Here is a 288,358-nt window from a genome sequence, read left to right on the forward strand (position 1 = left end):
AGAAACATGACCCAGGAGAAGAATTAAAAGAATCAAAGACTTAAAAGCATTTAGTTATGGGAATAATTAAAATGGACTAAAATGAAAAAATACCTTTCATCAAAAACCAATGAATTCTATAAGATTAAATGGCTCCCTGCTCCACCTGTATGCACATTTTCACCCTTTATTAAAATAATATGATATTACTTCTGATTCGCTGATATTTACCAGAATTTAGCACAGGTCCTATTTATGCCATGCTGTGGATGGAGCTTTGAAGGAGAAACGATGCCTTGCACTATACACAAAACTTCAACCCTTAAAAAAAAATAATTTAAAAATTCCAGGGGTGGCTCAGTTGGTTGAGCATCCAACTCTTGATTTTGGCTCAGGTCATGAATCCAGGGTCCTGGGATAGAGCCCTGCATCGAGCTCCGTGTCAAGAGTGGAAACTGCTTAAGATTTTCTCTCCTGCTGCCCCTCTTTCCCACTTGCATACTCTCTCTCTCTAAAATAAAATAAAAATAAAAATAAAATTTTTAGCAGATGAGGCAGAGAATCAAGTTAACTCCAGTTTAAGGTGGCCACTCTTCAGAATACTAGTCTACTAGAAATAAATTTCTGCTCCCCTCTTACCCCTAGCCCCCAAGGAAAAATTTTACCCTGCTAGAAAATAAAGCATTTCTTTTACACATTTAATTGTATCCATAGGATTAAAATAGATTAAGAGGCTAACCGAAATAAATTATGTGCAGTATAATTACACCATAATTTTCAGCATTAAGTGTTTATGTCTCTAGAGATAAAATAGTTTTGATTCACCAAATTGGGTAATTAATTTAACCAGATAATTGTTCTGAAGGGCCTGGGAGCCAGGTAATAGCAATTTGAAAAGTTACCAGAATAAATGATCAGTTTGATTAGTCTGCCAAAGATAAAATGTAAGCCTGAAAGGATAAAAATTACCTTTTAGAAAAACCTCAAGGGGCGCCTGGGTGGCTAGGTCGGTGGAGCTTCCAACTTTCGATTTCTGCTCAGGTCATGATCTCACAGTTCATGAGTTCGAGCCCCAAGTCGGGCTCTGGTACTGAGAGCACAGAGCCTGCTTAGAATTCTCTGTCTCCCCCTCTCTCTGCTCCCTTCCCTGCTCTCTCTCTCTCCCTCTCTCAAAATAAATAAATAAACATTTAAAAAAGAAAAAGAAAAACCTCAAGATAACATACCCCAACTATTATTGACTGCAGTAGACATTGTGGGTGCGCCCCTAATTTCCTCGGCCTCCTTTCCCTCCCGCAGAACCCCTGCCACCTGGATGATATTCATACACCCACCCCAGCTAGAGGAGTGGCCCTGCTTGGCCCAAGCCGGTCAGGATAGTCCCATTCCCCTTGTTTCAGCCAGTCCGAAAGTGGGCCCACGACCCAAGTTGGTTAGTTTTATTTACATTTTAACTTTTGGATGACAATCTTATTTCCAAATTTCTCGGGAAAGTTACATGGTAACACCCAATCAGCAATACGGTGCTTCTTGGAATCTGTCGTCATTAGGGCTTGCTCAGTATAACAACTGCAACATATATGGAGGTCAACCACAGTTTCTCCAACGTTTTTTGTTTTTTTTTTTTTTTTTTTTTTTTTTTTATTTTTGGGACAGAGAGAGACAGAGCATGAACAGGGGAGGGGCAGAGAGAGAGGGAGACACAGAATCGGAAACAGGCTCCAGGCTCCGAGCCATCAGCCCAGAGCCTGACGCGGGGCTCGAACTCACGGACCGCGAGATCGTGACCTGGCTGTAGTCGGACGCTCAACCGACTGCGCCACCCAGGCGCCCCGGTCAACCACAGTTTCTTGTATTTATATGCCTTCTAAGTATCTTAAAATTTAGAACAGTTTGGGGTGCCTGAGTGGCTCAGTTGGTTGCGTGTCTGACTCTTGATTTCGGCTCAGGCCGTGATCTCACAATTGGTGGATTGAGTCCCACGTTGGGCTCTGTGCTGACAGTGCAGAGCCTGCTTGGGATTCTCTCTCTCCCTCTCTCTGAGTCCCTCCCCTGCTCATGCTCACTCTGTCTCTTTTTCTCTCTAGATAGATAGATAAAAAAAAAAAAAAATTAAAAAATTAAAATAAAATAAATAAATAAATAAATAAAACAGTTCACCTTCTTTTCATAACATTTTCCTGTTGAATAAAACAGATATTTATGCTGTAAGATTTCCCACATTCTAGATTCGGCTGATTGCTTCCTTGAGTTGTTTCACTTATCCTTCTATTTCCTGTATTTCCTGGAAAGAGATAGTTAGAACCTGGGGCTTGATACAGGAAAAGGTTTGTTTCTTTTTCTTTTCTCTTTTTTTCTTCCTTTCTCTGCCTGCCCACCCCCCCCCCCCCACCCTTGTTTTGTTTGCAAGAAAACTTATTAGGTGGCACTGTGCACTTTCTAATGCATTGAATCAAAGGAGCACAAAATCCAGTTGGCCGTGCTTTTAGAGATGTCAGAGTGACTGGTAGAGCCATGTTTTGTCAGCTTTACCTAGTGGGCATCTCAGAGTTAGTTCCAGATTCCTTTCGATATGGTCCCAGCGGTCTTTGAAAGCTTCCTTGCTTTCTGGCACCACTGATGTCCCAGGTTTATACTCCCTGACCCAGACTTGACATCATTTGTACAAGAAGCTCTTTTCCTTTCAGTGAGGAAAGGATTTTAGCAGGCACACTCTCGGGGTTGCTTGCTATGGTGCCTCGTCCTTGTGTCCAGACTTTCCAGGGAACCAAGCTCAGGAATGAGTGGTTTTTCAGAAAGAGTGAAAGAAATCATGAATTTGTACAGATATTACCAGTTCAAATTTGAAATTATGGGAGGATTTTTTTAAAGTTTTTTTTTTCAAGGTTTTTTGTTTGTTTTTGAGAGAGAGAGGGACAGAGAGAGAGCACAAGCGAGAGAGAGGCTGAGAGAAAGGGAGACAGAGAATCCCAAGCACGCTCTGGGCTGCCAACGCAGAGCCTGAAGTGGGGCTCCAACCCATGAGTTGTGAGACCATGACTTGAGCTGAAACCAAGAGTCAGACGCTTAACCAACTGTGCCACCCAGGCACCTATGGAGGATTTTACTTTTATTTCTTTTCTCTTGAACAAAAAGTCCGAGCTGCAAATGATATTAATGTAATTACTTATTTGCTTTATCCAAAAATATTCCTAGAGCAGTTTCATAATAACCATACTAATAGTGCTACTAGAAATTAAGATGATTGGATACATTTTAAAATTTCTATGTGGGTGTGTATTGTCACTGCCCTTAAGCTGTATCTTACGAATGATGCACTGTCCCAACACTGTGTTTTAAAGTCTCCTAAAATAGTTTCTTTCTGTATTGTTATGCCGGAAATTTGACATATAGTTAAATTCAGTTATTTCAGTTTGTTTTCGGTTGGGAGGGGGATCTTCTTTCCTTTTGTATTTATTTTTATTTTTAAGTAAGCAAGGTATTTACATGATTCCAAAGTCAAAACCATAAATTGTGTATGATCACAGAAGGCCATCTATATCATTTATTATGTTGGGAATGCTTGAAATTTTCTTTGCAGACTATGATATGTCAATGTTGTGAAACTTCCATGTGACTTAGAAAAAGGTTGAGTGTTAGGAGGATTCGGTCCCCTCTTATTTTGATATTGGCTTTCTACTATGAACAATATTGTAATTAGCTAGTCATCTCCTCTTTCTCTTTCCTCCTTTATCCCAAATATCAGTCTAAAGTATTATCTTTTTTTTTAAGTTTATTTATTTATTTTGAGAGAGACAGAGCACGTGTGCACGTGTGCATGCATACAAGTTGAGGAGGGGCAGAGAGAGAGGGAGAGAATCCCAAACAGGCTCCATGCTGTCAGCACAGAGCCCAACATGGGCCTCGATCCCACAGTGAGATCATGACCTGAGCCAAAATCAAAAGTTGGACATTTTACCGACTGAACCATCCAGGCATGCACCCCTGAAGTATTAACCTTTTTATTCCCAGTTTGTAAAAAACAAGCTTTTCTCTTCATTTATTATCTCTGCTTTCTCCCCATTTTTGATATTTGTTTTATATCCATATTATGAAGCCGATAAAAATACATAATATTCTTTTAACCTTATTATCACCGGTTGAACTCGGATTATCCCCAATTCTACTGTAAAATGCTCACCACCAAAACTGAGGCTGAATTTCTCCTATCATTTTCTGAAGCTTATTCTCTAGGAGATTCCTCAAGAAGGCTCTGGGAGCAATATTTCCTGTTCTTATCATGTTCATAAGTGTCTGTGTCTTTAAAACTTTTATACGTGAAAGGCAGTTAAACTACATCCTTAGCTTAAATTTTCCTTCTTTGAGTATCTTAAATAAGTTATTCAATTGCATTCTGGCAAAAATCTTTCTGTCAAAATATCCAGTGCCAGTCTTATTTTCTTTCCTCATGACTTACTGGGTCTTTTTGCCAAAATACTCTGACAGTGTTTTTCTTATATTTAAAGTCCAAGAGTTTTACCAGAGTATGTTTTGGTAGGGACTATTCTGGGCTGATTTTTCTTGAAAAATGATACAGTCCTTTGATACATATACTCAAATTTCTACACATTTTAGGACAATTTTCTTGAATTACTTTTAAAGTAAATTCTTTATTTCGCAATAATTTTAATTTTATGGAAAATTCTGGAAGATAGCACAGAGAGTTTTCATATGTCTATTACCGAGTTTCCATCTTTTGTTATTATTGTACATACCATGGAACATTTGTCAAAAACAAGAACCAGTATTGTGATAGTTGGTGTTTTTCATGGAATCTGTCCATTTCATCTAAATTAGAAAATGTATTGGCATAACTGTTTAGGATGTTTCCTTTATCCATTTGATGTCTGTAGAATCTGTGGTAATACTCCTTTTTCATTTCTGATATTAATATTACTTGTCTTCTCCATTTATTTTCTGATTAGCTTGGATAGAGGGTTATTAACTTTATTGACTTTTGTAAATAATCAGTCAGTAACTTTATTGACTTTTGTAAATAATCAGTCAATAACTTTATTGACTTTTGTAAATAATCAGCTTTTGGTTTTATTGATTTTTTATATTGTGTTTATTTTTGTATTTTATTGATTTCCACACTTTATAATTTTCTTTATTCTGCTTGCTTTGGGTTTAATTTGTTCCTTTTTTTCTAGTTAATGTGGAAGCTTAGATAAATGAGACTTTATATGTTTTCAAATATCAGCACTTAATGCTATAAATTTCCCCCCTTGTACTGGTCCAGCTACACTGCATACATTTTTTTGAATGTTTATTTATTTTTGAGAGAGAGAGACTGAGCATGAGTGGGGAGGGCAGAGAAAGAGGGAGACACAGAATCTGGAGCAGGCGCCAGGACGCGGGCTGGAACTCATGAACTGGATGGAGATCATGACCTGAGCTGAAGTCGGATGCTTAACCGACTGAGCCACTCAGGTGTCCCTACACTGCATACATTTTGATATTTTCTGTGTTTATTTTAGTTCAGCTCAAAATATTTTATAATTTCTTTTCTGTTTTTTGTTTGACTCATGGGTTATTTAAAACTGAATTGTTTAATTTGCAAATATTTGGAGATTTTCCAGATAGGTTTTTGTTATTGTGATCTAGTTTGCTTTTGATAATCAAGATAAGATTTTTAGTTTTGTTGACATCAGAGAACAAACTTTGTATGATTTCAATCTTTATTTTTTAAATTTTTTAAAACATTTTATTTATTTTTTTGTGAGACAGAGAGACAGAGCATGGCAGGGGAGTGGCAGAGAGAGAAGGAGATACAGAATCTGAAGCAGGCTCCAGGCTCCCAGCTGTCAGCACAGAGCCCGACGTGGGGCTTGAACCCATGAACTGGGAGGTCATGACCTGAGCCGAATTAGGATGCTTAACTGACTGAGCCACCCAGGCACCCCTGTATGACTTCAATCTTTTAAATGTTTTGTGACTTGTTTTATGGTCTTGCATATGATCAATCTTATTGATTATTCTGTTGCCATTGAAACAATGTGTATTCTGCTGTTGCAAGGTCCCGTGTTCTGCACGTCAGTTAGGTTAAGCTGGATGATAATTTTGCTCAAGACTTCTTTATACTTACTGGTTTTGTGTATACTTTATTCTACCAACTATTGAGAGAGGAAGGTCAAAATCTCCAACAACAATAATAATATTGTCTATTTCTCCTTTTAGTTCTATTAGATTTTCCTTCTTATACTTCAAAGCTCGGTTATAAGATGCATTCACAATTATTGTGAATCATGATGAATTTATCCCCTCATCATTATGAAATGTCCCTCTTTATCCTTCGTGCATTAGTCTGCTCAGGTTGCTATGACAAAATACCACAATTAAACAAGACAAATTACTTTTCTCACAGTTCTGAAGGCTGGAAAATCCAAGATCAAGGTTCTACCAGGGTTGGTAGCTGATGAGAGCTCTTCCCTTGGGTTGCATAAGGCTGCCTTCTTACCATGCGTTCACAATGTGTGTGTACATGTGGAGAGAGAAAGAGTAGTACTCCGGTGTTTCTTATAAGGGCACTAATCCTATTGGATCAGGGCCCCACACTTACAACCTCATCTAATCATGATTACTTCCTCACAGTCCCCATTTCCAAATATAGCTACACTGGGGGGTTAGGGCTTCAGCCTAAGATTTGGGGAGGACACAAACATTCAGTCTACAGCACTTTGTCTTGAAACCCACTTTGTCTGATAGTAATGTGGCTACTCTGACTTGATTTTTGTTTCATATTTGCATGGTTTATCTTTTCCATCACTTGACCTTTAACCTATGTGTCTTTAGTTAAAGGGAATTTCTTGCTGACAGCATGCAGTAGGGTCTTGTTTAATCCAGTCCAACAATGTTTGCCTTTTAAATCTTAGACTAATTTACATCTAATCTAATTACTGAAATGGGTATAACTTAAGTTTATCATCTTCTCATTGGTTTTCTATTTGTCTCATCTGTTCTTTGCTCCTCTTTTCTTTTATCCTGTTTGGTTTTTTTGTTTTTTTGTTTTGGACTAATTGATTATATCTTACAGCTCAGTTTTTATCTCCACTATTGGCTGATTAGCTAGTCTACTTTTCACTTTTTTTAGGAGTTGCTCTAGTCTTTACAATATAAATCTTTAACTTATCACTATCAATCTTTAAATCCTATTAAAGTACTTCACATAAAGTATAAGATCCTTAATTTTAATGTTTATTATTTATTTATTCATCATTATTATTATTTTTTTAAGTAAACTCTACCCCCGAGGTGGCTCTTGAACTCATGACTCCACGATCAAGAGTCACATGTTCTTTTTTTTTTTTAATTTTTTTTCAACGTTTATTTATTTTTGGGACAGAGAGAGACAGAGCATGAACGGGGGAGGGGCAGAGAGAGAGGGAGACACAGAATCGGAAACAGGCTCCAGGCTCTGAGCCATCAGCCCAGAGCCCGACGCGGGATTGTGACCTGGCTGAAGTCGGACGCTTAACCGACTGCGCTACCCAGGCGCCCAAGAGTCACATGTTCTACCGACTGAGCCAGCCAGGTGCCCCTGAAATAGAAGATCCTTACAACAGATTTACTACCTCCACTTTCTGTGCCATTCTTGTCATATGTATTTTAGTTCTACATTTGTTATAAACCCTATAATATTTTTTAAAAATCTAAACAATGATCTTTTAGAGCTATTCAAGGTGAAAAAAATATGTTTTACATTTATTGTCATATTTTACAAAACGGCTTTTCTGGTTAACAACATCATTTCTAGGAGGGAGACTAAATTCTGCCAGTGCATCTTCTACTCTATCTGGGCTAAATATGAATGTCTTCTGTTTCTTTTTTTTTTTTAATTTTTTTAATGTTTATTTATTCTTGAGAGAGAGAGACAGACAGAGTGTGAGCTGGGGAAGAGACAGAGAAAGGGAGACACAGAATTCAAAGCAAGCTCCAGGCTCTGAGCTGCCAGCACAGAGCCCGACGCGGGGCTCCAACTCACAAGCAGTGAGATCACGACCTGAGTGAAAGTCTGATGCTTAACGGACTGAGTCACCCAGGCGCCCCTGAACGTCTTTATTTCCAAGTTATTGTTACAAAGAGCTCCATTAGTTTTATATAGCATTGTACCTATGGGCTGCTTCTGATCTCAGTCAACAATTCACAACAGAGATTTGAAGACATTTCTAAGGGCTAGAATACGGTTTTACAGGGGTGAACCATCAATCAATGAAACAATTCACAATTATTCATTTGTTCAACTTCTCTCCGTTCATTCACTAAACATGGATTAATCATTAACTATGTGCCTGACTCCAAGTGAGGCACTGGAAATATAAAGAAAGAAAGGTGCTGTCCTTCCCTGAATGATCTCCAGAGTAGATTTTAAATAGAAAGAGAGTGAAGTCAGCTTTTAAACTACATCAATCAGTGTTTTCAGTGCCTGCTGTCATTTCTCCCATAATTTTTTGTGCCCTACATTTTAGAATTTGGTTGTAATATAATGTTAAGTTGTTATTATGATAACAATAAGGGGGAGTTGCTCAACGAACAGTTTCAGCTTTGCAAGATGAAAAATTCTAGAGATCTTGTGCATAAACATGTAAATACAGGTAACACTTCTGAACTGTCCACTTAAATATGGTTAAGATGCTAAATTTTATGTTGCGTATGTGTTTTTTTTAACCACAATATAAAAATAAAAGAACGAGAAGGACAGCCCCATGGTGCGCTGTTGTCCGGATCGTTTGACTAAAATCAACTTTTGCCAGCTGTTTCATCCAGTGATGGGACCTCAGAAGCCCCAACCTTCCTTTTCCCACCACAGAAGTGGCCTCAGGGATCCGCCAGGGGTCGCCCTGGCCGCCGGCTGCCATAACCCCGCCCACCTCCTAGTTTCGTCCAATCGCGGCCTTGGCCCCGCCCCCTGCCCGAGCTTCTTTCCTGCATCCGGGTCTGGGTGGGCTGGCTCTCAAATCTAGCGAGGGGCATGGAGGTACGCGAGGAGTCCCAGTCTGGAGCTTCTCCCTCTTCACCCCGGGACTGCTCGGGGATCTCGGTGTCTAAGGAGCTGCTGACGGCGGGAAGCGGCGGCCGCTCAGGTGACGGGCGGGTGGCGTTGGCATGCAGTGCTCACGTGCGGCGGGGGGCGTGTGAGCCGGGGGGACAGGCTGACGGCCCCCTGCCCGAGCCCGACACCCCCGAAGGGACGCCCAGGGGTGGCCACAGGGCTTCTGCGTGACCGCCACGGCGCGGCTGGGGTTCGGAGGCCTCGGGGCGGCCACGCGGCCATGGGCCCAGCGAGGGTCTTAGGTTCTGCGGAGTAGTGGGCCCCCACCCTGCGGAGCGGCGCAGCAGGACACGTCCCCTAAGGGGGAGGGCTTGAGGAGGGCCTTAGGTCGGCTGTCCCGGGTCCCAGCAGCTGGCTAGTGGGGGGAGCAGGTGACTATTATGGATTAACCCCCGCACCCCCACCCCCTCTGTGTTCTCAGAACCACCCCTTAGTGCCTTGCCTCTGTCTCGTAGAGGGACACTTGGTTCCAGGAAAGCTACATAGGATTGCAGACACCGTAGTGGAGTTTAAAAGCATGGATTCGAATCCCAACTCCACGCGTGATTAGCTGTGAAACTATAGGAAAGTTTACATTCTGAACGCCCTAGTTTTCACATTTGGGAAATGGAGGTATTCTCAGTGAATATTAGCTTGAAGACATTCGGTGAGAACCCAGAGCATCCCAAAGTTATGATAAGAGCCAACGTTTATGTAGTGCTTGCTGTGACCCAGGAATTAATTAACTTATTTAATCCTCACAAAAGCCTTGTGCAGAAGGTTCTGTTATCTCTATTTTATAAACGTGAGAAACTGAGTCACCGTGTATCATACAGATAAGTAACTTGCTGGAGATCTAGTGGCTGGAAAGTGGCAAAATTAGGATTTGAATGCAGTCAGTCTAGCTCCAGACTGATGGGATTCTTTATGCTAATCCCATTGTTAGACCTAAAGTAGCAATCAAAGAATATTTGCTAAGCTCTGCTTTGGGGGTGAACAGGAGTTTTGTACTTAAGTGAAGAGGTTTTCCAGTTGCCGGAAACAGGGGGATCAAAGCCTTGAGTTTTGAAAAACTCAGGCCGTGTCCTCTGAACTCTGATGGGCTGAAGAGTTGTTTGATTTGGCAAGTAGTAGTGAGGGGGCCGAAAAAGTGTATGGGGGTGGTGGGGGGACAACAAAAGGTTTTCAAAGGGCTCATTTGTCTAGGTTGGATATTTTTTCTAAATTTTCTTTTAATGTTTATTTACTTTTGAGAGAGAGAGAGACAGCGCGTGAGTTGGGGAGGGCCAGAGAGAGGGAGACAGAATCCGAAGGAGGCTCCAGGCTGTGAGCTGTCAGCACAGAGCCCAACTCAGGGCTCAAACGCAGGAACCGTGAGGTCATGACCTGAGCTGAAGTCAGATGTTTAACCAATTGAACCACTCAGGCGCCCCTAGGTTGGACATGTTTAATGAAGGTCCACTAACAAGGCAGGTGTGCTTTATAAATAAAGGAATGCTCCAAGAGGTTAAATAATTTGCCCAATATAACCACTTCTGGCTCCAGTTAACTATTATTGTGTCTGTACTGCTTCCTCTGTCCCTTTGTTGCAGAAACTCATTTGTCACTGATGGAGTTCTGATCCGCACAGGTGCAGGTTAGTTTGCACTTAATGCTTAGCATCGGTGACACATACAGATGTATGAGACAGGCCTAAGGAAGGGCAGCTGGGTGTTTGTAAAGAGGTAAAATGTTGCAATGGAACTTGGAGAGCCTCTTTTTCTAAAAATGTCTTGGAGAATGTGGAATGTTCAAGACTTGAGAGTGGTCGTGACAAGTTCGCTGACGGGCTTCTATTTCCTTATGCTCTAGTAAATTCAGTGTTGCTTTCAGGTATATGGGACAGGTTACTCATCAATCCCAAGCCTAATTGCAGAAAAACTTCCACTCTTCAAACAGTTCGGATAGAGAGGAGTCCCTGTAAGTATCTTTCCCTCTCTTTCTTTTACCCCTTTCTCTCTCTAAAACTCTCTGTGATGTTAAATTTTGCCCATGTAAGCAGTAGAGGTCCACAGGGAACCCCAGCTATTGGACCCAAGCTCAAGTCGCCCTGGGACTGCTCAGGGGGTTTGGTGTCTAAACGAGTTGCTCACGGTGTATTCATTCCATCTGTAGACTTGCATTTGAGTCTTTTTTATGTTTTTCATTTCTTTCCTTGTGATTAATTGTGGGGCTTTGTATGTATATGGCCTGATTTCACCCTCTGACAGCCCTATTTTACAATTAAAGGCCATTTCTTTTTTCCCCTTTCTAAAAAAACAATTTTTTAAATGTTTATTTTTGAGAGACAGAGGGAGAGAGAGCATGAGCGGGGGAGGAGTAGAGAGAGAGAGAGGGAGACACAGAATCCAAATCAGGCTCCAGGCTCTGAGCTGTCAGCACAGAGCCCACTGTGGGCTCGAACCCACAAGCTGTGAGATCATGACCTGAGCTGAAGGCGGACACTTAACCGGCTGAGCCAGCCAGGCACTTCAATTCAAGGCCATTTCTTGACCTTTACTACCTTTTTCTTTTCATCTTCTGTACTCCAGACGTTTCAGTCATGTATTGTGTAGCTGTATCAGTGACTTAACAGGTTTTGAGAACTCATTATATGCACAGTTATGTGCTGGGCTTCTTTTGAAAGGTAACAACATTAGACATACCTTGCTTATTGATTCCCCTATACTTAGGATAATACAGTTATTACCCCTGTTTTGCAGATGAGTAAATTGAGGTTTTGTTTATTTATTTATTTTGAGAGAGAGAGAATGCTCGCGTGCATGCGTGGGGAAGGGGCAAAGAGAGAGGGACAGAATATCCTAAGCAGGCTCCACGCTGTCGGAACAGAGGCTGACTCGGGGCTCCATCCCATGAACTGTGAGATCATGACCTGAAATGAAATCAAGAATTGAACATTTAACCAGTTGAGCCACCCAGGCACTCCTAAATTGAGGTATTGAATGGTTCAATTAAAATTTTTTAGGACACTTGTGGCTGCAGATGACTAAACTCCAACTCCTGATTGCCTTAAGCCAAAAAATAAGTTATGTTGACCAATTTTATTGTGGGACAGGGAGCAGTGATTTCAAGTACCTCTGCACCCAGGTGCTCGCTGCCATCCGGGGTCTCCTGCTCTAACTCTTAGCTCTGCTTCCCTAGGTGTTGGCTAACTCTAGAACAGGCCCTTCCTCACCATGTGGCAAGTTGCCCAGTTTATCAGCAGCTCAACCACTCATTTACTGACTCAGAAAGAAGGGCTCTCTTTCTCCACAGTTCAGGCTGAAGTTCTAGGGTGATCTCTTATGGGCCTGGCTAGATCACAGTGTCACCGTCTATGGTATTGCACCAAAGCTTGGTGATTAATGTTGTGGAACATCTAGGCATGTATAGGGTAAGGCACAAGAGTGGCAAGGAATGACAGAGCTTAAAAGGAAGATCAGGATTATGTTATCAGAAACAAGGGGAACATGTTGGGTAGGTGGAGACAACCACTACTTAGTTAACATGCCGAAGGTAGTTCAGGTAGAAGGCGGAACTGGGACGCTGTGAATAACCTCGTCAGCCTGAATGCAAAGCCTCAGAGCCTGGCTCGTTTAACTATTAAGTCATACTTTCTCCTTATTCAGTGACTATTGGTTGAATGCCAGCGTTCTAGAAATGTGCAGTTCTGGGGATATATGAAAACACTAATAAACATTGAAAAATATTCGCTAACTTGTGTAGTCCTGCTGCTTTAAGGATTCAGAAAAAGGTTAGAGGTTTTTAAAATGGAAGAAATTTGAGTTTTTTTTAAGTTATAACTATTGTTGCTGTGATTACTTTAAAAATAAATTTTTTTTTCACATTTTATTTTTGAGAGACAGAGTGAGACAGAGCATGAGCAGGGGAGGGGCAGAGAGAGGGGGGAATCCCAGAATCCAATGCAGGCTCCAGGCTCCGAGCTGTCACCACAGAGCCTGATGCGGGGCTCGAACCCACAGACCAGGAGATCATAACCTGAGCCGAAGTCGGACGCCCAACAGAGCCAACTGAGCCAGCCAGGTGCCCCTGATTACTTTTCAAGTCAGAAGTGTTTTATAGGAAATTCTGGATTTTAAAATTTGAAGTGTGGCCAAAGACTAACATAAATATTGATACACTCTATTTTCTCTCCTTAGTATTGGACCAAGTACAGACCTTTCTCCCACAGATGGCTCAGGCAAATGAAAAGCTAAGAAAAGAAATGGCAGCCGCACCCCCTGGGCATTTCAATATTGAAGATATTGATGGGAGTCTTGGAAAAGTTATACAAATGGTAGCTATGCTTTGTTTTCATTTCATCAAGTATGAAATTTACCAGTATGCCCCGTCATCTACAAAAAAGAGGACTTTTCCATTTTAACTCCAAGTGTTATTTTCCTTCTTGCAAAGTCAGCTCATACTTCCAGCACTGCGTGGGAACTCGGTCATTTTATTATTAGGGATCTTACAGACCAGTAAGCTTCCCTGGGTGGAGCTTAGAAATTTAGTAATAGAGAATCATAAGAGGGCTTTTAAGGTCAAATATTACATTTGTTATCTTGAAGCATTAATTTACTAAGTGTCCTAGTGGATTTTTTTTCCCATCCAAGGCCTGAAAGAAGTAATCATAGCCTGATTGATAGGAAATGCAAAAATGAATGTGTTTAATGCAATAACTGATTACCTAAGCCACATGCAAAATCCTCTCCATTTAGATTCACATCTTATTTCTGCCCCGGAGTTCCCTTTATAACACTTGTGTCTGGACAGAGCCGACACCGTTGTTGATGATAATATCCCATTCGGCAGCAGCTCTGCTCAGCGCTGCTTCCAGAATATTTCCCAGAGCCAGCCACTCTGTGTGACGTCTGCTGCTGCCACCCTCGGTCCACGGAATCGTGGTCTCCACCCTGGACTATTGCAGTGACTTCTCAACAGGCTCCCCTGCTTCTGCCCTTTCTTCCCTAGAATCTGTTCTTCACACTGTCTGTGGCTCACTTTCCCATCACATTTCTGATGAATTCGGAGTCCTTCCAGGGCCCGTGTGAGCGGCCTCCAGCTCTCCATCTGACTTCCCTCCCTCCTGGCCCCCTCTTGCCTGCGCTCCCGTTCACGCTCCTTGCTCCAGGCCTGTTCCCTCTGTGTGGAAGGCTCTTGCCCACATTTCTGCAGCTTAACTCCCTCTACCTCTCATCAGTTGTCCCCTCAACAAGAGGCTTTTCCCGATGGCCCATGAGTACCTTATCCTATCCTACTTTACTTTTGTTCATTTTCACTGCTCCACACTGTGCTTTACATGTAGGTGTTCACTGTCTTTCTTTCCCAACTAGACCAGAGGTCAGCAGATATTTTGTGTAGGGACCAGCTAGTAAATACTTTTGCTTTGTGGACCGTACTGTCTCTTTGTGACTGCTCACTTCTGCCGCTTTAGCATGAAAGCAGCTGTAGACGATTATGTCACGAATAGGCAAATTTTATCAATGTTACTTACGGACACTGAAATTTGAATATCATATAATTTTTGTGTTTTATGAAATATTATTTTTTAATTTTTTTTCCCTACCACTGGGGGAAAAAAAAAACATTCTTAGCCCATGAGCTAAACAAAAACAGTTAGTGGGCTGGGTTTGGCCAACAGGCTATAACTTGCCAATCCCTGCTCAAAAACGTTAAGTTGCACAAAGGCAAGGATTTTGTTGCTGCTCTTGTGGAGTCTCTAGGACCTAGTGTGATGCCTGGCTCATGTTAGTATTTGTTAATATTTGTGGTTTTTTTGTTTTGTTGGGGGTTTATGTTGTTGTTTTCTAGAGGGCACGCATGCGTGTGTGCATGAGCTAGGGAAGGTCGGAAGGAGAGAGAGAGACTCTTAAGTAGGCTCCATGCCCAGTGCAGAGCCCAAGACGGGACTCGAGTCTATGACTGTGAGGTCATGACCCGAGCCAAAATCAAGAGTGAGGCAGGCACTTAACTGACTGAGCCACCCAGGCACCTCTATTAATATTTGTTGAACGCCTATTGTTGAATGTGTTCAGGGTATATAGAATCGGGTTGTGGGAGGATTTTTTAGACTTGTAGTAAATGTAAATCATTATGGTGGACTGTGGCAACTGAAAGAAGAAAAGTGCCATATTGCACTAAAAATATTTCTTGTCCTTTGTGCTTCAGTATTTGGGCCAAAAGTTGGTTCTCCCAGGGTTGTTATCACAACTTTAGGCAACTGCCCTGGAATAAATTTCTCACGTGGTGCTTTTGGCAGGATGTGGCCTTGTTTGAGATGAATCAGTCCGATTCCAAAGAAGAGGACGGTTCAGAAGAGAGTTCGCAAGACAGCTCAGAGGACAGCTCAGACTCTGAGGAAGATGACACCGCCTCTTCTGAAGTCACCACAGACAACTTTAAACTTCCTCATTCAGAAGACGGAAAAGGCAAGATCGAGGTTTTGGACAGCCCTGCCAGTAAAAAAAGGAAAGAGTAAAATAAATGACCTTGGGAGCAGGTGACATATGCCTGCTAATTCTGTGGAAAAAGAATGTGACTTGCTGGTTATTTTGCATTTCGGGTATCTGTGGTGCTTGTATGTGATATTAGATATTTTTTGTTTCTCAGAGAAACAGAAACTATCTTTTAAAGGCTGGAATAGTAGCATTTGGGGAATCTTCTAAGAGCAGACTGCATTTGATCTCATGCTAAAGAGATTCCCTTTAGAAAGCTTAGCTTTATGTATGGTGACAAGTGAATTTGCTGGCATTTTCTTTCTTCAGCAGACTTTGGAAATATCAAACTTATTTTAAAGTAAAAATACAAATCCTTTGTTTTTGTTTGAAATTTATTCTCTTGAATAACCCAATATAGGTTTTTTGGGATATTATAAAATCAGATTTATTTGTTACCATCACAGTGTGGGTTCAATAGGGGAGAATTTTTTTTTTTTTTTAGGAGAAAGACATTTTTTATAAAGATAAGAATTATTTATATTCAGCTGCCCTCAGGCATATCTACTTTCATTAAAAAAACAAAAAAAACAAAAAAAACACAAAAACCACAAAAGTCCTTTGCAGTTTGAGCTGGGAATCTGGTGCTGTGTGGTTTCATCATTGTTGGTGACTCTGCAGCCTGAACTCAGTGCAGGTAGAATGTACTGGTTGGAAAAATTCATGATTTTTTGTTTTTCCTTTTTTTCCATAGGCAAATTTTTTTGTTTGAGCTATTAAAACTATTCTACACAGTTGCCCACAGTTTAAAACCTGTCAGATGTAGAAAATAGGGGCATCACAGAAAAAACAGGGTATGGGTCACAAAGAGCTATAAGCTATATATACAACTAGTTTTCCCCCTTTCAAAGGTCAAAATGATCCTATGCTGGCATCGCCTTTCTGCCTCATCCTTGACCTTATTCAATCTCAGATCTCATGGGACTGGCTTTGCTCAGGATATAGGCCTGAGAATTTAAAGGACTGTCTCCAAGTGGGCTAAGCTGATGGCATTTGTGCCCTAGAGTTTTAGGTCTCTCTTTTAACTTTTAACTATTTGTTCCTACTCCTCACATCATTGTCTTGTAAATATTCTGAAGATGATTCTCAAGGTTCTTCCTGGTATTTCCCATTGGAAATTGGAACCAGCTCTTCTGGGCTGTGTCTCACTAAATGTACGAAGAGACGAACAGATCTGGAAATGAGACTCCTCAGCTAGAAAGGTTATTGTGCTATATTCTGTAGCACCAAACACAACAGTGATGGATTACTGGTGTAAATATTTAAAGATTGTCTCCTGCCGGCTAATATATTATGCTACATCGTGGAAAGAATTGCATTTGTCTGGTTCACTACTTAGCATGGTGCATGGTACAGAATAGGCATGAATAATGTTACCAAATCAGTGGATGGATGGGGGCCTATGGGAAATTACAAGCCATGGAAGGCTGCTCCTGGCAGGGGGATATGAACGTGTAACTTCACAGGAAATACAGCTTCACAACAGAAATATACCGAGTGATCAGTGAGAGACCAGTAAGTCTAGAAATACATGCTAGTGTGTAGAATGTGAATATTCCCTCCTGCCATGGCTGTCTCGTGTATTACAGTGAGCCTCCCTATACGGTAAGGGAAGTCAACTAAACTCAGGTCCTCTGGACATTCTCATGACATAGTAGAAAAAAGAAAACCATGAAAATTTAATTTATGGTAAAGATGTCATTTTAAGTGAGTGTAAACTGGGTGAATTATTTAGTGTACAATGTCAGAACCGGCTGTTTCAAAAAAGGTTAGATCTTAGCCTCACACTGTGTACTAAGATAAATTATATGTGGATTAAAGATTTGAATAGAAATAAAATTATAAGGGTTCCATACTAAAATATGGGTGATTATTTAATAGTGAAATAGTTTTTATTTCTTTTTTCAGGAAGCAGGGGTCAAAACCTTTTTGTTTCTGTTTTGTTTTTTCTTAAGCAGAACGTCAAAGTCTGAAATCACAAAGGAAAAGAGCAGAAAACTCATCCACATAAATACTAAAAACCAGGAGGTAGTAAAGAAATTTTAAAGGCAAGGGGCAAATTGGGGAAAATATTTGCAATATAAGAAAGAGTGAGCATCAATCTATAAAGGGCTCTTACAAAATAGAAAAAGGACTAATACCTTATAACAAAAAGGCCAAAGTACATAAAGAATTCACAGAAAAAAAGAATGTTTCAAGCCACATATCAAAAAACAAACACAGAGAAACCAGGATTGTATTCTTCACTTTCCAAATCAGCGGATGGGACAATAATAGGTAATAATACTTCCCGAGCCCTTTCTGTGTCACCCACCAGCGTGTTTCATACTCCAGTCACCACCACTCGAGTATATACAAAAACGTAATTGAGTTGCACGTTTAACATCTGTGCACTTGGCCGTATGCATGTTATCCCTTAATTAAAAAGCCGTTGTTTGTCAGCAGTTTGCCTTTCAGTCTATTGGAAAGTAAATCACTGTTGGGCTCTGGTTGGTCCGACCTGTGCTCTGTCTGCCAGAGGCTGGTGTGAGATGTGGCAGCCGTTCGGGCAGTGTTTCCATTGCTGCTAAGGCTGGTGAGATGGTCGCCCCGTGCTTGGAATACCATCCCTCTGTGGCTCTGGACAGTTAACAAATGTGAAAATCAGCTGTGATGGCCTTTGAAGCAGAAATTTCACTCTGAACGGATCTCCCACCTACTCTCGCCGTATTTTCATTGTCCATGAAATATGGTACTTCTAAGGAATGCCTGCCTTACAAAGTAGCTCGTATGGTTCCCGTATCCACTACTCTGGTAGGGAAAGACCGGAGAAGTTGGGTCTGATTTTCACTTGTATTTCCCTCAGTGCCTAGCATAGGGCCTTTCACTTGATTGAAATGTACAGTAAATGTTCATTAAACTACCCTTTTTCTCTTTCTGTAAGTAAAGTAATTCATCTATGCTTAAGATGAATAGCATCATGGTTCTCGATCCAGAAGAAACAACACAGGGTAAACAGGACTGGTGGATTTTCCAAAGAGTTTAATGCTGGAATTTTTGTGGTTGGCTCCCCCCACTGCCCGGTCGAGGGAAACCGTTGCCCGCGACTGGTTTGGGAATGAGCACGTGACACGGACCTGCCCAATGAGCAAAGCCGTGTTAGTAAACTTTTGGAAAAGAAAGTATTTCTCCTCCCGAAAAAGGAGGCACATAAAGAAGTGAGCGGATTGGGTATTTTACGACTGGATAGGATTCCTGAGAGTCCTGTCTGGTGTCCACAAACTCTTGAGCCTGTACATCAAGCACTGCAAAGAGAAACAAAGGATGTCACGGACTCACTGCATTAAATAACTGCAGATGGGACTATCGCTAGGTTTTGTTTTGTGACACAATTTCCTAATTGTGAAGAAAAAGAAGACCACCACCACCTTAGGAGCTCATTCTGCTTACGTCCACGTCACAGATGAGGAAAGTGACCCGGAGCTGCTACGTAAATTTCCTAAGGCCTCGTAGTAGGTAACCGTTAGAGCAGGTTGAGTTCAGCCTGTCACACCTGGCTACCGTGGGCCCCGTAGTCATCTGCTACAAGCACAGACTCCAAAGCTATCCGGACCAGACCTCAGCCCGGCCACTTCCCTCACTTTCCCCATCTGCAACATGGGGGTGACTGTCCCCTTATGGGGTTTTGCTAAGAAATGAATGCGTTGATACACAGCACGTGTTTAGAACAGTGCTCAGAAAATGTGAGGTATTATGATGCTATAGGAATAATGCACAGTGGTGGCAAGAATGTGGGGGAAACTGTTAGGAACTTATCCTAACCAACAGATTTGTTCATAAATTTCTGCGTGAGATTTATTGCAAATTTTAAAATAGCAAAAACCAACCATGTGCAACATGTGTCTAAATGTCCACCAATGGAGAACAAGTGAATTAAAGCCACTCAACATGTGAAGAAGCATGTTTATTGACACAGAAAGATGAAAAAAAAAAGGTAACAAAGTTATGTGCCATATTATACTAATTCTGTAAAATATATTTTCATGGAAAAAGTCTGACACAGTCTCAATTATCCGTGGTTATTTCTGTGTGGGAAGTTTATGGTTGAATCTTCCCTTCCTGTTTGATGTAATTTTACATAGTTAGGTATTATTTAATCATTTTAAAAATCCGCTTGGATATCATTTGCATTAACAGTGATGATAATCACCCCCATCCACCACGTCTCATTTAGTCTCCTAATGGTCTCCTTTAGTCCAGGTCGCCCTCGACAGCTTTCACTTCCCTGGAGGGCAGGCATAGGGGATCCAGTCTGGTTTTGCAGCCTGTTTCTAGCCACTTCCACAACAGCTCTTGCGGACGGCGACCAATGTTTGGTGTTTGCTGCCGTTCCCTACGCAGGCCCTGATTCCGGCTTTGGCATGAAGAGCCATCCAGCTTGGTTAAGACCAGCAACTTCATTGCTTCGAGTACCTGTTCTACCAGTGAATAGCTGTGTGATTTGGGCAGGTTACTTAACCTCTTTCACTTGCAGGCAAATATTTGCTGAGCTCCTTCCTTCTATGTATTCAGCATTGTAGATGCAGCATGGAACAAAAGAAGCACCTGTTTGTGAAGCTCACATTCTAAGGGGGAGAGATTGATGGTAAATAAATGCATGCCAGGCTGTGATAACTGCTATGAAAAGAAGGCAGGATAAGAAGAATAGTGACAGGGCAGATGAGGTATGAGTGTGAGGACGGACACATGTGCTAGAAGATCCATCTCTAGTGAGATGGGATTGGAGGTGAGACATGAAGTGAGGCAGTCAGCCAGGAGGTTGTACGTGGGCAAAGAGAGTTGCAGGAAAAGGCAGTCGTGTGCCGGCACTGGCTTCCGCTTGCTCCGATTGCACGCATCTCTGTAGCTTGAAATCAGCTTTGATGAGAGCATTTATACACAGAAGTTAGCCAATGCTCCAAGAATTTCCCCGGAGGACCATTGGGTAAATATGTGCCAGCACACCACCGGGAAGAGGAACAGTAAGTGCAAGGGCCCTGGGGCAAGAGCTTGATTTGCTTCAGGAACGAACGTCAAGGCAGCTGGGGTGACTAGACAGAACAGGAGGAAAATTCATAGGAGATGAAGTCAGATGTGGCAAGGAGCAAGATCGATAGGACTTTGAGTCCAGTGAGTACACTGGACTTGATTCTATTCGAATCGCAAGGTTTGGGCAGAGGAGTGACAGCATCTGATTTAGACTTTGAGCAGAGTTACACAAGGAGGCATGAGGAAGACCAGCTGCGGGACCTGAGCAGTCACCAGCATCCGTGAAGAGGACGGCTCGGTAGCCGTGGAGCCAGTAAGAAGAGAACCTCGACGGACTCATTTTTCTCAGACGTGAAGATTAAATCAGATAGCATTTACAAAGTGCTTAGCGCCGCGTGTGGCCCACAGGAGGCCCTCCATAAATGACAGCTGCAGTTTCCGTGGCCGAAAGTAAAGGCCAATCCTGAGGGTGGGGAAGGGGTGCTCATACCTAGCTAGGGTGGCAGATGGTTTCAGCACCAAGGGTAAGCACTGTGTTCCTCACAAGGGAGAGCACAGCGGAGAGACCCTTAAACCGAGCTGGGGTAGGAAGGCGCAGAGGGTGCGAAAGCAAAGGGGACTGCTTTAGCAAAGGCGTGTGGAAGAGGATTAGAAGGGCCTAGAGTGTCCACACCTCCCCACGCAGGTGACAGATCACAGCTTTATCCTTCAGTTTAGCCAAATCATGATCTGAAAGAATAGTGATCATCTTCTTAAAAAGGTTTTTTGGGGGGCACCTGGGTGGTTCAGTCGGTTGAGCGTCCGACTTCAGCTCAGGTCATGATCTCGCGGTCTGTGACTTTGAGTCCTGCGTCAGGCTCTGTGCTGACAGCTCGGACGGAGCCTGGAGCCTGCTTTGGATTCTGTGTCTCCCTCTCTGCCCCTCCCCCGCTCATGCTCTGTCTCTCTCTCTCTCTCTCTCTGTCAAAAATAAATCAACGTTAAAAAAATTTTTTAAGTTTTTTTTTAAGTAATCTCTATGCCCAACATAGGGCTCGAACTCACAAGACCCTGAGATCAAGAGCCGCACCCTCTACCTACAGAGCCAGCCAGGGGTCCAGAAGAGTGATAATCTAATTATTCCCTGTGTTAATGAAATCGCCTGGTAGGCTGTGGGTCATTCTGTTCCAGTTCGAATTCACTGGAATTCCATGCAGGCTTTGATTCTGATCAGCAGATATCAAAACAAGCCGGTAGGAACTTTAGCACTCGCTGTGGCAGAAGGCTTTGCGCATCTCTCCAAGCAGGGGCTGGAGGAGATCTGCGCATCCCTTGAAGATATTTGCAGGGGTGTGCGTGGGAATTTGGGCGGTAGAAGTAGGACAGAGGGGGTCCACAGCTTCTATCAGATTCTCAAAGAGGTGTGTGGCCCAAAGAAGATTAAAAACACTGCTACTGAGATTAATAGGGAGAAACATCAGTCCAGAAGAAACAGTCCAAAAGTCCAGGATTTTGTTTGCCATTTTTTCTGTTATTAAAATATTTGATAAAGTGATATTTTAGTTCACGTGAAGTCAGTTAAAACACTGCATTTAAAGGTAGTTCCTCTGTGGGCACCTGCGTGGCTCAGCCGGTTAAGTGTCTGACTTCGGCTCAGGTCATGATCTGACAGTTCGTGGGTTTGAGTCCCACGGTGGGCTCTGGGCTGACAGTTCAGAGCCTGGAGCCTGCTTCAGATTCTGTATCTATATCTCCCTGTCTCTTTCTGCCCCTCCCCGACTCTCTCTCTCTCTCTCTCTCTAAAAATAAACCTTAAAAAATTTTTTTAAGTGGTTCCTTTCTAATAGGGTATTATGTTAAGTGAAATAAGTCAGTCAGAGAAAGACAAATATATGATTTCACTCATATGTGGAATTTAAAAAACACAACAGATGAACATAAGGGAAGGAAAAATAAGATAAAAACCGAGAGGGAGGCAAACCATGAGAGACTCTTAAATACAGAGAAGAATCTGAGGGCTCCTGGAGGGGACGTGGGTGGGGGGGGCTAAATGGGTGATGGGCATTAAGGAGGGCACTTTTGGGATGAGCACTGGGTGTCATATGTAAGAGATGAATCACCGGGTTCTACTCCTGAAACCAAGACTACACTGTATGTTAACTAACTTGAATTTAAATAATACTTTTTAAAAAAGTGGTTCCTTTCTAATAAGGCTTTTGTCATTTTATTCAAATATGAGCTGTCAGTTTAGACTCAGAATATTCCTACTGATTTAGAATTTCACCTGTGCCAAGCTCTGATGGTAAATGAGCTATTGTATAATAAAACACGCTTATAGGCAAAATATGCTTGCTCTATTGATCATGGCAGGATCACTCCTGGTATCCTTCCCTTTGGATGTTTTCTGTCTCGGATTTGGTTTGTTGATTGGTTCCCTACATTCCCTTTATGTTAAGCTACTGACTCTCCAAAGTACCAAGGATTAACTAAGGGGTCCTTCGAATCCAGAGACAGGAATGTTCACTGAAATTTTATAAAAGGAGGAGTAATAGAAGTTAATTTCTCCAACCATCTTCCAGCGACACTGTGATTCAGGAACTCACCTTCCAGTCACATGTGGATGGTGATAATTTGCTCACCGAATATTTTTGTCTGACAACGGTCAATCTAGTGAGTCCTACATGGATTATAATAATTCCCATTTCTCAGGCACCGACTATGGTCCAAACACCTTGTCGGGTGCGTTCTGCATCATATCATTCTATTGGCTCCTTCCAGCACCTAATGAGATAAAGACCTTATCCCCATTTTATAGACACCAAGGCTCTGAGATATTAGGTTACGAACTTGCCCGAGATCACACAGTCAGCGATCACACAGAAGATCCGGTAGGTAGAGAAATCGAAAACGAGATGTCCTAGGAAGAACGAATGAGCTGCAGAAAGAAAGACAGTCCTTTTCCTCAGACCATTGCCAGTTTTCATTACAGGGCGTTTTTCCGGTGCTGCTACATCAAGCACTGGGTCAGAACAGTGGCGTACAGGAATCAGTGACTCCTGAAAGGGGTGGTAGGAAAATTAATTCATCTGGTTAGTTTATCTCAATATATTTTTAAAATAGTGATGGGGGGACAAAGTTAACTTCTCTTGAGAACCATGAACAAAGCACAGTGCAAGGTACTTATATTATTGCGTTGACTCCTCAAAATAAGGCTCCTGAGGAAGGCATTACTAGCATTACTATCTATCCCCGTTTGACAGATAAGGAAACTGAGGCTCAGAGAAGTTGTGTAGGTTTCCTCAAGTCACATGGCAGGATGGTATTACATGGACCAAGATCAGTCTCCAAAGGCTACTATATTCTATGTCATGCTGTAAAATTCACTTTTTAAAAGCTATTTATTAGAATTTAAGCTATTTGGAGCCAGAGATAATGTCATTAAATTCTGTCTACTGCTCACAACATTACATAGTACCCCATTCCTAGAAGAACTGTTTGTGGGTTCATTACCCATCACAGTGGGTTGAAAAATAGAACATCAAAAGGCACAAAGATGTATCTTATTTCCAAATATGAAAAAAAAATTCATTTCACATTCCTTATAGGATATACTGTTCCATGAGAGCAAAATTATAGAAAACCCTTTTAACAGCCCCATAGGTATAGTTTGGAGGTTAAAATCTGCACATTATTATGCAAAGTTTCCCCCAAAATGCACCTCGTGTAGTACAACCGGCTGATACTGGCTTTTTTCAAGATGAACAACGGCTAGATTAGTTGGGGAGAAAAAGCAGCTTGGCGGTCTATAAATATATGTGAGATACAACATAGTCAAAACCCAACAACTGCAAATCATTTGAAAGTATAAAAGGTGCAGTAGAAAACACTCAGGCACGGGTGTAAATGCTTAGACATGTGGTCTGACCCCCTTGGTGGTCCACGTGTGGATTTTTCAACTCGCGGCTCCTCCTTCAGCACATCCAGGCTCCTCAAGTGTGTCGAGAGAGTTGAGGAGTGAGGCTGTCTGCAGGGGGTTCCCGACGACAGCTCTCTCTAGTATTCCAGCGTCACAGTCTTGGTTTTGAGGTATTCGTTTAGAGCTTCCTCACCTAGGGAAGAGACAAGCAGTTCCTGGAGCATTGTTCGTTAAGTGGATGTGATGTCATCAGAATTTTGGACACAGGTGTAAGTGTATCGATCACCGAGCAGCTAGAATGTGGCCGAAGCCAGGTCTTATCAAACTGTAAAGTGCATGTGAGTCACCTGGAGACCTTGTGAAACGGCAGTGCAAGCCCTGAGATTATGCATTCCTAACCATCACCTGATGGTGCAGATGCTCGTGTCCACGGACCACACCTTGAGGAGTAGGGGCTTAGCCCACCTATCAGGTCTACTGAGGAACAGTGTTGGCTTGGTCGGTCTCCACCACAGACCTTTCTCCCTTATTTCCCTGCCTGATGACAAACTCTTCATCTCCATCCTTTGCCCATTTAGGCTGAGCAGAAGCGGCCAACATACGTCCTTCGGATTATATTAAACGAAGCAGAACTGAGCGGAAGAAAGGAAGTTTGAGACCCTTTGGTGTAATCTTATTTTAAAGATAAGGATGATGCAGTTTTCCTGGTTTACATTGTACAGAGAAGAGCATATCCAGGCAAACAAACAAACAAACAAATAGGTTTGCTTTCTGTTTCTATCCCATTTTGAGCTAGTACAGTTGTCGATTTCTATGGCAGTGAAAGGGCATGAATACCGCAGTGCAACTAATGAGTTTATGATCCTGGAAGTTGAGCTAAAACAAGGCTTCTTAACCTTACTGTAGAATTACCTTGGCGAGGTTTTAAAACTCCTGATCACAGGTCCCACCCCAGACCAATTAAATCGCATCTTTGTATTTTTTAAAGCTCCCAGGAGGGGCGCCTGGGTGGCGCAGTCGGTTAAGCGTCCGACTTCAGCCAGGTCACGATCTCGCGGTCGGTGAGTTCGAGCCCCGCGTCGGGCTCTGGGCTGACGGCTCGGAGCCTGGAGCCTGTTTCCAATTCTGTGTCTCCCTCTCTCTCTGCCCCTCCCCCGTTCATGCTCTGTCTCTCTCTGTCCCAAAAATAAATAAACGTTGAAAAAAAAAAATTTAAAGCTCCCAGGTGACTCTAATCCAATGTACAGCTAGGGCTGGGAACCCCTGAGCTTAGGGAGTTTAAAACTGGGAGAGAAAGAAACTATTTAGGCAAATTCTATTGTTTTATAGTAAACACTCTTTATCTTCAATTCAATGGGATTTAGAATGAGAGACCCCTTTTTCGCCGCAAATACATTATCAAAAGTCGCCAGGAAAGAGAAGATGTGAAAATACCCCCCAAATTAACCAAACGTATGTTAGGGGACTATAATTTCAGTAAGCCATGAACATTTCAGCTTTTGAAACAACACGCCAGACTGGCTGCGGGGAGTAAGAACATGGGCTCCGCAGGCAGACTGCCTGGCTTGGAATTCTCTTTCCAGCAGTGGCTGGCTACATAACTCTGGGCAAGTTCCCCAACCTCTCTGAGCCCCAGTTTCTCCATTTATAGAATAAAGATAATAATAGCACTTACCTCCCAGGGTTATTGTGAGGCTCGCTTGTGCTACTACAGGCAAAGTAGTCAGCACGAGATCTGGTCCATACGTAGGTAGTGTTCAAAGGAAGCTATTACTTGAAATGTGATAGTGTCATTGCCCACAAAAAATGATCTTTCGGACTTTTTGCAACGCTAAACATAACTTCCCAGACTCCCAGAAAACCCTGCCAATTGCAGTATTGATTCTGAAAGACCGCCAAGCAGCTCACAGACAAGATTTATTCTTGGAGCTAGCTGATTACTGCCCTCCACTCATTTTTCTGTCTTGATTCCACTTCGTCCCACAAAAGCTAAAACAAGTTCATGATGAATGTCAGGTCAAAAGCCAAACATATTTTAGCTAAAAGATAGTTTCTTCTCAACATTAATCTTCTTTTAAAAACACCTTTCCACACATGCGGTTTGTGTGCTTTTGTGTAGGTATGTTAAATAAAAACGTTTCGCATTAAAAAACAAATAGTGCCCATAAAAACCCAGGGACAGCTGCCATATAGGAAATGTCCTTCAAAGCAATACACAAGGGTTGCACGAAACATAAAGCAGACTTCTCTGCGACAGTAGAACATGCAGTAGAAAAGCAGAGCATACCTAAGTCTTTCCCAAAGCCAGATTGTTTAACCCCACCGAAAGGGGCGGCCACGTCCGTCTTGTTGTAGGTGTTAACAAAAACAGTTCCCGCTTCTAGTTTCTCGCTCACGTACATGGCTTTATTTATGTCTCTTGTAAAAACCCCTGAGGCCAAACCGTACTCTGTGTTATTTGCTCGCTGCAACACTCCATCGATGTCCCTGCAAGATGTTTGCAGGAAGACAACATATCACTGAATGCAAAGCAAAACACTCTCATGTCATGTTCTACTCCTCCCCCCCCCCCCGCCATGCTAGAAACGGAAAAACGTTACTGCCAACTGGCTTGAATTTTTATAAATGAAATAGTTCAGGCTTACACCAAAAGAAACTCCCAATGAGATATTAGAACTCTAGCATTATATATTTCATGTATATATCATGCAACACCTTTTAAAATCTAATCTGAAGTCATCTTTTCCATTTTCTTCTTGGTTCTCCTTCACGACCTCTCACTTCCTCCCCTGTCCCTGGAGTCCTACTTCTGGATACATTCTCAGAGCACCCCCTCTGTTTCCCTCCATCTCTCCAGATTTTGCATACAGCTCAAGGCTCATTCTGTGCCTCGCCCTGAAGCCTTCCCAGCTCCCACCAGCGCCACTGTGGAGGCAGTAGGGTGTAGTGGCTCAGCGAGTGGCCTCTTGACCTTGGGCAAATGACTTCATCTCTGCATGCCTTTGTTAATTGCAAAACACTGCAAGAATAATAAAAGGACATTTCTTGTTGTCTCAAGGACGAAATGAGCTAATAGTGCCTGGAACACAGTACATGCTCAATAAAAGCCAGCCATAATCAGGGAACATGTATTCCTCCAAACTCAATATTTTGATTTAACTCTTTCTGTATCTCTGGTTCACCTCCCAGCTACACTTGGCGGCTCCCTGAGGGCAGGAATGACATTTTATTCTTCTTTATACCATGGTGTTAGATCATCAAATGAGAGTGAATTCAATTAATAAAATTCCATTAAAGGAGAGCAAAATTACTCCTTAAATCATGATTCCCCTGCCTTTGGACTCAGTGTGTGTGCACTCCCAAGAGAGTGGAGCCTGACCCTGCTCATCTCTCAGTTGGGTCCAGTTCCAACGTGTCTGTCACAGTATGAGTGTCCCATCCTAATGTTTAAAACTGCATGATTTTCTACAGCACGGCCAGTAAGTGCAACCCAAGGATTTCATCTGGCGCTCTGGCAAAGAAAGAGGATCCGTCCCCAGACTGGAGGAAAAATTAATCGTGCTCAAGATTAAGAGACAGCACGTGCTTCAGTGTGGTGGCTTCTGAAGAGATTTTCAAAGGTAACCTCGGCTACATACAATTTTAAACTCGCACAAGAAATTTGGAGCTGAACTTAGAGTGAACTGAGGCTCTGCTAAAACTCTCAGACTTCTTGATGCATTGCACGTGGTAGGGACCCAAATATTTATTGACCAGCCTAAGGCAGAAAGATGGCTTTATGCCATTATTTGTTGAGGACTATCGAGATGACACGGCTTCATAAGACACCTTGGCCTATTTCTAGGATAATAACAAGCATACCAGTGGCAACAGCACAATAACAAACATATCTTATTTAATTTTTAGAATGACACAAAAGGATAGATGCTATTAATAACATCACAAAGAAACCAAGGCTCAGAGTAAGTAACTGGCCCAAGCCCATAGACGAGGTCAGGTGCAGAGGCAGGCTGCAGACTCCACCCACTGTGGCTGCCTTTGGCCCTCTGTGGTTGATTGCCCACGTCCTTGTCTGTCTCCCTCATCAGCTGGTAAGCATCTCAAGGAACTGTGACCTATCCGGTTTATATCCTGCAAATCTGGCTTCTAAAATCTGCATGTTTAACACAAAGACTATCCTATGGGAGGAACTTATGAGGAAAAGAAGGTTAATAGGGCATTCTTGGCTCCCTGTGTCAAAAGGTTGCTCACTATAGCTTAGCGTCCCCAACTATGTCTTACAATATGTCTATCGAAGATCAAGAGCGGCGGCTGGGTGGCTCCGTCAGTTAAGAGCCTGGCTCTTGATTTTGGCTTAGGTCATGATCTCAGGGTGGTGGGGCTGAGCCCTGCAATCGAGCTCTGCCCTGAGTGAAGAGCCTACTTAAGATTCTCTCTCTTTCCTCCTCTCTCTGCCCCTCCCCCACTCGCTCTCTCTAATAATAATAATAATAATAATAAATAAAATAAATAAAAGAGCAAGGAGTCCTTTGAACTTGGTGTTCTGGGTTTTTTTTTCCTACTTTCTCATTGGTTGAAGGAAAATTCAAGCCAGAATTCTGAAGAATTTTGCACAGCATACCATGAGAACCTACTGTATTAAATATTCTTGTATGCGCCCAGTTACCATATGACCCTCTTTGATATGCTAAACACTTTGGAAAGCTTCCTGTACTGTAACACAACCAGTATATCATTTATAGTTGATTACATGGGGATTGTGGACATTGCTATAAAAAGTTGAGTGTCTGCTTTCAGGTACATCACCCCTATGAAGGCAGCGCTCTTTCCTTGGGAAAATCACAGGCTGCCTTCCCCAGGAATGTGAATGTGAAAACTAGTTTTGTTATTCTCAGTTATTCATCTTGTTCCAGAGACGTTGTGAGTATTGGTTGTACACAAACTAAAATTTAGTCAGCTAAAGTTCCATACCGTCAGCCATTAATTTAAGCTAGGAAGCAAAAATATATAACGACCTACATCGGTTACCCTTCTCTTCTAATTAGTTAAGTCAGTTATTGTCATATAATTGAGAATTACATGTTCACTGATTTTATGGCCTGTATACAGCACAATGGCGGATTAAAAAACACTTATCTACCCAAAACCTGTTAGATCGTGCCTGAAAAACATACCCATTTTGGAACTTAGAAATGACCATAATGGGCCCAAATGATTCCTCTTTGGCAAGATACATGTAGTCTTCCACATCTGTGAACACAGTTGGTTCCATAAAAAAGCCTATTTGAAAAACAGAAAAGATCATCAATTATACGGTAATTAATTTTTAATTAACAGTTTGCCCATTTAATTACCTTATAATTTTTTTCTTCCCTTCGGGGTCAATAAAACCAAGACAACTTTCATTTTCCTACTTGGCATTAGCATTCCTAGATTCTTATTTTTTAATTTGTTTCTTAACAAAAATTTCAAACATATGTCAAAGTAGAGAAAGTAGTAGAGTGAATTGTAAAATAAATATTTTCTCCTATTTTGCTATCTTTGATTCATTTTATTTCCTTGCTGGAATAATTGAAAGCAAATTCCAGAGATCACAACTTTCACCTCCAAGAATTTCAGTACAAATCTGTAAAAAAAATAAGGATTAAAAAAAATTTTTTTAATGTTTTATTTATTTTTGAGAGAGAGAGAGAGAGGGAGAGAGAGAGAGAGTGCGAGCAGGGGAAGGGCAGAGAGAGAGACAGAATCTGAAGCAGGCTCCAGGCTCCGAGCTGACAGCACAGAGCCCAACGCGGGGCTCAAACTCACAAACTGTGAGATCATGACCTGAGCCAAAGTCAATGCTTAACCAACTGAGCCACCCAAATGCCCCGAAAAAATGAAGTATTTTTTTTAACTTCCCACAATACATTATCACATCTAACAAAATTAGTGCTAATTCCTTCTTCATGGTTTCTATTTCAAATGTTTTTTCTCAAAAGTATCTTTCTTACAGTTGATTTGTTTGATTCAGGCTTCAAATAAGTTCTACACATTGCATTCACTTGTTCGATCTCTTAGGTGTCCTTTCATCTAGAACCTTTCACCCCTTATTTTTCATGCCATTGACTTGTTAAACAGATGGAGTCAGTTGTCCTGCAGGAGATGTTGCATTTAGATTTGCCTTTGTTTCCTTGGGATGATATTTAATTTGTTCCTTGATCCAGGCACTTGGGTGGCTCAGTCAGTTAAGTGGCCGACTTGGGCTCAGGTCATGATCTCATGGTGTGTAGGTTGGAGCCCTGCATTGGGCTCTGTGCTGACAGCTCAGAGCCTGGAGCCTGCTTCAGATTCTGTGTCTCTCTCTCTGCCCCTCCCCTACTCATGCTCCGTCTCTGTCTCTCAAAAATAAATAGATGCTAAAAAAAAATTTAAAAGCAATTAATTGTTCCTCGATCCCCTTTATTTCTCGGAAATGGAAAGTTTGACCTAAATTCACAATTAGATTCAGGTTAAACATTTTTGGCAAGAACACTGCAGAGGTGTGCTGTGTGGTACCTGTTGTATCCCATAGGAGACACATCAGACCTGGATGTTCTGCTTTCACTGTTGCTAAGAATGACCAGGGGCTCCCAGCCGGTGACAGCTTGACCTCTCCATCATAAAATTGTATTTTTCTCCTTGAGACTGGCAAGCCATCCTGGGTGAGAAACTGAGACCTTGTATGTACTCAGCTCCCCCCATCAACCTCTCTCCTGATAACTTTAGCCTCCCTTGATGATAACTGCCTCATCAATCATTTCACTCAATTAGGGGTACAAAGTGGTGATTTTTCTATCATTTTTTTTCTACGTTAATTAGCAGGCACTCTTCTGTTAAAAAAAAAAAAAAAAGTCTCCCTTATCAGCTACTCAGTGTACCGAGACCTTTGGTTCATACAGGAAACATAGACAAATGTTACCTTTTCCCCTGCTAATGATCAATTTGCAGAGTAAGGTGTTGGAGCACAATCCCAGTATGCCTCCTGCGGAGGTGGTCTTACCTGGCCTTTGAACTTGTCTTCCCCCGTACACCAAGGTGGCCCCCTCTTTCACTCCAGCTTCACAGTATTGCAGAAGCTTTTCCAGATGGGCCTTATGATTTTGGGGCCCGTGATCGGTAGATCTGTCAAGTGGATCACCAATTTTCATCTTTTTAATTTCTTCCACCTGTTTGTCACCCAGTTCACAAAACACAATTGACTGTTAATAATAATAATGGATACCCTCAGCTCAGCTTCTACCGTGTGGTGGCTGTTGTACTAAGCTGTCAAAAGATGTGTTGTCTTTTAGTCTTCACGGAAGCACTGGAGGTGGGTACTCATTGTTTCCATCTTACAGATGAAGAAACTGAGGCTTAGACAGGGTAAGTGATTTAAGACACACAACCACTAAATATAGTAGAGTTTTCCTGACTTGAAAGCCTAAGCTGTTAACCACTAAGTTCTAACAGACTATAAGCTATGTATGTATGTTACATTCAAATTATCCTGAGTGTTAATCCATTAGAATAGCAGACCTGATGTTCTGGAATTTTTGTTAACACAGCACACTTTTACTCTTCAGGACAGAAGAATTTCTGCAATGGCCACGTTGCTATCTTTTTTTCTCCCCACCAAATGTGGCAGACTGCCCTTGAGACATTTTCATGGTATAGTCATGCCAGAGGAAGTGCTAGAATGTTCTGATAAAAAAGCTATCTTTGTTGTGCAATGTTCATCAGAGGCATGTCTTTGTAATCATTTCCCATGCACCTCACTTACCTTAACCTACTTTTGCATTTTCTTATTTATTTATTTTTAATGTTTATTTATTTTTAAGAGAGAGAGAATGAGGGAGGGGCAGAGAGAGAGGGGGACAGAGGATTCAAAGCAGGCTCCATGCTGACAGCAGAGAGCCCCATGTGGGGCTTGAACTCATGAACTGTGAGATCGTAACCTGAGCTAAAGTCAGACGCTTTACCGACTGAGCCACCCGGGGGCCCCTGCATTTTCCAATGTTAAGTCCATTTCCAGTAAGAAGAAAGAATGAGAGTTACCATGACCCAATAGGGCCCTGAATTTGAATTTAGGCCTGGCAAGAATCTCTCAGTAAGTGCTCAAGAAATAGTTGCTGAATGAGTGAATGAATACAGATTACATGTGTACAAAACATGTTTATTGATGGGCTGATAAGGTAGACTCTTGACATTTCTGGTCTCAGCACTTGAAATGTCAACAAACTAATTGCAAACGTTCTGTAACTTTTATTTTACCGTGGCGCAAAACTGAATTACAGGGGTGCTCAGGAGGGTAGCCACTGCCCTCCATAGGTCTTCTTGTTTTCTTTTCTTTTTTTTTTTTTTAACTATTTATATGTTTATTTATTTATTTTGTGAGTGAGAGAAACAGAGAGCACAAGCAGGGGAGGGACAGAGAGAGGGAGAGAGTGAGAGAGAACCCCAAGCAGGCACAATGATGTCAGCGCAGAGCCTGACATGGGGCTTGATTCCATGACCCTCGGATCATGACCTGAGCCGAAATCAAGAGTCAGATGCTTGACTGACTGAACCACTCAGGCACTCCTGGTCTTCTTGTTTTCCATTCTCATGAAGAAAGAATGTCTTTTCTTCTTGGGAATGGGGAGAGGGAATTGACCCTAAAAAAAAGAAGCTGGGTGCTGGTTTTTCAAATACAAACAAATTCATGATTACTGTTACCATAATAATGACATACTGTATTATAGTTTAGTTTATTTTAGCCACACAATTCGTGTTAATAGTTCTACAAATGGCTTCTTTTGGTCTTATGTTTATAAAATCATGACCAATCTATAAGAGGTGTGTATGTATATATGTATGTATGCATGTATGTATTTATCTATACATTTTAGTTGAGGAAATGATTGGCTGTCTGATTAACAGTGCATTGATGATTTGCAAGGATCCAGTAGTATATCTCTCTTAGTCAACTTAGGAATTTACAAAAATCTAGGAGTATATTTCCCATTAGTCTCAAGGATAGAATTTACTATAAATGTAGAGCAAGGTATAGATAATAAAAACTTTTAAGGTTTTTTTTTTTATAGAGACCTATACCTTTTTACTATGAGAAACTGCAAATATATAAAAAAGTAGACAATAACATGACACCCCACTTACCCATCATCCAGCTTCAACAATTACCAACTCTTGGCCAATTTGTTCCCTTACTCACCTCTTCCCCTCCTGGGTTTTTTTTTTTTTTTTTAATTCTTTTTTAATGTTTATTTCTTTTTGAGAGAGAGAGTGGGAGTGGGAGAGGGGCAGAGAGAGAGGGAGACACAGAATCCAAAGCAGGCTTCAGCCTCCAGCTGTCAGCACAGAGCCCGACATGGGGCTCAAACCCATGAACCACAAGATCATGACCGAGCCAAAGTCAGACACTTAACAGACTGAGCCAGCCAGGTGCCCCTATCCTCCTGGGTTACTTTGAAGCAAAGTCTACACATCATACAATTTCCTCTGTAAATATGTGAGAAAGTAGCTCTAAAAGGTAAGGACTCTGTCATTTAAAATATGGCAAAGTACTAGTATCCCACCTAAAAATTCATCAATATCGCCAGAAGTACTTTTCAGGTAAAAGCAGTTTCTATAAAGCAAATTGGAAGATGTCTTACCACTCTTGTCACAAATTCATCGTGGATGGCTTCTTCCACAAACAAGCGCCCGGCTGCAATACAGTTCTCTCCTTTGTTGAAAAATACTGCCCCCATGCCCTTCAGCAACAGAAGAGAAAATATTAACAATACTTCAGATTGTCATAAGATCACACACACTGAGAATTAGATGTTGTTGGAAGACAGCAGAAAAACAAAAGTCAGAGCCAATGCCTTGGCCTAGCTAATGATGGGAATTGTCTAGAGATACTCAGTTTTGATCTAGCACGATTTTAGGGATTTTGTTTCTCCTTTCCCCCTTTTGGTCCAGGAGCGCTTAAAAAAAAAAAAAGTGTGTGTAACAGTAAGGATACACCACTAAGAACAAATTTTGTGTTGTAAGAAAATCTATATTATTTGATACATTTAAATGTGCTACTGGTATACCAGATTTTGCTTTTAAAATCTTGACATCAGTTTGTATAAATCATGAATGCTTAGAAAAGACTCTCTTATCCCCCAAGTTTTAAATACAGCTTAATGATACAAGTGTAAAGGTACTATTTTTTTTAATTAAGTGATTTAAATAGTCCTAAATCTAAGCATCAAGAGAGTGGCTTCTATTTATCACCAGACAAAACCCAATCTCATTTTGAGATTTCTGATAAAAAAGGAGATGAGACATGTTTTAGAAGTAGGCACCTATTTAGGGAGATTTGTCCCCCTCTTACCATTCTCACAGCCTTGTCAAGTTCACAGTCATTGAATATTATAAGTGGGGATTTGCCACCAAGTTCAAGGGAAACTTTCTTCAGGTTGCTCACAGCACAGCTAGAGGAAAATAAATGGGAAATGAGCATTCTCTCGCGTGGGCCTTTTTAACTCTAATTTACCACTTAGCATGGAAAATATAATTGAGCCTCAGAAATATTAAGAAACTTATTCAAAGACAAAACACAAATGGTTGAAGGGTAGTAGCTGTTGAAGCCCAGTGATGAGCACATGGGAGTTCATTCCATGATTCTGTGTGCTTTGTAAATATTAGAAAGTTTCCATAATAAAAAGCTTTTATAATTCTGTCATTCAATAACTAGAGATCCTCATGGATAAATTTAGATTCCTTAAGAAATCTGGTTACATAAAGCCCTGGCAAGGAATTTAACCTCTAGCCAGATTCCTGAAGCATTACAGAAACAAAATATCAATTTTTAGAAGTACATTATTTATTTCCCCCTATTCGCAAAAGTATTGTTATTTAAAACATTTAAAAATACCCCCAAAAACTCAGAAAGAAGAAAAAAAATCACAAAATTCCATTCCATGGCTTCATATCCATGTTTTCACCATTTTGATATACTTATTTTTGGTCTGTGTCCAACCACAGCCTTTGCCTTATTTAAAATGGTTGTGATGACCCCATATGTACAATTTTATACCTTAGTTTTCTTTTTTCTTTCTACTTACCTTTTAACAATATTTTTCAATATTATTAAAAATTCTCCATGAACATGATTGTGCGGACCTCCATTACACTGACATCCTTTTTTTTTTTTTTTTTTTTTGAGAGAGAGAGAGAGCGCGCGCGCAAGTGGAGGAGAGGGGGGCAGAGGGGGAGAGAAAGAATCCCAAGCAGGCTCCACCTTCAGCTTAGAGCCCAACACGGAGCTTGATAACACAACTCAGGGATCATGACCTGAGCTGAAGTCAAGAGTCCATGCTTAACCGACTGAACCACCCAGGCATCCCTACACTGACATACCTTAACCATGCCTTATTTTGGACATTTAGATTGTCTGCAATTTTTTTAAAAAACAAATGTTACTGCATTTTAGGAATTCATTTTATAAATAATCCATATTTGCCATTTATATGTCTCTTCAGTTTCTTACTTATGCTCTAAGACCAATTTGGGCCACAGCTTTAGTATGCAAAAATTTTTTGTTCTGGATTGTCATAGCTACCAGTAGGGTGTAGAATTCCAATATGGCTCTAGTTTTATGGACTATGGGCTTTATGCTTTGGAGAGTATTTTATTATATGAAAATATCTCAATACCCTGCAGTGATAAGTAGATTTCTCTTCTAAATCTGATGTGGGTTTTCTCCTTGCAAACACATTTTTTTTTAAGCTTATTTATTTACTTTTGAGAGAAAAAGAGAGAGAGAGCACACAAGTGGGAGGGGGCAGAGAGAAGGAGAAACGGAGTCCCAAGCAGGCTCCGCACCATCAGCGCAGAGCCCTATGTGGGGCTTGAACGCACAAACCATGAGATCATGACCTGAGCTGAAATCGAGTCAGATGCTTAACCAACTGTGCCACCCAGGTTACCCCCTCCAAACACATTCTATGTAAAAAAGCAAAAAAGCATAAACAAAAACCTGGTTTACTAGGATCTGCAGCAAATCAACACGCTAAAACCAATACCTCTTCATGATCTGTTTGCCAATAGCAGTGGACCCAGTGAAACCAAGTTTACGGATATCAGGATGTTCAGAAAGGCGTTGCCCAGCTATGCCACCTGTAGAATCAGGGAGGAAAACATGAATTAAAACATTATTCAAGTTCTTACGGTGAGAGTGACTTTGAATTCATTGAAGTAGATTTCTAAGCTTTCTTAGTTTCACATTTTCTATATTAATTACAAATTGAAAAAGTCTAAATAATGTCCTCCATGCAATTATCAGCCCCCCAGAAGACGGGTAAGCCTTGGTTTTTCATCTTCCAAGGTAATTTTTAAAAATTGAAACAGGCCACCTTACGGTAGTTTTACAACGTTGTTCAATTTCTGCTCCTCCCACCCTACTCACCCACCGTTATATTTCTACTCTAAGATTTTTAGCACATGGTAAATATATTTATCCTTAAGTTAATTATTTGGTAAATTGTATTTAACTTTAATATATGGTAGTTACAAGACAAGACTCTAGAGGGAAAATAGTCGCTCAGCTACTCCTGTACCATTCATTACTTACAGCCAAGTGAGTCCTTTGATGGTTTACCTGAGCCTGGGATGATGTTGATTACCCCCTTGGGAAAGCCTGCTTTCACGGAGAGCTCAGCAAACTTCAAAGCGGTCAAGGGCGTGACCTGAGCAGAGGCAGACCACAATTACCTTCTTCAGACCCTGTCTTGTCCTTTAGACTACTATCCTGCTTTTCCTTTCTGGTCGTTTTATTTTTTCTTTTATTTTGACATAACTTCAGACTTACAGCAAAGTTGCAAAAACAGTACAAAGAATTCCTATATATCCATCACCCAGGTTTCTCAAATGTTAACATTTGACTACATTTGCTTTATCCTCTTTTTCTCTTTATTTTTCTCTGAACTGTGTAAGAGTAAGACATAGACATGCCCCTTCACCTGTAAATACTTTTTTTTTTAATTTTTTTTACATTTATTTATTTTTGAGAGACAGAGCACAAGTCAGGGAAGGACAGAGAGAGAAGGAGACACAGAATCTGAAGCAGGCTCCAAGCCATCAGCAGAGAGCCCGACGCAGGGCTTGAACTCACAGACCTGGAGATCATGACCTGAGCCAAAGTCAGACACTCAACCAACTGAGCCACCCAGGCACCCTTCACCTGTAAATACTTTTGTGTGTATTTCCTAAAAACAAAGAGTTCTTTTACATAACCACAGTACAATGATCAAAATCAGAAAATTAACAACTCATTAGAAAACCTTATTTACAGGCCTTATTCTGTTTTCACCAATTGTCCCAGTAATGCGCATTGTAGAAAAAGGAAATCCAAGATCATACGTGGCCTTTCCATGTCTGTAGTCTCCTTTAATCCGGGAGAGTTTCTGAGTTTTCTTTTATGTTTCATTTCCCTAACATTTTTGATAAGCACAGCCTAGTTATTTTTGGACAACGCCCCTTCATCTGGATTTGTCTGCTGTTTCCTCATGATTCAATTCAGGTTGTGCACTTGTTCAAGTGCAAGAACTTTGGCAAGACCACAGGACTGATGCTGAGTCCTCAGAGCACCATCTCAGGAGACACATGCTATCAAATAGCCCCAATATTGGAAATGTTAACTTTGATGATTTGGTAAAGGGGGTCTGCTATGTTTCACCACTGTAAGTTACTCATTTATATTTTGTAATTAATAAATATATTGTAGGAAGAGATTTCAAGACTATTTAAAGCCATGATTAAACAATTGGAACTTTCACCCTGACGTTGGGAAGGTAAGTGGGGTTGGATGTTGAGTTCAATCACCAAGAGAGCTTCTGGGTTGGCAAATGCATCTATGTGATGGGAGGGTGGTGCACCTGAACTCCACAACCTGAGCTCCTGTGCTCATGATCCTTCCAGACCTCAACCTATGTACCTTTTCATCTGACTGTTGCTTTTGATCCTTTATAATAGAGTCATAGTAAATAAAGTGTTTTCCTGAATTCTGTCAGCTATTGTAGCAAATCACACCCGAGGAGGGGGTCATGGAAACCTCTGAATTATAGCCAGTTGGTCGGAAGTACAGGAGGCCCAGGGCTCACATTGGCATCTGAAATGGAGGCAGTCTTGTGAGACTGACCGAGCCCTTCACCTCTCGGGTCTGTGCTAAAGCTCAAGGTAATTAGTGTCAGAATTGGCTTAAATTGTAGAGCACCTAGCTGGTGTTTAGGGAGTTAAAGAATAGGTTGGTATGGGGGGGAAGAAAAAACCCCACACATTTGGTGTCAAAAGGGCTGTGAGTAAAAAAAATTCAGAATTTTAGAAACCAAGATCTGGACACTGTTGTTGCTTCTAGGCCTTCTCAGGAGACAGAGCTGGGGGATAGCTATATGTTTGCCCATACACACATAAGTCTATCTATCTGTGTGTCTGTATCTATCTTCCTATCTATCATCTATCCCCACATACACCAGATCCATTTCTTCACCACGCTATCTAAATATATTAAAACATATGAATTTGTGAATACCTCCATCCAATATCTCAGGGTTCATTCAATCTTTTCCCCTTTTTGCGTGTGTAACTCTCTTCTCCAACACTGAGAAACATGGCTTCCAATAGTTACAAAACATTTACTGATTTGCTCAATCCTTAAATGTATAGAGGACAATTTGAGAATTATTAAGCTATGTCCCTATGAAAAAGAAGCCTACTAACTAGAGTTCAATACTTATTTACAGTGATTTTGCCTTTAGACTCAGGGCACATAGTCCCAATGTCTCTCAAAAGTTACTTGGATTAATGTTTCCTCACTTCCCTCAACGGGATCATGTTACTCTTCTGAAATGTGGCTTAGTGCATTTGTTTTTGTTTGTATTCAATTTTAGGGGTTTTGCCCCATCTGGGTTGATCATATTTCTTTTCTTTTGTGGTTTGTTTGTTGTCATTGTTGAGTATGGGAAATATGCTTCCAAAAGTGAGGAATATACAAAAGGTACAGTCAGAGAAATGTTATTCCCTGCTCCCCTTCCCTCTACCCCTTCCATCTGGTCTCCTCATAGCCTGTAGCTAATCAACCTCATTCGTCTACCGTGTATCCTTCCTATGTTTCTTTTGTTCAAGTGAACAGATACGTATCTTCTTATTTTCCCTCCTTTTTTACACAAAGATGGCATAATAGAATCTCATTTTTAACATCGATTACAGCAGTGCATAACTCAGAAGCAAAATGAAAGTCATAATTTCCACACTTAAAAACCAGTGCTGATTATGTCTTTGTTAGTGTAGTCCCAATGAATGGAATGTGCAAGAAGATCCATGGAGGTGTGAAAAGAGAATAGTAGAGCTTCTATTTAATGGACAAAGATATGCAGTAAGTCATACATAACTAACATTTATTATATGGCGGGATCATGATACTCTCGCTCAGTCTGAATGAAGGCCAGAAGGTCATGGGTCACAAAGGTATGTCCTAGGAAAGAACAGGAGTTCACAAGGGCAAGGGAATGACAGTGATTTCCCTACTTGCTTATTTGCTTTCAGAATATTGCCACATGTTGAAGTTTATTGGCCTGGTTACATGGATTCACAGACTATGTATTGTTATATATTACTTTAACTAACCCAGCCTTCATAAAACGGACAAGTGGCTGAAAAAGAAACTGCATAATAAATAATACTACTACCAAGGCAACAAGCAAACAAGCAAAAGGCAGGGCTAACACTTTCCTTCTAGTAACACATCCACTGCAGTAACCTGGTGAGGTTTAAAAAATGGCCATCTAGTTAAACTCAATGAGAAATTAGTCTTAAACATTTGAAATCATCAAGAAGATATCTGAAACAGTAGATTTACATCTACTCCAGTTAAAGATGGTCCTAGCCCAAAGGGTATATTATTATGACTTTGTATGAAACCACAACTAGAAAGACATTTAAAAACTAAGTACCCTGGATTAATGGTAGTTCTTTTTAAGTAAGAACAAAAAGATTTTATATCATTAATAAATAAAATAAAACAAATGGTTTAATCTTTATCTCTTTCCTTTTCATTTCTATTGGCTTTCTTCCATTTGGCTGCTCAGTTCTCCCAGCAGGACTGTCGGTTTAAATGATGTATAGGAAAGCATCTAGCAGTGTTCTGGGCAAGAGTAGGTCATTGCTAATGCTCTTATTACATTAATAAAGTGGTTGGAATCTGTCAGACCTGTGGCCAGTCCAGGCCACAGGAATCTGTACCTTCCTCTCAGGTTAAAGGGAAAGAGAGACCTCTGATTCAGTCCTCCTGACATTCACACAGGGCCTTAATACTGGAAATGGTTTCATACTATCGTTATGTAATATTATACAATAAAATAAAAAGATATCAGGGCACTTGGGTGGCTCAGTCAGTTCAGTGTGACTCTGGCTTCAGCTTGGGTGGTGATCTTGTAGTGCATGAATTCAAGCCCCACACCAGGCTCTGAGCTGATAGTGTAGAACCTGCTTGGGATTCTCTCTCTCTCTCTCTCTCTCTCTCTCTCTCTCTCTGCCCCTCCCTGTCTCTCTCTCTCTCTTTCTCTTAGAATAAATAAATAAACTTAAAAAATAAAAATAAAAAGATATCTATAACAGAACAGCAACTTTGGGTCTTTCATTTACAAGATTAAAATTATCATCAATCACTAAACTGTCAGGGTTTTTTTTAAGTTTTTTAAAAAAATGTATTTATTTTTGAGAGAGAGAGAGGCAGAGAGAGAGGGGGAGAGAGGAACCCAAGCAGCCTCTGCACTGACAGCACGGAGCCCAGCGCAGGGCTCAATCACAAACCGTGAGATCATGACCTGAGCAGAAATCAGAGGAGTTGGACGCTTAACCGACTGAGCCACTCAGGCACCCGTAAACTCAGTCACAAGTTTTAAGTTGCGTTGGAGTCAGACTGTAATCTCCATGGGAACAGAAACTTTGTGCGTCTTTGTCTTATAGATGCCTGGCAATTAGTATACCCTCAATGCATGTTCATAATTTTTGAACATTATATATAATCATTGGAATTCTTCACTATTTAGCACTCTCATAGGATACCATTTAGTGATTCTCAACCCTGACTGCATCTTAGAAACAAATGTGAAGCTTTCAAGCAATACTAGTTCCTCAGCTCCAAACTAGACCAATTAAATCAGCAACTCTGCCAAGGCGGCCCAGATATCAGTATTTTAAAATGAGAACTCCAGGTGATTCTATGTGCAGCCAGGATTAAGCGCCCCAGGCTAGGTTATCTGTCCCTCTTCACTCTACTAGCTTCCTGCTCCTTAATGAGTAGTGCTACCCGGGGAAATGGCACTCCTATAGCACGCTGGGGAATTGGTCCCGTTTCCATGGAAGCATTTGTCATATCTACCGCACAAATACATGTATCTGTGAGTGATTCGGCTCTCAGAAACATATCCTTTAAACATGCTTCCACACGTGTATAATGCCGTATTTACAAGGGTAATAACTGTAGCACATTTTATAATACCAAAAGAGCAGGGGGGCCTCGGTGGCTCAGTCCGTTAAGGATCTGACTCTTGATTTCAGCTCAGGTCACGATCTCACTCACGGTTTGTGAGATCAAGCCCCGCTTTGGGCTCTACACTGATGGCTCAGAACCTGCTTGGGATTCTCTCTCTCCCTCTCTCTCGGCCCCTCCCCTGCTCATGTTGTCTCTTTCTCAAAATAAATAAATAAAACTTAAAAAAAAAATAATACCAAAAGGGCAGAACAATCTAAATATCCATTAACTCGGGATTGTTAAATAAAATATAGTTTAACTATACAATGGAATATTATGGGAGATGGTTTATTTATACATTGGAAATTGTACCAAAAAAAGGAAGATTTTTCCTTTTGCTAAATATGTATAGAATGCTACCATTGTATTGCATTGTGGTCAGAACACTTAATACAACATCTACCCTCTTAACAATTAAAAAAAAATTTTTTTTTAATGTTTATTTACCTTTGAGACAGAGCGAGCAGGGGAGGGGCAGAGAGAGAGGGAGACACAGAATTGGAAGCAGGCTCCAGGCTCAGAGCTGTCAGCACAGAGCCTGACACAGGGCTTGAACTCACAAGCTGCGAGACCATGACCTGAGCCAAAGTCAGCCGCCCAACCGACTGAGCCACTCAGGTGCCCCTACACTCTTAACAAATTTTAAATGTATCATGCACTATTGTTCACTGTAGACAAAATGATACACAGCAGATCTCTAGGACTTATTCATCTTGCATAACTAAAACTTTGTGCCTGTTGATTAGCAATTTCCCATATTCCCTTCCTAAGGGAATACCTAAGAAACTAATGGAATACCTAAGAAACTAATAAATAACAATTAATGACATTGGTTGCCCCTAAGGAGGTAAATTGGCTGGGGGATTAAGAATAGGAGGGAGACTTTTCATTACCTACCTCTGTATGTTTCTAGTTTGAAATTTTTTTAAATGTATACCTATTTTTTAAAATGAAATTGGGGTGCCTGGGTGGCTCAGACAGTTAAGCATCTGACTCTTGATTCTGGCTCAGGTCATGATCTCACAAGATTGTGAGTTAGAGCCCTGCCATAGACACTGCACTAATAGTCTGCTTGGGATTCTTTCTCTCCTCTCTCTCTGTCCCTTGCTCTTTCTCTCTTTCAAAAATAAATAAATAGGGGTGCCTGAGTGGCTCAGTCAGTTCAGCATCTAACTTTGGCTTGGGTCATAATCTCACAGTTTGTGAGTTCAAGCCCCATACTGGGCTCTCTGCTGTTGGCACAGAGCCTGCTTTGTGAGATCTCAAAAATAAATAAACATTAAAAAATAAACATTTTAAAATATTTTTAATTAAAAAGATTTTTAATGTTTTATTATCCATGTTTGAGAGAGAGAGAGAGAAAGACAGAGTGTGAACAGGGGAGGGGCAGAGAGAGGGGGAGACACAGAATCTGAAGCAGATTGACAGAGCCCAACGCAGGGCTCGAACCCACAAACCACCAGATCATGATGTGAGCCGGAGGCTTAACGGACTGAGCCACCCAGGAGCCTCAATAAATAAACATTTTTAAAAAATGAAATTAGGAGCACCTGGGTGGCTCAGTTGGTTGAGCATCTGACTTCGGCTCAGGTCATGACCTCACGGTTTGTGGGTTCGAGCCCCGCATCGGGCTCTGTGCTGACAGCTCAGAGCCTGGAGCCTGCTTCAGATTCTGTGTCTCCCTCTCTGCCCCTCCCCTGCTTGTGCTCTGTCTCTCTCTCTCTCAAAAATAAATAAACATTAAAAAAAATTAAAAAAATAAAAATGAAATGAAATTGTTCCTAACAAGCAAAACCAGGATGACTGTGGTCACTACGACTAAGTAGTAATGCCAAATGAAACCGTAATTTCTTAAGTCCTAAAAGAAGAAATAAAAGGAGAGGTAATAGGTAATGAACTGTAAATCCTTCTAGAATAGTGACCAAGTTTTCTCCGTGACTTGTGTCCCTCAGAACGTCTCCTACTGGTCACTTTTACACAGGCCATGCTCAGCCAGGGATTAAGTTGACTACCATTTTCTTTTCCCTGAAAAGCTACTCTAGCATTAAAAGATTTTTTCTGAGAACTTCTATCATTTGAATTATTATTTTTCATTATTTGTTATTCAATGTACATATACTTACAGTTGCCACGATTATGTACATTCTTTTGCCTCCTTTTCCTTCATCTTCCATATCTTTATAATATTTTTAGTAATTAAAATTCAAATGCCTATGTAATACTTTTCTTTGGATGTCTTATAGTTACTCTAAATAATTCCCTAATCATTAGGCATTTGGCATTTGGCAAGAATTGGAGTGGCTGGTAGAAATTCAGTGGATTTCACAGAGTAACCCTATGCCTGCTTCCCTTGCCATGGAAATTTTAAATTGTGGGATATCCATGCGTTACATTAGGCAGCCATTAAAAATGAAGATTCGGGGCGTGTGGAAGGCTCAGTCGGTTAAGTGTCCAACTCTTGGTTTTGGGTCAGGTCATGATCTCACGGTTTTGTGGGTTCGAGCCCTGCATCCGGCTCTGCACTGAGGGTGCAGAGCCTGCTTGGGATTCTCTCTCTCTCCCTCTCTGTCCCTCCGCCACTCACGCTGTCTCTGTCTCTCTCAAAGTAAATAAATAAACTTCAAACAAAAATGCAGATTTAACTAATAGGAAAAGATGCCCAGCCATGATGCCTTTGAAGATGTCATAATACACAATCTCATTTTTGTCTAAAGACATAATGTTTATAAATGGGTGTCTCTGTTTTCAAGTAAGTAGGAGAGTAGGAGGTTGTGCCCTGGCTCCTTGCATCTTACCTGCGCTGGCTTGAGCACTAGGGTGTTACCCGCCGCCAGACACGCGGCGCTTTTCCACGCCAGCATCATCAGTGGGTAATTCCAGGGGATGATAATGGCGCAGACCCTGCAGAGGTAGAAGGACGACCATCCTTAGTTGTCTCCAACCAACACAACTCACCCAAGTCACCCTCGGCGCTCTCCTTGTCTCACCCAAGCGGCTCCTTCTTGGTGAAGGTCAGATTGCGATTTGGACGGGCCTGGTTGATTGGAATAGTAGAACCCTAAAGAGTAAAAAAAGAAAAAAAAAAAAAAGGTGATCCTCATTTCACTAATTGAAATGAGTAAGTCTAATCTCAAGGAATCCATTTTCTTAGCTGGTATGAAAAGGCAGTGTTCAATTTGTAAGAATATATGATATATAAGAAATATATTCACACCAAAAAAAAAAAACTGCTATTTCTTTCTGGAAAGAAGTAAGACATGGGAGAATAAACATAATTCTATCTATCTATCTATCTATCTATCTATAAAACATAGTTCTAATTTAGTTACCTCCATTCCCAACTTCTTGGCATGGCAGAGAATATTAATTGTGTAACCAATAGCCATTCTTCCCTGTGTTGTTATATTAATAATGGTGATATGGTTCATGAGTTCAAGCCTGCATTGGGCTCCGCACTGACAGTGCAGAGCCTGCTTGGGATTCTCTCTCTCTCTCTCTCTCTCTCTCTCTTCTCCTACTCCAGTTGTGCCCTCTCTTTCTTTCTCAAAAATAAATAAACTTTATTTTAAAAAAATAATGGTGAGGGGCACCTAGGTGGCTCGGTTAAGGGTCTAACTTCAGCTCAGGTCATGATCTCGCGATTCATAAGTTCGAGCCCTGCATCAGGCTCTGTGCTGACAGCTCAGAGCCTGGAGCCTGCTTTGGATGTGTCTCCCCTGCCGCCCCCCCCCGCCCCTACCCTGCTCACACACTGTCTCTCTCTTTTTCTCAAAAATAAACAAACATTTTAAAAAGTTTTTAAAAAATAAAATAAAATAATGGTGATAGTCATGTGCCCAGATAACATACTGTTTTCCAGTTTCCAGGGCAGACAGGGATGGTCAATGGAAGACATAAGTACAAGGCATTGGAAGGCGAATGTTCTTTACAGTAGGCTGACTCAGCTCTGACACAGGCTCCTTTACCCTACCCCCCACTCATTTCTTCTCCTTGCTCAGAGTGTCACTGAAATGGCTGATACCTCAATGGTTATTGTGACACCATGAGACCGTCTTGAGGGTGCAGGTCACATGGTGCCTTAGTAGCTCTGGTAGAGAGAGAGAAGGAGCCCACATGTCATATACTAGCCCTGACTACTTGCCTGGGTGTTCCTTGAAAATGAGGCAAAAGTGAAGTTCATACTTGAGTATCCATTACATGCAGCCAGACTTAATCCCATCTAATTCACGGCAGTCATTTTCAGCTGAAGCTATTCATTTGTCTGCCGCACACAATTGTATTGCTATTACTAATTACACGTGTTCATCTCTTATCTCAAATCCTTGGGGCCAGTGTGTTTTGGGATTCAGAATTATTTGAACTATAGAGATATAACATAATGCACATCTTATGTTATATTCTCTATGACTCCCAGTAGGGTCTGAAGTAGCCCCCCATAATCAAATAAATACATGAGTATTGAAATATTTATTTAGTGAAACATGAATCTTTCCTCTAAGTGATATAAATACAAATTATAAATAGACTCATGTTGGTTCAGGTCAGCTTTTGGCAACAAATGAGTTCGAACCACTGAAACCAATTGATTTTCAGGTTTTGAAGCTCTCTGGTTTTCATAATTGAGGCAAAAGTGTGGGCGTGAACCACCACTACTAAATACTTACATCTGTATGACTTTGTGACTAAAACTACGTTTATGCACAAACCCTAGTCTACCGCAAACTTGCTCCTCAGCCTCACTACATAACTTGCAGGGTATGTATTATTGTGACCATATTACAGATGAGGAAAGGAAGGCTTAGAGAGAGAAAATAACTTTAACAACATCAGCTGCTAAGTGCCAAATCTCACTCTTGGACCGGTCTCTCTGACTCTATGTTAATAATGGTCACAGCAACTTGCCCAAATAAAATACTGTTTCCCAGTCTTCTCAGCCGATAGAGAAGGCCAGTGGGAGATATAAGCACAAGGGAGGTAGGGAATGCTTTTGAAAGCTCTCTTATATTTCTCTCCCTTGCCCACTTCCTCCTTCTTGCTGCCTGGCCAGTGCTGCAGTGGTTATCGTGAGCCTATGAGCAGTATGCATGTGGCTCTTTGTTATGAGCCTTACCTTTACCTTTCATACCCCGGGTGCTGAGGTCAAGAGCAATAGCCTGCTTCTCCTCATACATGTGCTATTTACTTTCTTATAGTAAAAAAGGAAATGAAATATTTATTGTGCCCATGTCTTAGAAAATTATTTTTCTCATACCCAGCTTACTTAGACAATGTATGTTAGCTCTCTGGCTTCTGTAGGCATTTGAGTTCTCGATCTCTCCATGACACCCTAGATGTCCAGAAGACTACCAGGTGCCCTTAGGAGATACAGTAAAGTACAAAAAACATCATGAGACTTTAGTTCAGAAAATCTTGAGTTCAAATCCTAGCTCTGTGGTTTACTTACTAACGATGTGAGTGTATGCAAGTCATCTGTTGTCCTCAGGCCTCTGTTTCCTTGCCTGCAACAAGGGATAATAGCTATCGACCCACCACAGATGACTGTTATAAGGATAAGAGAAGAAAATCTAAGAGGTGCCCATAAAACATTGTCTTTACAAACTACTAAATGCTCGGCCCTTTTCCTTTTGGAATGATCTCCGTGGAGTCAAATGACATTTGTGCTCACCTGAATTTTGTCACACCAGCCAGCAAAATATCTGAATGTTTGCACAGACATTCCGATGTGAGTCTTCAGAGCCAGGGTGTAGACAGCCCCTGAATCAAGGGCTTCAATGGTTGCCAGCTCCTCCTGGTTCTCTTCCAGTAGGTCTGCAAGTCTGTATGGTCAGTGAAAGGAATTCACTCAACAAATATGGATTGAGCTCCTATTATGTATAAGGCACCATCCTAAGGGCTGAGAATTCAGAGGTGAACACACATGGACCAGGTTTTGTCCTGATGGAGAATACGGTCCAGCAGCGAAGACATTAAACAAATCATTTCATACATAATTTGTTTCAGGAGTTACAAAAAAAAAGAAGCAGAGGGTGTGGGAAGCCTGTACCATTTGCCTCATCAGTGTATAAAAAACAGAAGAGTGACTGAGCCACAATAATCAGAGGAGATCAATGACAGAAGACAGTGGGAATGTGGCTAGTTCATGAATATGCAAGGAGATGTTAGAGAGCACAACCCATGAGAATCCATGAACGCGAGGATCTCTTGTTGGTATAGAAACGCTTCCAACACTAACTGAAGAGACAAGATAGAAATACCTGGGGTGAATTACAGACACTACAACAGGTTTCTGGTAGGGGCCTAGTTTCTATGGGAAGATAAGTACAGGATTGTCTCATGAGTATAAAATAGTCAAAATTCATCCTGTGTTCCCCTCCACCATTTTCCTCCACCCTTCAGTGGTTTTTGCATTGTTCCTTTTGGACCATTCTAAAGTTGGGCTCGAAATCCCCTTCCCCTCAATGTTTCTTCCAGATCCTGCTGTAAGAGATATTTTGACCAAAGTCAGCTGTTTGGCCTTAGGGAAGTAGAAAAATGAATTTATGCTTAAATCTAATTACATACTTGAATCTACCTACTCGGTTACCAATTTATAATTCTTTCTAGGCCTTACTATTTTTCCTCCTCATTCCTAGTCCCTATGGGTCAAGCAGATTTAAAATCTGTCATTGAAAACAACAAAGTGCTGCGTAGTCCCCATTTGCTATTCTATATCCCTTCTCCACACTGCTCTGTGACCTGGGACGATGACCTTTATTTATAGACCACATCACTTGCCTCCCCTGCTCCATTACTGGGCTTGACTAATGAGAGACCAATGAACAGCACCCCCAGGAGAGAAAGCAATCGGGCATTGCACTCCCCAGCTCCCCCACAGATGGTTCAGCAGCTGCTGTGTCCCTCCCCGACAAACCACTGCAGTGTGGTCTTCTACAGCCACAGATCTTGCCACATTCCAGCAATAGCCCCTTCCTCTGTCCTAGATCTTGGAGTAGTCACAACTTTCCCTGTTGCTGTCCCTACCTGGGTACTTCATTATCCCTTGACCTTGCCTACATCTTTGTAAATCGTTTTTTATTAAACTTTTTTTCCTCTGGAACCCTGACTGCTCCAAGCACTAATACAAAAATCAGGAACTCACATCTATGTAACTTTACAGGATGTAAATAACAGAAGACATATTACATAATGGGTGCATGCTAGACTATCTTGGGGAAATTTTTAAAAACTTGGCAATGTTAACCAATACCCAGAGACAGCAGATCTGTGTTTTTAAAAAAACACACCTGTTGGGGCGCCGGGCTGGCTCAGTCGGTTGAGCGTCTGACTTCGGCTCAGGTCACGATCTCACAGTCCGTGAGTTCAAGCCCCGCCTCGGGTTCTGTGTTGACAGCCCGGAGCCTGGAGCCTGCTTCGGATTCTGTGTTTCCCTCTCTCTCTGCCCCTCCCCCGTTCATGCTCTGTCTCTCTCTGTCTCAAAACTAAATAAACATTAAAAAGAAAATTAAAAAACCCACACCTGTACATCAACCTTCCTCTTTCTCTTGCATTCATTCTTCCCCATTCACCGTTTTCAAAGGCATCTTTTGCTGCTGCTACTGCTTTATCAACATCCACCAAAGAAGCATAGGATACTTTGCATATTATCTATTTCAAGATAAGGAAAACTAGGTTATAGGTTATTTATACAGAGATACATAAATATGCTTCTCTTGAAATTAATATTATATTAATAGGAAAAATAGAGTATTACTTATAAAACCCAGAGAATTTATGATGGAAAATCAATACGTTGAGTAATAAAGTAAAGGAAAATTTAAACATGGAAATTGGAAGCCTGAAATTTGGGACTTCTCACATCACATGACACGATTGAAAGACACATTTAGGAAGAATATATCTGCTTCTTCTAGTGCCTTGGGGGAAGCTGAATTTCTTGCCATGAGCTTGCCGAGTTTGAAAGTTCTTTTCTGCATAGAGCATTATGTGAAGCTGTGCCTCTGATACGGATAGGTATAGCTATCTGTCTAAAATAATTATAAATATTCATTCCATAAAATAGATTACTATGGTCAGCAGCCAGTATCAGAACCGAATAGTTGAAAGGAATACATGGAGAACATTTATTTCTAGTAAGTGCTCAGAGGCAAAGTGATAGAATAAAGTAACTTCTTAAGACTTCCAGGTTTACAACTATTAAAATTTCATGACCAGTGGTCACTGCACACGCTAAGCAATTACTCACAGATCCGTCTGTTGGGTTGATAGTATCATAGGTCTTTCCATCATCAGCATCTGTGAACTGTCCATTTATGAAACACTGATATGGCATTTTCACTGTCATTTCATTGACCTCCTTTGAAACCTAAGATAGAAAATTATGTTAATAGAATCAGTGGATTTCTCTGCTTACCCATTTGATACCAAATAGCAGTAAAGGAGTTTATTCACTAATGCAGCAGAGAGAAGTTAGGTCAATAGAATTCCAGTTCCTAGTCTCCAGAAGAGACAAGCATATGTTAGATTTGGACCTCATGATGCTCAGATTGGCCACTCAGCCAGGAGGTTAGCATCTCTGATGACCAGAGTACTCCTGGCTGGGCCTTATAAATATCTCAGATTTTCTTCATACAAATGAAAAAGAAGCAAAAGACCCGCAGATCACGGAAACATCACCATCTAGTGGCAACATCTATGGAGCACAGTCATTGCTTTGCTTTGAGTTCGTGAAATTGCCTTTTACATGGGTGCCATTTTAAGTTTTCTTTCCTTAAGTTCCTCCTCGTTTTTACTTTCTTTCTTACAAATGTATTACCTAAATTGTTCTCTACCATTACCTAGAGAGTGAATTTAGTTTAGTCCATTAACTACTATGAATGTGTTCTTTCAATAATAAAAAGGGAAAAAGTCTCCCTGCTTTATACAGTTATTATGAGGAAAAACTGAGAAAACGTATGAGAAAGAACATCATTAGAATAAAATTTTATATCAATGCAAGGCATAAAAAGTAAATATAATTTTAAAAATAATTTCATATAGAGAAATTGATAATGCTTTAAAAAAACCAAAAAAGTATCAAGAGGGTATCTTGTCTTATCCCACAGATAAGAAATTTTTCTATAAAATATTTCCATTGTGTTTATGTAGGATATAATGAAGGAATCTTCATCTGAATTGATGTGTCTCTGCACATAGTTCACTTTCCTAAACTCATCATTCTGAAAATATGCTAATTATGTATAAATATGTATATGTATAAATACACTAATTATGTATAAATATGTATTATCTAACTTGATTCCCCCAACTATCCTATAATGTACATATTATTATTTCCCCACTTAACATATGAGGAAACCGAGACTTAGAGAAGTTAAGCAACGTGCCAAAGCTCACACAGCTGGTAAGCAATGCTACGTGGGTTCAACTTTAGGTGGGTCTAACACCAAGATTCATGTTCTTAACTAGATGATAACTAAATTGCTTTCAAATTTCCCTGAAGTTTATTAAAAACAAATGGAATGAGAAGCATGCCTCGGATCCCATCTCTCCCTTAAGAGCTCTCCAGTAACTTGAAATCCCACATCCTTAGAACCATAGTGGCTGTGAAAACCAGCAATCTATTAGCCACCAGAAGGGGAAATGACTCCCCAGAAGCTCCCCAGAGGCCTCATCCCCACAGAACTCCCCAATTGGCTCTATTCTTCGTGTTTGTGTTTATTTGGCTTGAGAGCTTGCTCTGCCCAAACTGCCCTCGGCCTTCCATAAAGGCTGAGAGACCTTATTGGTTCAAGAAATGTAAGGAAATCTACATCCACTCATTAGCTGATGACTAAGCTAGCCAAGTAGAGACTTCAGTGGTGGCAAACGACAAAGAATATAGGTTTTACGGGATTAGTCCAAGAAAGTCACCAAACAAAGAAAAGCAACAATAACACTCCCTATGAAGGGTGGGGGTCTTATTTCCAGAGTTGCCACATTCTGTTATTTAAAATGGCTAGTTTTCAACAAAAGATTCCAAGATACATGAAGAAGCATGAAAGCATAAAGAGTGGCCAATACATTGGAAAATAACCAGTCAATAGAAACCTTCCTTGAAGAAACCTAGACATTAGACAAAGATTTTTTTCTAAGATTATTGATTTATTTTGAGAGAGACAGAGAGTGTGTCCACACTCACAGGGTAGGGGGAGAGGGAGAGAGAGAGAGAGAGAGAGAGAGACATCCCAAGCAGGCTCTTCGCTATCAGCACAGAGCCTGATGCAGGACTCGATCTCGTGAACTGGGAGATCATGACCTGAGCTGAGATCAAAAGTTGGACACTTAACTGACTGAGCCACCCAGGCACCCCATAGACAAAGATTTTAAATAAGCTTTTAAAAATGTATCCAAATAGAGGTTCCTGGGTGGCTCAGTTAAGCATCCAACTTTGGCTCAAGACATGATCTCATGGTTTGTGAGGTCAAGGTCTATGTCAGGCTCTGTGCTGACAGCTCAGAGCCTGAAGCCTGCTTCAGATTCTGTCTCCCTCTCTCTCTGCCCCTCCCCCACTCACACTCTGTCTCTCTTTTTTTCTCTCTCTCTCAAAAATAAACATTTAAAAATTTTTAAATAAAAAAAATATTTCCAAATAAGGAAGGAAAGGAAGCTATGTCTAAAAAAATTAAAGAAAAGTAAATGAACAATGTCTCACCAAATAGAGAATATTAAGAAAGAGAGAAGAATTATAAAAAAAGAACCAGTGGTGCCTGGGTGGCTCAGTCAGTTAAGCGGCCAACTCTTGATTTTGGCTCAGGTCATGATCTCACAGTTTCATGAGTTCAAGCCCCACATGGGCCCTGCGCTGACAGTACGGAGCCTGCTTGATATTTTCCCTCTTTCTCTGTCCCTCCCCTGCTCACACTCTCTGTGTGTCTCTCAAAATAAATAAATAAACTTAAAAAAAAAGTATTATAAAAAAGGAACTAAATACAAATTCTGGAGTTGAAAAGTGTAATAACTGAAATTTTAAAAAGTTATCATAGGGGCTCAACAGTAGATTCAAGAAAGCATAACAAAGAATGAACAAACTAGACAATATGTCAGTAGAGATTACCCAGTCTGAAAACAGGAAGGAAAAAGAAGGCCTGTGGGATACCATCAAATGTATCAAAGCATGCATAATGAGAGTCCCAGAAGGAGAAGAGAGGGGAAAAGAGGCAGAAAGAATATGTGAAGAAATAATGAATGAAAGTGTCCCAAATTTGATGAAAAACATTAAACCACCCATCCAAAAAGCTCAACAAACTCCAGGTAAGATAAACTCAAACAGATCCATTTTAGATACATCATAATACAATGGTTAAAAGCCAAAGGTAATGAGGGAATCTTGAAAGCAGCAAGAGAGAAGAATCCCATCACGTCAAATGGATTCTCGATAAAATTAACAGATGACTCATCCTCAGAAACCATGGAGGCCAGATGGCAATAGGATGACATATTTAAAGTGCTGAAAGAAAAAGACTATCAACCAAAAATTCCATATACAGCTAAACACCCTTTAAAAACAAAGGAGAAATTAAGTCATTCCCAAATGAATAAACACTGAGAGAGTTCATCGCTAGCACACTGCCCTTTAAAAAGTTTACTAAAAGATACCTTTCAGGCTGCAATGAAGGGACACTTGACAGTAACTTGAATCTACATGAAGAAATAAGCAAGCTAGATGAACATATTGGTTTCCCAATGCATATAAAAGCTATGTTTATGCTATACTGAAGTTTATTAAGTGTGCAACTACATTATGTCTAAAAAATCAATGTGTATATTTCATTAAAGATACTTTATCAATATCCTTCAATTAAAAAAGAAATACTTTATGTTCCAACATTCTGTCTTAAACCTGAGTTGATGAATGGTGGGAACAACTGGATGTTTAAGATATTTTTGTGATTCTTTGTTTTAATCTCCACCCCCCCTTTTGTGTATGTGATATGAAGCAAATGAGGAAACATCGTTCTAATGGTTTAACAAGGAAGGAGAAAGAAAGACCTTAATTTCTGAGTGGAGATGTCTCCTTCTATGTGGATAAGTCGATTAAGACCGTTGTCAAAAGTTTGTCTGTGTTACTGCACCTGACTTTAGGATCCAAAAAGTTGGGGTTTTTTTTGTTTTTGTTTTTTGTTTTTTGTGGGGTTTTTTTTTTTTTTTTTGCCACATTGTGCCTTTCCTCCTGGAATTGTAAGCTGAACACAATAATAGTACCTGTTTACACTGTGAAGTGGGTATTATTACAGAAAACACACTGGAGGCTTTCTCACTGTTAAGCAAATAATGCCTTGTGAATGTATGATCTACAGAGAAACCCCTGTAGTTTAACGTGCTGATGCTGTCTATCGTTTTAGCAAATAAATTTTGGATGTTTTTTTCTTTCCCTCAAACACACAAATAAATAAATACTTTATTGCAAAACATTGGTAACCACCACCTGAGCTCTCAGTGGGTCATAATCACTGATCACAGATTAACAATGATCACAGACCATAACAAATGAGAAAGTTTGAAATATTGTGAGAATTACCAGAATGTGACACAGAGACATGAAATGAGAAGATGCTGTTGGAAAGATGGTAACAATAGACTTGCTTGATGCAGAGTTGCCACAAACCTTTAATTTGTGAAAAACATAATACCTGTGAAGCACACAGTAAAGCAAAGAAGGCAATAAAATGAGGTATGCCTGCAGAAGCAAAATGGAAAAAGAATAGATAAATTAAACTTAATCAAATTAAAAACTTTTGCATGTCAAAGGACACTGTCAAAAAAGTGAAAAGAAAGCCCACAGAATAGGAGAAAATATTTACAAATCATGTATCTAATTAAGGTCTAGTACCCAAAATATACAAAAGCTCCTTACAACTCAACATTAAAAAGACATATATCCCAATTAAAAAATGGGTAAAGAATCTGAATGGACATTTTTCCCAAAGAAGAGATACAAATGACTAATAAAGACATGAAAAGAGACTCATCATTAGTCATCAGGGAAATGTAAACCAAAGCCACAATGAGATAGTATTTCTTACCCACAGCTAAAATAGAAAAGACAGACAAAGCAAATGTTGGTGAGGATATGGAGAAATCAGAACCTTTCTACATTGCTAGTGGGATTGTGAAATAGTATAGCCACTTTGGAAAACAGCTTGGATGTTCCTCAAAAAATTAACATAGAGTTACCGCATGACTCATCAATTGCACTCCTAGATATATACCCCAGAGAACTGAAAACATACATTCACACAAAAACTTACACATGAATTTTCATTCCAGCATTATTTATAATACTAAAAAGTGAAAACAAAATGTGCATTAACTGAGGAATGGATAAACAAAATGTGGTATATCTATACAACAATATTATCCAGCCACAAAAAGGAATGAAGTGGATAACATCTACTACAACATAGATGGACCTTGAACACATGGGTTCAGTGAAAGAAGCCAGATGCTTAACAGGCCACAAATTGTGTGATTCCACTTATATGAAATATCTAAAGTAGGCAAATCCATGGAGACATAAAGGAGATTAATGGTATCTGGGAGCCAGGGGTGGGGGGAAGAAAGCAGAGAATCATTGTCAATGGATATAGTGTTTCTTTTTGGGGTGATAAAATTGTTCCATAATCAGAGGAGGGGGTTCAAGATGGTAGAGCAGCATGGATGCTCTCAGCTTGTCTTGTCCCTGAAACACAGCCAGATCAGCACCAAACCATTTTGCATACCTAGGAAACTGATCTGAGGATTAACACAACACTATGCATAACTTGAGCCACAGAACTCAGCAGAAAGAGGAAAATTGATTTTTATTTTCTTTTTACTTAATTAAAAAAATTTTTTTAGTTATTTTTAGTATTTAAAAAAATTTTAAATTATTTTAGAATGTTTTTTATTTCATTGTAAATTTTTTATTCTATTTCACTTTCCTTATTTCATTTATTCTATTTTATTATATACATTAAAATTTTTTTTTCTTACCTTTTTTTTTTTTTCTTTCCCCTTTTTCTCTGGTATATCAAGCTTCTTTCTTTTTTTTTTTTTTTTTTAATTTTTTTTTTCAACGTTTATTTATTTTTGGGACAGAGAGAGACAGAGCATGAACGGGGGAGGGGCAGAGAGAGAGGGAGACACAGAATCGGAAACAGGCTCCAGGCTCTGAGCCATCAGCCCAGAGCCCGACGCGGGGCTCGAACCCACGGACCGTGAGATCATGACCTGGCTGAAGTCGGACGCTTAACCGACTGCGCCACCCAGGCGCCCCTCAAGCTTCTTTCAATAAGCAGACCAAAACACAACTAGGATCTAGCTTCCTTTATTTGATTTTTTGTTTTGTTTTAAATTTTTTAGTTTTTAATTTTTATTATTTTTTTTCTTCCTCTAACAAGACAAAATGAAGGAATTCACCCCAAAAGAAAGAATAGGAAGAAATGATGGCAGAGGTTTAATCAACACGGATATAAGCAAGATAACTGAACTAGAATTTAGAACTGCATTATAAGAATACTAGCTGGGGTTGAAAAAGGCATAGAATCCCTTTAGACGGAGATAAAAGAAGTAAAATCTAGTTAGGACAAAATTAAAAATGCTATAACCAAGATGCAATCTTGAATGAATACCACGGTGGCACGGATGGATGAAGCAGAGCAGTGAATCAGCAATACAGAAGACAAAATTATGGAGAATAATGAAGCAGAAAGAGAGGGAAACAAAGTCAAGAGAGCATGATACAAGACTTAGAGAACTCAGTGACCTATTAAAAAGGAATAATATCCAAATCATAGAAGTTCCAGAAGATGAAGAGAGAGAAAAAGTGGCAAAATGTTTATGTGAGAAAATGAAAGTGGAACATGTTCTTAATCTGGGAAAGGATACAGACATCAAAATCCAAGAGACACAGAGAACTCCCATTAGATTCAACAAAAATGACCATCAATAAGGCATATCATAGTTGAATTCACAAGACACACAGAAAGACTTATGAAAGCAGCAAGGGAAAAATGTCCTTAGCCTATAAGGGAAGAAAGATCAGGTTCACAGCAGACCTATCCACAAAACTTGGCAGGCCAGAAAGGAGTGGCAAGATATAGTCAACATGCTGAATTGGAAAAATATGCAGCCAAAAATTCTTTATCCAGCAAGGGTATCATTCAAAATAGAAGGAGAGATAAAGAGTTTCCCAAACAAAAACTAAAGGAGTTCATGACCACTACACCAGCCCTGCAGAAAATTTTAAGGGGGACTCTGAGTGGAGAAAAGATGAAACAAAACAAAAAAGACCAAAAGCAACAAAGACGAGAAAGGACCAGAGAACATCACCAGAAACACCAACTCTACAGGCAACACAATAGCACTAAATTATCTTTCAGTACTGACTCTTTTAGTCAATGGACTAAAAGCTCCAATCAAAAGACATAGGGTATCAGAATGGATAAGAAAACAAGACCCATCTATATGCTGCTTACAAGAGACCCATTTGAGACCTAAGACACCTACAGATTGAAAGGGGATGGAGAACCATGTATCATGCTAATGGTCACCAAAAGAAAGCTGAAGTAGCCATATGTATATCAGACAAACTAGATTTTAAAATAAAAACTGTAACAAGACATGAAGAAGGGTAATATATCATAATTAAGGGGCCTATCCACCAAGAAGACCTAACAATTGTAAACATTCATGCTCCCAACATGAAACACCCAAATATATAAATCAATCACAAACATAAACATAAACAAACATAAACTCGTTGATAATAGTACCACAATAGTAGGGGATTTCAACACCCCACTTACAGCAATGGGCAGATCATGTAAGCAGAAAATCACCAAGGAAACAATGATTTGAATGACACACTGGTCTGGATGGACAAAACATATATTCAGCACATTTCATCCTAAAGCAGCAGAATACACGTTCTTCTCAAGGGCACATGGACTATTCTCCAGAATAGATACTGGGACACAAATCAGCCCTTAACAAGCACAAAAATATAGAGATCATACCTTGCACATTATCAGACCACAACACTATGAAACATGAAATCAACTACAAGAAAAAAATTGGAAAGACCATGAATACTTGGAGATTAAAGAACATCCTCCTAAAGAATGAATGGGCTAGCCAAGAAATTAAAGAGGAAATTAGAAAGTACATGAAAGCCAATGATAATGAAAACACAATAGCCCAAAACCTCTGGGATGCAGCAAAGGTGGTCATAAGAAGGAAATATATAGCAATCCAGGCCTTCCTATAGAAGGAAGAAAGGTCTCAAATACACAACCTAACCCTACACCTAAAAGAGCTGGAAAAAGAATAGCAAATAAAGTCCAAAACCAGCAGAAGATAGGAAATAAGATTAGAGCAGAAATCAATGGTATCAAGATTAAAAAAAAAAAAAAAACAATAGAATGAAACTAGAAGCTGGTAGTTTGAAAGAATTAACAAAATTGATACCCCCCTAGCCAGACTGATCAAAAAGAAAAAGGAAAGGACCCAAATAAATAAAATCATGAATGAAAGAGGAGAGATCACAACTAACACCGCAGAAATACAAGTAATAATAAAAGAATATGAGCAATTATATGCCAACAAATTGGGCAATCTGGAAGAAATGGATAAATTTCTAGAAATATACAAACTACTAAACTGAAACAGGAAGAAATAGAAACTTTGAACAGACCCATAACCATTAAAGAAATTGAATCAGTAATCAAAAATCTCCCAACAAACAAGAGTCCAGGGTGATGGCTTTCCAGGGGAATTCTACCAAACATTTAAAGAAGAGTTAACACCTGTTATTTTGAAGTTTTTCCAAAAAATAGAAATGGAAGGAAAACTGCCAAACTCATTCTACAAGGCCAGCATTACCTTGATTCCAAAACCAGACAGAGACCCCACTAAAAAGGAGAACTATAGACCAATTTCCCTGATGAACATAGATGCAAAAATTCTCAAGAAGATACTAGCAAACCAGATCCAACAATACATTAAAAGAATTATTCACCACGATCAAGTGAGATTTATTCCTGGGATGCAGGGCTGGTTCAATATCCACAAATGAATCAATATGATACATCACATTAATAAAAGAAAGGATAAGAACCACATGATCTTCTCAATAGATGCAGAGAAAGCATTTGACAAAATACAGCATCCTTTCTTGATAAAAACCCTCAAGAAATTAGGAATAGAAGGATCATACCTCAAGATCATAAGAGCCATATGCAAAAGACCCACCGGTAAGATCATCCTCAATGGGGAAAAACTGAGAGCTTTCCCCTAAGGTCAGGAACACGACAAGGATGCCTACTCTTCCCACTGTTATTCAACATAGTGTTGGAAGTCCTAGTCTTAGCGATCAGACAACACAAAGAAATAAAAGGCATCCAAATCTGCAAGGAGGCAGCCAAACTTTCACTCTTTGCAGACAACATGATATTCTATGTGGAAAACCCAAAATATTCCACCAAAAAATGGCTAGAACTGATTCATGAATTCAACAAAGTCACAGGATATAAAATCAGTGTACAGAAATCAGTTGCATTTCTATATAATAATGAAACAGCAGAAAGATAAATCAAGGAATCAATCCCATTTACAATTGCACCAAAAACTATAAAATACCTAGGAATAAATGTAACCAAAGAGGTAGAAAATCTATACACTGAAAACTATAGAAAGTTTATGAAAGAAACTGAAGACACACACAAAAAAATGGAAAAACATTCCGTGCTTATGGATTGGAAGAACAAATATTGTTAAAATGTTGATACTACCCAAAGCAGTCTATGTATTCAATGCAATCCGTATCAAAATAACACCAGCATTCTTCATAGCGCTAGAACAAACAATCCTAATATGGAACCAGAAAAGACCCTGAATAGTCAAAGCAATCCTGAAAAAGAAAACCAAAGCTGGAGGTACCACAATCCCGGACTTCAAGCTGTATTACAAAGCTGTAATCATCAAGACAGTATGGTACTGGCATGAAAACAAACACATAGATCAATGGAACAGAATAGAGAACCCAGAAATGGACCCACAAACGTATGGCCAACTAATCTTTGACAAAACAGGAAATCATATCCAATGGAAAAAAGACAGTCTCTTCAGCAAGTGGTGCTGGGAAAACTGGACAGCGACATGCAGAAGAATGAACCTGGACCAATTCCTTACACCATACACAAAAATAAATTCAAAGTAGATGAAAGACCTAAACATAAGTCAGGAAGCCATCAAAATCCTAGAGGAGAAAACAGGCAACAACCTCTTTGACCTCGACTGCAGCCAACTTCTTGACATGTCTCTGGAAGCATGGGAAACAAAAGCAAAAATGAAGTATTGGGACCTCATCAAAATAAAAAACTCCTGCACAGAGAAGGAAACAATCAGCAAAACTAAAAGGCAACTGATGGAACGGGAGAAGATATTTGCAAATGACATATCAGATAAAGGGTTAGTATCCAAAATCTATAAAGAGCTTATCAAACTCAACACCCAAAAAACAACTAATCCAGTGAAGAAATGGGCAAAAGACATGAATAGACACTCCTCCAAAGAAGACATCCAGATGACTAACAGACACATGAAAAAATGTTCAACATCACTCATCATCAGGGAAATACAAGTCAAAATCACAATAAGATACTACTCACACCTGTCAGAATGGCTAAAATTAAATTAACAACTCAGGCAACCACAGATGTTGGCGAGGATGTGGAGAAAGAGGAATCCTTTTGCACTGCTGGTGGAAATGCAAACTGGTGCAGCCACTCTGGAAAACAGCATGGTGGTTTCTCAAATTAAAAATTGAGCTACCCTACAACGCAGCAATTGCACTATTAGGTATTTATCCAAGGGACACAGGTGTGCTGTTTAGAAGGGGCACATGCACCTCAATGTTTATAGCAGTGGTGTTGACAATAGCCAAAGTATGGAAAAAGCCCAGCTGTCCATCAATGGATGAATGGATAAAGAAGATGTGGCATACATATACAATGGAATATTACTTGGTGGTCAAAAAGAATAAACTCTTGCCATTTGCAACAACATGGATGGAACTAGAGTGTATCATGCTAAGTGAAATCAGTCAGTCAGAGAAAGACAAATATCATATGACATCACTCATATGTGGACTTTAAGAAACAAAACAGATGAACATAGGGGAAGGGAAGCAAAAATAAGATAAAACGTAAGAGACAAACCGTAAGAGACTCTTAAATAAAGAGAACAAACCGAGGGTTGCTGGAGGAGTGTTGGGTGGGGGAATGGGCTAAATGGGTGTGGGGCATGAAGGAGGACACTTGTTGGGATGAGCACTGGGTGTTATACGTAAGTGATGAATCACTAATTTCTATTCCTAAAATCCTTATCACACTATATGTTAACTAACTTGGATTTAAATTAAAAAAAAAAAAAGACTCAGAAGAGAGAACTGGTAGAGAATAGGGGCACTACAACCATTTCAGTTAACACGTGGTTTTCTCTAAAGGCCTAGCCTTACATAGATGAAAACTCTTTGGAACTAAGATATGTAATGTGTTTTCATTCAGTGCATATTGATATTTTGTAGCATGCTAAAATAAAAAAATAAATAAACTTGGGCATAATAAGAAAAAAAAAGTTCCACAATCAGATAGTGGTGATGGTTGCACAACTCTATGAATATACTTAAAACCACTGAACTGGGGGCGTCTGGGTGGCTCAGTGGGTTGAGCAGTGGGGTCTTGACTTTGGCTCAAGTCATGATCCCAGAGTTATGGGATTGAACCTCATATTGGGGAGAGAAGATTCTTCCTCTCTCCCTCTGCCCCTCTCCCCTGCACATGCACCCTCTCTCTCTCTCTAAAAAGCAAAACAACTACTGAACTGTACATTTTAATTTCTTTAAATGTTTATTATTTTAAGAGAGAAGGAGGGCACGCAAGTGGGGGAGGGGCAGAGGCAGAGAGAGAGAAAGAATCCCACGCAGCCTCCATGTGCAATTTGGAGCCCGACTCAGGGCTTGATATGGGGCTCCATCCCATGACCACGAGATCATCATGGGAGATCATGATCAAGAGTCAGACACTTAACTGAGTAAGCCACCCAGGTGTCCCTTAACTGTACATTTTTAAAGGGTGAATGTAATGGTGTCTGAATTATAAGTCACTAAAATACCTGTTTTAAAAGGTATTTAAAATGTGGGGCGCCTGGGTGGCTCAGTCAGTTAAGTGTCTGACCTCGGCTCAGGTCATGATCTCACAGTTTGTGAGTTCAAGTCCCGCATCAGGCTCTGTGCTGACAGCTCAGAGCCTGGAGCCTGCTTCAGATTCTGTGTCTCCCCCTCCCCCCCGTCTCTCTCTCTCTGCCCCTCCCCTACTCACACTCTGTCTCTCTCTCAAAAAATAAATAAATAAACATTAAAAATAAATAAATAAATAAATAAATAAAAGGTCATAAATGTAAAAACAAATGGACAAAAGGAACCACATTCCTTTATAGTGTATGGGTCCTAATGATTTAGATTTCCTGAAGCACAGAAAAGCTTACATAATCCACCACCAGCTCCTCTTCTGATTCTTCTCCTCTCAGTTTCCTCACAACTTTCTGAATGAAGTCTTCAAACTTGGTGGCCAGATACACATCTTCATTCTGTAGTTGAAGCCCACCGCACTTCTGTCTGATCTCTTCAACCAGCCTTCAGGTAAGAACCAGTTCATGTTACTTACATTTTTAAAAGAGTTTAGGGGCACTGTGTCATTACATTTGTCAAGTTGCTTTGAGATAAGACATGTCACATGCCTATTTACCACCTATGAGATCTTCTATGATAACTGAAGAAATTGATAAGACCGGGAGAACAAAATCAAAAAGCTGCATTCTAACAAATTTTTTACTGTTTATTTATTTTGAGAGAGACAGAAAACACACGTGCACATGTGTGTGCATGAGAGGGGGAGTGGCAGAGAGGGACAGAGAGAGAGAGAGAGAGAGAGAGAGAATCTTGAGCAGACTCCATGTTATCAGCACAGACCCCAATGCAGGGCTCAATCTCACAAGCCGCGAGATCATGACCTGAGCTGAAACCTAGAGTTGGAGGCTTAACCAACTGAGCCACCCAGGTGCCCCTAAAAGGTGTCTGGAGGGACAGTGGATATTCTTTTGTCTTTAACTTTGTGCATGGCTATGATAAAAGAAACCAAGGCAAAAACATTTTACTTACTTGCAAGCAAGATAATTAAGGGGCACATAAAATCAGTTCCTATCCTTTCAAAGGTGCTCAAGGAATAAGGAATAAAGAAAAGTCCCTAATGTAAATAAAGATTATGAAACAAAAGACATTGTATAATATTTTCTGTAGATCATATATAAGAATGGAGCAAACATTTGTTTTATTACTTGGTTAGTGTTGGTACTAAGCAGAATCAAAATTATTTTTGAGGGGAACCTTGGTGGCTCAGTCGGTTAAGCGTCCGACTTTAGCTCAGGTCATGATCTTATGGTTCATGGGTTCAAGCCCTGCATTGGGCTCTGTGCTGACAGCTCAGAACCTGGATCCTCTGTGTCTTCCTCTTCTTCTGCTCCTCCCCTGCTTGCACTATGTTTCTCCTCTCTCAAAAATAAATAAACATCAAAAAAAAAATTCTCATTTAGAGCTTCCCAACTCCAGTGTCATATTGGAGGAAAATTAGCTAACAAATGTGAGGACGAATTTTAAAAAGAAACAAACAATTAGAAGCACTGATTTTCTAGGTATACAGGAGATATGAAAACAACTCCTGGCTAGTGACAGAGAAAGGAACAAAGATATGTGTTTGGCCGTGGAAACAAACAATCCAAAAAAGATGAAGAAAAGAGAAATAGAATAATGGTAGAGTGATAACATCCAGAACAAAGGATTGGATTGGATCTTCAAAGTCAAAGTCAAAATCCCCAGTGGAGGGGTGTGAGTCAACAGGGTGATAGTTTTACCTGACAACATCCATTGAGCTTGCTCCAGATTTAAAGAAGTCTGTCGAGTCTTCAATAACAGGGACGTTACTTAAAATTCCAGCCCAGATGACCTATACGGCAAGGATAATTTTTATGAAGGGCGTGCCATGAAAAACACAGTGGCAGAGACTGACCAGTGCCTCACCAAACCTACTTTTTTTTTTTTCATCTTGGATACATGGTCTGACTATATTTTTTAGCAACTCTTCAAGTTAGATGTAGCCGTATGACTGACTTCTAGCCAATGAGCATGAGCGGAGGTGAACTTGACACCCAGTCTTGACCCATGAAGAACCTCCTTCACACAATTCTCTGTGCGCTTTTGCCCTTTTTGGCTGCCTGGACTGTAGGTGACTTTGAAGATAGCATAGCCTGGGTCCCTGAATGACTCCACCCCTAATCCTCACATTCCAGCTTCACCTCTAATCCCCCTGCCAACCTAGAACTGCCTGGGATTATTTTGTGAGTGAGAAATAACTTTGCATATACATTTTGGAGTTGATTCCTACTATGGCTAACACAAAAAAGAGGAGAAATAAAGTTCCATCCTCACTACTCTGAAGACTGATGGTACAGTTGCAAAAATGCTTCAGTTTTGCAAGGTAAGGGTAACATTAAGGACATCACATGTTCACCTTGATGGTCCCTGCCACCTTCACCTCTTCGGCTGTAAGTTCTAGCACTGAGGTCTCACCCGCTGAAAAGTACTGAGAGGCTGGAATCATTCTTCCATCTTCAAACTGCAAATTCCTCACCATCAGCTACAGTGCAGCAACAAGACAAACAGAAGGATTGAAGATTAGGACAATTCAAAAGTGAGGTTGGTAGGGGAAGACGTGTCATAGATTACACAAATACAAGGGGCAGCTTATTTGGCAAATACAAAAATATGGATAGAAAGCACTCACCATTATTTGTAAAAGGACTGAAATGGTATTTTAATAAAGGCAGCAGAAAGGAGAAAGTTAAGTCTAGGGGTAGATACATCTCAAAATGGGTAATAAGCTCCCAAAAAATTGGCATTTGGATATATATGTAGACTAAAACCTACTGTAACTCCTCTTCCTCCTCCTCCCCCTCCTCCTCTCCCTCCTCCTCCTCTTCCTCCTCCTCCCATCATCTGAACACTTACTCTGTAGCAGGCACAGTGCTATGTATTCATGTATGGATGCACGTATCTCATTTTAGTCTCATAAATCCCGATGGAAGCAGGTGCCATTACTATCCCCATTTTACTGATGAGGAAATGGAGACTCAGTGAGGGTAAGTGATTTGCCCAATGCCGCACAGCTGGGGTTACAACCGAGAAGCAGCTGGACCCTGAAGCCTACAATCTTAATAACTGATCTACCCTGCCAGCTACCAGAATATATCTGTAAGCTGCAAATTCCCCTTTGCTTTCTTCAAAGAGCCCACTGGGGCCAAGGGCCCATGCTTCCAAGCACAGCAGTGAGGGTGGCTGCCTGCATGGAAGGCAAAGGCAAGGAGCATCTGAAGAGGGCCACATCCATTGCATTTAGCCTCCTGGGCTCCAGCAGTGGGAAGGCAGACAGATGGGACTACTGTCTGTTTTATAGATGAGGAAACAGAGACTCAGGGGAGAAGCAGCCTCCACAAGACCAGTAAGTAGCAGAGCAGGGATTCACATCCTGTTTCCTGACTAAATTCCAAACTCTTTCTACTGTGCCACCAAGGTGACTGCACAGGTCCTTGAGGCTCATCCTAGGGAGACTTGTTCTCAACTAGGCACACAGAGCCAGCTCATCCCCCGACAGAAATAGGGCATGGGTATCTCGAGCCTCCCATGTCCCACTGCAAAGCTGGATTACCTTGTAAAAGGTATTTCCTTAGTAGCTTGGGTTATAGAAGGAAACCAAAAATGTTACTTTATAGGTGACCATATTGAACACTCACTGCTTTTCCATCATTACCAAAAAGAACAAGTCCATTTTTGGTAACAAGACCAGGCTTCGTGGCACCTTTGATTTCCAGTGGTTCTCCAGAAGGCACGGAGCTTTTCAGCAATGACGAGCCATAAAATGTGACCATCTAATAAAGAGATCAAACCCATGTGAAATGAGGGAGTTACACCTACAAACAGGGGTGTGTGCAAACAGCACTCCCTGCAAAAAAGCTCCAGTTGGAATCATCATCTCTGATAAAATCGGAACACCCCAATGTGGGAGACTGTATCAAGCATCTGTGGAAATGACACCGAGCAAGAGATAGTTTATGAATGTAAGACTGAAGAGTTTCAAGAATGCCTCACAACCAGATGACATTTATCATTTCTTCACATGGATACGAAGGTAAATGAAACAAAAAGGTCTTGCAGACTTCGATTTTCAAAGGGGAGGGGAGGTGGTGATGGTAGAGAGTCAGTGAGGGCAGGCGCAGGTAGCAACCAGATGATTACAGTCCAGTGCGATTACTGATGGGAAGTACAGGGTGCTTTGTGGGTCAGTTCATGGAAACAGGACTGGATCCAGACTGTAACTAAGAAAACGTGATGGTAATTGATTTGTGATTGTAATTCTATGACTATTAGCTATCATCTATTGAAGATTATAATAGTTAACATTTATTGAATACACATGCCCAGAACTCAGTATGTAAATGAATTAACATGTATTAACTCACTTAATTTTCACAATGACCTGTAGCCAATAAAAGAGACACTATTATTATTTTTTAAGTGTATTTATTTTGAGAGAGAGTGTGTGTGTGTGCATGCGCAAGAGAGGGGCGGGGGGGGGGGGGGGAGGGAGAGAGAGAACCCCAAGCAGATTCTATGCTGTTAGTGGAGCCCGATGCAGGGCTTGATCCCTGAACCGTGAGATCATGACCCAAGCCAAAATCAAGAGTCAGATGCTTAACCAACTGAGCCACCCAGGTGCTATTATTAGTCCCATTTGCAATAAGGAACCCAAAGCCCCGCTGGTTAAGTAACCTGCCTGAGATTACTCAGCAAACAGTGGCAGAGCCAGAATTTTATAAATTTTTTTTTTCAACGTTTATTTATTTTTGGGACAGAGAGAGACAGAGCATGAACGGGGGAGGGGCAGAGAGAGAGGGAGACACAGAATCGGAAACAGGCTCCAGGCTCTGAGCCATCAGCCCAGAGCCCGACGCGGGGCTCGAACTCACGGACCGCGAGATCGTGACCTGGCTGAAGTCGGACGCTTAACCGACTGCGCCACCCAGGCACCCCAGAGCCAGAATTTTAACAGAAACATTCTGGCTTCAGTTCCCACTCACTTAACTACTGCACTAAACTCCCTCTCTTGGTCCTTCCTGATCCCACATATTTTTGTTGGCACCTAATACATACTAAGAATCCTACTTAAGTGAGGATATTATCAAGACAATAACATGAAGTCCTTGCCCTATGGAGTACAAAGCCTAGTAGGGGTGGGGGGATTGATAAATAAAGAGACCCTGACAATATATAATACGCTGTGTCAGAGGCAGACAGGGGGTTGTTGGACCAGGAGGAGGGACCCCCAACCTGGCCAGCACGGGCCTGTGAAGTCAGGGAACTCCCAAGGAGAGCTGAAACTTGAGAGCCAAGTTGGGTTGAGATTTCCCAGGGATTATAAGGCCTTTCCTGCTCCTCCCCTGCCTCCCCCCCCCCCGCCCCCGCCCCCCCCACCCCCCCCCACCCCCCGCCCCGGCCACCTCTCCCACCTGCTCCTCACACCTGAGGCTCTTTGGGACTCCTAGACTGGGTAACACTCTCCTATCTCTGGGTCTTTGCTTCTTTGTTTCCTTCTCTACCTGCTGACCTCTTGAAGGGGAAACAAATGGACCAGCTTTTCTAGGAAGCCTTTCCTACTGCACCTGAGTCTGGGCCTCAAGGATAATATTTGTCTTATTGCCTTGTGAGTGCTTATTCACTTCTCTGCTTTCTCCATAAAACTGCAGGCTCCTTGAGAGCAGAGGCTGTGCCTAGCATCTGCTTCACAGCAAATGCTCAGTACGAGTAAAGATGGGGGTGTTTTCATCCAGCTGGTCACATACACCTAGAATCACAGACCCTCTTCATGACCAAGGAAAGAACCAGAGGACTTATGTGTAATACCTTTTACAAAGGTAACACACACACACACACATACACACACACACACACACACAAAATTGGTCCCTGGCACATACCTGTCCATTTATCTCTGTCCAAGCTCCAGGGACTTTATCATGACCTCGGATCCAGTTATGCAAAACTTCGGCAGACTGATCCCAAGAAATCTAGGAAAGCACAAAGCTGAATCTCCTAATGCTATGAGTGTCAAAGGCAATAGAAACATCTCTCTCCATCAGTGGTGGAAGTGGGGTTGGGTAAGCATAGAATAGGCTGGATTGGAGATCTACCCTTTGGCCAGGAAATTGTACGTTGGGAACTACTTAAAGGTAAATGGCCAAGAACTTTGGGGTGTATTATTGAGTGGATATAAATACCTCAGCATTTTCCTTTTTCTGGATGCCTTCATATGTTGCTCCTTCTTCTGGTTGGGGAATGCGAGGAGCTTTTCCATCGGCTATGAGTTGAACAGCTTCCACCTAAAACCAAAAACATTATCTGGGTTATAGCCCAATGGTCAGCAATGGCATCATCTGTTTAATTGAAGCTCTGCAAAACAGAATTGCTACATAGAAATCTGTCCAGAGAGTCAGACTATAATAATAGACAACTACCATTTCTTCAGGTCCATCTATGTGCCAGGCAATGTGATAGCTACTTCATAGAAAATATCCTTTGCAGACATCACACCAATCCTGCCAGGTAGATATTATTATTCTGGTTTTACAGATGAGAAAAACGAGGCCTAAGTGAAGCAACTAGCTCAAGAGCAGAGGTAGCCAATAGGCATCAGAAGCAAGATCTCCATCCAAGTCACCTATTGCCAATATCAAGCCTGTACTCTTAAAAATGACTCCCTAGTTTCAACAAATTTCAACATCCCTTGATGACCCAGTGGGAATTTCAGTAATATAATTGTAAAATAAGTCACTGTGAGTGATTTCTATTTATCATGATGATTCTAGAAAGTGGTACGTTGTTATATTTAAGAAATTCAACTTACTTTCTAGTGTAGGACACCTGAAATTTAAAAATAATTAAAATCTACCCATGAGTTTGATTGCCTTTGGGCTGTGTCCTGAATTCTCTTCTGTGCCAGATTCTCGTTTGCCTTGAGAGTCTCTCTCCTTCATGGGGAGGCCTACCTGAGCTTCAGTTCCCAGACCTCGCTCTCAGCATACACAGCTGCTGACCAACACCCACCCCCCAAAAGTATGCAGATGGAGAGACCTGAGAACAGGGCCAGTTCATAGCTCATTCACTTGCCCACGTGTAGCCATAATATCATTGGATACATGATCTGGGCTTGAGCAAATGCCACTGAACACACCCAACACTATTTTGATTGTAATGATGATTTTTTAGCACCTACTGTGTGCCAGGCACGTTACACAAATGCTACCTAATTTTCATAGCATGCCTGTAAGTCAGGCAGTTATCTACACTTTACAGATAAGGAAACCAAGGCTGGCGAAGCTAAGTGACTTGCCTACTGTCACAACAGGTAAGCAGTAGAATGAGAACTTTGGTGTCTTTCTGACACCAGTGCCCTACTCTCTTAATCATTAAATGATACAAACAAATCACTTCTGTCTTTCCTCCTAAATCCACAGCTGCTGCTTTTTCCTAATGTCCATCTCTATGTGGCTGCTTCTACTATATATATCGAACTCGGAAAAAATTAAATAACACTGAAATTATCTTTCAGTATTTCTACAAGCTAATATATTTTTATGTTGTGGTGCACGTGCTTTGAGCTTTTTACCCAGAGCACATCTGAAAAAATTAAGCAATGCCAAATTTCACCCTGTTACATAGACTGATTTCAAATACTTTTGAAGGAAGTCCAACTTCCATAGCAAAATTTCTTAAGAGTCTGTACACTTCTTTACAATTAGTCATTATAAACAGGGTTGAAGATTCAAGTATTTGGCAAAATAAATGAAGCCATTTCATTGCTACTTCATCCATTTTATCAGTGCTCTCAGAAGAACAAGATAGCTTCACAAACTAAGAAATTTTAACATTCAGATTTCCACCCTAAATATACCATCCTACTGGCAAATATAAAATCTAATTTTGTTTTTCAGCTTTATACTGTGTATAACAATTAATATAGGAAAATTCTCAAAAAAAGAAAAATATTTCTAAAATCTTAAAGGTTTACTAAATTCTTCTCGATGGCATAAATATACTAACCATGGCTTTGATTCCTTCAGGAAAGAGAAACCGATTATAAAGTGCATCCACTGTATCATTGGGTTCAACATCACATGACTTCTGAAGAAGGATGGGTCCTGTGTCTAAACCATCATCAGCCCAGAAAACAGAAAACCCAGCTTTCTTATCTCCCATAATTAGAGTCCTGTGAAAAGAAGAGCTTCAACTTAAAATGTTGGTATAATGTATGACAAAGTGATACGTTAGTGATATTAAAGTACAAGATAGTTATAGTGGAAAGTAGACAGTGAGGGAAGCTACCATGAGAAATTAACAGCAAAGCCAGGAGATGTCAGCATTCATAAAATCACTACTTAATGGTACCACTATTTTGTACATTCCCATATCTATAGTCTTTCTTGTTAATACACACTAATGACTGCTAGTCTATTCAAAAGGGCACTGGAGCCCATCATTACTACCACTCATTTACTGCCAGTTGCCAGCTTTCTACTGTGGCATCAAGCAATTTTGCCCACCTGGGTCCAATTCCTACATCATAGTTGACCCTGTATTAGGCAGAATAAGATAAAGGAAAATAAAGCGGAAGATACTCAGTAAAGGAGAACTGATTATTAATTGAGATGATATAATTTGGACATAAGTGTCAGAGCTAGAATTAGCTCTAGATTGTCCATGTAAATTATAGTAAAAGATGGTTGGTTAATCCAACTCTTTGTATTTTATGCTCTAGGAAGCTTAGCCTAAGAGAAAATGTTGGCCCTGGGGGCTCCTGGGTGGCTCACTTGGTTGGGCATCTGACTCTTGATTTTGGCTCAGGTCATGATCTCACAGTTCATGGGACTGAGCACCATGTGGGGCTCTGCACTGGTAGCACAGAGCCTACTTGGGATTCTCTCTACCTCTCTCTCTGCCCCTCCCCCACTCATGTACACACTCACGCACACACTCTCTTTCTCCCAAAATAAATAAATAAACTTAAAAAACAAAAAAAGAAAAAGAAAATGTTGGCCCTTAAGAGCATATAATACAATCAATAAGCTGAATATGTGAACAAATACATATAAAAGTATATCAGAGAGCAGGCTAATATCGACATCATCCATGTTTATGACCTAAATTTTTTTTTTTTGTGGTATAATTTCTTTTTTTTTTATTTAACTTTATTTTTTATTTTTTAAAATTTATATCCAAATTAGTTAGTATATAGTGAAGCAATGATTTCAGTAGATTCCTTAATGTCCCTTACCCATTTAGCCCATCCCCCCTCCCACAACCCCTCCAGCAACCCTCAGTTTGTTCTCCATATTTATGAGTCCCTTCTGTTTTGTCCCCCTCCCTGTTTTCATATTATTTTTGTTTCCCTTCCCTTATGTTCATCTGTTTTGTCTCTTAAAGTCCTCATATGAGTGAAGTCATATGATTTTTGTCTTTCTCTGACTGACTAATTTCACTTAGCATAATACCCTCCAGTTCCATCCACGTGGTTGCAAATGGCAAGATTTCATTCTTTTTGATTGCTGACTAATACTCCATTGTATTTATATACCACATCTTCTTTATCTATTCATCCATTGGTGGACATTTGGGCCCTTTCCATACTTTGGCTATTGTTGATAGTGCTGCTATAAACATGGGGGTGCATGTGTCCCTTCGAAACAGCACACCTGTGTCCCTTGGATAAATACCTAATAGTGCAATTGCTGGGTCGTAGGGTAGTTCTATTTTTAGTTTTTTGAGGAACCTCCATACTGTTTTCCAGAGTGGCTGCACCAGCTTGCATTCCCACCAACAATGCAAAAGAGATCCTCTTTCTCCGCATCCTCGCCAACATCTGTTGTTGCCTGAGTTGTTAATGTTAGCCATTCTGACAGGTGTAAGGTGGTATCTTATTGTGGTTTTGATTTGTATTTCCCTGATGATGAGTGATGTTGAGCATTTTTTCATGTGTCAGTTGGCCATCTGGATGTCTTCTTTGGAGAAGTGTCTATTCATGTCTTTTGCCCATTTCTTCACTGGATTATTCGTTTTGGGGGTGTTGAATTTGTTAAGTTCTTTGTAGATTTTGGATACTAACCCTTTATCTGATATGTCATTTGCAATATGACCTAAATAATTTTAAATCTCAGAGCTACTAATCGAGCAAGATCTAAGTCAATGAATCAATCAATCACTCTTTTCAGAAATATTGAGGAATTAATTGGCATTATGTTATCAAGAGACTTGCAAACATTCATATACTTTGACCCAGTGATTCTGCATGTAGAAGAAATGTGAAATGAGAAAAACTACAAGTTTAAATGCAAAGATAACCACACAGTACCATTTACAAGAGCAAAAAGAAAAAAAAATCAATTCATGCATATACAATGAAGTGTTATTCACCACATTGAAACTAAGTGTAGTTTTCTGCCTAATTAATAACTTGACACTGAGAGATATCAAGGAGATGCACAGGTAAAGGAGAGAAGGCAGAAAAGTGTACCTACAGCAATAAAAATGTTAGATCATAGCCGCTTCCCTCAAGGAGCTTAAAGTTGAACAGAAGACAGATAACAAAGAAGATAATTTCAGGTAATTCAGCATTTCCTGACATGTGCTTGAGATTCTCTGTGCAAAAAACAGTTCTATGGTCGAATAAGTTTGGGAACATTGTATACTCAGATTCCCTCTTAGAGATTATAATGCTCTCTCACTCAACACATATAATAGGTTCTAAGAAGTCCTGTGATCAAGAAATCCATCATAAACCAAAGTTGTCTGACTATAGAACCTTTGTTTGCTCAGTTACTTAGTTAAGGGTTCTGACTATAGAACCTTTGTTTGCAAACCTTTGTTTGCTCAGTTACTTAGTTAAGCCTAATGAAGCCAGTACGCCATAGACTATTCTTGGGAAATGCTATCTAGCCCATGCTGTACCTCTATGTCTCAGGGGAGTTCATGCAATAGTAGCAATCAATCAGGGCCTCACACCTCCTCAAGCACACCTAGTTCTTTGATCCCCTAGGTAAAAAAATAGAAGATTATAGGCGATGGAAATAGGCCCATCTTCTCTGTAATTTAAAAAAATGCTCACCAGTTGATAGCAGAGGCTCCTCTATGCCTGGGAAGGATGGAGGGGTGATATATGATGGAGCCATACTTTGGGCTGTCAATTACATCCATGGGGATAAACTGTGTGCAGAAGGGAAGCACGTTTAGCTCAGCACCCACAGATTTGTAGGCCTCTGCCACCTCCTTTATGGTCTTGCCCTTGACTCTCCATCTGGGGAACTTGAACACGGGGGTCCCATCTTTCTCTGCAGCTAAAGCTGAGCAGGAAAGAGAAAATGATTTTCATTAAAAAAAAATTTGGCCATAAGTTTATATGTGCAATGTGTGGATTCACACATTGCAGTTTTCCAGCTTCATGAAACATTGACAAATAAAACACGTTGAAGAACAATTTAGATGGTCACCAGAATTTGACCTGTTACAATTTTATCATGATCCATCCATTTTTCTAATGCGATTTTTTACCTATATATTTGAGGCATAATATATTTAAACTCAAAAGTTTGTGACTAGGGGTGCCTGGGTGGTTTAGTCAGTTAAGCATCAGACTCTTGATTTCAGCTCAGGTCATGATCTCACGGTTCACAGGATCAAGTCCCACATCAGGCTCTGAGCTGATAATATGGGGTCTGCTTGGGATTTTCTCTCTCTTTCTCTCTCTCTGCCCCCACTTCCCAAAAATAAATAAATAAAACTTAAAAAAAAGTTTGTGGCTACATAACATTTAAAAAAATTTTAAGTTTATTTATTTATTTTGAGAGAGAGAGAACAGGTGCATGCAAGAGGTGGGAGGGACACAAAGAGAATCCCAACCAAGCTCCACACTTATTGTCAGATGCAGGGCTTGAACTCACAAAACTGTGAGATCATGCCTGAGCCGAAATCAAGAGTCAGATGCTTAACCAACTGAGCCACTCAGGTGCCCCAACATTTTAAAATTTTAACTAAAGCTTTTCTCTTTTACAGATAAAAAAATTATACTTTTATTACTGATATAGCCACTTAAAGAATATTTGTTTGTTTTTTTTTAGATTTGGAGCCAAGTTCTGCTACATCACCACTCAGATTAGACGTACTCAGCCTCTGGCACAGATGGAAAACCATGAGTCCCATCCCATGCCTGTTTCCTGGAGGGAAGTCATTTTTATTACAGAGCAAACTATAATGAGAACACATTTTCTCCACCAAACAGGCAGATCCCAAAAGATGAAGAGAGGACGTTTTTGATCTGAGCTGGGCTTGTCTATTATCTAGTTCCTTCTCCCAAATTCACCAGTCAGATAAATTAGTGGAAGAGAGAGGCCAAGAATGGAGAATACATGCTCCTCGTGAGGGTTCTGCCATACTGGAGAAGATTTGAGGCTCATTCCTGTGGAAAATGTTCTCTCTTCCCAAAAGAACATCTACCATCTTCCATTTACCTCTGTGTGGAAAAGGAGTGGCCCTCCAAAGTGCCGGTAGCACCAGCTCATTTTTTTCCATAATAAAATATCATTTTTACTAACTACATACCTTACATATATTAAGTATATATATTTATTTTCCACCAACAATACAAAGCAACTACATTTTAGGCAATTTTTTAAAGCTTTAAGAAAGGCTTTTTATCTGTATTTTTGGGCTCCTTTTCCTTTCTCCCCCATTTAATCAACCTTCGTTGACTTTGGAGGGGATAATGCCTCCACCAGAAAGCATAGTTACAAATCTTAAGTGAGTCCTGAAGAAATCTGGCCATCAAGCTGATGCCTTGATCAATACACTTGGAAGGATGTGAGAGACCAGTATAATAATGTTCATAAAATGTTCAAAAAACGGTAAATAAATCATTTTCAGATAATAAGAAAATGAATAAATGGTGGTAAAAAATGTGAAATTGGGAGGAAACTGTGCAACGTTAAACTGGGAAAGAAAAATCAAATGAAAAACTTAGAAGTCTTCATTTTTTTTTAAGTTTATTTAGTTTGAGATACAGAGAGAGAGAGAGAGAAAGAGAGAGAGTGAGAGAGAGAGTGTGTGCACAAGCACAAGTGGGGGAGGGACAGAGAAAGAAAGAATCCCAAGCAGGCTCCATGCCGTCAGCACAGAGCCCAATGCAAGGCTCAATCCCATGACTATAGGATCATGACCTGAGCTGAAATTAAGAGTTGGAGGTTTAACTAACTGAGCCACCCAGGCACACCTAGAAGTCTTCATTTTAAAAATCTACTACACTGAGATAGGCTATGATCCTTCCATAGTAATTTGTGGCTGCCCAGGGCTATTTTCCACTGCTCTAGTTGGCTATTCTGATAACAAGAATAGTTTGCCACTGTCATTTTGATCCCTTTTCATGAATTAGGCACAGGGATGAGCACATTATATACATTATGTCATCTAACCCATGTAAGATGGGTGCTGTTGAACTAAGCTTAATGGGTTTTAACAACTTGCCCAACCTCATGCAGCTAGTAAGTGGCAGAGTCAGATTAACTGCATGACTCCAGAACATATACAGTTAACTATATGCTGTACTACATCCCAGGCTACTCTACAAGTCAAGTTGGTAGTTTTTCTTTTCTATGTTTTGCTAGCAGCCCAAATGGCCACAACGAACGGAAAGGAGGTCCCGGCCCCGGGACCAGACACTAGGGAAAGTTAGTTTCCCAGGCCATACTTTTAAAGGAGTTTTAAGAGTCACATGCTTGTAATTCTTCTGAAGTTCATGTACATGGCAGAGACTGCTAGCTGTCCCCCTTCAATCTCTAGCAAAGATTCTTCTACTTTAGCTGAGCACATAGCCACCCTGAATAAAATCTATGTTTCTCTGTCTATCCTACAAATAGATTTGGGCTGTGACTACGTTTTAGCGAGTGGGATACAAATGGGAATAATATGTGCAACTTCGGGATAAAGGCTTGCCTTCTGCTTCCCATCTTTCCCTTCCTGCTTGCTAGAATGCAGACTGGACAGTTGGGGCTAAAGCGGCTATCTTGGGGGAGCCTGGGTGGCTCAGTCAGTTAAGCGTCTGACTTCGGCTCAGGTCATGATCTCATAGCTTGTGAATTCGAGCCCTGCATCGGGCTCTGTGCTGACAGCTCGGAGCCCGGAGCCTGCTTCAGATTCTGTGTCTCCCTCTCTCTCTCTGCCCCTCCCCGGCTCACACTCTGTTTCTCTCTCTCTCAAAAAATAAATAAACATTAAACAAAATTTTTTTTTAAAAGCAGCTATCTTGGACCATGAGATGGAAGCCCAGTGTTGACAATAAGAAAACAACAAACAGCAAGAGTCTGCATTGTGATAAATATAGAGCTGCCACAACAGCTCCAATGGCCAACTCAGACTTGAGAAATGGACTTCCATGTTACTTAAGCTAATATTATTTGGGGCTTCCCTGATTCAACAACCAATCTGATATCCCAAATATGAGTCCTCCCAAATATCCCCCCTGCCACAAAGCTGCTGCAAATAGCTAATAATAGGACAGATAGTCCCAGTAATAGGCATCCGTCCCTTTCTGCCTTGGGAACCAGGTCCAAATTCATGAGGCAGATTCCCTCACAATTCCCCAGGTTGGGGTAGCTTTTTTCTGAAACAAGGATAATTTCTTTCTTTCTTTCTTTCTTTCTTTCTTTCTTTCTTTCTTGCCTTTTGGGGAAAGAGAGAGAGAGCGTGCGCACGCACAGGGGTGGGGGAGAGGGGCAGAGGGAGAGAATCTTAAGCAGGCTCCACACTCAGCATAGAGCCCAACATAGGGCTCTATTCCACGACCCTGGGATCATGACCTGAGCTGAAACCAAGGGTCAGATGGACACTCAACTGAATGAGCCACCCAGGTGTCCCCCCAAGGATAATTTCTAAATCAAGTGATTAAATTCATATATGCATATGTGCTCTTTGACCCAACTTTTTTTAGCATGACTCTTGAAAAAAAAAGTTAAAATATAATATTTTTAAAAGTATAACAAGATAGGATAAGCCCCAGAACTATTTCTTCCAAGAAAAAAGGCTACAATTTTAGGGTTATCACTGATCAGTGTTTATCAGCCAATATGTCTGTCGCATTGTTCCAGTGATTTCTGAAGATCTGATTTATAAGCCAGGATAGCTAGTTGCTCATTCTTATGCCCTATCTGTACAATTTGTAGACCATTTCTATCTCCGTGTCTTGCACCCGTCCTCAACATAACTATAGTTGACTCTTGAACAATCGGGTTTGAACCGTGTGGGTCCACTTATATGTGAATTTTTTAAATAAATATAGTACTGTCAATGTATTTTCTCTTCCTTATGATTTTTTAAATAACATTTTCTTTTCTCTAGCTTACTTTATCATAAGACTACAGTATACGATACATATAACATACAAAATATGTGGTAATAAACTGTTTAACAGTTAAGACTTCCTTCTAGTCAATAGTAGGCTATTTTTTGTTAAGTTTTGGGGGAGTCAAAAGTAATATGTGGAGATTTGACTAGGTAGGGGGTCAGCACCTCAAACCCCTGTGTTGTTCAGGGTCAACTGCATACTTGTAAATCAGAATCTCATTGTACGTTTGCTTTGAGAATGGCTATCTTCTTTACCTTACCTTAATAGCCAAGCAGCCAAGCTATCATTGTTCTGACATAAATATATTCTTTATGACCCCACATCAATTTCTATTATTGGATGTGGTCCTCTCTTCAATTCCATTGGCACCTCTGAATCAGACATTATTCTAGATGCTTCATAACACCTTTGGAAAGTCACAAGTGTAGTTCAGAAAAAACATAAACCTGAAAATTCCTCTGAGGGACCTTGGAGGTAAGTGGAGAAATTCTTAACACAGTGGGGGCCTGCATCTTTGTCTTGGGGCCCACAGACAAGGGAGCATTTTTGAGTCTGCAAATAGACTTAGCTTGAGAAGGCTTTCAAGAGGCAGAGTGCGTGTAGCAGAATCCAGGGGGGAGGCAGGTAGTCTGGGTCTTTGGGAGCTGTGGCAAAGAAATAGAGCTTTAGAAATGCCAACAAGGCATAAGGGGTCTGAGCTGGGGCCTAAGCCGGCTGGGTCAGTGCAGAGTCCTTGATTCAGCTGTTCCAAGATACACTCACCCAGCGGGTCAGTTTTGCCATCCTTGTCTGGAACCGTGAACACGCCCACAACTCGGTGGCCCTCTTTGCGGAGGTGACTGTACACTTCCTGTCCGAAAAGGCTCTGACCAATAAGTGCCAGCTTCAGCTTGTTTTTGAAATGGGCCTGTGAAGCAATTCAATGATGACAGACGTCGGCATGGTTAGAAGACATATGGGTCACCAACACTCTTTTTCCAATCATGCAAATGACTTGAGGAAACAACACAGAGATCTACAAAATAAAATTTTTATTGACACACGCTGAACCTAGGCTACATTACACATAAACAGTAGTGAAAATAATGTGACGCCGACGTATTCCTTTTTTCCCCTTTGCTCTAATCCCCCTGATTATTCATCATAATCATTGGGATTGCGTATATTTTACAAGCCATTCCAACCCCTCGGTGAAATGAAGCCGGATGTTAACAAGTAAGGGTAAGTTTCATAGTTAAAAGGAGTTTAATTCTGAGCAAGATCTGCTTCAATAGGACAATGGCTTTTGTGGCCCTGCAATATAGAAAGAAGAGCCGGACTCATCTCTTAACTTCCAGAAGAGGCCAAGAGCTAACACGCGGCATGACACAGGGGTCCCAGGCAGACCCCAGTGCTAGACTACCCGAAATCAAAATCAAGTGCCACTCCTGTTTAGTCGTGTGTCCTTAAGCAAGCGACGAACTTCTGTTGCCTTTTTTCCTCACCTGTAAAATGGGAATAATAACACCAACCTCACACAAGTTTGATTGAAGCAGATGACTTAATATTAACACGTAAGAGGCTCAATGCAGTATCTGACACAAAGGATTGTTGCGGTAAAAGCTTCAATCATGTCTTAGAGGTTTTGCTACATCCTAGATACAGTTCCATGTTTCTTTATATAGTCCAAAATTCCAAAATCTTTGGCAAGTGGCCCAAATTCCTTAGGCTTCAAAACCTGGATTGCTCCAGTGGAATATTCTTTTTAGTTCTTACAGCTTTCTTGTAAGTTTGTGCACATTCATTTGGTTTCAAACTTGACCTGGGCTGACATACTGCTATTTATAATCTTAATTATAGTATTCGTAAGGACTGTATGAACATTTATATGTTTTGCTGCAGAAAAATCAATATGTTTGGTTACAGATACTGTCCCAGACCCTGCTGTGAATTATATGTAATGTACTATCTATGTACCACATTGACTTTCTAAAATGTAATTCTGAATCTCTAAATATATTTTGTTCCTCGGGTTTAAAAAATTTTTTTTGATGTTAATTTATTTATCTTGAGAGACAGAAAGAGAATGTGAGTGGAGGAGGGACAGAGAGAGACACAGAATCTGAAGCAGGCTCCAGGTACTGAGTTGTCAGCACAATGTCCAACACAGGGCGTGAACCCATGAACCAGTGAATCATGACCTGAGCCAAAGTAGGACGTTCAACCAACTGAGCCACCCAGGTGCCCGTGTCCTTCAGGTTACAGGTAAAGATTTAAGACCTGCACATCATTTCATTTCATTTAATCATTGCAACTATCATGTTTGATTATCTCCCATTTTACACTATTTTATGAATGAAGAAACCACAGCTCAGAAATGTCAATTATATCCTCAAGGTCATGTTGGCAAAAAGGAGGAGAGGTGAGACTTGAATCCAGGTCTGTCTGACTTCAAAGCCTACGTATGCACTTAAAAATAAAATAATAAAAATGAGCTCCCACCACTCATCTCTTTTCTCTTCCTTTTAGAAGATTAACACTGATGTACAAAAGTACATTGATTATCAAGAAATACAGACACCATTTAGACAAGAATAGTGCTAAGGGGTTGTAGTTTTAAAGAATTCTCTTAAGCAATTATACCTCCTGTAAATTCTCCCCAAATGGAATCTTTTGCAAAGCTAAGGTAACAATGGGGCACCTGGGTGGCTCAGTCGGTTAAGCGCTCAACTTCAGCTCAGGTCATGATCTCACTGCTTGCGAGCTCAAGCCCTGCATCAGGCTCTGTGCTGACAGCTCAGAGCCTGGAGCCTGCTTCAGATTCTGTGTCTCCCTCTCTCTCTGCCCTTTCCCCACTAACACTCTGTCTCTGTCTCCCTCAAAAATAAATAAACGTTAAAAAAAAAAAAAAAAAAGAACACAGCTCCACAGGACTTGGATTTAGATATTTTTCCCTTTCACTCTAAATGGGATTCTTTAATGTACTAGAAAGTCATTCTAAATTAGTCAAGCCTCACTGTGAAAATTTGATTATGAGGAAACAATTTTCCCTTATTTCCCAATTTACTGAGGGCATAGACAGCATCCCTTTTTAGGCATGAACTCAAAAGCATATGGGTTCACATGTTCCCTGTAATTGAGCTGATAATGAAAACAATGAAGGTTTTACTTGAAAAAATCTTTTCCAGGGCCAGCCAAAGATTCTATCCCCAAAGAGCCTACAGCTTCAACATGTAACAAATATTTTCAAGCAAACAGATTAACTCTGCAACAACAGCATAGTTTGCCTACAGATAATACATGATTATTTCATTTACTCTTATCAGAAAAATCAAAATGTTCTGTAAGCATTCCATCTCCAAATCCTATCATTTATGCTGTGGCTTGAACTAGAACAGACATGATGGCATATCTTAAAAATCCGGCTTTGCCTCACACCGCTACCAACACCAAATAGTTTAAGCCTTCTAAAATACTACCCTTGGCATACAAAAGAGCTAAGAGGCTGGGATGGTTCAAATGTAAAGCTGTGCTCAGCTGTCACCTGGGTATTTGGAGTTCAATTCCAGATTCCACGCTCCCCTAGAAAGACAGCATTTAAAGAAATGTCAGTATCTCTAGAAATGCTACATTCACTGAAACAGTTTCTGAGCTTCATGCTAAAGCTGAAGCTACAAAAGTGAGTTTCCAACACTGAGACATGTTCGGATTTTAGGATGGTAAGTGCGTTTATAATGAGTTGGCATAATTCCCAAACACCAGACTGGGGTATTCTTATTTCTCCAAGTGTGATCTGAGGACTGACATACGCTGTGATGGCTGTGTTAGAATCAGTGGGGAGGATGTGCTAAAAGTGTGGGTTCCTGGGCCCCACTCCAGATCTCCTGAGTCAGACGCGGGGCACTAGGAAGCTGCATTTTAACAAGCTCCCCATCGACTGAGAGGCACACTAAAGTCAGAGAATCTGTGTTGTATGGAGAGCGTGTGCCTACCTGCTTCGCAAAAAGGTTCTGCCCTGGGAAGCTTGGATCAGGAAGAAGGGGTGGAAATAATAGCAAACTTTTTTTTTTTTAACATTTATTCATTTTTGAGAGAAAGACAGAGACAGAGCGTGAGCAGGGGAGGAGCAGAGGGCGGGGTGGGACACAGAATCCGAAGCAGGCTCCAGGCTCCGAGCTGTCTGCACAGAGCCCGATGTGGGGCTGAAACTCACGAACCTGTGAGATCATGACCTGAGTGAACCACCCAGGCGCCCCTTAGTCAACATTTTAAGGAGACCCTTGTAAGTGCCAGGTATTTCACATATATTACCTCATTTTGATCGCTTGATGACTCCTGGAGAAAGGCATCCCTAAGCCACTTTATAGATGAAGATATTAAAACATCTGGAAGTTAAGATATAGCCTGGAGTCAAACAGCTACTAAGTGGCAGCTCTCAGCTTCTAACTCTGGTTATTAGTTTCCTTTGTTTTTCCATAACACAGGCCATAGGATTTTGAGCTGGGTCTCATCAATTAAAATCTGAATAATAATAGTATCTAGTGGCACCTGGGTGGCCCAGTCAGTTAAGCATCAACCCTTGATCTCAGCTCAGGTCTTGATCCAGATTTTGTCTTCAGATCTTGTCTCCCTCTCTCTGCCCCTCCCCCACTCATATGCGCGCGCTCCCGCGCGCGCTCTCTCTGTCAAAAATAAGTAAACATTAAAAAAAATTTAAAAAACTCTTTAAAAATAAAAAAAATAATAGTACCTATTTCATAAGGTTGTTAAAAGGATTTATCATCTAATGCATTAGTTTATCATCTAATTTATCACCTAATGCATTAGTGCAGTGTATGGCAATAGTGGATGCTCAACAAATGTTAATTATTATTATTATTATTATTGTTATGCCACAAGTAATACTTAGGTAAATAAAAAATGTTGATGATGGAACTTTCCTACTGGAAATGTACCATGAGCCCAACACCACGTTGAGCCCTGTTAATCAATTTAAAACATTTTATCAACTACTTATGCCTTTAGACCTCACAGTAACCCATTTTACAAATGAGAACACACAGGGCTTAGGGAAGTCAAGTAAACTGCCTGCAGACGGGGCTAACCACGGGCAGAAGCAAAACTCAGATCTATCACACTTCAGCAGATAAGCTTCTATTGTTTTCCTATACTGAAGGTCTGCCCCCCATTTTAAAATATCTTATATTATTTTATTTTTTATTTGAGAGAGAGCCTGAGAGCAGGGATGAAGGGCAGAGGGGGAGAGAGAGAGGGAGAGAGAGGGAGAGAGAGAGAGAGAGAGAGAGAGAAAATCTTAAGCAGTATCCACACTCAGCACAGAGCCTGACTGGGATTTCGATCCCATGACCCTGGGATCATGGCCTGAGCTGAAATCAAGAGTCAGATGCTCAACCAACTGAGCCACCCAGGCACTCCTGTCCTCCCTCCCCAAACCCCTTTTTTTAAAAAGAAAAATATGGTAACAGTTTGACAGGTTAATTGTGGGAAATAGTTCCATAAGACTTTCTAAGGAAATACCATGGTGGTCCTGACAGGGGAGAAAGCACCATTCATTTGTAGGCTGGATCTGGTGACCAGAGAACATTCTTTGAGGCACTTATAAGTGCCTGTTATATTGGTGAAAAAGACAGGGAGGCATAAAACCACCCACAGCATTTATAAATCTTGGCGGTAAGTGCCATTATCTTAGGTTTCTCTAATGATGGCATTCTGCCTAGAAGAGCCTTGGGCAGGGAACAGAACTTTTGCCTTCTTTTTTTTTTTTTTTTAAGATTTTATTTTTAAGTAATCTCTACACCCAACATGGGGCTTGAACTCAAAACCCTGAAATCAAGAGTCACATGCTCTACTGACCAAGCCAGCCAGGCACCCCCAGAGCTTCTGCTATTTAAACTATTCAATGTTGCATTCCCAGGCTATCCACATCCTGGTGGACTCCTTCAGGAAGCAAATTAATGAGAATTCTGATTATGCTCCAAGGATTAAAACCAAAAACCAAAACACAATCCTCTATAGAAAGCCTAATGGCGCAGCACTACGAGTCAGCCCTGATCCGAAACGCTTTTGCGAAGCAGACGATACCGTTACAGAACCATTTGAGTGGGGCGTAAAACAAGGCCAAAGCTCTCCACGTCAGGAATTGTGACAGTTTTACCGAAGAATAAGACCAAGTCAATTTTTCAGAGACATCCAGATGCCTAGCACCTTGTGGAACATGCGGCACATGGTGCCCCAAATCATGCCTGACAGTGTGCAAGACGTGCTCAACGAACACGTTCTGAGCATTTACCATGCTCCGGGCCCAGGGCCTGGTAGGCACTGCAAATCAGTTGTCCCACAAGAGTATTTTATTCGGCCCACAGAGCATTTGTAAAAGAACTGTGATAAGATTTTTAGGAGCTTTCACATTAGCAGGCTGAATTTCTGACTTCTTTTTAGAACTCAAGAGGTTTATCAACCATGGTCTACAGTTCGACGTAGCAACAATCAGCTAGAGCTGAGCAGCGGCTGCCCCCGTTCCTCTGGTTGGATATGGCCTTTCGCTCCCTCAGGCTCAAATCCTTCATTTGCTCGCCTGTTTAGCTTCCATGGGCGTTTTTTTTTTGGGGGGGGATCCCTACAGTAAAACCACAAAGAAGACTGGTCTCTGCCCTCAGGAGTTTGCCAGTTAGCAGGGAAGCAGTAAAGACATATCGGCATCATAGAGCTGGACAGGAAAGCACAGTGTGGGTGTGGAAAGGGGAAGACTTTCCAAGAATTCCTTGACTGAATCTTAGAGCGCTCATCCTAAGAGTTGGCCAAGAGAAGGGCGGGGATTACCGGAGGTCCTTGGGAAGTTTCAGGCAGAGGGGGTGGCATTTACAAAGAAGTGAAGGAGTGGGCAAAGTGGGTCCAATACTGGAAGTTGGGGAGTGATGACAAGTGACTCTCTAGGGAGAGTCAGAAGACCTATTAGGGAGAGCCTTGTCTACAGCAAATAATTTGGACCTTATTGTGAAGAGGGAGATCCACCGAATGAATGATTTTAAGCACAAGAGTGATGCTATATTATTTCTCTATTAACACACACTCAGGCGAGGCATGAATTAACTTCGGGTGGGCACCCCTCTTGTGTTTGAGAGTTGAGCAGATACACAGTGAAAATAAAAGCTGACTTAATAAGCCGCCTTCAATACATTCACAGGAGGTAGCTTGGAATAGCGTAAAAGCCCATGGTACTGATTGTAACAAACCCTCATACTAATCATCAGAAGCAACAAGTTCCACATTGCATAGATGTAAACCTGTGTAAGATTCAAACAAGATTCAAGACACCACCATAAATGACAAACTTGTGCAACTTGATTTTTTCCCCATTGTGTAATCATATAAAGTACGTATTAATGAGGACTTTCTTGGATATCTGGCCATTTTTTTTTCTAATTTTTTTAAACATTTATTCACTTTTGAGAGACAGAGACAGAGCATGAGTGGGGGAGGGGCAGAGAGAGAGGGAGACACAGAATCCGAAGCAGGCTCCAGGCTTCAAGCTGTCAGCACAGAGCCCGACGTGGGGCTCGAACTCACTAACTGTCAGATCATGACCTGCGCTGAAGTCAGATGCTTAACGGACTAAGCCACCTAGGCACCCCTTGGCCAACATTTTTTTTTATCATAAAAAGGATAAAAGATTTTTATTTTTATTAAATGTTTATTTATTTATTTTGAGAAAGAGAAAGTTCCATAACTTTGTTAGTTGCACACAAAGAGAGTGTGTGTATAAGCAGGGGAGGGGCAGAGAGAGAATCCCAAGCAGGCTCCATGCTGTCAGCATAGAGCCTGGCTCGGGGCTTGAACTGACGAACCATGAGATCATGACCTGAGCTGAAATCAAGAGTTGGACACTCAACTGAGTGAGGCACCCAGGTACCCTGGTAAGAGGTTTTTAAAACAGAGATGTCAACACAGGGTCTATTAGCATGTGAGGCCAGCTGGGATGCCTTGCACCTAAAGATTGGGTGCAGCTGGTGACCAAAGACCATGTCAAAGATTGGGTAAAAGTAGGGAAAGAGTCCAAAGGACTAGATCCAGGGATGGACTCCAGTCCCTGCTAGAAGGGGAGGACTTCAGTGCACTGCATTTATCTGTAATATTCTCATTGCATAGAATTTTTAAAATTAATTTTTAATTACATATCTGACATATACACACAATCTCCTTGTTAAAAATGCAACAATCACAGGGGCGCCTGGGTGGCTCAGTCAGTTAAGCGTTCGACTTCAGCTCAGGTCAAGATCTCACAGTTCTTGAGTTCGAGCCCTGCATTGGGCTCCCTGCTGCCAGCACATATCCCACTTCAGATTTTCTGTCCCCCTCCCTCTCTCTCTCTTCTCCTCCCCTACTCGCATGTGCTTGCTCTCTCTCAAAAATAAATACACATTAAAAAATTTGGGGGGGCACCTGGGTGGCTCAGTCGGTTAAGCATCCAACTGCAGCTCAGGTCACGACCTCACGGTTCATGAGTTCAAGCCCCACGTCGGGCTCTGTGCTGACAGCTTGGAGCCTGGAGAAGGCTTTGGATTCTGTGTCTCCCTCTCTGAGCCTCTCCCCTGCTTGTGCTTTGTCTCTCACTCTGTCTCTCAAAAATAAATGTAAAGAAAAATTTTTTTTTAAATGAAACAATCACAGATAAGACTGGAGTCTCCCAATCCCAGTTCCCTCTCCCCCTCCACCCCAGAAAAAAACATTTCATGGTTTGTTGTGCATCCTACAGACCTTTTCTGGACATTTACATATATTGAAGTGTATACATAAAATATTTTGTGTTTTAAAAATAACACAAATTGAGTCATATTATGTGTAATGTCCCATAACTTTGTTAGTACATATAATTGATTCTTTAAAATTGGTGCACAGCATTTCAGAGCGTAGCTATGTCTCAGTTTATTTGTTCATTTCCCTACTGAGGAACAGCTTGGCTTCCAGTCTGTCATTATTACAAATACCACGGCAGTGGGTATCCTGGTACATGCTTCCTGGGCCCATGCAGGAGTGCTTTTCTCAGATATCTACAATGAAATTGTAGGATCATTTTTTAAACTTAAATGTTAACGGATGCCATCAAATTGGCTTCTAGAATATTTGAGGAACTATTTTCTCACCCCTGCCAACACACAATATTGTCAACTTCTATGATTTTTGCCAATGTGATGAGTGAAATCTTATATCTTGTTCTAATTTGCATTCCCTTGATTACTGGTTTGGTTGAGTGCCTTTTAATATTGCACTATCCATTTGTATTTCCTTTTTGGCATATTGTCTATTATTATTCTTTAAGCACAAGTTTAATCATCTGTTCCACTAATCTATGGACTCTTTGAAAGCAGGGATAGTTTATTTCTTGTTTATTATTTTATCCTTTTTGGCTGTGAGACTCTAAAAAAGTTATTTAATTTCTCTGAGTTTTAGTTCCGTTATCTGTAAAATGGGTAATAATAGTACCTACCTCACTGAGATAGTAAGCAAATTAAGTGTGCATAAATGTAAAGCATTTATAACAGTGTCTGGTGCATACTAAGTGCTATGTCAATGCTACCTATTATTATTATATTATTATTGTTATTTATTAAATAATTATATCCTCAGGATTTAGAACAAGTGCTCAGTACACAACCAAATATGGTTTGAAGTTGAATTTGAAGGTCCTCAAAACAAACTTGACATGAAAGCAGGGGGTCAGGTAATTCAGAAACAAGGACCTGGTTGCTAGAATTAGGGTATAAACCAGTACTTGGTTCCAAGAAGTAGGGAGGGGTCCAACCTCTTAAATTGGATCATAGAGTAACCTCAAGTTCCAGAACCAGGCTATGAACCCAGAACCACCAGCCAGACTTATCCCAGACACTGGCAGAGGAAGCTAAATTACAAAGTGCCAAATAATATGAAGGCTAAATAATCCCCCCCCATGGGGAGAAATTAAGGAGCAGTGAACCAGGCAAGATAATGGAAGTGCACGACACTAACTATAGACAAAGGGTTTATTGCTATGGATAGTGGCCGTAGTTAAAAAGATCCAGCCACATCATTAAGCCAAAATCATTAAATATTTCTGAGTCCACTTCTTTAAGACCGAAAATGGAAAAAAATCGACTCCAGCAGGAAGTGTTATAAACTAGTTTTCCCATTGGATTTTGCTAGGTTCTAAGAAATTTGTCATTCTTTTTTTTTTTTTTCATTCTGCTTTAACACCAAACTAAAAAAAAAACCGTGTGATTTTTTTCACTTTTAAAGATGAAGGTATACTTTACCTGCAGTAAAATACACCCTTTTCAGTGGATAGTTCTGGGAGTTTTGACAGACACACAGTCACCTAATCACTGCTATAATCAAGATAAAGAATAGTTCCATCTGCCTGGGTGGCTCAGTCGGTTAAGCGGTTAAGCGTCCGACTTCGGCTCAGGTCATGATCTCACAGTCTGTGGGTTCGAGCTCGCATCGGGTTCTGTGCTGACAGCTCAGAGCCTGGAGCCTGCTTCCGATTATGTGTCTCCCTCTCTCTCTGCCCCTCCCCTGCTCATGCTCTGTCTCTCTCTGTCGCAAAAATAAATTTAAAAAAATAAAAATAAAAAAAAGAATAGTTCCATCACCCCCCACCCCCCACCAAAATATTCCTTCCTGTCCTTTGAGAGACAGTCTCTTATAGTCCATGCTTCCCCCATGTCCAGCCCCTAATAACCACTGATCTTTTTTCTATCACTGTATAGTTCTACTCTTTCCAGAATGTCACATAAGCAGAATCATATAATACATAGCCCTTTGAGTCCATCTTCTGACACTCAGCACCCACACCTGAGTTTCATCCATGCTTTTGTACACACCAGGAGTTCCTTCCTCTTTCTTTTTCTGAGTAGGATTCCCATGTAGGGATGGATTTATCCACTGTTTATCCTGTCACCAGATGAAGGACATTTAAGTTGTTTCCAGTTTTTGGTGATAATGAATAAAGCCTCTGTAAACATTCATAAATAGGTATTTGTGTGAACATGAGTTTTCACTTCTCTTGGGTAAATACCTAGGAGTGCAATTGCTGGGCCATATTATAGGTGTATGTTTAACTTTATAAAAAATCGCCAGTTTTCCAAAGTGGCTGCACCTTTTTACGCTCCCACTAGCCATGCTTGATTTTGAACAATTCTTACTAGAATACCGTCCAAAGGATGGATCCCCATTTTCTATGGAGTAAAACATCCCAAACACTTCACTTGTTCCATGTCTTCCTTTTGGCCATGGAAGAACCTGTCTTCTTCCCAAACGAATGTCGCTGCTCTTTCACACGTATGGTCAGACCCCAGACCCCTGACCCTGCCTGGTGCTTCCCCACATGCATGTTTCTGTTCATGTCATTTGCCACCTGGGATGTTCAACTTTTATTACTGAAATCTTATGTAAACCCCACTATTGCAATCTTTTCGTTCTTTGAGACTCCCTTCTGCACTCCAAAAAAGGCAATTCAATGAAAGGTGTTGACAGAGGAGGCCAATAAAATAGGCAGGCACAAGCCCTTGCTCTCGGTGCCATCCAATCCACATCCCCAGGTGCCACGTGGCGGGAGAAAGCTAAGGAGGAGTTCAGAGCAAGCAAAGGCTCTCCAAGAGCAGGTTTCTCTTTTCTTATTCTTTAAAAGGGCGAATACTCCCCAATAACTAGGACTGGATGGGGTAAAGTGACGAATCCTCATTATTTGGGGTTGTCTGGGAGACAAAAGATTTTCCATGTATGCATCGTTCTGCCGGTTCTTGGTGCTATTCAAGACTTCTCTCCGCCTTCAAGTTTCTTACATCTGGATTTGTATACATGCACATCTGGCTTTGGCAAAGAAGAGGAATTGAAAAGCAAATTCTTTCACAGACCAGGAAGCATGCACTTCCTATAGAAGAGATGATGTACATGACATGCTTTTTTTTCCTTCCCTAAACAGTTTAGAGTCTGCCTAAATGCAGGGAGGCATCTCTCCCAGGGGTCACATGCAACGTGTCTGCTCTCTTTCCATTTCTGGAAGAGCTGATGCAATTCTAAGGCGCGGGGCTGGGCCACGGCTCGTTTCTTAACTACAGTTTAATAATGTTCCAGAGTGGCTGCTTCTGCAGCGTCTGGTAATCATAGCAATCTTGCCGCCTGCAACTCGCGAAAAATGAGCCTGCAGCCACCAGCTCCGAGGGCCCAAATCTGAATGGATCCTCAATGCCAGGGCTCCCCACTCCCAGGCCGCCCAGGACCACGCGGCTGACTTGAATACTACTGTCCTCCAGAAACGGTTTCGGTCCTGTACTTCAGCTCCATCTCATAACCAGGGATGTCATCATTGAAATGAAAAAAGGAAAGGAAGCTGACCCTGTCCCCCTTGCCAAGTGACTGTCTCCACCCTGTCAATCCCAGCCAGACCGTAGATGTTCAAAAGCCGCATCCTCAGCCCCTTCCCCGGACAAGACAATGGCTCGCCTGGCAAGCCATACTCAAGACCCTCTCCGGATCCTTCTCGGCAGTCTCCTAGTTTTAAAAATGCTGTCTTGGCTTTTAGCAAAGCCTGAACATCGCTGCCCACCCCCAGCCCCGCCGCCCGGCCCTCCCGACCCTCCAGACACGCCCGCCCCGCCCGGGGGTCTGGAAAGCAGCCCCGGTGAGAGAGAGCCAGGACGCTCGCCCGGGACCAGACTCACCCGGCCGGTGGAGAAGCGCCGGAGCGCCTGGCTGCCCCGCCACAGCATGATGGAAGGGAGCGCCCGGGCGGCGGCGAGACGGCTGGGGCTCAGCCTGGCGGCGCGGCCTGCAGCCTCCGAGCGCCCGGGGGCCTCAATAGCTGCTCGCCGGGTCCGCCAGTCCTGGGACCAGCCCATGGCCCGCCCCCTCGGCTGGCACGGCCTCGCCTCCTCAGCTGGCCGGGCTCGGGTGGCCAATCCCCTGCGACTGGGCGGGGCCTGCGCCGGCCGCTGGGAGGCGCTGGGCCGCAATCCCGGTGCCACGCTGGTACCCAGAGGGAGGAGGGATGGCTTCCAGTTGTGGCCCAGGTACTTACCAGCTGGGAGATCGCCTTCCAGTTACTCAAACCCTGCGAGGTACACAGGGATTTGCCTTATTCATGGTCAACCTGACACCCCAAGTCAGGCCCACAACAGTCCTGAGAAGGCAAAGATAGGAAAAGATAAGGTGTGGGGACACCTAGCTATATAGGATCCTGATACCTATCTTGTAAGCTGATGAGAGGATTTAATGAGAGACTGTGTATAAAGCACTTGGCAAAGGGCCTGGCACACAGCTGGTCCCCAACAGGTGATAGACAGACATAGATAGATACACACCCTTTTCCCTCATCTCTCTAGAAGGAATGCTCATTTAGCTAAGCATTTGTCTCAAACGGAACACCTTAGCCTGACATTCAAGGCCATCTGCAATTTGGCATTTTTATTTCTTGCTGCTCCTTTGCATATATAATTTAGCCTAACTCTGGTGCTTGCTGATTCTTTTTTTCCTGGACAATGCTTCCCAGAAAAGCTTGTCACCTGTCGCTTGTCACCATCTCAGCACGACCAAATTCCTTCTTTTCTTAAAGGCACAGCTCAAATTCTGCCTCTGGGAGGCATTTTTCCTGATTCTTTCCTCCCTTAACCCTCTTATTCCCCCGAAGTAATCTTTAACTCCTCTGAACTGGGGAAGATTTTTGTCTGTGCATCTCTTCTGACATCTCAGTCTGTCACTGCTATTTGTGTGCCTGTCATCTTCTCTACTGGAAGCTCCTTGCAAGCTGAGTCGACGACTGATTTATCAAGATTTACAATATCTAGCACTAAGCAGAGTTCAAAAAGTACTTGTTAAAAGAGAGGATGAATGAATGTGTTTAAGAAGGAGGGAGAGAGAGAAAACAAACATCTTTAAAGCTTGGAGAACGGCAGCAAACATCTAGAGTTTTGCTCCGGGAATTACCCATTTCCAATTCAACCCACTTCCCTGACTGCACATTGTGACTTCTTGCTTCTTTTCTTTTCTTTTCTTTTTTAAATATATTTATTTTCAAATTGGTTCCCATACAACACCCAGTGCTCATCCCAACAAGTGCCTTCCTCCCTGCCCATCACCCACTTTCCCCTCTCCCCCATCCCCCCATCTATCCTTAGTTTGTTCTCAGTCCTTAAGAGTCTCTTATGGTTTGCCTCCCTCCCTCTCCATAACTCCCTCCCCCCCCTTTCCCCTCCCCCATGGTCTTCTGTTAAGTTTCTCAAGATGCACATATGAGTGAAAACATATGGTATCTGTCTTTCTCTGCCTGGCTTATTTCACTCAGCATAATACCCTCCAGTTCCATCCACATTGCTTCAAATGGCAGGATTTCATTCTTTCTCATTGCCAAGGAGTATCCCATTGTATATATAAACCACATCTTCTTTTTTAAAAATTTTTATTTTTTAAAATTTACATCCAGGGGCGCCTGGGTGGCTCCGTCGGTTAAGCATCAGACTTCAGCCCAGGTCATGATCTCGCGGTCCGTGAGTTCGAGCCCCGCATCGGGCTCTGTGCTGACAGCTCAGAGCCTGGAGCCTGTTTCGGATTCTGTGTCTCCCTCTTTCTCTGGCCCTCCCCCATTCATGCTCTGTCTCTCTCTGTCTCAAAAATAAATAAACGTTAAAAAAATTAAAAAAAATAAAATAAAATAAAATTTACATCCAAATTAGTTAGCATATAGTGCAACAGTGATTTCAGGAGTAGATTCCTTAGTGCCCCTTACCTATTAAGCCCACACCCTCTTCCCCACCCACTCCAGTAACCCTCAGTTTGTTATCCATATTTATGAGTCTCCTCTGTTTTGTCCCCCTCCCTGTTCTCATATTATTTTTGTTTCCCTTCCCTTATGTTCATCTGTTTTGTCTCTTAAAGTCCTCATATGAGTGAAGTCATATGATTTTTGTCTTTCTCTGGCTGACTAATTTCACTTAGCATAATGCCCTCCAGTTCCATCCACGTAGTTGTAAATGGCAAGATTTCATTCTTTTCGATTGCCAAGTAATACTCCATTGTATATATATACCACATCTTCTTTATCCATTCATCCATCGATGGACATTTGGGCTCTTTCCATACTTTGGCTATTGTTGATAGTGCTGCTATAAACATGGGGGTGCATGTGTCCCTTCAAAACAGCACACCTGAGTCCCTTGGATAAATGCCTAATAGTGCAATTGCTGGATCAGACATTTGGGCCCTTTCCATACTTTGGCTATTGTTGATAGTGCTGCTGTAAACATGGGGGTGCATGTGTCCCTTCAAAACAGCACACCTGAGTCCCTTGGATAAATGCCTAATAGTGCAATTGCTGGGTTGTAGGGTAGTTCTATTTTTAACTTTTTGAGGAACCTCCATACTATTTTCTAGAGTGACTGCACCAGCTTGCATTCCCACACATCTTCTTTATCCATTCATCAGTTGATGGACATTTAGGCTCTTTCCATAGTTTGGCTATTGTTGAAAGTGCTGCTATAAACATTGGGATACAAGGATCCCTATGCATCAGCACTCCTATATCCTTTGGGTAGATTCCTAGGTCATAGGGTAGTTCTATTTTTAATTTTTTGAGGAACCTCCACACTGTTTTCCAGAGCGGCTGCACCAGTTTGCATTCCCACCAACAGTGCAAGAGGGTTCCCGTTTCTCCACATCCTTGCCAGCACCTATGGTCTCCTGAATTGTTCATTTTAGCCACTCTGAGTGACCTGAGGTGGTATCTCAGTGTGGTTTTGATTTGTATTTCCCTGATGAGGAGTGATGTTGGGCATCCTTTCATGTGTCTGTTGGCCATCTGGATGTCTTCTTTGGAAAAGCGTCTATTCGTGTCTTTTGCCCATTTCTTCACTGGATTATTTGTTTTTCGGGTGTGGAGTTATGTGAGTTCTTTATAGATTTTAGATACTAGCCCTTTATCTGATATGTCATTTGCAAGTATCTTTTCCCATTCTGTTGGTTGCCTTTTAGTTTTGTTGATTGTTTCCTTTGCAGTGCAGAAGCTTTTTATCTTGATGAGGTCCCAGTGGTTCATTTTTGCTTTTAATTCCCTTGCCTTTGGAGATTTATAGAGTAAGAAATTGCTGCGGCTGAGGTCAAAGAGGTTTTTTCCGCTTTCTCCTCTAGGGTTTTTATGGTTTCCTGTCTCATATTCAGGTCCTTCATCCATTTTGAGTTTATTTTTGTGTATGGTGTAAGAAAGGTCTAGTTTCATTCTTCTGCATGTTGCCATCCAGTTCTCCCAGCACCTTTTATTAAAGAGACTGCAGAGATCAAGGAGCTACAGAATAGTCATGATGAATTAAAAAATGTTATAAGTGAGGTGTAAAATAAAATGGAGGCAGCCACAGTGTGGATTGAAGAGGCAGAGGGGAGAATAGGTGAATTAGAAGATAAAATTATGGAAAAAGAGGAAGCTGAGAAAAAGAGAGATTAAAAAATCCAGGATCAAGAAGGGAGAATTAGAGAACTAAGTGATGCAATCAAATGGCACAATATCTGTATCATAGGAATTCTGGAAGAAGAAGAGAGAGAAAGGGGCTGAAGGTATACTTGAACAAATCATAGCTGAGAACTTCCCCAATCTGGGGAAGGAAACAGACATTGAAATCCAAGAGGCACAGAGAACTCCCTTGAGACGTAACTTGACTCAATCTTCTGCACAACATATCATAGTGAAACTGGCAAAATATAAGGATAAAGAGAGAATTCTGAAAGCAGCTAGTGATAAACGGGACTTAGCATACAAAGGTAGAAGCATAAGGGTAGTAGCAGACCTATCTACTGAAACTTGGCAGGCCAGAAAGGAATGAGGAAATCTTCAGTGTGATGAACAGGAAACATATGCAGTCAAGAGTCCTTTATGCAGCAAGCCTGTCATTCAGAATAGAAGGAGAGATAAAGGTTTTCCCAAACAAACAAAAACTGAAAGAATTCATCACCACTAAACCAACCCTACAAGAGATCCTAAGGGGGATCTGTGAGTGAAATGTTGCAAGGACCACAAAGTACCAGAGACATCACTACAAGCATGAAACCTACAGATATCACAATGACTCTAAGCCCATATCTTTCAATAATAACATTGAATGTAAGTGGACTAAATGCTCCAATCAGAAGACTTCTTGCTTCTTTAAACTTCCAAATACTGATAATTATTTTATTTGTTCTTATCTATGTGTACTGAGAAGGGTGGGCAAGGAGTGTGTCTTTTTCTGAGCAGGGGTTCCATAGTTGTATTCTCTAATTCCCAACTTTAGGAAGTGTAGAGTTTATGTCTACACACATATAATGAAATATTAATGATGTCTAATATTTTCTTCTGTAAGAATAAAAGATAAAGTTCCCTGGATAACTCATGGTTACATCAGAGGTAATTAGAGTTTGACAAACAGAAAAGCCCTACTAATCTAGACTTTTATACACAGCAAAAATGAAGATGAAATAAACTCATTTTTATGTCTCTCAAACAAAAACTTGAGAGAATTTGAGGAAGGAAAGCTTCCAAATTCATTCTATGAGGCCAGCATTACCCCAATACCAAAACCAGACAAAGACACTACAAAAAAAGAAAACTACAGGCCAACATCTCTGATGACCATAGATGCTAAAATCCTCAACAAAAGGTTGGCAAAACAAATCCAACAGCACATTTGAGAAATCATTCATTATGATCAAGTAGGATTTATTTGAGGGATGCAAGAGTGGTTCAATATTTGGAAGTCAATCAATGTGATATATCACATTAACAAGAGGAAGGATAAAAACCATATAATCATCTCAATAGATGCAGGAAAAGCATTTGACAAAATACACCATCCATTCATGATAAACTTTCAATAAAGTGAGTTTAGAGGGAATATACCTCAATACAATAAAGGTCATTATGAAAAACCCACAGCTAACATTATAGTCAATGGTGAAAAACTCCAAGCTTTTCCTCTAAGATCAGGGATAAAACAAGGATGTCTACTTTCACCACTTTCATCCACTTTCATTCAACATACTATTGGGAGTCCTAGGTGTAGTAATCAGGCAAGAAAAAGAAATAAAAGTCATCCAAATTGGTAAGGAAGAAGTAAAACTGTCACTATTTGCAGATGACATGATACTATATGTAGAAAACACTAATGACTCCATCAAAAAACTATTAGAACTAATAAATGAATTCAGTAAAGTTTCAGCATGCAAAATTAATATACAGAAATCTGTTGCATTTCAATACACTAATAACAAAGTTGCAGAAAGATAAATTATGAAAACAATCCCATTTATAATTGCACCAAAAAGAATAAAATAACTAGGGATAAATTTCACCAAGGAGGTGAAAGCTCTATACTCTAAAAACTGTAAGATATTGATGAAAGGAATTGAAAACAACACAAACAAATGGAAAGGTATATCATATTAATGGATTGGAAGAATTAATATTGTTAAAATGTCCACACTACCTAAAGCAATCTACAGATTTAATGCAATCCCTATCAAAATACCAGTAGTATTTTTCACAGAATAAGAACAAATAATCCTAAAATTTGTATGGAATGACAGAAGACCCAAATAACCAAAGCAATCTTGAGAAAGAAGAACAAAATTGGAGGTGTCACAATCCCAGATTTCAAGATATACTACAAAGCTATAGTAATCAAAACAGTATGGTACTGGCACAAAAACCAGACACACAGATTAACAAAATAGGATTAAAAGCCCAGAAATGAACCCACACCAGTATGGTCAATTAATCTACAATGAAAAAGCCATTGTAGAAAAAAGACTGCCTTTTTTTTTTTAATTTACTTCCAAGTTAGTTAGCACATAGTGCAACAATGATTTCAGGGTAGATTGCTTAATGCCCCTTACCCATTTAGCCCTTCCCCCCTCCAACAACTCCTCCAGTAACCCTCTGTTTGTTATCCATATTTAAGAGTCTCTTACGTTTTGTTCCCTTCCCTGTTTTTATATTATTTTTGCTTCCCTTCCCTTGTGTTCATCTGTTCTGTGTCTTAAAGTCCTCATATGAGTGAAGTCATATGATATTTGTCTTTCTCTGACTAATTTGGCTTAGCATAATACCCTCTAGTTCCGTCACATAGCTGCAAATGGCAAGATTTCATTCTTTTTGATTGCTGAGTAATACTCCAGTATATATATATATATATATATATATATATATATATATATATCACATGTAACACACGGACACACACACACATATATGTATACACTACATCTTCTTTATCCATTCACCCATCAATGGACATTTGGGCTCTTTCCATACTTTGGTTCTTGTTGATAATGCTGCTATAAACATTGGGGTGCATGTGTCCCTTCGAAACAGCACACCTGTATCCCTTGGTTAAACATCTAATAGTGCAATTGCTGGGTCGTAGGGTAGTTCTATTTTTGATTTTTTGAGGAACCTCCATACTGTTTTCCGGAGTGTCTGCACAAGCTTGCGTTGCCACCAACAGTGCAAAAGAGATCCTCTTTCTCCACATCCTCGCCAACATCTGTTGTTGCCTGAGTTGTTAATGTTAGTCATTCTGACAGGTGTGAGGTTGTATCTCATTGTGGTTTTGATTTGTATTTCCTTGATGATGAGTGATGTTGAGCATTTTTTCATATGTCAGTTGGCCATCTGGATGAAAAGACTGCCTTTTTATTAACTGGTGCAAAAGAATGAAACTGGATGACTTTCGAATACCATATACAAAAATAAACTCAAAGTAGATTAAAGACCTTAATATGAGACTTTTAACCATAAAAATCCTAGAAGAGAGCACAGCAATAATGTCTCTGATATCAACGGCAGCAACATGTTTCTAGATATGTCTTCTGAGGCAAGGGAAACGAACAAAAATAAACTATTTGAAATACATCAAAATAAAGAGCTTCTTCACAGCAAAGGAAACAATCAACAAAACAAAAAGACAACCTACTGAATGGGAGAAGATATTTGCAAATGACATATCTGATAAAGGGTTAGTATCCAAAGTATATGAAGAGCTTATACAACTCAACACCAAAAGAAACCCCAAATAATCCAATTAAAAAATGGGCAGAGTACATGAACAGACATTTCTCCAAAGATGACATATGGATGTCCAACAGACACATGAAAAGATGCTCAACAGCATTCATCAGCAGGGGAGTGCAAATCAAAACCACAATGAGATATCACCTCACATGTGTCAGAATGGCTGGTATCGAAAAGACAAGAAATAGCAAGTGGAGAAAAGGAAACCCTTGTGCACTGTTGGTGGGAATATAAATTGGTGCAACTACTGTGGAAAACAATATGGAGATTCCTCAAGAAATTAAAGATACAAATATCATATGATCTAGTAATTATACCACTGGGTATTTGCCCAAAGAAAACAAAAACACCATTCAGAAAGATGTATGCACTCTTATGCAGCATTATTTATAAGAGATAAGGCATGGGAACAATTCAAGTATCTATTAATAGATTAATGGATAAAGAAGTGGTATACACACACATAAAGAGGAGTATTACTTGGCCATAAAAAAGAATAAGATCTTGCTACTTGTGACAAATGGATGGACCTGGAGGGTATTATGCTATGTGAACTAAGTCAGACAGAGAAAGACAAATACCAGATGATTTCGCTTATATATGGAATCTGAAAAACAATACAAACCAACAAGCAAAACAGGCTACCGTACAGAACCTAAAGACGGTAGCAAACGTTGTGGAAGAGACAGAAAAGAAATAGTGAGAATCTAAGACCTGACATCATTTGAATCCTGAAGCCTAATGCACATGATGGCTAATTCCACCACTACATGTTTTAAAATTAACATACAGTAAAATTGATTTCACTTTTGCTGTACAGTTCTATGAGTTTTAACCTATGTGAAGATTCATATAAGTAACATTGCAATCAGGATACAGAAGAGTTCCATTCCTCACCCTAAAACTGCCCTGTTCCTTTGTAGTCTTGGCTACCAACCACCCCTTAACGCTGATAATCTCTGCTCTGTTCTCAATCACTGGAGTTTTATCTTTTCAAGACTGTCAAATAAATGGAATCACATTCTATACAACTTTGTAGATTTTCTTCATTCAGCACAATGCCCTAGAGATTTGTGCTCATTAGGGATTTTCCAGATACGTTGAGACTTTTTTTTTGTTATTGATTTCTAATATAATTCCATGGCAGTCAGAGAATATAACCATAAAATTTCAGTCCATTTAATTGCGTTGAGACTTGTTTTATGGCCTAGTATATGGCCTACCTTGCTGAGTATTCCTTCAATGAGAAGAAGAAGATATTTGTAACAATTAGGGGGGAAAAAGCGTAAAGCAGGGATCAGGAGTGGTAGTAAAGATAATCGCAGCACTTAGTTTGCATTTACAATGTGCCAAGAAGCATTTTGAATCCTTTATATATACTGTAAGTAGCAGGACCTGTTTGAGAAACTGCACATGGTTTGGCATCTCAGCAGAGCAGAGTGGGTGTAAATTAGGGAGTAGTTGAGGCAGAAAATTTAGAGAATAATCAAAGGGCAGATTTGAAGAAGTCTTGTGTTCCATACTATGAAGTGATAATTCCGAACCAAGGGCCATGGGAATCTACTGAAGGATTTAAAGTGGCACATCACCTGATCAGATAGGTTTTGAGAAACTTCACTTGGAGAACAGTATGGACGATGGAAAGAGAAGATCTGTCACAGGTCTACAATAATTGTCCAGGTGAATCATTCTTTTGGGAAGAAATATATGAATAAACACACTAGGAATCTTTTTGACAGGTACACATAGGTCTCTGTGACGCATTATTATGTGAAATGTCTCTAGTGAATCATTACCATTGACTTTCTGTTGTTGGAAACATGCTTTAAATGTATACTAGGAAACAAGCTCACCAAGACCATAGCTCTATAATATGTAAAAAGTGTTTTGGTATGGAATAAACTGGTACTTAAGTTGTGGGTATAAGTGTTCAAGGCAAAAACTCCTGCAAGCACCTTCTGTGGGCAGCTGTTCTAAAGTTCTTTGAAGCTCTTAAAATAGTACCATGCTGTCTCTATAAAAAATTTTTCCCTTCTGTTTCCAAGCTTGCCTTTCAGACAGTACTGTTAAGAACAAAGAAAAGTAGAAACAAGGACATTTAATTCCTCAAGATGATTATTTGCCTTCTGTAGACGAGGCCTGAAAATATAAGACATCTGCTGTAATAAATAACTTTCAACAGTACATTTCAGTTTATAGGGAATGTGCTTTATATTTCATATCTAACTAATACAATTCTACGCCCTGGAATTTTACTTAAATATATGTCAGATCAAGAGAGGCAGTAAGATTTCTTTAAAAAATAAGGTTATAATGATTCAAAATAGCAAACGTTTTTACTGTATGCAGTTGGCATTGTTCTATGTTTCTTTCATGTATAAACTAAATTAGTCCTCATAACAATCCTAAGATGTATTTACTATTATCATTCCCATTTTATTTTTTTAATTTTTTAAAATTTTATTTAAAAAATAAAAGAGAGACCTTCTTCACTCCCTCTCTTTCTCAAAATAAATGAGAGAACTTTTTTTTTTTTGTAAAAAGGAAAAATCCAAGAAAGTTAAATCCTATTTAACATATAGTGTAATAATGGTTTCAGGAGTAGAATTTAGTGGTTCCTCACTTACATATAACATCCAGTGCTCATCTCAACAAGTGCCCTCCTTAATGCCCATCACACATTTAGCCAACCCCCCCCCGCCCCACACCCCTCCAACAACCATCAGTTTGTTCTCTGTATTTAAGAGTCTCTTATGGTTTGCCTCTCTCTGTTTTTATCCTATTTTTGCTTTCCTTCCCCTATGTTCAGCTGTTTGGTTTCTTAAATTCTACATATGAGTGAAATCATATGATATTTCTTTCTCTTATTTCACTTAGCAAAAATACATTCTAGTTCTATCCACATTGTTGCAAATGGCAAGAATTCATTCTGTTTGATTACTGAGTAATATTCCATTGTAGATACATAGCACATCTTTATTCACTCATCAGCCAATGGATATATGGACTCTTTCCATAATTTGGCTATTGTCAATAGCACTGCTATAAACATTGGGGTACACGTGCCCCTTCAAAGCAGCATTTTTTTGTATCCTTTGGATAAATACCTAGTAGTGCAATTGCTGGGTCGTAGGGTAGCTGTATTTTAATTTTGGGGGGTTTTGGTTTGTATGTCGTTGATGATGAGTGATGTTGAGCATCTTTTCATGTGTCTGTTAGCCATCTGGATGTCCTCTTTGGAAAAGTGTCTGTTCATATCATTCCCATTTTAAAAATGAGGACATTGAGGCAGAGGTTAAATTACTTGACCCCAAATCACATGACTAGTAAGTGACAGAGATTTGGACCTACACAATTTGGCTGTAGAAACTGTGTTCATTATAGCACGACACTGCCTCTTGCCTCTGATTTATTAACTTTAATAGATTAGTGAATTTGCATATTCAAATTGCTCTGACCTGTAATTTCAATGTATCACAATCAGCTGTGGGGAGACTAATTACAGTGATTAATACAAATGTGAAGAGTATAGCAAGTTGAAGTCATGATCATGCAGAAAGTAAAAGGAAAAAGGATGGGGGCATCTGCGTGGCTCAGTCAGCTGAGTTTCCGGTAAGTTCAACCCCAGGGTTAGCAGTGCAGAGCCTTCATAGAATTCTCACTCTCCATCTCTCTCTGCCCCTACCCGCTGTCTCTCTCTCTCAAAATAAATAAACAAACATTTTTTAAAGGAAAAAAAATCGCCAGCCAATAGGCACTGATGTCACTGTTATTTTCAAGTTTGTTTCTTTTCTTTTCTAAAATGCCCACTAAGACTACAAGCATCATCTGGGTGGGTTCCACCTTTCTTGTCTTTTTTTTTTTTCCATAATAATCTCTGTATATAGCATGGTGCCTGGTACTGAGTGGACATTCAAATACCTGACCTACTGCAGATCTACTGGTCTCTGGGAATGCTCTTCCAGATACCTTTTACCTGCTTTGATTAATTTAGTTATTTTTGGTCCTTTTTAAGATTACAGAAGACTTTAATAAGCTTTCATTGTTAAAAATTAAAAAGATACATAAAGAGATAATAATAAAGCTTGAAAATCCACTTTTCAAATCACCAACACATACTCTTTTCCAGTTGGCCTCTGTCTTGTTTAACGTCATTTGAGTTCTCTTTCTATGCATTTGCATGCACACATGCACAAACGTGTTTACATAAAAGTATAAAGGTAACCACAAGTCGACATTATTCGGCAACTGCCTTCTGTCAGTTTCTCATGTCTCCATAAATGTATTTCAGTTTTGGGGCGCCTGGGTGGCTTGGTCAGTTAAGCGTCCGACTTGGGCTCAGGTCATGATCTCACTGTCCGTGAGTTCGAGCCCCGCGTCGGGTTCTGTGCTGACCGCTCAGAGCCTGGAGCCTGTTTCAGATTCTGTGTCTCCCTCTCTCTCTGCCCCTCCCCTGATCATGCTCTGTCTCTCTCTGTCTCAAAAATAAATAAACGTTAAAAAAATCTATTTCAGTTTTAAAAACAGCTATCTAGTATTTCGTAATATGTATATATTAAACTTTATGTAATTATCCTCTATTGATGGGCATTAAGATCATTTCCTGTTAATATGTATTAAAAATCATGCAGCAATGAACACTGCTGTGTAAATATCTGTATACCTGTAGAATTACAGGGTAACACAGATCTCTATTTGCGGAAAAGCCCAGTTAGTCTGCATTTTGGAACACATTTAAATAGAGTTAAATAGTGCTTCCTCTCCGCCCCCCCCCCGCCCCCCGCCTTTTTAAGAAGAGGGGACGCGGGATAGGTTAGCGCAAGGTAAGCAGAGTAGTAAAATGCCTCGCTGGGGTGTTCGCGAAGTAACTCCTCTCACACACCGTTTTTTCTTCTCAAGATCAATCAGTACAGGACTTGGAAGAGGATAGCGGCAAGAACTCTGATGGGGGGGGTGGCGGTGGACAGGGAGGGCATTGGCAATTTGTGCTTCTTGTGAGAAGCACCTGGACAGCGACGTCCTCGAGGACCACGCCCTCATGTTAAGCCACTAGTGCGTCAATTTTGCCCTTCTTAGGCTAGACTGATGGAGCAACTCCCCAGGTATTAAAAATGACCTGGAGACACCAGGGAGAAGTCAAAGGCACCGTTGTGTCTTCAGATGTGAAGCGAACGGCGGTGAGGACCAAGTCCCGACCGCAGGACGCCTCGAGCACCGCCGCCGCAGCGGCCGCCTCCGGCCGCCGCGGACGACTCGCTTTCCCAGCAGCCCCCGCGGCCCATAGGGCCTTGAGCCGGGCCTGCCCTCGCGAGCGGGGGCGGGGCCGGGGCCGGAAGTCACGTGCCTCTACAGCCGCCCGGGTGAGGCTGCCTCGGTCGCCCAGTCTGGTTGGGGCTGTGACTGTGGGAGGCGCAGGGGTGATGGCGGTGGAGACTCTGTCCCCAGACTGGGAGTTCGACCGCGTTGACGACGGCTCACAGAGTAAGGGAGCGGCAGGGCAAGGGCTGCGGGTGGATGCTCGCCGGCCCGCCTCAGCCCCCCACCGGCGGCGCTCCTGCGGGAGGGCTCTGCGTCGTGGTCGCCGCGCAGCCGTCCAGTTCGGGACACTTGCTGCCCCTTGAAGTGTGAGAGGGACGCGCCCTCGGGCGTTACTTTCGGGGTTGGGGCTCCAGCGGCGGTGGGTCAGGCCGGCCGGGTCAGGGCTCAGCGTCCGGGGCGGTGGCTCTCCCGAGGAGCCCGTGGTGCCCGGGGCAGCGGCGTCCCCTCTCCGCTACCCAGGGCCGGGCGGGGTGCGTCCAGGGAGGCCCAGCAGCCCGGGGAGCCGAGGCTGGCCCTGCCTCTGGCCTCTCGGGGCTTTCGCCACATGTGCGGAGTGTGCAGTTCTAGAACGGGCTGAGTGAGGTCCGGGTTCCTGTTTTCGCTTTCCTGTTTTTCTACTTTTCTTCCAATCAACTTTTGGAAGTTTGAGGATTTTTTCTGCATGTTCTTACAGCGTAGAAGACAGCGGAAAAGCACTCTTCCCGCGGAAAAAATAAACGAGCGAGTGCCAGTTTACCCCCTTCCGTGCCTTTTATTTACAAGTAGCGTTTTTCAGAGATGTTCTGTAGCTTCCGTTGCACCTAGAAAGGTTGCAAAAATTAAGCAACTTATACTTCATAAAATCGAGTCGTTTCGTTTTTAACTTGAAAGTCCAACCCCCAAAACCAAAGGTAGAGACCAAATAATTATTTTAGTGAAACTCTACTTAAGATTAATTCAAATTGGTAATGCTTCTTATCTGTAGTGCTGTTAATCTGTTTAAGTGATATGAGAGATTGAGACCTCCCGCTTGTTAATTTGTTTCTTAATGCAGTTTTCCCAAAAGGTGAATGTAATTTTTAAAAATTACACGTGAACCCTGCCTAACTTTACAAAGAAAAAAATCATGTGTACCAACTTACATGTAATTAAGTAAGAAGCATGAGCTCAATTCATAAATGGTTTGCAGTTTTTCATAAAACATTCCATAAGTTAGTAGCTCTTATGCAGCATAAAAAAAATCGTTGTGGTAATGACGTCCTTCAACTTTTTTTGTGGCGAGGATTTTGTATTTACTGTTATAAAGTGAACTGCGCCTTGTCATGTATGAGGTTTTATGGACAGAGGTCTCTTACTCTAGTATCTTCAAAAAACTGTAATGAAAATATATTGCTAGGTTTGAAAATGGTTCAACTGAGAGTAGGATGATCGGATTCAGTCAACAGACATTTTCTGCATCCTAGGAACTGTATAAAGTATTAGAGCTACAGAGATTACGCAAAGAATGTTGAGATGAGCATGTAAATACATTTTTGGATTTGACTCTTGAGGAATCGCCCTGGATTTCTTCAAATCTTTTTATCATAACTTTGTACTAATTTTACAACTATTGATTATTTTATCAGCAAGGAACTTTAATGTTATTGCAGGTTATCAGTTGCCCATTGCTTTGTGAATTCCCAGACTAACTGCCACCATGCTTTTCTGGCATTGTCATGAAGAACTCATTTGCTGGTTAAATGCATGTAATTGAGAATTAGGCATGTATTTGGGATTTCAAGAATCTCTCACAGTTTTTAAATTTATGAGTCATATCTAGATTGTCTTCTAAAATTGCCTAGGTTACTCCTGCAGTGAGATAGGAACCTCGGTGAATGGAACTGATCCACCTGATCTAGATCTCAGGCTCTGAGCATTAGTTGCAAAATAAGGGAGATTGGGAAGCTAGGTCTTTATCCTTAGAGTATAATTTATCTTAGAGTTACTTTGCAAGGCTAATTTGAGAGAAAAATTTTAGTTTTTTTTAGGAGACAACGATTGAATAGTTATTCACATCAATAAAAGAAACTGAATTGGATTTGCTGTCTTTGGAATAAGTAATTAATTCTTATGTATAAGATAGAATATCTCCTTTTAGTATTAATTTTGATGACTAGACATACTTTTATTGTCCAGTTTATTCCACTGACCCCTTAGAGTCATCTATTGTGTAAATTATTTAAATATTACCACTATAGTCTATACTCAGTGTTCTTCATTTGGCTTTTCCAACTCTATTATGATAGTGAAGTCATTAAAATATCTTGGTGAATTTTGGGCGTTACAGAAATAACATGATAGAGCAGTTCTAAAACCGTTTTTAAAAACAATATTTAGATGTATTTAAAAATTTTTTTTTCATGTTTATTTTTAAGAGAGACAGAGTGTGAGTGGGGAAGGGGCGGAGAGATGAAGACACAGAATCTGAAGCAGGCTTCAGGCTCTGAGCTGTCAGCACAGAGCCCCTTGTGGGGCTCCAGCACACGAACTGTGAGATTGTGACCTGAGCCGAAGTTGAATGCTTAACCGACTGAGCCACCTAGGCACCCCTGGATGTATTTTTAGACAGTAGTTTACAGTATAGAGAATTAAAAATTACCTTTTTAAATTTTGCTTCTGTGACAACAGAGATTTTTGCGCCTGATACAGGTCTTTATTTATTTTTTTTGCAAAAAAGTTATTTATGACTAAAACATAGGATCAAGATGTTGAGCTATTGAAGGCATTATTCACATTATTTATGGGGTAAATAGGACAATAAATTTTTCATAGTACTTTAAAGTTGTAGTTTAAATGTGGTATTACTGTATAACATGCACAGCTTTTAAAATTACTATTTGGAAAAGATGAAAAGCTGAATTATTGTTTAATTTTGAAACTTTATTTTCAAGACGTCCAGACATTCCAAAGTAATACATTTAAAAATGCTTAGTAAGTACTTTGCTGTGACTTTTGAGATTATTTGAAGTAAATGTCCTGTAATTCATTACTTGTACTTCTTAAATACTATTTTAAAATTTAAATTTAGAAATTCATGCTGAAGTTCAACTTAAGAATTACGGGAAATTTCTTGAGGAATATACATCTCAACTGAGAAGAATTGAGGATGCATTGGATGATTCAATTGGTGATGTTTGGGATTTCAATCTTGATCCAATAGCATTAAAGGTTTGATTTTGTTTTATTTTTAATAAATAATATGTATTTAATTGTAATAATAAATAATTAATAAATATGTATTTTCAGGACATACTATATCTTGAAAACATAGTTTTAAAAAATGGAATATACAGTTGGCCCTTGAACGATGTGGGGGTTAAGGGCACTGACTTCCCATGTCATTGAAAATCTGCATATAACTTTTGACTCACCAAACTTCACCTCCTGTTGACCAGAAGCCTTACCAATAACATAAACAGTTCATTGACACATATTTTGTCTGACACATATTTTGACACAAATTATGTATTATATTCTTACAATAAGCTGGAGAAAAGAAAATGTTATTAAGAAAATCATGACGAAAAATACATTGACAGTACTGTACTGTGTTTATAAAAAAATGAATCCACATGTAAGTGGACTCACACAATTCAAACCTGTGTTGTTCAGAGTTCAACTGTATGTTTTTATTATTTGGAATCTAGAGAACTGAAACTTGGAGGAAAAATTGTTAATTTATTCATCTCTAAGCCATGCAGTTGGTTTTTTTTTTTTTTAATGAATGACACAAACCTCTTTGAGGTAGCCTTTGTTTTTCACCAAGAAAATGAAGAGGGTTGGAATAAAATATTCAAGCTTTATTTTTTCCTTATTGAGATTATTTTATGTGCAGTGAAATACATAGATTTACAATATACTGTTCGGTGAATTTTGTCAAACATCCATATCCGTGTAACTCATATTCTAATGAAAATATAGAAGATTTTCATCATTTCCCCTTATGCTATTTAGAGGATCTTAATGTGGGAGTACTGGCATTTTTGGTTTATTTTTTAAATTTTTTATTTAAATTCCAGTTAACATATAGTGGAATACTAGTTTTAGTAGAATTTAATTTGGGAGTAATTTCTTAATGCACAAAATAAGGCATTCCTGCTCTGTACCATTTTCAGATCATTCTGTCTTGTTTTATCTTTGAAACTGTAATCGGTTACCACTTAATAATTAACATTTACTGAGCATTTATTATGTACTAGACACTGCCCTCAGTTACATATTGACTTTTTCAGTAACAGTTTTCTTGAAATTCACACATCTCACAATTTTTGGAATTCACATATCGTATAATTCTTTGTTTTTTTAGTGTATTCACAAAATCATGCAGGTATCACTAGACTCAATTTTAGAGCATTTTCAACACCCTCAAAAGAAATCCTATGTCCCTTAGCAGTCACTCCTGATCTAGTGTGGTGTTAGTGCTAAGTACAGGGTTCAACGCAAGTTTGAATAGAATAGATAGGGCTAGACTCAATTTGTGTATTCAAAATTTCAATTATTTTTTTCAAATTAAAAAGAAATGTTCTTTCCCTCTGTTACTATAGCTTTTGCCTTATGAACAGTCTTCCCTTTTGGAACTCATAAAGACTGAAAACAAGGTACAGATTTCTAAACCTAAAAATCTTATTTTTTTGAAATGCTTTAGTTATCTGCTATAACTTATATTTTTTATGTTTTTACACATGAAACTAGGTCTTGAACAAAGTCATTACTGTTTATGCTGCACTTTGTTGTGAAATCAAGAAATTAAAGTATGAGGTAATTATTTGTACTCTTAAGATGTTAAAAACATGATATAAAAGCAAATATGTGCTTACATATACAGTGTATATAAAGATTTATTGCATGTTGAATTGTTTATTTAAAGTAATACTAATAGTGATTACCATTCACTGAGTGTGCTTTCTGTGTACCAGACACCATAGGAATCCTGTTTATACGTAGAATGAAAGGCAGATAGTATGAGGAATAGATGAGGAAACAGATGAGCTTAAAGAGGATGTCACTTGCCTAACATTTTACTAGTGGTAACTGTTTGAGTCTGGGTCTGCATACCTTCAGAGTCTGTGTTATCTGCCACATATACTAGCTTTCTAGATATAATTGACTTTTTAGCCTTTTTTTTTTTTTTTTTTTTAAAGTGAGCTCCATGCCCAGCATGGGGCTTGAAGTCACCACCCTGAGATTAAGAGTTGCATGCTCTACTGACTGATCCAGCCAGGCATCCCAAGATATAACTGATTTAAAAAAAAAAAAAAAAAAAGCTTTGGATTTTTAATATGCTTTGTATTACCTTACCCATGGGTCATTAAAACTCTGGTAGAAGTTGGTAAACTTCCTCTTTTTTTCTGTACCCTTTTGATACCATGCGGTTGCTTTCTCTTCTCATGAACTAGTGGGAGGATGTGGGACAATTAGAATGGTTAGAAAAGACAAAGGCAAGGGTAAAGAAATTAAGAGATAACTTTGAGTATTAATGATATCTTTGGTAGTCTAAAGATAAATTGAATTTACCTGTTTTGTAAGCAGTTTTTGAATTTAAGTGAATTTGTATGTGATGTAGTCCTCTGATTATTATTAAATATGGATAACTAAGAGAGCCTAGGAATTTAAAAACAAAATAGCAACCTTTAAAATTATTTTATTTTTTTTTAAACAGGCTGAAACTAAATTTTATAATGGTCTCTTGTTTTATGGAGAAGGAGGTAAGTTTTAAAATTTTACATCGTAATGCCATAATGCCTTTTTGACATTGAAATGAACAAAAAGTTGACAATTCTAGGACTACCATGATTATATGATGTATTAATGTGAGAAAAATATTCAGATTTTTTGTTGGTTTATTTGTTTTCATAAGCAGATGGAAAAAGCCTGAGTGATGAAGCAGCAGCAAATTCTCTAAAATCTATTTGTGATATTTTTATAACTTACAAAGCACCGTGGCTAGATAAGGATTTTCCTTGAATTCACTAAATAGTGAAACAGATGATTGTTTCAACTGAATCATTAATGATTGTCTCATTTTTCTTTTCAGTATAAACATTCTGTTTTTCAATAGTATGCAGTTTAGAAGATATACTAATAAAAGTTGTATTTATTTTTCTTTTTGGGTCTTGACTAAACTAAAAAATTGAAATATGACTCTTTATGTTGCCCTTTAAAGCTACAGATTCCAGCATGGTGGAAGGTGACTGCCAAATTCAAATGGGAAGATTTATTTCATTTTTACAGGTAACTAGTTTTGACTTTTTGCTGTTTTTTTCTTTTTTTCTTAAAGTTTGGATAGATTACACTCAAAAAAGAGTTCAAATGCTAAGAGCGTGTACTGTGAGAGTAAGACACTTAGTTGGCATTGAATTATAGTTAAGAGGTCATAATTCCTGAAAGATTTTCATAGCATTTTATGGAAATCAGGTATCAAAGTAAGTTTGTTTCTTTCTTCCTTTCATATTTTCATTTGTGGACAATTTGTCACCATGCCTTTTAAAATAATTTAAACTTTGGGGTGCTTGGGTGTCTCAGTCGGTTGAACGTCTAACTTCGGCTCAGGTCATGATCTCGTGGTTTGTGAGTTCGAGCCCCGCATTGGGCTCTGTGCTGACAGCTCAGAGCCTGGAGCCTGCTTCGGATTCTGTGTCTCCCTCTCTCTCTGCCCCTCCCCTGCTTGCTCTCTCTGTCTCTCTCAAAAATAATAAACATTAAAAATAAATAAAAGTTGGAGGGCTGAAAGAAAAGAAGGTGAGAAAGAATGACATCTTGCCATTTGTAGCAATGTGGATGGAACTAGAGTGTATTATGCTAAGCAAAATGAGAAAGACAGATATCATATGATTTCACTCATGTGGAATTTAAGAAACACAACAGATGAACATAGAGGAAGGGAAAGAAAAATAAGATAAAAACAGAGAGGGAGGCAAACCATAAGGGACTCTTAAATACGGAGAACATACCGAGGGTTGCTGGGGGTGAGGAGTTAAGTGGGTGATGGGCATTAAGGAGGGCACTTGTTGGGATGAGCACAGGGTGTCATATGTAAGAGATGATGGGTTCTACTCCTGAAGCCAGCACTACCCTGTATGTTGAGTAACTTGAAAGTGCATTTAAAAATTGAAAAGAAGATAGGTCATCCAGAGAAAGCAGATACCACCTCTGCATCAAGGGAAAAAGGGGAAAGGGTTGGGGTTGCCAGAATCTGGGAGTTTGGAGCAGGAGCCCTGTGGAGTTAGTGCTCATATCTCTGAAGGAACCAGCGCTGCCTGGTGGGCTGGTACCTCTGAGACAGCAACATGGGGTTCTGTAGTGCTGAAAGAAGCTGAAGGCTGGAGCAAACTGCCGTTGATGGGGTGGACTGCTCTTGTCTGGGTTTTATTGATAAAATCAGCAAGAAGTAGGGGCGCCTGGATGGCTCAGTTGGTTAAGCATCCAGCTCTTGATTTTGGCTCAGGTCACGATCTCATTGTGGTGAGATTGAGTCTCTCGTTGGGCTCAGCATGGAGCCTACTTGGGATTCTCTCTCATGCTCTCAAAATAAATAACTTAAAAAAAGAAAAAGCAAGAAATAGAAAGAATGTCCTTTTCCTGCCCTCTAGTGTCCTTTTAGTGCCACCTGTTGACAGAACCTAATGGGAAACCTGCTGGCAGGAGTCTAAGAAATGTAATTTGCAGGGTCCCAGTGAATGTGTCAGTTTCTCTGTCTAGTTTTATCAAATTTCACATTTCTTATTTTCAGGATATTCTGTTGGTGCATACAAGTTTAAAATTGTTAATCATTCTTTGTAAGTTGAATCTGTTATGTGGTAACCCTGTTTAACTATAATAATTACATATGTAATATATGATTGTATAAGTATGTGTTATAAACTATAGCTCTGATATACTAACAAACTCTATTTTGTCTGATATTATCACTGTCCCAGCTCTGTTTTAGTTAACATTTTCTTGATTTATTTTTTTATATTCTCTCAACCTTTCAGTATCATAACGTTATGTTTAAGTTGTGATTCTTTAAAGTCACATGTATCTGGATTTTGCTTTATTACATGATCTGAAAATCTGAAGATCTCTGTCTTTTAATTGGCTAATTCTATTTTATTTAAATAGTCTATTATTTAAATAGACTTGTTTCTTCCTTTTTTATTTTGTGCTATTTGTCTGAATTTTATGTTCTTTGCTTTTATTGAACTTTTAGAAGTTTAATAAGAAAGGTAAAACTAGAGTTATTTAAAAAAATTTTTTTTAATGTTTATTTTTGAGAGAGAGAGAGAGATACAGAGTGCAAGTGGGGGAGGGGCAGAGAGGGAGACACAGAATGTGAAGCAGGCTCCAGGCTCTGAGCTGTCAGCACAGAGACCGACACGTGGCTCGAACTCATGAACCATGAGATCATGACCTGAGCCAATGTTGGACGCTTAACTGAGCCACATAGGCGCCCCTAAAACTAGAGCTATTTAAGTAAAATTGAAATGCATTATTTATTTTTGTTTTCAAACATTTAAAATTGTTTTTGGATCTCATTGACAGCTGCATAAAATTAAAATTTTAAACCTTCAACAAGCGTTTCATAAGCCCTAGCATATGTTAGGAACTGTTCTTGGTGCTGGGGATACAGCATTGCACAAAACCAACAGAAATTCCTGCCCTTGTAGAACTTAAAATTTAGCCACAGATTTAATCAGGCTTTAAATACTTTTGCATACCAGTTGTTTTTTTAGGTTTAAGCATCGAGAGCTTCTGAAAAGAAATTTTCAGAAGGTATGGGACGTGGTAGATGCAAATTAATTTTTTCATGACAAACATATGCCTGCAGTCAGTAGTATTTCCCTTTCTGTGTACCAAATCTGTTTATAGGTGAGGTTAAGGGTCATAAGCATTTGAAGTTATTTCAGAGTGACTCCTGGAGAGCCTTTCCCTCATTGTCCTACTTCCTAAATTGCCAGCTCTTGAGCTTCTTCGTTCAGGTGTTCGTTTTTTTATTCACTTCACAGGACAGAACTTTATTGAGAAGCACATGAGGGTTAGTCACCATGCTGGACAGTGGATACTTAAGGAATAAGATAGTCTCTGTCATTTAAGAATTACATGAGTAACTAAAGTATAATATTTAGAATAAAAGTATGAATGAAATGCTGTGGGGGCAAAGCAGTAGAAATGACTTTGGGAGGCAGGAGAAGGGTTAAGGACTGCTTACTTGAAGGATGTTTGGAATTGTCTCTCTGCAGGTTAACTGGAAATTTTACTGGAAAACTGTTTTGTTTTTGTTTACCATTGTTACCATAAAATAGAGAAATGGTGACATTTAAAAAGCAACTATGTAACATATACTCAACTTGTCATTTCAGGAACTATCTTGTTTTGTGACGAGGTGCTATGAAGTGGTGATGAATGTAGTCCATCAGTTGGCTGCCCTCTATATCAGTAACAAGTAATGGATTTTGTAAATATTTGTGCATTTATAATAGAGATGCAGGGAATGTTTTTCTAAAACTAGCCAGTTACCCGAAATAATTTTTCATTTGTTTACTTATTCTCTCATTCATTTATTCAGCATCTTTTGAAGATGCATGATGTTTCGAACAGTACTTGATGTGTATAATACATAGGTTAATAAGAATTTCTACCATGGTAAATGATGTTATCTCTCTGAATAAGAATGTTGACAGAATAAACTTAAATTTGATTATATAGAAAAGGCTAATATGGAATTAGAACTCGTACCAAATTCTCTCCCATTATTTCTCCTTTACATTGTTTCCTGGCTTATTAGAATCACATGGGACGTTTCTACAACTGCAGAATCTGGCGGAGTGGTGCCAGGGAATCTACACTGAAAAAGATTTTGGTTTTACTCAGTTGATCTTGCAAGTTTGAGAACCACTGTTCTAAATCAAGAAGAATAATCAAATTTTCATAGAGCCCTTACTGTTCTTAGTACTACAGAGTAATATCTCACATTTGATTAATTCTTTATACTTAAAAACTTTCCCATTTGCTATTTAATTATAATCTTACAGGAACTTTGTTTAGGTATATGACAAAGGGTTCTCAATTATGAGAAGTAACTGAGACCCAGAGGAATTCTATAAGATTCCATAGCAATTTAGATGCTGTTCTTTTGATCACCAGGTCCATTCATTGTTGTTCTTAGTATACCAGAATGCATCTTAACTGTTGCTATGAACTGGAAGACTGTGTTAACTGTTTCTCATTCTCATGTTTTTCTCTGCAGTTAGGTGTTCACTTTATGTTATGTTCTTTCACTGAAGCTGTCCTCAGGGCAGGGGGGAATGAGAGCATGAGAGCATGACTACACATCTGCAGTATCTGATGTGTAATTCAAAGAGAACTCCCCACCACCATGCCCCTGTCCAAAAGAGATGAAATTTATTTGTATTCTGAATTTAATTTTTAAAATATTCTATCCTGTGGAATATCTATATGTGCTTTGATGTATAAATACTGTCTTAAATTATTTACTGTTGAGTAGGAGATGTCTAGGAAGTAAAATTTGAATTATCCTGGGGCTTTTGACTTTGGCATGTTGTTTGTATGCATTGTTTTTCAGTAGGAATGAGAACTCAGAAATAAACCTGACTAGTTTCCAAATGCCAGTTTGGGTAAGATAACGAAGATTCTGGTTGGGAATTGAAAAATTCTAATAGTTTAGAAAGAAATGAATATCAGTTTCACTATTTCTCCACCTCCATCCCAAACTTGGTCCTTCAGGTTTAAAGGCTAGGGTTATTCATGGGTCACATATGGTCATTTCCCTACCCGTTGAGTTTAGGTGTAGACAAGGATAACCCTGACTCTGTATACATGTTCGTTCTCTTCTTAGAAAAGTGGAGTGTGGCCCCATAAGTTATAGTGACTATAGCTGAAATAAAGCTAAATACATGTTAAAAGTCCAAGAGCTTCTGCTATGTGTTTTTCTTAAAAACAAAAAAGTTTTTTTTTTTAATTGGATGCTATTTTATTACAGGATTGCACCCAAAATTATAGAGACAACTGGAGTTCATTTTCAGGTAAAAGTCATTTAACTTGATCTGTAAAACTGTAATTTTTACTATATTTTACTGTGGAGTTTGTGTGATGGGGGAGTACAACAATTATAGCAAGACTCTTCAGAAAAAAAAATTTTTTTTGCTTCTTTTTAATTTGTGAAGTTGATGAGGCATTATTGACCCACTAGCAGTATAATTCTTAGTTTTTCCCAGTAGTGGCCCAATGCAAATTCTCTAAGTGGTCTCTTTGGAGAGTGAAATAATTCTGCAATATCCCAGTTAAGGATGAAATAGTGGGCAAAGCGTTTCTCTAAGGTTTACTGTTCCATCTGAGGATTAATAGTTTCATCTGTACGTTAATAAACTGATTTACCCACTGCTTTAATTTAGTAATTCGGCCAGTGTGTTTAACTTTAAAAATCCATAGGAAGCTTAACTTCTAACTAGTGATTAAATGGTAATCATTAAAGGTTTTTTGACAGACTATGTATGAGCACTTGGGAGAGCTGCTAACAGTTTTGCTTACCTTGGATGAAATTATTGATAATCATGTCACATTGAAAGAGCACTGGACTATGTACAAAAGGTGAGCCAGTTAAATGTTTGAAATATTCTCTTCATATAATTAACGTGTTAGTAAAAAAGAAACAAATGTAAATGATGCAGCTCTTTTAAAAGACCTGGAGACCTATATTTAGAAGGATCTCCTGTCACATGTTTCTATGAATACAGTAACCATTTTTTTAATTAATAATTTATTTACTTTTTAATTTACATCCAAGTTAGCATATGGTGCAACAATGATTTCAGGAGTAGATTCCTTAATTCCCCTTACCCGTTTAGCCCATCCCCCCTCCCATAACCCCTCTAGTAACCCTCAGTTTGTTCTCCATATTTATGAGTCTCTTCTGTTTTGTCTCCCGTTTTTATATTATTTTTGTTTCCCTTCCCTTATGTTCATCTGTTTTGTCTCTTAAAGTCCTCATATGAGTGAAGTCATATGCTATTTGTCTTTCTCTGACTAATTTTGCTTAGCATAATACCCTCTAGTTCCATCCATGTAGTTGCAAATGGCAAGATTTCATTCTTTTTGATTGCTGAGTAATACTCCATTGTGTGTGTGTGTGTGTGTGTGTGTGTGTGTGTGTATACATATATATACACACACACATATATATACACACATATATATACGTGTATATGTGTATACGTATATATATATATATATATATACGTATATATGTATGTATATATATACATCTGCTTTATCCACATCTTTATCCACATCTTTATCCATTCATCTGTGGAAGGACATTTGGGCTCTTTCCAGACTTTGGCTATTGTTGATAGTGCTGCTATAAACATTGGGGTGCATGTGCCCTTTCGAAACTGCATACCTGTATCCTTTGGATAGATATCTAGTAGTGCAATTGCTGGTCGTAGGGTAGTTCTATTTTTAATTTTTTTGAGAAACCTCCGTACTATTTTCCAGAGTGGTTGCACCAGCTTGCATTCCCACCAACAATGCAAAAGAGATCCTCTTTCTCCACATCCTCGCCGACATCTGTTGTTGCCTGAGTTGTTAATGTTAGCCATTCTGACATACAGTAACCATTTTTAAATTTCAGATGGGCTTGTTTGAGAGTATGGTATACTTATATAAAGCATCCTAATACTTAAAGTATATTAGAATGTTAATTTGACTACCTTAGAACTCAGAGTTATTTTTTTCTTGGGTTCTGTTCAAGTGACAGTTGTTTTCCTGGACTTGGTTTTATTTCGTTGTATATTCTTAAGACTTCTTTAAGTCCAGGGATTTTATTTAGTTCATCTGGTATCTAGAGAGTACCAGACACCTGAATTTAGGATGATATAAAAAAGGCATGATTAGAAAATTAAATATATTAGCATTGGTTTTGTTCAGGTTTTCAAATGTGTAGAGCCAAACAAGCAATCAATACAAATGTAAAATTTTGATTTCTTGGAAATTTTTCAATTGAAGAATTATTAGTAAAATTGAAGGTCTTTCTCCTAATCTTCCACAAGGTTACTGAAATCTGTCCATCACAATCCTTCAAAATTTGGAATTCAGGAAGAAAAGCTAAAGCCGTTTGAAAAGTTTTTGCTGAAGCTAGAAGGGCAGTTACTTGATGGAATGATATTTCAGGTATGACAGCTCTATCAGGCTATACTAAATGGGCTTGTATTAGTTGATCCAGCTCAGAACTCTGTATGACACTTTGATAGCATACCATTGAAATATGTTTTCTTTAGAAGTGTTTGGCTTAAAACACAGTCAGTGTACTAAATGTAATTATTTCAGTACCTAGCAGCAAACAAAATTAATGGTACTAGTTGTATTTGGGGTGAGGGTTTTTTTTTTTTTTTTTTTAATTATGTAGAAGGATAAAACTATTCAAGGATTAAGATCTAAGCAGTTGCTTTAGTGTTTGTTGTTAAACTCTAGATTTGGGTGTGTTTAGGGACGCCTGGATGGCTCAGTAGGTTAGGCGTCCGACTTCGGCACAGGTCATGATCCTGCCTTCATGGGTTCAAGCCCTGTGTTGGGCTTTGAGCTGACAGTTCAGAGCCTGGAGCCTGCTTTAGATGCTGTGTCTCCCTTTCTTTGTGCCCCTCCCTTGCTTGTACTCTCTCTCCCATAAATGAATGAATGAATGTTTAATTCTTCCTAGGCTCAGGGAATATAATTTGGGTCTGTGTAGTCCAGGTAGCTTCCTACTATTTAGTAGCTATTTTAAGTTTAAATTAATTAAAATGAAATAAAATTTCACTTTCTCCACCACTTTCACGTGCTTAATAGCTGCATATACATAATCTAATCATTGCGGCAGACACTTCAAACTTACATGTTATATATCAATAATATCTTAATAAAGCTGAGGGAAAAATAGCCACAATTAGTCTGTGACTAGCTATCCTGTCAGCATAGAAATGTAGAACATTTCTATGATCACAGAAAGTTCTATTGGATAGCATTGCTTTGGGTAGTATTTATTAGAAATTGCAATATATTTATATTTAAAATCTGCTTCAAGGTTATTTTTTTTTTTTTAATTTTTTTTTTTTTTCAACGTTTATTTATTTTTGGGACAGAGAGAGACAGAGCATGAACGGGAGAGGGGCAGAGAGAGAGGGAGACACAGAATCGGAAACATTTTTTTTTTTTTTTTAATTTTTTTTTTTTCAACGTTTATTTATTTTTGGGACAGAGAGAGACAGAGCATGAACGGGAGAGGGGCAGAGAGAGAGGGAGACACAGAATCGGAAACATTTTTTTTTTTTTAATTTTTTTTTTTCAACGTTTATTTATTTTTGGGACAGAGAGTCAAGGTTATTTTTAACATATTTTTACATAATGACAATAAAAAAGTTGATATATAGTTGACACATAATGTTAGTTTCAGGCATACAACATAGTGATTTGACATCTATACATTATGCTATTCTGAGGATCACACATTTTACAGATTGATCCCAACTATTGTTTATACTAATTAACAGCTAATATATTTGATTCAGAAGATAATTTTTTGTCATTGAGTCTTTTTCCAGGAGACATTCTGATACATGCTGTAATAAAGTGCTAGGAAAGTAATCATCAGAAAAAATACACTCTTCTCTTAAAAGTGTGTGGTAAAATAATAAAACGTTTTCCGTGCTTCATCAGATACATCTTCCATACGTCACTGAGCATCACTGTGTGTATCTCTTCATGTAGAATTTTGGATTTGTGGTTCAGTTGTATTTCACTAACTAGGTACTTAAGTACATAAGTACATATTTTTCACTCAAAAGGATTTAGTTATTAGATGACATTAAGGTAAAAACTTGAGCCTCAGTGTTACTGAGGTTGAAATGATGAATGTAGAAGTTTGTCACACGGTGTATATTTAAGTCTGTTTAATAACTTATTGAAAGTTTAAATTTCCCTTTAAATGTTTCCTATTTAGGCCTGTATAGAACAGCAGTTTGATTCTCTCAATGGAGGAGTATCTGTGTCAAAAAATAGCACTTTTGCTGAAGAATTTGCACATAGTATTCGCTCAATTTTTGCAAATGTAGAAGCCAAACTTGGTAATGTAAAATGCACTTTTAAAATTTTTGTTGATAAAGTTTGCATTTCCTTGAATGTAGAATTAAGTATATTTTTCTCACATGCTGTTGTTTTATAAGGAGAACCTTCTGAAATTGACCAGAGAGACAAGTACGTTGGAATTTGTGGACTCTTTGTACTGCATTTTCAAATTTTTCGGACTGTTGATAAAAAGTTTTATAAATCTTTATTGGACATTTGTAAGAAGGTAAGAACTTGGAACTTTTTTTTTCAACTTGAGTAGGTGAAAAAGATTTTGGATAAAATTGGATATTCTAAAATGTATTTTATTCCTGATTATAAAAATAGTAATTTTTACAGTACTTTGTAATAATTATAAAAATAATACCATAAGAATTTTTAAAAAACAAGCATTCCCAGGGCACCTGGGTGGGTTGAGCGTCCAACTCTTGATTTTGGCTCAGGCCATCATCTCATGGTTTGTGAGTTTGAGCCCTGCATTGGGCTCTACTTTGGGCTCTGTGCCCACAGTGTGGAGCCTGCTTGAGATTCTCTCTCCTTTCTGCCCATCCCTTGTGCTCCCTCTCTCTCTGAAAATAAGCATTTTTTAAAACCCAAAACCAAGCAGTCCAGAAATAAGTAACATAGTAAATGGAAGTACTGCATAATTCCACATCATATAAATACCTATTCGTGGAAGTTCTTCCAGATTTTTTCCTATAAATTAACTTCCTATTACTGTCACTGCTGTTTTCTTTTTCTTTGGTTCTTCTCCTCTTCTTGCCATTGCTTCTCATTATTGAAGTGGAAAAAAATTAAATTTTTTTTTTTTTTTTTTTTTACATCTTTGCTATTTCCATGATGTGACACACCTGATTTCAAAATTGAAAACTTTGTGTGTAAAATCAAGTGATATGTGACCATGAGAATCCAGCCATCTTGGGTCTTTTATTTTTTCACTAATATAGAATAAAAGTAAAAGTGGTGAAGATTGAAGTTTCTGTTTGCTTTTTGCATATTTTTATCTGAATATCCATGAGAGTGTGTAAGTGTTTAATATTTAGGCAGAATAAAACTTTCTCATGCCCCATATCAGATATTAGAATGCCTTAATTGTGCCACAGTAAGATTATTTGTGTCATATGTATAAATGATTGTAAGTTGTCTTCCCATTGTGTATTGTAGGACTATTAAACAGCTTACTGTTAGCCTGAATTTATTGATTTCCCTCTCTTACATTTACTATTTCAGGTACCAGCCATCACTCTAACTGCTAATATTATTTGGTTTCCTGATAATTTTTTGATCCAGAAAATACCAGCAGCTGCCAAACTTCTAGACAGAAAAAGTCTTCAAGCCATTAAAATACACAGAGATACTTTCCTACAGCAGAAAGCTCAATCACTTACCAAGTGAGTTTATAAGTACCCGTAATGAAAGTGTTTAGATACTTTATATTCTTGGATCTTACACTGACTCTAAATATATGGAAAATATTTGGTTATAAGATCAAATGTACTTACTCATTACCAGAGAAGAGGTTAGACAATCTCTAGGAGGCTTAATTTTTAGGAGTTTTTTTGGTTTTGTTTTAAATGTTTTAGGTTTAAACTTAAAGATGCAGGAAAATTGTACTTTATGGAGATGTGTGTGTATATATAGGCACACATACATATGTACACATGTATTTGCAGACATATACACATACTTTTTATCAGACGCATTAAATATTTTGTGTAGAGTGAAGTTCCCGCAGTAGATGTCATTTGATGACATTAAAAACATTGGGTGTCCATGACTCAGTGATAATTTTTGGAGGCGTTGACTTTAATTTGATGCACTCCTTTTTTTAATTTGTGTTTTTATGAAAGTAACATATGTACATACTTAAGTCCAAAAGTACTAAAAGTTGAAAGGGAAAAACGACTGTCCTCTGTTCAGTTTCCCCCTGTACCTGAGTCCTGTTCCCTAACAGAATACTTTTAACTTTAGTTTCTTCTGATATTTACATCCTTATGTTGTTACATAATGTAACAACAATCAGATATTCTTCTGATATTTACATCCTATTTTGTTGAAGTCTTACTATGCAAATTTTCAAATACACACACAAGAGAGAAAATAGATGAGTTCCCGTGTTCTCATCACCTAGCCTCAACACTTAATTTACTGCACATTGTTTCTTGAGTGCATTGCTAAAATCACACACTGACCTGGATGAAGATTTTAGTGAAGTGATGCAGGACTGTGCCACTGGCTCTGTGCTGGACACAGTTTTTATTTGTGATATGATTAGAAGATAATAGGGATATTTATTCATTTTCTTTCGATCTTGACTGTCAAGGGGAAATTGGACCACTACTGCAGAATGGGGGAAGAAGGAGTACATCAGGAATATAGGAGTCCCCTAAAGCATCTCTTAGTACTTTCAAGTCTGGTGGTTCAAGTCCATGGAAAATGACAATTACTCAATTCAGGCAGGACTACACATAACGGAAATTTCGGAGCTTCCTCCTATCTTCTAAAACAGAACTGAGGAGGGAAAAAGACATAGTTTGGAGTTAAAGCTGTGAATTCAATAAGATGGAGACACAGGGATCAGGTTAATAGTATTAATTAAGGTGTGTGGATATCTTAATTATCAGAAGCATATATATATATATATTTTTTTTAATTTACATCCAGATTAGCATATAGTGCAACAATGATTTCAGGAGTAGATACCTTAGTGCCCCTTACCCATTTAGCCCATTCCCCCCCTCCCACAACCCCTCCAGTAACCCTCAGTTTGTTCTCCATATTTATGAGTCTCTTCTGTTTTGTCCCCCTCCCTGTTTTTATATTATTTTTGTTTCCCTTCCCTTGTGTTCATCTGTTTTGTCTCTTAAAGTCCTCATATGAGTGAAGTCATATGCTATTTGTCTTTGACTGATTTCACTTCGCGTAATACCTTCCAGTTCCATCCATGTAGTTGCAAATGGCAAGATTTCATTCTTTTTGATTGCCGAGTAATACTCCATTGTATATATAGACCACATCTTCTTTATCCATTCATCCATCGATGGACATTTGGGCTCTTTCAATACTTTGGCTATTGTTGATAGTGCTGGTATAAACATGGGGGTGCATGTGTCCCTTTGAAACTGCACACCTGCATCCCTTGGATAAATACCCAGTAGTACAATTGCTGGGTCGTAGGATAGTTCTGTTTAGTTTTTTGAGGAGCCTCCATTCTGTTTTCCAGAGTGGCTGCACCAGCTTGCATTCCCATCTTAATATTCTTTAATAGTGTGATGCAGTTGCTAAAAATGCCAATACATACTTGGATTATGTTAATAACTATATCCAGATTATGGGAAATGGTACTTATAATATCTAGGCCATGTGAATTGGTAGTTTCATTGAATTTTTATTGGTCACATCATAGTTGGTGTCCAGTGGTGTCACATTTTTAAGAGGGACACAAAATGCAGCAACCCTAAATGCAGCTGATCAGGATATGTCAGAAGACCTGACAACCATGCCTTTTGAAGAATCTCTACATAGTTTGACCTTTAAAAGAGAAATCTGAGAAATGATGTGGTGAGCTCCTTAAATATTTGAGGGGCATTCAGGTTGAAGAGGGAACAGATTTGATCTCTGTGGCTCCAGAGATCCAAAATCGCCAACATGATTGAGCTCTTAGTAGCAGGCATTATGCTAAAGGCTTTAGACACTTTGTTTTATGCAAACCCTGTAATAGTCTTCTTATGTGGGAAAAAATAAAGGTAACAACTAATATTAACCCAGTGCTTTCTGTAAGCCAATAACTAAACTGTTCCAGGAACTTCACATTTATCATCTCCTTTAATCATGAGAGAATCCTATGAGGTAGATACTGTAATTATGGCCATTTTGTAGGTGAGAAAATTGAAATACAGAGAGATTAAACTTGCCCAAATTTAAACAGCTAGTAGGTGGCAGAGCTGGGCAGTCCCAACTCTAGAGCATAAGCTGTTAACTGCTACTCGACAGTACTATTTTTATCCCATTTTTAGATAAGGAGAATGAGGCTTAGAGAAATGAACTTTGCCAGGTCAGAGAGCTAGGTGTGCTAGTGTGCAAACCCATACCAGTCCTGCTGAAGAGCCTCTGCTACCAAGTCCTGGAGGCTGTTCTGAGAGGTAATGCACTCTTTACTGGCGCTGTGTAGGTAAAGTATAGATGACCTCAGTCCAAGATGCTGTAGGAAGTGAGGCTTATCAGGTAGAAGATTGAATAAATTGACTTTCAAAGACTCCCTCCCCCCCATGATAACATTTTATGTTTCTAAATTCTTTGATTCCAAAGATACACAGTTACCATAGAGCTCCAGGGAGCTGAAGGGGATAGTGTCTTTTTCATTCTCCTTGCAGTTCTCCCAAACAAACCTAAAATTCACTAAAATGAAACCCAGGAGAGGTGAGACAGTGTGACCAGCATGAGTTTTATCCAGTGTTTTAGGAAAAATTGAGGGAGTGAACAAGAGCTGTCCCAGTTAGGTTCCAGAGTTCATTAGATAATGAGGAAACAGTGGGGGACAGTTTCCCTGCCCCCTGCCCAATATGCACTAGACTTCAGCTGGCCAAGTGTCCCAGCCACATTCCTGCCTGGGGTCCAAGGTTTGTAGGTTGCTGCATTTTGCTTTTCATTCAAAACCATTTTGACACTGGAAATACTGACTTCAGAGGATAGAGCTCTGAACCTTCATTTCAAACCTCTGTTGACATGCAAGTGTTACTGCCATTTGGTGATTTATATTGGGACAGATTTTTTTTTTTTCCTTAGTGTTTTTCCTGTTTGTACTTTGAAATGAAGCTGACCATCTGACAGGACCCTTGGCTATTTTTGGACTCCATTTGTCAAAAACTTGTTTTTTAAAACTTGAAACAGCTTCATTTTCATGTATTTATAAGAGAGGAATATCATCTAGTGTTTGAATGTAGGAGTGATGGGTGGAATAATGGATAATCTCTGCTTTATCCTGCATAGTCTGATCTAAAACTGAGTGAGTGCCCTTGACTGTGTTATTAGCCTTCTTCATAAGGTTACTGGTTTGATTACTGTCAAGGAGGGCTCTATAATCTAGGCCTCTTCCTTCTGTCTTGGCTTATGACCTTTCTGTTCCCTCCTATACTTGTATCCGTGCTGAATACTGATCACAGCTTCCTCAAAAGGAGGCATTGCTCTAGGACCCTGCTCATTCTCCGTGTTTCACATTTTTAAGTCAGATAATCCACAAGTCAAATAATGTTAGCACCATTTGAGGCAAAGCCAAAAGTACAGCTGTTGGTGTCATTTGTTTAATGGAATCCTGGCTTAGCAAGAAATTTTTCTTAGATTTGATGCTAGGGTTTTACCTCTTTAAAAGACAGTTATGAAAAATTTTGGTGTAATCCCTCTTCAGACTGAGTTCTTGACATTGTCAGACTCTTTGGCAGTATGGCTGACCAGTGACCTCACTGTGGGGTTCAGATTTCGGTCAGGTGAGTCTCTGCAGTCCCTTGCCTGGAGTGCTATCCTCTAGTTCATTCTGACTGGCAGTAATGGGATGTTTCTCTGACTGGAGGAAGTCTCTAAAGAGTTGGTAACATCAGATCCCACAAAGGGGAATTGTTTGCTTTTCCACACTAAACCTTTAAAATAAAAAAGAAGTGTATATTAAATAGCTTCTGGGCTAAAAGTTTCCATTTTAAGCCATTTGAGATACATTGATAGAGTGATTCAGTGTTTGTAATTGGCTTGCAGCGGAGAATTAAATCAGTAGATTTAGTCTTTCCTGGATAGGAAAGCTTCCTAGATTTGGGCTTTTATCTTGGGTTGGCTTTTTACCAGTTATGATCTTGGGCACGTTACTTAACTTCTCTGTGTATCAGTTTCCTCTTATAGATCATAAGGTTATGTGAGGATTAAATGAGTTACTTTGCGTACAGTGATTAGAACAGTGGCTGGCATATAGGAAGCGTTCAATCAGTGTAGCTTTTATATCCAGATTCTGACCACTTCCAGCCTTCCCTTCTGGTTCAAGTTGTCATCCCCTTCTGCATTATCATGGTAGCTGCCTGAGTCGTTTTTCTGTTACCCCACTTGTCCCCTTTACAGTTTATTTTCAGCATCTCAGCCAAGGTGATTTTGGTCCTCTGCAAAGTTAGATAAAGTCACTCTGCTCAAATGCTTTGGTGGCTTTCCATTGAAGCCCTCTCTACAAGGTCATACACAAATCCTGTTCTACTCCCCATCCTTCCTGCCCCCCCAACCCCCACCTCTGTACTTCTCTGATTTCCTTTTATGTTCTCATCCCTGTTCTCTGAGCTCCAGCCATACTGACTTCTTTTTATTACTTGAACATGCCAGACGTTTGCGTTTGTTATTTACTTTCCTAGAATTCTCTTCTCATATATTTACATAGATTACTCATTCATCTTCTTCAAATCTTGGCTCAAAATCATAATTTCAATGAGCCTGCCTTGATCGCTGTAATTAAAATTGTACCTGCCCTCCAAGTCTCTGTGTCTTTTTTTCTCTCTGCTGCATTTTTTCCATAGCACATATCTAACATCTTACAGATCTTAATTATTGATTTCTTTGTTACACAACTCTCCTTTCTTCAAAGAATGTAAACTTTATTGTGGTAGGGATTTTTATCTATTTTGTTTACTGCTAACTTTTATTTTTAGTACTGAGAAACAGTGTCTGGCCTATATAGGCATGAACATTTGTTGAATGAGAAAATAATATATGTATGTAGGATGTCTGTAATTTGAAAACCAGAAAGGTGGCTCCTGCAAGGAAATATTTTATCCCAACCAGTTCAAAGAAATGGAAGTAAATTTTATTTCCTGTGCTGAGTAACCCCAATATTTTCCTTTGTTAGAGATGTACAGTCTTACTACGTCTTTGTGAGCTCATGGATGATGAAAATGGAATCTATTTTATCTAAAGAGCAGAGAATGGATAAATTTGCTGAAGACCTCACCAATAGATGTAATGTTTTTATACAGGTAGTTGCATCTTCTTACTTAGAATATTTTGGGGGTCATTTCTTTGTTAATTCAATGTATAGAACTTACACTTTGAAAAAACTGGAAGGGGTAGGATATGTTTTTGTTTTTAAAAACTGAAATTGATTTGATTATGTTTAGATCTGTGTGACTAATTTAGATTTTCTAATACATGCATTTAAATCTCTGTATTCTCTTCAAAGCATGACTTTTTTTGCTGTATCCCATAAGTTTTGATATGTTGAATTTCCATTATTTAGTTCAAAATATATAAGAAATTTTATTGTGATTTCTTTTTTGATCTGTGGGTTATTTTGAAGATACGTTTTAATTTGTAAAGATAAGAGGATTTCCTAGTTATCTTTTATTATTGATTTCTAGAAGTACTAAAATAATTTTGCTATTTTTAAATTTGTTGAGATTTGCATTATGGCCCAGCCTATGGTCAACTTTGGTAAACATTTCATGTACACTTGAAAAGAATATGTAACTTGCATTTATTGGTTGTAGTGTTCTGTATATATCAAGTAGGTTATGTTTGTTAATGATTTTGTTTACATATTGTGTCAGTTACTGACAGAATTGGGTTAGAATCTCCCACTAGCATGGTGGATTTGTCTGTTTACCCTTTGTTTTTGTTTTATATGTTTTAAAACCAAGTGAGTGCATAACATTTAAGAATTATTATTTATTCCTGATGAATTGAACCTGTTGTTATGAAATATCTCTTTCATTTCTAGTAATGCTCTGTCTTAAGTCTTGTGTGTATAATAGTAATATAGCTATACCAGTTCTCTTTTAGTTAAGGTCTACATAGTATGTCTTTTTTTCATCATTTGAGTTGCAACCTGTTTGACTCCTTATATTTAATGTGTGTCTCCTGTGTGTAAGCAGTGTGTAAGCAGCATAAATTTTTCCTCAGTCTAGTTGTCTTTTTTTATTATTTTCTCTATGTCATTACTGATGTATTTGGATTTAAAACTAGCATCTGACTAGTTGCTTTCTATTTATCTCACTTGTTCTGTGTCCCTTTTACTTTCCTTTCTTGCTCTCTTTTGAATTAATTCATCATTTTATTTCTCCTTTATTGTTAATTCTGTATCCTTTTACTGGGTTTTTTTAGTGGTTACTCTAGAGATTTTAAGTGCATCATTTAACCTTCAACTCCAAAATAAATGAGTAGTTTTATCTCTTTCTAGACAGTGTGAGGATCTTAAACCACCGTAATTCTCTTTATCTACCGTCTCACTTCTGAGTTGTTGTTTATTTTGATTCATTTTATATATTAAACTTCTCGAGGCATTATTATTGCTGCTGTTGTCTTTATAGTCCTGGTCCATTTAGATTTATCCATATGTTTACCTGTTCTGTTGCTTTCTGTTCTGCGTCTCTTCCTTCTTCATATATATATATATATATATATATATATATATATACACATATACACATACATACACATATATATATACATCTACATATATATATGTGTATATATGTGCGTGTATATATATGTATATATATATGTATGTGTATATATATATATGTATCTGTATATATATATATATTTTATTGTTTATTTATTTTTGAGAGTGAGACAGAGAAGTAGAGCATGAGCTGGGATGGGGCAGAGAGGAGGGAGACGTAGAATCCTAAGCAGGCTCCAGGCTCCAAGCTGTCAGCACAGAGCCCAACACAGGGCTTGAACTCACGGATTGTGAGATCATGACCTGAGCCAAAGTCGGACGCTTAACCGACTGAGCCATCCAGGTGCCCCTCTTCATTCTTCTGTTTGTGGAATAGCTGTTAGTATTTCATTTAAAATGTCCTTCTGTTGATGAATTATCACTATTTTTTTTGTCTGAATATGTCTTTATTTCAACTTCATTTTTGTTTTTTAACATTTATTTATTTTTGGGAGAGAGAGTGGGTGCAGGGGAAAGGCAAAGAGAGGGAGACAGGATCTGAAGCAGTCTCTGCACTGTGAGCACAGAGAGCGATGTGGTGCTTGAACTCACAAACTGAAATCATGATCTGAGCCGAAATCCAGAGTTGGCTGCTTAACCCACTGAGCCATCCAGGCACCCCTCAACTTTGTTTTCAAAAGCATTTTTGCTATGTAGAGAATTCTGGGTTAGCAGGATCCCTCACCTCCCTCCCCCACTTATTGTCTTCTGGCTTTTATTTTTGTTGAGAAGTTAGCTGTCAGTTTTCTTGGTTTCTGAATGTGAGTCTTTAATTGCTTGTAAGATCTACTTTTTGGTTGTTAGCAATATTGCTTTAATGTACCTAGGTGTAGTTTTCTTTGTGTCAGTGCTGCTTGGGATTTGTAGAGCTTCTGGAATTTGTGGAAAATTCTCAGCCACTAACTCTTCAAGTACTATTTCTGTTTTATTCTCTCTCTCTCTTCTTTTCTCTTTACCTATGTCTAATTTGTTAAGCCTATCTACTGAACTCTTAATTTTACTTATTTTACTTTTTAGCTTTTTTTATAGTTTCCATTTCTTTTTCTGAAAAAATTTTGTTTCTTTTCCTTCAACGTAGCAGAATTATTTTTAAGCCTATGTCTAGTAATTTCATTATCTGGATGTTTCTGTTATCTATGTTTCTCTTGTTTTTGGATATGTCTTATTATCTCTTTGCCTGGTCATTTTTAATAATGTGCACATTGTATATGAAAAATGGTGGATATAATTTGAAGATCTGGATATTGTTTTTCTTTTTCCAGAGAGGACTTGATAATTTTTACTTTTGATAAACAGCTAGGCTGGGACAACTAACAACCCAGATCACTTCAACCTAGTCATGGATTGAGATGATTTGAAATGGGACCTAAATCCTATGATGGCTATTTTTTTGAGTTTACCCTTACTCTTTAGGGGGTAGTTTTTCAGGATCCCAATCCAGAACCTAGGTTTATAGGACCTCCTTTCCTCTTTGATGGGCCACGAACTCCTGTTTTTATTCCCCTCTCCTTTCTGGGAGATGCTGAAAGGTAACATTTGGCTTCTGTCTCTATTCTCTTTTGGAACTGGCAGATGCTTCTTAAGGGAAAGCAGCCTCAAATGCCAGGCTCACTTCTCTGGGTTTCTTTCTTCTCCCAGATTTGGCTTTATATTTCCTTATCTTCTTAATAGCTCTTTGATGCCTCCTGAGAGATTAAAAAAATGTTTTGCCCAGATTTGCTTGTTCTTTGTACAAAGGTTAGTCCAGATTATTTATTCTTCCATTAACAAAAACAGACCCTAAACCTCTCCTCTCCCCATTTAGATTTTTAAAATACGTCCTTTATATATATGTTTCACGAGTTAATGACCATCTGGGGACCCATGAATTCTTTCTCCCCTGTTCCCCCTCAAAAAAGAAACTCCCCTTTTTATGCCTGGCTTAGAGTTACACTTTTGCTGTTCTTTGTTTCTGCTTTTAAACTTTTCGTGGTGCTGCACTAGGGCAGAATCTGGTGTGATAGTTCTGTAGCTGACAGGTTAAGACTTCTAGCTCTTTCCTGTGTGTATTCCCCAAGCTTTGTCACCTTTCTTAGGATGCTGCCTTCTCTCTCATTTCTTATTCTATTAACTTTGCACATCTCTTTATCACAGAGATATAATTGGTTCAGAGAAAATCCCCTCTCCCACCCACACTAAGTATCACTTCTTTACTGAGCCACTGTTACACTGATGGGAGAGTACTTTATCTCTCACATATGATAGAGGACTAGAAAAAAAGTTGAGAATCACTAGCATATGGCTTCTGCCCCATTTCCTTGAATATATCCATAATAGTATAATTTAGGTTCATCCTAAAACTGTACATGTATCTTTTTTTGTCCTTTTGTAAACCCAAAGAATCTTTATTATGATGTTTCTATGTGGTTTTTTTGGATCTAAATGAAAATATATAAGGTAATATCCTTTTCCTGTTTTCTTATTCCATCCCATTTCCCTGGGTTTACTAGCACTAAAAATCTTTTTTAAACCTCACAAGACCTTTGTTCTTCCTTCGTGAATAGAAAAGTAGGAGAGAATATGTTCTTATTGGGCTGGAAGGAGAGAAGGTCTGATTAGGACCAACACAGGCAGGGGACATGGTAGCAGATGAACAGTGGGGATTGGTCCGGGTGAAAAGGAAAGGGGGAATTGGCTTGGAACTGAGAAATACCTTTCAGTATCTGTATTGGCCAGACAGCAGCTCTCATACTCATTTTTCAGTTCCTGGTTCATTAGGGTCCTTAGCATTTGTCTGTAGTAGATAGGAGTCTTTAAACTCTTGTCTGGCAGGTAAGATAAGGATGAATAGATAGCTTCTGGACATTCAGATCATTTCTCTGAAGGGTTTGTTTGCTTTTTTAATGGGAAGATTCTTTAACTGTGATTTTATACTTTAATTTCAGCAGTACTAAACTTATGGTATGTAATAGGTTAAATACACCTTTAAGGGTTGCTTTGAAGCTTCACCATTGTATAACATTGTGTGAGGAAGAATATTTCAAAATCTTAAGAGCAGACTTTAAAATAGTTATTGGCAAGTTGGGGAATAATTGTTACATAGAGAATGAAATGTTGAAGAAATGAAACTTTTCCTTGTGATTATAATCATTGTTTTATTTTTTTATAGGGCTTCTTATATGCATACAGTATTAGTACCATTATTAAAACCACAATGAATCTCTACATGTCAATGCAAAAGCCAATGACCAAAACCTCAGTTAAGGCATTATGCAGGCTTGTTGAACTTCTCAAGGTAGGTTTAAGATTATTTTACCTTGCCATTATAATTGAGAATTAACCTGTGCTTAAATTATGGTGATCTTGTAATATTTGACTTCTTGATTATCAGAATAAATAATTGTGGGAAAGTGTACTTATCTCTCACGTGGCTAAGGAAACTAGCCATTGAAAGTAATTTCTGAATAACTTTATGAATGGCCAATATATTTAAACTTTATTAAAATTAGCATGTATTGAGAGAAGAAGGGAATGAGAAGGTTAACTTACGTATTAGTAAAGTTTTACTCATGGAAGTTTTAAGCATGTTGCCTGAATTATAAAAGAATATGACGTGGTACAGAAATTGGTGCATAGATCAGTGGAACAAATAGGGACCCCAGAAATAAACCCACAAATATATGGTTAGTTTTGACGAAGGAGGCAAGAATATATAGTGGGGAACATACTCTAATAAAGGGTGCCGGGAAAACTGGACAGCTACGTATAAAGAATGAAACTGGACCACTTTCTAATGCTATACACAAAAACAAAATCAAAATGGGTTAAAGACCTAAGTGTGAGACCTGGAACCATAAAAATTCTGAAGAGAGCACAGACAAGTAATTTCTCTGACATCAGCCATAACAATATTTCGTAGGTATGTCCTCTAAGGCAAGGGAAACAAAAGCAAAAATGAACTATTGGGACTACATCATACATCAAAATAAAAAGCTTTTGCACAACAGAGGAAACCATCAACAAAACAGACAACTGATTGAGTGGGTGAAGATATTTGCTAATCATATATCCAATAAGGGGTTAATAGCCACAATATATATAAAGAACTTATACAACTCAACACCAAAAACATAATCCAATTAAAACATGGGCAGAGAACCTGAATAGACATTTCTCCAAAGAAGACATACAGATGGCCAGTAGGCCCTTGAAAAGATCCTCAGCATCACTCATCATGAGGAAACTGCAAATCAAAACCGCGATGAGATACCCACCAGTTAGAATGGCTGATATCAAAATGACTAGACGTAACAAGTGTCGGTGAGGATGTGAAGAGAAAGGAACCCTCATGCATTGTTGGTGGGAATGTAAATTGGTACAGCCACTGTGGAAGACAGTATGGAGGTTCCTCAAAAAGTTAAAAATAGAAATACCATATGATCCAGTAATTTCAGTACTGTGTATTTGCCCAAAGAAAGTGAAAAAACTAATTTGAAAAGAACATGCCTCCTGTGTTTATTGCAGCATTATTTATAATAGCCAATGTGTGGAAACAACCTAAATGTCCATCAATAGACAAATGGTTAAAGAGGATGTGGTATACATGTAATGGAATATTATACAGCCATAAAAAGGATGAGATTGTGCCATTTGAGACAGTATGAATGGACCTAGAGGGTATTAATGTAAAATAAGTCAAACAGATAACTACCATATAATTCTACTCATAAGTGGAATTTTAAAAAAATAAATAGAAAGCAGAATCAGACCTATAAATAATACAAGGAACAAACTGATGATTGCCAGAGGAGGGGTTTGGGGGATTGGGTAAAATGGATGAAGAGGAGAGAGTGGTACAGGCTTCCAGTTATGGAATGAATAAGTCACAGGAATAAAGGCACAGCATAAAGAATACAGTCAGTGATGCTGCAATAGCAATGTAATGGGACGGTTGATAGCTACACCTGTAGTGAAGAGAGCATAATGTATCAATTTGTCAAATCACTAGTTGTACACCTGATACTAATGTAACATTGTGTATCAACTGTACTAAAAAAAAAAAAAAAAGACATCCATTTTGTAGTGTTCAGATGCACATGAGGCTAGTCAACATGAGGCTAATTATTTTGCAGTTTAGGGAAAGTGCTGTAATCTTGTGATTTGAATACTTCTGGAAATACGATAATGTTTTTAGCATACTCTATGTAAGTAAAAACAATAAAAACCCTTTGTAGGCAGGAGAGCCCACTTAACCTTTTATAAAAATTGAAATTAAAATTTTCTAGTAGATTTCTGCTAATGCCTTTAGATTTGCTTAGGAAATAAAATCTTTTGGAAACTTTCAGCCTTTTTTAAAGATATTATATTTTTTAATGAACTGTAAATACAGAAATGTGTGTATATGCATATATTTCATAAACATAATTTTAAGAAATAATAGACAAAAACCCACCATCCCATTTAAGAAATATTGATATTTTCAGAAGCCCCCTGTGTTGTGCTCTGTGATTACATCTTACCCTGCTCCCTCAGAGGAAACCAGTCCCGCATTTTATGCTTCTCATTCCGTTGGTTTTCTTTTTAGTTTACCGTATATAGATGAATCTATAAACCATTCATCATTTAGTCATATATGCTCTTGAAGTTTATATTAATGAAGTAATACTTTATGTACTTCTTTACTTTTTTTAACTCAATTTTTTTTTTTTTTTAATTTTTTTTTTTTTTTCAACGTTTATTTATTTTTGGGACAGAGAGAGAGACAGAGCATGAACGGGGGAGGGCCAGAGAGAGAGGGAGACACAGAATGGGAAACAGGCTCCAGGCTCTGAGCCATCAGCCCAGAGCCCGACGCGGGGCTCGAACTCACGGACCGCGAGATCGTGACCTGGCTGAAGTCGGACGCTTAACCGACTGCGCCACCCAGGCGCCCCTCAGAATTTTTTTTTAATACTAGAATTAATATTGGAATTTATCAAGGTGGTTTTTAGTTTTTTTTTTAATGTTTATTTATTTTTGAGACAGAGACAGAGCATGAATGGGGGAGGGTCAGAGAGAGAGGGAGACATAGAGTCTGAAGCAGGCTCCAGGCCCTGAGCTGCCAACACAGAGCCCAACGTGGGGCTCGAACTCACAGACTGTGAGATCATGACCTGATCCGAAGTCGGAGGCTCAACTGACTGAGCCACCCAGATGCCCCCAGAATTTTGTATTTGAACTTTTCCATGCTGGGATGAGTAGCTATGGTTCCTTCATTTTCATTGCTGTGTAGCTTTCCTGTAGATGGACTTTGGGTGATTTCCAGTTGTTGCTACTATATACAGTGTTACTGTTCTTGTATCTGTTTCTTGGTGTAGTTGTGCCAGAGGTTTGCTGAGTTTTGTATCAACCAGTGGATTGCTGGGTTGTGTGTTACTTACATGTTCAGCTTTTCAAGATGATGCCAGATTTTTTTTTTTTTTTTAATGTTTATTCTTGAGAGAGAGAGACAGAGTGTGAGTGGGGAGGGTCAGAGGGAGACACACACATAGAATGCGAAGCAGGTTCCAGGCTCTGAGCTGTCAGCAAAGAGCCTGATGCAGGGCTCAAACCCACAAACCGTGAGATCATAACCTGAGCTGAAGTCGGACACTTAACCAACTAAGCCACCCAGGTGCCCCGCCAAATTGTTTTTTAAAGTAGTGAGAGCAATCAGTTTATATACCTCTGCAAGATTAAACTTCCCTTTGTTCCCCAACTGGCCAACATTGGTATTATCTGGCTTTTTCTTTTTCTTTTTCTTTTTCTTTTTCTTTTTTTTTTTTTTGGTGAGAGGTAAACGATTTTATTTTTAATGTTTATTTCCCTGATTGTTGATGAGGGTGTCTTTTCCAAGTGTTTATTGTGTGAAAAATCAGTTCATTTCTTTTGTTCAGTTTTCTATTGAATTATTTGCCTCTTTTAAAAGATTGTTTGTTAAAAATGTTTCATGCATTCTGAGTAGTAAACCTTCGTGCATGGCAGATACTTTCTCATATGTTGGCTTGCCTTTTTATTTTTTTAATAGTGGCTTTTGATGAACAGAAATTCTTAATATAATTGAATTTACCGATCTTATATAATAATTCTTTTGGATCCCATTTACAAATTCCTTACCTAGCCCAAGGTCTTAAAGATATTCTGTGATTTTGCCTAAAAGTTTTAAGTTGATTTTCACAGCATTACTTGTGGTTCTTTTTAGGCTATAGAGCATATGTTCTACAGAAGAAGCATGGTTGTGGCTGATTCGGTTTCACATATAACACAGCACCTTCAACATCAGGCTCTTAATTCTATTTCTGTAGCCAAGGTATGAAGGTTATTGTATATTCAGCATAATTATCTTTTTAGTTTGCTCTCCTGTTGTTTTATGTGTGTTTTTTATTTTTAAGCATATATATTTTTTAAGTTTATTTCTTTTTGAGACAGTGAGCATGAGTGGGGGAGAGGCAGAGAGACAGAGGGAGAGAGAGAATCCCAAGTAGACTCCACGCTGTCAGCGCAGAGCCCAATACAGGGCTTGAACTCACGAACCATGAGATCATGACCTGAGCCTAAATCCAGAGTTGGACACTTAATGGACTGAGCCACCCAGGTGCCCTTATATGTGTTTTTTTAGTTTAGTCTGTTTACTCCATTCCTTCAAACATAATATTTCTTGGTCCTTTTTCTCCATGGTATTTTATGATTGTTACTTAGAGCAATCAGGGTTAACTCTGAACTTGCAGCATGGAAGTTCACTCCTCTATTAAAGGAACACTCCTCTATTAAAAAATGACATTGTGGGAACGGCTGGGTGGCTCAGTTGGTTAAGCATCTGACTCTTGATTTTGGCTCAGGTCATGATCTCATGGTTTGTGAGATTGAGCCCTGCTTCAAGCTGTGCACGGGCAGTGTGTGGAGTCTGCTTGAGATTCCTTCTCTTCCCCTCTCCCTCTCCCCCTCCCCCTCCCCCTCTCCCCCCCTCCGCTTGTGCTCTCTCTCTCAAAATAAACATTTTAAAAAATGACATTGTGTAGTTTTAAAATATGCCTCTTTTTTAAAGAATAATTTATTAAATTAATATGGAGATTTTAGACTCTGGCCTATGTTGCCATCTTGAACTGCCTTTCAAAAAGCCTAATATAGAAATTTAAAAATATGCTTAATACATTTGCTGTCCCTGTCAGCGTTAATGGTAATGTTACACAAATAAAGCACATAATGTCAGAAAAAGCTGATTAAGGAAAGCATTTGTCTAAGCTCTCTTAAATTGAATCATGGAAAAGATTACCACGAGGTTTTTCTTGTGAGTCTTTGTTATTGCTTCAGAACTAAAACTGTTATTTCTTGCTTTCTCTTCTTTTGTCTTTAGAAAAGAGTAATTTCTGACAAAAAATACAGCGAACAGCGTCTTGATGTACTCTCTGCTCTAGTTTTGGCTGAAAACACTCTAAATGGACCAAGCACAAAGCAACGACGACTTATTGTTTCCTTGGCACTAAGTGTTGGCACACAAATGGTAAATTATTGCTGTTATGGAAGGAAACTGAAATTGGAGATTTCACATTTTCCTTCTTACCCAAGAAACCTGTTCTTACTTTGACTGCAACTTCTCTGTCATTCTGTCCCCTCCCTGATAGAAAACATTTAAAGATGAAGAACTCTTTCCACTGCAAGTAGTCATGAAAAAGCTGGATCTTATCAGTGAACTTAGAGAAAGGTAAGTAGGGATATGTAACAATACTCAAAAGATAAGGCTGATAGAAACATCAGTTTTCTTTTTAGCATAGCAAGAGAAGAAATATAACCCAGGTGAACCATTAGTTCCTCTTGTCACTCCTTTAGCGTGACCAAAGTGAGTCTGTGACCGGGGATCGTATTTCTTTAACTTTGCTTCTATAGTAAGGAAATAGCTTCTGGAAGAACTCCCAGAGGAAGCATGGTATCACCCATGGAGCACCTGCTAGACCCCGATGCATATTGTGATTGCTGTGATGAGTCTCCTAGTGGACTTTTAAAATTGCTGCTTCATAACAAAGTTTCATCTCTTAGAGATTCATGTCACATAGTTTTCTGTAGTTTTATTTTGACATGAATTGGAATTAATTCACTAAAATGACTTAGTTTTGGGCTTATTTTTGTAGCCATTTGTGACTTTATTGTTTTTATTGAGGAAGCAATATGTTTCTTGAAGGGAAAATGGGTCTTCTGAATTTTGATTCCCAGGTGAATTAAGGTTGTAGCACAGTTTTTCATTTAAAGCTCATATTTATAACAATATTATGTTGTTTTAAGAAGCTGAGACTTTAAGTGTAGGTACTAGCATTTAACTTTCTTCTCCTTCTTCATTATAAGATACTTAGTGTAACATTTTGTTGCCCCAAAATGGTGTGAAATAGTCACTTGGCAAGGCTTATAGGCAGGTTAAGTGTAACTATTTTTTTGTTTTGTTTTTTTTGGTCACAATTTTTTAAAAGGTTCTGCTTTTCAACTTTGAGACAGGTAAAATGGTACATATGTGATGCAAATATTATAAGTTCAGTCCTATCAAATAGTATTGAAAAATTAAACTCTATCTTAAGAGTTATGTGTATCATTTTTCAAGTATGCTTTAGCCTACGTGCAGAATTCTGACAGTGTCTGATATAGGGGAGTTTTGTTAACCATGTTCAATTTAGAAAGTATTTTGTGGCTTTTCTCTACTAATTTTGGGTTAAGTGATGTAGGAGATACAAAAATGGGTAAGACTGAGCTCTTACCATTGTGATGTGTAATGTTGTTCCTTTCATTATTTTGGTGGGGGAGTGCTTTGATTTTGCTACCACTAATTACTACTTTACATTGTAGAGTCCAAACACAATGTGACTGTTGTTTTTTATACTGGCATCGAGCTGTCTTTCCAATTTATTTAGATGATGTATATGAAAATGCCGTTGATGCAGCCAGATTACACGTAAGTGAAGAATAATATAAAAATAATCCATCATTTTAGTCAGTGTACAAACCATTCTAGTTTTGAATACAATCATTTGACTTAATAGATCATTTAAAAATTGACTGCTAATGTTTTTACAATACTATCCATATTTAATGAGCATTTATACAGTCTGTAGTTAAATTTGATATAAGTGCTAATGAATATCAATATATTTAACTCTTTTACTCATATTCCTAATCATTCTCATTTCACTTTGATATTAGTTTATGTCACAATAGGCTGACATTTACTTGTCAGCAAGGAATATGTTACTCAGATCTTTCTATTTCTTTTGGAAATAAATATTTGAATGTTCAAGGCAAGAAAGGATAAGTGAATGTGAATTTTTTGTTGATTTAATATATATGCTTTAGAGAATAAAATCTGGCTCTTCTTATTTAGGAAAGTAAGACAGGCATGTGTGAAAAAAATTAACCTTCAGACTGAGGTTTTGTCTTCAAAGATAGATAATTAACTTTTGTGATATATATATATTTTTTCCTTTGTGCTATTTTTTAATTAGAGCTCTGGTGTTTCTACATTCGTGAACATTCTGATTTTCTTCTTAGTACATGTTCAGTGCTTTACGTGACTGTGTACCTGCTATGATGCATGCAAGACATTTAGAGTCCCACGAAATACTTCTGGATTGCTATGACAAAGAAATTATGGAAATCTTAAATGAGGTAACATCATATTTGAGATTGCATTCCAAATACATGTTTTTAAGTTTTTCAGTGTTTGGAAAAACTTTCTGGATTGAAGCAGGCTTTCATTTATATTATATATTCATGTTATGTGTAAGTAGTAATATAAATTATTATTTATGAATCATTGTCTAGAATGAAGGAACTTTTCAGTATCACTGTTATGCTAAATTGGTCTTTAATTCCTAAGTTTTATATAGAAATTCAGACTAGGGATTTGGGAAAAATACTTGACTTTAGTGAATAGCAGATTTTGAGTGTAAAGTTCTGTTTATTAGAAGAATGCAGATACAAAGTGGGTTTGAATATTGAATGCTGCTAATGGTAGCACACTTCTGGCAGCTTAACTAGTGATATTTTATTGAGTTATTTGGAGAGCTATGACCAAATATTCTGTATTTAAAGATGTATTTGTGTAACAGAAATAATTCAGATATGCAGTGTAGTATATCCCTTCTTGTTTTACTGGAATCCATATTATAAACACTAACATTTTAAATTTTCATCTAGCAGTATTACATGGAGGGAGAGATAAAAATGAGTAAAGTTCACAATGTAAACCATATGCAGGTTTGATAAAATTATGAAAAATTTTATATAATTTCTTATATTAACTACTCTTATTTAAAAATAAGATACATGTCTGGCCAGTATTTAGAACTTCATGGTAGACCAGAAAAGATGATTGATTTCATTACCTTTAGAGCAATGAATTTTGTGATTTTTTTTTTTTTTTTCTTTTTAATGATTATCATAAGGAAGCTTTTTAAAAATTTCTTCCGTTGCTTGTTCTCAGGACATTTCCTTCTTTGTTACTGGTTTCCATAAGTGTCTATACTTTATTTTTTTAGGTATTTTTTAATATTTTAATATTTTTTAATATTAGGCACCCCTAAATGTTATACTTTATATTGTATTTTCCCATTTTTTATAATGAAGCCATGAGACATTAGCTTTTTGAAATTCTTTTTAAGAATTTTAGAGTATTAATGAAAATAAAAAACTTCAGATTTATCTAACTGCTTTGTGGTCAAAAAAATTGTTGGTTTAAAATGGAGAGCAGGGGCACCTGGCTGACTCAGTTGTGGAACATGCAACTCTTGATATCGGGGTTTTGGGTTCAAGTCTCACATTTGGTGTAGAGTATTTAAAAAAATTTTTTTTAAATGTTTATTTAGTTTTGAAAGAGAGAAAGAGTACGGACAGGGGAGGGGCAGAGAGAGAAGGAGACACAGAATACGAAGCAGTCTCCAGGCTCTGAGCTGTCAGCACAGAGCCCAATGTGGGTCTCGAACCCACGAACCATGAGATCATGACCTGAGCCGAAGTCAGGCTCCTAACCAACTGAGCCACCCATGCACCCCTATTTAAAAATCTTTTTAAAAAAGTATAAAAATAAAATGGAAAACAAAGTAACTTTCATTTTCCTGATAAAAATAATATTTTACCATAGCTTATTTAGACTCTTAAACCAGTTTGACAAATCCTTTCATCATTGAACTCATTATAAAACTCTAGTGGTCAATGCATAGATGCCTTAGAGGAGCAAGGCAATAGGAATATCATTTTGAAAAATTAAGGTATCAATTCCTTTGTGAATAGCATTTACTGGACAAGTTATGCAAGGAAATAGAGAAGGATCTGCGGCTTTCTGTGCACACTCATTTAAAGCTGGATGACCGAAACCCTTTCAAAGTTGGCATGAAAGACCTGGCCCTTTTTTTCTCTTTGAATCCAATTCGATTTTTCAATCGTTTCATTGACATTCGAGGTGAGTGTTTTGCTTTCCTTCTTAAACTAATATTCTATATCAGTTTGCCCGTAAGTGTTAACGAGCAACAAAAAAACTTTGAGGGTATTTTTGTGTTATTCATTTATTCTTTAATTCTTTTTTGTTTCGTTTTTATTTTCCTAGTACCTTATTTTAAAGGAAGAAGTCTGATGTTCAAAGACAAGTCATTTCCAAAAGCTTCATCTTTCTTCCTTTTCTATTTTTTCATGAATCAAAAATTTGTTCATATATTTACTGATTTATTTATTTATTTTTGGTAGCTTATGTAACTCACTACCTAGACAAGACCTTCTATAATCTCACAACAGTAGCTCTTCATGACTGGGCCACGTACAGTGAAATGAGAAATTTAGCTACCCAGCGTTATGGATTGGTTATGACGGAGGCTCATCTTCCTAGTCAGACTTTGGAACAGGTATAGTATGAAATGTTTCTAGCATAGTGTGTTTGTAGCATAGCAGTGTTTCTCTAAAAAGTCTCTTTTTTCTTCTTAATTTAGCACATGTTTATAATTGAAGAAAATATTTGCTGTATAAAACTACATACTTGACAAGAATAATGGTGCTGATTTGCTTTAGGAATAATTTACCACAGGCTTTCTGTTTACACTCCAGCTTTTGTTGAACATCTGAAATGTACATAGATTTAGATACACTGTTTCAGAAACCGTGGGATACTGAGGTGGTGACTTCTGCCGAGTTGTAAAAAGTTTAGTCAAGATCACAGTTAAGGATTTTAAACCTAGATATAACGTATAAATTTTAACATCTTAAGAAATGGTCAAATGTATATGACTATAAATATCTTCTTAAAATGAGTGCACAGAAGCATTTACTTTTGCTAATTCAGTAAGCTAATTTACAATATGACAGTATCTCATGAGTGCAAAAGTTATGTTTCCAGTTAATTTGCATGTATTTTTCCTAAGAAAATCCAAAAATAATATTTATCAAAAAACATTTACTCAGTTCTGAAATTTGAGGATAATTTTTCCTCCAGCCTACTGTGTGTAGGTACCATTTCTGGGATCAGTTTGTATTTCCTTTCATTTATTTATGCATTTAGTATTTACTGAAAAGATGCTAGGCACCAAACTATGTTTTGGGATACAAAAATAAATAGGAACAGTTTCTGCTCATGTACTTATAACCAAGGGGAAGAAAGAGTTAACAATTTTTAGATTGAAACATGAGAAAAACTATAATGAAAACTTAAAGGGGTATTGTGATGCTACTTTGGCCCCAGTTAGAAAAGCTGTGGGACAATGCATCTGATGCCATTAGGTGTTAGAGTAGTAACTGAAGAGTTATGGATTCTTAATAGGTAACTTGTATATTAAGGGAAGTCTAGGGTAATTAAAAGAAGCCTAAGGATTTGGAATTAGACTTTCTAAAAATCCCTGGGTTCTGCCTCTTCCTAGCTGTTTGACCTTGGAGAACTCCCTTAGCTTCATTTTCTTCAGCTGTGGAATTTAGAAGACTAATACCTCATTTTTTGAGAATTACATAAAAAGAACCTTGCTTGCACAGTGCCTGAAAAATAGTATGTATTTTATAAATATCACCACATATCCTGACTACCTTTTAGAATCTGGCCATTAGTTTATTTAGTAAAATATATACAGAAGATTTTTGGGAAGACCAGTAGTCTTAAGAATGGTGGGGAAATGATTGAGTCATGGATGTCTGAAATTTTAAATACAACTGTTCCTGTCCTTACAAAAGGGGTAAGATAACAAGCAGCCAGGTTTCCCAGGGAGACAGTCCTGATTGTAGCAGTTAGAAGGCTGCTTAACCTTTGGTTGTACTCTTTATATAGTTGTTTTTTTAAAGTAATTTTAAATATTGGTAGTAAGTCACTATATTGATACAAGTCTGACTATAATAATAATAGAACTGTGTGGGTTGTTTTAGGGCCTGGATGTTTTGGAAATTATGAGAAATATTCACATATTTGTGTCTCGATACCTCTATAATCTCAACAATCAGGTGAGTGGGTTTTAGAATTTTTTTTTGATGTGGGTGGATGTATAGTAGGAAGGCTGAGGGGCAAAAATTGATTCTCATTAGTGAAAACTAATGAAATAAAGCAGAAAATAATTGTTTAGAGATCTTTTTATTTCTTTGATTATATTATTGAATGACTTTGCAATGAAATTATCTTTTAATGAAATAGATTCTAAAATTTTCTTTGTGTAACTGACCAGCATTTGCTATGGATTGTGTTGTTATTTAGTGTAAATTTGTTTCATTGCAGATTTTTATTGAACGAACAAGCAATAACAAACATTTGAACACTATTAATATTCGGCATATTGCTAATTCAATTCGAACACATGGCACAGGAATCATGAATACAACAGTAAGAGTCTTTTTTGGGGATTGGGTGGGTAATAGACTCCTGTTTAATTTGGTAGTTTGGAAAATAGTTTTCTCATAGAACATTCTGGTAAATATACACTACTGCTTGTTTATCATATACCTGAATTTCCATTCTTTTGGTTGGTATAATTATAATGTCTGGGGAGGGGCTGCCTGGCCGGCTTAGTTGGTAGAGCATGTGACTCTTGATCTTGGGGTTCTGAGTTTGAGCCCCATGTTGGGTGTAGAGATTACTTAAAAATAAATCTCAGGGGCGCCTGGGTGGCGCAGTCGGTTAAGCGTCCGACTTCAGCCAGGTCACGATCTCGCGGTCTGTGAGTTCAAGCCCCGCGCCAGGCTCTGGGCTGATGGCTCGGAGCCTGGAGCCTGTTTCCGATTCTGTGTCTCCCTCTCTCTCTGCCCCTCCCCCGTTCATGCTCTGTCTCTCTCTGTCCCAAAAATAAATAAACGTTGAAAAAAAAAAATTAAAAAAAAAATAAATCTCAAAAAAAATGGCACTACAGTTGTGTTGGTTGTCATGGAAGCTCTGTAATACAAAAGGCATTTTCAAATGTCTTACCATCTCAGGGACATCATTATTAAGTGCTATCAGAGATTTGGGGACGCTGGCATAGATGTATGTATCTATGTGGATTGTCTAATATCATTTGTTGCTTTTGCACGCGAGCCATTGATAGCAGTTTATTTAACATTAGTCATGCTTTTTTGTGGGGAGAGCTTACTAATTATTTAATATCCATAAAAGTAGAAATTTACTCAAAATATTTTGAATCTTAGAAATGGGCATACTATCATTTGAGGGAATCACTTGAATTTGTATCCTATTTTTTCTTCTGTGGAAAAGAGCTGTTTTTGACTTTACCTGGTTTTCAGGGTACACTTAATTCGTCCTTGAGGAAAGAAAAATATGAATGCTTAAATAGTAAAATCTTATTAAGCATGTTTGAAAGTAAAGAAATAGGGAGGAGTTACATAACTGGAAATTACATAAGGACCATTTTAATATTTGGTGCGGAGCCATTAAAGTGATAGAGCTGATAGGAGATGTGATTGGAGTTCTGTTTTAGCAGTTACCAGTATAGAAATGACATAGAGATTCTAATTTAAGGAGTCATTCGTGTGGAGATCATGTCTGAACTTTTAAGGATAAAACTCTTTTTTGACCTCGAATCTGTCAGAAATCTCATTCATGTAACAGATATAATTATGTGTGTATTTTACATGTCTGAGACACTGTGCTAGGTGCTTTGGTGAGAAAAACAGTTTCTGCTCTCATGGTGATTACACTCTAGCAGGGGATATAGTCATGAATCAGTTGATCACACTAATGAATGTACATTCCTGATGTTTGATGATGACAAAGTGAATATAGAAGAAATAAGATGAGGGGTGCCTGGGTGGCTCAGTCAGTTAAGCTTCTGACTTTGGCTCAGGTCATGCATGATCTCATGATTCGTGGGTTCGAGCCCCGTGTCAGGGTCTGTGCTGACAGCTCAGAGCCTGGAGCCTGCTCCGGATTCTGGGTCTCCCTCTCTCTCTGCCCCTCCCCAACTCGTGCTCTGTCTCTCTCAAAAATACATAAACATTAAAAAAAAAAAAAAGCCTGGATGATCCCCCCAGGACACTTAAAAAAAGAGAGAGAGAGAGAAATAAGATCAGAGACTGGCAGTTACCCATTATTAAGAGTGGGAAGGGGGCGCCTGGGTGGCTCAGTCGGTTAAGCATCCGACTTCGGCTCAGGTCATGATCTCGTGGTCCGTGAGTAGCCTGTTTCGGATTCTGTGTCTCCCTCCCTCTCTCTCTCTGCCCCTCCCCCGTTCATGCTGTCTCTCCCTGTCTCAAAAATAAACGTTAAAAAAAAAATTAAAAAAAAAAAAAAAGAGTGGGAAGGTTAGGGGTGCCTGGATAGTTCAGTCAGTTAAGCATCTGACTTTGGTTCAGGTCATGATCTCATGGTTTGTGGGTTTGAGCCCCACATCGGGCTCGGTGCTGACAGCCCAGAGATTCTGTGTCTTCCTCTCTGCCCCTCCCCCACTCAGGCTCTGTGTGTGTGTGTCTGTCTGTCTCTCTCAAAAATAAGTAAATATTAAAAAAAAAAAAAAAGTGGGAAGGATAAAGAAGGGACTATTTCTACCAGGACAACTACTAGTAAGATCAAGAAGAAAACAGTGTTTAAGCCACAGGAAAAATTATGAGGAAGCACCCATTTCTAACACTGGATGAATGACGACTGTCAAAAAATGAAGTTTTTGAGGGTGGAGGAGATGGAAATTAGTACAAGTCTTCCAGCTTAGGTCAGAAATAATGTCATGTTATTTTGGCCTTAATCTCAGCTCAGATCCAACTTTTTTGGGGTTTTCTGAGTCTTGATCAGGGCCTTTTATTATTACTTATTCTCAAAGCACTGGCACTTCTCATTGTATGAATTATTGCAGATGAGATTTAATAATTTATTTCACATATACTTGTTTAAATGTCTGTTACTCCTGCTAGAATATAGACTTCATGATAACAAGCACCATGTCTGGCATGAGAGCAGATACACCCTGCCTTGTGCAAAGGAGGTGCTCAAAATATTCCTGGGTACATCATTGAATGTCTTCCTTCAGGAAAGTTAAAAGAGCACTGTTTCTTACTTTAGTATCATTCTAGGCATGTAGATTAGTAATAAGTAAGGAACAGGAACTTCTGATTGTGGTTTATGCCATAAAAGCTAGAGTGTTGAACTTGTATTTTTTATTCTCACTATAACTCTTAGTTCTGTTATGAGGTTATTTTTCTTGTATTTCTTTTTTTTCCCCCTTTTATAGGTAGTTAAAGTATTTAAGGGGAGCTTATAGAAAGTTCTGTAAACTTGGGCAATAAAAAAGCTTCATTTATTTAAATATTTTCAGTGTGAATTAGGCTTTGTAAATATTAGACTTTATGAAATCTCACTTAGAGCTTATAGTTGTTATTCAGTCACATTGATTTGACATTAATTTTTATATTAACTTCTCCCAATTTTTTGTATTTTAATTTTATAGGTTAATTTCACCTACCAGTTTTTGAAAAAGAAGTTCTACATATTCAGCCAGTTTATGTATGATGAACATATCAAATCCAGATTGATAAAAGATATTCGGTTTTTCAGGGAAGTCAAGGACCAAAATGATCATAAGGTATTTTTTATTTTTATATTCTTTTCAAGGTAGTTTGATTTGGCTGTTGAGTGTATAGGAGATGTTTATGCTGAAGTTCATTATGAAGCTCTGTAATGGGATTTTAGTTTTTTTGTTATTTTTCACAATAGTGTCTTCTAGATCTGGCCTCCAAGTTTCTTGTATTTTCCCTTATAGTTTCTTACTCGTAGGCTAAAGTGTAAGGATCCATGTGGCCAGGTGTTACTTTTCTTTATTTATTTTAAAATAATGCAGAAGAGAAACATGCTTATTTTGAAATATTTAAACAATATAGAGTGCATGAACTAAATGACCTCACTCATTTCTCTTTCCTCCCAGTTTCATTCTCTGGAGGCAGTTGCTGTTAACGTTGTGATATGATGCTTTTAGATGTCTGTGTGATAAACATATTTGTTTGCATATACACGTATTGCTTTTTTTTCCCTAACAAAAAGGGAGTAATACTACAGAGATTATTTTACAGTATGCTTATCACAAGTCTGTACATATAATAGATCTACCTCATTCTTTTTAACAGTTGACAGTAAAGATGTATATACCATAACTTATTTAACCTTCTCCTACTGACAGATATTTAGATTTTTCTGATTTTTTTAGTGTTATGTACAGTGCTACAGGGAACATCCTTACACATTTATTTCTGTGTATTGGGACATTATTTCTGAAAGATGAATTGCTTGGAGAGAAATTTCTAGGGCACAGAATATGAATATTTAAAGTTCTGATATATGTTGCCACAAGTTCTAAAAATACCACACCAACTGTTATTCCTTGTATTATAAGAATACTGTTTTCCCTTCACCCCTGCACTGAGTTTTCCAATAATAAAGAAAAATGTAAGAGGCTTGTAGCCATGTGGCTAGCATGGTTTTTATATGGGTTTTATATTTTAGATGGGTTTTATATTTGATTTGCCACATATAGAACTATTTTAATTGCTCTTTAACATCACCTAATTTCAACCGTCTAGTATTCTAGGTGGTGGTTTTCATCAATGTCACAGCAGTAAAATACTATTTCCTAGTAAAATAACTGAATAAAATTATAGATTACAATTATAAGTAGAGAATTATATTAGCTCCTTTTTATTGGAACAAATTACTAGTATTCAGAGAAGTGGTCATTCTATTGTTTATGAGAATTATTTCCATTTGTTAATATAAAATGAGTAATTTTCTCTTTTAATTAGCTAAGACTTGAAAAACCATTTTTTATTAGTGATGGCAATTAGAAATTTTGGCTCAGCTGATGTATGTTATTTGGGAAGGAGTGTGTTTATATATGCAACACCTATTTTGCCACAGGAACTTGGCTGCACGACACTGAAGAAGTGTTTCTAGGAGGAATTGGTTCCTTTTATCTATTGATAGAGTAGTTGGATGTTGGGAGACTAATAATGGTGATGGAAAACTGAAGTTTGGTGGCTTTAATAATTATTTTCCTTAGCTAGTGACAAAAAGAAATTTAATTTGTATTGACCTTAAACATTGGTAGCTTTCGTGCTATAAATTTTGTCATTAGATTTAAGTGATTTTTTTTTTTTTTAAGCACAGTGGAAATACAAAATTAGAAAGGAAAATGGTATTAGCGTGGTTGATTTTGTAGGCATTTTATGCTTTAGGGGTTTTGTTAATAAAGGTAGTCTTTAAATTATCTCTTTAGTATCCTTTTGAAAGAGCAGAAAAATTTAATCGAGGCATCAGAAAACTTGGAATTACCCCAGAGGGACAAAGCTACCTTGATCAGTTCAGGCAACTCATCAGCCAGATTGGTAAGTTATTATAAAAGAGTTGGGAAATAAAGTACAAATTCCAAGTAGCTATCTCCTTGAATATCTCATATAAATAAACAATTTAATATGTGAGTGCCTGAGATCAGCTTTATTCCACTGAGTCATTTTCTTACCAAAAGATTTTCAAGTATGATTACACTGTTGGTGCAGAAATAATTGATAGACTGTGGGACTGTGGACTAAAAGAAATTCAATAAAACCTCTTCAATTCAATTAAAAATATATTTACCTCGTCTCAAATATGCTCATATTAGTCAGATTGTAACTATTTATTAGGTACTTACTCTGTTCATGGCACTGTTCTGGGCTTTTAAAATGGGCTCCCTGAAGTTATAGCCTCAATGCAGAGGCATAAAATAATTTATGTGAAAAGTTAATTAGTAACATAAGTAAATAAGTTACATTACTTACAAATAAGTTTGGTTAAGGTTGAAATATTAAATGTTACAATTTTCTGTTATTTCACATTTGTATATAATTTCTTGAGTTGTCCTGCCTTATAGGTAGAACTAGTTTCCCAAAACATGTTACATTATATTTAAAAGCAAGAACTACATTTAAAAATAATTGTAGATTAACAAAACTGTGTGCTTATTTAAGCTTTCCACAAAATGCCTGTGCAGGAGGCAGGTAATCATCATTTTAAAGATGAAAAAAGAAAAACTCAGACAAATAAATAGTATTGCTAGGACTTAAACTGGTTTTTTGGCTGAAGTCCAGAGGTATTCTGTATTCTTCACAATTGTAGACACTAAACAGTAAATTCTTATTGACTACACTTTGGTAAACTTATGCTTCCTGAGATTCGTTCATTCATTTATGAAACATTTACTAAGAATCTGTTATACCAAATACTCTTCTAGATGCTGAGAATACAAATAGCCTTTGTTCTCAAGGGGCTTTAAATTTACTAGTGGGAAAGGTGTTATAAGGATTTAGTTCTGGAGTAAAGTCACTGAACACTAGCTTAAGTTTTATAAATTAGTTATGTTTATTTTTTTTTGAGAGAGAACACGAGCAGGGGAGGGGAGAGAGAGAGAGAGAGGGAGACACAGAATCTGAAGCAGGCTCCAGGCCCTGAGCTGTCAGCACAGAGCCCGACGTGGGGTTTGAACTCAGGGACCTCAAGGTCATGACCTTAGCCGAAGTCGGATGCTTAACTGACCGAGCCACCCAGGCGCCCCTGCATATTAGACATTTCTATAAGAACTTAGAATTTTAAATTTGTCATTTTTTTTCTTATTTTAAGCAATTTAATAAGGAGATTTGTCCCACAAGTAGTTTCCTCATAGAGACATTTGATGTCATTAGACCGTAAGCTTCTGGAGCAGTAGATCTTAGCCCTTTTTGAGAATATGATGAAAACTCTGAATTGGTTTTCCCCAGAATAGTGCCCATATACTACACATACAGTTCCACATGTTGTTATACCAGAGTTAAGGTGCTTAAGGTCAGAGTCCAGGGACCTCAGACTTAGAGCTGTTTTTCTAAAGCAGCACTGCCTAAAACTTCATTTATTTGCAACTTCATTTATTCATACTGATTATGTATCAGAGTTCCTCTTCCCCACATGTGAATACTGCTTGCACTATTATTTATTTAATGTTTTAATATTTTTTAAAGTATAATTTTGTTCTATGAAATAGTCCTTAAATTATTGAAGATGACTGTGCTGCTAGTCATCTTCCCCCATACACATTCTCCCCCTAACACATAAAATCATGTCACGTCACTTGCCACCAGGAGGCATTCAGCATTTGATGAATATTATCCTTTTTACTTTGTTCCAAAATTTTATTCTTTACTCTCTTCTTAGAAAATACAAATTCTTTATCTCCATATAAACATAGTAATGTGTTTTTGAGTCTGTTAAATATATTGGGAAAAGGAGTAAGAAATCTCAGAGTTGGGAGCGAAAGGAAAAGTCCTTTTGTCTAATACTGAAATAATCAGTACCACCACTAACATTTATTGAACATCTGTGTGCCAAGGCTTTGCTGAGTGCTTTGTGTGTTCTAACTCCTATAAAACTCACAATGTTATGAGTATTGCTGTTTATTAATTCTGCAGGTATTTACTGAGGGCAACAAATGTTCTAGGTGCTGATGATATATAGGGCACTAAACAAAATCTTTACCCTGTAGAGCTTAATTTAACAGATGAGGAGACAGAGATACAAAGTTTATAACTTGACCTAGATCTTCTAGCTAAAAAGTGGCAGAGTCCATTGAACCCAAGAAATCTGGCTTCAGAGAGTTCCTCTTAACTGTTGCTCTATACTTGCCTCTCAGTAGCACATTTTGATCTGCTGGATGTTGGTCTGCTAATTGTAGGAAAACAATGAAACTAGATATTTTATATTTGTAAGACACATATTAGGGAAACATTTTAACATCATCTCTCATCTTGGGATAGCCCTAAAAATAGATTCAGTGATACCTATTTTGAGAGTTTTTAAAAACATCAGATGAGATAGTTTATGTAAAGAATGTATTGTAATGATTGTGAAATACTAACTTTACCTTTTTGTCCTTTCTCCCAACTCATTTCAATTCAGTTTAGCAATACATAGATGACTCTTGAACAATACGTGTTTGAATTGTGCAAGTCTGCTTATATGTATATGTTTTCATACTATTGTAGTACTATAATTGTGTTTTCTCTTCCTTATGATTTTTTTAAATTTAAATTTATGTTAACATGCAGTGTAGTCTTGGCTTCAGGAGTGGAACACGGTGATTCATCTCCTACATATGACACCCAGTGTTCATCCCTAAAACTGCCCTCCTTAATGCCCATCACACATATAACCCATGCCCTCCCAGCAACCCTCAGTTTGTTCTCTGTATTTAAGAGTCTCTTATGGTTTGCCTCCCTCTCTGTTTTTATCTTTTCTTAATAACATTTTCTTTTCTCTAGCTTACTATATTGTAAGAATGCAATATACAATACACATAACATACAAAAAGTGTGTTAATTGACTTTGTCACTGGTTAAGGCCTCTGATTAACTGTAGGCTGTAAGTAGTTAAAAGTTATACACAGATTTTCAACTGTGGGGGTCTTGGGGGGTCCGGCACCCCTAGCTCCATGTTCAAGGGTCAAGTGTATTATTGAATTCCTACTATGTGTAGGGGTGGAGCAGTGAGAACAGAAGCTGTGCCATGGATCTTGCATGCCAGTTGGGGGAGACACAAAGACACAGAATATGTCACTGTTAAGTGCTGGCTAAGAAGGTGTAATGGTTCTGGCCAATGGTATTCAGTGATGGTCAGGGAAAACTCTAAGGAGCAGGGACCTAAATGATATTGGGGAATAAGTCATGTGTGTATTCAGGGAAGGAGCATACCAGAGCGAGGCCACTGGAAGTGCCAAAGCCCTGGGTCTGTCTGGCATTTGGGGGACCTAGGGGCTGGAATGGAGGAGTTAGTAGAGTCCTGAGTGGTAGGGCAGGATATCAGAACAGCAGCAAGGACACCATCACACAGGGCTTTGTTGACCACATAAGAGATTTGGGTTTTATTGAGATGGAAAGCCATTGTAGGGTTTCCAGAAAAGGAAGGATATGTACCCACCTACTTTGAAAAGAACCACCAGCACTGCTGCTATCGGGGAGCAGGATGCTGACGGTGGAAGGTTGGGGAGCAGGAGGTCTTTGCATATTGCAGAGGTGTAGGCAAGAGATGTGGTGGTTTGGAAGAGGATCATAGCTGTGAACGTGAAAAGTGGTGGGATTGTGGCTACATTCTGAAGGTGGGGCCATTATAATTTGCCCATTGATTAGATATGAAGTATGGAAGAAAGAAAGGAGTCAGGGATGACTTCAGGACATTTTGCCTGAGCAGTTAGAAGGATGGAAATGTCAGTTTCTGAGATAGGAAATATAATAGGGTGAAGATCTTGAGTTTGACTTAAACATTAAATTAAAAATTCTTAGTCTTGTAGGTGTAGGCATTGACTAAAAAAGCCTGAAGGAGTAGTCCAGGTTGGAGATGTGATTTGGGGGCATCAAGTAAAGACCTCTTGGTATCACTTCCAGCTGTATTGGTGGGGAGGGGTTGGTCTGGCAAGCACTCAGTGTGAGAATGAAGAACTTTAAAATGTTTGTTTTTAAACATGTAGTCAGCGGGGCGCCTGGGTGGCGCAGTCGGTTAAGCTTCCGACTTCAGCCAGGTCACGATCTCGCGGTCCGTGAGTTCGGGCCCCGCGTCAGGCTCTGGGCTGATGGCTCGGAGCCTGGAGCCTGTTTCCGATTCTGTGTCTCCCTCCCTCTCTGCCCCTCCCCCGTTCATGCTCTGTCTCTCTCTGTCCCAAAAATAAATAAACGTTGAAAAAAAAAAATAAAAAAAAATTAAAAAAATAAACATGTAGTCAGCATTTAGTGAATTTAGTTTATCAAATGCCAGTCACATTTATTTTTAAGATATTTAATATAGCTGTGTATAAGTAGGTATATTTATATTTTAAGTGCACAAATATGTAAGTTTCACTTTTATGGAGTAAGAAAGTAAAAGAGAGAAGAATCTTTTAGTACTTAGGAATAGAAACCCTGTAATTGCTATATGTGACTGTATTCCTGATTGTTAGAGTTTAGACTTACTTGAATAAATATCTGATTTGTGTCTGTGTGTCATTTTTAAGGTAATGCTATGGGCTATATACGAATGATAAGATCTGGTGGCCTTCATTGCAGCAGCAATGCCATTAGGTATGAATGCAAACATTTTTGTCTTATGCTATTTAAAAATTTTATGTCATTTAAATTTATTGTAGGTGGTATTGTAGAGAAGTTTTTTTTTCTTACTGATATATTTTGAGATAAATATGGAAGAAGACCATTAGTTCTGGTTATATTTTTTTCTTCTTGAATTTTAAGATTATAGCAGACCTTTGAAAATTTTTTTTCTCTTGAAGATATAGTTATCAGTACACTTTGTGAATGGTTCTAAAGATTACATGATTTTAAGGATTAAATTTGATTATTCAGATCTAAAGGTCAGTTTTAGAACTAAATTGGTTATATTAGTAATATAACAGAAAAAATTCTTTCCAGATGATATAGTTGAAAAATTTGGAGTCTTATAGTAGCCCTCCATATCTCTGTCAATTACTCCTATTTAACTTAATAAAATTATTTTCCAAATTCTTAGATTTGTACCTGATCTTGAAGATATTGTAAACTTTGAAGAACTAGTAAAAGAAGAAGGTCTTGCAGAAGAAACGTTGAGAGCAGCAAGGTAGGGCACCTGGGTGGCTTAGTCGGTTAAATGTCCGACTCTTGACCTCGGCTCAGGTCATGATCTCATGGGTCATGGGATTCAGTCTCGGATTGGGCTCCGCACTGGCAGTGCAGAGCCTGCTTGGGATTCTCTCTCTCTCTTTCTCTCCTCTCTCTCTTTCTCAAATAAATTGATAAACATTAAAAAACAAGGTTAAAATCTAATTTCGGAATAATCTAAATTTGGAGATTTTAAAAAGTATATGTTTATATAAAAACATTTTAAAGGGGAGATTAGAAGGTAATATATAAACTTATGTTTTTGTGTTTTTATTATATAAGTTATGGTCTCAGTTTATGAGATTCAGTTTTTTTAAGACTGCAGTATTCTGAGATTTTTCCAACTTCACTAAAAAGTTATCTGCTAGAACACGCTATCTAATATAGTAGCCCCTAGCCACTTGCGGCTGTTGAGCATATGAAATGTGACTAGTCCAAATTGAAATGTGCTGAAGTACAAAGTATATAAGTAACTTTGAGGATTTAGTCTAAAAAATGCCAAATATCTCATTGGTAAAATTCACTTCACCTCTCTCTCAACTGTTTTTTTATTTGTTTGCCAGCACTATTCTAGAACACCTGTCCTTTATTTCGTGTAATCTAGGCCAGCATTGTCCAGTACAGTCGCCACTACCACATGAAGCTGTTGAACACTTGAAATAGGGCTAATGGGCCGAGGAACTGAACTTAAATTTTTATTTTATTTAAATTAGGCAAATAAGATAGCTGATGGCTATGTTATTGGACAGTGCAGATGTACAGACCTGAGTAAGTGGTGATTTTTGAACATAATTGAAAACTTGAGAGAGGCATGCAGAGTTATTAAGAAATTCTTTAGAAAACTACAGATTTTATTAATAAAATCTTTATTATTATATAATAATTATTATCTAATTATAACAGTTTATTGACTCAGACATGAAGGGGCACCCCTGGACAAAGTGGACACAATTTGAGTCTCAAAAAGAATCATGGTAGAAATCAGTTAAGTAAAAAAAGAACATTAAGATACACTAAGAACATTAAGATATATTAAGTAAAAAAAGAAACCATGAATCCTACTGATGATAAGAAAGATTGGAGGAGTAGAGGGAAGGTTCCTTTTTACAGAAGAATGCCAGCTGATAGATATAGATGAGAAAATGTAGGGAGAAATCACTGTTTTGCAATCACCACAGTAAATGCTTGAAATCAGACAAAAATCATCAATAAAAATGGTTTTGGAGAGCAGAGTATTCATTTACTATCAGAAGATTATCCCACAAATTGCTCAATAACTACAAAGGGGAAAACTATCTCTATGAGGGAGAGGTTGATGTATTCCACCTTAACTCAGTGATCAAACATAGCATCACCAGTTCACAGGACACACTGACATTATGGGATCTTCTCATGCAATGTAACAGCAAGTACCTACGTTGTATTCTTGCCAGAAAGGTTTACTCTGGATTTATTTTAAGGGAGATTCTGAGACATTATCTGAGACATTCAAAGTTTGAGGCATTCTGTGAAACACCTGGCCTGGACTCTTAAAAAATGGCATGAAGGACAAAAAAGGCAACGAGACTATTCTAGATTAGGAAACTAAAGAGACCTGACAACCAAATGCAGTGGGTATTCCTTAATCATATCCTAGATAAGGGAAAAGGGGGGCTATACAGGACATTTGGGGGATAATTAGGGAAATTAGAACATGTGTATATTAGATAATACTGTATTTTATTTTGGGGTGTAATGATATATTGTGGCTTTGTAGGAAAATTTCTTGGCTCTTAATAGATTCATATTAAAGCACTTGTGGGCCGAGTGACAAGAAATCTGTAACTTTAAATGTTTCCAGAAAAAACAAATGTGGCAAATGTTACATGGTGAAGAGTAAATAGGTGTTCATTATACTACGTTTTAACTTTTCAACAGGCTTGAATTTTTTTTTAATGAAAAAAAAAATGTGTGCATATTTATGAGAATAAGGCCCCAACACAAGATTTGCTTGTGTCTATTATAGGATAGCTATAATCTATTATTTGCTTAGTCTGTTATAGGATAGCTTAGTTCTTTGCCAAATTAAAGGAGCCATGTACAGTTAATAATGTATTTAAAGTCATTTGCCCTGAAATTACTAAATTTTGGCTTGTATGTCAAAGAAGAAAATCAGACTGTTGTCTCTTATTAAGTGATACCATCCATTTAAATATTGATGATCTTTTAAAAATATTTTTGAAGCAGTTTAAGGTCAGACAGGTGGGATATTATCTTTTAAGATCTCTAGGGTAAAGCTGTCTGCTAATAGCAAGTTCAGATTTATGCAAAGGAGTGGATGACTGACATCAAGTGAAGGAAAGTTCATGGCAGGTGAAGTCAAGGAGTTGTGGGATTGTGATAATGAATCAGTTATCTAAATGGGCAACGGAGTCTTCCAGGATGATGGAGAACTAAAACATGTATCATAGTCCTAAGATAATAAAGGTAGGGAAATGGGTTAAAAGGTTAGTAGATGTCTGATATCAGGAAGGAGTAGCTGGGTAGTTGGATATAGTGGGATCATGAAAGTCTCAAAGGAGAGGTTTCTACCTTTTAGTGGTGGGGGAATAATAATTTGAAAGTGATGGTAGTTGTGGGGCGCCTGGGTGTCTCAGTCAGTTAAGCGTCCGATTTCAGCTCAAGTCATGATCTCGCGGTTCCTGGGTTCAAGTCCCATGTCGGGCTCTGCTTACAGCTCAGAGCCTGGAGCCTGCTTTGGATTCTGTGTCTCCTTCTCTCTCTCTGTCCCTTCCTCACTTGCACTCGGTCTCTCTCTCTCTCTCTCTCTCTCTCTCTCTCTCTCTCTCTCAAAAATAAATAAAACATGTTAAAAAGTTAACAAAAAATGTGGTGGTAGATGTAAATGAGGGATGAAGGAGAAAAAGCAGCTAATGTTTCCAAATGTTGAGTGGGAAGCTAAGTTCTTGAGGAGGAGTCAGGTTCCAGTTGAGGTAGGGAGGTATAGAAGAAGCATTAGTGAAGAGAGTTTAAAAGAGGAGTTTATTTACAATGAAATGGAATTCTACAGGGCTTATTGTGGGAAGAAGAAATATAAAACTGTTATTTTAAGTTTGAAGATGCCCTGCATATTTTATTTTAGGGAATAAGTTCATTAAACAATTGGGATCAGCTTTTGTCCATAAGAAAATAAGTTTATTCTGAACTCCAAGGAAATTGACTTAGAAATTAGAAACGTCTTCTAACGTTTTATACTTTTGAGTACTCCCATTGAAACTGATGAGAGTTGGATTTATTTTTTTTTCAACGTTTTTTTTTTTTTTTTTTTTTTTATTATTTATTTTTGGGACAGAGAGAGACAGAGCATGAACGGGGGAGGGGCAGAGAGAGAGGGAGACACAGAATCGGAAACAGGCTCCAGGCTCCGAGCCATAAGCCCAGAGCCCGACGCGGGGCTCGAACTCACGGACCGTGAGATCGTGACCTGGCTGATGTCAGACGCTTAACCGACTGCGCCACCCAGGCACCCCGAGAGTTGGATTTAAAAAGCCAGACCTTCGTGGGTCATCTGGATGGCTCAGTCGGTTAACCGTCCTACTCTTGGTTTTGGCTCAGGTCATGATCTCCTGGTTCGAGGGTTTGAGCCCCACGTCGGGGTCTGTGCTGGCAGTGCAGAGCCTGCCTAGGATTCTCTCTCTCCCCTTCCCTCTGTCCCTTCCCTGCTTGCTCTCAGATTAAAAAAAAAAAAAAAAAGAAAGAAAAAGCCACACCTTCTTTTAAGAAAGGAACCAGGTAAATATTTTTTTGTATTTTAGGCATTTGGATTCAGTCCTCAGTGATCACACACGAAATTCTGCCGAAGGCACAGAGTATTTCAAGATGCTTGTAGATGTTTTTGCTCCAGAATTTCGAAGGCCAAAGAATATACATCTTCGAAATTTCTATATCATTGTTCCCCCTCTGGTGAGTGTTTTATACCCAAAATGATTTTTTTTTAAGTTAATATGTCCATTTTCTTTACAGCAGGAAATGCACATAGACTATATTACTTCCTGGTTATAGGTAAAACTTAAATGTAATCTCCGTGAATATGGCCTAGGAATTTTACTTAACTAGTTATGCAGAATGAGACTTAAGATAGATTTTTATTTGTTTGTAACTGCTAGAAAAATCCTAGTATGATTTAAAGTGAGTGTACATCAGGCACCTGGGTGGCTCAGTCGATTAAGTGTCCAACTCTTGATTTCGGCTTAGGTCATGATCTCATGGTTTGTGAGTTCAAGCCCCATGTCAGGCTCTGTGCTGATAGCATGGAGGCTGCTTGGGATCCTCCCTCTCTACCCCTCCCCAACTCGTGCTCTCTCTCTCTCAAAATAAACTTTAAATTGAGTGTACATCATTATATATGTATCATATAATCTTCGGGCTGAATTACACCATAATATTGTAAGTGATTAATGTAGACCAACTTTAACTGTTAAAATATGAAGTTATTTCTAACACATCTCTTGAAAGTATTACTGTTTAAGGACAACTTCTGTATTCAGTAGTAAATACTAACATCTAGACTAAATTTTTAGTGCTTCCTCATAGTATACAGAGTGTCCACTGCTCTAATTCTGTATAGTTGCAACCAAAAAGTAGCTCAAGTTATCCAAAATCACATTATACAAACAGTGGTTGCAGTGCGGAAAATGGAGTTAAGAGATTAGAGAGGCTTATATTAGCAATAAGAGTTACGTTTCCCTAAAGATTTCTATAATAAAACTTTTTTTAAAATTGTAAATGGGTAAGTCTAAAATCTAAATATCACTAAACAAATGTAACCTTTTGGTTACATCTTAACTTGGAGAGTAATAAATTTTCATATTGCTGCCTGACTTGTTAACACATATCCTCTTACATATTACTATTATTATCCTTTGAAAGCAGCAGATGGTTTGTAGACACCTTTTCTTTGTAAATGTTCTCTTACACTGTTTTTTTAATATGTTTATTGTTAATGCGCTGTCATAATTACATGTCATAACTGTGATGTAGCAGAAGTGTCCATATTCATCTGATAAATACTATCTTTTCATCTTAAGACAGTGTCAAACTGGAGGCAGATTTGTCTTATACTCTGTAACAGTGTAGTTAACTTAGGGTGACTTCTTACCATGTGTCTTGAACTTGAAGGACAGCATACTGCAGACATGGTGAACAGCGGTCCGGGAGTTTAAGGAAGAGTGGAGTTGTGCAGGGCAACTGTCAGAATTCTAGGACAGAAGGACACGAAGTGTAGGACACTCTGCTTGTGCTTGAGTTTATCATTGAATTCTAGAAAGAAGACAAACATAAATGAGATATCAAAAAAAGATTTAACCATTTGTAAAGATTTCACAAATATGTGATTGATTGCCAAGTGAGTTTTACACGCATAAAAGTGAAAGTTGATATTGTTTCCAACAAAATAGGCTGTTATAGTACTTTTCACATGTATCACAATTATTTTTACAGGTCTCTACCCTTCTACAACTGTGCTATCCGTATATAGCCACAAGTGGCTGCTTAAATTTAAGTTAATTAAAATTTTATATGATAAAAAATCTAGTTCCTCAGTTTTGTGAGCCACATTTCAAGTTCTCAGTGGCCATATGTGGCTAGTGGCTTACTGTATTGGATAGTACAGATATACAATATTTCTGTCATTGCTGAGAGTGCTGCTCTAGAGTGTGGACTTTTTGATGGTATTCATTTTTTTATCGTAGTTACTTAATACCTGATAGAAGTTTCAGTAAATCTTTATTGAATAAATGACAAGGTATTTTGTAAGAGCTGAATTTTTAGAAAAGCCTTTTTGGGGGGAATTCATTTCTCCAGATGACTCATTCTTTAACCCAGAATCTGATAAGAAATAGTATTTTAGAATGAATTGGGCAGAAGCAAGGACTACCACACATAAGAGCACTTATGCTTTGAAGTAAATAAAGCAGGCCTACTTTTCTGATTCCAGCTTTCACTTAGAGTGTGACTTTGGACAAGTTACTCAGCCTCTAGGCTTCAGTGTTCTCATCTGCAAAATGTTCATAATATTTTATAATGAACCATATACAAGGCACTGTGGTTAGGGTAAGTGGTGATTGAGGGAGGGCTTGTAGTTAGAGGACTTGGAAAGAAGAGCCGTTAGAAGATACTTGTACAGATTGTGATCTCACCAGGGGACTATTTATAGGAGGAAGATGTCTCAAATCAAAAGGACAGGAATCTAGAAGGGTTCCTATTTATAATTTTTGAAATGTCTCCTTTATGAACTAAATTCTGAAGATATTTTAGCCCAGTTGTTTCTCTAATATGTTATATCTTTTTAGACCCTCAACTTTGTAGAGCATTCCATTAGCTGCAAGGAGAAATTGAATAAAAAAAACAAAATTGGAGCTGCTTTTACTGATGATGGCTTTGCCATGGGTAAGCTTAATGCAATTGTTTTTCCATTAATTTTATGTTCATTATTACCATGGATTTTAAGAAACATTTGCTTAATAGATCTGTGTGCTCTTTGTAGATTTGTTTTTCGGGAGCAGTGTTTACTCTTTATTTTTTAACTGGGTCATCTGATTAATAATACTTATCTTCCATCAAGTGTAACTATCATTCACACCCACCTGGTATTGCTAATCGCTTAGTTTCATTAGATGTAATGTTTAGACTTTGTTGGGGTGGTGGCTTTAAGAGTTTTTAGCATTTTGTGTTGAGTTCCCCTGTAGCTTCCTCAGTTGCTGTCAAATAGCAGCGGAAGTTTTTCCCCACCCCTCAGCGTGTTACCTGTAAGTGATTTTCATGGCCATGTTGTTTCTTTTTTTCTTGATTGTCCTATTTTTAGTTCTGTATACTTTCACTTTGTTTTTTTTTTTTAAAGGAGTAGAATACAACTTCTGTACTCATTGTAATTTGGCTTTGGTTTTGCTAATGACTGCAGGTGTGGCTTACATTTTGAAGCTTTTGGATCAGTACCAGGAATTTGACTCACTTCATTGGTTCCAGTCTGTTAGAGAGAAGTACCTGAAGGAGATAAGAGCAGTTGCTAAGCAACAGAATGTGCAGTCAACTAGTCAAGATGAAAAGCTGCTACAAACCATGAATCTCACTCAGAAGCGACTGGATGTGTATCTACAGGTAGAGGATAGTAGTAGTCAAATCTGCTTTGATATTTATGATACCCATTCTTGATATCTGAAAACAAATCCTGTAGAAACCTCCATTTAAACAGGATGAATAGTGGTAATAGGTATATTTTAAAAGGAATGGCATTTGGAAGCCATTTGATTCAGATATTAAAAATGGATGGATTACTAAATGCAGTTTCTGTATTTATGATTTCCACAGTTATTTATGAATATTTTCAGCTTTTACTTTACATGTTTTTATTTACTTAGGAATTTGAATTGCTCTATTTCTCACTGAGCAGTGCAAGAATTTTCTTCAGAGCAGACAAGACTGCAGCTGAAGAAAACCAAGAAAAGAAAGAAAAAGGTCAGTGAGTGGCTTAAATTTGGAAAGACCAGTAAATCTTTCTTTAATAGACACTAATGTCCCATTTTATCTAGTCAGAATTCCAGCTTCCTTTTCCTTTTGGAAAATAATTTAGACCTAGAAATGCCCTTTTTTTTTTTTTTTTTTTGAAGTACAGCCTACATGCATCATTTGTGAATCTGAATAGAAATTTACATAGTTTTTACATTTCATTCTGGAGTAACTTTTTGTTGAGTTTCATCATAATTTAAATAAAATTTAACAAGTTTAGTTTTTTCTTTCACCCTTCAACTTGTGTCAGACAAGAAGGAACAAATTAGGAGGAACACTAGAATGTAGTAGAGCTGCTAACTAGACACTGACTGAGTGAGATGGGGCAGATGGCTGAGGAGGTGGCAGATTGTAGGGACCCCATTTCGTATCATGGTGAGCGGCCTCCCGCCCTCCTCCGCAACCAGGCCTTGGAGAATCAGAGTTTACAGTGCAGCCACGAGAACCGATCGTCTTGTCCAGATCGTCTTGTCTATTGTATTCTTTGTAGGATGATATAAATTGCTTATTATTGCATAGTTAAGGCTGCACATGATACATTTCTCCCCAGTTTAAAATTTAGGAATAATTTCTTCCCTGAAGAATGGTTGTTTCCTTTTTTCTGTTATAGAAATTATGTAATTTAGGTTTTCCTCTGCTCGGTAGCTTAAAGCTTGGTACAGCAGCTGAGTTGAGTTTTCATGTTTTTCCTATATCCTTACTTGTATTTCACAAATCAAGGCATAAAATTTACATTTTATAAAATAAGATGTTTTTATTAATCTTACTTTGTTAAATTTTAAAATACATATATATTTTACACTGAATTTGGGTAGACCACTTATATCAAGTAACCTATTCCCTGATACTGTTGCATAAATTAAATATGTTAATAATTAGCATACAGAAGCTTTTTTGGAATCTAATAATTGTGTGCTTGAAAGTGATTTCAGGCTGTTACCTGGAAGATACTCAGTATTTATTACATGAAAATATGTATATATTCTGTTTGGGTCCCTTTCCAAGGCTAAAGTAAATTGGAAGACTTTGAGTGAATTTGATCTAAATTGTGAAGAAACTCAGTTATTGCTTAGGTTCTGCTCAGGCATTTCATGCGAGAACCTTGTCTCCAGCCAAGCTTATACTTACTTTAAGGCCTAAAACATTAAGGCAGAACAAACCTTTTGGTCTCAGTGGAAGTCCTTGCTCTGGATTGTTCTTAAGGAACTCACTGATTCTGGTTGACGCGTCTCAGCCACATCAACCACCGAGGTGGTTCTTCTGTTGCAAAACTCTGTCTTAGCTAAAGGTTGCTCAGATATGTAGTCAGAGTTGCAGGGTACATGAGATAGTTTTCCTCTGTTAATGAAATGTGTGCATGTGGTATTTCATACACAAAAAAAGAGGAATTCATTTTATCACAGTCATAATAAAAAGCTGCTTTAAAAAATGAATTACAAACACAGATGGAAGGCTACTTATTCTGGACAATTTTATATGTGAATTTGCAGCAATGTCTCTGGCAATAACAGCAGTGCACTATAATAGTGATTTCTTGGCCTGGCTGGGGGAACCGGCTGAGGGGCAGCATGCCTTCAAATGCGCCAGGTGAAACTCCACGTGGCCCACATGCAGTTCTGAACTCTCACAAGTCTACACCCCTATTAAGTACCAGTCAGGGGGTGCCTGGGTGGCGCAGTCGGTTAAGCGTCCGACTTCAGCCAGGTCACGATCTCGCGGTCCAGGAGTTCGAGCCCCACGTCAGGCTCTGGGCTGATGGCTCAGAGCCTGGAGCCTGTTTCCAATTCTGTCTCCCTCTCTCTCTGCCCCTCCCCCATTCATGCTCTGTCTCTCTCTGTCCCAAAAATAAATAAATGTTGAAAAAAAAAATTAAAAAAAAAAAAAAAGTACCAGTCAGAACGTTACCTTTGCAAAATTTAGCTCAGATTTCTAACAAATTAAGGTAACTAAACTACATATACATTGTAATATTAGAGAACTATTTGGTAGATGCACATTTTCTTAATTTGAAATTTAGCAGGTAGCTCTTCTCAATTTTTACTTAATTCATTTTTTAAAAATGAATATACATCTGTCCATTGTTATTTTCACCCACGCTTCCAGAAGAGACCAAAACAAGCAATGGAGACCTGTCCGACAGCACTGTGTCTGCAGATCCTGTTGTCAAATGATACCGATGGTATGCGTTGCCCCTCAGAAGTCATCAGAATTTTGTCAGTACTGTTGCCAGTGAAATGGATGTTAGCAAGCTAATGGTGAAGTGTTTCCTGGGCCACATCTCTGGTAACAGGTAGATGTTGCAACTCTTTAAGGCGGTGCTGCTGAGTCCATTCTTCTTCTGAAGGCTCAATCTTCTTTCTAAAGGTTGAGAATGAGATTTTCAGTTGGGTTTTTGCCTGGACTTGAGGCTAGCAGATGTGCCTGGGGAGTGTTGTTTGAAGTGAAGCTGTAGAAGGGCCAAACCAAATTCCTAAACTGCCGCCTCAGATCTCTAACAATCTACGTGAGGGTTTAAAACTTGTGTTTGCATATTTGATCCATATTTGCTTCAGTCATTGGAAACTCAGTGCGTATCCTCTGTACAGCCAGCAAATACATGTTTAAACAAAGTGAATTAAGTCTGAAATTTATGAGGCATACATATCGACATTGTTATAACAGACATACAGAAAGATGGCTTTGATAGAGGTGAGGCACAAGTGTGCTATGTACCTTTTATGTACAGTATAAAACTGGTTCATTGTTAATTTCATGTGACTCACAAGAGCTGTTCAGGTCTTTGATAAGACATTTTATAACTAGTTTACATTGCTTTGGGAACATGTAACCTCCAACAACTGCTTTAAGATTTACTTAATACTCAAGATGAAAGAAAATTCAGAGAAAGCCATAGAGTCCCGCTTGAAACTTCACTTTTGGTTGAAGGCACTACGTGTATCAGAGAAAGTTGTATGGATTTTTATTTCTACATCCAAACTCAGGTTTCTTCTACATTAGGTTGAATTAAAGTCTTGGTGATGGTTTGGGCAGACTTTTTCTTTAAACCAAGTATAATCTAAGACATCAGATTAAGCACTGTGCAGGCTTTTTAAAAATTACCACTGTGAGAATAAAGTTCTAATAAATCATTTACTGATTTGAAAAGTACAGTAAGATTTTGAGTAAATTTAGTTCCTGGCAGGCTACAAGCTTTATTTTTGTAAAGATTACATCAGTTGATAATTAAATGGTTAATCATGGCCTATATAATCTTTGAATATAATACAGTGATACTTTTACAACGAAAACAAAGTTTAAAACTGTACACGTAATAACATCATTTGGTAAACACTTGATTTTTCCATTGCACTTGCCTATTAAGCATTTCTTTGGGTATATCCTGCAAGTAATTCTAATGTTTGATTTCCAGCTTTTGGAACAGGTGTACAATGCCCTATCTGTATGCATTGATTACTGGCAGGGTAACTTTCCCAGCCCAAGATAAACACTTCCACTGTTCAAAGTCAGAAGAAACAAAATAGGTAGGAAATGTTTTTTGTTTATTATGTAAACATGACTTTCAGAATTATGAACAATGGGTGGATTAAAGGCATTTAATATCTGTAATTCATACTAACTGTAGAAATGGCCCTAAAGCATGCTGCATAATTAGTAATTTATATTTTCATTATTGTAAATGTTTATATTAATGATCTTTTGATTGTATCAAATTCGTCACCATTTCATAGCAACAATATTTTTTTTTTTCTCTCTGACTTCCCTAAAACAATCTCCATTTTTAATAGGGGTAGAAATTGTAATTGGAAGAGAATCTGAGGTCTCTGTTCATTATTCCCACATATATCAGTTATTATCGATCTTGTGAATATTCTATAGAGTTTATATGCTGACACCATGGATACCTACAGTTGAGAAGAAAGTGATTATTATTTTGCCATTAGCTCAAAATAATGTCACTGTAATCTGGATAAATTACACATATTTGAAATAAAATCTCTGAAAAGATTAAGCATATTTAAATGCCATTAAAGTGCAGAGCAATAGGGCTTGAGTGTTTCACACCTAAGTTAATATATGCATTTGGATGATGTTTTCTTTGCTTAACATATTAATGTTAAATATTTTTTTTTTGGACATACTGTAGTTTAAAATTAGTGTGAGCATTTGTTGTAAATTCACAAACTCAATAATGTTCAAATTCTCAGGAATTAAGGACTAACCATAACTTTGTCAGTTCTAATTAAGTTTTGTAAAAGATGGCAAGTTTGTTACCTCACTTGAGTGGGGCTTCCCCCTACCCTAATTCTAAGAGAATATAATATGTATAATAAAACATTAATAAATATAATTTCAAAAGTTTATTTCCCCTGGATGTTTATGTTCAAAATTGAATGTCTTAAACCAGTACTTCTTAACATTAACCTTTTTGGAATCCCCTTTAATAGAATATAGGGAATCTGTCTTTAAAAAAATACTTGCATGCACATAGGCAAAACATTTCAAGTATAAAATTGGTATTGGCTCCTTTCCACGCAACCCAGGTGAAGAACTTTTCTTTTTCTCTTTGTACGTTCTTGATCTAATCCTTGTTGTTTTCAAATAAAAAGAACCCATGTGAATGTTTACTTTTAAATCCTAATCCTGGGAAGGGATCCTTGGTTTACAGTGTTTAATGTTAGAAATAACTCTAGTGCCATTTGCAAACATGAGTTTACTGAAACAGTAATAATAAATGAGAGCCTTTTAAATATTAATTACACTGGAGACAGGAGACACATGCCTTTTTTTTTTTTTTTAATTTTTTTTTTCAACGTTTATTTATTTTTGGGACAGAGAGAGACAGAGCATGAACGGGGGAGGGGCAGAGAGAGAGGGAGACACAGAATCGGAAACAGGCTCCAGGCTCCGAGCCATCAGCCCAGAGCCTGACGCGGGGCTCGAACTCACGGACCGCGAGATCGTGACCTGGCTGAAGTCGGACGCTTAACCGACTGCGCCACCCAGGCGCCCCGACACATGCCTTTTAAATACAGCTGACCCTTGAACGGCATGGTGTTTAAACTGTGTGGTGGGGGGGTGGGAAGAGTGTGCCTGGGTGGCTCAGTCAGTTATGTGTCTGACTCCTGATTTGGCTCAGATCATGATCCCAGGGTCGTGAGATTGAGCCCCGCCTCAGGCTCTGCGCTGGGTGTGGAGCCTGCTTAAGATTCTTTCTCTCCCTCTCTTTATGCCTCTTCCCCACTCATGCTCCCTTTCTCAAAAATAAAAATAAACTGTGCGGGTCCACTTAAATGTGACTTTTAAAAAGAAATCCAATATAGTTCTGTAAATGTAGTTTCCTTATGATTTTAATAGCATTTTTTCTCTAGCTTAGTTTTTTTTTTAATGTTTATTTAGAGAGAGAGTGGGGCAAAGGCAGAGAGAGAATCCCAAGCAGGTTCTGCACTGCCAGCATAGAGCCCAACGTGGGGCTCGATCTCATGAACCGTGAGATCATGGCCTGAGCAGAGATCAAGAATCAGATGCTACAGTGTGGAGGTTCCTCAAAAAATTAAAAATAGAACTACCCTAAGACCCAGCAATAATTCTAGGAATTTACCCAAGGGATACCGGAGTGCTAATGCATAGGGGCACATGTACCCCAATGTTTATAGCAGCACTTTCAACAATAGCCAAATTATGGAAAGAGCCTAAATGTCCATCAACTGATGAATGGGTAAAGAAGATGCGGTTTATATCTATGATGGAATAGTACTTGGCGATGAGAAAGAATGAAATCCTGCCATTTGCAACAATGTGGATGGAACTGGAAGGTACTACGCTGAGTGAAATAAGTCAGAGAAGGACAGATATCATGTTTTCATTCATATGTGGATCTTGAGAAACTTAGAAGACCATGGGGGAGGGGAAGGGGAAAAAGTTGGAGGGAGGCAAACCACAAGGGACTCACTCTTTTTTTTTTCAACGTTTTTTTTTATTTATTTTTGGGACAGAGACAGAGCATGAACGGGGGAGGGGCAGAGAGAGAGGGAGACACAGAATCGGAAACAGGCTCCAGGCTCTGAGCCATCAGCCCAGAGCCTGACGCGGGGCTCGAACTCCTGGACCGCAAGATTGTGACCTGGCTGAAGTCGGACGCTTAACCGACTGCGCCACCCAGGCGCCCCGGGACTCACTCTTAAATACAGAGAACAATCTGAGGGTGGACGACGGGGGTGGGGGAGAGGAAAATGGGTGATGGGCATTGAGGAGGGCACTTGTTGGGATGAGCACTGGATGTTGTATGGAAGCCAATTTGACAATAAATTATATTAAAAAAAAAAATCAGACGCTTAACTGGGCCACCCAGGCGCCCCTGTTAGTTTATTGTAAGAATACGCTATATTATCCAAGTAACATCTATAATATGCGTTCATTATAAGGTTTCCAGTCAGCGGCAGGCTCTTAGTTTAAGTTTTTGGGGAGTCAAAAGTTACATGCAGAGTTTTGATTGTGCCAGGAGTTGGTGCCCCTCACCTCTGTGTTGTTCAAGGATAGGCTGTACTACACTGGAGAAACTTTCCTTGGTAAAATCTGATTACTGCTCCTTTTCTTTCCAGAGGCAGTAGTGGGAAGATTGTGGGAAAGATGGGGTAGCACCATCACATACATCATCATGTTACTTGTTGATGCTGGGTTGGCTAAATGGAAAAAGATTTTAACTAATTTTAATAATTATATGGGGTTTTTTTCCAGCTAAAGTCTGCGAAAGTTTCATACTGATGGTATTCTTTTTAAGAAAGTTTCAATGCTACAATTTTAACAGAGGTTTTTTAGATGTTAGGAGGAATTTAACACGTTATTAGAGATTTCCGCTAAAAAGAATCTGGAATATGTGGAAATCTTTAAAGTGAATATCATGCAGTGAACTCAGAGATGGTGATGGCAAAGTTAGGGCTTACTTTGATACAAAAAGTTCTTATATATAGTGTATAAGAACTCAGTTTAGGAAAATATATGGATACTTGTTGGCCTCTCTTAGTGTAAAACCTAATTTATCAGATAATCCAGTTCCCATTAGTGGAGTTACATTCTGCAAAGGAGAGGAATTCATCTCCTGATCAGTGTAGAGATGATGTCATAATTCTGGGATTTTTTTTTTTCAACGTTTTTTATTTTTTATTTTTGGGACGGAGAGAGACAGAGCATGAACGGGGGAGGGGCAGAGAGAGAGGGAGACACAGAATCGGAAACAGGCTCCAGGCTCCAAGCCATCAGCCCAGAGCCTGACGCGGGGCTCGAACTCACGGACCGCGAGATCGTGACCTGGCTGAAGTCGGACGTTTAACCGACTGCGCCACCCAGGCGCCCCCTGGGATCATCTTTAAAGACTATGCACTGTAGGGGCGCCTGGGTGGCTCAGTCGATTAAGCGTCCGACTTCAGGTCATGATCTTACGGTTTGTGAGTTCGAGCCCTGCATTTGGCTCTGTGCTGACAGCGCAGAGCCTGGAGCCTGCTTCACATTCTGTGTCTCCCTCTCTCTTGGCCTCTCCCCTGCTCATGTTCTCTCTTTCAAAAATTACCATAAAAAAAAAAATTTAAAGACTATGCATTCTGTAATGTATGCAAGATCTTTGTGTAGTGACACATTCTTTAGTAATGCCCTCATTATCGTTAAAGTGAGGGGGAAAGTTAATACTTTATATCAAGAAGCACCTATCTGTATTAGTATTACAGCATTTAATCATTTTAGAATCTGCACAAAATGCAACAGGGCATTAGAGATGTACTTTAAGGTGGTATAATTACTGCATATCAGAATAATTTTCAAAGGTTTATGTACCTAATGAGAGAAGCATTTGGTGATTGCTGTGTGGTTTCTCTGTGCTGTGTATGCCACAGAGCAGTTAGAAGCATAGACTTTGGAGCCAGACTGTGATTTGAAGCCTGCCAGTAGCTTACTTAACCTCTCTGTGCTTCATTTTCTCAGGCACAAAATGGCCTAATGATACAGAGCTTGTAGATTGAGGACTGACTTTTGTGTAAAGCACTTTATATATTAGGAAACAGTAACTACTGTGAACACTAGCTATTATGATTATTGATAGGCAGAAATGCACTTGGCATATAGTTGTTAGCTTTACTATTACTCTCTTAGGTGGAAAAGTTGGAAGATAAACAGTATGTGACTCTGAGTGGGTCTCATAAAAATTATGCCTGTTTACATGGCCCAGCTAAGTGCAGACAATGGGAGAGAAGTCCTGCACTTCCCCAGTCTGACAGCTAAACAACCAGAGGCAGTGCTGGGAAATGAAAACCGGTGAGAATAGCTGGCAAATAAAGGGTCCCATTTTCTCCCCTCCCACCTTTCATTTACATGGCACTTGATAATTTTTCATAGTGCTTTCATTTGGGGAATTTAAAGGGCAGCCTTCTAAAGTTTAACATTATTTTAAAATCTATGACCCATGCACAAGAGTACATGATATGTGTGTACTGAATCAAGAATAAAACAGGACATTTGGGTAGCCACCGTACCGTGGAGGTTAAGAGCCTGTTGCTCCTGCCTGAGATGTTCCATTGTTCTTCCTCGGATCGCCGCTCCCTTTTCCACTCCGGAGGAAACCACAACGCAGAATTTTGGGGTAACTATGCCTTGCTTTTCTCTAGTGTTACAACCTATCTGTAGTTTTCTAAATAACACGGTGGTGGTTTGCAGGTTTTTAAAAAATTAATATAAATGGATTCTTACTGTATATGACTTGTCTCTTTTGAAATTCATCCATGATGATGCACATACCTGTAGTCCATTTAGTTTTCCTTCTTTAGTATTGTTACACAAATACACAGATCTGTTTTGCTGATGACATGTGGGTCACTTCCAAATTTGGGATAGTACGAACAGGGCTACTGGCTGCACGCATCTCTGTGTACCTGTGTTCAGAGTTTCTCCAGAGTTCTACTCGCAAGTGAATCTGCTAGGCCATGTACAAGTGCAACGGATACAACGCCAGACTCGTCCCGTCCCAGCAGCGGAGGAGCCTCGTCGTGCCCATCCCAGCAGCTATGTTTCTACAGTCTGGTGTGTAATATCCCAGTGGGTTTAATTTGTATTATATCAATTTTGTATATTTCTATTTAAGAACCCTTTATTTTTTATTCTGTGAAATTCCTTTATGACTTTATTTTCAATTTTTTCTAATTGCAGGAATATTTTACATATTCTGGATACTAATATTTTGTGGGTCATCTGTGCCTAATATGTGCAGTTCATTTTGTGTTTTCATTCTGTGGTTTTTTTCAATGAAGTTAGTTTTAATGGGCTTCAGTCTTTTTTTCCTATGATTTGCATACTTTGTGGCTTAGTCAGGCCACATATTTTTGAAATACGAAAAAATTAGGAAATGAAAGAAATTGATTTTAGTTTCCAACAATATTGTGTACGACTAGTTTCTTCCCTCCCACCCTGAACAATTCGAAGCAAGAAAAGGAAATTCAGGGGACTGTGGCTCTTGCAGCCTATCGGAGGACTTACCAGTTTAATACAGTTATGATACACAAATTTTTGTAAGGCATTCGCTAACACCATACTAATAATTTCATGGTATATCTCATGCTGGCTTAGTCCCTGAGGCTCACATTATAGAAGTGGACTCTGATACCCCTGTAACATTAAGTTTGGATTACAAAAGTTGTTTTATTAATCCACCATTTTGGGAGCTGTGGTGGCTCAGTCAGTTGAGCATCCCACCTCTTGATTTCGGCTTAGGTCATTGTCTCATGGTCATGAGATTGAGCCACACTGAGTGCAGGGCCTGCTTAGGATTCTCTCTCTCCGCGCCCCCCCTCCTTCCCCATACTCTCTCCCTCAAAAAAAAAAAAACAAAAAACAAAACAACTTGGTACTGAGATCACATTGTTCAACCAGTGTTGAATAGAGGTATTTGATAGGGCATAATGAAATCACAGCAGAGGGGGGGAATGTACTGAGGTTTTGGAAATGAACAGCTGAAGCCACAGAACTAACTTTAGTTTTCTTCCAGGGATGTTCTAGAAAATAACCACAACAAGCAAAAGAAAGAAACAGAATGGTAGTTTTTATTTGCTAGCATTTGTTGCTAGGTTAATTTATTACAAAGACAACGGTATTCTGTTGAAACTGGTTATAATTAAACACATGGTGCCAATTCAGGATCATCATACTTCGTAGGTAGGGGTGGAATAGGATTTTTATACCAAGCCCCGCAACCAGCCATGCTTTCATTCAAGTGAGTTTTAAAATTAATTGGTCCCTTCCTTGAGGAGGGTCTGGCTCAGAAGAATCAGGAACTGGTAGAGCTTCACACGGTCTGTAGTGATCCACCACTAAAACCATACCTGAAGGACCGTAAACTTCTGAATGCTGGTTCATCAAGGTTCCCATGTAAAACTGAGCATCTTGCGTGGTGCTCGTCTGCTAGTCTTTTTATTGCATGATGTCTGAGAAAAATGATCACAACTAGACCTGCATTTTTGCTAACGCTCAGGCCCTCCAAGCAGGGCTCGCCACCTAACTGCACAAACTGATGCTGGTAGGTCCGACTGTGAGACAAGCCTGATTATAAATACACAACTTTCAGAATGACAGGCACTTAAAGCTCATTAAGGAAAATATAAAAATATATTAATAGGAAATATTTAGTGTTTATCAAATTATAAATCTAGGCTTTTATCGTTTTTTAAAAAGGGTACTTGGAGACTGAAGAGATGACATTTGAATAAAGTGAACAATGCATTTTTTCAGTAACCTTCATTCTGAGCGCTGAACAGTACAATCTAAGAAGACGACTTACCACAAAGCACCTAAAGTAACATTTGTAGATGGGTAGGAATGTTGTCAACCATTTCTCACTGTTTCCCTCCCAAGTCTCAGTATCAAGGCATCAAGAGTACATTCCACAAGCGATTGTCAGCGTTCTGAAACCAGGTCGTGGGCCTGTATGTCAGAGAAGTTGAAAACCCTTAAGGAGGTAGCTCTCCTTCCTGGGTGCTCTTTCCCCAAAGGCCCAAGAGAGTTATGCTTCAGATTCTGCGCCTCTGTTTTCATTTGGACTTCCATCATTGTCATCTGGTTGATCGTTTAACAGTACATATTTTCCATCATTGGTTAGTGGTATGGACAGCATTAATTGAGCCAATGCTTCTGGATCCTGAAGTTATGAGAGTTTAAGAAGGAGAAAAGAAAACGCTTAAGATGCACTTAAAACCCCTATGGCATGGCTTTCAGTATTCTGTAATCTAGCTTCTTTCCTTCCGGGATCTATGTGTGCCTTCAGGTGAGTCTCCTTGCTTCTCTGAAAAAGCTCAATTGCATTTTACTTCTAGACTCTAGGCCCAGGTTTTGCTCTTAGCCAAAATGTCATTCACATAGCCAAATCATAATCATCTTCCCACAAAGAGTCCAGAGAAGAACTTCCTTTAGAATACCTTTGTCTTCTAGATCACTAACTCCTTCCTCTTTCCCTGTAAACCAAGAGTTGGCAAACTACGGCCATCTGGCTCACTGTTTTTATAAATGAAGTTTCACTGGAACACAGCCATTCATTTATATAGTATATATGGCTGCTGGAACAATAGCTGAGTTGAGTAGTTGCAACAAATGTAAGCCTAAGAGGTTTCCTGTCTTGCTCTTTACAGAAGTTGATCCCTGATCAATACCATAAAATACTAACTTGCACTGCTTGCTACCATTTCTTGTATACTGGTCTTAGTCCTCCTGCCCTCCCCCAACATTAGGAAAGCTAATACGGTGCTCAGTAGCTATATGTTACTGTTTAAAAATCCAGTTCATCATCAAGTTAGCTACATTCAAGCTGCCTATTGAACAGTACAGACACAGGTCATTTCCATTATTGCAGAAGTTCTACTGAACGAGAAGCCTCCTGGGGCAGGAACTGTATCTGTCTTGCTCACTGGTAGAATTCTAAGATTTTTCTTGTACAAACTTGGCTCTCAGAAGTTTGTGGGGTGAGTGAAAGATTGTAAGCCGCTGAAATACAGGGAGGTCTGGGAATCTTCACGTCTAGTACATTTCCAGGTTGATGTCTGTCTGTGACCGCTCAGAGGAGCAAGGCCTTTGAGTACATGGTAAATACTTAAAGTTTCTACCATCTTAATTTGAAAGACAGGATATCTAGCCAACAACAGCAAGCAAAAAAGTGATAACGCAGGAAGCAGTGATATTTATGAAGAACTCCACATGTGTTAACCGGTGACTGTGGCCCTAGCCAGTCTGGTAGTTAGAACACTTCAAAGGAAATCTCAAGTTTGACCACAATGTCCAGCGAACACCATTCCTCTTTTTGAGAGAGATCTTAGTATGTCTATAGATCTTTTGAGTAGTTGTGAAAACCAGCACTAAAATGTACCTTACCTTCTGAACCGCAATGATTTCTTTTCCCAAATTAATAGCATAACATATCTGTAAGACAAGAAAAGCAGTGTTGGGCAAAGGCAGAAAGCGATAAGGGATTTTAGGAAAAAATGTGGTTATGGAAGTACAACGAGGTCACTGCTCATGTCGGTGTGGGGACAGAGGACCTGGCTGTTAAGAAGTTCATCACACGGGGCTCTGAACAGTAGAGTCCACCTGTCCTGGTCTCCGGTTGCCAATCTGTGCAGAGCAATGATATCCAGGGTAAGTGGCAAAACTGAAATTATCCCAGTGCTTAACATTCTTAACGGAGTACTTTCCTCCTTTCTCTCTCAATCACATTCTGCCACTGCGTGTTCGCACGCAGTGGCAAAAGGATACTTGCTGAAAGAGTTGATTAACTTTGATTAATTCCAAGTAGCAAATACGGTCACAAAAATTTTCATACTATATGAGAACAGTTTCCTGCTGTCTGCTTCGTTTGCTCTGAGACTAGATTTTCTCCATCGTAACTTCTTTCATTTTTAAAAAAGAAACTTGAAGGCAACTGCTTTTCACATTTCATCTCACCATTAACATTCTTCCTCATCACTGTTTAGAATGACACGCATTTCCAAGGGAAAATTTATTCCAGTCGTTTCTTTCAGTGGGGCCTTCCTAGAGGTATTCTCTAAACTCCTCAATGGGGGCACAAAGAATAGTCAACTAAACGCCCACGGGTGGTGCAAAACCCCTTTAAGTATCTTTGGACAGAGATATGGAATCTTAAGATGAAAAAAAAACAGACCTTTTCGCCTTCTGAGTTGCTTTCAAAAACGTATGTACTCAGAGACTGTCCACCTGTGGATTCGGGCGTGCGGACCACAAAGCCGACTAGTCTCTTGTTTTCTTGATGGGCAGCAAACTGGGTGATGCTGGTGAGCTCAAACTGGAAATAACAGGAATAGACAACATCACATAACTGGAATTAAAAACAGACAAGTCATTCTCCATGGACAGCGTCACGAAAAAAGTGCACTATGAGTGACAGCTGTTAAATTTGGCAAAATGTATAAAGTGCCTACTTTGAATTAAGGAATAACTACTAAAATTAGCGTGCATGGAGGTACTTACATTGGCCCTCGTTACTTGAGTCTGAGGATCTATCAACCTGAAATTTTAAGACACGCGTTATATTACACATGTTGGAGAAACCTGTATTCTTAGAAGAGTCTAGAAGTTCAGAATGAAATCACACAAATGCCCTTCTAAGGCCCGGCCGCAGCAAGGCGAGATGGCTCCATGGGACTGTCCAAAGGGAGCATGCGCCATGGGTCTGCCTGTGCTGAACCCCATGTAGTTGAAGCTCCGGGAACAGCTTTATGGAAGATTGCAACAACTGGAGACTTTCACATTTCAGTGCTTATCCAAAGGGGCAGCATTAGAATTCTTCACAGTTCTGATGTAGAATATAGACAGATTGTATTCTGTACAGCCTGCTTCTCAGAAGACATTTACTGACTATGGTCTTTTCCTTGAAGTCTAATTTTTTTCCCCTAAATATGGGGTGGGGTGAGAAAACAGTGAGCAGATTGTAGCAAAACTATTCTGTGTCAGTTTGGGGGTGGGGGAGCACGGTCTTTTAAGAAGGTATATTCTAGGGGTGCCTGGGTGGCCCAGTTGGTTGTCAGGCTCTTCAATACTAGCTCAGGTCATGATGCCAGAGTCACGGGATTGAACCCCGCGTTGGGCTCCGAGCTGGGCCTGGAGCCTGCCTGAGATGCTCTCTCCCTCTCTCTGCCCCTCCCCACTCACACGCCTGCTTGCTCTCTCAAAAAGCAAAACAAAACAAGACAAAAAAGGAAAACTTCTGTCCTATTTATAGAAGGAATAGCACATATTCTTTCTCCCCTTCCCCTCTTTCCTGCTCATTCTCAAAAATAAAAAAAAAATTTTAATTAAAAAAGAAGGTATTCTAGATGTATTCTTTAACAAAACTTTAAGCATCATCTAATAACCAGGCTGATTATCTGGAAAATACACTGCTTTAGAGAATCTATTGCTGTCATACATACATATAAATTTCTACTTTTTTTTTTTAATTTTTTTTCAACGTTTATTTATTTTTGGGACAGAGAGAGAGCATGAACGGGGGAGGGCCAGAGAGAGAGGGAGACACAGAATCAGAAACAGGCTCCAGGCTCTGAGCCATCAGCCCAGAGCCCGACGCGGGGCTCGAACTCACGGACCGCGAGATCGTGACCTGAGCTGAAGTCGGATGCCCAACCGACTGCGCCACCCAGGCGCCCCTAAATTTCTACTTTCTAAACATGGTATTATTTATTTGCTATAAATTCTGTGGGCGAAAGCAAAAAATCTATTCTCGGTCTTAAAAAAATGGTTAGAATTCCATTTATATGAAATGTCCCAAACAGGCAAATACATACACACAGAATATTAGTGTTTCGTGGCTGCATGGGGGGGGGGTGGGTTTTAAGAAAAGGGAATGAGGGCTCACGGGTGTGGGTTTTCTCTGGGGATGATGAAAATACTCGAAAACTGTGGTAACTAATGGTCGCACAACTCTGAATATACTGAAAACACTTCAGATGGGCGAGCTGTATGGGAAGTTAGATCTCAGGAAAGCGGTCATCCCCCCAGAAAGGCTGCGGTTGGAAATACGTGCGGTTCAAGTATGGGCCTCACCGCAGTCAGAGGGCTCTGGGCTGGCTGCTTGACTGTGCCCTTGTGTAAGTCACCCTGACTCTTCCAGACTCGTCTGTAAAAGTGGGAAAAGGACCCCACTTCAAAGAGGTGGTTAAGACAGTAAGAAAATGTGTATGGAATTTTACACATTTACAAGCTAAATACATGTTTTCTTCATGTCCCTATTAATTTGTATGAATTTAAAGATTTAAAAAATATACCTCATAAACAGTCTCCCTCAAGTAAAGTTTCTTAGGTATTTTGTAAAACTTTTCCATAAATGTGAACTTAAAACATGCATATTTTGTGAGTAACTTAAAAGGTTGCTATCTTAAACAGGTAATACAGATTTGCCTAAGATCTGATTTTCAGAGCGCCTGGGTGGCTCAGTCGAGCGTCCAACTTCAGCTCAGGTCATGATCTCATGGTTCATGAGTTCGAGCCCTGCACGGGGCTCTGTGCTGACATCTCAGAGACGGGAGGCTGTTTTGGATTCTGTGTTTCCCTCTCTGCCCCTCTCTCCCTCCCTCTCTCAAAAATAAACATTAAAAAAAAGATCTGATTTTCTGTGGGACTTCTCATTTGTCTCAAAACATGAATTCCAGTGCAGGGATCTGTGTGTGGAAACTGGTGAAATATACCTAAAATGGACTACTGCAGACTAATGGGCTAATATTTAGTACATTTACCACACTGTACAACCATTACCACTGCCTGGTTCCAAACATCTTCATCACCTCAAAAGGAAGCTACACACCCATCAGACCGTCACTTCCATTCTTTCTCCTCTCAGCTTCTGGCAACCACTAACCTGCTTTCCATCCTGGACACTTCAGATACAGGATCAAACAAAATGGCTGACATCTTCCACCGAGCATGTTTTCAGGGCTCAACAATGTTGTGGCACACATCAGGACGTCATTTCTCTTTAAGGCTGGCTCCTACTCTGCTGTGTTAAATACCCCATCTTGTCTATCAATTTGTTGATGGAGTTGGGATCGTTTCCACTCTTTGGCTACCGTGAACCACGAACATTTGTGTAAACTTGGTTATCTGAACAGTTTTCAATTCTTCCGGGTGTCTACCAGGGCTGGCAATCTACGTTTAACTCCCAGAGAAGCTGCCGAACCATGTCCCACAGTGGCTGAACGGTTTTAACTGTTCCCACCGGCAACGGATTCCAATTTTTTCTCACCCTAACACTTGGTATTTTCCTTTTTATTAGAGCCATCTAAGTGAGCTGAAGCGATACCTCACTGTGGACTTGATGTGCATTTCTCTAATAACGAGTGACACTGGGCATCTTTTCACATGTGCTTGTTGGCCATTTGTAGATCTCCCCTGGAGAAATGTCTACTCAGGTCCTTGGTCCATTTTTTTGGTTTTTGGCCTTTTTGTTGATTCTTATAAGAGTTCTTTATATATTCTGAACATATAGCTTTATTAGATACATGATTTGCAAATATTTTCTCCCGTTCTGTGGGCTTTGTACTTTGATAGTGTTCATTTGATGTACTGTGATTTTTCACAATGCTTTTACGTATATTTACTCTGTTCTTATTGGTGGAGATTACAGGAACGATGAGCCAATGCCTATAAAAGGTGCAGGGCATGCTTGGAGAAAAGCTTTAAATAAAGTTTTATTCATAAGAAACTTACTCTCAGTAGAAGGTTTATAATGAAACGAAAAAGACTGGTTTTAATGAATGGAAGAAACTATATTCTGACTTTAACAAAGTCCTATTTAACTTTTTGAAGCTAACATTTACTGAGCACTTATGCCAGTTGTGGTTGTATACGTGTTTGATGTGCATTAACTCATGTAGTCTTTGTGTCAGCCCTATGCAGTGTGGATACAGTTATTTTCATCTCATAGCCCAAGAAGCTGATGCACAGAGGTTAAACTCGCCCAGGTCATATAACTAATGAAAGCCAAAGCCAGGGATAAACGTAGACATTCTGCCTCTAAAGCAGTGCCTGTGATCTCACAGGAATAAAATGTAAACCTCATATACATGATCTAAAATTTTATAGCAGTCACATCAAAAAGAGTGAAATAGATTAAATAAAGTATATCAAGTTAATGTCACCTAACAGATCTAAAATACTACCAGGATATGTTATTAATATAAAAATTAATGGCATATTTTGCATTCTTTTTGGGGGGTTAGTATGAGACCCTAGAAGAAGCTTGCTATATGTATTTTACACTTAGAACATTTTAACTCAGACTGTCATTCCGTTTCAAGTGCTACATGTGAGTCCAATATTGGATGGTGAAACTTCATAAAGCTTGTGCTAACCATGGCTTGACGGTCCTTTGCCGTCACTCATACAGATCTTATTATCTAAAACTCCAAATCACGTAGTTAACATCACTTGGCTTATTTTCATCCCAACAAATATTAATCAGATTTTACTTGTGGTGGTCTAATGATCTCAGGTAGGTTCATGTTCTTTTTTCACTGTTGTTAATTTTTATAAGTAGTACTGCATTCAGAAATGAAAATCCCAGGGCACCTGGGTGGCTCAGTCACTTAAACGTCCGACTCTTGATTTCGGCTCAGGTCGTGATCTCACGGTTGTGGGACTGAGCCCCACATCAGGCTTCGTATTGACAGTGCAGAGCCTGCTTGGGATTCTCTGTCTCGCTCTCTCTCTGCTCCTCCCCCGCTCGTGCGCTCTCACAAAGTAAACAAACATTTAAAAAAGAAAAAAAAAAACCCTTTCTTTTTCAAGCTCTGAGATATACTGAGCAATTCTTCAGTGATGGCATCATCACGAACGAGAGGACTCATTCACCACTAAGTCTCTGAGGGTACCCACTCCTTAGGGGAACAGCTTCTATCCACCGTATCTTGTAAAAGCAGAACGTACAAAGGAACAGGGCAAAGACAAGAGTAGCATCTTCACTTAATCTGATCAAATATTCTAGTGTGAACATTCTAAGTGAGTAAATGTGCCTTAAATGGGGAATCAGGTAAAGCTGTAAGGGTCTGAAACGAAACATACCTCAGAGTCTGACTGGTGACCATCAGATGGGACTCTGTCGTACGGAAGATGTTGTGAATTGCCCGAGCGGCCAATACTTGTCTCATTGCTTCGTAAATCACTTCAGTAGTGTTGTCTGTTTTGACTGCCATCGAGCCCAAAAACCGAACTACAAACATCTGCTGCAAAAGGGAATCTGCAAGAGAGCGTTTTCTGCTCGGGATCCCATTCGCTTCCTGCCTGCTGCCGGTCTGAGAACAGGCGGAAGACCTCAGGTCTGGTCTGCCTCCTGCGGAGGGCTTCCCGGCAAATTCCTCAACACGGTGCCGAAGCCCTGAATCGCCTACTGTCTACATTTTGGCTCTTTGGAACGACTTCATTAGACTAGAAAAGCACCTCTTTGTGCATCCGTAAGATGAAAAGTCAGTACCACACGACCATCCTTCTAACGCTAAAACTCTAGGTGGCGGTATATACGTCTTTTCTCTGAAAATAAGAGCTTCTCCGCTAGATGACAGAAAATTCATTCCTCGGGCCCACTGATAAAGTCCTCTTGAAGAAGAAAATCCATCTGAAGAACAGAAGACCTGATTGGGGGCTCATCCAGTTCACACATATCGTGCATTACTGAAGGGCAGTGACGATCTCCCAGGAGCTAATGGCACATCTCCAACTACCCTGCTTACCACATTCTAGTAAACTGCCAGCACTGGCCCCCCGATAATGGCACATAACTGACAAGACTGGGTAACTGCAACCGTAACTGGAAGATCACAGAGGTTTAAAGGTTGTTTTTTTTTTCTGTAAGAATAATTCACTTCTCCACCATTTTAAACTAAGATGGCTACTTTTTCCTTCCTCGATCTATTAGTGTCTTTGCCCCTAAAAATAACTTAAGGGCTAAAAGAGGAGAAAAATATAATTAATGTAATATTATAAGAAGTGACTCCCACATGAAGACAGTTTTTACAAGTTCGAAAGTTTTTTTTGTAGAGATTTGACGGGGTGGCCTCTATGGAAGGTCAGCTAGAGACGGGGCGGCAGACCTGAGGCATAGCCTGTTGGCCTCCTTCCTTCCACCGGCCCCCTTTCTGCCCAATTCCGTACGAGGTGCCGCCTCTCAAGTCCTGCTTTTAAGTCTGAGGAAGCGGCATCTCATTCTAACGCTGCTCTCAGGCTCCAGGCGTGAGGCCCTCAACTGCCTCCGCTCTGCGGAGTGCTAGGTTACGGTCAGCTCTGCTGGGTATGCTCTTAGGTACTAGAAGAATGTAATCAAACGTCAAAAATCTGAACTTGAACAAATTAAATACCACCGAGCCACGTCATCTTCAAACACAAGAATGAGCTGTTATGTGTGTTTTCGGCATTCTGAAATGAAACAGCATATTCATGTCTCACCCAGATTGCATTCTATTGTGACCGCTTTATCCTCCTTGAATCTGTTTTGTAGTAATCTGGTCTCTGATTTAGGTTTGGCCACTCTGTACGCAGGAGCTACAGAAAGGGTAAGGATGGGCCGACACTGTGACACAAGTGGAGAATCTGTCCACATCCCTGCGGGTTTCATTTAAGACCTGCCTTCCCTGTACACATCCTAATGAGTTTTCAGAGAACGACAGACCCGTGGGTCATAATTTCAATTCATACCTTCAAGGCCCAGCTCTCCGCAACATGATTCCGCTCCTCGTTTCAATGGCCCTCGCCATTCTGTGAAGGGGAAAGAGCAAGCACACAGACCACCCGCTCACCTTCTGCTTCTGGAAAGGTCTCATCCTCAGTTTCACCAAAAGGGTTGATGCGCCTAGGGAAACGGCCAGAGGCACACAATCAGGACATTTCTGGCCAAGAGGGCACTCAGTCAGAATGGCAACAGTGTCTGGAGATGGGGGTGGACACAAGAGACACCCAAGGTCACTTTCATTTCTCCCCGAGGTAACCTCCCTGAGCCCGCACCTGCTCCCCCGGTTCTGGTCCAGGAATTCTGTGGCAGGAAGGACGATATCAAACTGGATGGGTGTTCCCGGTGCGATGAGCTCATCGGCGTCGTCGGCATGGACGGCTGCTTGGGACACAATCTTGTCATCTTCTGTCTCTGCATTTCTCAGGTTCTGACTGGAGTATAAAATAGGGGGGAATAAATCCCTTTTTAACCTATGCCTTTATGATCAAAAGAACACATGCTGAGCGCTGATGTGACTTTTACAAATAGATAAGGGTGAAGATTTCAGTCAATCCTTCAACTCCTTCTACAAACAAATCTTCACAAAACGTCATTCGTGTCCTTGGTTTAACCCCTTCAGATCCCCCCACAGTGAGCTCTGCTGCCCAGCATTCTGCGTTGTCATATCACTTAACACACGGTCTACTGATTTTCTGGATCTTTCTCCCTGTGAGACAGGTTTTTGAGGGCGGGGGCTACAGCTAAATCCTATTTGTTACTTGGTATAAAGGCAGCACTCAAAACCGTTAACTGAACGGATAAATACACCTTGGCCTGCATTCAATCACAACCTGGCTTTCGCTTCCCGAGAGCCCCCTGCCGCTCCTGTAACGCACCCTCCACCAGAGGGAGCTACACCAACACACCGTGAGCTTTTCCTTGTTTCAGTCTCCATCCCAATCCTCTTTGCGCCAGAACAAATTCCTCTCCATCCACTAAGCCCGTCAAGCCAGCCCAACCCTCTGTCCTCTGCACTCCAGTGTTTCTTCCCAGTGAGCCCCGGGACAGTCTCGTGTGTCTGTGAACGCCCTGAGCTTGGCACCGTGTCCACACAAGCTGCAGGTGAGACGGTGGCCCGTGACAGGAGAGAGCTGCCAGTACGGTGACCAGTCACGTGCCACCACGTGTCTTCTCTTTCAGTGGCAGGATGCTGTAAGAGCAGGTCTCATGTCTTTATAATCTTCTCTCCCCAGCTGGAGTGTAAACCCCTTTGAGGGACAAAGAATGTCAAAATATTTTCATTTCTTCCGTTATCTGGAGCCCAAGACGTCTCTCCGATACCTTCTGTTCCTCGTTCTCAAGTCTGTCGGTAACTGAATGCACCGTATGCAAACTACTCTAAGCCGATCGGCAGGTGAGCGCACTGACCGGAGAGTGGACGGAAACGCGACACAGGCTTGTAGCCAGTCACCGCGAGGAGAGACCGCTCCGCTTCAGCTCCCTGTGACAGGAGAGGAGAGAGCGTGCGGTCTCTGGAGCCCCGGAGTAATTCTGAGGGCGCTGGGTTGCCAGGTAGGGGAGCCAGACTGGGAACCGAAGTCTCCCCACAGCTGGTTGTCGTTTTCCCACCGTGTCACACCGCTTCGGGCCAAAGTGGCACAACGACATCCGGTCTTTACAAGAGGGGCACGAATTTGTAAGTGGTGAGCACGGGAGGAAGGCAGGAGAAGTTCGGAGGGAAGAGGGTGCGTCCGAGATGCTGGCTCCCCAGAGAGACTCAGGGAAGAGAACAGCAGGAAGAGGAGCGGGCCGGGGTCGTGGAGGGCTGTGACACCGTCGGGTGAGGTCTGCACTTGACTCTACGTTCCCGGGAGCCACTGAACACTCTGAACCCAGGAGGGACATGACGGAGCACCCCGTGATCGCCACGTCACCAACTCCAATGGACACTTGGTGACCACTGTCCTACTTCACACACCCCACGTCAAAGCATGTAACATAGTTGAGCTCTCCCTCCTTAAAACTCTTCTTTCTCGGTTCCTGCTGATTCCACTTTCCCTGGTGTTTCTTGGTGGCTTTTACAGGTTCCTTCCCTTCTATTCCAAATGTTGGCGTTCTTCAGGATTCGGTCCTAGGCTCCTCTCTTGTCCTTCTACGCTCGCTCCCAAGATGATCTCTCTCGCCCTGCTGAGTCCGTGCCTTTGAGTTCCTGATTCATGTGCTCGGCCCTGGGATTTCCTCTGTGCTGCAGACTCATATCAGGAATGTGACCACCGGCTCGTGCCGCGGGCCCCTCAATCTTCTGTCCAGAAATGAGCGAACCCCCGATACCCACTCCTTTTCATCTCAATACGCCACCACCTGTCCGGGTGCTCGAGCCAGATTGCGGTCGCCCTCTTGGTCTGTCCCTTTCCCTCCACTCGTATCTCTTTCTAGCACAAGTCCTTCAGATTTTGCCTCCAAAATAAGCCCCCCATGACATCTACTTTCGCCTCCTCTGCCACAATCCTGGTTTGAGATGCCACGGCCTCCTGACTGTGCTCAGTCACGGGCTTGCCCAGCTTGCCCAGCTCAGTTCCGTGTCCTGCACAGCAGCCAGAGCTGCCCCCGGACGACGTCAAGTGAGTCACCTCTCCTCTCTGCCACGCACACATCTACCTCCCTGAACCCTTGGACGGCTCCCCCCGTTCCCGACCGTGCCTGCCTGCCTGCCTACCTTCCTTCGGGAGCTGTTCCTGGCCCCACCCTCCCCAGCCGGTCCTGCTCCCCCGTGAGACTGGCCTCCCTCCAGTTCTCCCGACACACCAAGTGCTCTGCCCGCCAGCCTCCTCAGCTGCTCCGGGAACGCAGGCCACCTGGCTCTTTGCGAGAGTGGCCACTCCTCATCCTTCACTTCTCAGTCTGAATACCGTCTCCACGGCCAGGCCTCTTCAGGACAGCACCTTTGTCTTTAACACCAGCGCGGCTTTTCCCCATTTTAACTAAGTATTTATTTACCCTCCGCCTGGCTTTACCGACAAGACTCCGCTTTACGCCCCAGCCCAGTGCCTGGGCACAGAGCAGACACCCCACAAACAGACTCTTGACTAGCTGGATAAACGAGTGCGCATTAGAGATACGCTACCTGGGGAGGAGGGGAAGGCCACGTGTGAGGCCTGCTTGGGACTGAACGGCAGCTTGTTCCCAAGAACACAGTTTCCCTGCTCCTTCCCCCTCTGTCAGCAAAACATTTCTTCATTCCGAATGAGCTGACCCTAAAGAGAGATCTGCCCTCTCCCACCTCCCCCCACAGCTCTGGGCCATCTGGCGGCCACATCTGTCACCCTTCCAGGCTCAGTTCAGCCGACTGGCTAGAGGATTCTGCCGCGTGACGGACTTATTCCCCAACAGAGAGAAAAATCAGCTCTTGAATTAATTAAATCTGAGCCACAGACTCTTTTTCAGAAAACCAACCACCTCTTTAGTAACACTAATTAAACAACACACTGGTACCCTAGCAAGATAGCGTTTTCAGGAACGGAAAGGGACCCGGGAGGTCATCTAGTTTCGCCTCTTCCCATGTCAAAGTCGGAGACAGGCACAGAGAGCTGACCTGCTCCAGGCCACCCAGCTGCGTTCAAGGCAGAGCCATCAGAGAGTCCCCAAACTCCAAAGCCAGCACCCTGCGCCTTCTCTGTCCCCAAGGCCGTACAGGGAGGAACAGTGCCATCACCCACGACGACGAGGCCCAAGGACAAGCGCTCAGACTGCCGTCCTCAGAGCCGCCCTTAGCAACACGCTCCTCGCACAAACTGTGGGATCCAACACCTGAGCGTGACCCGCTGCCTCATGCCCACTTTCGTCACCTTTGCCCACGTGCACGGTTTCAGCTACTGCTGCTGTAGCAGACACCCCGTCCGGTGACCCCACCCTGCCCTCCGCCCACCACGCCTCAGCCCTGTGTGTCCTACACCCGCAGTGCCGCAGGCCAGTCTTTCTACACGGGGGTCACCCCTTTCTCAGAGCTCCCAGTTCCGCTCCACAGCCCAGCACCGGTAAGCAAGGCACCCAAGTCTTTCGCGATCGAACTTCCGACTCTCCCGGCCTGATCGCGGTTCCTTCCCACGTGCCCCGTGCTGCGCGCACACTGGCTCCCCCTTCACAGAGCCCAGACCCTGGGAAGTTCGCTCTTAGCTTTCCAATCACTCCTCTCCAGAGACATGCGATAATATCTGCAGATCATTTACGTAATGGGGTTCCTTCTACCGTGCCTCTGAAAAATGGTCACCACAGTCCTAATTGTCATTTACCTCGGATGTTGTGCTTTCATTAGCAGCCCTCTATGATTACAACCTTCTTACTATTTAACCAAATGGAGCCTCCCATTAAGAAAGAAGGTGGGATTCTGGGAATAAACCCCAAAGCCATATTCAAAACAAGAATGAAGGCAGAGGCAGGAAAATATTCACCGTAAACGATAATAGCAAACTCAGGAAAGAGAGACTACCTAAACATTCAACTGCTAATAAATCAAGGAAGAGAGTGTGTAGTTATCATAAGGAACAATTACGAGAAGTATAAAAATATGAAAAATACACGTGAAAAAGCAAGGTTAACACACACGTGAAAGTATCAGTACGCATGCGGGTAAGGCCTGGGCAGTAACACAGACCACTGTTCCGGACCTTAAAAAAGTTCTCGTTTTGGTTCCAGAACTCTGTTGATGTGGACAGGAAATGTGCGACTCCCTGGGCAGCAGCCCCTCCGTGCAAGTCCTACGTGCTGGGACTGCGGCCGGCCAAGTGCTCCAGCAGGAAGACGCGCTGGACTCACGCAGCCAGTGGCTCCTGGCTCTGCCCCTCCCCTCCCCCGGCAGTCCTTACTGCTTCTGTAGAACAGACCCGACACCATCCCTCCGTGCCGGGTGAGGACAGAAGGACTCCTGCCGATTCCCAACACCTCAATACAGAAAAGCCACTTTTCCACGGTCCTTTAGTTACCTGGGGCACGAGCTTTCTGGTTTTTTCCCAAAACTCGTAATGGGGGTCACTGCTTGGAGAGCCGTCTGATTCAACTTGATGGCGACTGCCTACAAGTGCACAGGAGGACACGCTCAGTCCGGCAGGGGCGCTGACCCTTCGGACCGAGCGAGGGGCGGGGACGCAGGTAAGGCCGTGCGAGTTACCTCTGGGTTGTCAGTCAGGTAGATCTGTCTGGAGATGTTGTTTATGGCGCAGATCCACTGTGGAGAGAGGGCGTTAGAAACCTGCTGGATCCCAGTCACCGGCTAGACCAGGACAAAAATGAAGGAACAAAAGCTTTACCTCTTCGTTTTCCTTTCTGCTTTCTGCCTGGAGGATTATTCCCCTGAAATAAAGTGCATTCAAGTCAGTGCTCCCCAGATCTCGGAGACTGAAGCTTACTCCACATTCACTGAAGTCAGCTGGGTCCCAAAGAGAAGGACCACAAAAGGCAGCATGACCGGAAAGAAAAAATGGGGCTCTGGCTTGCTGCTCATCCACTGTGTGATCCTGGACGGACACTTCCTTCCCCTGGGCCTGTGCTTTCTCATCGATAAAGTGAGCAGCTGGGCTCAGGTCTACTAGCTCAAGTCTGTGGGTCCACAAGCACAGACTTCTTGTTGGCCCCTTAGATGACCAGGGCAACCCCTCCTCCCAGCCACGCCCAGAGAAGCCAGACACTCCGCTTTCCCACCGAGGGGAATAGGACAAAAATAATACTGCCCTGCCTTTGGTGAGGGCTTAACCCTTCCCAGGGACCCCACAGCTATGGGAGGTGGGAGCATGGACCTCAGCCCTACTTTACATGTGAGAAAACCAAGGAGTTAACTGCCCGGCACCACGACTGGGATCCCAGGCCTCTCCTGCCGCCCAGGAGGAAGGGTGAGGTCTGAAGTTGCTCTGAGAACCTGGGAGGGGAGCCGGTCAGCACTGTACCAGCTTGCCAGAACACGCTACCGTCCAGACAGAATCTCAGCTCAGAACCCCACCCGGAAGCAAACGCGAGCAGAGCCGGCTCCCATGGAAGGATGGCCGGCCCCACTCCTGGGGGCTCAGTTTGAAGCTCCTGCTCCAGAGGGGACCCCATTGCAGTGGGATCTGTGAATGACTCCAAGTGACCTCTTCTGGGCCCCTGAGGCACACGGGGGTCTGTGGGGACAGCACGCTCACAGCAGGGAGTGCTGTGGCCGAGCACACCGCCCAGTTTGTCTCCAGTTTCAGCCGGAACAGCAGGCTCCCCAGGCAGGTCTGCCCGCCCTCCGCCCCAGCACAGTACACAGAGCTGGTCTGGGAACAGGCAGGGGTGGCCACGGCCTTCTCTACAGATCTTTGCTGACAAATGACTCTCCTATGGCTGCCTCCCACACAGAGACACAGAGGCCCGGTCTCCTCCAGGGCCGCGGACAAAGCCGCACTAGGACTCCTCACACAAGGCAGACTGGATCCCACAGGGGTGCTGTGTGCTTGCTTAAAGAGAGCATAAAACAACCTCCCCAAAGACCAACGATCCCCGGAGGGGGCCTCTCCCATGGAGGGCTGGCATGGAGGGACGCGCCAGGAGGCCCCGGGCAGGGGTGGGGTCACTACCCTTGCTCTCCTCCCAAATAAGACCCGTGTGGCGTACGATTTTCCATTGGGAGTGGTGATCTGGAAGCAGTATCGTCGGTCTTCACAATCCACTGCCATCACCGAGCAGTTGTCCAGGTCCTGGATCAGGCCCCCGGCAACAGCTCCCCGGGGTTGACACATGAGGTTCCCGCCTTGCGTGAAGAAGTAAAGCCGCTCCCAGGTGGTGGTGACCAACCCTGTTTTACTGCAAGAATCGTGACTTTAGAGAGCCCGTCAGTGCTCGGAAGCCCGCGCAGAACCTCAAGGTCTTGCTGCCTCTTTACCAGTGTTGGTGGCATTTTAGAAAAAATGCTTCTCCACATTAAAGCAAAACTGCAAATGCAGAGCAGCAGAAGAGGCAAACTGCAGCTGGAGTGACCTGGAAGTCACAGGCTCTGCCCACTCGGGGGATGCCTACCCAGGGCTCGCTCCGGCACGTGCCCACCCTACAGCAGCCAGACGCTGGCTTCTCCCCGAGACCTGGAAACGGGAGCTGTGAACCGAGACGGTCCACTAGGACACAGACCGAACTATCTAAATCTAGTGAGAGTCACCAGGGTCACCCTGGCTCACAGCACCCAGAATTCCGGGGACATTAACTAGGCTGAGTTTTGCTCCAACTGGATGTTACTCTGGTTCTGTGGGCTGCTTGCAAGAGGAATATCCAGTAACTGGCAAGTAACACCAGAATCTTGTAGGATTTTCCATCCGTATAAAGGAGATACTTAACTTGGGATCTCAACAAGTGGGGAGAGCCTTGAGGAGCTCCACGTTGGGAAGAAAACAGCCGGCAATTCCTCTCTGTAGCCCTTCTATCTGCGAGGTATCAGGTGCACTCACCTGATTCAATGTTTCTCGAGTTGCAACTATGTGCAAGGCACTAGGTTTCCTGCCTCCACGGTTGCAATTATTTCGCAAAACTGGAACTAGCTAACGTGTGAGTGCCTGTTCCCTGCTAGGAACGACCTCATTCAATCCTTGGAACGACTTCATTTAGTGGGACTCATTGCCAGCTGTTTCACGGGTGACACGACTGAGACCTGGCCATGGGGTCTGACTGAACCAAAGCCAGAGTGTTCACCACACCGGACAGCCTCCGTGTGCTCTTGGACACAAGGAAGCCCGATCATCCTCTCTTTAACTCAAATGGCCCCAAGTGACATGGTGTGATTCAGCCTACATGGACCCGGATGACCCGGAAGGCCTACGGGCCCCGACGCCAGTCTCAGCTGCGGGCCCCGAGCACACTGCTCTCACACATCAGCGGCCTGGGCTAAGGGCGGGGTGGGATAGGAGCTCTCAACGGTCCAGGGTGATGACGGTTAAGAGCAGGCTATCTGCACATGGCCATGGTCACCAGGGATGGGGTGACCCGCCCCTCAGAGTCCACAAACAGGCCTCTTACAAGGCTGTTTCAAGCCCCTCTCTCGGCTCTTTGGGCCCTGAGCCTCAGAGGCTTCCTGCGTGGCAGGTGGGAGGGGCACTGTGCAGGAGTCCTTCCCCACCCTCCCCTGCCCCAGCCCTCCCTTCCCCTCTGAGGGAAAACCGATTTTAGAAAAAGAGGCCGGCAATGGCATTCTCACTTTCTAAGATTCAGGTAACCAGCCTTCTGGATGAGGTTCCTGTTGATCTGTGGTGCAGCCACATCAAAGTCTGGGGCGTAAACAGACTCCTCGACAGAAAGCAGTTCTTGCTGCGACACCCGCATCTTTTCCGCTTCGGCTTCTAGTTCCACCTGAATGCTTAAGACAGAAGGCGTCAGGTCAGCGGCTCCTCATGGCCAACCGAGTGCTGCCGAGCCACAGATGGCGGAGCTGTCCCCGCGGCTTCCTGCCCCACGAAGGGAGCTCAGACCCCAGACGCTGGAGATCGAGGGGACTCAAGTCCACGTTGCTAAAAATGTTTACAGGACTGCTGTTTGAAAACAGAACAGGTTGGCCACTGGCCAGCGCCCCAACCCAGCGAAACAATCTCTCTGCTGACAAAGTGGTATCCGGGCTCAGACCTGTGGATGCAGATTTTAGGAGAAAAGCTTTAATAAGCCCATTCTCAGGGCTTCAGGTGCAGACCACCTGCGAAAGTGCTAGAAAGGAAGGAAACAGCAGTCATTCCTGCCCCTCTGCTCCCCCTAGTTCTGGAAGTGGCCATTGGAGGATGGAAAACAACCAGGAGGTAGGACGAGGGCACATGGACAAAGACAAAGGCAATGCTTTTCCTCTTCTAGAAGCCATACAGCTGCCCGAGACTGCGGGGCCGGGCCCAGGGCTGCCCGTGCTACACGGCACAGGGGAAGAGGGCCAAGGTCTGAGCTCTGGCTCGTGTGCACTTGTGTGCCGAGCTGTGGACAACCTGGAAGCTTTAGCTTCGAAGAGGCAGCTGCCCTTACTTCCCACAAAGCGTTGCCTCCACAGCTCCCCACCCAGCGCTGACAATCTCGGATATAAAGTGCCAAACACAAGCTGCCCAACTCGGCCCGGCCCATCCACGCGAGAAAGCAAACCACAGACGCGTTGTTCCACTTTTCCACTGTGTTAAAGAAGGACTGAATTACAAATGTTAAAATCAGAAGGAACTTTGGGGGCCAGCTGGGCCACTGTTTCCCAAAGTGAGTTCCTTAGGAGTTTCTCTCAAAGGGTTAAGTTTGGGCTTGGTCCACACTCTCCTCTTGGAGACTCACAGTGCATGTTGCCTACGCCTTAATGCAGCTCAACACAGGCAGGCAGGCAGGCGATCTAAGTTAATTTTGGCTCTTCTGACATTTGAATAGAATGGCTGGACTCCACCACTGGCAGCCTGAAGACGGGCGAGCTGGAGAACAAGCCTCATTGGCTTACCTGCTTATCACTGCCAAGACGGGGCGAGTGAAATGGGGAAGAAAGTTAAGCAGCTCAGGAAGTGGAAGGCGAGAGCCAAAATACACAAAACCACTTAGGTTCTTAAGCTTTTAGGGGTGGCAAGGCTCCTTGAGGACCCAGTGGAAGGTAAGGATCGCCTCCCCCAGAAAAATACTCCTGTGCACCAGCAGGACACCTGGCACACAGCTTCAGGGAGCAGTCAGTAACTGCCCCTCCCTCCGCTCTCGGACCCACACAGACTCCACTTCAGTCACCTCGCGAAGGGCTCCCAGCACTCCAGGACAGGGTAGAAAAGTACTTTCCAATAGGCTTTCTTCCAAGACTAAAGAACAAGAAGTTTATTTAACTGACCATCATATTGATCGATCGATCAGCAGGAACCAAGAAAAAAAGCAGAAGTGTATCCCTGCGGGCTTAGAACTAAAAAGAAAAGCGCCTGGGGTGCCCAGGTGTCTCAGTCAGTTAAGCATCTGACTCTTGATTTTGGCTCAGGTCATGATCTCACAGTTCGTGAGTTCGAGCCCCGAGTCAGGCTCTGTGCTGCTGACTGTGCAGAGCCTGCTTGGGATTCTCGCTGTCTCTCTGGCCCTCCCCCACTCTTGTGTGCATTCTCTCTCAATAAATGAATAAACTTTAAAAAAAGAAAAGAAAAGCTCCTGGCCCTCTGGGTGATTCGAAAAGCCACCATGTCTGGTTTAGGCTGGGTTTAGACTCCCCGCACAGCTCACACAGCAGGGCTCGGGCACTCACCTCCCAGGGAGAGGAGGGCAGCATCCGGAGCCAGCACACTGTCCTCGGCCCCTCTGGGCCAGCAGTGCAGCCGTCACCTCGTGGCCTGAGAGGCGTGGCCGTGTTTATCTACTCGCCAACGGAAAAGCCAAGTGGTAAGAAAATTAGAACCTGGATCTGAGTGCTTTAGCCGTTCGAACCAGGAGGTTCAAGCGCTTCCAGCTTCGGCTGGGAATGCTGTCTGCAGCTGCTGCCCTCGTAATGAACTAGGCCTCATCAGGCAGCAGAGGGAGGGATGAGCCACAGCCCCGAAGGCCATGGAGCTGGGGCTTTGATGCAGGTCACATGGAAATGCCCGAGCGGCTGAGGTGCACTCTGGACCGCCTGTGCCAGCTCACACAGATGCTGATGACGGAGGACACAGAGGCTCTGAGGTTTGCAGAGAAGTACGTCACCACGTCTCAAGCGCAAACGCCCACTATCCATCAATAAAAAAATCTAGTGCGTGAACCAACTTTGAAGCCCAGACGGTTCTCTCAGGAACAGAAAGCCAGGGAATTCCGGGAGCTAACGGAGGCTAAAAGAGAGGCAGTCGGGAGAGGGCAGGGGTAGGGGTGGAGGGAGGGATGAAGTGACAGCAGGCATCTTCCTTTCCCCTCTCCTAACGCTCCCAGCGGCTCACAATCAAATTAGGCAGGAAACGGAAATGGGATTTCAAAGTGCCTTCTAGCCTCATCACGAACGCGGCCCACACCGCCGGCGGCCGGGGACGAGCAGCCGGTGACTTCCAGGCAGGCGCAGACGACTTCAAACCGCAACCCTCCCGCATGCCGCACGGAGCTCAGCTCTGGCTTTTCGGCTTCATTCTCTACTGTCAGCACTTGAGGTACGCTTCTGCCTGAACGGGTCCACTGCTTGGCCGCGAGGTGTTTGAAAAGCAACACCCTCAAGAAAATGAGCGCCCTTGCTCCACTTTTCCAAACAAGATAAATTCTGCACTCCTACTTCCATTCTGTGTACCTGCTGATCAACTACTCTCTCTCTGTGCCATCCTCCAGAAATCACGTCTGCAGTGTTCATGAGACAAGGCTCCCTGGGGCTCACGGACACCGGCAGCGGGAAGTGAAGGGACTCGGAGCAGCCACGGCATCAACTAAACGTGGGCAAGACGGTCTGAAGAGAGGACGCTGTCTTCTTAAAATATAAACATTCATGAGGCCGAAATGCAATTTGTTAAATTGATTCAAAAGAGGCTTAAAGCCTCGTTTATTGATCACGAACTGACGGGACGGTTAGTCTCCAGAAGAGCCGCAGCACTGCTGGCCACATACCTCTCGGCTCCAAAGGGGAAGCAAAGCGTGCTTCCAAGACCACAGCGAGTCTACACCGGACTGACGGCTTTAACATGCAAAGGCTGGGCCAACAGACAAGAGGCCCTCAGCACGCGCACCAGGACCTAACGGGAAAAGTCTCCCCGCAGACACTTCATCTTTTATTCATATACAGAGTCTGTTCACGGGCGGGCACGCCTCTGGGCTCCCCATGGTGGGAACTGCAAAACGCATTACTTTTCAACCACAACCGAAACACCGGCGGCTAAGAAGGGGGCCCGCTGCCCAGGGATCCCAGCGTGGTGGGGCTCCATGGGACCCCCCGGGAGAGGGGACCCCCCGGAGGGACGGGTTCAGCAGGAGAGGCAAAGGCCCACAAGACCCAAAGTGGAGTGCAGCCTTACCTTTGAACCATGTCTGCTACGGAGGATAAAAAGCTGTCCATGCTTTGGGAAAACATCTCGGCTCCCTTCTTGAAAAAGTTAATCTGAAAGACAGAAGTGTGACGCCGTGAAAGTCCTCTAGGAAAGGAGACGGATGAGCTCACTCGGTGCGGGACTGGCAGCACCGGGGGCGGCGACACTGCCCCGCTCCACACCCCCGCGTGCCCGTGGTGCCTCATGCGCCTCCGCTGAGCTCAGCGGGCCAGCAGGGTTCCTCCCGAAGCCCCAAGTGCACTGCAGAATGGGGGCGGTGGGACCCGGCTCTCTCGCCGAGAGACTGTCAACATCGGGGACAATGTAAGTCGCTGCTTGGCACAGACCACACGTGGGTGCGTCAGCAGTTGCTACTGACAAGTAGTCTTGATGCTCTCACCATTGGCTGCTTTCCTCTGTGAATTCTAGACAGAGAGTTTCTTGGGGGCAAGAGGTAGGTCTCCACCTCTGCGTCTCCAGGACCTACGCTGGTGTGTGACAAATGATGTGCACAGCGCCAGCAAGAGGCCGACGAGCACTTGACGCGGCACGGCAGGAGGTTCTCCGGGAAGAGGAGCGCACTCAGGGCCACCAGCTGACCCCGTTCACCGAGCCATGTGCAGCTCAGAACGCAAGCTGACAGATAATCGGGCTGAGACACCGAGAAGGGGAAACTGGACTGACGACCCTTAAAAGGCCCTTCCAGCCTCGGGGCGCCTGGATGGCTCAGTCGGTTAAGCGTCCGACTTCGGCTCAGGTCATGATCTCGAGGTTTGTGAGTTCAAGCCTCACATCGGGCTCTGTGCTGCCAGCTCGGAGCCTGGAGCCTGCATCAGATTCTGTGTCTTCCTCTGTCTCTGCCCCTCCCCTGTTCACACTCTGTCTCTCAAAAATAAATAAACGTTAAAAAATAAAATAAATTTTAAAAAGGCCCTTCCAGCCTTGAGGTCAACCCAAAAGATGCAGCCGAGCTCTGGCCCCGAACAGGCGCTTGACACAAGCAGGGTCCCTTCCTGCTCCCCATGTGCTGGATGGACGCTCTCTCAGCCCAGGGGAGAGTGGCCCCAGGAGACCTCAGTCTCCTTTGAAAATAAAACTACAAGTGCTGGCTTTCGGGGAACCAAAAGAAGGAATGCCTACTTTCCGTGAGTCCCAGGTATTCACTGCCCAGAAAGTCCGGGTTGCCTGTCAAACCTTGAAGGGCAGGGGTAGGGGGAAGACGGGACCGTCCAGTGCGCTGCTGACACGTGTAACCATCCTGCCCCAGAGCTAGTTTCCACTTCTTTCTATGGCCAGGGCTTTAAAAAACTCTCAATACTGGGTATGAACTCCATTTTACATGCCTGGTCAGAGAGAGGTAACAGTTGCAAAGCCACGTCATGAAAAAAAAGACATGCAGTTTGCATGAGGGTATTTTCTCACACTTTGTCCCAGCTCATGTGTCTGATCTGGAAGCTGCCTCTGCCCTGGAAGGTGGGCAGAGAACTCGACCTCACATCCCAGTGAGGCTGGCAGGCACTGTCGGGACAGTTCTGACATGTTTACACCCTGGGGAGGTACGCGACCCCACGTCCTTAGTTTTCACGGTACAAAAACAGAGGATGATCGCCATTATCCTGACGCAAGGTGATAACGCAGGAAGCTGCTCTGGCCCCATGATCTTTTAATCATACAGAGATCAACACGGTAAATGCCATTCTGGATCTCGGAAACATCAGTCTGTTAAATGAGCTTTCCACATTTCTAAGGACACAGCAGCACAGTGGCTTTCCTCTCCTTCCCCTCTCTGAACTCTTGGAATTAATTCCATGTCTTAGCTCCCCTGCTACTCTGTAAGCTCCTAGGGCAGGGACTCAGGCAGCCCCTAAAACGATCTGATTAAATGAATGAATGAAAAGGAAGGAGAAGATACTGGCGTCTACAGTCACCTTTCCTAGCACCTACCCTGTAAATACTAGAGTTCATTTGGTGTTCTCATAAACTTGGATGCAGCTTACAAAACCTCAGTTTGTTTCCAGGCATGACGACTAATCATGATTTCAGTGCAAACCTACTGAACAAGGGCCAGGGAAGACAGAAGTAAAGCCAAACCACTTGCACTGACAGGGGTGGTGCTGAGAAGCTGGATTCAGCCCAACGTCATCCAAAGACCTGGTGTGCCTGTGTGAACGACAGGAAGTACAGCGGCCACATGACCGGCAGCTAACGGAGGTAGATGCTGCGTAGACATACATGGCTTTAAAGGGGCCGATGAGGCAGAAGGAATGCCTTGGAATTGCCCAAAAGGTTCACGGGGTTAGACGACAACTGGTCTATGCGAGACAGCCAAGTCTGCAGCAAGATTTGAGGTCTGCAAGGGGAGGGGCTGTCCGGTCTTCTGTCCCGAAATCTGGATACTTTCCACGTGAAAAACGAAACCGTGCCATCCTCAATCCTCAAAACTGCTGCTGTGGCCACCCAGTGACGTGTGCTCTGCTCCACAGCCAGGCCCCCTCGGCCCTGCAGCAGCATTCGCTTAGCGCGGGCCGGGAGAAGCGGCGTGGTCCTCAAGGTGACACACGGGAACCCAGCCGGGAACAAGTCCACCCTTCAGGCCTTGCGAGGCCCCTCCCCTAACCGACCAGGCCCTGTAAACACTAACTGATCAGGCCCGCAGCCATTCAGCTTTCTGAGGCTCTCGGGCCAGGACCCTGTCTGACCCTGGGCCTCTAAGTCCACAGGCAAGGACCGTCAATCCAGGAAGGACAGACGTGACAGGAGGCGTTAATTAGAGCAAAGGCAGTACCGATGTTCCCTCACAAAGCCGGGACGTCCTCTAGGGCAGAGGTGTAAAACTTGAAGGAGAGAGGAGGGCACAGGAGAACGGACGAGAACACATCATGAGGAAGCTGGACGGCTGCAGAGGGTCTGCTGAGGGCTGGAGCCCACAGCCCACGAACGGACAGGGCTGGTTTTTGGTTCAACCCAGCTTCACTCAGATGTCACGGAAAGGTTAGAGTGCTCTATTTAAGCACCACCTCCGAAGGCAGAAGCTGACTTTAGTTACCTCGCCATTCAACAATGTAACAACCACATTAAGAAGACAGATACTTGAGGGGCGCCTGGGTGGCTCAGTCGGTTGAGCGTCTGACTTGGGCTCAGGTCACGGTCTCACTTTCATGGGTTTGAGCCCCGCATTGGACTCTGTGCTGAGAGCTCAGAGCCTGGAGCCTGCTTCAGATTCTGTGTCTCCCCGTCTCTCTCTGCCCCTCCCCTGCTCGCGCTCTGGCCCTGCCTCTTAAAAAAATAAAACGTTAAAAAAACGTTTTTTTAATAAAAGACAGATAATTGAGCCTGAATGCTTAAAGATCCTCTCTTGTTCCCCTCTCCCCTGAATACTACTGATGCTGTGTTTTTAAAAACAGATCCATTTTTTAAATGTATTAAAAAACAAAAGATGCTCACATGTGTGGAATTTAAAATCTTTTTTTTTTTTTTACATTTATTTATTTTTGAGAGACAGAGACAGAGCACAAGTCGGGGAGGGGCAGAAAGAGGAGGAGACAGAATCCGAAGCAGGCTCCAGGCTCTGAGCTGATAGCACAGAGCCTGATGCGGGGCTCAAACTCACAAACTGCGACATCATGTCCTGAGGCGAAGTCGGACGCTTAACCGACTGAGCCACCCAGGCGCCCCAACACACATGTGGAGTTATAAAAAGTTGCCGACTTTTTTTTTCCCGACATTCTGCTTCCCGACATCCCCTTCCGTTCCTAGACTGTCAGCGGAAAGAAGATTCGCGGGTGTGTTTCCCACATGCCGGAGGGAGGTGCTGGAGCCCACGTAAGTGGGGCCGAAGCAGGGCAGGGAGGGAGGGGGGGCGGTGCCCCTGGCCTCACACACATACCCACTCCCGTCCCCACCAGGCTAGAACCCCGCCCCTCCCGCCACCTTAGACTCCCGGCACGCAAAGGTTCAGTGGACCACTAACTGGGCGGAGAGAAGTCAATATACCCTCAACAGAGACCTCAGCAAGCAGTGGCGACATTTCACCACGACCCAGATGCCAAGGGTGCCAGCAACAACCTCAGCAATGAGAACGGCCCAAGCGAGCGTGACCCCCCCCCCCCCCCCACCACACACAGCAGCAGAGGGATGTGCGGGGTCTCGAGCCGGAGGCCCACCTCCACCGACCTGAGCGGTCAGCTGCTTCTCAGAACAGCAGACCGTGCCTGGCTTTCACTTGGCTCAGAGACAAAGGGCCATGCCAGCCTCCCCCCGCCACGGGAGGCCTGGGATCAAGGCCATCACTTCCCCGGGCGTACAGCCTAACGAGTCCCGCTAACGATGAGCCAGCCCACCTGGAAGCTCTCCATGTGCTGAACCTACGGGAGGCTCCGGGGAGGTGGTGCATTCGTGTTTCTTCGGTTTCTCCTAAACACTACCTCAGCAGGAACGCGAAGCTGCCCTCCCCAGCCGGCTCAGGTCTTAGCCCTCAGGGGAAGGGAACGGCCTACCTGTCCGTGGGCGAAGCCTATCATGGGCTCCATCATGGCCACGCGCTTTCTGTACTGCAGCGCGTTGAGGGCACAGTAGTACTGAAGGGAAGAAAGGTGCTGTTTCCGCCGTGCAGCCGCCACCTCCTTCACAACATCGGTCTTCACCTGAGGAGAGGTGGGAGGGAAATGTCGGCTCGTCTAACGGACATGGCAATTCTAGAAGAGCACGAAGCTTCGAAAATGTCCCTTTATTCACAAAACCCATTTCTCTGACAAATACAGTAAAACCCAGATAAGGTTCCACCTTATGCTTTATTTATTTTTTTAATGTAATTTTTTTTGAGGGGGCGGGGAGAGAAAGAGAATCCCAAGCAGGCTCTGCACTCAGCACGGAGCCCCACGAGGGGCTCGATCTCACAACCTAAAATCATGACCTGAGCCGAAATCAAGAATTGAATGCTTAGCTGACTGAGCCACCCAGGCTCACCCCTGCCTCACGTTCTAAAACTCTAAATTAAAAATACCAAAGTCCTAGCATCTTTGTGCTTGCGAGGCTGCACTGGGGTGAAGCCAACTCCTGTCTGCTGGCAGGACTACAAAGTGCTGTGGTCCTTTGGGAAAACAATATGGCGGCATGCACTGAAAGCCACCAACATTTTAGTTCACTCATAAGATTGTATTCCAAGGAAATAATTTAGCTCAAGGAAATTATGTAATGGAAGTAAAAAGTCACGTGTTAAAAAAAAGTTCCATATCATCTATAATACCAAAAAACTTGAGCTAAAGAATCAGAGTGGGGGCACCTGGGTGGTTCAGTTGGTTAAGCGTCTGACTTCAGCTCAGGTCATGATTTCACGGTTTGTGAGTTCAAGCCCCACATCAGCTCACTGCTGTCAGCACATAGCCTACTTTGGTTCCTCTATCCCCCTCTCTCCCTGCCCTTCCCTCGCCTCACACTCTCTTTCTCAAAGATAAAGTAAACATTAAAAAAAAAAAAAAAAAGAATCAGAGTCAACACCCAGGGCAAGAAATTGAAGTGACCTGAATACATATGAGGAACCATATGTGGAAATCACTGAAATTTTATAAAGGTTCCAAGCTGGTGTTTAATAAACCAGTTTGAAAAGCTAGAACAGGGAGGCAGAAGTCTACTTATAAGATTCAGAATAAATAATTTAAAAATTTATGTATATGAAAGAAGAGAAAGGATTCGTCAAGATGCTCTCACTGCCACAAATTCACAACAGGAAACTAGAAAAGGAGCTTAAGCAAATGATGTGAAAAACAAAATGTAAGGTAGGTACTCTTACCTTTTCATTCTCCTTTTTTTTTGGAAGCCTGCTATATTTTGCCATCGAGAGGTCATGCTCTAAAAACAAAGGCGTTTAAAAAATTTTTTTTAAGGTTTATTTATTATTGAGAGACAGGGAGAGACAGAGCATGAGCACAGGAGGGGCAGTCAGACAGGGAGACACAGAATCCGAAGCAGGCTCCAGGCTCCGAGCTGTCAGCACAGAGCCCGACACGGGCCTTGAATTCACAGACCACGAGATCGTGACCTGAGCTGAAGTCGGACGCCTCAACCGACCGAGCCACCCAAGCGCCCCAAAATAAAGGCAGTTTAGCACGCAGATTAAGTTGAAAGGCAAGAGCATTTGGTCAGCACCTCTGCCCACACGCATGCCACACCCACACTAAACCCACGCACCAAGAACAGAGAGGATGCCTACCTACCATTACTGGCGAGTCCAAAAAGATCCTTTAAAGTGCTTACTTCTGAATGAGAAAAACAAAACAAAACAAAACATCTTAGAGCAAAGAAAAATAAAATGCACCCACCCAGAGCTCTGCTCTTCCCCAAGAAAATAGAAGTACATGCACGGTAGGAGGCAGGCTCTGTGGGCACCTCCTCAGGGCCTCCGCCCTCACGAGGCACCGCCCTGTGGGCTCGGAATCCCGGTCTGACTGGAGCTGGTGGCTTCGGCTGCCTCCCATACCTGGTGACCCTGACTGCTCCTAGGGCCACTCGTCTTAGACAGCATCCAGGGATCTGTGAAGCAGGGGGCACTGTGGGGACGTGGGCTGGAATGTGTGGTGGCCAGGTACTATTCATGAGACCTGGAGTATACGCCTAAGCTCATATTCTCCAGCCCCTAAAAAGAGCGTTTTAATACAGCTTTCCTCAGAATATCCTGACAGTACCCAGAACCTAGAAATGTCCTGTTGCTGCCATTGTAACGTCTGGCAAGGCCACCATTAATAAAGGAATACGAGGTACTTGTTTCAACGAAAAACTCTGGAGCAATCTAGTATATGGTACCTGTGACAAGCCAACAGACATCACTATTACCCCACGTGGGTGCCACAGCCATCATCACGCACAGACAGGCCTAACAAAGTCCAAGACCAAAAACACGAAGGGATAGATGAGGGTGATGCTGTCCAAGGTTACAAACTTAAAAACACAGAGACATCTACAAGAAAGCAATACTTTGTACAACTCCAGAACAATCCAGTTTTGCTTCATCAAAGGAAATCGTTTTCACATCACATCTTTTATGCCGCTTTTCAGTTTGCCTCAAAATTCCCTCACAGCTTTTAAATCTCTCTTCACGTTATTCTTACCCTTTCTGGAATCAGAATGCTTTCTGCCTTTGTTGGGTTTTATCTCCCTTTCTCTCTGTCTCCCCTTTTACTTCCTACTGGAGCTGTGTTGGGGTTTTCCCTTACGGGGTTAAATAACTTCGTTAAGATCTTTAGTGATTTCTTCATTCAGATTGGTGCGTAAATGAAAAAGGCATTAAAACCTAAGATAAAAATGGGGCGCCTGGGTGACTCAGTCAGCTAGGTGGCCAACTTCAGCTCAGGTCATGATCTCAGGGTTCACGAGTTCGAGCCCCGCGTCGGGCTCTGTGCTGACAGCTTAGAGGAGGGGGCCTGCTTTGGATTCTGTGTCTCCCTCTCCCTCTGCCACTCCCCTGCTCACGCTCTGACTCTGACTTTCAATAATAAATAAACATTAACAAAAACAAAAACAAAAACCTAAGATAAAAACCACTAAGCAGAGAGGAGGCCGAATTCTAATCTGTTTCTCAGGCTGACTCAAGTATGACCCAGGCCAAACACTTCAAACCTACGTGTTGGTGTCGTCAGAAAAGGTTACTTTGATACTTAGATACTCTAAGATACTCTCTAAAACAGATAACTCTGTTTTCATAGCTTCTCGGTTTACTACCACTAGATAGTTTTATTGTCTTAAAAAACAAAAGAAAACAAACGCCATCCCAGGCAAATACTACTAATCCACACCTGAGCCATTCAGGATTAAGGAAGGCCCCGGTCATTGCTGCTGCTGGGCAACCCCAGCTGGGGGCTCACTTCCCAGGCACAAAGCTGGAAGACACAAATCTGACAACACAGGTCTCCAGGGTGATTATTTTCTATCTAAAAGACTTGGAGTTTGGTTCTTAAATGGTATCTCCACACATTTCTACTGATTGTGTTTAGAGGAAATCTTTATGAAACAAGGCACTCAATAAGGCTTTCAGTTCGTATTGGATGATCAGCACGCAACCACATTTAGATTTGGAATTTCATGCAATTATAGATGAGCAACACCAAAAACACTAAAAGTCTTTCTCAAGCAAGGTTTCTCTTGACACAAGGTAACTGACATGCCATTTACTGTTCTTCTGTCAAGTCTCAGTGCTGTCAAGCTGCCCTGGGGCAAAGTTGATGCCAGTCCTCCCCTTGTCCCCTATAGCCTCATATGACATGATCACAGGGAATCTCCAAGTGAGGGGTGAAAAGAACATCGTCTCTAAGCTATACTGCATCTTTTCTGCCTAAACAGATTTTACACTTTAAGGTGTTATATTTTTAAAGACGAAGTACGATACTGAACAGATCTCTTAGTACTCAGGTTTAGACTTTTTTGGCCACTGACTTTTGTACTAGTGTTCTAGAAAATATAATTCTTTAATCTCGAAGCAATGACTGTTTTCAAGGATATAAAGAGCAAAAAGACTACAAAGTTTGGATTCCTTTTTGTAACATCCGACTATATTTTTTCAAGATTATTTTTTTATATCCATATTTTGACTAACTTGATTTCCAAGAGATATAAAATTATTCTAAGGTTTTTAGTTGAAGAACCAAAACTAGTCAAAAAGGGCAACCAGGCTCTCTGAACCAGTCTCAGATACACCCACCCACTAAAATGTGAGCTCCAGAACAGGGAGCTGGTCTGCCTTGTTCACAGAGTCCAGCACAGGTAAAGCATGGTCCCTGCCCTCCTTCCCTAAGCCACCCTCTTTCCATTCCAAAGCACTCATGGCTCCCCAGGAACAGCATGCCTTTACAAATGCTCCCAACCAGTAATATTAGCCTTGCCATCTCTGTCTCTTTGGTAATCTCTCAAAACCCAGCACACAGATCACCTTCTCCAGGAAGCCCTCTCTGGCACCCAAAAATCAGAAGGGTAATCACACCTTTCTGTGTATATTTATTCTTTGTACCTCTCTGTCCTGCTGCCCTACTCACGTGATGTTATGACTGTTTCCAAGTCTGTTCTCTCATTAGCCCGTAACCTCCTTTAGGGGAGCTAAGAACATAGTGGGAATTCAATAAAAGTTAGCTAAACTGAAGTGCTGAATAAAAGGAGGGCATTTCTCAATGATGCACGTATTTAAAGAAATTAGTACAGTCAGAAGTATCATGAAATGAACTGATATTTTGAAGGTAACTGGCACTGAATGAACTCAGGAACATACCTGTGAGATCCTTTTCTCGAAACTGTATAATAGGTAGAACCATTGTGTCTGCCAACTGTTTAGCCAGCTCTGTATGAAGAACATTAAGCTGAAAAAAAAAAAAAAAAGAAATCTTGCTGAAAAAAAATTATACCCACTATTATGGCAGCTATCTGATCTCCGCACAGGATCACATTGAACACTTCCACGTGGCTAGAATTCAGGTACACTTCCTTAGCAAATAAACACCCTTCATTTAAGCCGCAAATGATCCAGGTCTAGAGGTACTAAAACTAAATGCAAGGTTGTAACTGACCTGGCATCAGTTAGGTTTGCTAAAGGAGTTTCTGAGCTGAGCCCACGTTGTGGTCTGTTTACTGTGCCGACCCTGGTTCTATGTTCCCAGTCGGAGCCACACCGGCTGGAGGAGAACGCTTTCGTGTACTTGCAGCAAACATAGGTCACCACAAGCGCTCAGCTCTGGTCACACTTTACCAGGCCACCGTGAGCTCTCTCCCTCTCAGACGGGGCCAAGGTCATGCCTGAAAGACCAGCCTGCTGGGAGCCTACTAACCCTAAAACCACAGCAGCTACGGGCCTGGAAATTGTTCTGGAGAAAGAAGGCTCCCCACTGAAACCTCAGATCCCAGGCCTCTGTTCTTCAGAAAAGGATCTTTCAAGAACAAGATAACTGTTCAAATGTGATCTTCCTCACCAGATAATTTTAACGGCCCCTGATTCTTTCTTTCCTTCCGGCTTGTCAGGGCCTTTCTAAATCCTGTCATAAATGGCGTAGGAGAAATAAAGTCATCCACCTCAGCACTACCACTTTTGAATACTTCCTGTGTGCCAGAGTTACATGCTTTGTATCATTTGGTTCTCAGCCACTCTGGGAGCTCGCTTTTATTATAATCACTTAACAGGCAAATTCTCCAAAACCAGACAGCAAAGAGGTGGCATAGCTGGGATTTTCATCCTGGGCGATTGGAATCTGAGCTCCAGACTTTTCCTACTACACCGTGTTGGATACAGAGCCTGTCTTAGGTGCTCGCAAAGTTGCCGAAACTTCAAATGTTTGGTAGTCTAGACATTAGCAATAAATGTAGACGTTACTGAGGATGCTCTGGGATTCCTGCCGGGTGAACAAAGAGAAACCACCCAGCAATCTTTTTTGCCGTACACATTTGGCAAAGTTTCTTTCAGCGGTGATGGCAGTTACATACGAAGCCCCCGCGTGCCCAGAGCTCTCCCTCCAACAGATCTGGACCTTTAGGATTGTGCCTCCAGAGGCTGCTTTGAGAAGCTTACGGACAATCACTTGCCAGGCAGGGGAGCTATGGGCCAAACAGTTAATGCTGTAGCTTTCAGTTAAGCCAAAGCTGGCGGCTTTGTTCTGCTGAGAACACATGAAGACACCATGCCAATAAATGCCACCGGGACAGAATGCGTTAACTATTTCTCTCGAATACCTTCAGTAAAAAATGTACTGTTTTTTTTTACTAACAGTTAAGTGAATGAAAGTCACCAAATGTACCTACTATGTGTCTGGCTATGTGCTCAATGCTCTGATAGACATTATCTAATTTAACCTTTACAAAAGCCCAATTAAATGGGCTTTCTCGCTTGCTGCTGCCATTTACAGATGAAGAAACCAAAACTCAGGGAGATTAAGTGGCTTTCCAATGATCATGCACTTCAGGAATGACAAACTTCCTAGCTACTCATTTTCTTCCTCGTTTCTTCTTAAGGATCAAGGGGATTGTCATCAACTTTTGGCCATGGGGCTTTTGAAAGTTATGGGACGATGGCTTCTAAACACAGCGCCTTCACTCAGGAGAGTGGCAAGAGACCACCTCTTGGCACTCCAGTATCATCATCCCAAAAATAAGGATAACACCATCTTCCTTGCATGGCTACTGTGAGGACAAAACAGTAACCAGAATAGAAAACACTCAGAGTAGAGAGTTTGGCTAACACATACTCGTTAATGTAATCTAGAATGATGACGACTTCCTGTCTTAGGTGCACTCCATGGAAGCGACCTAGAAACCCTGCCTGTGGGAAAATCAATAAGGACAAAATCTCTGCATGCCTACAACATGGAATGTCTGATTCCAAGGCATTCTATTAAAAATGTAAGCCACATGATTCTCTACTTTTAGTTGGGTTTTTAATTTCTGAGTCAAATGACTTGTCTTGAAAACTTTCTACCTGGTATAGGCCCAGACAGACAAAACCACCTGAAAAGCTACTCAAAAGCTTCCCACCTGAGCTAACAGCTTTCACACATGTAGGTCTCTACACCACGAGGTTTGTTTGAAAGCCCCTTACACTGCCAAGCTTGGGCGGGGCCGGGGGGACGATGACATGATACTACCTATAAAATCACATTTCCAGCCTTCCAGCTTTTGGGAATGATTCACTCCCTACCAAAAGAATCATCATCCCTGCCCATGAAAATCTGGTTGTAAGTAAATATCCTAAACTGGAAATCTTGGTTCTGGGGTTTTGACGACTAACCACATTTCCTTAGCAACTGTCTTCTGCTCGGGAAAACACATGATTTCAGTGGGTGGAGTCTGCTCCTTCCCCTCCTGGGTTATTTATTCATAGTTAATTAGGAAACATTCATCTCCTCACGTTCCAAAAAAACTACTTTTTGCTCCCCTCTAATTACTTTTTCCATTTATTCTCCTCTTCTGGAAAAGATACCCATCCATTTTAACATACACTTTGAAGACAGTCAAGGTCATGGGAGAGAGGATGAAGCTTACAAAGAACCGGATGTCATGTTCTCTATTGTATCGCCAGTGCCCAGAACAGCATCTACTAAACAGTGGTGCTCAGTACATGTTTGCTGAACGAATAACACCTTGTTGGTCTGATTTGTTGAATGAACAAAAATGCAATCAGTACAATGTCATGTTAGTTTCTCATTTTTTTTCATGTTTATGTATTTTGAGAAAGAGAGAAACAGAGCACTGAGCAGGGAAGGGGCAGAGAGAGAGGGAGACACAGAATCTAAAGCAGGCTCCAGGTCTGAGCTGTCAACACAGAGCCTGATTTGAGACTGGAGTTCATGAACCGTGAGACCATGACCTGAGCCGAAGTCAGACGCTCAACTGAGCCACCCAGGCGCCCCTCATTTTCTTTATTTTTAAAGTTTCTTTACTTTGAGTGAGAGAGAGAGAAAACACACATGAGGGGTGGGGAAGGGGCACAGAGAGAGAAAGAGGATCCCAAGCAGGCTCTTTGCTGTCAGTGTGGAGCCTGACATGGGGCTCGATCTCAGAAACTGTGAGATCATGACCTGAGCTGAAGTTGAATGCTTAACTGACTGAGCCACCACAGTGCCCTAGTTTCTCATTTTATAAACTGAAGACAGTATCTACTTTATATCAGTTAAATGGCATCTGCATTTTTTATCATGATTTTCTACTATATAAGTATTGCAAACTCCTTGCAAGATGAAATACCAAGTTCATACCAACCCAGTTTTGCAGAAGGTTCTGCCCAGCACCAGTAGCATTTGAGCTGGAATGTTTACTACGATGAGAGTTTATGTACTTTTCTCATAACAATACCTGTTTTCCAAAAATATTCATGTTTTATACAATATATGTATTATATAATACAGCTATAAGAGCAGTTATGTGAAACCCTTTGTAGTGGGGTGAATTGTGCCCACTCTCCTCCTCCCCCTAAAAACGTCCATCCAGAACATGAATATTTGGAAACAAGGTCTTCGCAGATGTAACGAAGGATCTCCCAGTGAGATCATCCTGGGTTATCCTGGTTGGCCCTGACTCCAATGACAAATGTCCTTATAAGAAGAGAAGACACAGATGGAAGGGGTGAAGTGCAGTGTGGGGAGAAGGCCACGGAAGTCAGAGGGAGAGACTGGACACATGCAACCATCTGCCAACGGACACGCAGGGTCACCAGAAGCCGGAAGAAGTCAAGAAGGATTCCCCCTGGGGTCTCTGGAGGGAGCACGGCCCTGCCAACAACTTGATTTCATACTTCTGGCCTCCAGAACTGTGAAAGAATAAATTTCTACTGTTTTAAGCCACCGACTTGTAATTTATTACTAGCATCCCGAGAAACTAATACACTCTCCTTAGGAAACTGAATTCTTAGAAATCTTTCATTTGGTCCATCATTCACGTATACCAAAGCCCTTCCCCTCACACCAGAAACAAACTAATCACATACAACCAGTCTTACGAAACGGACCTAGGAAGAGCAAGAAGTTTGAGCGACCTTCTCAGATACTTAAGCAAGTATCTAAAAATGGAAAGTGGGCCAAAACAAACGTGAAAGAAAATTCAAGAAAGAATACAATTTTGCCATGCTGTGATCTTACCTCATCTACCACTTTGGAAAAATAGTGGAGTGTAGAAATTACTTCTTCGTCGCCTTTGCCAAGAGCAAAATTCTAAGACCAGAGAATAAAAGATCCAGGTGTTAACGCTCGGGGCAACGCCCGTGTCACCCACGTTGCGCCGCCCCCCACGCCAGCTCCCACTCTCCTCCCAAGTGCACGTCAAAGCGTCCACACGCAGAAAAGCGGTGCACTCGCCTTGTCCTACCTCAGCGATGCACTTAATTGCCCCTCCCTGACTGCTGCTTTGTTGGTCACCACCCTTCTCCTATCTGGATGTAACGGCATCTTTGAGTTTATTTCCTGGTATTGGGTTATTTCCTGGAATTTGATTCATTTGCAGCCCCTCAGACTATAAACTCTCAAGGCAGTGGGTTACTTCTGTGCTAATTAGAAAATATCATACTTTGGGATGATCACCAGTTAGAATTTATCAGTGGAAAGGAAAAGGCAAGACAAAAAATAAATAAATAAGACTGAACTATGGACAAAAAGAAAGAAGGAAATCAATGTCTCTCTAGGACGCCTTTGGAGAACTCCTTAAAAGAACCCCACTTATGACAGTCCTGAGCGCCACATCACATGCCACATAAACACCAAGTTACCTGTTTTTCATATGCCAGCAGCTGCTTAGAAAGCTGTTGAGTGGCCAGGCACATCTCATTCTGCAGGGAGAAGAGAAAAGCAGGTAAGATTTGTCCAATACATGTATTTCAGTGATGACCAAAAAAAGAGGTCACCTCAGACAATCCCTTAAAGAATGTATGTTTGTGTCTGTAAAATAATAGCGTGTTCAGAAATTATTTGGAAAACAAGACCAAAGCAAATTAAAAGGTTAAAACAGCCTGCATTCCCCCTGCCCGCCAACCATTTGCAAGCTACTGCTCCTTCTGGTCAGTCAGTATAAAAACAATTATATTGTGCCCAATATCTAACAAAGACGTGGTCTTCTCACTGAGGAAGCACACATCAAAAAATTGTTACAAGCAAACTGCAAAGGAAATCACGGACATGTTAGGAGGCTCTAACAAGAGGACCCAGATGGTCTCCGAGGAAGAGAGGTTCTAAGCAGACACTGAAGACAGACTAGGAGCTAGCGATGGGAATCAGCTTTCCAGAAGGGACCGGGATGGGGAGAAGATGCACAGTCTGAAGAGCTACGGAGCAGAGTAGCTGGAGCAAGGGGTGCAGGAGTGGGAGCAAGACAAGGCTGGGGTGCAGGCAGCGTGAGGGCACGCAGGCCTACGGTCCAGAGCTAGCCTCGACTCTATGTGCAATGGGAATTTCAACAGCACCGTGACATGATCAGATCCAGCGAACTTAAGACTACTAGGTCAGTAGTGCCGGATGGTAACATGGAAGCACAGCTGTGACATCCCAGGAGGCCTGTTTTGTGCCATTTTTCACCGGTCCCTACTGTTCATCTTCCTCTTCTCCGATTTATCGCTGTAACCTCTGGCAACAGGGCAGTTTTCCACCACTAGCTTCCCACCACCGATGCACTCAGCCCAGAAAGCGTGTCTTACGTTTCTAAAACTCAGTGAAAGCTTGTCTTCAGATTCAGGACTCACTCCTAACAGAGGGGCAGAGCCACAGGGTCCGACCTGGAGAGAATGAGGGGAGGGCACTGGCCAGCCTCGGCCTTAGCCTTCACTTACTTTCTAATTCCCCTGGGCTTACTATTCCTTTAGAGGCAAGGCCTGAACTCTGTAGGAGCTTGTTTTCTTTACCGTGGTTCTCCTTTGCAAACCCCATCAGAGCCCTAATCCTACTTGTTTCAGCCCCCTTTGCTGACAACTAGCCAACCTGTTCCTTGACTTCCTTCATCGGCCTCAAGGAACAGTTATTAACAGACCCTGCAACATGGCTCTCTTCTCTTCTTCCCCAGAATAAGATCAAACAAATATAATAAAAGTTCTCAGCTTTGGCAGTCTACCAGCATGCCATCCCTTTCAAAACTATCCAGAGCTGGTGGCCAAGAGCAAGGCAAGTGAGCGCCTGCACGAGCACCAAGCCCTGCACTTAGGGAGGGGCACGCAACAGCTCCCAGCACAAGGCAGGCTCCCAACGAAAGCGTGATGAATGAATGAATGAACAATCAAGGTTAGAAGACTCCTCTAAGTCGCCAGCTTAAAGCAATACTTGGAATCTGGGAGTCGGGAAAATACTTCCTAAGCCTACAAGGAAACATCATAAATGGGGAGGGGGCAATAAAATACAGACTGGACAGGCATGAAACAATCAGCCATGAAACACTGCCTGTTGAGCATCTTCAGCAGTGCTGTTTGGAAGGTCAGTGTGCACAGGAACGCGGGTCTTGGCCCACTCTGTGGGCTGAGAGCCTCTTAGATCAGAAAATCCCTTGCTCTTCCTCTTGGAGTTAGTAGCTGAGGCTTTAAGGTCGATTTGCTCAAGCTACTTGGGCATCTGCCTAGGGATAGCATCATGTGCACTGGGATTTGCAGATTCACAGAATCATCCTAACAACAGCAACTAACACTGACAGCATTTAATCCGTGACAGATGCCACGCTAAGTGGATTCCACGCATTACCTCATTTAATTCTGACAACCCTATAAGGTAGGTTCTGATTATTAACTCAAATTTACAGATGAAGAAACTGAGGAACGGAAAGGTTAAGACACTTGCCCAGGGTCACACAGCTAGTTAGCAGCAGGGCTGGGATGTGAACCCAGGTCTGTCCCATTCTAAAATCAACACTCTTGGGGTGCCTGGGTGGCGCAGTCGGTTAAGCGTCCGACTTCAGCCAGGTCACGATCTCGCGGTCCGTGAGTTCGAGCCCCGCGTCAGGCTCTGGGCTGATGGCTCAGAGCCTGGAGCCTGTTTCCGATTCTGTGTCTCCCTCTCTCTCTGCCCCTCCCCCGTTCATGCTCTGTCTCTCTCTGTCCCAAAAATAAATAAACGTTGAAAAAAAAAAAATTAAAATCAACACTCTTAAACACCACTCTCTAAGATCCCAAGTCCTGCTAAGAGCTGAGGCCTATGCTTTAGCCTAGAGTTGACAAACTTCCTATAAAGGGCCAGATAGACATGATTTTTGGCTTGTGAGATATGGTCTCTGCTGTGACTACTTAACTCTGCTGTTGTAATCCTAACAGCCATAAATAAGAAATAAATGAATGAGTGTGGCTTCCCTCAGTTAAGCAGTTATTTACAGGGGTGCCTAGGTGGCTCAGTGGGTTAAGCCTCCAACTTCGGCTCAGGTCATGATCCCACAGTTCATGAATTCAAGCCCCACGTCAGGCTCTGTGCCGACAGCTCAGAGCCTGGAGCCTGCTTCAGATTCTGTGCCTCCCTCTCTCTCTGCCCCTTCCCCACTCACACTCTGTTTCTCTCTCTAAAAAAGACACATTAAAAAAAAATTTAAACAGTTATTTACAGAAATAGGAGGCCAGCCCAAGGGTGTAAATTGCTGATGCTGCTTTAGATGTTAAATGTCTCCAAAGACCCACCCTTCAGGAGACTCTCCATTAAGCTACAATATTTCCAATTCAAGGAACATCTTCTACTCCTTCAAGTCATTCTTTTCTTTATTTTAACTAAGTCTAAAATATTACTCCCCCATACCTGTATCCTTTAGACACTGGTCAACACACATGATAACTACCCTCCATGCCTTCCAAACAAGCAGGAACCACGGACTACTTGAATTCCTCTCTCTACAGCTCAGTGGCAAATGCTCCGAGTGTAGTGGGAAAACCTGCCTGAATGATGCCAGTGTCAGACTGCCCAGGCTGGCAGGGAGCGCCCGTGGGCCACCCACACAGCAGGGAGACGGGGCACAACGCACAGCACTCAGCCGCTGCTTTCTGGAACTCCCGTGTACAACTGAGCTCTGCCGAGCCTCTCCTAGAAATACCTTACGAAAATGCCATGTATTTTCAGATGTGTGTGGTTCTGCCAGTACGATCTCACCGGGAACAAAGCACAGGTGCAAAATGGGCTGTCACCTGCCCCGAAAAGAAGTGAACTTCTGTACAGAGCACATCACATGAAAAATCTTTTGAACTAGACCAACTTTAACCTTACTCACACTTAATCTATCGTACAAAAGGTTTTATGAAATGCTTGGTCAACATCGGCCAATTAATCCACACCCTGTAAGGTAAACCCACACCATTATCTCTGCAGAAGGCTTGCAAAACTGGAGCTTGGGTGCAGAGTAAATATTAGTAATGACGATAATAGAGGCAGCTGCTAACATTCAGTCTTTTCTGGGTCCTTGAGAGGGCTGTTGAACGTTTTTCAAACAGTATCACATTTAATCCTTATAATGCACCTGGGAGGTAAGAACTATTATCCTTATTGTTTTACAAATGCGGAGACAGAGGCTCAAAAAGGGGGATTACTTTCTAAAATCACAACTAGTAATGGCAAGGCAAAGATTCCACTCAGGTCTGGCAGACCTGCAATCTACAGCCCAAGTTTTTAACGCTATGCTATTTCCAAGCCCTGTTGGGCCTTTGGATAGGGACATTAATCCCACACTTGACCAGCTGTGGTTCGGCAACAGAGGTGGCCTAGAATTTAGACTCTAAATGGAGTTCCACGAGTAAGATTTCTGTGACATTCTGGAACCGCTCTCTGGCTATTATCTATGGTATCTGATGCCCCATGAGAATCCTTAAAAAAGATAACCTGACAAACTGATGACTGACAGCATCTCCTATATTAAATAGGACTTCCATGGCTCCTGCCAAGGCAGAAAATAGCAGTGGTGAGCAAACCTGAAAGGAAAGGAAAACCAAGCTTTTAGCAAAGGAATGTTTATCTCATAGTGGCCCAGAGTGCTTACAGAACTGTAACTGTCATCCCAAGCCACCCAAAGGCCTCTGCTGGTGGCACACCCACGGTGACTAGCAAGGGACAGGCTGGGAGCAGGGGCAGAGGAAATCCACTGGGGTCAAAGTCACAACGGAGGCACTTGCTTCAATCTCAGCAATGCTGCTGGCAAGCCGGTAGGGGGAAGTCTCTGTCACCATGGTGCTCACCACAAAGCCAGGGTCCAGGAGCCCTCGAGCTGGGCCGCACACAGAAGTAGTGAGAAGCGTGGGGAACAGAGGCAGGAAGCTGTGTTGGGGGGCAGGCCGTGAGGGGTGCCTGCTGAGGATGTGGACGTTAATCTGTAGAATCTGCTCTCTGGGATCTCACGGTCCAGAGGGTCAAGGAAGCTTCACACTCGCTACAGTGTAAGCAATCTGACCAACAAGCGTATGGGGCATCCGGGCATGCTGCTGTGCTTTGGCCAGGAAGGGAGGGAAGGAAGGAAGGAAGGAAAGGTGCCAGAGACCTCGAACGTGAGGTCCTAATGCCAGAAAGGCTATTTGTCAGGGCAAGGGTTTGATGGGGATTCCTGGCAGCAGGAACGGCAGAGCAAAGTCTCAAGACATGTAGAGGGTCTGGCATAATCTGGAACAACCAAACATGAGCCTAGAAGAGTAGGCTGATACTCAATTCATGAAGTATGAAGCGCTTTGCACATACCTTGCTGAGGAGTTTAATCTCCACCTTGCAGTTACAGGGAGCCACGGAAACATCTGAAGACAGGGAGGGAAGGGAGGTTTGGAAGTGATTCATTTAGCTGTAGGGTAGAGGAGGGACTGAAGGGGGGAAGACACCTCCCAACACGCAGGAAGATGGATCAGGAAAGAGCTGAGCACTCACTCCCACGGCACCAATAGGCAAATGTTTTTGCAATAAAGACCCAGAGACAAGGACTACAAACAGATTCTGAGATGGCCAGGCTTGCTGAAGTGATCTTAGCCCTGGAACCAAATAGAGACTAAGCAGAGAAGGGTTCCAATGGGATTTTGGAGAACACCAAGACTTAAGGGTAGGCAGCAACAGGGTGCCAGGAAAGGAGAAAGACCTAGAAGGACAGGCAGAGAACTAGGAGGGGACCCGAGGGGGCCTTGTCACAGGAACCAAAGAAAGACTGCTTTAAGAGGGGTGTTGTTAAAGAATCAGATGCTACCCAGGGCCCGAGGGTGGAGAGGGTATGATTAAGGCATTAAGCAGCCCCCACTGTAAGGTGAAGAGGGAGGCCAGACCCAGGTGGCTTGAAGAGTGAGTATCAAGCATCAAGTGACACAGGGAAGAAAGCAAGTATAAACTGCTCCTTTAAGAAAGTCAGGATCAGAGGGCCAGGCTCCTATTTAACACAAATAAGAGTCCCAGAGTAATGTGCCATCTCAAGTACTATTATTATAAGACTTAAAAGATGATGAACACCCAGGGGCGCCTGGGTGGCTCAGTCGGTTAAGTGTCTGACTCTTGATTTCAGCTCAGGTCAGGATCTCTCAGTCATGGGATGGAGCCCCACACTGGGCTCTGTACTGAGCTGAGCATGGTACTTGCTTGAGACCCACCCCCCAAACCCCCACATGCTCTCTCACTCTCTCTCTCACAAATAAAAATAAAATTAAATAAATAAATAAATAAATAAATAAATAAATAAATAAATAAGATGATTAACACCCAGAGGCCTTCGTGCCAGGAACTGATCTTAACTTCACAGGTAAACTCTACAACAACTTGATGAGGCAGCCATTATTATGGCCTCTGTCAACTGATAAGGAAATTCAGGCAAATAAGTGGCCAACACTGGAGCTCAGATCTGCTGAGTCCAAGGCCAAACACTTAACCCCTGTACCTAAGTGAATGACTCTCACCCAGAATCATCTTTGACCCCAATCAGAAAGCCTTCAAAGCCATCATGAGGGAAAGCTGTAGGCCCTCCATGCAAATCAAGTGCAGGATTCCAGGTCTCCAAAGCTGTTTTCGGAGACCACTCAGGCTCTCTGTTTCCTTACACCTTAAGCTACATACATATTTTTTCTCGGTCCCTGTCGTATCCACGTCAACTTGACTTTTTCAGGGCTATGCACTGACTAAAAACAATTATGCATAAAGACCAATCCAACAAAGAATTGGCTCCCACTTCTAACTTACAGGGGGCCCCCCTTTCCATGGGGGACACACTTCCAGACCCCCGGTGGATGCCTGAAATAGTGGCTAGCAATGAACTCTACATATGCCATGCTTTTTCCTACACGTACGTACTTACAATAAAGCTTTAACATATAAATTAGGCACAGTGAGAAATTAACAATACCTAATAGCAAAATGGAAAAATTACAATACAGCTGACCCTTGAAAAACATGGGTTTGAACTATGCAGGTCAACTTACATGGATTTTTTTCAATATATACAGAGCTGTAAATGTATTTTCTCCTCGTGATTTTCTTAACATCTTCTTTTCTCTAGATTATTTTATTGTAAGCATACAATATCCGATACATACAACATACAAAATATGTGTTAGTCGACTATGTTATTGAAAGGCTTCTGGTCAACAGAAGGCTATTAGTTAAATCTGGGAGGAGTCAAAAGTTACATGAGGATTTTCAACGGTGTGGGGGTCAGCGCCCCAGCCCCTGCATTGTTCAAGGGTTAACTGTATACTGTAATAAAAGCTACGTGAATGTGGTCTCTCTCTCTCTCTCAAAATACCTCGTGCTGTACTCACCCTCCTTGTGGTGGTGTGAGATGATAAGATGCCTACGAGGGGAGACGAAGTGAGGCGAACGATGTAGCACTAGGCTACCAGTGACCTTGTGGTGAAGTGTCGGGAGGAGGAGCGCTTGTTTCCAGACTGCCGATGACCGCAGGTAAACTGTTCAGAAAGTGAGCCCGCAGCTGAAGGGGGACCACCGTGCTACAAAGCGGTTCGGCTGCTCTAGAGTGGGGGTTATTCTACAGTGACAAGAACAACCTCTGAACGCTCCTACTTCCTTAGCCTCTGCCGCCACTTCCGGAGACCGGTACGTCCAAAGAGTCCAGTGCAGTGGTTCAGAGTGAGAGTGCAGGTTTTGGAGTCAAAGACCCGAGTGCAAATTCCAGTTGTGCCACTGTGACATTAGGCAAGCCACATAAACTGATCTGCAAACACATGCTAGAGTAGCTCCTTTCTTGTGAAAGCTAAATGAGACTCTACAAAGGAAATGCTGAGCCTAGTGTGTGGTATGTTTATGTGCTCAACAAATGGAGACTACTATTTACTTCTATTACTAAAACACGCAGCTCTGACCCTACCTGCCTTCCAAATCCATCCCCATCCCTATTACAAGCTCACACTCCTGGAAGTCCACTCCTCTCATTTTGTTTCCCAGTAGGTACATTAGGTTGCTTAACTTGATATCTCTATACTCTGGACCCTTGAACAACGGAGGGGTTAGAGGGACCGACCCTGCACCATGCAGCCCAAAATCTTTTAATTCCCCCAAAACTTAATAGCCTACTATTTTGTTTTGTATTTTTGTGGGGGGAGGCAAAGAGAGAGGGAGGGAGAATCCCAAGCAGGGTCCGTATTGTCAGTGCAGAGTCCAACTCGGGGCTCGATCTCACGAACCGTGGGATCCTGACCTGAGCTGAAATCAAGAGTCAAACAACGACTGAGCCACCCTGGCACCCCAAAGATTTAAAAATTTTTAACCTCTCCAAGAAAGAGACAAAATTATGGCAGATCTATTTGATTGTATATGTTATTCTGTATACCAAATGTATTAAATGCAAAATTTGAGACTGACCGAGTACGTGTACATGAGCATGTATTCAGACATTATGGAGACTTTCAATGTAGTTAGCCAACAATTTGCAGGACAGCACATGTTTTTAAGTAACCCATCTCTGCTGTGTTAGTGCTGCTTCCTTCACTCAAATGACTCACAATGAGGTCCTTAGTTCTCACAATGGGCAAAGGCACGTCTGACAGTTAAGAGACCAGACGTGACTTCAGGGACTCGTGTAAACTGCTGAGAACAGCTCAGAGACCATGGCTTCATTCTACCGCTTAAGTCAAAATTCAACATTTCCCCCAAAGCAGCTACAATCAGCAAAACTGTTCACATAACTTTCCTCTAGTTTTTCTCACTCTTCCTCTTTCTGAAACTGAGGTCCAAGGGCATTCCTCCTAGCAGAATACAGAAATTTACCAACTGGTCTGATTCAAAGTATCTCTCATAAACATTTACCTTTTATCAGCTGCATAAATCTGGTTTTTTAAAATATAATAAAAAAAACATCTTGCTAAGTGCCTGTGTTGTTAAAAAGATTATAAAACCCTATTAATTTAATCCGCCATGTCTAGGTATAAAATATGTAAGGAATAACGTTAAATAAACAAAACACAACTCGGGGAAAAAGTTAAATGAAAACAGGTTATTACTATACACACACACATCATCCACATGTGTATACACACACACACACACAAACCGATCAAAGGGTCAGAAAAGTTCTTTTCTTTAATTAAAAAGAAACAAAACAAAACACCTAAGAGTTCAAATAGACCTGGAAACCAACTGACGCTGACCCAAACGATCTGGATGCTGACGGCCGCTGCTAGGCTCTGTCGCTGAGTTTGGCACCACTGACCGGCCGTTCCCGCGAGCCTCTGCTGCAGGAAATGCCGAGGCAGGAGGAAGGGCTTCTGGCCAGTAGAGGACCCGTGTGCTGATCATGTGGTGTGAATTAAAAGCCAGTGTACAGACTCTTGGAATGTACGACCCACTTAATTTTGGCAAAATGTAGTTTTCTGGCTCAAAAGAAAAAACACGTAAAGAAAGCATTTGGACATCTCCAAGTAAATGACTCTGACAGACGTGGAAAGGCAGAACAGAGACTCTTGAAGTGACAGAGACACAGTCCCTAAGTCTTTGGGATCCTGAACCTTTACAAGAGGTAAATCATTTAATGACGATATTCAAATTACTGAACAGCAAGTTCAGGTGTTAAGTCCAGTTAAAAAAAAATCCTATTTTTGGGGGTGCCTGGGTGGCTCAGTCAGTTAAGCGTCCGACTTTAGCTCAGGTCATGATCTCGCAGTTCACTAGTTCGAGCCCCACATCGGGCTCTGTGCTGACAGCTCAGAGCCTAGAGCCTGGAGCCTGCTTTGGATTCTGTGTCTCCCTCTCTCTGCTCCTCCCTCGCTCATGCTCGCTCTCTCTCTCTCAGAAATAAACTTAAAAAAAATCCTATTTTCTTAAATTTTGACTATGTAGAGAAAAATATAAAAACATACAATATAAATAAGTAGGGTTTAAAAAAATCAAAATAATATGTCCCCAGTTTCTGAATGTCTTAGCCAAATAAGTAAAATCACACAAAAGCACATGATTTGTTTGGGTTTTATAATTAGTTCCAATTAAGTTGCACGTGTATAATACAGTCTAGTTTGCAACTCTGTATCTCCAGCCTGAACTCTAGATCTGAACTTTCAACAAGCTCTTTCTCCACTTTGGACATCCCAAATCAGCCTTTCAAGAAAGAATTATGACCGGCATCCCTGTCATTCCTGACACACACACACACCCCTTCCATCTCTTCCTCTGTGCTCCCAACCATCCACCCTGTTGTTCAAGTCAAAGACCTGGACATCATTCCTGACTCATCCTTTACACATCTGATCCCTTCACATCCAATCAATCACCAACCCGCCTCCTAAACACCTCTGAATTTCATCCGCTTCTTTCCACTTCTACTGCCACTTTCTAGTTCAGGCCACCCCATGCTCAGTGGCTGAGAGTTTGGGCTCTGGCTTCAGGCGGACTTGCTCTGCCACGTATGAACAGGGTGCACTTGGTCATGGTCCTGATCGTTGGAATCCTTCAGTCTCCTAAACTATAAAATGAGGACAATGACAACAATGCCCATCTCACAGAGTTGCTGGGGAATTTAAATGAAATATCCATGTAAAAGTCCTGAAATGTTCAGTCAATGTCAATGACCACCATCATCCTCTCTTTGGGTGCTGAGCACAATTCCTCAGGGTTAGGTGACCTCCTTTCCTAGTGGTGCAAACACTCTTAATTGTTTTCTCTGTCCTCCACCCCAAATGTAAGCAACTTGATGGCAAGCACTAATAAAACAATGACAATAACAAATCATCATATATGAATGTTAAGAGCTATATAATAATAATAACTGACTATACACGATTATTAATGTATACATATTATATACTGAATGTGGCATTTCTTCAGAGGTCATTAGTGAGAAAAAGAAACATTAACACACACAGATTTAAGATGGCAAGGAATCAATAATCAAAAGCATCAGCTGCCATATTTTGATGTGTGACACTGAACATTTTAAGCAATTCGCAAGCCTTCCCTGAGAAAGTAACATACATGGACACTTCTTGATCTTGAAAAGATTCACTTTTGCTACTCAGCAATTTATTTTGCGTTGTTTTGCAAGTCAGAGAGATCTGTTCCTCAAAACAAAGAAGCCGCCCAACAGTTTCACAAGTGTGACTCAAGTCTTTTCAGAGGAAGCACTTGAAAAGAGCCTCTCTAGCCGCCTGCACTGACATCTAAGACTCCCATTTAGGAGAAAGACAAAGAGCATGTCTCAGAATACTGACCTCCCGCATTCACAAGTAGGAAGAGGAGATTCAAATGTTTCCCTGTGGGGCTGAATTAAAAAAAAAAAAAAACAAAAACAAAAAACAAAACTAAAACCAGTGACATGGTCCTTCTCTACTGGTTTTACTAGTCACAGGAAAATTACCCTCTTTCTTAAGCAATGAAAACAGATTGTCCTCGGTTTTTGAAAGTGAACGGAAGCAATTCTGATTTTATTTCCAAATTTTAAACGGTGTTGTTCTGACTCAAATTCCTCAACCTCCTGAGAGAAGTTCAAGATGAGGGTAGAGGGCTCCTACTCCCCTGGCCCAGGTGAGGGCGCAGCTGTGGATACCTGGGCTCCGTAGACGCGCTGCATCGCCTGGAGCAGCTGGTTGGTATAATCCGTGAGGGTGCCAGCATCTTCTTCAAAAACACTCAGTAGAGAGCGAGTCTACAAGAAAAGAAGAAACGAAGTCGACTTTATTTCTAAGTAGAAAAGTTACAAAGGAGGTAGAAAACACACACCTCTGAAATGTGGAGAGAGAAGGGGCCTATTCTCTGGCTTCATTCTTTTACTGATAATAGTAGGAAGAGTTGATTTCTGGAGCTTTAATTTAGAACTGCTTTTCTAGGGGTGCTTGGGTAGCTCAGTTGGTTAAGCCTCTGACTTCAGCTCAGGTCATGATCACGAGGTTCGCAGGCTCAAGCCCCTGTGCTGACAGCTCAGAGCCTGGAGCCTGCTTCAGGTTCTGTGTCCCCTCTCTCTGCTCTTCCCCCTCTCATGCTCTCTCAAAAATAAATAAATGTTTAAAAAAAAAAGGCATTAGAACTGCTTTTCTAATCCTTCAGACTACAACGCAGGGACAAACAATAGAATTCGAGTGTCGAGGCCAGAGAAGGAAAGCCAATTTTTAAAGAGTTAAGACTCCAGCACTATTACTGTTTCAACTTAGCCCCTACCCAAGCATCAGGAGAGTCTATGCAATTAAATAAAAAAAAAAATTAAAAAAAAAAAAAGAGGTAAAAAGGCAGCCTCTCCTTTCCAGCCCATAAACTGAACACAACGTCAGGCCTGCGTGTTTACCTGGGGTGTGGACGCCCAGCAGTATACCACCCCAACAGCTAGCCATCTGTCTGGTTTTCTGCAGTCTTGGACATCTTTCAGGAGTGTGTCATTCTTTCCTCTTCAGACACTATGGTCAATTTTCATGTCTTTTGTCATCTTTTATTCAACCAATTTAAAACTCATAGCCAGGAAATTTCTAGATCTACCCTGGGTCCACCAGCAGATCTGGGCACAACACCGAGACAGCAACTTAACAAGAATGTGAACTCAGTTCCCTTTACGAAGACTAAACCACTCAGTGCCCTGGAGCAGCTGAACAATGTCACCAGATGAAAGGTATTTCCTATCGTTCTTATGCACAGAGCCCGACACATGGCGAACTCTGAAGAAATATTTACATATTGATGGCATCTAAAGAAGTATCAAGGTGTCACATAAGTGACTATATCTACTCAGGGGACTTTACTTACTGTGTCCAGCGCAGTGGGAATTTAAAATATTATGCCAGGGATAATGGAATCTCTGAGAATAACCCATGAGGCACAGAACGAACAGTGAGTTACAGAAATGCTTTTAATAAGATGGTATCAAAGCACGTTACAAAGAATACCCTCTTAAGGCTCATTATTTCCCTGCAAAATGAATTTCAATTCCTTCTTTTTCTCAGCTCAGGTAAGAGAGCAATAACCGGCCTCCAAGCACCCTCAATTATCTGGGCGTTTGGGTGGTTCAGTCTACCCTTGATCTTGTTCCACAAACTCTGGTACACTTCACAGTAACACACACTTGTCCTGGCTTTGCCTGAGGCCTTTAAGGTTAAAAATACCTGCTCTGAGACCAGTATACTCTCTTTACTATCAGTCCTTTTTAACAGAGGGACCAGAGGCAATAAGGAAGATGTCGGATAGGTTTTTAAAAAGCTCTCAATGACAGCAAAATATCAGAGTTCCTACAGTGTGTAATTCGCGTGCTAAAGCAGAGTCCATCAAACTTTTTAAAATGAAAAACGATGGTGCACAACACATTTTACCAATGTTCGTCATTAGTACGCATATGCGCTGATTTCTTCTATTCTATTCCATTTGTAAACAAAAATCATGATTGTGACTCACTGGATCTCATAATTGACTCATGGATGTCAACCAGTAGGTGAAAAACACTGGGTTAGAACTCTTCATTCTGTCTTCTTAAAATATACTTTTTTTCAGGGGCGCCTGGGTGGCTCAGTCAGTTAAGCATCCAACTCTTGGTTTCAGCTCAGGTCATGATCTCAAGGTTGGTGAGTTCAAGCCCCACATCAGGCTCCACGCTGACAGCACAGAGCCTGCTTGAGATTCTCTCTTTCTCTCTCTCTCCCCCTCCCCTGCTCATGCTCTCTCTCTCAAAATAAATAAATAAACTTAAAATTAAATAAATATAATTTTTATTTTGGAAAATAAAAAAAGACTGCATTCATTCATTGATGCATGCGTCTCTGCCTTCATCTAATATCTGACAAAACATTGTGCTGGGAACTGGGATTCAAAGGTGATTAGAATCGACTCTATGTTCTCCAGGAGCTTATAGCCCGCTGCACCTCTCAAAGGACCTGGGAGCACCCTGGGGGACCATGTCAGTGCTGAGTCCAAATTCAAGCTCTGACACTAATTTGCAGGGTTACTGAGATCATGAATATACATAAAGTGCCTACTACTGTGTGACCTATAGTGATAGCAGATGACACTGATTATGACGATAATGAGCGCTGATTACTTACTAAAGATAATAAAGGCTTTACACGTAGGATTTCATTTTGTTAACTGAGAGCAGAGTTTGCTGAAGATACCGAGAGCAGCTACAGACGAAGCCTCTGGGAGACTCGGAAAGGAAAGGAGCACAGGTCTGTGTGTGATTTCACTTTAACACCACAGCAATGGTTATCTATAAATGTTATCTAAGAGTGAAGGACCTTTTCATCTTTTTGTAGTCATGGTGTCAATGCTGTAGGAACTCACCCATGTCTATTATGATCCTGGTATCTTTCTTCGCTGTACCTGCCATGTCTAGGATATTGAGAAGAATGATACAACTGGATTGAGGATATTTAATTTTTTAAAATACTACAAATATCCATTTAGTCAAGTCCTACTCCTTGTTTTCAAAACTCTTAGGAATAAAATTGAGTGGAAAATGATAGGTAAGATGAAAAGAGAAGGCTTGTGTAAATGTCCTCCACAAAGAGCACAGGAAAAAAAACGAAAACTCCTTTACTCTGTACCTCCTAGGTGTGAGACACTGTGGTGGGCATTAAACATTTGTTATTTCACTGAATCCTTCCAACAACTTTAGGAGACAGATACCATGGATACGTAACCCCTTTCACAGACGATAAAACTAAGGCTCATCAAGGTTAAGAAACTTGCTCAACCTCCCGTGGTGGGGAAGCAGCAGGGCTGGGATGTAAATCCAGGTTTGTCTGGCACCGATGGCCATGCTTCCTCCACCGCAGGAGGATGTACCTGTCACCCAGCAGGCTGAGCTTTACCAGTGGGCATGCTCTGTGGTCCACAGCCCAAGTCCTTCCTGCCTGGAGCTGGCTTCCCTTTGGTCATCCTACTGCCACGCTCTCACCTATAATAACTGCTAAAGACTTGTATCAGAAGAGTTTTGTTTTTGTTTCCTTACACTCTGGACATGTTTACCATGACCCCCATTAGCACTGGCAAGAAAAATCCAGTCTTTCTAATTTAACTAGGTCATGGTCACAGCTGAAAAATACACCCAGCTATCTTAGGCACTGTTTTGATATCCACATTATCAGCTCCATATCTGCTTAAATTTATATTTGGAACAACAGGACTGTTCTTAGTCATAAGGAATGAGACCAAGCACCAGGCACAGGTACATCAGACATCAAAGACTCTACTTAAAAGTCTGAAAGACGATGGTGCATGTCACTTATAAAGATAACAGCAATCATTTATGGCGTGACTATGACAAGCAGGCATAAATAACTTTAGCACGTTATTTATTCTTCATAAGAATCCCATTAAGTAATTACTTTTATTCTAATTTTACACATGTCAAAACACAAGCTCAGAGAGGTTGAGTAACCTGCATAACGTAACAGTGGCAGAATCAGGATTTCAATCCCATCCTTTCTCTACTACTCTGCACTCTTAAGAGTATGTCCAGCCAGAAAAGCCAAACCAGACACCCCAAGGATACAGCCTCAGCTCCACATCACCCCTCCATCTTAAAGAAACTGGCTGTTCCCTAATAAAAGAGTCCCAGACATGTTTGACTCTCCAGAATAGTATCTGATTATATAACCGCACAGCCTTAATAACTCTGATTGTAAAATACATGCATTGCTCTTCACAATGAAGACATAACCACAGGCTGTTTTGAGGCATCTTGCTTGAGGAAAGAAAAGCCTGGCTTGGTCAAGGACGGCCGTTCCCAGTTGGGCCACTCACTGCATAAGCTCAGAACTAAGTCTTTAATTTCTCTGGGCTTCAGTTATGCCAAGGGCAAAGGAAACAAACAAACAAAAATCAAGAAAACAGCGAGCAATAGCGCCTTTGTCTGCACCTTATCTCAAAAGCGCGCTATCACGCAAAAGACAGTAAGCCCCTGGGGGCTGCAGCTGCCCGCATCAGTCCTTATCTGTCTCCCGGAACAGACTGTGCACCAGTGGTGGGCAGGCATTCTCACCATGTCACTATATTCCCGGCATCTAGCAGAGCCTGGCAAGGAGCAGAGGCTCGTAATCGGCCGTGGAGACAAGTATGTTAGTCCCTAAAACACTGTGCATCTCACATATCAGATGTAACCAGAAATAACGTGTGTGTGCACAGACGGGGTCTTACAATACACCCCGCAGAACTAAAAAGGAGGAAATGAATAGATGTGTCTAAGGGAGGTCAACTGCTATTCAGCTCTTCTTGGGTCACTGAGTTCAAATACAAAAGCTTTTGTGTTCACTAATCAATCCTGCACAGGCTGCTGTGGCAACCCTCATAACTACTCTTCAGAAAACTAGAACAAACAAACGATAGATGGTTTCTCAGGACCTTCTCCTTTCAGCGGAAAAACATTTTAGGTCACCGATGACAGAAAATCCAGGTGCCAGGTAGCTGGGTCAACTTGAACAATATACTCAGACTCCCTGGTTCCAATCCTGGCTCGGCCGCTGCAGCGTGTATAATCTGGGGCAAGTTATTTAACTTCTCTGCTCCTTGGTACTTTTAATAGGAAGCCTACTACTTCAAAAGACTGTCGGGAACATGAAGTGAATTAATACAGGTGAAGGGGGGCGCCTGGGTGGCGCAGTCGGTTAAGCGTCCGACTTCAGCCAGGTCACGATCTCACGGTCCGTGAGTTCGAGCCCCGCGTCAGGCTCTGGGCTGATGGCTCGGAGCCTGGAGCCTGTTTCCGATTCTGTGTCTCCCTCTCTCTCTGCCCCTCCCCCGTTCATGCTCTGTCTCTCTCTGTCCCAAAAATAAATAAACGTTGAACAACAAAAAAAAAAATTTAATACAGGTGAAGGATTTAGAATGGTGCCTAGCACACAAAATGCATGCATCATATAGGGATTTGTTACTGTTTTTCCTCTGCACACATAAAATGAAGGACTCTGATTACCTTCTCTCCAGTTCCAAATCTATGAGCCTCCTTGGAAGAAAGGCCGCTTTAGGCACATGCCCCCTATAAGACTGCTAAATAAATATATTCTGATGAGTATCAAAGACCTTCTTGAAAGTTAGCTTCCACTGAACAACCTCGTGAAGGACCCCAGCAGGGTTACACCCAACTCCCAAAGGCAGTAGCAACTTCCCCACGTGAAGAGGAACATCACATAGGAAGGGCAATGCCACACAACCTCCTCTTTCACATAACAAGCTCAAAGTTATAAACCATGCACTATGATAGAATTTTAAGCTTCGAAAACCCCTTAGAGGTCATCTGCTCCAGGTCCCTCATTCTGCAGATGAGAAAACGGACTCAGTCACAGGGTGGAGATGGCTGACATGCCCCAGTCACACGACGAGTCAGTGGGAGAGCAAGAATCAGGACCCAGGTTTCCTGACTTGCTTGCCTCACTGCTGAGCAGACCCTGTAAACGACTCAGAAATTGTGCCTGTTCACTTATGCGAGAGGCAAAAATGCAGCATGTGACTTACCGGCAACATGGAGAGTCAGTTAGTACAACCTCTCTGACCTGGCTCAGCCCATCACCATGATCAGTTAGGAAAGCAAGAGATCTTTGCACTCAGTTTCTCCAACTACAAAGCAAATGGAAATCCCAAATTCTACCTTATTATCTTCACATCTCACACTATGTGTGAGGATGCACAAAATGACTTCTCCAAAGAGCTTTGGTCCCATTAAAATGCCACCAGTCTGAAGCCTTCAAAGAGCCCTTTGAAAAGTCAATCAGACCAGCGGATGCCAATTAAAAAAAAAAAGTCACAGCTTGATCAAGTTTCTCACTTGCCTACCTAAAGATCAAAAAAAAAAAAAGGGGGGGGGCAGAAGAAAACTAAGCACGTAGCCCTTTTACTACTTATTCTGAACTGGCAAGACGCAGAGTGGGTGTAGCTAAGTCCATCAAAAGGTCATTGAACCAGGAGTTCAATCCGCTAAGAAGAAAAAGGAAAGGAACCGAAAAGAGAAGGAAAACAGGTTAATATCATAAGAATTTTTCAAGAGTTGAGACACCTGGGCATAAAGAGACTTCTTTAAACAACTCAGAACCAGGAGAGCGGATATGAAGCTGGGGAAATGCTAATGGGGAACAAAAGTTCCCTGAAGAGAAGCCCATTGGATTATAAACTAATGTCATTCTGCACTCATCTGCCATATTTACGCAGCCCCTTTCATCTGCAGAGCTCAAAAGACTTAACTTCCATCTCCAGCGTGCTAATGAAGTTCCCCCGTGCCACAAATAGGGCAGGTGCTGTCATTTTCTCTTGACAAATGGGAAAACTGTGCCGAAGGGTACCGCTGAGAAAGAGATCTGGGCTCTCTGCCTCCCCATCTTGGCCCTAAATCCACCAGGACCTATCCCATCAGTGGTAGTAGCGGGGATAATAATAACTAAGATTGACTACTTCTTTTCTACCAGACGTTGCCCGCTAACAACCTGGCAGGCTTTCCCTTACTTAATTCTGACAACTCTACCAGGCGGATACAATTATTACCCCTGGGTTACAGATGACAAAACTGCAGCACAAAAAGGTTAAATTATCTGCCCGAGGCGCTCAGCGAAGCGGGGGAGCCGGAGTTTAGGCCGGGCAGCGTCAGTTTCAGCTGACTTTGGGAAGGGGTCGCGCGCGCCACAAAGACTCCGGCCGTGGGGTGCTCTCCCCGGTTCTCCAGCCCCGCCTGAGGGGTGCCCCCTCCCGGCCGGCCGGCCCACCCCGCGTGCTCCAGGCCTTCATCCCGGGGCTTGAGGGGCCTCCCCGGCCTCCGGCCCCCGGGCGCGGTGACCGGAGCGGCGGGAGGTACCTGGGGGCTGTCCTGCAACGCCTCCTCCAGCAGGAGCTTGTCCACCGCGGGCATGGTGGCGCGGAGCCGGACCGGAGGACGCAGGGCGGGAGGCGCGGCCGCCGAGGGTGCTCGGGACTGAAGCGACGAGGCTGACGCTCGGTGCCCGCCGCGGCCCCGCGCGCGCCCACGCCAGGCCACAGGCCGCCACCCCCGCAGCCTCCCGCCCACCCGCCGGCCCTCCTCCCAGCCCAACCCAACCCTACCCTCGGCGGGGCTGAATCAACAGGAAGTGTGGCGAGCGCATGGGTGAGCCACCGGAAGTGTGGCTGCCCCGCTTCCGCCGCACCGCGCCTCACGGGAAGCCGCAGAGCCTCGCGCGGGTCCGGCTGCTCAGTGCTGGCCGCGGTTGTTAAGGTCTGCGGTTAGGGAGCCGGATGCTTAACGCTGGTCCGTGTCGTTAGAGCCCCAAACGACACCTCGAGAGCGGAACGATAGGGTTTTATCTACTTGTGGTTGCCCAGAAGACTTTTGAATCGAAGGAGATAGGAGCGAACAGATTTTTGCTGCGGCGACTCTCGCCGCTTTTTTACTGGAGGGAAAAAGCCTACGCTTGCCACGCCACTTTTTTCTAGATAAATCCCATTGGCCCCGTAGCAGCTCTGAGCGCAGACTCACCTAATTCTAGAGAAGAAAATGGATAACGGAATCATCTGTATTTTTCAGAAGTAGCCATTTGTCATTTTGGAAAATTTCATAATCTAGTTTTTAGACTTGGAAGGAATAGGTAATATAGTTCGATTCTCATTTGGAGGTAAGAAAGCGGGCCCCAGAGAATGAGTGATTTGGTCAGGGTCCAACAATGAAAGGTATTGGAAGAAGAGACAGAAGCAGTGGGGAGCAATGGGGAGTACTGGCAAACGGAACTTGGTGTCTTCTTATCCCAAAGGCAAGGGTTTCAGAAGTTCTTTATCAGTGGGGTTTGTCCAATAGAACACATTACCAGAAACAACAGGCAGGGTATGATAAAATTATACAAATGCTATAGGAACACCTAGGTATATTAAGGCACAACCTGTGTTGCAAACACCTGTGAAATTCTGATGGCGTGCCTGGTCCCTTGGAGACTTTAAGGCCATTATTCCTAGTTGGCTCTAGCCAGCACCAACTTTTCCTGAGCCGTTGTACAGCTTCCATGGGGGAAATCATCCAGCATCCGTTTCCCCACCGTATTCTTTCTCCTTAGGTATCATGTTCAAACCATGTCTCTTCTTGGGGCGCCTGGGTGGCGCAGTCGGTTAAGCGTCCGACTTCAGCCAGGTCACGATCTCGCAGTCCGTGAGTTCGAGCCTCGCGTCAGGCTCTGGGCTGATGGCTCAGAGCCTGGAGCCTGTTTCCCATTCTGTGTCTCCCTCTCTCTCTGGCCCTCCCCCGTTCATGCTCTGTCTCTCTCTCTGTCCCAAAAATAAATAAACGTTGAAAACAAAAATTTTTTTATAAAAAAACCATGTCTCTTCCTTTCCCTATATTTTCTGTCAAGTACCATTCAGTTAATTTCACCTCGTGTGCTCTCCCAGCCCTCTCCTGACTGAAATCCTCTTCCAAAGGCCAGATTCAAGCTCTTCTTTCCTCCTCCCTGGCCCCAAAGATCACTCCCTACTCTGAACAGCCCTCTCCTTCATTGACACCGAAGGCGTCTTACCAGGTGGTGCTTTTTCTTTCTCCGTGTAGATCTCCCTGTGTAAATAGAAAACCTCTCGAGAGCATAGCACATCATCTTTTTTTTTTTTAATCTGAATACTGATACATGTGATAAATACTTGTTTGCAGTTTATGACATGTTCATCTCTTACAACTCTTTTCCAATTACTTTTTTTTTTAACGTTTATTTATTTTTGAGACAGAGACAGAGCATGAACGGGGGAGGGTCAGAGAGAGGGAGACTCAGAATCTGAAACAGGCTCCAGGCTTTGAGCTGTCAGCACAGAGGCTGGCGCGGGGCTCGAACTCACGGACCTCGAGATCATGACCTGAGCTGAAGTTGGCCGCTTAACCGACTGAGCCACCCAGGCCCCCCTCCAGTTACTTAAGAGAAATTTCCCCCAGCCTTCCATCTTGCGTTGTTTCTACCCTTCCAGCCAATTGAAAACAAAACAGTTATCAATTGCCTACCAGGCAAACGATTATGATCCTGCTGATGATAAGAATAGTATAAGATTGTACCAGGAGAAAGAAATGCATACATTTTAATTTTTTAATGTTTGTTTATTTTTGAGAGACAGAGACATAGCGTGAGTGGGGGAGGGGCAGAGAGAGAGGGAGGCGCAGAATCTGAAGGCGGCTCCAGGCTCTAAGCTGTCAGCACAGAGCCTAATGAGGGGTTTGAACCCACAAGCTGTGAGATCATGACCTGAGCCGAAGTTGGAAGCTTAACTGACTGAGCCACCCAGGCGCCCCAGAAATACATATATTTTAGTATGAAAATACATGTTAAAAAAGTCACAATGCCCTCCATGATCCTTGAAAGGGCTCAGAAATCCCTTTGGGAATCACTACGCTATTTTTCATGTGCCATCTCCCCTCTCTCCTAATTAAAGTCACTTTTCCTCAAACACCTGTATTCAAAAATGTTTAAGCATTCTTACACAATGCCATTACTTTCTTACATTTTATTGCTACATTATGGGTAAACAGCCCTAGTGGGATTTCTTGACCCTTAAGTATCATTTATAATATTGTTTCTATGGGAGAATGCATCCCAAATTCAAAACAACTGAGTTACAAAACAAACTCTGGGAATACAACACATTTGCAAAGTGTTAATTCATTTTCATTAGTTCAACTAATCATTCATTAAATATAGACGGCTCAATATTAAACACTGTGTCTCCCACTTATTTTACTGTCGTTATTATGCCTCTCATTTAAATTCTGAAGCCAAGTATCCTCCTTTTCAACAGATAATCCTTGAAAAACTATGTAAGAGGAATTTTTATGCAAACGTGAGAACAATTTTAAATGTCTCATGTAAAAGTTTCTGTCCCTATTAAACTATTGCGAGGGTCGGGGCGCCTGGGTGGCTCGGTCGGATAGGTGTTTGACTTTGGCTCAGCTCATGATCTTGTGGTCGGTCAGTTTGAGCCCTATGTTGGACTCTGTGCTGACAGCTCGGAGCCTGGAGCCTGCTTCGGATTCTGTGTGTGTCTCTCTCTCTTTGCCCCTCCCCTGCTTGCTCTCTTTCTCTCTCTCTCTCAAAAATAAACATTAAAATAAAAAGAGAGAGAGAGAGAGACGAGCATGCTGTTAGGAGAGACACGGGCCACAAGGGAGCACGTGGTAGAAGGCTACCGTTGACATTTCTGGGAATCGGGAGAGGAGCACGGGCCAGAAGAGTGACTGCCACTCTTCAGTCCCTCTTGCTCGGAGCTGGTGCCATGTCTGTCTGCCTCTCTGTCCACTGCTGCTGCTGCTGCGTCATCCTTGGAAGGAAAATAAATATTAGTAAGTTTATACATATAGTATACTGTATATGAATCTTCTGAGCAGCGTTCCAAGAAATAACAAATCCTGGAAGAGGAAGTGCATCCTAGAATTGACAATGTTGACACAAGCTGCAGTGGAGTGCTGTTAGCCTTGTTAGAGGAGATCAGTGATACGTTACTCAAGTATCACCCAGGAACGTTCCCTGCTGGCTCCCAGTGTTTGTATGATGACTAGAGGCGATGGTTCTTCATAAATAACACCCGACTTAATTTTTCTTATGTGTTGAACAATTGTGGGTAGCCATAATGGTGAGGAAAGAGCCTATAATACCGGGAATATGTTAGGAATAGCTTATGATATTAGGAATTTCTGAGATTTCCCAGGAATTCTGATTTCTGGAATTTGGAAACGCCAATGTGGGCCTGTGGGCTAAGCAAAGACCTTCTCTGGGTTGCCTTATGCCGATTCTGCCTGTCTTTCCTTCGTCTGCCCATGAGACTTGGTACACGCTTTTAGTAGCACTTGTCCCATCATCTTATTTATTTACCTGCCTCTCTCTCCACTTAACTGTGAGACCCTAAATTACAAGTTCACTTCATGCATCTTTATTTCTTTAACTCCAAGCTCAGAACCTGACATTCAATTGGCTTTCAGTGATAATTTGCTCAGTGACTGAAGGAATTCAGTAATGGCATCAGTTAAGGTTCGATTTGCCTGTAACTAATCAGAAAAAAAATAATAATAGTGTGTTAAACACAATGGAAGTTCTCTCTTCCGTATTTAAGAAGTCCACAGGTGGTCAGTCCAGGCCTAGTATGGCCTCCAGATTCCTCCTAATCTTGTTCCAGCTTCCCTTCCCAAAGTCATCCCACGGTCCCATCCCATGATCTAGGATGGCTGCTGGCTCTCCTGTCACTAAGTCAGCTTTCCAACTAGCAGGTTGGACAGAGCAACAGAGGACATGTTTCCACCCACATACCACTTCTGCTCACATAGCATCCCACAAGCCAGGACTTAATTGTGGTATGGCCGTACCTAACTGCAAGGGAAGCTGGAAAGTCGACCTTTTTCTAGGCTCCGTATGCCCCGTTAAAAACCAAGGTTTCTCCTCATATTCTGCTGATGGGAACGTACAATGGAGCAATCAGTGCGGAAAATAGTTGAGCAGCTCTTCAAATTGTGAAACATAAAGTCATCACATGACCCAGCAAGGCCCTCCTAGTGTCCACCCAAGAGACTAAAAACATCTGTCTGCGGAAAAACTTGTACATGGAGGTTTGTAGCAGCATTATTCGTAACAGCCAAACAGTGGGAAACAACCCAAATGTCCGTCAACTACAGATGGGTAAATAAAATATGGTATTATGGTATAGCCATGCAATGGAACACTATTATTATTATCTGGCAATAAAAAAAAGTGAAGTGCGATGTGGTTAAATCTTGAAAACAATATGCTAAATAAGAGAAAACAGACACAAAAAGCCACGTGTCATACGACTCCAACTACATGGAATGTCCATAATAGAGAAATCAGCAGAGACTGGAAGTAGGTGAACGGTAGCCAGGGAGGCAGCAGGGAGGAGGGAATGGGGAGGAACTGCTAGGTGTGGGGTTTATTCTGGGGTGATGAAATAATCTGGAGTTAGTAGTGACGATCATACAACCTTGTGAATGCATTAAAAAAAAACATTGAATGGTATACTTCAAAATGAGGAATTTTATGATACGCGAATTATATCTGAATTAAAAATATATTTTTTTTAAAACTGGGATTCTACTATTGAAAGAAGAGAGGGAGAATAACAACTTGGGACAATGGTCTCTGCCATAATTCCCTAGAATCAGTGAATCAGAGAAGATTCTCTTTAGACTACATTTTGATTAATGGAATAGGAGGAAAAGAAGGTTCGGTAAAGAAGAGAGTGTGGCAATAAACAGAGAATCAGGCTCAAGAAATGGTCACAGAGAAATGTTCTCAAGTTCCAAAGCCTTGGGCTCAGTGTGTTGTCACATCCTTGTGACTCTCACTGGGAATTAAGACTTGACTCTCCATTTGAACTCATAAAAGAAGACAAAGTTTAGAAAAATGTTTCACTCATAAGGTCACTGACTTTAGACTTCCACAAAATTAGCAACTAAGGCCCTCTGCAACCAGTGACTTTTAAAGTGGGAATAGTTACAGCCTGGGAATCACTGCCGAGAAATCATTGGCCTATGAGGCCTTTGGTCATTTATCAAGAAACGTGGAAGTTCGGTAGCATGAATGTCCCAAAATTTAAAACAGAGCTTCAAATTTATAGAAATTTATAGAAAAGAATGCTAAGACTAATGAACAGATTTGAAAGAAAGGATGATATCACAGAAAGATCCCGACTTTAGAGCTAGGCCTGCATCTGAGTGCTGGCATCGTGGTTGGCCAGCCATGAGATTCTATCTAACCTTCCTGAGCCTCAGTTCGCTTCTCTGTGATATGGCAGTGACGTCTATCACAAGCTGTTTCCATGGGCACCTAGCCACGTGTCCTGTATTCGTCAGGACTCTTTCAGTCGCAAAGGACAGAAACCTAAGTCCAACTAGCTTAAGGAAAACATGAAAGGCTGGAGAGATTATCGCAGAGCAAGGGAAGACTGGATTTCTTAGACTGTGTAACTAGGAAGGGCAAAGGTGAGCGGAAACCTCCCCAGCTGGGAGCTCAAAGCTCTCAGGGCTTTCTCTCCCTGCTCATCTCTCTGTTGGCTTCACTTTCTCAGATCTGAGTCTCCAAGGTGCTAGACCCATGTCTACTGACAGTTGCAGACTCCCTTCTGGCACTAGAAAGGAACAGGTTGATTCCCGGCTTTAGTTTGAAGATCCTAGTTAAGGACTCACTATCCTGGCTGAGGACAGACACCTACCTGCCTACTCCTTGGACCACTAGCTGTGGCCGTGTGTGCACAGGTGGGCATGCTACTAAGTCCAAGGATGGTGTCTGTGACCAGAAGAAGGTGGAGGGGGAAGTACTGCACAGATCCAGGCATGAGAAGTCTACCCCATGTCCCAGACCAAGCTTCACCTTCACCCCATCCTGCCTCCCTCACCCATCCACACTCTCTCTTCCTCCTCCTCCACATCTCAGGGGATGGCATCAGCCAGTGGCTGGAACCGGAAATGCAGAAGTCAAGCTGTATTCCGCCTCTTGCTTGCTTAATTCCTGTTGGAATGAATCACCCAGCCCTCATACGGTGCCCATGAACTCCTCACACATCTATTCCTTTCTCCATCCCCCACTCCCCTCCCTGGACCTACTCTAGTGTAGAATTTCAATCTTTGCCTGTGATGCAATGATAATGGGTGTTCTTTCCCCTTGTTGTACCTCCCTCTATTCTAACTTCCACACTCTGGTAACAGTTATTTTTTCCCAAATGATACAAGTGATTAAGAGACATTTTCTGTGTCTCTTCCCTGCTCAATATTTTTTTAATGGCTCCCCATTAAGGCCAGCTACATAATTTCTGGGGCTTGGCAAAATATTCAGAAAGCAAGGGAAAAGTGCCATTGAATGTCCTAAAATATGAAGATTTTTCCTTTTTGCTTGCTTTCTTTCTTTCTTTCTTTCTTTCTTTCTTTCTTCCTAGTCTGTGTCTCAATTTGTCATGGTGTTTTTATTGGCCATTTAATGTTCTAAGTAAAGAAATACTTGAATTATAAGTTCTTAGCATGAATTTTACTGTTCATGTTTATATTGTGCAATGCCAGCTTTAAATGCAAATATAAGAGCATTTAACTCATATGTGGAATCTCTGAAAGGATACAATTGATATTTTGTGACCCATTGCACAAAGTAATCCAACTGTTTTTATCTCACTTTTTAAGCTTCATTTATTTTGGGGGGGGAGGGGCATAGAGAGGGGGCAAGAGAGGATCTCAAGCAGGCTCCTCACTGTCAGCGCAGAGTCGGCTGCAGGGCTCTATCTCACGAACTGTGAGATCATGACCTGAGTTGAAATCAAGAGTTGGATGCTTAACCGACTGAGCCACCCAAGTACCTCTGTCTCACTTCTTAATATGGACACACAGTGCGAGATGGTGACTTCCATAATATGCTTCCCTTGGCCTTGTTTTGAGCTGCTAAACCCCCAGGCATAGTAGGTCCGCTGGAATTCTGTGCTCCCAGAGCATGAGGAATACTACATGTGAATGAAACAGCAAGATAATGCAGCCACAAATACTGCACATATTTCCACTGCTCACATGCCTGCTCCAATGTCCCACTGGACTTCACTTACAGGGCACAAGTAGAAAGAAAAAATTATTAAGAATTTCAAGATGGCCGACAGCAGAACAGTAAACCAAGCAAGGGGCCCATCTTATCATGGAATCCCGGGGGAATGTACAGAGTCACATCAGCCCGAGAAGCTAGTTCTGCTTCCTATTTTCCATAGGGTGGGTTCAAACCGCTTCAGAGGAAATACTGGACCCTTCACGATAAAACCTGAGCCTCATCTTTTTCCTTTATCCTGTCACCTACTTTCTCTGTCCCACAGAATTTTTTCTCCTGCAAGGATGAACATCTTAGTATTTTCTCTCACACCATTCTCATTGCCTGAGATGTCTCAGACCCTCTGCTCATCTTAAGTCTCAATGCAAAGGCCCCCTTCTCTGTAAAGACTGTCTTCACGCCCCCAAGAAGACTGAGTTCTTCTGCATTTCCCTGCACTCTGAGACAGCCTGTGGTCATCATGCATTGCATCACCATTGCTAAGACTGTAAGCTCTTTGGGGACAGGAATGGTCTCTTTTCTGATTTGAGTTCTCAGTGTCCAGCAGGGTGTCTGGCAAATGAGGGGAGGTCACACAGTGGAATAGTTATAAATGGAAAGAATGAAACAATGCCTGGCAGTAGGCATTCATTCACGAAGCCATTCTTTCAAAAATATCTACTGAAAGCCTATGAAATAATGGGGTCTGTGCCATATCTGTCCTTCCTTCAACAAATAGTGTCTACAGCGTGTCAGGACTTACGTTAGGAGCTGGGAACACAGGGTGAGCAAGGCAGGCAGAGGCCTCTTCCTTCTAAGACCTTACACTCTAGTTGGCTCTCGGTAAATGTCATTTCACCTCCTCCCCCTTTCCCTGCCCCTCCCAAGAGGTAACCAAATCAGTCATACATATTTTAAGACTTTCTCTGCTTCCACCTTCTGCTCTGGATTCCCTTTCTCTGCAACATTCTTGGCTACCAAAAGATGAATGCTTGATCATGCCAGAGCTGTTAGGTTTTCTTTTTTGTTTTCAACCACTACAGAGGTTAACGTGGAATGGACATGAAGCCAGCTCCGTAACCCCTGCACCAGCCTGGGTCATCTCACTAGATTATTCTGGAGGTTATTCCCCTGAGGCTCAACAAAGTCACTAACTGCTGACCACTGTTTTCATTCCCTTCCTCTCACCTAATCACTTCTCTCACACATTTGAGGTTTGTGTTCTTGTAACACATACCATATCTGGTCATGAAAACTGTGTGTGTCTCACTGGGAGTGCGGCTGGCTCCAGAGCTCAGCTCAGGCTAACCGGAGAGAGGACAGAACTGTTGCCTGGGTGCTGGAGTTCTCGCTGACATAGGCCATTTTCCCTTCTCCCTTCTCTTCTCCCTGACCCTCCCTGTAGAAGTGTTTTCAGCGGAGAAGAATGTTATGAAAGTCTTCTTTATACAAGTACCCTTACTCATACGGAGCTTATGTTACCCAGTGTTCTCTCAGCTGAGATGAAATGTTTCATCCTTAATCATGGCTAAGAGGGGAAATATTTTGGAAAGTCTGAGCAAACTTACTTCAGAGACTATTTATGACTTACAGAATTCAACTGTAGAAATCTTTTAGGTGAAGAAGTTGTGGAAAGGTTATACTATGGACAGAATTGTGTCTCCCCTGCCCCAAATCATATATTGAAGCCCTGACCCCAATGTGATGATATTTGGAGATGGGTCCTTTGGGAGGCAATTAGGGTTAGGTGGGTCTTGAGGGTGGGCCTCTCATGATGAAATTAGTGCCTTTACGAGGAGAGGAAGAGAGAGAGATTCTCCCTTCCCCCATGTGAGGAGACAGTGAGAAGGTGGCCATCTATAAGCCAGGAAGAAGGTTCTGACCAGGAACTGAAATGGCCAGCACTTTGATCTTGGACTTCTCAGCCTCCAGAGGTCGTAATTAATTTGTACACACTTCGGTTAAGTGCTGGTGACTGCTGAATAGTTTGAGTCCCTCCAGGGCATGTCAGAGGCTAGACTGACCACATCAACCATTGTAGCCACTCACTGCACCTTATTGATTTAAATGATGACTAGGGTGGCTCAGTCAGTTGAGCGTCCAACTTGGGCTCAAGTCATGATCTCACAGTTTGTGGGTTCAAGACCCATGTCAGGCTCTTGTGCTGACAGCTCAGAGCCTGGAGCCTGCTTCGGTTTCTGTGTCTCCCTCTCTCTCTGCCCCTCCCCCACTCACACTCTGTCCCTTTCAAAAATAAATAAACATTAAAAAAAAATTTTTTTTTTTAATGACTGACTCCAGCTGAGCTCTGACGCATTGAAAGTGACAATGGATTGCTGGATCCAGGGACTGCTTGAAATCATTCCCAATACACGGATAGGTTTTCATAGAATTCTTGTTCCTAAAGAAAGCATTGTTATGGAGAACTCAGCTCTTAGTCACGGCATTTTGGCTCACTCTGCTCCCCCAGAAAGTGTTGGAGGAGGTAATTGGGAGGACATGACCAGCAGTCGACCAGCAAGCTGGACTCAGGCAATCAGAGGCTCCTCACCCTCTCCCCTGTCTGTGGAATGTATATTCTGCTCACTGTTCCCACAGTGGGAGCTGTTCCAGGGACGTAGCCTTGGGACAGTACGATGCTGTTGAGACCACCTGGATGGTGCACGTGACCAAACCAAGTTAAGGCCTATATATAAATATGAAGATGCTGGTGGGCAGGGATTGACTCTCTCATGGCCGCCCAAATAAGCCTCATGAGTAACTTCCCTTGCTTATTAAACCTGCCACCTACCAATCTGGAGTGGCTTGCCTCTTTCTTCCATCTCTCTCTGCCCTCCATGTATGGGGCCAGTTTGAGGACCAAGGTCACTGAAGATTTAAACAAGGCGAAGGGATGATTCGTCTCTAGCTCGAAATCGCTCTCTAGCACATTTACCTATCAAATACAACACTTTGCTTGGCATAGAATGATGATAATAATAGCAATAATAATAATAGGCAGTGATACCTTACACAAATGGAGGTCTAATACATGCCAGATGTTGTGCTAGATATCTATCTATCATCTATCTATCTATCTCAACAGCCATCCAAGATACATGCCATTATTTCTGTCTTGTGTGTTAGGAAACAGAGGCCTACCTAGCGAGCTTGGAGGTGGGTTTGAGATTTGGATTCAGATCTATCTGATTCCAACGCACATGCTTTGCTCACACACTGCACTGCCCCCCTGCATCCAAAATATGTTTCTATACCCGGATCCTGCTTTCTGGGATACTATACAATTAACAATTGGAGTTAGCAACACACAATTCTGCTGGTCCAGAGAACAATGAAAATGTGTCCTGAAGTAGGACTCCTCTTGCAAGGATTCCTGTGATTCAGCATCTCAGGAACAAGGTGTGTGTCCCACATCATCAAATTGCCAGTTTGTCATTAAGAGAAAGTGTTTTTGAGGAGAGTTAGAAAATCTTGGGGAAAGAGAACAGATGTTTTCTTCACTTTTTAAAATGTTTTTTAATTTATTTTTAAGACAGAGAGAGACAGAGCCTGAGCAGGGGAGGGGCAGAGAGAGAGGGAGACACAGAATCCGAAGCAGGCGCCAGGCTCTGAGCTCTCAGCACAGAGCCTGATACGGGCACGAACTCACAAACCTCGATCTGATGACCTGAGCTGAAGTTGGATGCTTAACCGAATGAGCCACCCAGGTGCTCACCCCCCCCTTTTTTTTCCTTATTAAAGAGAGTAGACTGGATGTAATGAATTCTATTCTTGGTGTGTCAAGGCTATTTTTTATAAGCGTGAGTTGTGATTGTCTAACATAAATAGCGTCATCCTTGCAGCTATTGTGGGCTGCTTAGAGGGAGATTTTGCCTCTGTTAGCCGGCACGGGTCACCTTGTTTTGCTTTGTTTCTGTTGCTTCTGTCTTTATGCCTCCTTTTACGCAGTCAGCCGTCACTTTTCCTGATGTCAAAGGGATTTCTTCCAGTAGTATTTCTCCACTTCCCCAGTTCCCAATTTACTATATCTAATCTGCTATTCTTCAAAAACCATCTTGAGTTTATTGAATCGGGAGCTTTGTTTTTCAAAGAACTTTAATCACAGGGAGGAAGGGTGTACCGTTGCCTCCATATTCTTGCTGGAGGCAAAGTATGCAGGCTTATGAAGGTGCTCATTCTTGCCACTATCTTCTTTGTTTTTTTTTTTCTAGATTTGTGCCCATGTTTTAGGTATTTCAACCTGCTGCAAGTCTGGTCTTTGGACAAGATGTCATTACTTATATGGCAATGATAGATGCTTTTACTTCCAAGGAAGAGACAGCCTTACCCAAACTGGCTTAAACAATAAGGAAATGTGTTATCTCATATGACATTCAGTCCAGATAGGGCAGGCTTCAGGGTTGCTTGATTTAATGACTCCACGGTGTTATCAGAGACCCAGATCTTTCTATCTCCTAGTTTCCATCTCTAGAAGGGCTCGTGGTTATAAGATGGCTGTTAGCAGCAATGGAGGCCTCATCTGACAGAAGTGAAAGAATCATTGCTACAAACATGAAATGTAAGTTCTTCTCTTTAATCTGATTGGCCAGTTTAAGTAACAAGCCCACCTCTGGACCAATGACATCTGCTGGGGGAATTCAGTGCTCTGATTGGCCTAGACTAAAAGTCAGCAAATGTTTTCTAAAGAGGACCAGGCAGGAAATGTTTACTTAGGTTTTGGGAGCCCCACAATCTCTGCCACACTACTCAACTCTGCCCTTGTATCACAAAAGCAGCCAGATGGAAATAATGGGTGTGGTTGTTTTCAAACAAACATCATTTTCAAAAACAAGTAATAGGGCCACGGGCTGACCTCTGGTCCATACTAACAAGGATCCACCCCTGAGCCTAGAGATGAATCAGTGTCTCCGGAGTCAGGTGGGGTAGGACTGGACATGTATGAAGACCCAGGGCATGTTCTGTTGGGAAGGAAGGGGTGCCAGTAGTGGCCAATGGTTTACTGCATTGCCCTTTGCAGGAGTGGAGTTTAAAACCAATACCATATACCTTTTTCAATGGCCACGAAGGTAGAGAGAAGGACTTTTGAATGCTGGCTGACCATATGCATTTGATACAGCTTATCATTGAACTGATCACTTTAAGAACCGCTCTCTTCTTGCTGGGTCTTTCCTTACCTGGGGGCTCTAGCCTTACACACTTCCTGGAAGGTGACAGGTTCTCCTGAGTCTTTCCACTCCTTTCTTAGAAACACACTCTCTCCTCCTCCCTACTATTCTCTTGGTTATATCCTAGTCATCCCTTAAAACCATGCTGCATCATCTTGGAAACCTTCCCTAAGGTGGGATCCTTCTCATTTAAGGTCCACACAGCCCTGTACATAACTCTATTAAGGCACGTGGCACTCTGTGCTGTAAAGATCTGTTTACAGGTGGGTTTTCCCACCTGGCTGCACCATCCATTTGTTCCATTGTGTGTCACAGTCCCTGGTTAACACAGGCCTTGCCTTTAGCAGTTCCTCAATACGTGTGCCTTTCTTTTTTTTAGTAGTTTTATTTTTTTAATGTTTATTTTTGAGAGAGAGAGAGAGAGAGAGCAGGGGAGGTGCAGAGAGAGACAGAGACATAGAATCTGAAACAGGCTCCAGGCTCTGAGCTGTCAGCACAGAGCCTGACACGGGGCTCAAACTCACAAACCGTGAGATCATGATTTGAGGCGAAATTGGACGCTTAACTGACTGAGCCACCCCGGCGCCCCTATCAATATGTGTTTCTCAACTGAATGAGCATTCATGTCTTGGATGATGAAAGGAAACTAATTATGTGTGAGGTGATATCATTGAGATCAGAGTAGGAACATGGATACAATAAAACCTTGGTTTGTGAGCGTAATTCATTCTTTGCAATCCAAAGCACTTGTATATCAAAGCGAATTTCAAGAGCCATCGGCTCGGTTGTGATCACGTGATATTTGGTGTCACGTACTACACCTATTGCAAAACATCACTCCTTCATCAAGTTGAAATTTATTAGAAATGTTTGCTCCTCTTGTGGAACACTTGCAGAACGAGTTACTCGCAATCCAAGGCTTTACTGGTACGTTATTTTTGTTCCGAATGCTTTTCTCGTTAAATTGGTATTACCGAAGTTTGACCCCTCTGGTCTCTACACGTGAGTCAGATTTGATGGCTTCCATGCGCCTGTGTCATTAGGTGTGACTTCAGCTTCCATTCTGCAGCTCTGCCTGTGCTGTGAGACCCCGCCCAATCCATATTCCCATATTCACACGCCCCACCCCCAATCTACACATGAAGAAGTGAGGTTCCCTGGCCTCTGGCTCGCTATAGAGAAGTCAGTGCAGGAGGTTCTGACTTTTCAGTGCTCTCTGGATTTCTTCCTGAGGTGTGTCCTTGCTGAGAGTGGAGCTCCACTCCTGAATGACTTGGGACTGAGTGGATTTGCAAGGTGAAGCAAGCACACCGGTGGGCAGAGGAAGGTTTCTCCAGAACCCCTCCTGCAGCAAGTGTCCAGGAGTGGGCTTGGAGGGAAAAACCACCCTGCCCTGGGGCCTGCCTGGTTGCGTAGCTTCTCTAATCTGCGGCTATCTCACTGATAAGGTGAAGATAATAGAAGTCTCTACATCACAAGATAGTTATGAGGATTCAGTAAAATAACACATGTATAGTTACTCCTTGCTTCCTGGCATACAGTAAGTTACTTATTGGCATACAGTAAGCGCTCAATAACAAGCTACTAATAGATACCCAAAATGTGCATGCATGTGTGTGTAATTGATGATTTTAAGAAATTAAATTTTCCGGTCTAGAGATTCCAGATATGACTCATCTAAACCTCTCGGGCAAGGTTTTCTTAATATGAGACATTACAAAACACGCCAACTAAGAAGCAAGAAAACGCAATTCAAGATCAGGATTAAGTTCAGCTGTAACAGCAACTTCAATTAACCATGGTTTAAACAACACAGAAGCTTGTGTTTCACATAAAAGCCTAAAATTGGCAGTCTCGAGCTGGTATGGTGGCTTTATTCTATGACGTTCTTAGAGATCCAGGCTCTCTGTAAGCTTTTTTTCTCCCCAGTTTTTTTTAAAAAAATAATTTATTTACTTTTTAAATTTATATCCAAGTTAGTCAGCATATAGTGCAATAATGATTTCAGGAGTAGATTCCTTAATCCCCCTTACCCATTTAGCCCATCCCCTCCTCCCAAAACCCCTCCAGTAACCCTCAGTTTGTTCTCTATATTTAAGAGTCTCTTATGTTTTGTCCCCCTGCCTGTTTTTATATTATTTTTGCTTCCCTTCCCTTATGTTCATCTGTTTTGTATCTTAAAGTCCTCATATGAGTGAAGTCATGATATTTGTCTTTCTCTGACTGATTTCGCTTAGCATAATACCCTCTAGTTCCATCCACGTTGTTGCAAATGGCAAGATTTCATTCTTTTTGATACTCTATTGTGTATGTATATATATATATATATATATATATACACCACATCTTCTTTATCCATTCATCCGTCGATGGACATTTGGGTTCTTTCCATACTTTGGCCATTGTTGATAGTTGCTGCTATAAACATTGGGGTGCATGTGCCCCTTCGAAACAGTACACCTGTATCCCTTAGATAAATACCTAGTAGTGCAATTGCTGGGTCGTAGGGTAGTTCTATTTTTAGTTTTTTGAGGAACCTCCGTACTGTTTTCCAGAGTGGTTGCACCAGTTTGCATTCCCACCAGCAGTGCCAAAGAGATCCTCTTTCTCCACATCCTCGCCAACCTCTGTCATTTCCTGAGTTGTTAATGTTAGTCACTCTGATAGGTGTGAGGTGGTATCTCATTGTGGTTTTGATTTGTATTTCCCTGATGATGAGTGATGTTGAACATTTTTTCATGTGTCAATTGGCCATCTGGGTGTCTTCTTTGGAGAAGTGTCTATTCATGTCTTTTGCCTATTTCTTTACTGGATTATTTTTTGGGGGGTATTGAGTTTGACAAGTTCTTTATAGATTTTGCATACTAACGCTTCATATGATATGTCATTTGCAAATATCTTCTCCCATTCTGTCGGTTGCCTTTTACTTTTGCTGATTGTTTCCCTTGCTGTGCAGAAGCTTTTCATTTTGATGAGGTCCCAATAGTTCGTTTTTGCTTTTGTTTCCCTTGCCTCTAGAGACATGTCGAGTAAGAAGTTGCTGTGGCCAAGATCAAAGAGGTTTTTGCCTGCTTTCCCCTCGAGGATTTTGATGGCTTCCTGTCTTACATTGAGGTCTTTCATCCATTTTGAGTTTATTTTTGTGTCTGGTGTAAGAAAGTGGTCCAGGTTCATTCTTCTGCATGTCGCTGTCCAGTTTTCCCAGCTCTACTTGCTGAAGAGACTGTCTTTATTCCATTGGATGTTCTTTCCTGCTTTGTCAAAGATTAGTTGGCCATATGTTTGTGGGTCCATTTCTGGGTTCTCTATTCTGTTCCATTGAGCTGAGTGTCTGTTTTTGTGCCAGTACCATACTGTCTTGATGATTACAGCTTTGTAGTATAGCTTGAAGTCTGGGATTGTGATGCCTCCTGCTTTGGTTTTCTTTTTCAAGATTGCTTTGGCTATTCGGAAGTCTTTTCTGGTTTGATACAAATTCTAGGATTGTTTGTTCTAGCTCTGTGAAGAATGCTGGTGTTATTTTGATAGGGATCGATTAAGGGTATAATCGACAAAAAAAAATTATATATATTTAAAGTATACAACTTGATGATTGATACATTGTGAAATGACAACCACAATCAAATTAATTAATGGATCCATCATCTTATAGTTACTTTTTTGGGGTGGGGGGTAGAATCCTTGAGATCTACTTTCTTAGCAAATTTAAAGCATATATTATTAACTATACTCACCATATTTCCACTAGATCCTCAGAACTAATTCATCTTATAACTGTAAGTTTGTATTCTTGGACCAACATTTCTCCATTTCCTCCACCTCCCAGGCAATCAGCATTCTATTCTCTTTTTCCTATGACTTTGACCTTTTGTTTTGTTTTGTTTTTTTTAAAGATTCCACATAGGAGAGGTGCCTGGGTGGCTCTGTCAATTAAGTGTCTGACTCTTGATTTTGGCTCAGGTTGTAATCTCATGGTTTGTGGGTTCAAGCCCCGAGTCAGGCTCCGTGCTGACAGCTTGGAGCCTGCTTGGGATTCTCTCTCTCCCTCTCTCTTTGCCCCTCCCCCACTTGCGATCTCTCTCTCTCTCTCTCTCTCTCTCTCTCTCAAAAATAAGTAAATAAACATTAAAAAAAGATACCACATATGAGTGGAGTATACCATATTTGTCTTTGTCTGTCATATCTGTCTTTGTCTTACTTAATTTAGCATACTCTCCTCCAGGTTCATCTATGTTGTTATAAATGGCAGGATTTCATTCTTTTTTATGTGAAATATATAAGAAGCCTACTCGGCTTGAGCCATCAAATCTAAGTTCCAGGTGGTAGGGAGTAAAAAAGGGGCAAAGAAGAAAAAGTAAGTGTTACATGCCAGTTCTCTCTCTTTTTATTTATGGGGCACCTGGGCGGCTCAGTTGGTTAAGCATCTGACTTTAGCTCAGGTCATGATCTTATGGTTCATGGGTTCAAGCCCTGCATCGGGCTCTGTGCTGACAGCTCAGAGCTTGGAGCCTACTTTAGATTCTGTGTCTCCCTCTGTCTCTGCCCTTACTCCACTCATGCTCTCTCTCTGTCTCGCTCTCAAAAATAAACATTAAAAATTTTTTTTTTAAGTTATTTAAGTAATCTGTATATCCAGTGTCGGGCTCCAACTCACAGCCCTGAGATTAAGAGTCACACACTCCCCACAGCTGAGCCAGCCAGGTGCCCCCATGCCAGTTCTCTTTTAAGGAAGATTCCTGAAAGCTGCCATGGGACACTTCAGCTTACATCCTTACAGCCAGAATTGAGTCACATGGCCTCACCTAGCTGCAAAGGAGGCTGAGAAATCCAGTCTTTATTCCGCATTGCCGTGTGCCCCTCCCAAAATCAGGACTTCTGTTGCAATGGAGGAAAAGGGAAGATAAATACCGAAAACAATCTTTGCCACAAAACCCCATCCATGTCTCCTCGTAATATTCATATACTTAGCGACTTTGAGCGAACTCCCCCAAATTTCACTGTATTCTTTGTGATACATTCAATAAATAGGGCATTATACTTGCATCAATACACAGGCAATAAATCTAGGCACTGCGGTACAAGGATAAAGAAGAAAAAGTTTCTCCCCAGATGAAATTAGTACAATGTTTCACGTGCTGTACCAGTGGGGGTAACAGAGTGTTACTAGACAAGGAGGAAGAAATTATTAAAGCTTCTGGAGGTCATAGGGGAGGGTCTGAGGATGCTTCAAAGAAAACGGCTTTTGTTTGGGATGTTGGCAGATAAAGAGAACCCTTCTAGAAATGAGCAGATACAAGCCAAAAATCAGTGGCTGGGAGCATTCTCAGATGTAGGCAAGAGATTCTTGGCTCAACTAAGTGAATTCAAGCAAAGAATTAGGGAGAAATGGAAAAACCCTCTCCCTTCCCATTCTGTGCGCCCTAAGGGGCCAGCAGGAAAGAATGGAATACAATGATTTTTTTTTTTTTCAATGATGAAACTTGGCTAGATCACTTACTGCCTTAGTCCAAATTCTTTCCCCTGAAATATTGGATACTTTTCATGCTGAAGAACAAATACAGTATAATGTGAATGGGGCAGAGAGCCCCTTTTAAGAGACAGATCAAGAGTATCGTGCTGTAGAAATAGCAGATGTATGCATGATATAAAGTTTCTTCTAAAATAATAGAAAATAATCTCATTGAAAGAGTGTCAGAGGTCTGGGAAAAAATTGATGCCCAAAATGTGCATGCGTGTGTAATGATGTTAATAAAAGCAATCTCACCTACTTTATTATTACGAATGGAGAAATGGAGTGGTAATGTTAAATAGCTTTCCCAAATCATGGGGCATTATTGTGGAAAAAACTCCAACTTTCTCATTCTTGGCAATGTTGTTGTTGTTTTTTTGTTTTGTTTTGTTTTTGTTTTTTGAGAGAGAGAGCACAAGCAGGGGAGAGGGGCAGAGAGAGAGAGAAAAAAAAATTTTTAAGCAACCTCCATACTCAGGATGGAGGGACCTAAGGGATCATGACCTAAGCCAAAATCAAAAGTCAGATGCTCAACCAGGCACCCCCTCATTCTTGGCAGTGTTTGGTTTCCCCAGTTACTAAGCCTCTTTTGAATGTGGACATAGGGTTATTTCCTATGCTGCATTCATGTAACATTTCAAGTTATAGTTATATAATTTTTCATTCCTCATTTAACAAATATTTCTTGAGCACTTAATATTCATCTCCAAAATCTATGTGGTGGCTTTAAATCTTCTGTATTGCCCAGGTTCATCCCAGGTACTACTTTTTCAAGTGGAGTTGTTTGTTAGGTGGCTCACATCACATTTCCTCATGCAGAGGAGCAGTGAATTTTATGTTCCCATGGCTTAGGGATCTCTCTGGGAAACTGATGGATGTTGGGGGAGGTCTCTCCACACACTGATGCACCCAAAGGCATAACCTTAGGGACTGACTGACAATTTTGTGGCCCATTCGTGGGCTCTCTGGGCCCTTAAAAACAAGTCACAGACTGGGGAGTTGTACCACTAAGATTCCCTCTAACTGGGAATTCCAGGAATCATTTGTGATAAGAACTGGGTGGCCTCTACCTGTTTGAAGGTCAGCTGGATAAAACACCAACACCGGTGGAAAGGTCTCTATCGACCACTTGGGGACTCCTGCTATAGGCAGAGAAATCAGGGAATGAAAATCTTTTCAAAATGTGAAATAGATCCTCTTACCTGTTAAAACTACGGTTCCCCCATTACGCACACTGTAAAATCCAGTCTTTCCCATAGCCTGAAGGTTCTACCTTATCTGGCCCCTGCCTCGCTCCACCCCTGCCCCCCGACTCCCTTCACTCCAACAACGCAGCCCTATTGTCTGGCCTCAACCTCATGAAGCTGATGCCTGTCTCTTCTGCTTGGAGTTCCCTTATTCCAGACCTTCTCATGGAACCTCTTCCTGCCATTCAGGTCTCAGTCTAGGGCTCTTGCCCACTGAATCTAAAGGAGCCCCATTCACTCTCTATTGTTTACAGTTATTTTATTCCTGGCACTTGTCATTGTCACACTTTTCTTCTTTCTTTATATGTTTATTGTTAATTCTGAACCCAAAGGATGGGATCCCAAGAGAGTGGGAGGGATCTTGTCTGTCTCATTCCCTGCTGTATTCTCAAATTTTAGGACAGTACCTAGCACACAGTTGGTGCTCAATATAAAAGTTGTCAAATAAATGAACAAATAAATAGATGAATGAGGGCAGTAGTAGAGAAACTTGCTTCCTTTCCATTCTAATTTCATCCTATTAACAGAAGAAGTGGTTTGGGGAATGAAGGATTTATACAGAGAAAGTCCATGAATGGTCTCAGCATCAAAGTGATGGGGTGTAATGAGCCTACAGAATCAGGAGTCAGACTTGCCGAGTTCAGTTCCCAGCTCTGCTGCTATATGACCTCTGGTAAGTTCTTTAAACTCTCTGCAAAATGGGCATGATGACAAAATTACCTGTTGTTGTTTTGAGTGTTCAATGAACACAAACAAAGCTCTTAGGATAGTGACTAGCCCATACTAAATTATTATTATTGAGCAGATGTTTGGTAAACTTCAAGCCTCTTCTTGCGTGCCCACCTTCTGCCCCCACCTCTGGTCAGCTTTCCCAAATGCCAAGCATTGCCTAGGAAGACTGGAGGCTACCCCAATTCCCGAACTCTCCCTATGACACTCCCATGGGCTAAAGAAATTTCTAAGTGCCTTGGGTTTAACTTTCATTCCATTCCTTTTTCTCTTACTGAAGAAAACACTTTGGAAGACAAGGGTAGTTATTAGAAGGACACCTCGAATCTTTTCAAACTTGAAAACAAAAGTGTAAATCATTAGAAAAGTTGGTCATCTCTGAAGTGACCAAGACAAATGAGATTTGAGAGCCACTGGCTTCATGAGATACTGAGAAAGGAAGGGATTGAAAATGAAATGAGAAGAAATCTCTGAGCAGTAACACTTGTGGTCCCAGGCTAGAGCTGATGACCTTGTCTGCAAGTGTCATGGAAGCAGGTCCCAGAGAGGAATCTTCCCTGAATCCCATCTGGGAAGTTACACTGTCCACCAACCATAATGGAATTGGATCCCTTCTCCTCCATAGGGGAAATGCCAAACATGTGTCCTCAAGTAGACAGAAAGAGAAGCCATCCCCTTAGTAATAAAACATAAATGGTTGACACCAAATGCCTTCAGCAACATAATTAATTAAAAACCGTTAAAGCTTGAAAAAGTCTATTGGCAGAGATAAGAATAAATAGGCCATATACCCAAAGCTAGCAGAAGGAAGAAAATAATAAAGATTAGTTCAGGGATTTAAAAAATAAAGAATAGAAAAGAGACAGAGAAAATCAACAAAACAAAGAGTTGGTTCTTCAAAAAGAGCAACAAAATTGACAAATCTTTAGCTAGATTAACTAAGAAAGAGAAGAGAAGGGTCACATAACTAAAATCAGAAAGAGCAGACATTACTACAGATCTTACAGAAAAAGGATTATAAAAGAGTATTATGAGGGTGCCTGGGGTGGCTCAGTCAGTTAAGCATCCGACTTTGGCTCAGGCCATGATCTCATGGGTTTGTGAGTTCTAGCTTCACATAAGGCTCTCTGACATCAGCACGGAGTCCTCTTCAGATCCTCTGTCACCCTCTCTCTCTGCCCCTCCCTTGCTTGTGCATGCAACTGTGTGCACGCACACACGCATGCTCTCTCTCTCTCAAAAATAAACATTAAAAAAAGAGTACTATGAACAGCACTAGCAAATTTGATAAGCTAAATGAAATAGACAAATTCTTAGAAACTCACAACTTACAAAGACCAACTCATGAAGAAATGTAAAATCTGAACAGACTTATAACTAATAAGAAAATTGAATCAGTGTTCAAAAACCTCATCTCCTGTCTGGCTTAGAGCATAGGACTCTTGATCTCAAGATTATGACTTTGCGTATGCAACGGGCACAGAGATTACTTAAAAAACAAACAAACAAAAAACCTCACAACAAAGAAAAGCCCTAGGACAGGATGTCTTCATCAGTGTAATGCCCTAAAGATTTAAAGAAGAATTAACACAAATCCTTCTGCAACTCTTCCAAAAACCTAAAGAGGAGGGACACTTTCAAATTCATTCTATAAGGTTAGCATTGACCTGATACCATAGCTAAACAAAGATGTTGCAAAAACAGAAAACTACAGATGAATATCCCTTATGAAAATTGAATAAAAAATTCTCAACAAAATGCTAGCAAACAAAACACAACAGGACACGAAAGGATTATATACCATGAGCAGGTGGCATTTATTCCAGCACCACAAAGATGGTTCAACAAATGAATATCAGTTAATGTAATTCACTACATAAACAGAATGAAAGGGGAGAGCAAAAACACTAGAAAAATTCAATAGACTTTCATGAAAAAGAATACTCAAGAAACTAAAAATGGAAGGAAACTACCAGTATTAACAAAGATCATATATGAAAAGCCCAAAGCTAACATCATACTCAATGGTGAAAAATTAAAACTTTTCCTATAAGATCAGGAGTAAGATCTGACTGCAATTGCCTTGATCCCATCAATTCAACATAGTATTGGAAAAAGCAAGTAGGCAAGAATTAGAAATAAAAGGAATTCAAACTGGAAAGGAATAAGTAAAAGTATCTCTATTTGTGGAGGACATAATCTTTTTTTAATATTTATTTACTTTGAGAGAGAGAGAGAGAATGAGCAGAGGAGAGGTAGAGAGAGGGGGAGAGAGAGAATCCCAAGCAGGCTCTGCACTGTCAGCATGGAACCTGACATGGCGATTGATCCCATGAGCTGTGAGATCATGACCTGAACCCAAATCAAGGGTCAGATGTTTAACTGACTCAGCCATCCAGGCACCCCATGGATGACATAAGCTTATATGCCAAAACTCTAAAGATTCCACACATGCATACAAACTGTTAGAGCTAATAAATGAGTTCAGCAAAGTTGCAGGATACCAAGTCAACATACAAAAATTAGTTTCTCTTTGCACTAACAATGAACAATCTGAAGAGGAAATAAAATAAACAATCCCAGGGGCACCTGGGTGGCTCAGTGGGTTAAGTGTCTGACTTTGGCTCAGGTCACGGTCTCGCTGCTCATGAGCTCAAGCCCTGCGTCAGGCTCTGTGCTGACACCTCAGAGCCTGAAGCCTGCTTCGGATTCTGTGTCTCCCTCTCTCTCTGTCCTTTCCCTGCTCATACTGTCTCTCTCTGCCTCTCAAAAAATAAATGAATGCTAAAATAAACAATCCCATTCACAATAATATCAAAAGGATAAAATACTCGGGAATAAACTTAACCAAGGAGGTGTAAGACTTGTACACTGACAAGCACAAAACATTGTTGAAAGAAATTAAAGAAGCCCTGAATAAATGGAAAGATATACCATGTTCATGGTTAGAAGACTTAATATTGTTGAGATGCCCATGTTACTCAAAGCAGTCTGGAGATTCAATGCAATCTCTTTCAAAATCCCAATGACATTTTGTGCAGAAATAGAAAATTCCATCCTAAAATTCAGATAGAATCTCAAGGTAACCCAAATAGCCAAAATAATCTTGAAAAAGAATAAAGTTCGTGGCTTCACACTTCCTGATTTCAACTTACTACAAAACAATAGTAATGAAAGATATAAAGCCCAGTGGAGTAGAATAGAGAGTCCAGAAATAAACTCTTACATATATGTTTGAATGATTTTTAACAAGGATGTCAAGACCATTCAATAGAGAAACAATGGACCTGGGAAAACCGGATACTCACAGGCAAAACAATGAAGTTGAAGTACATAATTCTCTTTCTATGTTGTGTTCTATCACAATCCTCATTTTTTGGTCTTTGTAAAGTCCTGCAGGGAGGTACTCCTAAAGACTAGTTATAGATCTGAATTCTAGTTCTGTATCTGAACTAGGTTACTTGACTGCCTTAGTTTGTGTTCTTTCCAAACCAGACTCCATGACAAGGATTCGAACATAAGTTGTTTCCTTGGCAAGTGCAAGGAAAGTGGGCAGGTGCTCCAGGAAGGGAAAGAAGCCAGTAAAGAGTGTGTTATGGAACCAGCGACTTCAACAACTGAAATTTAATTCCACAGAAAAATTCTGGGCAATGGTGTAAAACACACATCTCGGAATAATCCTACACAAGGGGCAAGGGACTTGGACATGCTGTGGGAGGAGGAAGAGGCTGCAGGAATTTTCTGGTGCTTCTGGCCTGCTGCAAGCACATGCTAGCTAAAGGGCCTTCAATAGTTCCAAAAAGAACCTTGAGGTCCCTACATGTCCTTGCCGGGAGCTCTGTCAGCCTGACTACAGAGCTGGGTGAGGGCTGCAGGTGGGACATCCAGAGCAGCTGTCAATCAAGGCAGGCTAATCTGGTTCATACCCCAGCGCTACCATCATTAGCTGTAAGATCTGTGCAAAGTTTACACCTTTCTTAAGCCTCAGTATTTAATCCTAAAAATTAACACCAGCCTTTATGAAGTTGTTGGGAACATTAGTTAAGAAAGTGGGTGTCAAGTGGTGCCTGGGTGGCTCAGTCAAGTGTCCAACTTCCACTCAGGTCATGATCTCTGTTGGTGAATTCGAGCCCACGTCCACCCCCTGAAGGGCTTTGTGCTGACAGCTCAGAGCCTGGAGCCTGCTTCAGATTCTATGTCTCCCTCTCTCTCTGCTTCTTCCCTGCTTGGGATTTGTCTTTCTCTCTTTCTCTCTCTCAAAAATAAATAAACATTAAGAAGAAAAAAGAAAAGAAAAGAAAAGAAAAGAAAAGAAAAGAAAAGAAAAGAAAAGAAAAGAAAAGAATATGCATGTCAAGGTGCGCCTGGATGGCTCACTCTGCTGAGGGTCTGACTCTTGATTTCAGCTCAGGTCACTGTCTCACAGTTCATGGGTTCAAGCCCTGCATCGGACTCTGTGCTGACAGTGCGGAGCCTGCTTGAGGTTCTCTCTTTGTCCTTCCCCTGTTCACGCGTTTTCGCTCTCTCTCTCTCTCTCTCTCTCAGCTCTTTCTCTCTCAAGATAAGTAAACCTAAAAAAAATCTATTAAAAAAAAGGGAAATGTACGTCAAGTAAACCCTGGCACATAGCAAGTGCTCAATACACTATATATATATATATATATATATACACACACACACACACACATATATATATATATAAAATATATAACATATAATATATATATATATGCTATATACACACACAATATATATATTCTCTCTCTTTCTTTCTCTCCACTATATATATATATATATACATGTATATATATATATATATATGTATGTATATATATAAAGTTCTGGGGGTAGCGAGACCAGGCAAACTGCCTTCTTGTTGAAAGGTAGCTTTAATAAGGCTTATTTTGGTCGAGGGGTGCTGCCTACTACCAACCACATCGGGAGCGGAAAGGCCCATTTGTATGTCAGACCATCACCCTATTGAGTATATACAACACAAACAGGATCTAGATTGTGATTCCAGAGCTTTCTGCAACTTTTGAAAAAGTAACGCAAGAGAAATCACGTGGCCTGGCAGATGGCTTCCTGGCCCTCTCTGTCCTCAGTCTGTGGTTTAGTCCCCTACCCAAGTCCCAGTTCAAGCCTTCCAGGTACCGGATGTGTGACCCTCCTCCCTGGGCAGCAGACGTGGGGAAACTGGGTGTGGGGGTGGGGAGGGTGCTTGCAGTTTTCCAAGGGAACCGTTTCCCTCAGGACACCTGAAAGACCTCCATGTGCTTTTTAGTTTGTGGCCGTGGGTCGTTCCATTCCTAAACCATGAAATCTGCCTGGACAATAGTTCTTTCACTGAAAGAAGAATGCTATCAAAGAGAAAACCTTTGTTTACAAAACCTCTAAAGGAACCAGATATAAATTGTTGATTTACCTGTGTGCCTATTTTTCAAATGGAAGAAGAAATATCTTTTAAAAAACTGCTTGTCATACAAAACATATTGACGTTACAGGTTTATCTTGTTTTTTGTGTTTTTTTTTTTTTTTTTTTTTTTTTTGCTATACTATTGAGAGGCCGAGGAAAGTCCTGTTACCTTCAAAATTCTTTTTGTATTAAAAAAAGGGACTGGAAATAGCTACATTTGGATGGTTCAAGGATATCAGAGTGAGGCGCACCTGGGTGGCTCAGGTGGTTAAGCATCCGACTTTGGCTCAGGTCATGAGCTTATGGTTTGGGAGTTTGAGCCCCGCATTGGATTCTGTGTTGAGAGTTCAAAGCCTGGAGCCTGCTTCGGATCCTGTGTCTCCCTCTCTCTCTGCCCCTTCCCTGCTCACATTCTGTCTCTCTCTCAAAAATAAATAAACATTAAAAAAAAATTAGGGGTGCCTGGGTGGCTCAGTCAGTTGAACGTCCCATTTTGGCTCAGGTCATGATCTCACAGTTTGCGAGTTTGAGCCCCGCTTCCGGCTCTGGGCTGACCGCTTGGAGCCTGGAACCTGCTTCAGATTCTGTCTCCCTTTCTCTCTGCCCCTCCCCCACTCATGGTCTGTCTCTCTGTGTCTCTCAAAAACAAATATTTAAAAAAAATTTTTTTTTAATTAAAAAAGAAAAGAATATCAGAGTGAGAATCTGATTTGGATTTTAAAGGCTATCAATGTCCCAAGCAACATTGTTGGTGACTGCTCTGCAAGAGTACAAGCTAAAAGATACAAACTGTTCAATAAGCATAGATTATTACTGAGTTTGGAAAAGAGTGTCACTTTCTAGCTACTGCTGCTGAGAAGCGCTTTGCAGCATCTTCTGGGTATTTTAAAGCAACAGGTCAAGATTTGCTTTCTGGTTTGAGGTAAGGGCAGCCTGAGCCGCAACCAGCAAATGTCACTGGTTCACTTTTCACATACTCTTCCTAAAGAACATCATGGAAAGTCACTAGTTTCATGGGTCTCCTTCTGACATTCTTTAGCATTACCCTTTTGTTCATAGACTGATTTCATTCAAGCCTTGTCAACGAGCTGTTACTTTTGTGTTTTTACCTGCTGATTTCTCCTAACTTAGGTTTCATAGGCTGTGTCTCATGATACATTTTAACTCTTCTCGATTTCAGCCTTTTTACTTACCCAGTTACTCGAACTATCTAGTGCGTGTAATACCCAAGGTTTCACACCCTATTCTGTTCAAAGAAATGACCAGAAAACCCAAAATAAAGTTCTTTTTACTTACAAACTCACATAAGCCCTCATTTGGGACCGAGATGTCCTGTTTGCTTCTCCATTTGGCAGAGCTTTGATTTTTACTTCCTGTCTGTTTGGTTCCAGAGTTCATGCATTTTCTTTAATATCACACACCTCTCGGGGCGCCTGGGTGGCGCAGTCGGTTAAGCGTCCGACTTCAGCCAGGTCACGATCTCGCGGTCCGTGAGTTCGAGCCCCGCGTCAGGCTCTGGGCTGATGGCTCGGAGCCTGGAGCCTGTTTCCGATTCTGTGTCTCCCTCTCTCTCTGCCCCTCCCCCGTTCATGCTCTGTCTCTCTCTGTCCCAAAAATAAATAAACGTTGAAAAAAAAAATTAAAAAAAAAATATCACACACCTCTCTGGTTGAGTGCAAAACTAAAAAAAAAAAAAAAAAACAAACCTTTATTTTTTTTTAAAATGGGTTTTTAATTTTTTTTAAGTTTATTTATTTATTTTGAGAGAGACAGAGACAGCACGAGGTGAGGGGGTCAGAGAGAGAGAGACACAGAGAGAGAGAGAATCCTAAGTAGGCTCCATGCTGCCAGCGCAGGGCCTGATGTGGGACTCGAACCCACGAAGCCGTGACATCATGACCTGGGCGGAAACCAAGACTCAGACACTGAACCTACTGAGTCACCCAGGTACCCCCAAAATCTTTACCTTTTTTGATAAGTGTATGATTATATGATCAGTATTGCTGATATATCAGGACCAAGAGATAGGAAATTCATAACAAACAGCCAGCAGTAATCACCTCTGAAGCGCTTGAAATCGGGAAGTATTTTCATTATCTTAACAAAAATTTTTATTTCTTTCATTTACCTTTTCTAGTCATTTTGGAGTTGTTCCCCAGCACAGGTATTTAAGATGAAAAAAAAAAAAGCATTCCTTACTCATTGTATTTGCTTTTATATTTACTTTCATTACTGCCATTGAAACATCTCGTTCCTACCATTTTCTCCACAAGTGGGTAGAATTTGAGCAAAATCAAGGCATAAATAGGCTTTTGAGGGCTGATCCAGGAACCCGACCCCTTAGAAATTGCTTTTATGAGAAAAGATGTTCCAGTTCTAAAAAAACAAAACCAAACCAAAGCAACCAACCAATCAACCAAACAAAAAAACCAATTGGAACACAAAATGCTTTTGTACTTTGGACATGGCTGATTTGTACCAGGTTAATGGAATGGATTGAAAGTAAGATAAACTGAATTCACATCCTGGCTCTGCTTCCAGTTAGCTGTGCCATTTTAAGCAAGTTTCTGAATTCTGAACCTCTATTTCCTCTTTTATATCTTGGGGGAAATACGAGTTAGCTACTGCAGAGGGCTGCTATGGGGTATGAATGATACAATGTATATGAAGCACATAGTAAAAGCTCAACAAATACTATCAGGATCATGTTCCTAAGGTCACCTTTAGACCCTGAACTACACAAGTTGGAACTAGAAAGATCAGGGCTCAGACCAAAAGTCCTTTCTAAGAGATACCCAGTGATTTATTACAGAGAGATTTGCACTAGTAAGGATTCCTTGTATGACCCTGGAAAATTTCAGTCTTTTGTGTCTCTTTTTTCTTCTTTAGGAGAGGTGTCATAATAATACTTGCCTCTCTCTTCTTTTTTCCTCCACCTTCATAGTGCTATACATGGATACATGTAAGATTGTATAAGTTTGATGTATACATTGTCATGATTTGACACATGTACATACTGAGAAATGATTACTACAATAAAGTTAGCTGACCCGTCCATCACCTCACATAATTACCACTCTTTTAGTGGTAATAACACTTAAGGTCTACTCTCTCAACAACTTTCAAGGATAAAATACAGCGTTGTTAACCATAGCCACCATGCTGCACATTAGATTCTCAGAACTTATTCATCTTATAATTGAAAGTTTGTAGGGGCACCCTGCTGGCTCAGTCAGAAGAGCATGTGACTCTTGATCTGGGGGGTAGTGAGTTCGAGCCTCACATTGGGTGTAAAGATTACTTAAAACAAACAAAAAACAAACTTAAAGAAAAGGAAGTTTGCAGTCTTTCACCAACCTGTCCCCAGTTCCCCTACCCCCATCCCCTGACATCCACCATTCTGCTATTTCTTTTTTTTTTTTTAATTTTTTTTTAACGTTTATTTATTTTTGAGACAGAGAGAGAGCATGAATGGGGGAGGGTCAGAGAGAGGGAGACACAGAATCCGAAACAGGCTCCAGGCTCTGAGCTGTCAGCACAGAGCCCGACGCGGGGCTCTAACTCACGGACTGCGAGATCATGACCTGAGCCGAAGTCGGCCACTTAACCGACTGAGCCACCCAGGCACCCCGATTCTGCTATTTCTATAAGTTCAAAAACCTGCCTCACTTTAACCCACAAGACTACTGAGAAAATAAGGAAAGAGTCTTTGCTCAAGGTCTTTGAACTAAACAATGCCACACGTAAGATGTCACGAACCTCAGATGTGGGCAACTTTACATATACACTCATTCTTCTTTGGCGAGTAAGCAGGTAAGAGCACAAGTGAGAGAGGGCACTGCAGCCACGTGGATCTGTGCTGGGATGATTGGGTTTCTCACATTCCACACTTACTCACAAGCTTCAGTAGCATTGAAGAACTTTGGAGATGGATTGATTCAAGAGTTGGTCCCAGCTCTGCCACTTACCAGCTATGTGACCTTGAGCAAGTCAGTTCATTGCTCATGGGTAATAGCAGTATTTCCCTCAGAGGGACACGGTGAGGATGAAATGAGATGTTGTACACGGCACACTTACGACAGTGTTTGACACAGGCTCAGCACTCAAAACATTAGAGATGATGATGGTGGTGATGATGATGGTGGTGACAGTGATGATGGTGATGATGGTGATGGTGATGATGATAGTAATGATGGTGGTGATGGTAGTGATGGTGGTGATGATGTTGGTGATGATACTGGTGATGATGGTGATGGTGGTGACGATGATGGTGATGATGGTGATGGTGGTGATGATGATGGTGGTGATGATAGTAACGATGGTGGTGATGGTAGTGATGGTGGTTATGATGTTGGTGATGATACTGGTGATGATGGTGATGGTGGTGATGATGATGGTGGTGATGGTGATGATGGTGATGGTGGTGATGACAATGGTGATGATAATGGTGATGGTGGTGATAGTGGTAATAATAGTGGTGACAGTAACGGTGATGACAATGATGGTGGTAATGATTATGATGGTGATGGTGGTGATGGTAATGGTAATGGTGATGATGGTGATGATGGTGGTGGTGATGATGATGGTAATGATAGTGTGATGGTGATGATCATGGTGATAGTAATGGTGATGATGGAGATGGTGGTGATGATGATGATGGTGATGATGGTGGTGATTTTGCTAATTTACTGCTTAGCTGTCTGCCCTTAAATATCACAGCTACTCATTTTTGGCTTTGAGTTACTGCTGCTACTATAGCCACAGGGGCTTAAAGTATAGACCTGAGCTCTCCAAAGGTATTCCCTTCTCTATTTTCTTTTTGAAACTGTTGCCCAATTAAATTACAGTGTTGTTTCCATATCTACCTTCTATTTTATAATGCACATAATTGTTAAAGCAGAGAGCAAGGGAAAGAGAGGATATTAGACAGTATCTTTCTACATTTTCTTTTTTCATTTAATGTAATGAGTTTTCTGTGGGTTTTTTGTTTGTTTTTTTAAGAAATGATGATGCCGAGGGGCGCCTGGGTGGCGCAGTCGGTTAAGCGTCCGACTTCAGCCAGGTCACGATCTCGCGGTCCATGAGTTCGAGCCCCGCGTCGGGCTCTGGGCTGATGGCTCAGAGCCTGGAGCCTGTTTCCGATTCTGTGTCTCCCTCTCTCTCTGCCCCTCCCCCGTTCATGCTCTGTCTCTCTCTGTCCCAAAAATAAATAAATGTTGAAAAAAAAAATTTTAAAAAGAAATGATGATGCCGACAGAGTGTGCAGATTGTCATTTTGATGGGTCCTCCTAGCATATGACAAGATTTGATCAAGTTTTCAAAAACTGTTAGGTTTGTCAAAAGCCTACCCTGTACTTTGTCCAGACCTGCCATCTTCCACTACAAACATAGGACTCGTCAGATAAAAGTGTTATCACAGCAGGGGGTGGCAGTCAGTGCTCCTCGGGCCCCCGTGCCACCTTCAACCTTAATAGCTACAATTTTAGGGACGCCTGGGTGACTCGGTTGAGCATCCGATTTCAGCTCAGGTCGTGATCTTGCAGTTCGCGAGTTTGAGCCCCACATCAGGCTCACTGCTGTCAGCGCAGAGCCCGTTTCAGATCCTCTGTCCCCCTCTCTCTCTGCCCCTCCCCTGCTTGTGCTTTCTCTCTCTCTCTCAAAACTAAAATAAAACATTTTTAAAAATAGCTATAATTTTATATCCTGCAATTACAGATAAGATTTCACTTGAAAAGAGGTTCCACAGCTAAAATGTTTACACTTTTATATATGCATGTCTTCCCATGGGCTTACACAAGATATATATTTTACAAACAGGGAAAAACAATTCTAATTAGCCGGTTGTAGTGGGTCAGAAATGTAAGGGAGGAATGATGAGAAGCATAAGGAAAAAAGTGAGGGAGATAAAGACAGACAATATGCACTTGAGCAAGGAGGTACAGTTTTAAACATGTTTTGTTGATGGAGGTTTAACACATCCATGAAATCTGAGTCAACCACCAGCTAGCTCCTTGAGGATGGGAAACTGGGTTTTGAACATCCTTAGGAACTTATCTGGTAGCATGCAGGTGTGGCTGAATCCAGAAACTCAAAGACTGATTAGTTGCTGCTCCCTTTCTTCCACCTCTAGGTCCTGCTTCCTTTGACTTCATGTTCAGATAGGATTTTGCCAACATCAGTGGTGCCTGCTGCTTCCACAGTCCTTCTTTAGTGATCTCGGGGGTAGAGGACTAAGGGCTGGAAAAATACTCTTCCAGGGGCACCTGGGTGGCTCAGTCGGTTAAGTGTCCAGCTTTGGCTCAAGTCATGATCTCACGACTCAGGAGTTTGAGCCCCGCGTGGGGTTCTGTGCTAACAGCTCGGAATCTGGAGCCTGCTTTGGATTCTGTGTCTCCCTCTCTCTTTGCCCCTCCTCCTCTCGAAAATAAATAAACATTAAAAAAAAAAAAAGAAAAGAAAAATACTCTTCCAATATTACACAGAACAGTTCTAGGCTTGACTCTCGTTAGCCTGACTTGAGTCCTGTGCCCATCCCTCAACCAGTCACTGTGGTTAACAGGACAAAGCACTCTCATTAGACATTTCTGGGTCACATGTTCATTCGTGGAGCTAGAGTGAGAAAGCAAATCCCACCTGACATTTGTGAATGTGAGTGCAAAAAAGAGGTGTTACCCCAAAGGAAAATCAGGGTGCTATTCTCAAAGAGGAAAACAATTGATATCTATTACAGCCCCAAGGTTACCCTCTCCTTTCTCCTCTGGTTCACTCCAAAAATTCTCTTTTTTTATTTAAAAAAAATTTTTTTTTAACATTTATTTTTGAGACAGAGAGAGACAGAGCATGAACGGGGGAGGGTCAGAGAGAGAGGGAGACACAGAATCTGAAACAGGTTCCAGGCTCTGAGCCGTCAGCACAGAGCCTGACACAGGGCTTGAACTCACAGACCACGAGATCATGACCTGAGCCGAAGTCGGACACTTAACCGACTGAGCCACCCAGGCACCCCCACTCCAAAAATTCTTAAAAGTGAATATTGTAAAGAAGCCGTCAAAAACACTAGCTTTGAAATAAGACATTCTGTGTTTAAATTCTGTTACTGCCACTTGGTGAGTCCTGGGACAAATGACTTAACCTCATTGTGTTTCAATGTTCTCTTTTCTAAAATAAAGATAATAGTGGCATTCATTTCATCGGTTGCCGAGAAGAGTAAATGAGACGAGGCTAAAGTAACACTTGGATGCTTGGATCTAGTCAGAATATAATCAATGTTATATCTCACAGAAACTTTGTTAACTATTGTCTACTTAACCCATCCATCTGATAAATGTCTGTTCTTTTCTTTTTTAAGTTTATTTATTTATTCTTGAAAGAGAGAGGGTGTGCATGGGTACACATGCAAGTGGGGGAGAGGCAGAGAGAGAGGGAGAGGGAGAATCCCAAGCAGGCTCTGCACTGTCAGCGCAGAGCCCCATGTGGGGATCGACCCTGCGAAACTGTTGGGTCATGACCTGAGCTGAGATCGAGAGTCAGACACTCAACCGACTGAACCACTCACGTGCCCCTGGAGGCCATGCTTCATTCTCTCTTAAAACATACAGACAGACACCCACAACGCGTCCATGGTATGCTAAATATCTGGGCACTTCTGTTCTCACCTTCTGAGTTCCAATTGGTCCAAGACCTGTTTATTCCAGTTGTGCCTGTTATGATTACATATTAATTGTATGAAACCAAGGTCATGTAAATGTGAACAGAGAATTGTTTCCCTGAAACCTCTGTTGGATGCTTTGTGGATGTTTTGGAAAGACTTGGTTAAAAGGGAATTGCTAAAAAGAATAGCTACAAAGCAAGATATGAGCACGGCTGTGTTGTAAAACATTGGGGGAAATCGTAAAGCTCCAGAAGGATCCTACCTGCAAAATGGTTTACGAGTGTGATTTATTCAAGAAACATGATACGGAACTCTAATCACAGACCTACACTCAAGTAAAATTTTGGCTGTAGTGTATCAATTGATTGGTGATTGCATATAAAATTATATGTTTCAAATTTTATTTTATTTTTAAGTAGGCTCCACCCAGCATGGAGCCCAAGGAGGGGCTTGAACTCACAACCCTGAGATCAAGACCTGAGCTGAGATCAAGAGTTGGATGCTTAACTGACTGAGCCACCCAGGTGCCCCGGTATATGTTTTAAATTTTAAATTCAAATAATGTCTGAGGTATTTATGATTTTTTTATGAATCCATGCTCTAGCTAGTTTTTTAAAATTAAGTGCACAATAACCAATCTCAATTTCGCTAATAGAAAATGGCATCTGCAGATTATTAAAACCTTCCTATACTTCCTATACCTACAGTACCTATACTCATTACCATCATGTTTTAGTCGCCCATCTACCTCTCAGCTGTTTACAATCCGGCATCTATAACCGTCACTCTCCTGAAACTTGTATCTAAGAAATGGCCAACCTCAGTTCTCTATTTGCTCTTTAAACATCGAGGCGTCTCAGAATTCTGCCCCCGCTGAAATATTCAGACCACAGGGGATTACTTCCAAATGAAAGAACTAGAAGAAGTCTATTAGGTAGGGGTCCACTTTTCAGTACTACCAATGCATCCACCGACGACTCACCTGGTACGGTCCCTGGATCTTTGTCCTCTTTTGTAGCACGCCCTTGTTGGCCCAAATACAGGCATAGGTCTCTATCATGACCGCCAACATTCCTAGTCCTGGATTTACCCTCCAATACTCTGTCACGGCGCCTGCAACAGGTGCGCCTTGGCAGGGGCTCCGGAGCCATGGGACTGCCTTAGCCACATGCTGGGATGAGCCCCGCCCCGGGACCCTGGTGTTGAGCCTGGGCCTCCCCGTCCTTCTGGAGGATTCCTCCAAGCCCTTCTGCTGCCTTTCTCTCTCAGCTGAACGTGCTTAGAACAACCTGTGTCCGGAGAGGTTTGTAGGAAAAATGGTCAAAGACTTCAAAATGAAGCAAAAGATTCCTGAGTGTCTTTAATGAAGAAACAAAGTGCTATCTAGCTGGGTTTTTTTTTTTTTTCTGGATTATCTGATTCTGTGCGAGCTCTGTGCCTTTCATTGTCTTCGAGGGATTTTATAACTGTAATGGGTCAACAACTGCTAGCAATGTGTGTAAATCGTCTGTTGTAAAGACAAGCGTCCCCCTCTCTTCACCAGGAGAAGCCAGTTTCGCATTTCTTTGTAAATTCGTTTTAGTACTTACATCCGATCTTGGCACGTGTGGCACTTTGAATGGTTTCGAGCAGACTGCAGCCTCTTCTGGCTCCCTAATTAATTAATGAGCTAAATAGAAGTTTTTAACCAGCGTCCATTTTACATTTAGATGAGAGTCGCGATTTTACCTTCTTTAAAAAAGCATTCTTTGGGGCGCCTGGGTGGCGCAGTCGGTTAAGCGTCCGACTTCAGCCAGGTCACGATCTCGCGGTCCGCGAGTTCGAGCCCCGCGTCAGGCTCTGGGCTGATGGCTCGGAGCCTGGAGCCTGTTTCCGATTCTGTGTCTCCCTATCTCTCTGCCCCTCCCCCGTTCATGCTCTGTCTCTCTCTGTCCCAAAAATAAATAAACGTTGAAAAAAAAATTTAAAAAAGCATTCTTTACCAGCTTTTAATATTTTTGATCCTCCAACAGCAGAGTCCTGTTACAACCTCCCCCAGGACAATAGGTACCAACCAACCCTCCTCCCGTTTATACCACCAAGAGAAGCCGCCTACGCATTTCTTCCCAGAACAGAGAAACTCTGCACCAAGATGATATGCTCTTTCCATTTTTAAAAGGATCTGGCAACTCTTAAAGGGCGGCTTCTCTCCCTCAAGTAACTTCTAACCAGGGACCCCCTTAAAGAAGTTCACAGAAGCATTTTTCATGTTCTGTGGGAATGTGTTCATTTGTACCTCAGATCACCCAACCCTGCCGCCCACTCTTTGACTCTTTTGGACTGAAGACCTGTCTTTTTCATCTTTATAGTCCCCACAGTGCCTAAAACTGTGCCTTGCAAATAGTAGGTGCTCATGAAAATGTAGGCTGAATTTATTTCCTACTGTGGGGTGAAGAAAAATAAAATGGCAGCCAATTAGAGGAAGGCTCTTAAACTATAATATTAGGCTGCTGGAATTTTATAATTAAAAGGAACCATAACCATCTCCTGGTGGATATGATGAGAGGAGAAATAAAGTGGGAGTGATAGCCAACAGTCATTTCTGATGTCCCTTCATAATGCCAAGGTCACTGGTTCCCTCATTGCTCCAAGGGACAATGTGTCCCTACACTCCTATGGGGCCTCACTGTACTTGGATCGAGAATGGGCCTTTACAATAAACAAGGGTAAAACTTTGTATCGTTTCAAATCTGGGACACCCTGAACTAACAAAGGCTGAGTGATTATGGGCCAAATAATAACCTGGCCCTTGCTGTGCAGGAATTCTAGATAAAGAGAAAAATATTCTGTAATACTTCGAGATTCCTTGTTAGCTAGCACTCACTGATCCCAGAAGAGATTAAAAATACCACCAAAACTTCTTTTCGCGAAACGAATCCACAATGTCATGAGTTTAATGGAGAACACATGGCTTTGGCCATTCTTCTGAAACTTATTTTTATTACAGAAAAATATAAAAACGGTGCTGTGCATGAGCATATCAATGAGTTGTTTGTTCTTTTTATACTTGTAAATGAAATAATATAGGATAAGTTAATCAGTCCCATTCGTTTGGGGAGTGCCAAACTTAAAATCATAGACTTACAGGGGTACCTGGGTGGCTCAGTTTGTTAGGAGTCCGACTCTTGATTTTGGCTCAGGTCATGATCTCACGGTTTGAGAGACTGAGCCCCGGGTTGGCTCCTCGCTGTTGGCACAGAGCCTCTTGGGATTCTCTTTTTCCCTCTGTCTCTCTGTCCCTTCTCTGCCCGTGTTCTCGCTCCCTCTCAACATAAATAAACTTAAAATACATAAATAAAATCACAGGCTTTCAGAACCACAGAGCTAGGATTATCTTAGATTTTCCAACTTAACACCAATGAAAAATACAATGTTTATATTTTGTGAATGTGTTCCAACATCAACAGAGAAAAAGACTCTAACTTCCCAAGTAATAACCATCATTAACTGAGCACTGTCAGTGTCCTCCAGCCAAAGGAACTTGTTCAGACCCCAGGAACACACCCTGTGGTTGAGCAGCCTGGGTTTATTACTCACTGCAGCCACGGAGATCACATACCACAGGGAACCGTGCAGCATCTCAGTAAGAAGTGTTAGAAAAAACTTATAGGATTGGTGCGTTGGTTGGGTAATTTGGGGGAGGGTCTGATGAAGCAAAGACTCACTCTAGACTGGGTACCATCAGAAAGCCAGAGCAATTCCAAGACTGGGCATCTCAAGAAATCTTACCTCTAGGGAGGGCAGACTAGAGTTGGGGAAAAGCTGTAACTGGTAAAGGAGTTGTGGTCACTCGCTTTAGCAGAGAGAGGGGGATGTTGGGTACTTTGTGGGCTGCACAGAAACCTTGTTTTGTCTTTATCATGGTCTTCGAGTGACCTTGTCTAGGTCAGCGTGCTGTGAGATTGTGTTCCATAGGAGAACCGTGTGGTCTGGCCGAGAGACCAGTGCCCGGATGCTACAGGCTGCTTTCTCAGTACGAAGTAGGCGCTAAGTGCTTCCCACACAGCATTTCATTTAATTCCTTTCATTATTCTGTGAGGCATATATTCTGCATCCCATTTCTCAAGTGAGAAAATAGGGATGTGAAGAATTTAACGTTAGCAGCAAGGAAATGGCAGGCAGAGTCAGGAGTGACGGAGCCTGACTCCAAAGTCCCACCCTGGGAACACACAACACATGATGCTCAGGGGTCTGAGAACTGAGGGAAGGACAGAGGGCGTGTGTGGGGGGGAGGGGTGGTGGGGGAACGCAAGCTGGACCACAGAACCTTGGCCTCTGACTTTTTGTTTCCTGCCTTTACTGTCTCTGGGACCTTCACCATCCCTTACATCAGCCACCTACCGTCCCCGTCCTCCCAGAGTCTGGACCCCCAGAAATTCTGCTCCAATAACATTTCTCTCCAACCCTTTTGGCCACCTCTACTTGTCCCCACAGCCCCCATCACACCTTGGGACCTGCCGTTTCATCTCTAGAAATTAAAATTCTGAAATTTCTTTCTTACCCCAGCAACATATCAGCCCACCTCTTCCTTATACTCCTTTTATCTTCCCCTCTTTGCCCCTCCCTATCCTTCAAGCCTGTCTCCCCCCTCATGGCTTTACTCTATTTCCTCCCCCGTCTCCCTTGAGCCGTATGACCCATCAATTAATTCCCCAGATCTCCAAACCTGCTCACCTCCTCGACCTTCCGGTGGCTCTCATCCCTGACTCAGTGATGGTTTTCAACTTTTGGACACGTTTCTCAGCTCTTTTCAATGATTAACCCATTTAACTATCACAACAATTCTGTGAGCTAAATCCTATTATACCCTCATTTTACAAGCGAGGAACGGAGACGTTCAGAGCCCTTGAATAACTTGCCTAAGGTCAAACTGCCAGTAGGTGGCAGAGTCAGGACTGCAACCTAGGCGGTCTTGCTCCAGAGTACCTGCCGGTGAGAGCAGTACTCTCCTGCTGCTCCTCTCTGTCCTTCAGAGCTGCCTCTGGTTATTGAATAGTTTCCTAAATCGGCTTCGTTCAGTGCCTACAAGAAGTCCTCACTTCACTCACAAAGCTAAGTTCACCAAGACCTGTGCCTTCTGCCTCAAATTTCTCTGCATGCTTATGATCTCTTCTCTCCTTTCATCAGGGAGAAAGAGCCATTCTTTGTAATATAGTAATTTGATTTTCTGTGTACCTATCTCCCCATGCTGCAAGCTAACCGACCCCCAAAGACATGAATGCCAAGGGTACACTCGGCCAGATTTACAACCTATAGGCTCAGATTTTAAGCCAGTGCTCACCAACACATATAATGCCCCCACTTGCGTGGCAAGTAGGAATTGGAATTTTAGTTCTTCCCAGGATGGTATTTATTGGCCCTGCTACCCCAGGAGCCACCAGCTCTAGCTAGCCTTCCTTTTTCACCCACCCTGTGTGTCTGTTTTGACTGGCAGAGCTAACTCGTGACTTGGGTGACCATAACTCTTGCCAATCTTTCCCCAGGGGGAGGGGGTGAGGGCTGAACCGTCTTCTCTTTCCTGTCCATTGGCTGGAATCTCCCTTCACCCCTGATGAAGTTCCTCCTGGAAGCAAAAGAATGCCACCACCTTGAGATGCATTGCCTAAAAACCACTGTGGCCACCCCCTACCCGTGGGCATGGGCCACTCTGATCAGTGAGTCATTGTTTCGTGTCATGAACACACATGGATATGCTTGAGAATCTACTGAAGGTTTAAAAGATCTGTTTATAAATATATGACTCATTTAAGAAAGTATCTTGAAGTTTTGCAAAAATTTTGGGGGTTTTCAGACTTCCATGAAATTTTTTTTTGTGGAACTACTCATTTCTGTACACAGTATAGTGTCTCAGATGCAGCCCATAGTAAATATTTATAGAATTGAATTACATGGGCTAAATCACAACTTCATCTGAAGTACAAAATCAGATTTATTGTCTTATTCTTTGTCTTTTCCCACAAAGTAACTTAAAGTGGTTAATATTCAGACATTTGCTTTTTTAAAGTATCTTTCTCAGTACCTTGGCCTCAGTAGGAACAAATCCCCTTCTCACTTAATTCAACAAGGACTCAGAATTCTGTAAAGGCAATATCATTGGAACATGAAGTGAAAAAACAAAAGCAAGTCCCTCAAAATCCATTAAAAGGCATAAAACTGAATGTATGTACAGTTTGGATATTCCTTATCACGGTGGTTCTTAACCTTTCCCCCTAATTCAACGAAGCCATTGGGAACAGTGTCTCACAAACACACGGATTCCAATGCAGGTTGGCCTTGGCCGTGGGTCACGAGTCCTTGGAGGTCACAGCAGGATGTGTGGGCAGAGCTGTAGCTCAGAAAAAGCCCTTCAGGAAATTCTGGTGCCCCTACCTCTGCTCTTTACATTCTTACTTCCATCCGTATCCTAAAAGAACAATGCCTACTCAAACACTAACTCAGTCTGGCTTTTTGGCTGCTGGCCCTGCTGTGCCTCAGTTCCACTAATTCCATTGGCTGTCAACAGCCATCTCTTCCTTCCTCCCTGCTAACAGAACATGCATCTGTTCAGGTACTGTCACTACCTCACCTGACCTCAGGTGGCCCTATCTCTTATTCCAGCCGCAGGGCATGAATTATGACTGGTCAAAAATAGTCATCGAAATCTCTGCCCTTTTGGCCAGGAATTAATCCAAAGGCAGGCTTGTCATGGTGAGAGAGATGTGTAGGCTAATCGGCTGATGGGTGTGGTGGGGGGAGAATCCATCCCAAAGACGGGACAAATCCTTGAAAGGAGAAACTCTTCCTCATTCTTCCTGCCTGTATGCTGACATAATATGGGAGATGTAGCAACTATCTATGGCTTGAGAAGGAAGGACAACACGGTAAGAAGGAAGCAGTGGAAATGGAAAGAGCTTCGTAGTTAATTGTGTTGTGGAGCTTCTGCTTCGGCTGTGAACTCGGACTTCTTATCCAGTGAGAAAAAGAAACAATTCATTTGTCAAGCCCCACTAAATTTTGTTACTTTCAGCTGAATGCATTCCTATCTGATATACTCAGCTTCTATAAAGCAAGAATAAAAATAGTACCAACTGAAATGAAAGAAAATTATCTGTTTTCACATAACATGGTCTTAGATGTAGAAAACCCTAAAGAGTCCACCAAGAAACCCTGTTAGAATTAATAAACAAATTCGACAAAGTTGCAGGATGTAAAGTCAACACACAGAAATGAGTTGTGTTTCTTTGCACTAACAATGAACAATTTGAAAAAGAACTTAAGAAAATGATTCCATTTACAATAGCACCAAAAAGAATAAAATCCTTAGACGTACACTTAACCAAGGAGGTGAAAGACTTGGAGACAACTATAAAACGTTCCTGAAAGAAAAAAGAAGTCCTAAATAAATGGAAAGATATCGTGTGTTCATGGATCAGAAGACTTAATATTGTAAAGATGTCAATACGACCTCAAGTACTCTACAGATTCAGTGCAATCCGAACCCGTGACTTTTTTTGCAGAAGCAGAAAAATCCATCCTAAGATTCATATGGACTCTCAAGGGATCCCAAATAGCCAAAGCAATCTTTAAAAAAATTTTTTTTAATGTTTATTTATTTTTGACAGAGAGAGAGACAGACAGACAGAATGTGAGTGGGGGGTGGGCAGAGAGAGAGAGGGAGGGAGTTGCAGAATCCAAAGCAGGCTCCAGGCTCTGAGCTGTCAGCACAGAGCCCGACGCAGGGCTTGAACTCTTGAACCACGAGATCATGACCTGAGTGGAAGTTGGATGCTTAACCGACTGAGCCACCCAGGGGCCCCACCAAGGCAATCTTTAAAAAGAAGAACAAAGTTGGAGTTGTCACACTTCCTCATTTCAAAAGTTACTACAGGGGCACCTGGGTGGCTCAGTTGGTTGAACATCCAACTCTTGATTTCGGCTCAGGTCACGATCCCAGGGTCATGGGAGGGGGCCCTGGGTCAGGCTTTGCGCTGAGCATGGAGCCTGCTTAAGATTCTCTCTCTCTCCCTCTGCCCCTCTTCCCTACTCGTGTGCTCTTTCCCTCTCTCTCATAAAAAATATAAATAAATAAATAAATAAACAAACAAACAAACAGGGGTAACTCCTATGAAGCACTAGGCAAAGTGCTTAACACACAGGTCAAACTCAACCTGAGTGATAAGTTGTTTCTTAATGGTACTGCTTGGACTTAGTGTAAACTGAAGAAATCCTTCCTTGGGGGTGGGCTGAAGTGCTTGGTGATTAATGAGCAAGCATTAATTTCACAAGAAACTCATGTGAGTGTCCAATAATTTACACACAGGTTGTCAATGGGGCATGATCTTTCAAATCTGAAAAGGCAAACATCAGCTTTCAAATCTGCTGTGCTGTACCACATCTGGCTTCTTGAACCCCCATTTCTTACTTACTAAGAAATATTCTCTACAACCAGCAGGTAGAAAATATTCATTTTCTTTAGAGAATAGCCATCAGTATATGCTGCTTTCAATTGTTCAGACAAATTGGCCTTACCTTATAGACTCAGTTGTGGGAATTATTCCAGGATTATTTACTTTAAATAAGTTATTAAAGATAGTTAAGGCATGAAAGAAAGGTTGATTTTTTAAGGTTCAGCCAGAAAAAGGAAAAATCAGCCTCTGTGACAGTTTTTAATTTCCAAAATGCTTACATATGAAGAATACCTCCCCCCTAAATTCTTTTTTTATTTTTATTATTATTTTTAATGTTTATTTATTTTTGAGAGACAGAGAGAGGCACAGTGTGAGCAGGAGAGGGGCAGAGAGAGAGGGAGACACAGAATCTGAAGCGGGCTCCAGGCTCTGAGCGGTCAGCACAGAGCCCGACACAGGACTTGAACTCATGAACTGTGAGATCATGACCTGAGTCAAAGTCAGATGTTTAACTGACTGAGCCACTAAATTCCCACTAAATTCTTGAGATTACTCTGCTCATTTCAAGAGTGTCTTCTGCTGCTGAGTAATACAGATTCCTTGCTTTTGAAACATGTTGGTCTGTATAATAAAGGAAATGAATGTGAATTTACTTTGTTTAAAAAGCTAGAAAACAATTTCAAAACAATCCTCAATGCACTAATGTGACAAAATTTAAAGAAAAATGTAAAAAAAATCAGTATTCTTGGAAAGGAAGAAAATTTATTTTTAGATGCTCCTGATGATTGACTGCAAATTTCTCTCACATTTATTCTGATTCTAGGTACTCCTTCTTTATGCTAAATTGTAGTAAAAATGCTCATTTCAGCAAATCAATTTTAAAGAAAGCAAAGCAAACACTAGAGAAAGTAGGTGTTTCTTTTCTGAAGTCTAAAGGGGAACATTATTCTCACTGCTGGTGATCACATTCTGAGAAATCCAGGGTAACCTAACGTTCATTTGTGATTTCTGTTTTTCTTCCTTCATTTTCATCATGTCTCTTCACTGCTCAAAATCAAAAGAATACAACTTTTATTCTTTTAAACAAGATTTTTTAACTCATAAAGAACAAAAGGGTAAACAAAGAAATATCTTCCCCTAGCTCCCTAGCCACGTAATTACCCTTCCTAGCATCAACCAATGTTTTTAGTTGACCCCTCCTTCCAGATATTTTATGCATTCTCACGCAAACACATATATGCATGCTTACGTACGTCCATGCCTTTTGAAAAACAACATTATATTTTGTTCTTTTTTTTTTAATTTTTTTTTCAACGTTTATTTATTTTTGCGACAGAGAGAGACAGAGCATGAACGGGGGAGGGGCAGAGAGAGAGGGAGACACAGAATCGGAAACAGGCTCCAGGCTCTGAGCCATCAGCCCAGAGCCCGACGTGGGGCTCGAACTCACGGACCGCGAGATCGTGACCTGGCTGAAGTCGGACGCCTAACCGACTGCGCCACCCAGGCGCCCCTTAATTTTTTTAACGTTTATTTATTTTTGAGACAGAGAGAGACAGAGCATGAACGGGGGAGGGGCAGAGAGAGAGGGAGACATAGAATCGGAAGCAGGCTCCAGGCGCCGAGCGGTCAGCCCAGAGCCTGATGTGGGGCTCGAACTCACGGACGGCGAGATCGTGACCTGAGCTGAAGTCGGACGCTTAACCGACTGAACCACCTAGGCGCCCCAAAGCTTGTTTTCAACAACATTATATTTCAAACTCGTTTATGAATCACAAGAAGTTGCAAAAATGGTACAGAGAATTCCTGGGCACACTCACTCGGCTTCCCCGATGATAACACCTTATAAAAGCACAGCATGCAGTTAACACCAAGGAATGTGACATTAGCATCATTGGTATAATGCTGCTGACTCAAATGCAGACGTTATTCTATCCATTTGTTTTCATCCATTCTATTTTCATATAACAATGTGTTATGCTATAATAATATAGCATATTGTATTAGGATAGTAGTGTGTTATTGATTCTGTTCAGCATCTCACTTTTCTACATTTAGCAAGAAAACTTGGAAATCATCTCATATCAATACATAAAGCTCTTCATTTTTAATTTTTTTTAAGTTTACGTGTTTGAGAGAGAGAGCAGGGTAGGGGCAGAGAGAGAATCCCAAGCAGGCTCCTCATTTTTTTTTTTAATGTTTATTTATTTTTGAGACAGAGGGAGACAGAGTGGGAGTGGGGGAGGACAGAGAGAGATGGAGACACAGAATCCAAAGCAGACTCCAGTCTCTGAGCTGTCGGTACAGAGCCCGATGCAGGCTCGAACCTACCAGCCGTGATATCATGACCTGAGCCCAAGTTGGAAGCTTAACCAACTGAGCCACCGAGGTGCCCTGAGGTGACAACTACTAATAGTTCTGCGCAGATGAAGCTGTGGTTTTTAGGAAGGGATGTGGGAGCCCCCCCTGAGGGATCCCCTGATCACCACACCTGTAAATTTCATGGTCCTCCAGCTGATCTTTACTCACTGTGGTTCCATGCTCACTTTGTGCCGTTCACAGATCCTAATTCAGGGACTCCAACCACCCCCACCCCTACGCTCCCCCACCTCTCCCAACCACAGGTGATTGCCGTGTCCACAGTCCACTTCCTCATAGGGATCAGCAAGTGCATTTAAACATGGAGTTTCCAATTGGGACTTTACCATTTACTTCCCTTCTCGGTATTAAATCAGAGAAAGTAGAAACCTTACTAAAGGGGCGCATAAAACATTTAAAATAGCTGATAATAATTCTGGAGGCTAATCTGGCAATTTCAAAATTACAAATCCACATAGCCTTTGATTTAGTCATCCTACTTCTAAGGATTCTTTCTACAGATGTACTCATATATGTGCAAAATCACTTATGCAGAGAATTAGTCATTATAAAATTGTTGATAATTGCAGAAGACTCAGAACACCCAACCTGAAAGCCTACTAATAGGAATCTGGTTAAATTGATCTTCCATGCAGTGGTAGCCTACAGTTTTTTTTTTTTAAAGGATGAATATGGGGTGCCTGGGTGACTCAGTTGGTTAAGTATCTGACTTCTTATTTCATTTCAGGTCATGACCTTCGGTTTGTGAGTTTAAGCCCCATATCGGACTCTACACTAACAATGATGGGGCGCCTGGGTGGCTCAGTCGGTTGAGCGTCCAACTTCGGCTCAGGTCATGATTCTCGTGGTCCATGAGTTCGAGCCCCGCGTTGGGCTCTGTGCGGACAGCTCGGAGCCTGGAGCCTGCTTCGGATTCTGTGTCTCCCTCTCTCTTTGCCCCTCCCCCACTCGCACTCTGTCCGTCTGTCTCTCTCAAAAATATATAAACATTAAAAAAATTTAAAAAATAGTTGTTACCTCTGGCCTATAGGATTGGGAAGGGGAAGAATCTAATTTTCGACTTGTGTACATTTCCAAATTGTCTTTTTTTTTTTTTTTTTTGCAAAAAATTTAGTACTCTGATACTGATGAGGTAAAATGTGGTTTAAAAAGTAAAGGGCACATAACTTCATAAAGACAGAAAGTAGAATGGTAGTTGCTAGGGGCCAGGAGGGGGAAGTGGGGAATCATTTAATGGGTATAGAGTTTTGCAAGATGATGTTTTGAACATGGGTTGGACAGCACTGTGAATATATTTAACACTATAGAATTGTACACTTAATAATGGTGAAGATGGTAAATTGTATGTTATGTGTATTTTATTGCACTTAAAAAAAAAAGGTAAAGGGGGGGCGCCTGGGTGGCGCAGTCGTTGAGCGTCCGACTTCAGCCAGGTCACGATCTCGCGGTCCGGGAGTTCGAGCCCCGCGTCAGGCTCTGGGCTGATGGCTCAGAGCCTGGAGCCTGTTTCCGATTCTGTGTCTCCCTCTCTCTCTGCCCCTCCCCCGTTCATGCTCTGTCTCTCTCTGTCCCAAAAATAAAAAAATAAAAAAAAAACGTTGAAAAAAAAAAAAAAGGTAAAGGGAAAGGGATTTTTTTGGCATTTCAGGAGGCAGAACTTAATTTACTGCTGGAACGTAGCCAAGATCCAGATAAAAAGTTTTCTAAGTGTTTAATAAGCATGTATGGGCAGTCCCTGAAAAATCATGATCATCTGAAAATTTTAAGCCTTATATTTCTCAATGAGGGCAAAAGGGAGCCAGTGAAAATATCCCTGGTCATTTTTCATAAAAACGCTGTTGGATATTGATCATAGTTTTAGGCTAGAGAAGGCAAAAAAATCTAGAATTTGTTCCTTAATATTACTCTCCGCCAAAATCCGGAAATCGTTAAGTCAGAGAAGCTCTGATGTGCAACCCTCCATATAAGTTTATTGTTATGAACAGCCTACTAACTAGATTTCTGAGCAAAGATTATGTTACCAGGCATCAAGAAGGATAAAGGTCATTTTGTCATGATAAAGGGGCCAATTAATCAAGAGGACATAATAATCTTAGATGTTTTTAAGGGTCATGTGTCTATCCCTGATATTCTAATTGGGAGCCACCGGCAAAGCCACCTGGTTGACGTAGAAGAGGGAGGAGTTCTTGCAAGGCTGGAGAGGGCAGTAGAAAACACAATAGATACTCATTACAGAGGTGCTTGGTTTGCCTCCAAGCATATATACAGAGACACGGTACAGAATCTTTGATGTTAGAATGCTCTGGAATGTCCAAGGGCTACCTTAAACAAATCTATACAACATTCCTTCCTTTCTGCTCTCAAGCGTGTTTATTTTTGGCACATGTGCAAGACAAGAAGCTGTCAATGACACCTCTGACATTGACATTTTTGTTGATTTAATTTTTCAGGGACAAGCCAAATCATTTTATGATAGAAGTATGGCTGATTAATGATATAATACGTCTGAGAAAGCTAACAGGTTTTTAAAAATCCATGGTTGTTCGCTTATTTGACAGCAGACAATACGCTTTCCACTACTCAAGGACAGTGACCTTTTGTCAAGTATGGCTCTTTGATACCTGATTACTTCCCAGCTCCAGTCCTCTAAACCTGTGGTTTCTAGGTTTGGTTTGCAAAGACACACTGAAGGCAATACGTGAGTGTGAGTGACTCACAGTGTGAAAAATGTCATTGAGTTCTATGTCTATACTTATTGGACAATGATTGCACAATGTATCTCTACATGAATTTCTCTGCCTTTAACATGGTTTCACATACATGATCTCTTCGTAACTTGATTCAAAAGGTTTTCTCCCACATCAGGTTTGAGGAGGCATTGCACCCCCATTGCCGGGGACCTGGTGAAGGGAGCACCAGTCTCTTCACGCGGGCTGATTATAGTCTCCTTGGAGCGGGTTCCTTGTCAGTACACAAACAGGGTACTTAAGGAAATCATCTGCATCACCGTTGTGGAATTCTAGTTCACAGGAATGATTTGGAATCGGTTTCATATTTATTTGAGGACTTAATGGGTCTCTTGGGAAAAATTAAAAGGAGATATTTAGAACTGAGGGTTGGACTTGGAAACATTTTCTTTCTTCTACAAATACTTTCTCACTCTCTCTCTCTTTTTTTTTTTTATAAATAACCCCCCTTCTTCCAAAATAGACAAGTTTTCCTTGGGGAAAAAATGTCAGGAAACCTTGATTTGCAGAAGAAAACATTCTATTCAGAAAAAACATTGTCTAGAATATTGTTCAAGCCAATTTCTATCCTCTCTAAATGATGATAAATTTTTGGCAAACCTCTTTTCTACTGCTTGGTCACCTGCTGTCTTTGCATTGTTACATAGCTGTTTCAGGCTTGTATATCTTTTATTCCCCACCTCTAGGGGACAAGGTGGATTTTCTTCTCTTTGAATATTCTTCAGCACTTAGTATATCACCCGGCAGATAATACATATGCAACAAGCATTTGCCACATGAATGAGTAAATGGATGAATTAATGACTGCTAAAAGAGTGACAGTAGTGAGTTTATCTACCAATACTTTTAATGCACTGTGAATTAAATTTAATTTGCTTTATAATAAAGAAATCTGTAAGGAGGCATCTCATATTTAGGCATATTTATATCTTGAAAATATATTTTTCAAGTGTTTATTTTTATTTTTGAGAGAGAGAGAGAGAGAGCAGGGGTGGGGCAGAGAGAGAAGGAGACAAAGAATCCCAAGCAGGCTCCATGCTGTCAGCACAGAGCTTGTAATGGGACTGGAACTCACAAGCTGTGAGATCATGACCTGAGCCGAAACCAAGAGTCGGGTGCTTAACTGACTGAGCCACCCAGGCACCCCTACATTTTGAAAATACTAATGACAGGAAGAGGCAAGACAAACTTCTTGGATTAGGGGAGAGTCGGCCTCCCAAGTTCAAAATGTGAAAATGTGAGGAGTCTTTGGGAACAAGGGTGGAAAAAAAGAAAAGAGAGATTTTAGAGAAATGGGTGACCAGATGGCATGACACTTAAATGAGCACAGGGGACCACATTGGCCTGCTAACCTGTGCCTTTTAGCTCTACAGATAATAGAAAACTCCAGGGGCTTAACCGACTGAGCCAATAGATACTCATTACAGAGATGCTTGGTTTGCATCCAAGGATATATACAGAGACACGGTACAGAATCTTTGATATTAGAATGCTCTGGACAGTCCAAGGGCTACCTTAAACAAATCTATACAACATCCCTTCCTTTCTGCTCTCAAGGGTGTTTATTTTTGGCACATGTGCAAGACAAGAAGCTGTCAATGACACCTCTGACATTGACATTTTTATTGATTTAATTTTTCAGGGACAAGCCAAATCATTTTATGATAGAAGTATGACCTGGTGGAGGAAGAGCCAGTCTCTAGGGGGCTCAGTCGTTTAAGCATCTGACTTTGGCTCAGGTCATGATCTCACGGTTCGTGAGTTCGAGCCCTGCGTCGGGCTCTGTGCTGACAGCTCAGAGCCTGGAGCCTGCTTCGGATTCTGTGTCTCCCTCTCTCTCTGCCCTTCCCCAGGTCATGCCCCCCGCCTCTGTTTTTCTCTCTCTCTCTCAAAAATAAATAAACATTAAAAAAATAATAGAAAACTCCATTGGGTAGCTTAAACACAGATGTTTATTTGTCTCGTGTGTGGGGGGGCCAGTGCAGGACTGGTGTGGTGGCTCAGTAACACCATCAGGGTCCCAGTGTTTTCCATCATTCCATTCTCCTTCCATATAAGCCTTTATCCTCCTACATCTCATCTTGGGTTGTAACATGATTGCTGCATCACCAGGCCTCACCTCCAAATTCTAAGCCAGAAAAGGAATGGGTAGGTGGTGGGCAGTGAAGAACAAAGGGGCAGGGGCATTTGCCTTTTTATTGAGGAAGGGATGTGTTCCCTGGGGACTTTTGCCTGTACCTCATTGGACAGAACTATGTCATATGACCACCCTGGCTCCAAAGTAAACTGCGAACTCGCATGTTTTCGGTTGCCTTGAACAAAACTGAGCTTCTCCTAGTAAGGACAAGGGTGAGGGTGGAAGTCGAGGAAGCAACTTCCATCTGCCAAAGCATGATTAGATGATTAGAGCAACCTGGTTGGAGAAGCTGATAACTGGAATGTATCCAAGTGACCAGCCGAGGCTGGAAGAGAGGTACCAGTTCAGGGAGACTTCCATGGCTGAGAGGCCCACTGAGAATTACTGATCAGCCCTTCGGGGCAATGCTGTGGTCTTGCCTGGTCTGGCCCAGAAAATAACACTTAGAGACACCCAAAGCAAAGGACCTTGATGCTTCCGTTTCCAGGAAAGCCCATAAAGAATGTTCTTGCATGGGGTTGGTTGACAGAGAATATTTCTTCTCAATTGTAAATAGCTCTGTGTTTTTGTTTTATAGGTGGGTGGAGGGAGGGTGGGGAATATACATTTGTTGCATGAGTAAATGAGTCAGACCTTTAGTATAAGCATGTGCCCCTTTGATGGACAGGATATTGTGTTGAACATAAGCACCTTGGTAACTAACTCCCTTTAAATAGCTATAAAGGTTTTAGTTCTGTATTGATTCAGTTGCTGTAAAAGCTTGGGTTTATTTTTTGTAGGACTTAATGGCTAAGAATTAGAACCAGCAAAGGGCTGCTCTGTTGAAGTATTGTAAAAAGTAATTATAAATAAACATGTGAGCCTTTAAAACTTAAAAAAATAATGTTCTTTCATTAAATAATGACAGAAACAGCTGGATAACTAGGAAGCAACATGGAGAGTTTCCATAAAGGCCTGATCCCCGTGTTAATTTATAGTACCACAAAATTTTTGAGGTAGAAAAGACCTCAGAGATGATTGTAATGTAATCCTTCATTCAATAGGGAGAAACTGAAGGCAGATTAAGACAATGTGACTTGCCCCAAATAACCAAGGTAGCACCAGACTTCAGCCTATAAAATCTAAGTACTTTTAATTCTCAGTTCAAAACTGTGTTCTCTCCATTGTTTTTCATATGAGGAACAGCAAAATCATGTGGGGGACTGGCTAAAATTCAAATTCCTGGGTCCAGTACCCAACTTATTGAATCCACATTTCAGATGGGTGCTAGGGATCTGAATGTTGACCTGGCTGAGAGCCATCTGTGTCTTCCTAAATTCCTACCTGCAGGAATTTCTGTCTTGAGATTTGTTTTACGTGCCTGTTAAGTTGCTTTGATCTCTAAAGGGCTAATGGCAGGGCGGGCATTGGGCCAAGGGTCTGGTGTGGATGGAGGAAGATGAAAAAGAGCAAAAGTGTGTAAAAGCTAGTATCCCAAAGCTGTCACCTTAAGAGTAGAAGATTCTTGCTCTTTGGCTCATGGCAGTGGAATATTACTATTGAAGGATGCTAAAAGAACATTACATCTGGGGCTGACTCAGCCTACCTATATCAAAATGGTTACAATTCTTTAAAAAAAATTTTTTTTAAACATTTGTTCATTTTTGAGAGATGGAGAGAGACAGAGCATGAGTGGGGGAGGGGCAGAGCGAGAGAGGGAGACACAGAATCCGAAACAGGCTCCAGGCTCTGAGCTGCCAGCACAGGGCCTGACGCGGGGCTTGAACTCACAAACTGTGAGATCATGACCTGAGCCGAAGTCGGACGCTTAACTGACTGAGCCACCCAGACACCCCAAAATGATTACAATTCTTAACAATAGCACTCCATATGTTGGTCACTGACCACCCAACTTTTCAGGAAGGAACCAAAGCAATAAAAATTTTAGCTTGCCTCATGGATCTTTTCACTAAATGAGACAAAGTATTCTGTGCATCAGACATATAAGATAGTGGGTAGGAATTTAGCTTCTCAGTTGGCCATCTCTGTAAAAGTAGTTTTAAGACTCATTTCTTCCTGAGCTATAATGTTCCCACTTCAATTTCAATGTGAGCTATTTATTCCCCCGCATTATTTATTCTCTCTTTTTACTTTCTCTGCAGCTAAATGCTAGCAGGTGTCAGCGTTGCTTGGAGGCCTGGCACTCACAGGATAATTGGAAGAACCTGCATCTTGAAGGAAACCCGGTTCCTTTAATTGAGAAATTAAACTAATAGACTTTTATCTCATTTGCTTGGTGCGATGGTCCCTGAAATTGTTGATGATCAGAATGCCCTGGAAAGCTTTTAATGTACTGTCACTGTTGATTAATTAATTTCAGTTGTAAAGGCTGTTCCATGCTATCAGTTAAAATAATTCAGAAAAGTGCCAAAGGGTAAAAGTGGAAGGTAAACCCCTTCTCCATTTTGCGATTCCTAGAATAACCCCACCGTCAACGTATTTTTCTGTATTGTCTTCCAAATACTTTTGTACATAGTATAATCATGGGCATGTTTATATCTTTTTTTCACAAATTTGATCATTTCTGCATCTACTGTTCTGTACCATGCTTTTCCAAGCCCTTGCCTCTTGGACACCTTTGTACCTAGTCCGTTTGGTTACACTTCAGTCTTTCAAATGGACATGTGTTCTGTTAAAACAATTGATTCATTCATTCCCTGGGTCTGTGTTTTTAAAAGAAGCTCTTCTACTATTCTGGAGGTAAGCTAGTCCATGAACTAGCATTCAGAAACCACTGTCTTAGCTCATGTGGCAAAACATGTTTTAAGAAATACCATTCCCATGTTTGGCTGAAACTTTTCTTCATTGGGATTAGAAACTGTGTTTTCCTTCCCACTGCCTGATAAGAATAAGAAATAAACAATTGCCTACAAAGATTTTTTTTTTATAAAGGTGATAAAATTCTATACACACAAGGCAAGGAAGTTTCCTTGGCAACTAGTGGCAAGTATGGAAGATAATAGGTGGCATTTATCATAAGAATAAGGAAACATTTGTAATGGGAGAGTGTCAGAAAGAAGTGAGCTAAACACGGTACTTACAGGTCTATGCATAGAGTCTTGGAACAAACACCTGATGTTCATAGATAAATAGATGAATCACGGCAAAGCTGTTCAAATTAAACAGCCCCTTCCCTTTTAAGCCAAAAGTCTTTAACTTCTGTCAAAATCATCTTTACCTTGAAACTGAGTCCTGGTGAACTGTCTTGACCATTTTTTTCTTGCCCAAAGATAAGACTTCAGTTTTGGAAAAATGCTATCCAAAGCCATGGTGGAGGTTTCGGACAGTCTTCTAGAAACAATTACAAGTCAGCAAACCTGCCAAGGAGCTTCTTTAGGGCTTTTCAACATTAGCAGCTTGTCACCTCCAGCAGTGAACTGTTTTTCTGTAGGATGAATCTTGGCCTGTCAGATTAAGACTTGCCAACAACACTAATTAAAGTAATATAAATTAGAGTCTATTTTATCCCTTAGGAAAGATTACAAATGGTGTGGGGGAGGGGACTTGAGATTATGGTCCATTCAATTCCTTAGCTTGGAAGAAGGGACCTGTCCCTCCAACCTGAACATCTCCCAGCTTGTGACAAGTATCAGAAATGATGGGCGCCCCAAGCATGCAGACTAAGCTTTATTTTAACTACATGTTTTCCCAATGAGAAACATAATCAAACAAAACTCGTAAGATCTTTTAAGCATTTTTTTTTGTCATGCATATATAGGAACAACTGGAATAGAAGCCGAACACTTTTTTTTTTTTAGTTTATTTATTTATTTTGAGAGAGAGAGTGAGAGAGAGCAGAGGAGGGGCAGAGAGAGGGAGAGACAGAATCTGAAGCAGGCTCTGTGCTGCTAGTGCAAAACCCGGTGTGGGGCTCGAACTCACAAACCGTGATATCATGACCTGAACTAGAGATCATGACCAGGCGCCCCCGGAATGCTTTCAAAGAACATTCTCAGAGATTCCAATTTGGGTTTTATCAGCCATGGGACTATCCCATTTGGGAAATTACCACCTTCAGAAATCAAGCTGCATTTGAATGCATATTCTAACTTTGATCTAACTTTGCTAACTTTGGAAGAACTGCATTTTTAGTTTGTACTTCTAAGTTGATTTCTGAAGGAGCACTTATTAATTAATGTATTTATTAGTCACTATGTCAGTTACATTCCTGTGGTTACAGTTACCAAGTCAGGTTAACCTAAGAAAAATAGGATATGTTGAAAGGAAATGGCATGGTTCTACAGAATCAAGGGAGGAGTTTGTCCTATGAATAGATAAATAATGACAAAGTAATTAAAATTAAATAAAAAATTTTGTAAGCTAAAAGTATTCCCTTCTATCAAAATCATCTTTACTTCAAACTTGGGTCCTCGTGAATTGCTTTAACTGTTTTAGTTAACAGCAGGCCTAAGGAAAACAATAACCGTGAGAGCTTTGGAGATTCCATGAACAGGCTGTTTTGGGCATTGCCATCAGGGTGACGGCTCCAACTGCTTTCTACCCTGGTGTCACTCAGCTCACGAGCAGAGTCCCGGGGGAGAGCTGGATTGGTCCAGCTTGGACCACAGTCCACCCGTCATCCAATCCTTGTGCTTGATGAATTCTCCTGGCTCGTAACCCCATCAGGACCCCATGAAATAGGAAACAAAGGGTTACCCAAAGGAGAGTCAGGTGCTTGTGATGAGAAGAAGGGGAAGAAATGCTAAACAAACGAAAACCACCCCTGTCACTCAGTGTACCAATTGGGATGAGTTCAGTGGCAAGTAGCAACATCTGACAGTATCATGACCCGTAGATTAGGACCGCGACAGGTATTACATGTCTCACCACCTTCCAAGTCCAGAGGTCGGTGGACCCAGAAGATCCTCAACAAATACTCATGACAAGTAGGCAGGGAGACTGTGGAAAGACAGGAAGCAGGCCACGAACTGGGGAAGTGAGAAGAGCTAGAAGGAGCAGTGGGGAGAGAATCAAAAAGTAGAATTTATTTCTATAAATGGGAGAGATCTTCCTATTCTTAGAGCCAGAGAAGAGGTAAGAACTGATATTCCTTGTGGGGGACTTGAAAGTGGTAAAAATGAGAAGTCCTGGGGCACCTGGGTGGGCTCAGTCGGTTAAACGTCAGACTTTGGCTCAGGTCATGATCTCATAGTCCATGAGTTCGAACCCCGCATTGGACTCTGTGCTGACAATGCCCATTTCAATTTTTCAGGAGCGTGGCCACATTATGGGATGGCCCCAGCTGCCCAGCCCTGGTGATGTGGTGAATGAGAGAGAAAAAAAAGGTTGCTGGTTTTAGGTGCCCTTTTTCTGCTTTTGCTACCATAGGTGTTCTTTTGTTAGGTGTTGTTCATTCCCAGTGACGTTGGTGAAGCACTTCTCAGCACCATGTTGTATGTGACCTGGGGGCCAGCTCCTTGCTTCTAACTGGAGAGTCTGAATCGATCTCATCTATGTCCCTGGCAAGCTGTGGAGGATAAGAATTTCTGTGCCCATGGGTGGAAATTGCTTCCAGTTTATTGTGCAGGGAAATCTAGGCCATGATTTCTAACAGCTGGTGGGAGCTCACTGGCTGTCAAGAGGAGGTCAGATATCAGGACTGTGTGCATCATGGGTACGTGGGACTCCCAAGGTGTAATTTATTCCATTTCTTTTTTTCCTATTGGCTGTACATTTCAAAAGCAAGTGCTCAGGAGGCTAAGGAGAGAGAAGGTCAGGAAATGGTGCTTGATTTCCCTGCACAAAACTGCTGTCAACAATCCATGAGCTGGTAGATTGACTCCTTCCCCAGCAAACATTGCTTATACTAACTTCGTGACTCAGTGAGTATTTGCTTAGCAACCATCAGAGAAATAATAGCTCAAGCTTATCAAGAGCGTATCATGTGTTTGGCTAAGCTCTGGGAACCTAAAGTCCAATAAAACCTTGACCTTGTGGAATTTGTGTGTTAGTAGGGGCACAGGGGGAGAGAGAGAAACGAGATGTAATGATACAATGTGGTAAAGAGTGTGCCTAAGGTGTAGATGGTGGAGGAATTATTTCTTCCCAGGAAGACAGGAGAAAACTTGCCAAGGAGGTGACATTCGATGGTGCTTGAAGGTGGAGTGTGAAGGTGCAGGGTGGGGGACGGAGGAGAGGGGGGAAGGATGTCACACAGAGGCACCTGTGTGAACCAAGGTGAGAAGCCCAAATGGAATGCACACAACATAGTGCTCACGAAGAAGAGTGGCTGTAGATGGGTTTACAAAGCAGGTAGGGCCAGATGATAAAAAGGCTTTGTTTTGGGACACCTGGGTGTCTCAGTCAGTTAAGCATCCAATTCTTGATGTCAGCTCAGGTCATGAATGATCTCATGGTTGTGAGATCAAGCACCAGGTCGGGCTCTACGCTGGCCATGAAGCTTGCTTAAGATTCTCTCTCTCCATCTCTCTCTGCCCCTCCCCTGCTCTCTCTCTCTCTCTCTCTCTCTCTCTCAAAAAGTGCCTTTGTTTGAATGCCTACTAGCCTTTGTTTTCTTGGCAGTGAGAGGTCCAGATGGGATGCAAAAGAGAGAGTGATAAGATGAGGTACGTCAGGCCAGAAAGCACCCCCTGGCAGCAAGTGTGGGGTGTGGCTGCTTCCTCTCCTGGAACGCCTGTTGACTTCTCCATCTGGCTGGCACTGTACATATTTAATAGATTCAGCTCGAGGGTCCTCTTCTGTAAGGAGCCCTCCCTGATCTGCCTGCTCTGGGATGCCATGGAATCCTACATAAACATGTAGCATAGCACCCGAGACACTGTATCGCACACTTGATTCCCTGCCTGCGTGAGTGCTGCTGGGAGCTGGCCTCCGGTCTCTGCTTCTCTGTGTGGTCAGTGCCCGGCACAGTTGGTCGCTAGAAATGTCTATTGTCAAATGAAGGAGAATGAGCATCCCTGCCTTTATGTCTTCTGAAGCAGTAATAATAAGCACTATTGATTGAATACTTACTCCTTGTGAGGCGGTTTGTGATCTCATTCAGTTCCCATACAATTACTCAGTCAGTGACAGTGACAGTGACGTTTCTGCTACCACTACTGAAATCTCGTATGGCCCTTGCCATGTGCCAAATGATGATGTGATTTACATATATTAACTTATTTCATTCTCAGAACAACCTTCTGATGTAAGTACCATTCTTTTTCTTTCTTTCTTTCTTTCTTTCTTTCTTTCTTTCTTTCTTTCTTTCTTCTTTCTTTCTTTCTTTCTTTCTTTCTTTCTTTCTTTCTTTCTTTCTAAATAAGGAAACTGAGACAGAGAGTAAGTAACTGGCTAGTAAGTGATGAATTAGATTTGGACCCAGGCAATCTGGCTCCAGAGTCTGGGTGCTCTCTGTTGTTTAGATTGGGTATATACCATAGGTTTAAAGAGGTTAGGGGGCTTTAGGTTATTCTGTTATAAATGTCAGGAAGTGGCCCCATATCTGTCTGACTCAGAGTCCTAAGGCTTCAATTCCCTGCCCTGTTCCACTGTAAACACAGTGTGAGTGTTCACTGGGGTTATCATCGAGACATTCGGGAAACTGAAGGTCCGCAAAATTAAACAAAGCAGTGTAAGGAGAAGTCTGATTCATGGTTGGGTGAGAAGCAGCCAGTTGTGGGGGCGGCTGGACAAACTCAAGGTGGGTGGATGGAGAGTCAGTAAGAAACTGGGATTCAGAATGCAACTTCAGTCCAGGAAGTTTCCAGCATGAGGCACTGGTGATCTGAAATCACCGTTTAAGACCTTCAAGCTGGGAACCACTGTATTAGTTTAATCAAAACAATGTTTTTGTCATTTGTTGTTGAACGATTTAAAATCGGAAAGTGATGTCCTCATTATTTCTCTGAATCCTGGCAGAGTTTCTCTACTAAAAGGGCGTGAATTTGGAAATCACTTCCTTTTAGAAATCCCTTTGAGTCTAGACACAGGAGTCCAAATTCCATGTGCTTTAGCTAATGATTAAATGCCTCCTTTTCACCTTCCACGTTCCCTCCCTCTTTTCCAAGCAATTTAATCTTAATCATTCATGTATATTGTTTAGTTAGTCATGGCAACGAGGCCATTTGATTGACCAATTAACTGAACTTAGACTCCATATTGATGGTCCAGCTGTGATAGCCACAGTTTTGAGATCCTAGCATAAGGGTTTGACTGACCTCCATGAATGGACAATAAACTTGGAAATTATGGTGTTGTAACTAAAGAAGTTTCCTTGGTGTGTTAGAATGCATCATTTTGGCTTTCAGATATACGTATAAGGCAATCACGGGGGTGAACATGTAGCTCATCTGGTTTCAGTAAAAGCAGATTCTTTTTATGAAAAAAATAATCCAGAAGGGAGAGAAATTCCTTTTGAGGAAACGAACTTCTCTTTTTCTTTTTTAAATTAAAAAAAATTTTTTTAATGTTTATTTTTGAGACAGAAACAGGGCACAAACAGGGGAGGGGCAGAGAGAGACACGTACACAGAATCCGAAGCAGGCTCCAGGCTCCGCACTGTCAGCACAGAGCCCCACGCGGGGCTCAGACCCCGCACCGATCATGACCTGAGCCAAAGTCAGACACTCAACTGACTGAGACACCCAGGTGCCCCAAGAACTTTCCAAGGGAAATGTAGATTTCAGAATTTCAATACCAAGCTCCCTTTTATTTTCCTGTTTAGAGAAACAAACATGTAATTGCTAAAAACCCCATTTTTAAAATCGAATTTGTAAAACGACAGTCCATTGTAATGAAGACTTCATATATAAGCATCTTAACTGTCACTCACAGGTTTCCCTAAGACTCGATTGTATTTTATAATTTAAAATATATGATATTAAGTGTAATTCAAGTGAAAGAGCATTTACAAGTTTAACATTAAACTTGTAAATGAATATATAACATTCCTTGAAGGAAAGAGTCCTTCAAGGTATCAAATATTACTCTCATGTCTCAAGTCTTCAAAAATAATATGCTATAAAATACATAACCAAAGAAAATTTCAGGCAAATCACTTCCTGCTCATGGTTTGAATTCCCGATTGACCTCTCTTCCTTTCGTCATCCGCTCCACACAGGCTAACAAATGTCTTTCACATTGTGAGTGTTCAGAGATCCAGGGAAAACGCTCACAGTTGTCCCCCGGAAATGAGGATATTTTCTTAATAGTTTGCTTCAGAGAAAATGACACGGCAGTATTTATTTTACGTGTGCATTAGACTTTCATCATGATGCTGATTATGCACCGAGCAATAGGCTGTCACTTGCCTGCTGTAAATGTCTACCTGGTTCCTTCTCAATTATTGTAAATAACCACTGACTTCTGAATAAAACCTTTTATCCTAGAATCTCAGTTAGAGCTAATTAGTCTATAAGTTTATGGTGGGGGAGGGACACAAAGCAATGTACAAGCTTTTATAATGTAAGAATACTATTTAAAATGCAGTAGCATCTCCATTTGTAAAAAAAATTTTTCTTAACGTTTATCTATTATTGAGAGACAGAGAGAGACAGAGCATGAGCAGGGGAGGGGCAGAGAGAGGAGGAGACAAAGGATCTGAAGCAGGCTCCAGGCTCTGAGCTGTCAGCACAGAGCCTGACGCAGGGCTCGAACTCACAAACTGCGAGATCATGACCCGAGCCGAAGTCTGACGCTCAACCGACTGAGCCACCCAGGAGCCCCATAACATCTCCATTTGTAAGGAGTAACCAGAATAGGCAAATTCATAGAGGCAGGAAGCAGATTAGAGGTTGCCAGGGGTTGGGAAACAGGGGGAGGGAGGACCGAGGAGTGACCGCTCACATGTACAACGTTTCCTTCTGGGGTGATGAAAACGGCTTGGAACTAGATCGTGGTGATGGGAATACTAAATGCCACTTAATTGAACAGTTTAAAACGGTTTATTTATGTTACAAGAATTTGACGTCAAGTTTTAAAAATTGTAGCCGCATCCAGTTGTGAGGGCCAGTAATGGTGAGTGGTGAGGGAAAAGGGTGCCTGACAAGGAGACTGAAGTCACACGCCTACTTTTGACTTCTGTCCCACCCCCTCCCTTTAAAAACAGCAAACTCATTAGGTGTCAGCCTAGAGAAAGGAAAGCAGATGCTTTGTGTGAGCCCTACTATGGGGTCCAGCAGGAGGGCACTGGACCACATTTCCTGGGACCCCTTCTGGCTCTGAAATCCTAGGAAATTTGCTGAGCACACTTCTCTCCACTCTCGGGCACTGCGGGCTCTTTGATTCCAAGCCCAGGGTCTTGGTGCCCTGAGGTGGCCATGTCTGAGTGAAGCACGAAGCCAAGAAGCTTAAGCCCAGATCCTTCCTTTCCTCAGGTGTCACCTTAACCATAACCATGACCACCTAAGTAGCTTCTCTACCTGTGTTTTTAGTCTTAACCTGTTGTGTGGATGAATATCTTCTTTGCATTTACCCCAAATGTGCTTTGGGGATTTTTTTTTTTTTTTTTTTTTTTTTTTTAGTTCTGTCTTCTCCTCTAGAAGGTCAGCTCCTCGGTGGCATGAGTGAATGCTCACATATATTCCTGGGCCAACTTTGGTCCAAACACTGAAGGAGGTGCTAGAGAAGCAACAGTGAAGCCAAACCAGGCCTGGTCTCTGTGCTAACAGACAAAATCTAGTGACAGACATTAAGCCAAGAATCACATGGAAAGCTAACGTTGCAATTGTCACAACTGCTCAGAGGACCCAGAGTCTCTGTAACAGGGACATTTAACCTCATCGGGGAGGTGAGGCAGGCTTCTCTGAAGAAGTAATTCTTGAGTCAAGCTTGAAGGCCAAGATGAATTAATCAGGCAAGGAGGAGAGAGACTATTCCAGGCAGCAAGAACAGCTAGTGCAAAGGCCCTGTGGTGGCAGGGACAGGAGAAGAACGAGAAAACAAAGAAGGTCGTGAAAAGAGGACAGAAGCAGGAAAGTGGTTAGAGGTCAGACCAGGTGAGGCCCTGTAGGCCAGCTTTAGGACTTTTGTTTTTATCGTGAGAGCAGTGGCAAGTTCTTGAAGATTCTCAGGAAGATGGGAGGGGTTGACTTGATTAGACTTACATTCTGTAAAGGATTCTGGTGCAAGGAATGGAGAGGGAGGAGAAGCCAGCCTTGATGCCTGACTAAGGTCTGGCCTGCCCTTCCTTACTTAGCCCTGCAGTTCGAACAGAGAGGCAGGGGTGGAGCAGGCCTGGCCAATCAAATTTCTATACCCTCTTGTCCCCCGTGACTGGTTCATGGGTGAGCATGGGATGGAAAGCTGGCTTGGTCAGAGTGACTACGGGGAATTCAGTAAGAATTACCACGTGCATTCTTTTTGGCCTTGAACCGAAGCACACACGAAGAGCTGCTATAGCTGTCTTTTCCACCACGATGTGAAGAGTCTGATGCTACCAAGGCCACCAAATGGGACCTGAGGATGGGGCCCAGCTGCGGGGGGGTGCGAAGCTGAGTCCTGCTGGCTTTCGGTCTCTTGTCAAAGCTCAGTCGAACATGTCCTTGCTTATGTACTTTTCAGTTCCAGAAGCCAATGTCTCCCGTTTTGCTTTTGTCACAGTTCACCCAAAGCGTGAGAGGGCTGACGGCAGTCGGGGAGCACGGAAGCCGTCTCCCTGGGGGCACGCCCATCTGCTGCTTTAGGACTGTGGGAGAGACAGGGACTCCTATTTCAACTAGTCCTGCTGAGCAGAAGGGGCATCAGAGCGGTGGGCGGGAGAGAAATGGCCCCATGGCCTGGGAAGATGCATTTTTGGGTGTCTGATAATCTAATCTAGTTAGGAAAGTTTGATGAACATTACCCTTCCCTATGCTGGAAAGGGTACTGTTGTCTGTAGGGATCCTAGTAAAGTTCCTTCAGGAAACTTGGGCGCTGATGGAAAGGGGAAGGGAGGGAACCAGGGAACAAGAGAGGCCAGAAAAGCCTGGAAGCTGTGGGGTGCAGGAGGGGTGTGGCAGCCACTGAGGCCAACGAGCCTGTGGCCAGGCCCCAGGGAAATCCTTCTCTCCTACCCACGCTGGGGAGGTCCCTGCTAAGTACCTCCCAGCGCTGCCTCCCAGCCAGTAACTCACTGGGCTTCTCAGCCAATTCTCTAGGTTTTCAGAGCCAAAGCCACATCCCAAATCTGATGGTTATTTGAGACCCAAAGGTTAGCCTCCCTCAATCTCTCATTCTCCCAAAGGAAGACTAATAGCGGCAAGGGAGGAAGATAGCGAGATGCCATCAGCTCAGTGGGCCTTTCAGGATAAGCGGGGCAGAATGAGTATCACTGAGAGAGTAGAGCAGGAAACAAGAAGGCATGGGTTCAAGTTCTTACTCTTAACTATTAGTTAATAGTGCAATGGTGGGCTAGACCTCTCTGCTAGCATTGGATTCAACGTTCTTAAATCAAATGGTAAGCATGGTATAGTAGATTACTGCCTTTAAAAACTACTCAGGAGGGGCGCCTGGGTGGCTCAGTTGGTTGAGTGTCCGACTTCAGCTCAGGTCATGATCTCACGGTTCTTGAGTTCGAGCCCCGCGTCGGGCCCTGCGCTGACAGCTCAGAACCTGGACCCTGCTTCGAATTCTGTGTCTCCCTCTCTGCCCCTCCCCCGCTCGTGCTCTCTCTCTCTCAAAAATAAATACATGTTTAAAAAAAAATTTTAAAAACTACTCAAGAAATGAACTCTCTCAAGTTTGGCGAAATCACCTGCTGTGTTAGTCACGATGGGAAGCAGAGATTCCCCACTTCTCTCTCAGCTGGAGGGAGGACAGCTTCTTTCTATCTCTGACCCTACATGGCATTTGGCCATGGCCCGTAGCTCAGTGAGGGTGGGGTTGGGTTTGTGACAGCAGCCGTGGTGGATCGAGGCAGTGGCAGCTGCAGTGGTGCTGATGGACAGGCACCGTGCACTGAGGCTATATTGTCCCCAGTGCCCAGAATCCAAGCTTCCTGACTGTTTCCCAGCCTTCGTATTAAGTCTGGGAACCATGCAACAGAACCAACGCCCGAGAGTTTTTACGAGGATTAAATGAGATAATTCATCAAAGTAGTCAGCATTGTGCCTGACTCATGGGAAGAACTCAAAATGTTCATCATTATTGTTTTCAGAAAGATGATGCAAATTGTCTTGAAAAACCAGCCCTAGGATTAATAATGGCTGTTGGACAAAAAAATGTTTTTATGATTCTGTCTCTCACTTCTCTCCGTTTACACCCACACAAAAACATTTTTACCTGCTTTCATTGTGCAGTAAGGAAACACACTGTGGAGGACACCATCCCTGTCCTCAAGGAGCTAACGGTTTAATTAGAGAGATACAACTTACCTACATTCAGCTTTGTCTGCTAAAACACATCATTTGTGGGCTGAACGATAGCCTGTGCCAGAAGAAAATGTGTTAAAACATGTTCAAATGTTAAGCATGGAGAATGGCGGGGGAAGTCCCTATATTTCAGACCATCACTTTTCGACAGCCAGTAACTCTCTCCAAGACCATGGGTACATTTTAAAACGAAATTCATTTGGTAACAAAAGAGTTCTCAATGACTCACGCATTAATAGATAATGGAAGTTACAAAGTATTTATAACTGAACAACAGTGAAATTAATGAAATATGAAAACTTTTGGATGCAACATAAACCATATTGAGGAAAGGAAGGAAGGAAGGAAGGCAGGAAGGAAGGAAGGAAGAAAAGAAAGGAAGAAAGGAAGAAAGGAAGAAAGGAAGAAAGGAAGAAAGAAAGAAAGAAAGAAGGAAGGAAGGAAAGACTTAAATGAGTTTGGTGTTTAACTTAAGAAGTTATAAAAATAGGGGCACCTGGGTGGCTCAATTGGTTGAGTGTCCAATTTAGGCTCAGGTCATGATCTCAGTTTGTGAGTTCGAGCCTCACATTGGGTTCACTGCTGTCAGCACAGAACCCCTTTTGTATCCTCTGTCCCCCTCTAGCTGTGCCCCCTCCCCTGCTCATTCGCTCTTCCTTCCTTCCTTCCTTCCTTCCTTCCTTCCTTCCTCTCTCTCAAAAATAAATAAACATTAAAAAAATAAGTTATAAAAATAAGAGTATTCTCAAAGAATTTAGAAAAAAGAAAATAATAAGATAAGGGCTGGAAATAAATGGAAAACAAAACAAAAAGAGATGGCCAAAAAAACTAAAAGTGGACTCTGAAAACTCCAATAAAATGGACAAATGTACAGCTAAACTAGTCAAGAAAGAAAAAGTGCAAGGAACACTATAGGAAGGCAGAAGGGGGCACAACCACACACATAAAAGAGACAAAAAAATCACCGTGGGTAAATAACCAATCAATTTCGTGATCAGCTTCATGGCATTTAAAAGTGTCTAAGGAGCAGACACAGGTGCTACCTCATCTGCGTTATGATCCATTACGAACCCTGTGCTCTGTTTTTATATGTTAATGGTTTGTCATGATAACACAACCCTAACATCTCAATGGCTTAACCACAATAAAAACTTCTTTCTTGCTGATTCTTTAGGTCCAGCACGAGTGTGGGTGGGGACCTGTTTGATGTAGTGACTTAGGGGTCCAGGCTGATGCAGGATGCAACCCTTTCACACGTGCTGCCAGGGTCCTTGAAACTGGAGAATCTAAAACTCTCAGTCAAGAGTGTCTTCCTGTGTGGACGGCTTGGAGATGCGCTGTTCAGATCGCCCTTCAAGAGAGAACTTGTTGTGAGGAGTGGGGTTGGCTCACTGCCCCCAGATTTTGGCACCTTCGGATCTGCTGCTGTGCCCCAGCCGAGGCCAAGCTCTCTCTGGGCAGCTCACAGCCCAGCCAGGTCCCTAGGGCCTGGCCATATCTGCCCAACAAGGGAGTCCCCCACAAACAATCTGCATTGGAAGTTCTCCCTGGCCTTGGTCAAGACTATCTCAGAGCTGCATCGCAGTGTGGGGTTCTTCCTACCTAGTCCTCTTTAGTTATCCCTCTTTTTTTTTTTTTAAGTTTATTTATTTTGAGGGAGAGAACATGGGACAAGGGCAGAGAGAGAGAGAGAGAGAGAGAGAGAATCCCAAGCAGCCTCCCAATTCTCATTGCACAGCCTGACGCGGGGCTCGAACTCATGAATCTCGAGATCATGATCTGAGCCAAAGTCGGACACTTAACCAACTGAGCTGTCCAAGCGCCCCATATACATATCCCTCTTCTTATTTCCCTCATGGGTGTTAGACCTCCAATGCAGCTTGAAGGCTTTCCCTGCCTACTTCTGATCCTGCCCCCTGGATATTTCAGGTAGTACCCATAACAAATCTCTTCTACACCTGTCTACTAACTCCCAACAGACCAGAAGTCACAGAGCCTCTGACTCATATTTCACTTTTGTTCACACTTTATTGGCCAAAGCTAGTCATATGTCCGTGCCCATCTCCAAGGGGGTAGGGAGCCTAATCTAGAAGAGAACTAATCTAGAAGAGAGAGATAGTACAAAGGGACACATATGTTCTATCTATGACTACTACTGGTTAAGCAGCTACACTCTTACCCCCCTCCATGCCGGCAGAGCCCCAATTTTGCTCAGGTGTCTATCCTGCACTCCCTGTCATGACTCAGGGATAAATTGTAACTTAACCAGAGCCAATTACTGCCATCCTATTCACCTTCCCAGTGGTTGGATCAAGAAGAGTCATGTGATCCAAATCGTGGCCAAAGAAGTGGGAGAGGAAGCGTTCCCAGTGCCTCCCAGCTTGGACCCAAAGGGGGAAAACAAAATCCCCCTTTTGTTGCT

At 41.5% G+C, this 288,358-nt stretch overlaps 4 protein-coding genes across 9 annotated transcripts; 2 read left to right on the forward strand and 2 right to left on the reverse strand.

Moving 5' to 3' along the window:
- The first annotated feature begins 8,977 nt into the window (after window positions 1–8,977).
- NOPCHAP1 (NOP protein chaperone 1) lies at window positions 8,978–17,422 on the forward strand. 2 transcript variants are annotated; one of them, XM_047066496.1, is made up of 4 exons: window positions 8,978–9,101; window positions 10,922–11,008; window positions 13,228–13,364; window positions 15,327–17,422. In XM_047066496.1, the coding sequence occupies exons 1-4, from the start codon at window positions 8,990–8,992 to the stop codon at window positions 15,543–15,545; spliced, it is 555 nt and encodes a 184-aa protein (XP_046922452.1). In that variant the 5' UTR covers window positions 8,978–8,989; the 3' UTR covers window positions 15,546–17,422. The 2 variants fall into 2 exon arrangements, with proteins under 2 accessions (XP_046922452.1, XP_046922453.1); XM_047066497.1 differs by lacking the exon at window positions 10,922–11,008.
- Window positions 17,423–23,931: 6,509 nt separating this feature from the next.
- On the reverse strand, window positions 23,932–90,504 carry ALDH1L2 (aldehyde dehydrogenase 1 family member L2). 2 transcript variants are annotated; one of them, XM_047066114.1, is made up of 23 exons: window positions 90,346–90,504; window positions 78,413–78,557; window positions 73,367–73,601; window positions 70,309–70,474; window positions 68,487–68,588; window positions 68,187–68,276; window positions 65,946–66,080; window positions 64,667–64,792; window positions 64,011–64,102; window positions 62,589–62,736; window positions 50,269–50,388; window positions 49,543–49,670; window positions 47,692–47,842; window positions 45,014–45,084; window positions 44,822–44,927; window positions 37,095–37,182; window positions 36,520–36,613; window positions 34,827–34,926; window positions 34,117–34,215; window positions 31,485–31,650; window positions 29,638–29,743; window positions 26,751–26,950; window positions 23,932–24,656 (listed from the first exon to the last, which is right to left on the reverse strand). In XM_047066114.1, exons 1-23 carry the CDS (start codon window positions 90,391–90,393, stop codon window positions 24,601–24,603), a joined length of 2,772 nt encoding a protein of 923 aa, XP_046922070.1. In that variant the 5' UTR covers window positions 90,394–90,504; the 3' UTR covers window positions 23,932–24,600. The 2 variants fall into 2 exon arrangements, with proteins under 2 accessions (XP_046922070.1, XP_046922071.1); XM_047066115.1 differs by lacking the exons at window positions 73,367–73,601; window positions 90,346–90,504 and having other exon boundaries at window positions 78,413–78,499.
- A 12,598-nt stretch (window positions 90,505–103,102) lies between these two features.
- WASHC4 (WASH complex subunit 4) lies at window positions 103,103–163,595 on the forward strand. Of its 3 annotated transcripts, XM_047065292.1 has the most exons (34): window positions 103,103–103,193; window positions 106,078–106,217; window positions 107,594–107,647; window positions 107,742–107,807; window positions 108,709–108,754; window positions 109,213–109,280; window positions 112,388–112,470; window positions 114,028–114,070; window positions 114,532–114,635; window positions 116,096–116,216; window positions 118,021–118,144; window positions 118,244–118,371; window positions 119,376–119,536; window positions 125,017–125,143; window positions 129,755–129,880; window positions 133,805–133,912; window positions 134,957–135,103; window positions 135,225–135,304; window positions 136,432–136,537; window positions 137,131–137,247; window positions 138,871–139,039; window positions 139,321–139,475; window positions 140,974–141,048; window positions 141,317–141,421; window positions 144,468–144,602; window positions 146,286–146,394; window positions 151,056–151,122; window positions 151,565–151,651; window positions 155,487–155,634; window positions 158,022–158,118; window positions 158,630–158,826; window positions 159,087–159,183; window positions 161,338–161,413; window positions 162,644–163,595. In XM_047065292.1, the coding sequence occupies exons 1-33, from the start codon at window positions 103,133–103,135 to the stop codon at window positions 161,403–161,405; spliced, it is 3,519 nt and encodes a 1,172-aa protein (XP_046921248.1). In that variant the 5' UTR covers window positions 103,103–103,132; the 3' UTR covers window positions 161,406–161,413; window positions 162,644–163,595. The 3 variants fall into 3 exon arrangements, with proteins under 3 accessions (XP_046921248.1, XP_046921247.1, XP_046921249.1); XM_047065291.1 differs by having other exon boundaries at window positions 161,338–163,595; XM_047065293.1 differs by lacking the exon at window positions 133,805–133,912 and having other exon boundaries at window positions 161,338–163,595.
- Window positions 163,596–169,290: 5,695 nt separating this feature from the next.
- Window positions 169,291–223,654, reverse strand: APPL2 (adaptor protein, phosphotyrosine interacting with PH domain and leucine zipper 2). Of its 2 annotated transcripts, none has more exons than XM_047066028.1 (21): window positions 223,504–223,654; window positions 216,298–216,396; window positions 205,121–205,180; window positions 204,498–204,569; window positions 200,153–200,240; window positions 197,115–197,156; window positions 196,691–196,749; window positions 195,399–195,545; window positions 190,891–190,973; window positions 187,155–187,313; window positions 185,588–185,776; window positions 184,267–184,309; window positions 184,128–184,184; window positions 183,943–184,031; window positions 179,257–179,415; window positions 179,052–179,104; window positions 177,325–177,499; window positions 172,741–172,777; window positions 172,415–172,555; window positions 171,628–171,675; window positions 169,291–170,190 (listed from the first exon to the last, which is right to left on the reverse strand). In XM_047066028.1, exons 1-21 carry the CDS (start codon window positions 223,555–223,557, stop codon window positions 170,164–170,166), a joined length of 1,881 nt encoding a protein of 626 aa, XP_046921984.1. In that variant the 5' UTR covers window positions 223,558–223,654; the 3' UTR covers window positions 169,291–170,163. The 2 variants fall into 2 exon arrangements, with proteins under 2 accessions (XP_046921984.1, XP_046921983.1); XM_047066027.1 differs by having other exon boundaries at window positions 169,291–170,404; window positions 223,504–223,653.
- Window positions 223,655–288,358: the final 64,704 nt, after the last annotated feature.

The sequence above is a fragment of the Lynx rufus genome, unplaced genomic scaffold, assembly GCF_022079265.1.
Source record: "Lynx rufus isolate CCGP_SWC_20201006 ecotype Redwood Valley unplaced genomic scaffold, mLynRuf1.p SCAF_7, whole genome shotgun sequence".
Taxonomy (NCBI): Eukaryota; Metazoa; Chordata; class Mammalia; order Carnivora; family Felidae; genus Lynx; species Lynx rufus.

Excerpts from the sequence above, each read along its gene's own strand:
- APPL2 (XM_047066027.1), bottom strand. The coding sequence starts at position 223,557 with ATGCCCGCGGTGGACAAGCTCCTGCTGGAGGAGGCGTTGCAGGACAGC. Across the intron at positions 205,181-216,297 it reads AGCGCGTCTACGGAGCCCAG|AATGAGATGTGCCTGGCCAC; the intron begins GTATCCACAGCT and ends TTCTCCCTGCAG. Across the intron at positions 170,405-171,627 it reads AAATCATTGCGGTTCAGAAG|GATCCAGAAGCATTGGCTCA; the intron begins GTAAGGTACATT and ends TCATAACTTCAG.
- NOPCHAP1 (XM_047066496.1), top strand. The coding sequence starts at position 8,990 with ATGGAGGTACGCGAGGAGTCCCAGTCTGGAGCTTCTCCCTCTTCACCC. Across the intron at positions 11,009-13,227 it reads TCGGATAGAGAGGAGTCCCT|TATTGGACCAAGTACAGACC; the intron begins GTAAGTATCTTT and ends TTCTCTCCTTAG. Across the intron at positions 13,365-15,326 it reads TTGGAAAAGTTATACAAATG|GATGTGGCCTTGTTTGAGAT; the intron begins GTAGCTATGCTT and ends TGCTTTTGGCAG.
- WASHC4 (XM_047065291.1), top strand. The coding sequence starts at position 103,133 with ATGGCGGTGGAGACTCTGTCCCCAGACTGGGAGTTCGACCGCGTTGAC. Across the intron at positions 106,218-107,593 it reads TTGATCCAATAGCATTAAAG|CTTTTGCCTTATGAACAGTC; the intron begins GTTTGATTTTGT and ends CTGTTACTATAG. Across the intron at positions 155,635-158,021 it reads ATATCATTGTTCCCCCTCTG|ACCCTCAACTTTGTAGAGCA; the intron begins GTGAGTGTTTTA and ends ATATCTTTTTAG.
- ALDH1L2 (XM_047066114.1), bottom strand. The coding sequence starts at position 90,393 with ATGCTGTGGCGGGGCAGCCAGGCGCTCCGGCGCTTCTCCACCGGCCGG. Across the intron at positions 64,793-65,945 it reads TTGGTAATGATGGAAAAGCA|CTGATGGTGAGGAATTTGCA; the intron begins GTGAGTGTTCAA and ends GCTGCACTGTAG. Across the intron at positions 47,843-49,542 it reads AGAGGAAGGTTGATGTACAG|ACTTGCAGACCTACTGGAAG; the intron begins GTGTGGGTTTTT and ends CTGACCATACAG.